Raw genomic sequence first — 288,358 nt, 5'->3', positions numbered from 1 at the left:
TTAAAGTGGTATAAGTTTATAATTATTATAACTATAATAAATTTAATTTATCAAACATGCTATCATTTCCAGTTTTTATGATGTAATTTTTGAAAATGATGTGACATTTTGAATGTGCTGGTTAAAGAGAAGAAAATTTTAGCAAACTGAGGAGAAATATAATACAATTGGTAGTGTTTGAAATGATTTAGTTTTATTGTGGAAAATCAAATACAGTAAAACTTCCGTTAACGGTCCCTCTAAGTAACGGTTAGGTTTTTTGGTCCCATCAAGTGTTATGCCATGTACTGTCACCTCTATAGGACGGCGACCTCTAAATAGCGGTCATTATTTATGGTCCCTTCGGTGACCGTTAATTGGAAGTTTCACTATATCTATTAATAATATCCCTTAAAAAAAGTATTTTGTTGGCTCAAACAAGATACTTCAGGAATTAGCTGTTTCAGTTTAATACATAAGTATTAAATTTGATGACTTGAGTATTCAAATATAAGCTATAGTAAAAGCAATAAAAGAAATAAAATATAAAAACAAAATGAAAAATTGAGATATGAATTAATAAAATGAATATATAATATATAAATAATAAATATATACATATTTTATTAGTAAATAAACATATAAATATCTTAGAATAAGAGCAAATTGGGAAACACATTAAAATAATTGTCATTTCAAACAAGTTAATGAAAACTGTGCAAAAATAGTAGAAACTAATTTATCATTATTAGATGTTAAGTTATCTTCAATAAATGTTTATCTTGTAAGATCTAAAGTGAACAATAGGCTAGAAAAATAGTAGCTACATTGAAGTTGAAAAAAAGCATCGTCCAAGGATTTAATCCAGAAAAAAAGGCTATCAGCAAACAATATAAATGTCAACTGGATTAGAGACAATGACACAATGTCTTTAGTAATAACTATTTAATTTAATTATTTAATAGAAATATTTTTTATAAAACTCCAATGCTTACTAAAGAACTTAGTTATAAGACTTTATGGTTTAAAAATAATTAACTATGAAAAAAAAATCAAAAACTTAAATTCAATCTATATGGACGATGAAAATATGTTATGTAATCTTAAAACTAATTAATTAGAGTAATTATATTTTTAATTTATCACTTGGATACCTAGTATCAATACAATAAATACGTTTTTAGATTACAAAACAAATTATTTTGAATCATTTTCAGAATTTATTAATACATATTATAATATTGTAAATGTATTTTTTTTTCTTAATGTTTAGTGTTGTCAATGTTGACATATGGACAAACTATTTACAAACCAAATATTATGTTATTATTAATTAAAACTTAGTATGATTCACATTCTTGTAATATATCTTTATGAGATTATATTTATAATATTATGACACATGCTTATCAGAAAAAAAAATAGGGAACATAATAATGGTATTAGGGATGTTGCTGGAATTTTATCTTGGGGAGGGGAGCTATGGACCCTCTGGCCAGTGGTACACACTAGAGGGTTCTAGGGTAGCAGATTCTACCTCTGAATTTTTTGACTTGAAAGTGTAATGGTACTTTTTGGATTTTTGAAATTGGTTTAAGCAGGATAGTGTCTATTCACAAACTGTTGAGCTACATGCAAAAACTTCAACTACTAATGTAATTTCAAATGTAGCTTTGAATACTGAATGTTGTAGTTAAAGCTCTAAAAATTTTTTTAATAATTAAACAGAGCTTCTACTGCCAATGACATCAAGCAATAAAATGTATTCCTGATACTTAATATACCTACTTAATCATAGTATTGCTGGGGTGAGGATAACGATTGTTCCAGAGGGAAAAGCCCCTACCTCCATCACTCATCAGTGACTAAAGGCCTGAATATAGTTATCAGAAACCTACCCAAAATTGAACGCGAAGCCCGTGTTAGGTGTAAAATATAACTATTTTTACACGAGTCATTTGAATACATTTTGGCTTTAGATATTGGCATTATGTTGCAAAATGGTTTCGGCGAAACCGTTTCGCTGTGTATCTTTAGAAATCGATCGAATAGTATTATATTGTTTTCAATATTAATTAAACACAAAACCTCAGTCCACGCAGTCACTCCATGTCCAAAACGAGTTTGATGATACGCTATATAACAAAGTTATAACTATAATACAACACTTGTAGGGCAGCAGTCACGGATACGTGACACACTGACACGTGAGTACGCCGCATAGCCCGTGGTATGTATACTATAGTATCTGAACAACTAAAGGGTGGGGGACTGTTAGCGCGGGGGGACATAAAACGTTATTGTAAAAAATTATTTTTGGCTACCGGTTACGATTCTAGGTCAAAAATTCACGGTAAAAATATCCAAATAAAAAAAGTGTACGGATACCAGTATCCAGTACCTACCTACTATACGATTATTATTATTATTTGAGTAGATAATATATTTTAATTTATTGGTCCTGTAAATTATAATGTACAGATTTATATTGCATCTGTCAATAAGTAATTTAGTACCTAATATAAACTAGCATCTACTTAAATTAATGTAACTACTAAGAATAAAAAATAGATACCTACATAAAATATGATTTCGTTATAAACTCGAGATTGCTTATAAAAATTATTTATAGCCTTATTACTTCATCTAGTTCAACTTTAATAGTTGTAGTATTATAAGTATCCATTTCATAATATTTTTAGTTTTTCCAACCTGTATTCTGAATAGAATGTTTATGAGCTGATACTTGATACAATATTATGGTCAATGATACGCGATTGGAACTTCAACAAAACTATAGTTTCATAAGTTACAAGCATAACTGTTTGAATATCAATATCATGTATTGACATAATATATTACTGCTCACTCATTATATAGTATATACGTCTATAATACAAATATTCCATAAGTACCTAAAATCTAAATTTGGTCTTAAATCGAAATTTATTTGATAATTTTATACAGTCGTTGTATAGATACTTTAACTTCTACAATATTTATTACACTAGTTATTATTTATGCTGCAGTAAGTATTTAAATCTATCCATTCTATCCGCAAATTAATATGGTAGTTACTAGTTAATATATGATTAGTTACTATTATTTTAACATAGGGAACGTTAAATTAATAAATTGACTTTTTTTATTAATTACTAGAAAATAATCATACCGCTCAGTATAGTGACTTTTTGGAAGGGCCAATTTTTGTACGTCTAAAATGGAGTAGGTATTTAGGATTTTTTCCTTGGGAGAGAGGGATAATATGTATTATATAATATTAAGTATTTATCCAGAGCATGTGCTGACTCGAAGCATACACAAAAATACTTTAAAACTGATAACTTCATAATATTATAAACACAAAATGTTAAAATACCTACATTGCCAAAATTATATATACCTAACCCTGAGTTAAAATTTTTTTTCTCAAACGAAATTTATCCACCTGTTGGCTGTTACAATTATGAGGACATTTAAACATTAATCATTACTTATGTATTATGGTCATAGTATCTATACATCAATAGAAATATAAGTAATCATTAAAGGTTTTCCAGTTCTTTCGTCGTCGAGTACCAAATCTACCATAATATGGTAAACAATCACGCGTATGTCTTCATATACCTAAATGTTTTATCGCTCATTGATCACAGCTGTAAACACACACTTATATTGTATAAATTTAAATATTAATTTCCAAAACATAAAATTCGATTTTTTATTTTATTTTTTTTAGAATTCACTTATATTGATTACTTTATATGACACGCAAACAAATCATTTTTATATATTTCCATTTCAATAAGGCAAACCAATTAAGTCTATTCTTACCCGTTCGTGATTGTTTAGCTAGTTAGTCTACATAGCTATTATAGAAGTATAGATTATAGTTATTATGAGTTATACTTTGTTATGGTATTAGTAGTATTACATAATATATTATTAATAGGTATAATATGATATAGTAGCGTATCGTGTATGTATACATTTAGTCATTTAAAATGTCCTAATGTTTATTTACTCAAAATCAACATATTAATATAGGCATTTGTGCATCGACCATAATTTATTTCTTTATTACATTTGACGTCCGTCGACAAAATATCGTTATTCGCTATATTATGACGAAATCGTGTTTTTTTCTGCATTTTAAAAATATCCACCTATCAGCTATGTATGTACGCATTAATAAAATATAAATAAAGGTAAGGAGAATCTATCCACCACATTATACCACCACCGCGTACTGCACAGGTCCCTTTATCGACCATTACATTATAATATATTATAATAAATTATTATATATTATATAGGTCGCTATTCATGGAAATTTTAGCGTTCTACGTACATAACACTGCAAACGATTCAACACTTCAACAGCTGTTGAATTTGGTGTATATTATATGTAAGTACATGACGAACTATATATTATAGTAGTTATAACAGCGCGTCGGTATATTACGCCGCCCGGCCACCACCATGTTATAATAATATATACCGCCGTAAAGTGTATATTATAATATTGTGTCGTGCCGGTTGAATAATACCAATCAGTATTTATTTTGAGTAATTACTGTAAGAGAGATCGCGGGCCGTGGCGTCGACGACCCCGCGGTTTGCGTTCGAGTGGGTTGATTGGCGGGTGGGTGGTTGGCCGGAGAGTTATTTCCGACGGATCGTCCAAAGACCATTTCGTCAGGGTCGGCTACCCTTGCCTAGTCGCCTATACCGAGTACCAAGGACGACGTCAATTCGTTTCCGCCACAGACGCGCGTAACGGACGGCTACGACCTCTGTCGGCGGCACTACAAATCGAATACACCTATTATTAACGTTTATTGTAAATATTATTATAATTTATCAAAGTCGACTCCCGAGTTGTAGAATACCTACAAAACTGTACGGTGTGCTGTAACGACAACGATATCGTTATTGCTTTGCGTCGTACGATTTCATTTCGTATTTTGCATAATACGCTACGGGCCAGCGGTGGTGTAAAATACCACCCACCCGCGTTTCGTTTTGCTTTTTTTTTACCAAAAACGTAAGTCTGACGATGGGGGGGGAAGGTCTGATACTTTCAAATCGTCGTCGTCGGCGAAAAACCGTCGCATCGTCGCAATATTCGCCATATTCGCATTACCCATTGTCGCACGACGATACACAAACCGATAAACCGTGTGCCTAGTCATCGGGTCGTCGTGACGTCAGCAATGGTGACGGCGGCGGCAGCAGCAAAGCGCGGCACTACGGCGGCTGCGGAGACCGTAAAATCGTTAGGTGGGGGAGCGCCGCCGACGACCGACACGCACACCCCCCGCCAGTTCTCGACCGCCCGCCCGCCGTTCCCACCCGTCGCGGCAACGGGCTGGTCGACGCCGCCGCCGCCGCCGCCTCGCAACCGGAGCAGCAGCAGTCATCACTGCCGAAGTTTCCGTACCGTACGTTCGGCGATGTTATTTAAATCCCCGGGCTGGTAACGGGAAATTCGTTCGTACTGGTATGTGTACAGTTTTTGGCAGTTTTTCCGTTGATTTAACGACGTCTACTTCCATGGTCATTCATCGAGCACTGCAGGTAAGTGCGCGCTGCTTTCTTCCGCTAACCCACAAAGTCCGCGCGAATCGTCTCTGCACCGCCGCCGTACACCGGCGATAATGTGTATTGCGGTCATCACGATAATATCCGCTCGGCGTCCGCGTTATTGGCGCCGTTATATCAGGTAGGCAGGTAGACGGACGGACCGCCGCCAGCGCACGATGTTTGCACGGGCGGCGGCGGATATCGCGAGCCGCGTCGGTCGGTTATTTTACGCGCGTCACGATCGCGCGAAACGTTCTCGCAATGGCGTTTGGCCATAAATAGAGGTACGCACGGCCGTCGTCGACGATCTCGAGGGGCGGTCGGACTACGACGACGACGACCACCGTACGTTGTGGCACGATTATTTGCGGGGAGGGGGGGGGAAGAGTAAGAAGGATCGAGGTGGCCTGCTGCAACTGTTGTGGCGGCCGTCGACCACGTCTTGCCGTCGTCGTCTCAGTCTCTCGGTAGTTGGTGGCGAGAGCTGGCCAGCACGCACACACGGTCAACCGCAATAATATCACTGTCGTAACAATAACTTCTTAAAATAAAATATATTAAGTACACAATATTATCGTCGTTCAATTTTGAATTTTCCTAGGGGCCATTCTACGTTCGACGTCAACGTCCGATCAACAAACATTGTATTTTACCGTATACCATAGTCCATAATATTATCGGCAAGTATATTATAATGTATACCCCGCGATTGTTTATACCTATTTATTGTCGCCGTTGTATTGCGTGGTGTGACCGACGAGTGGCCGAATCAGATCTCTCGAGTTCCACCGATAAGCATATTCAGTCAGTGTCAGTTCAGTGAATATAGTTTTCCAACGGTTTGGCTGAGGAATGTTTCAAGAGGACATTTCCAGTTTTTCTTAGTTCTCTTTGTATCCAATACTACAGTGTTCTAGTAAATCACCAACCAATGACATTACAAATTAAATCAATATAATAGGGGTATGCCAGTCTTATGAGAGAGATTACCCAGTGGTCGACAGAAAACACGAGTTAATGAAATATATATATAATCTATATGTTTGTTAGGTATTCCAAAACCAATACCAATATATTGAAATAGTTCTTGTAAAATATAGGCACTAGGTATATTCACAAGAATGATTTTTTTCAGCACTTGCCATAGTTGTAAAATTGAAGTAGAGAGTTGATTCATTTGAACTATTATTGTAATTGATATCGTTCAATTTATTATAGGTAGGTATTTTGTAAATTTAACACTGATATATTACCTACTTATTGATTAGTTTTGTAGGTATATAAGCATACTCTTAACTTCTATAAAAACTAAAATAGTTAATACTGTAATTTACTTTCTTGTCTATGTAATAAAAATAGAGAGTACCTTACTAGTAAAAGTAGGTTGTATAATCATGTAGGTAATTAGTTTTGGTTGTCTGATACTCTGATGTTTTTGAAGTGAAATCAGTTTGAAATCCCAAGCTTAAAAATTAATCTGGTAGGTACATAGCTGTATTCCTTAAAACACATTTTGTTAGTTACCTACCTTATTAATATCGGGCATTTAAATCGGTTATATTTTAAAAACTAACTTTTTCATTGACTTAAAGAAAAAATATTTTCTTATAAAACTAAAATGCCTTAGGTAGGTATTTTAGTTTAACTAAAATTATTATAATACACTCGTATTTTGTCATTTAATATTTAAAATTGATCTAGAAATAGTTTTGAATTAGTGTTTAAGGTCAGTAAGATTAAAATAGTCAGTACCAATTGTGTTTGTACTCCGCAAATTAAGTGTCTATTACTGTATTGTTATCTAGTTAAGAAAGTACATTAATACTAAGAACTACATTTTTAGTTTATTATAAAAACTATTTTGCATGATATTAACAAAAATATTGACCCTTGGTGGTATTTTGTTAAGACATAGGTAGTTACTTTAAAATGTTATTTTTATGCATTTTGTAAACTGTTTATGAATTAAAATAATGCCCTTTACGTCATAATGATTTTGTTGCCATAATACTAAAGAAGCCATAGGCATTTTAAATTGTGTATGTCATAACAATATGAAAACAACAACTCATTTTAAAAGTAAATTATGGTTATTTTTAAACTTTGAATTAAAGTTAATTGTGTAATGGAATTCAAAAAAATATTTAATAACAATTTTAAGTTTCCTTTCAGAGTTTTGTTTATTTTTATTCCATTGGGTTGTGGGTTAATTAATAATAATTCCTAGTACATTTTTTGTTGATTAGTCAACAATTTGTATGATAAAAGATTAATTCTATTTATTTTTAAATTTTTTATTCTTTTAGGTACTCAAAGTACTTCAAATTATAGAAAAAGTGTTTACAAAAGTATTAATAGTTATGTGATTAAATATTCATATGGAAATATTAAAATCCATAAATAACAAATTATAGATTAATATTCAAATACTTATTTAAAACATAGCACTATTCACTAATACCTAATAATCTGTGTAATTATTTTATTTTTATCGAATTTACCTATAAAATTGTAATAAGTGTTTTCTTTTCATACGTTTGATATGGATTAAATAGATTATTTAAACTCACTGTTTACAATTTTCACACACAATGTTGGTACCAAATCATAAATTATTAAAACATCATAAATTGTAATGTTTATATTTGATGTGCAAAGTGATTTACTATTAAAATAATATTAGTTATGACTTATGAATAAGCAAGATAATATATTTTCAGTTGCTTTGATTATTATATTTTTACAACTTGCTTATTATGCAACATATACTGAATCTTATGACTGTTTAATTGTTATTGTGTGTAATATAATTTATTTAGAGAAGTGTATAGGGTTAATAAAAAAAAAGGCTTGTAGTTTTAACTAGGTACTTAGTGAAAGGACATTTGAGCGGATAGGCTAGTTAAATATTGAATTTAATAGTTGTGATCCACTTAATGAATTAATGCTTTTGGTCCAATGTTGTCTTGCTCAATGCATTTAATTAATTGTTACTAACCATATCAAATATAAATAAAATATCTCCACATAGTAAAATAATAATGTAATTGTAGGTAACTACACAATTTTACAAGTTTAACTTGTAAATAATTTATTTAAAAAAATATTTACCCACTGAATTCCAATGAAAAATAATTATAATCTAGTCATAATATTTGTCATTAATAGCTAAGATAAGCAATTGTCAACACAAAAACTATGATTTATCATTCTTATCTTAAATAAATTTTGTTTCAGGTTGTTAAATCTGTAGCAGCCTTTGGTTTCATGGATTTGTCGTTAGACAGCAGTGAATATTGCCAGGCACAACACAATACATTGGATGTGAATGCATACTAAATCATTTTATTTGAATATTATGCTTGCTCGTTGAACACGCATTGATCCTAATCTATCCTTATTGTTGAATCGTTTTCCTCGATAATTTAGTATAATTTGTTGGTCGTAAGAACAAAAACGCCGCTGTTAATTTATGGACTAAAGACTAGACTGTTTTTTGTCTTCAGTTTTCAGTTTGGACATAGACATCATCTAAACAGTAATTCATCCTTGTATAATTTAATTTTCCTGTTATATATTATAAATCGGCTCAATGAGCAACGAAACTATAATGCGTCAAAAAGACATAAGACCACCACCCTGCGAGATAGATTATAAAGGCATGAGATTTCTAATCACCGATAGACCTAATGATCAGATAATTCACAACTATGTAGCTGTAAGTAATACAAAATATATTTTAAATCTAAATTAATCAAACTAAATTATTATTTTTGTAATTTTAGGAATTAAAGAGGCATAATGTTAAACATGTTGTGCGTGTTTGCGAACCAACATACAAAATAGATGAATTGAAAGCAGAAGGTATTGTAGTGACTGACTTGGCATATGATGATGGCACATCCCCTGCAAATGAGGTAAATTACTCAATTAAGTATTATTTTGCGCATTAAACATGGTATATCTTTAATTATATTGTGTTTTATTTTTGTTAGTTGATAGAAGAATGGTTTGAATTATTACGAAATCAATTCCGTTCAGATGAGGGCAGCTGTGTTGCTGTACATTGTGTGGCTGGTTTGGGTCGTGCGCCTGTCTTAGTTGCTCTGGCATTGATAGAACTTGGGTTGAAATATGAAGATGCTGTTCAATTAATCAGAGAGTACGTACTATACATTATAAAGTAAAATATTATCTGTTAATGTGCTGATTTCTAAGATAAAACATTTCTTTAGGAAACGAAGAGGAGCTATAAATTCTAAACAACTGGCATTTCTAGAAAAGTACCGTCCGAAATCTAAACTGAAGATGAAGAATGGACATAAGTCTACTTGTTGCATCCAATGAACACATCCCCCATATCTCGGTCATACTAAACTTAAACTAATAACCATTTTATGCATAGCACAAATATAATAATCACCAAAAACACTTAGAGAAACCCATGAACACTAACAATTGAATATGTATTGCTGTTGCGATAAAAGATCTGATAACCTTTCATCTAGTATAGTGCAAAATAATTAGCGTGTTTTAAATAAGATTTAATCAAATTGTTAAAACGTAAATAAATTTAATTTGCTTTTCCCAAAATTTCTTCAACTTTTGCTTTACATCCTAAATAATAGGGCGTTTAGTAATACACTATTAAAGTAACTTATTATAACAATAATAATAATCATTTTTTTTTTATTTTTGTGATAAAATAAAACCTTATACTGTCAAACAATGCATTTCTCATAACCAATGTCTTCTAAAAAATAATATTCAAATCAAATTGATATCAATATACAACAACTCATTTTATACTTTGATACTATTTTGTTTATTCCATTGTGTACGAAATATATTATAAAAGTGCTTTCAATCACTAAATAATATAAACTTTAAACTTACGGTTAGTTCCAAAAATAATGGAGTAGATGATCTTGTCTGTAATCGAACTTTGGAAGTGCAATGAGTTCACTAACTTACCAAAAAGCATACCAGTTATGATTATTTAATAAATATTAGCTAATTCAATTTTGATTATACTTGTATAATATAATAACTTATTATAATAAATTATCGATGCGCATACATTTCCCCCCGACTATTATTGTGCATTGGATTTTTTTTTTTAATTTTAAGTATTTTTGCGAACGTGTAGCAATTTGTTTCCAAAATATAAACAAATATATATATATATATACATAGAAATACTTGAATGTATTATGTAAATTGATTATTCAAAGTAAGGTTGTCCTTACATACATTCCTCGTGCTCACTATTTCTTTTATAGGTAGATAGTACATAGTAAATATTATTAGATATTATGTACGCCCAACTCGTGAGGCAGTTATCTTATGTGATCTTTAATCACTCTCTTCCTGCCTCCTGCCATCCACCTTTTTCCATATTTCGCTCTAAATTATACGGCTGACGTGGAATACGAGAAACCTACAGCGTGGTGTTTAGTTAAAAATTCTTCCGATTGTCTGACGAAAAATATAAACGTTTCAAAAAAAAAAAAAAATACCACCCGATCGATACATGAACACTATATTATTGCGTAACACGACAATGATACTATTAATACGGTGACGTAATAACTCCCCGCCGGGCTCTGCTTAGTGGCGGTCAGCGTTTTATTTCCATTGCTGTGGATTAAGTGCATCCCTCGCCCATTCATACAACTGAAGCGGCTGCAAGACATTGACTAAAAAGTATAACTAGGAAATAATACTGAAATACCTAATTGATAGATATTGTGTGCTGAAAAAAAATATATTTGCGTTAACGGTGCGTGACGTGTACATATAAGAACGGAGAAAACCCTCGCTCGCAAATGGTTGAACTTGAACCCCATCGGGTTTTCGGTGACGCACAGACATCGTTTCCGTGGCGTGACGTATATAGGTGACGGCAAACTTTGGCCAAAAAATACGACACGACGACGACCATATTATAATAACGGTTAAAGAATGGCAAGCAGTTGCCAAACGCGTTGATTCGTCTAGAGGATGCCAAAAAGATGATGTTTTTTGTTTTTTCGAAGTTTTCTCGATGCGCGTTGCATAGGCTGTCGTAGTGTCGTGTTTTTATTAAATCATAGATATACCCGATCAATTACTTTATTTTTAACAATTTATGGTTCGTTAGGTTTTAGAAGAGTAGACGTCAGCTATAATACTGCTATAGGATTCCTAATTGCGAATGAAATGTAAGTAGGGGAATGCCTATATTAAATTTGTTTTAATAGTACGGTATCACGACAAGTTGGTATTAATAATGAGTGCACACTTCTGACTAGTGAAAACCCATCTACACTTGACTAAATCGTTCTCTGTAATCTGCAGTACTCTCGTGTTATTCTTAAAAAATTTTAAAAACAGTTTTCGAATGTGTCTTTAGGTGCATTTTAGAGAGAGAGCAGTCACCCATTTTGGGTTTTGAATGTTTGTTTACAGATTTGGGTTGATATTTATGTTTAGTCGTTTTAAAAATATAAATGTTTATACAAAAATATACGTTATCCTTAATCATGTATAAATAAATGTTAGTAATGTACGTCGCACATTGTATTGCATGCACGATGTATACCTACAGAGAAACCGTATTGAGGTTTGAGAATATACAGGACATGGGTATTCTTATAGATATACATAAAAATAACTTATTGGATTTTAAATAAATTTGTTAGACGTTGGTGTATCTATTCCTGTGGAAAATCAGAAATTTGATCCCCCAACCGTCATTGGTTATCATCTAGGTAGGTACTTAATATAATTTAATTATATGTTTAATACTAAAGTAATAGTAGGTGATAGTATTTAGGTCTTAAAATAGTATCACACTTTGTTTTTGTTCTTTATCGGTAAACATCACTTATTTTATTTAAGAGTGATTGTGTGAATAATCAAAGAAAACAATTGACTTATACTTTTTAGTTTTTACCATTCACTTAATATATACATAAATAACAAATTGCTAAAAAAAAAAACTGTAAAAATACTGAACATTTTTATCAAAATATGAGTTTTATTATGTATATCTACAGTAAAACTTCGATTATCCGCGTTCGCGATTAATCGTGCTCACTTTCAAAAATGTGTAGGTACCAAAAGTAAAGGAATATAGATGATAGGCGCGTAAGCAGTAGGTAATTATTATTGTTCGTATAAGTAAATAACGATAAATAATAATGTATATTTTTTTAAATTAACCTATATTGCTTTTTACCGCCTGTACTTATTAATAAACGATGTGTGAGCTGTATTATAAATAGTTCTATTAGGGTCACACGAACATTTTATATTAGGAAAATCATTTCAAACGTCAAAAAACAAATACCTACTGATTACTTCATATTTCCAGCCCTAACTTTATAACATGACATTGTATACACTGTGCATTATGCATATAAATAAATAACATTGTACCTATATTATTATAGTTCGTTAAGTATAAAAGAAATGAAGTTTCGATTAACCGTAGTTTTCATTTATCAATGTGACTCCTACCCGCCGTTACCACGGATAATCGAGGTTATATATTTTGCCCACGCGAATTCTGTAGCCTTTAATAAGTTGTATTAGTTAATGTTACAGTATCTGCACTTCAGCACTTGTGCCTGTATCGGGTATTTACGTTCAATTATAACTAGGTACTTACCATATTATATTATTATTATTATTATTATTAGCGCATAATTTGTATTTTTTTTTCCGTGATCACAATATTCATTATGCGATTATTCCTTTTCACGCCTTACAATGATCCGGCTATAACCTATTACTCATTTGCGCACATTTATCTTTTTTACAAATTACAACTCAATAGCACAATTTACGAACAATGGACCCAATTTTCAAAAATCATTAAACCGCATATAGGGTGTACAAAACTTGTGTGGTTCCAAATTTTCGAATTAGTAATCACCTACTAATTACCGATGATGGAGAATTATATTATGTACCTTCTCATACAGGTTAGACTGTATTTAGGTTTAACTTGGAGTAAAACAGATTATAACGTTAGGGTATTGAGAAACGATAATAACCGATCAAAAAGTACGAGTCATGACTATTGTAAGAGTTGCGTGGTATAATATTAATAATGTATAGTGTATATGTCACCTAAGTGGTACCCTTGTACATCTAAAGGTATATATTTATACCTACGTGTATTAAACTTTGTATAAATGTCTATAATACTGTGCGTTATAAACTACACATCCTATAATAATTGTATACACATTTTATACGTATATAATTTTCAAAATGGATGTATTTAAAAAATAACGCAAATTAACCGAATAATACATTAACATTGCTCCTCACGCAAATATACAAAATTAATTAACATATTGTTTTAATAATGATAAACATTGAAAAAGAGAGTGTTTGTATTCAGTAAACGGCGTATAGATAGATTTTAAAGTTCTTTTGTGTACCTATTATGTATTTTGTTGTACCTATAGCGTATATAGGTAGGTATATTATGGGGCTAAGCAATGTGAAAACAGTTCGGCTCCCATGTAGTGATTTACAAAGGAAAATAAAGGTAGGTATATTATGAATTTTGATGTAAGCCAACGGCCGACAGAGCATCAGAACTAACCTTCGGTTGGTAGAAGAGATGTAAAGAGTCAAATACTATATGTATCAAGTAGGAACCTATATTGTTGTAGGTAATATTTGATTTATAACAACGTGATGAATAGAAAAATAATGTTATAACATGATTCTCATCTCAGTTTGCGAAACTATATAAAAAAAGGTATAATCTTTCAATTTAACATTAACAAAAAATTCAAAAATTAACAATAAAGTAGTTAATGAATGATAAATATTAATGAATTAGTACTAACGAATAATGATTTTAATTTTTCATAACATAAATCACAATGTTTTAATTTGTTGGTAAAATATACAAAAACAATATTTAGAAGAAAATAGAAATATACCTATTAAAAAGCTTATGGGTGTCATTTCCGCCTTCTGGGATGCAAGTGTATACCTATGTATTTTTTTCTTGTATCCAATAGAATCAATAGATGATAGATGATTTTTAGATTTTACTGATTTGTTATTGAAATTGATTGCGGTTGCTGTTCTGATATGCAGGTTATTAGTTAGGTATAACATTTCGATTTTTGATTGTAACTTTTTTGATGTGAGAGATAATTTTTTATATTTCAATTCTCCTCAGCTATAATTAAACAGATAGGTATATAATAATTATTATTTAATAAAGTATTTCAATAATTAGTTAATCATTATCTCAATTAATTATCTTCTAATTATAATTTTTCTAAATTATTTTCAATTTTATAAAATATTAATAATCTTTTTGTATTATAAAGTTTAAATGTTTTTATTCGTTTTCATTTGTATTAAAGAAAAACGATTAAATATTAAAATTTTGGAATGATTAATAATAATTTTTAAATCTTAGAGTATCTATTTAGTATTGGGTTATTATATATTTATATGATTGGCTATTGGAAATTTGTCTTTAATTTTTAAATGACGCCCTTTTTAAATAGTTTACTTTAATCCCACCCTGCAGCATACCCCGCTTTGGTCTCTATTACGTTCCTGTAATATTTGAATACGTGGCCATAATTTGATAAGCGCGAAATACAATATACCAATCTTCCTATATTATAATAGACGTGTTTGTATTTTGTATGCAGATTCTGTAATACTTACGTAGTACGCTATAATACCTATATAGTACCTATATACGATATACGATATATAGGTATGTATACGATTTCAAACGATAAACCTGGTGAGTGGTGGTGCAACTATACCTACGATAGGTAATATTATATTTAATTGGTGGTGGCAAAAACATAATATTTCTGGTTCACCTTCATGAAAATACTAACACGAGTACTTTCAGCGTACGAAATATACGCCGTTTAAAGTTTTAGAACTGCAGCATAGGTAAAGTATATTATAATAGATATATAGGTACATATACAGGATATATACGTGTCATGATACTGTATAATATGTTTTCTTTTCACTTGATATTTTGCAGTCATTAAGGAAATATCCGGCAAAACACTATAGAAAGACTTACGATACACCGATGATTAAAGTTATAAGGTTCTACTCGTATAATTTAAAATTCATAAACTTCAATAAAATTTAATATAACTTTATATTTATCAAACCGTTCTCGCTTACCTAACCATGAACTATTTCAAGATGATTAAACCATCTAGTTGTTTATGGACAAAAACTGAAATTACAGTTTTATGTTGGCATGTCACTAAATGCAAAGTTATGTCCTCGTGCCGCCGTGATCACATATTAACTATCTTAATTTCACTTAAATATATTATATATATTCATTACTATACTGTTCTCTGCGCTGATGTTTCAGTTCGTAATCTTGGTTTCATATGAGTTACAACTGTAGTCATGATGGTACATTGAAGAAGCTTGCCAATGAAAACCCAACTATTTAATAAAAACATCAAACTTTAATTTATTCATTGTTTCTATACTTTTATGAATTTGTGTTTGCTATTTTATGTTATGAAATCATGCTTTTGTTGAATATTGTAAATGTTATTATTATCTATATATGTATAATAATAGGTATATAAAAAAGTGTTATTGTATCTATCATATTTATTTAGCTGGACAGTTGCCCGTAATTTCATTTAATAAATAAATAATTTCACGACTCTTGGCCTCTCAATTTTTTATTTCTTTAGTACATTGACAAATCTAATGAATAATATATATTTTTAGAAATTTAGAAATTTATACATTTTTGCTTAATTATTCAAAACCTTACTATCCAAATTATCCAAGTGTACTAAAATAATGTAATATTATTATGTATATGTTATGATTTATAACAACATTTGGGAATTTAACGTCAGAACCAAATTGTTTGGTTATTTTATTGTTATACACCTAGCCATATTATAACAGGTATCGGCTAAGACAGACAATAAAGTCAATTTCCAAGATACGAAAAAATATTGTTCATGGTTTAATTCTCAATAAGGTTATACCTATACTGTTGTGGAATTTTTTATTGAACAACGTGTTAAACATTGACACTGATTGACAAGTGCATTTGTTTATTTAGCATACTATAATAGTTACAACATAAAATAGCTTACAGTTGCAATTTTATTAACCTTGGCCTCCGGCGGTGCTAAATTAAAGGTAGGATCTTCTTTAAACGTAATTTATTTTTCAAGTTGACGAGTCTTTGGTATAGTGCTCGATGCCTTGTTCTGTGGTCGAATGTACAAATGTTTAAGAATTTTGTTTTCCATTTAAATCGTACATTTATTAACTAAAAATAAGTATGCTTTAAAAAAGATTACGCCACTGATTTTAAGATGGGCTAATAAAGGTATATTTTAAATTTGAAAGCGATTTCAAACAGAATTTTATAATACATTTACTGTGGATTTTAATTTCAATTCAATAATAATAAGCATTGGTTATTACTCAGATCAAAATTTAAAACAGTTAGGTAAGTATTAGCATTGATTATATAATCAATGGTATTAGGATCTAATAAATAATAAATACTTTGTGTTAAATTAGGTAAATAGGTACCAGTCCTATACTCCTATCTAACTTATATATATATATATATATATATATAAGCTTTCTTAAACTTTAGTAATTACTGTTAATAATTTTCGTGGTTATCCATGGGGGTCAATAAACGTTGAGTGCATTTACTACTATAGTACCATAAACTGCTTAGATTGACATAATATTTTTTTGGTTTTTTTCTTAAAGTATTTACTTGATTTTTGTTGTTTATTTGCAGTTTTTGTTCACGACGTTGACAATTCTAGCATTATTTTTATTTGTAATTTGTATTGACAGCTTTTAGGAAGATAAAACACGTTTCACATTTCCCATCTCCAGTCGCTTTTAAAGTGCCGCGAAATAGCTTTTTAAACAAATAGAAATAGACAATATAATTATATAAGTATATAAGTATCTACGACCTACGTCCGCGAAGAGAACAAATAATGTTATTTTTATAGATTTGAAAAATTGTTCTTCTTAATTATTTCATGTCGACTGTCTATTGCGAATGCCAATGTTTATGTCATAGACATATAAATATTTTTATAGTTTATACACATTAACTATTTGGTATGGCCTGTAATTATATAAGTCACCGATCAATCACGTAATAACATATTAACATACATATATATTATATAGTTGTTAATTAACGATATTGGACGGAATTTAACGTACATATTATATATAGTTACGAGTTAACGTCATCATTTTCGTCATCCACTAAAACATATTATATACTAATCAGTTATCACTTATTACTACATAAACTACATAATGTATTAATTTTGACTGTTAACAATATTGTACTAGCTAATCCGACTTTATATTGGTTAACCTCTTAAAGTAATACAACTGCTTTAGTAGTTTTCGATGTTTTTGTATTAAAGAAATATATATCTAAGTATATTTTCAAGTTTCAACTTTGACATTTTATTGATATTTAGGCTTATACCTATATAACAGTTTTATTCACTGATGCCTGGCCCATTCAGGTCAGGTCAGTCAGGTTTGGGGTTGCAAGTCTTGCGTGTATTGCACTATTATGCCACATAACGACAATAAACGGATAGGTATATATAGTTATTTATTTAGATATAATTTTTAATAAGATAAAAATTCAATTTACTAACTTTACTATTGAACTTTACTTGGTGATTGACTAAGCATATTCATCCTAACGTTTTTATTTTTTTTAGGCAGGAATGTATTCATATAAATTGCTGATGGTTTGAAGTTTTAATTCCACTAAAATACCATAAAAAAGACTTTGAAAACACTAAACCTAACCTAGCTGTATACGCACGCATTTAATCCACCAAAGAACTGACCCTAAAATGCGAAACACGAGGAAAGAAAAACTTTATAGATCAATTACATCATGACCAAATGCCTGAAATTCGCTGAAGCATGAACAATCTTCATTAACTCTGCTTCATTTTTGCACGAATTTAACGAAAAAAAGTACAGAAGTAATATATTTATTTTCCCGTAATATTAACATCGAAAAATTTAAATATTTATAAATAATGTCAATTGGTTTTATTTAGGTATAACCTGTATCTAATATTCTAATCTAAAAGTAGATTAATAATTATTGCTATTGAAGCTTTAATAGATAATAATAAAAACAATATTATATATTATATTATTATCTACGCAAGTGTGGAAATATTTCTTTTGATAAGTTTCATGAGTTTTTTGTTTCTTCCCAAAATTTGAAAACACTTATTAGACGCTTATCTATAACTAAATCAATAGAATAATATATAGATTAGATAATTAATACTGATAGGAAAATTTAAACCTTAGATCAGTGGTTCTCAATCTTTTTAGTACCGCGGCCCAAATTTACCCTGAAAAATCTTTCGCGACCCACATGGTTTGACTTTTCAAAAAGTAGTTATAAAAAACAAAATTTGTATTATATAAATATGTATAAATTTGTAATATATATTTAGTATTTTATAGGTTTATAACCAATTTATTTTTATAAATGTACTTTTAATAATGAGGTGTATGCGAAATATGTGCTTGTTTTCTGTTATGGTTAATAACAGCATTGACATCATAATTCAAAAAATTGTTTACTACCCACTAAAAATTGACTGACGACCCACCAGTGGGCCACGACCCACACTTTGAGAAACGCTGCCTTAGATATTTGCAATTTGATTTTTTAGTTTGATATTATACTATTACTGTAGCTGAAAATTCTGTATATAATTTAGTAAAATAACAGGAATTCATATATATTTCATAATATTATTATTGAATGATCAGATATATTATGATTCAATTATTTTTCCCAAATAACATTTTTATCTACGATTAAACTCCATGTTTGTGTTATTAAGTTGTTATAAATATCTATTTCCTTTTATTGGTATTGAATATTTTACATAATATTCAATTTAAGTTGTTTTGGTTTATTGTTTACTCGTCGTCTCATTCCATGAATGATACCTATCTATTAAAAATCTTTATCGATAGTAAACACGCGATTTTAATAATTGTTTTTGTGTTTTTGATTAAAGAGAAAATGTGCATAAAATGCCGCATAAACAAAAAAAAACTAGGTACGTAACAGTTTTCTGGGTAAAAAGTCCAAATTAAATGACGGACCGCCAAAGTTATACCTATAACCTTAAAGGATATAAGCATCCTATAGGGCAGTGGTTCTCAAATTATTTTATCTAGGCACGGAGCCTTTAAGTTGCTAGAAAAGTCTGCCAAAAACAACAACTCCAATTTTAAACCAAATACATACATACATAAAATACACATTTTATTTTATTTAATATAGACGTGTCCATGAACTTCATAATATATCACTTATCACTTATAATATAATATATATTATCATATATAATAGTCAATAGAGCACAGTTTGAGAGTCACTGCTATAGGGCATAGGCTAATGACTATAGGTATTAGGTACCTACAGCATAGTATCTGTAAGCACCTATACTATACCAAAATATTAAAAAAAGCCAACGCCGGTAGACGATAATACTATATGTATATTATGGTATCTTCTATGTCAAAAATCCATAATATACATAAATAAGTATAATACTACAATAGTACGTACTACCTAGTAGCTAATATACTTTAAATTATACAGACATAATAATAATATAATACATAGTAACAAATAATAATTAACAATTAATGATTAACGGACGGGCTTATCGCGTGAGCATATAAATATTATTATGTAATAACCAATAGGCAGCAATTATATATCCGGTATACTCATCACGTGAGTATAATATCATAAAACGTAATTCACCATAATTATAATTATTTCTGCCAATATAATACCTATGTCCTACCCCAATGGTATGTCGGTATCTATAAACAAACTGAATGTGTTATCGATAAGACTCCTAGGTAAATTGTATAGACTAGGAATGGTACCGGGAAATTCATGTTTTATTTGTATTTTTATTCAATATATATTTTTTATATTAATTTTATATTATGAAACTTTGATATGATTGAATATGTTTTTTTCCCTTGGATGTCGGATTACCGCTCTCGTGGGAACACATCCAGTAGGTACCCATCTCATTTAAAAAATTGAATTACACGATATTATTCTAAAAAAGTATGTTATAATTAACCAAGGGGCTCAGTCTACCGCTCGCTTCCTTCATCACCACCCATTGTGGGGAAGGAGTGTCAAGATCCTTCCTTCTAAATTAGCCTACGCCGACTACTCTAAAAGTTTTGCTCATGCGACCTAAGGATGACCCCCGTTTGCGTCTTTAAATTTAATATGTGAAAAATAAAATGTACAAAACTTTTTAAGTATTTAACTAATAATAAATATTATTTATTTATTTTTTGACTTTCACGGTACTTAATAATAATTATAAAAAATGTAATTTAGTAGGTACTTATCTAAAAATTTTAAATTAATAATCAATATTATATTACTTAAAATCAACATTGTTTAATATTTATTAGTATATATATATATAGGATTATTCAATTGTTCACATATATCTCATGATTATGGTTTGATTGATGGTTTTAAAAATATGTAAAATTTATAATTTCAAATCTTACCTACTTAAATAAAACACAGTCTAAAAATTATAAATTAAATTACAAATATTTAAATTTAAAATAACTAAGCAACAAGTTTAAAATATCCGGATTATTTGGATTTTATTAGTTATATGATTTGGATACGGATATCCGGATTATCCGAATAGTATTGAAATCCAGATATTATAATGACACCAATAATATATATATATATATATATATATTATATATTGTATACACTTAGGTTTATAATCATAAATAAATACAAAAATACTGTTAATTAATGCATTTATACTTATTTCCGGTGTACACACACTAGTATTATAATATATTTCCATGACCCATATTATTTATATAACAGCTATAAAAGTATGACCTATGTACTAATGTACCTACTGTTTACCGTTTAGGCGATCACGGATATTACTTTAAACTTTAAAGTCAATCTCGGTTCCTGCAGAATAAGTATAATAATAATTTATTGGTTTTCGTATATATCACTCACTAATCCCTTAACATTTTTAACACTAGTGTCACAGAAATGTCGACGCAAATTTCAAATTTCAAATATTTTTCTATCAATTAGGTATTTGTGAGAAAAAAAAATGTTATAAAAGAACCGACGATAGATTAGGAGAGAAGATGACTTCGGTAATGTTCGATACCGTGAACGCATTCCACCAGATCATTTGTCGAACGATCAAGGTGATATCTTTGAACAACATATAATATATATATTATTGTTATGAATAAATAAGTTTTATATATTTAGTCATGAGTCACCGCATAGCCTAAATACTATGAGACTGGTTTGAAATCTTTATTTTAGCGCTTAACGTTTTAAGTTCATAACAAATTAATTTTAAAATATTCACAATTTAAATTAATTTAATAGACATTACGAATAATACGAATAAATTTAAGTTATTACCTACAATAAGAATAATTATAGTTGACCCAGGTGTGAAATATCATGAATTGTTAATTATAGATATCCTTATTAAAGGAGCATTTTTTGAGCAATTTATTAATCTGACTTATCGTACTATTATACTATTATAATTTACTATGATATTGTCTATTACTTATTGTTTAGTCTATACCTCTTTTATTTTTTTACTATCAACTGTAGTTTATTAACCACTGTATGATGAAAATAAAAGTGCTTAAGAGGGCCTAAAAGTTTTACATATTAATTGAAAATTAAACACACAGTATTTTAATTTAAAAGTTTAAATGGATTCATTTAATAATATCCTAATATTAATAATAGTTTTCGAGAAAATCACAAGATAAACTATAATGATAAAGTTATGTAAGTGTACATCTTGAAGTTTTACATGTATTATTTAATATATTATATACGGCGATGATTTATAAAACATGCTTACCACAGTTGTTTATTTAATTAAATTCTAATTTCAAATTTATTTAAACTTTTATTTTTGGAAACTTTAATTCTAAGTATTTTGAAAGTATTCAATGGACTTTAAGTACATTTAAAGATCATATTTTCAAATATTTAGATTTTTTATACCACTTAGGAAATAGGTATTTAGTGATGAAAATTAATTTTTTTACAAATTTGTAACATTATTAATACTCACTGATGTTTTTTTTGAAAATTTTTATGCAGATAAATCTAAATTCAAACGAGTAATTTTTGAATTATTGAGCTGAAATAGATAATGGCATAATGCATATTATAGTCCATGATTAACATTTCCGTCCGTAATATAAAATATTGAATACAATAAAAAATTCACGATGTTTGAAAGGTAATTTGTTCACAAAAATAAATATTTGTATTTCATAAAACAAATCCCATCAGCTATGTATATAGTGTTTGTAGAAAACCGTCAATATATTGTTATTTTTTATGTGAAAATTGTCACCGCATCAGATATATACGAGTACCTATGCATATTATTTTACAGAATATACCGTTTTATTAAACGAGCCAGTATAGATATACGTCGCTCACTGCGCGTATTATCCTGATTGAAATTTTGAGGATAAAATAGCTGTAGCTGTTTACACAGAATATATAAATATAATATATATAATAATATGGCCAAGTCAAAAATTCGGTGACGCGCATAGAAAATAATATTTATCTACGTAGTTTTCATACTGTTTATCAGCGTTTAACCATTCTGTGGGTTAGTGTATTAGCTATTGGTAAATATACATTTAAAAATAAATAACATTTAACAATAACACGTGCAGTAATGATGTATTATAATACAATAAACAAAGAATATCGATAATAAATTATGAAGACCGTTGAACGCGGTTTAGATTTGGTTTATCTGCAGATCTGTAGTCATGACATTAATACATTATTTTGTTTAGCGACTATACATTGCTATGCGATTTTATTTTTAATTCCAACACGACACGATCGAGAACGGTTTTATATACACGAAAACAATTAATTATCGAACTCATTACTCACTATACGCAATAGAATAAAACGAAGGCACAACCGTAATTATTCTTTCTTGGCGATTTTTCACGATTAATTAACTGCAGCATGCTATGGAAATGTACGGTTACTTACCTATTATAAATTGTTCACCCCCTCTATGTCCGCGTATTTCGGCCGATCATTCGTTTTGCTGGTTTTTTCACTGTCACAATAATAATTTAATGTTTTGTATTTCTAATAGATAGGTACACATACACATCCCATCGGTTGTTTAGGCACATTAACGCACACGTTAACTCGGTACTCGCGTGCCTTAAACGGTTTTACATACGTCAATCGATCAAATAATGTGTATATTATTATAATTTATAATACGTGCATTACATCGATATATTTGTGTGTTGTACTCCGGATTCATATAACACCTATGTATATAATATAATCGTATTGTCGACCGATTTGCTAATTCATACATGCGTACGTCATCCATGTCGTCCTGCTGTTATTATTATATGTATATTATAGGTATCTATATACACACGTCCTACAGTTATATAAACGCTTATAGTAAGCCGAAAATGAATAAAATATGACGCATATTTATAGTATTATAATACTGGGTAAGGTACACGCGTAGACACACCTATGCATATCAATATTGGTTTTAACATTGCAATATATAAATCAAACATCGCGTCAGGTGCATTCATTGCGATTGCTTACGTTTTTTTCGATATAGCTGATATCATTGGTAAAGATTTATACACATTATTCAGTGTGATTTTTTGCCACGCATTTACGCTAGCTATTTTATTAAACATAAAGTATATACATTTATTCCAATTCTAATTTTTGGAATATTTAGGTGTCGATGAAAGATTTTATTTTTCAAATGTGTGCCTTAATACTTATGTAGGTATTCTACTTCGGATATCATTAAACTCATATGATTTTTTTTATAATATTATATTAATTATGGATATGTATAGGCATTTCAATTTTTATTCAAAGAAGTGCTTATAGGTTATGAGTTTATGACTAATTAATTATTATATTATATGTACAATGTACATACATACATTGTTTATTGAATATTTAAATATATCATAACAAAATAATATAATAAACCAATATACAAAATATAGATGTTATACATTATTAATTAAAATTTACAATCTCAATACGCTATATTTACTATTAATTATTATCGATAACAATATAATTCGAATTTTGAGATAATTTGATTATTATTAATTTACTCAATGTTCAGAAAAATCGTCTGCTAAATAATGAGGTAAAATAAAAGAGGTTATTATTTGAAAAGTAAATGTTTGTATCATATTAAGTTGTCTAAAATACCATAAACATATAGGAATATTAAAAAATAATAAGGTTTTGGAGAATTCCAAAATTAAAAATTTGAATAAATATTTAATCTAAATATACGGAAGGCGAATGCCGAATGGGGTAAGCGTGGGTAAGTCTATAATATTTAGTATGAATTTTAAAATACTCATTTATAATGTACATATGCATTATATGATTTATAATAAGCATTCAGAATATTTTCTTATAGCAAACCAGTAAAATTGTATTTATTGTTTTTTAATATTTAAGAGTAAAAATGTTTACATTTTAGATTGAATGAAAAAATTTCAAATATGTAGCGTTCAAGTAAGAAAAAAATAAAATGTAAATAGGATGTGTTGCGTGGATTTATTGATCACGATAAAAAATTACCTTGTATACCTACGCGTAACAAAATATGCGAGTTTTTGAGTTGTAAAATTTAACGTTCTATACTCGGAGGTGTTATATATGTATACAGGACACTGTGGAATTTCGCGAAACAAAACCAAAACAGGATTGAAAATTGAATTTTTTATTTTTTTATTATTATTGTTTTTGTTTAGTTCATTGCAGCGATATAGGGCCGCGTAGTATTATAGTTTTGGATGCTCCACGCGCGCGAGTCGTTATGTTATTTGTACGTGCTGAGTTGGGAGGGTTAGAAGCAGCGGTGTCGAAATCGTTGTCACGCGTACATCCGTCGGCGGGGTGGATGATCGCGAGGGGATAGCTTGGTGGCAGACGTTATATTTCAAGTCAAAGGACTTGTAGAAAAAAAGAAGGGGAAACTCCGTGAGCGCAAGATTGTATATTTATGTGCCTATATATAATATATTATATACCTAACATTACATATATTTTTACAAAAACGTCAGCTGTTCTTGTGCATGAGGCATACTGTTTAGCTTATTCGGGGGTAACCCGCTAGGTATACCGATGTCCTATATATCGTATTCATCAGACGCGGACCGGCGTATAGAGTTTGCCAAAAATACAGATATGTTTGAAAAATCTCCGTCGCCGTTGTCGTTGGACAAAAAAAGAAAAAAAGAGAGAAAGAAAAGGAACCCGAATTTTTGTAATTCACAAAATAGGGGGAAGAATCTTTCGGCAGCGCAACATGTGTGCCTTGCGTGTGTCTCGCGTTCCTTTATATAATACATAATATACCATTATTATTATTATTATTTGTCTCTCCCCACACTCCCCGCTACCGCACTCTTCGTGCGTACGTTTTATAAACACGAACAACTGGATTTGCAGCCATGAAATTATTATACTCTCCGCCGTTTCAGCTGCCTCGACGGCGACGACATAAGACGGTGGCAGCGGCGGCGGTTGTCGGTTCGGTGGAGCGCCTCCTGCAGTTTAAACGATGCGTATTATATATATATAATATAATATACCAACATATACTATACCGCTGCGATATTAGTAATAATATAATATAAACTAATGTCGTTAATAAATAGTAATGACGGACTACGATATTCAATAGTAGCATATTACTAAATAATGTACGCATATTACTACCGTAGGCTATGTTAAAATTATATACGCAGGTAATGGCTGCAACTGACGAGTTTATTATAATATGGTAATAATTATAACAATATATATTATATTTTATAGACGATACGCATATTTCGTATGCGAACGGCGCGTGCACGTCATAAATAATATACACATTTCCGTGTTGACGAGCAGTGCGTCGAGTTATGGACCATATTATACAATATTATTAAATACACCTATATATAATATACTTATACCACAATATAAGTATAACGATTGATGCTCGTAACATATATATATATATATATATATAGGTACTACCTATACCGCATCATAAGCCTCAGGGCCACGTCATATCTATATAGTATCTATATACATTTAATATCGTAATATTATGTGCGACATAATTATTATTACACGGCGCGCAGTGCGGTGTATTATAATAATAATAATAATAATATCGATTCACATACAAAACTGGTTCATCGGCCAAATCGCGCGAGATGTGCAAGGTGTGTGCGCGTGTACTTATACCCGTACGATATATTATATACCTATATTACCTATACGTATAGTATAATAGTGTTATGTATGTGTATATAATAGTGCTTGCACGTATATATATATCGAATAGCTTGGCGGTGCAGCCTGCAGCGGTCCGTCTCCTGCGGCACTCCCCCGCGACAGAGGGTTTAAAAAGAAATGCGCGCAGGGTGAACGCGACCCATTGTCGCCGCCGCGGCATGCACGCGGTCTTCCTGCAGTTCACTCTGTCTCGCACCACGCGCACACGCACCACTCGCACACACTCATCTGCTCCCCCACCCGTTTTCTGGGTTTTCGTTGTTATTATTATTATTATATTATTTTTTTTTTTCGGCGGGCACGTTCGACACGACCGACGACCACCTGCCACCGACGGGCCCGTCCCGCGGCTGCAGTCGGCTCAATCGTCCGTCCGCTGTGTGGCGCGCGCTCATCGGCACACACCGCACCGCAGTCCATAAAATAATACTATCATTTACGAGTGTGTAGGTTTACTCGCCGCACCGCACCTCACTGCCTATAACTTAACCGTCGCACTGTGTCATAGTCCAAAAGTAAAAAATAAAAAATAAAAATAAAAAACGGAAATCGCCGTCGCGATATTGCAGTCTGCAAGTACGACATAGCTAGGCGGTAGGCAATAGCCGCATATATATACACAGAAATCGCGCCCACCTGCAGTCTCGCGTCTTCGCTGCCCATCGCCATGAAGCTCAAAGACGACGGCGCCCAAATGGACCACCACCTCAACATGATGCTGGAGCTGGTCGAGCGGCTGGAGCGGAACAGGTGGTCGGCGGGTTCGGGTGGCCGGCGGTGGCGGCCCGACGCCCGGCCGCCGCTGATGCCGCTCCAGGCCGAACTCCGTACGCTGGAGCTCTGGCGGTCCGTCATGGCCGAGTGTCTGGCCACGTTCCTGTACGTGGCCGTTGTCTGTGGCGCGGCCACTTCGGACGCTTCGCCGGTGCTCGGCGCGGCCGCCGCGTCCGGATTCACCATGCTCGCCCTGACCGTGTGCCTGCAAAACGTCTCCGGTAACGTACCACACGATATAATATAACACGTAATATTATTTATATAATTTTACTTGGGTGCCTACGCGATCTTTGTTCTTCTATCCTTTCCGATCTTTCGTCTGATATCTATCTGCTGTGTAGATCTCCACGGAAGTCCGTGCAGTCTCCCTATATATCGTCGTAGTAACTGTAGGTCCTTTTAAATCAAAATCATGTCTGCTCGTCCTTCCCGCATATGTTTTTTCGTCGCATCCTGCATGCTGTTCCGATGTCATCGACGCTTACGATTCCTTCGACCGCAGTGATTTTAATAAGCTCTCGTGTATACCAAACAATCTTAACTCTTCCGGTTCTGATATGTCGTATTGGTTTTAAACAGCATTGTTGTTGTTATTACTGTTTGAGTTTGACGTTTAATAATATTTTCTGCGGGTTTTAAAATGTATCTATATGAAAACGTATGTAGAACAAATATTGTAGAACCAATCGTCTTGCAATCACGACTTGTGAACTGCTTGATTTGGATCTATACTGTTATAATAATTTAGATTTTTCCAAGTATTAAACGTCTGTGATTATTAGTAATCGGTTTACAATTATGTATTTACGCATTTGACATATAATCGTAACTAAATTGCTATTGAACCTATCGTGTTATTTCACTGTAAAAGATTACGCTCAAAGCGAAAATTCTTTTATAATATGATGTCGGAGTAAATATTTTTTATAGATTAAATAGATTTATTCGTTTTAAATAACATATATAATTTATTTTCATGGTATACCGCTACTTGTAGCTACGTTGAGTTATAAAATAGACATCATCATTATCATCGACGAGTAAAGTTATTGTTTGCTAACAGTGGCGCATTTAAGGGGGGGCAACTGGGGCAAGTGCCCCGGGCGCCAAATTCTAGGGGGCGGGAAAATTTTTATAGTTTACCACTACATATAATTGAAATCTTTCTATTTAATTTGATATAATATTATTATACAAAATACAAATAAAGATTATAAATTAAAAATAGACATTTTACTTATAACTCATAAGGTCTATGATTATAAACGGTTTTCATACAGGTCTATGAGCGGCACGGGATTGTGACAATCATAGATATAAATATCAATGATTTATTTATATATTATAATATATATCATCTGTGGCGGAAATAACATGTTATTAGCTAATACGAGTTAAAAATAACATAATATCCACATCAAAATATTATTTTCCTTATCGCCGACCGCCGAACGTTATTTTTGTCAATATTAGCTATAGTGACTCGCGTGTTTAATTGTCTTCTGACAGCGTCTTGTGTAATTGTTCTAGGGTAATAAGTTAACCATACGGTCATTAGACGCTTAATGTTAATATTTGATTTAATCTTTATTGTTTATTGTTTATAATTCGTTCTACTTTCAAAATTAATATTCAGTATTCCAGTATACCTTCTATAAATTACTGGAATTTGGTAAGTACAATGTTATAAATTTATAGTTTATATATGGTTCTATGCACTGTACTCGATTGAGTATTATAAATTATATTTATATTACTATATTCTGTAATAGATTATACGCGGATTTTCAATATGGAAGCTAAAAAAAAGCTTAGTGGTTCAGGATATAGAAAGCAAGCAAAAATTAAAAAATTAAAACACGATGCATTAATTAAGAATTGTAGAAAATTAGATAGTATGTTCAAGCCATCGAATAATTCAAGTAAGTTGTTTTTGTTTTTGTTTTTATTGAAGTATAAAAACAAATAACAATTCAGTGTTTCAATTTTCAAATTTCTTATTTTGTATTTAATTATTTAAAGTACCTACCTGTTTTAAAAAAATACCAAACTCGCTTTTTATATTAATATAGGACCATTATATTATACCTAGTATAGACTACCTATCTGATAATTGTCTCTTATAACTATTGACATTTTTAGTGATCAAATTTTTATATTTATTAACTAGTTGAAGTTATAATTAGTTAATAAAAGCTGGTTTACTTTGAAACTTATATTTTGAATTTTATAATAAATTTGAATAATAATTGAAACTTGATGAATTAGATATGTTAAAGTTAAACCTACCTACAAAAATAAATATAAACCTGAATTATTCAAATGTAAGCAGTTCTGTACAGCATGGCTACAAAAAATGATGGAAATATTGAGACAGAAATTAAATTAAAATTATATTTATTTTATGTTTGAAATTAAATAATTCTTTTTTATGTTTAATAGATACAGATGATAAACTGGAGATGTTAAACCAAGGTACACAAATACAAATGAACCCAGATTATTCAAATGTAAACAGTTCTGAACAGTACAAACCTACAAAAAGTAGTGGTTATATTGAGACAGAAAGTAAAATTAAAAATGTAACTATCTTATATTTGCAATTAAATAATTGTATTTTATTATTTAATAGATACAGATGATGAACTAGATATGTTAAACCAAGATACACAAATACAAATGAACCCAGATTATTCAAATATAAACAGTTCTGAACAGCACAATCCTATGACAAGTAGTGGAAATATTGTGACAGAAAGTAAATAAAAAATGTAATTATTTTATTTTTGCAATTAAATAGTGGTATTTTATTATTTAATAGATACAGATGATAAACTAGAGATGTTAAATCAAGATACACAAATACAAATATACCCAGATTATTCAAATGTAAACAGTTCTGAACAACACAAACTTACAAAAAGTAGTGGTTATATTAAGACAGAAAGTAAATTAAAAATGTAACTATTTTATATTTGCAATTAAATAATTGTATTTTATTATTTAATAGATAGTATTTCTGAGATAAATACTGATATATTGTCATCTAAGAATAATGAAACTGCTGATGTTTTGTTTGAGCCTACTGATATTCCTCGGTAAATTATTTTATGTTAATATTTTAATAATTACTTGTAAGATACCTAAATTATTTACTAATATTTTAATATAAATAAACACTATTCAATACAAATACTATTCTAATATTTATGTGTTTTAATTTGGTAGGTGTATTAAAATAGTTAAAAAGGAATTAAGTGATTAAATGAAAATTACATAATTATTAGTTTTGTTTTAAAATAACCATGTTCAGTGTTTGTAGTGTTTTCATAATTTTTTACATACCAGTCACTTAATTTTAGTATTTATAGATTAAAATAAATCAATTACAATATAATATATAATAGTTGTTATTTTTCATAGATGTGATCCTGCTTTATGGAAAATAAACGAGTTCACTATAGAATATATTTGTATTAATGGATTTTCTCAAGATTTAAATGATTTAAATTTTACCAAGTCTAAACGAGCATATACAAAACTTCACAAAAAAACTACCAAAACCTACTATAGGTACAAATTTAAGTTTTAGTAACTAATGATAAGATAATTTTAATAACTTAACCTTATTTTAATTTAATTTTAAGATTTTGCAATAAAAACTATTGGAATACAAGACTAACTAATGGTGATTCAATTAAACGTAATTTCATTGCATACTCAGAAAGTAAGGGTGTAATTTACTGTATCCCATGCTTGTTGTTTGGCAACATAAATTCATCTTCATTTGCTTCAAAAGGATTTTCAAACTGGAAAAGAGCTGAAGAGCTCATATCACAACATGAAAATTCTTTAAAACATCGTTCAAATATTCTAGCAATGAAAAATCGAGGACAAACACATCAAAGAATTGATCAACAAATAATACAACAAATTGAAAATGAACGTATGTATTGGATCAATGTTTTAAAAAGAGTTGTGGCAATTGTTAAAACATTGGCATCAAGAGGTTTAGCATTCAGAGGACATACTTCAAAAATTGGATGTCCACGTAATGGAAATTTTATGATGGCACTTGAGTTATTAGCTGAATTTGACCCTTTTATATCAAACCATATTTCCAAAAATGGTAATCCCGGTAAAGGTCATACTTCATATTTATCATATTATATTTATGAGCAATTTATTTTATTAATGTCTAAAAAAGTAGAAAATACTATTATTCAAGATGTCAATACTTCACGATATTTTTCAATTAGTGTTGATTCAACGCCAGATATTACCCACACTGATCAACTTTCTTTAGTTGTACGATTTGTTGATGAGAGTGGTAATGTATTTGAGCGTTTTTTATGTTTTATGAATAATGTTGGACATAAATCAGAAGATATAGCTGAAGCAGTGATAACAATTCTGAATAAGTACAATTTGAATCTTAACTATTTAAGAGGGCAGTCATATGACAATGCGAGTAACATGTCTGGTAGTTACTCTGGATTACAAGCTAGAATAAAACTGATAAATCCATTGGCCAAGTTTGTTCCCTGCTCGGCTCATTCATTAAATTTAGTTGGACAAAATGCTGCCAGCTGTTGTAATGAAGCTATTCATTTTTTTAACTTTCTTCAAAACTTGTACACATTCTTTTCAGCATCAACTTACCGATGGCAGATTTTAAATTCTTCAATCAAGAGATTATCAGATACAAGGTGGTCTGCAAGAGATGATGCATGTTATTCATTAAATAAAAATTGGTCATCTATTGAAAATGCTTTAATTAAGATTGGAGAAAATGAAAAAGAAAAACCAGCTATTCGATGTGAAGCAAATGGTATACTCAAAATACTTAAATCATTAGAAACATCTTTCTTGTCAATTTTTTGGGGAGACATATTACATAGGTTTAATACAGTTAGCAAAAAACTTCAAAGTGTAAATATTGATTTAAGTGTTGTTGTTGAGCTTTATCAATCATTAATTAATTATGTTGGTGATATTCGTACAGATAAAGATTATGAAAATTTTAAAAGAAATGCTATTGAAAAATGTGGAATTATGAACTTTAGAAATACTGGAAAGCGACAAAAAAAAATTAAAAAATTTAGTGATGACAGTTCAATGGAAAGTATTGTAACTAATTTTAAAATCAATACCTATTTTGTTATTTTAGACCAATTGAAGTCAGAATTGTTGAGAAGAAAAATTGCATATGACAACCTTTTAAAAAATTATTATTTTTTTTTTAAAATTACTAAAATGACAGCTGCAGACATAAGGGTATCTGCTGAGCTGTTAAGAAATGAATATAATACAGATTTGGGAACTTCATTTCCTAATGAATGTATTCATTTTAGCAGCTATTTGAAAACTATTTCTAATCCTCCTCAAAGTATTCAAGATATGTTAGTGTTTATAAGAAAAAATAATTTGAAGGATATTTTCCCTTATATAGATATTGCTTTAAGAATGTTACTATGCACTCCAGTTAGTAACTGCTCAACTGAGAGGTCATTTTCAGCCTTAAAACGAATAAAATCATATTTAAGGTCAAACATAGGCGAAGAAAGGCTCACTGCATTAGCAATCATGAATATAGAATCTGATGTTACTACAGCAATAAGTTACGACGATATTATTCAAGAATTTGCTCAAGACCATGCACGACGAAAAGTATAAGTACATTTTTAAATATTGTTTGTTCTAGTATATTAATAATTATTTTAAATATATTTATATTTATTATCTACAAAAATATTAAATGTGTATTTCTTGAGGAGGGGGGGCGCTAGTAAAATGTTGCCCCAGGGCGCTAAATGTTTAAATGCGCCACTGTTTGCTAATAGTTGTGACATTACTATATAATATGTTTATATATTATGTTATGCGTATTTTGTAAAATAAAAAAATAAATTAAATTTTATGTTGGTGAATACATAAATTATGTTTTATAAAACAATTTACGTACGGTATAGATACATCATACACGATATACACTCAAATTATGAGTATTTACCTACACACATATATATATATATATAAAACACACACGCAAAAGGATGTTTGGAGGAGAATTGTGTAGATGAACTTCGTTGTGAGAGGGTTATTAATAATATTTTCCTATAATCCTCAAAAACTGTCATGTGTTATTAGTTATTACCCATAGGATATGGCCCATATAACATATATTATACCTACCTATATGTATACATATAGATTATTATTATTATGTACTTATATGGGAGTATATATGACTCGTAAATCAACGATTTATATTGAAAAAACAAATAAATATGAATAATGTTATTTATTATTTTTAACGGATACCAATAACTGTAATATTGTTACTCTATTATGTTGTTATTGTAATGGTTAGATATCGTTTTGAATGGGTAAGGTATATGCAGTGCACAGTCAAAAGGATTCTTTTGTTTTCAACGGATGTACAAATGCCGTTCTGGCACATTCCGCTTATAGCGCGTATTTGTATTATATTATAAGCATATATATACACAATACACCATATAACAGACAGTCTGTGTTTAACATTTACAGAATAATATAAATTATGTTCAAGAGTTCTGATTTTCTGAACAGCAATATTATATGGCTAGCGCCTTCGCGGGCGTCAGCTGAAAGATTATTAGTCTTAAAAAACAATCTGAAGTCCCTCGCCTCAACGCGGCGGCGGCCGTTCTGCACGAGTGGCAAAAATGTACTTGTTGTTATTTTTTTTTTAGTCCGCAGCAAATTATAATTTATTATTATGTAAGACGAGTTCTCGTCCAGAATATAAATATCCGATTCAAGAATATCATTTATCTTCAATGCCAGATTAAGGATTTTAGGGCCGGACGTGAATTGTAACTTGAACCTAGCTATTTCTATATAGGTACATAATGATATCATAATATAATCTATATTCTATACATTTGATAGAGAATAATAAAATGAAATACTCACCATTATAGAATATAGTGACTCTATACGTGTCGTATAAAATATAATAATGTGTGGTCGCTGTGTTTAAATTAATCACCACCCTTTTTAAACGCCGCGTTGCTGTTGCCTTTTGTATGAACGAAAATATTGGCACTCTTCGGCGGTTGATCGTCCGAACCGTAAAATTCGACATTTATCAAGTTTCCCCTCACGAGTCACGAGCGTACATTTTATTTTACATGGTGTCTGTATTATAATACCTATATGTGTGTATGTATGTATATGTGTGTGTGTGTGTGTGTGTGTGTGTGTGTTTATGTATAATATAACATGAACATATTTTACATCTAATGCCGTGATGAAATATATTTCAATTCGTTTCTTTTGTACAGATTTGTAAATCATCTCGCTCACCCTAAAAATTTTTAAATTAATATACGTGTACATTTCGTGATTTTGCACATAATTGGTAGATATTTACCTGGTAACATTCACATAATAATTATAGGACTATGCCACGCCGACACACAGATGGCAGAAACAATAATACATTCTAAACGAATACCGCAATTTTATACCCACATGATATACGACGGGATTTCGTAGAGAAAAACACATGGTCAACTGTAATCTAATGGTTTTTTTTACGTGTGGAATTCGAGACGGTTAAATCTCACCGCGTTCTCGCGCGTTATTATTCGCAAACCAGACAAAGCAATAATACGAGTAGTGCATTTTGGGATCCCTTTGTGACGTATTACATAGGTACACGCGTACGTCATCGTCTTTCCGATATCGTAACTTAATATATAATATATGTGTGTGTTAAAAAATAAAAAGTTTATTGTAAACATTTTTTGGCAAAAGCATGACGTGACTTGTTTACAAGACATTTAAGTACACAGCTAGATATTATTACGAGTAATAAGTGTCCAAAACTAAAAAAAAACCAACAAAAATCTATTCATAAATTATTCATGTCGCTTATTGTCGTTATATATCGCTTGAACGAACTTTTGAATTGTTGAAGCATGCGCGTCAATGGAATTGCAGCTTATTAGAATGTATACATTGGCATTGAAAAACGGCGACAATAATTGTTTAATCATTAGTCCATTTAATTTAATTAAAACGCGCGTGAATACGATTTGTTCACATCGAAAAAACGTGCCAGCTAGCTGTCTTGGATTTTAGCCAGAAGAATACTCTTATGTAGTCTATATTGTATGCATATATAGTTCCTTTCTTCGCAGCGGCGGCAGTTTTAATTTGTTTGTTTTAAAAGAACTATTATGGTGAGCAGAGACGACGAAACACTATATTATTATGTATGTATATACACATACACATATATCACGTATAAATAAATATATATATTATATATATCTACGACCCCACTGAATTGAATTAGTTTTTTTTTTTACTGTCGTCGATTGACGTGTAGTGTGTATAGTATTCAAATGTGCTTCCCATGTGCAGCATGAATGGATCTTTCGTCTTTTCATACGACAAAAACAGCGAACTGAATGAAAATATGATTCAACTAAAACAACAACAAAACTTATATAGAATATTAAAATAAACGTGTGTGCAGTTGCTTAATCGAAAACTTCGTTACGTATACTAACCTAAATAAAATAATTTTTGAATGTATTACGTCGTGTATATTCGATAGTATAATAATAATAATAATAAATTAATGTATGTAGGTGCGACGAATTCAGAATTAATCATAAATATATATACAGATGAGTATTGGGCATTTGGGCGTAGTAGACCTAAAATAGTGTAATATGTACAACAAGCGTGGAGGTTATAATAGTTTATTATATATGTATGCCTACTTTGCACCTGGTTTACGCGTGGACTCCGTTGCAATCGATGTTATGACATGGAAATGCCGGTGCTGTGTAATGCACGGTGTAGTGTTTTTGATAGGAAGTTTTTTTCTGTTATTATTTCGTTTCGTCGGAGGGTCGAAGTTTCACCTGCGCGATGTCACAGTTTCCGTGAACGAACGAAATCTACAGGGAACGCAAGCAATAATGAAATATATCATATAGTATACGCATTAAATCAAATAGAAAACAAAATAAGTTGAAATTTACACAAGATGCGTGCACGGTACCTAATACCTACGCTTTATATCCGTAAGAAATTTTTACTTCCGATTGCTTACTGTACACGCTTATTTACATGTATTTATACATTTTTATAAAGACATCGTTATGATGGATATATTATATATATATAATTACAAAGCGCAAGACGCCTAAGCACAGATTTTTACGAGCGAATTATAATTCACCCCCGAAGGATTTTCGATTCGTGTGCGTAAAATTCGCGGACTCGTCGGGGGTGGCGCGCGTCGCGCGTGTACGCTAACACGTATTTTTCCAGTTATACAGCGCATCACGATAATATAATACTTTGTTATACGCGTAACAGACCGCATACGGATTTTTTTTTTTTTTAAGTCTATGTACCCGAACTAGATCGTTTACGACGAGTCACGGCGCGGTGTGTCAATGAACCACTGCCCCGACAATATATAAACGTCCCTACACCGCAGTGTTTAATTGGCCGGCGTGTAGGGTGGAACAATATAAACGATATATTATAATATACACGCGGTGCGCTATTATATATTATTATCGTATGTACACGGGCGCACATGTTCGCCACCGACCTGGTTCGCTGCTCTCGTAAAAAAAAAAAAATAAATAAATAAAAATTGCCCTCTTCGGTGTCGATAAAAAACCGTATCGGTTGACAATTGGCACTCGAGTCTATACCGATAAAATATGTGTATCAAGCATGAGGGCTGAAAGTGAATCGACGGGGTGGCGGCGGGTGGAATCGCGCGCGACAATGAGATAATGATTATGTCGGACGCGCGCATTTATATACGTATATATATAAATTATACAATGTATATTATTATATTATTATTGGCGAGCATCTGTTGTACGTAAAAAAAAGGTTTTGACCCTCGTGTTCACGCGCGGCGGATTAATGCGAGTCGCGCAAAAACCGCGTACGTAACGATGCCACGCGCTTATGGTCGAGTCGGTATATAACATATTATAGTCACGTCACCGAAAATCCTAACATTATAATATTATTATGGTCATTCACTAGGCTGCTAAGTTAGCCTGCTCGATTAACTCGTTAAAACAATTTTAAACTTAATTTTTAATCGTGTATTTAGGGTTTGTTGTTTTATTTTTCCGTGATTTTTATTAAGTATACCTAATGATATAGTTAGGTATTAAATTTGTTTTAATACAAAATTAAGTGTTTAGATATTCCTATAGTTTGGCTGTTTGAGTGATTATAATATAATTTATTAATCTAAATATATAACAAAATGAAATCATTAAACATTAAAAGTACTTAAATATAAAAAAGAGTAATTCGTCATGTGTAATTTGATTTATATTTTCGTATAATAAAGTAATAATTTGACATTTAACTAGGTAATGCTATATTTTACACCTATTAATATATTATAATAGCAGTACAGTATCCATATTAGTACCTATGTACCTACCTACCCCTAAGCACAATGAAAATAGGTACCTACACAATATAATATAATATCATGTAGGCATTCGTGGCAATATGTATTTCTATCAAGTTAATATCACACACGTCTCTATACATAAACAATTCAATATGTTGTAAACTGTATCATTTATATAATATTTTAGTATTCAGTGTAATACAGCACAATGTATGCATACGCTGATTTCGATGCAAAAGTCAGAGTAGATAGGTGCTATGCGTAGACCATCAGAATACTGGGTAGGGCGAAAACAAATTGCCAGCTCAACCGTCGAAAGAAATTATAATTTTATATAGATGCCAAAAATATATATTTTCAAGAACTCTAACTGTGTTTTTGGCAGTCACGTCGGAACGTATTGCGTTTTTGTTGTGCTGCTGTTATTATAAACGTTAAAGAAAAAACAAAATTAGAAAGCTGATTAAATTTAGCACCAGAAGTTTTTATCAATGACGATTCTTAAAAGTTTTTGCAAACATAAAATTATAGACACTTGACTTACTTATAGAATTTTAATATTTCGTCTATGATAGTGCCGTAGTCAGGATTTTTTTTCATTTTTTTTTGGTAATGCTTGAATATACTTACTTATTACCTGTTGTTTTATGGTCCTCTTTCTTGTTTATTTAATAAACACAAAACTTTTACTTTTTCTTTCACAGTAATATTCGATTAACAGTAATGGTTTACACTTCGCAAAATATATAAAATATATTATTGTAAAATGTTAAAATTATAACTTATGCATTGTATTAATTTTCACCTAGATTGCAAGCTCATTATATAGGACAAATGGGAATTGGGATAAATAAAAATAAAAAAGATTGTAATGAAGCAAATAAAAACCAATTGAAATGATTGTTATCAAATTATATGGGCTAGTGGGTTACCGAGGTTTTAAGTAACACATATCCATGGTCCAGTTGGTTCAGAATCAAAATATTCTGATATAAGACGAACGATTTTGTGATATCACCCATGCATGATGATTATATTAATTTAACTTGAAAATCTTAATCCACGGCACGAATTAAGATATTATGCGATATCCCAAGTGTGTTTTAGACCACATTCGTCTTATCCATAAACATTCTAGAATCGTAGATAATAATATATATAAAATAGCCAATAAGCAATAAAATATAGTATATTTACATTTTACTATCATAATTTATGGTCAATCAACTCAATTGCATATTATGAAAATAGGATTGCTAGGTAGGTATACATATAAATTAAGTGAATACTGATTATTGATAAATATGGTTATAAAATAAACCTTTTTATAAATTTAAATTTAAATTACTAATTATTCATCATAAATTCGCTTTGTAATACATTAATAAATAATATTAGATTCTTGTGTACCTATTATAGTGTATACTATAGTACAGCACTTAATGATATTAAAAATAAAGTTTTTAGGTTTTGTGTTAGGCCCATATTACTCCCTAGCTACCGTATTGGACAATGATATTTGTACATATTGCATATAAAAAATAACTTGGTAAATTATTTCCAATTATAGTGACATATATCTTGTAGCAATATCGTCCAATCAGTATGGAAATAATTACACTCACGTTTGATAAACATTGTTTGGATTTGTGTACGCTACCAGTGGCGCATTTAAGGGGGGGCAACTGGGGCAAGTGCCCCGGGCGCCAAATTCTAGGGGGCGGGAAAATTTTTATAGTTTACCACTACATATAATTGAAATCTTTCTATTTAATTTGATATAATATTATTATACAAAATACAAATAAAGATTATAAATTAAAAATAGACATTTTACTTATAACTCATAAGGTCTATGATTATAAACGGTTTTCATACAGGTCTATGAGCGGCACGGGATTGTGACAATCATAGATATAAATATCAATGATTTATTTATATATTATAATATATATCATCTGTGGCGGAAATAACATGTTATTAGCTAATACGAGTTAAAAATAACATAATATCCACATCAAAATATTATTTTCCTTATCGCCGACCGCCGAACGTTATTTTTGTCAATATTAGCTATAGTGACTCGCGTGTTTAATTGTCTTCTGACAGCGTCTTGTGTAATTGTTCTAGGGTAATAAGTTAACCATACGGTCATTAGACGCTTAATGTTAATATTTGATTTAATCTTTATTGTTTATTGTTTATAATTCGTTCTACTTTCAAAATTAATATTCAGTATTCCAGTATACCTTCTATAAATTACTGGAATTTGGTAAGTACAATGTTATAAATTTATAGTTTATATATGGTTCTATGCACTGTACTCGATTGAGTATTATAAATTATATTTATATTACTATATTCTGTAATAGATTATACGCGGATTTTCAATATGGAAGCTAAAAAAAAGCTTAGTGGTTCAGGATATAGAAAGCAAGCAAAAATTAAAAAATTAAAACACGATGCATTAATTAAGAATTGTAGAAAATTAGATAGTATGTTCAAGCCATCGAATAATTCAAGTAAGTTGTTTTTGTTTTTGTTTTTATTGAAGTATAAAAACAAATAACAATTCAGTGTTTCAATTTTCAAATTTCTTATTTTGTATTTAATTATTTAAAGTACCTACCTGTTTTAAAAAAATACCAAACTCGCTTTTTATATTAATATAGGACCATTATATTATACCTAGTATAGACTACCTATCTGATAATTGTCTCTTATAACTATTGACATTTTTAGTGATCAAATTTTTATATTTATTAACTAGTTGAAGTTATAATTAGTTAATAAAAGCTGGTTTACTTTGAAACTTATATTTTGAATTTTATAATAAATTTGAATAATAATTGAAACTTGATGAATTAGATATGTTAAAGTTAAACCTACCTACAAAAATAAATATAAACCTGAATTATTCAAATGTAAGCAGTTCTGTACAGCATGGCTACAAAAAATGATGGAAATATTGAGACAGAAATTAAATTAAAATTATATTTATTTTATGTTTGAAATTAAATAATTCTTTTTTATGTTTAATAGATACAGATGATAAACTGGAGATGTTAAACCAAGGTACACAAATACAAATGAACCCAGATTATTCAAATGTAAACAGTTCTGAACAGTACAAACCTACAAAAAGTAGTGGTTATATTGAGACAGAAAGTAAAATTAAAAATGTAACTATCTTATATTTGCAATTAAATAATTGTATTTTATTATTTAATAGATACAGATGATGAACTAGATATGTTAAACCAAGATACACAAATACAAATGAACCCAGATTATTCAAATATAAACAGTTCTGAACAGCACAATCCTATGACAAGTAGTGGAAATATTGTGACAGAAAGTAAATAAAAAATGTAATTATTTTATTTTTGCAATTAAATAGTGGTATTTTATTATTTAATAGATACAGATGATAAACTAGAGATGTTAAATCAAGATACACAAATACAAATATACCCAGATTATTCAAATGTAAACAGTTCTGAACAACACAAACTTACAAAAAGTAGTGGTTATATTAAGACAGAAAGTAAATTAAAAATGTAACTATTTTATATTTGCAATTAAATAATTGTATTTTATTATTTAATAGATAGTATTTCTGAGATAAATACTGATATATTGTCATCTAAGAATAATGAAACTGCTGATGTTTTGTTTGAGCCTACTGATATTCCTCGGTAAATTATTTTATGTTAATATTTTAATAATTACTTGTAAGATACCTAAATTATTTACTAATATTTTAATATAAATAAACACTATTCAATACAAATACTATTCTAATATTTATGTGTTTTAATTTGGTAGGTGTATTAAAATAGTTAAAAAGGAATTAAGTGATTAAATGAAAATTACATAATTATTAGTTTTGTTTTAAAATAACCATGTTCAGTGTTTGTAGTGTTTTCATAATTTTTTACATACCAGTCACTTAATTTTAGTATTTATAGATTAAAATAAATCAATTACAATATAATATATAATAGTTGTTATTTTTCATAGATGTGATCCTGCTTTATGGAAAATAAACGAGTTCACTATAGAATATATTTGTATTAATGGATTTTCTCAAGATTTAAATGATTTAAATTTTACCAAGTCTAAACGAGCATATACAAAACTTCACAAAAAAACTACCAAAACCTACTATAGGTACAAATTTAAGTTTTAGTAACTAATGATAAGATAATTTTAATAACTTAACCTTATTTTAATTTAATTTTAAGATTTTGCAATAAAAACTATTGGAATACAAGACTAACTAATGGTGATTCAATTAAACGTAATTTCATTGCATACTCAGAAAGTAAGGGTGTAATTTACTGTATCCCATGCTTGTTGTTTGGCAACATAAATTCATCTTCATTTGCTTCAAAAGGATTTTCAAACTGGAAAAGAGCTGAAGAGCTCATATCACAACATGAAAATTCTTTAAAACATCGTTCAAATATTCTAGCAATGAAAAATCGAGGACAAACACATCAAAGAATTGATCAACAAATAATACAACAAATTGAAAATGAACGTATGTATTGGATCAATGTTTTAAAAAGAGTTGTGGCAATTGTTAAAACATTGGCATCAAGAGGTTTAGCATTCAGAGGACATACTTCAAAAATTGGATGTCCACGTAATGGAAATTTTATGATGGCACTTGAGTTATTAGCTGAATTTGACCCTTTTATATCAAACCATATTTCCAAAAATGGTAATCCCGGTAAAGGTCATACTTCATATTTATCATATTATATTTATGAGCAATTTATTTTATTAATGTCTAAAAAAGTAGAAAATACTATTATTCAAGATGTCAATACTTCACGATATTTTTCAATTAGTGTTGATTCAACGCCAGATATTACCCACACTGATCAACTTTCTTTAGTTGTACGATTTGTTGATGAGAGTGGTAATGTATTTGAGCGTTTTTTATGTTTTATGAATAATGTTGGACATAAATCAGAAGATATAGCTGAAGCAGTGATAACAATTCTGAATAAGTACAATTTGAATCTTAACTATTTAAGAGGGCAGTCATATGACAATGCGAGTAACATGTCTGGTAGTTACTCTGGATTACAAGCTAGAATAAAACTGATAAATCCATTGGCCAAGTTTGTTCCCTGCTCGGCTCATTCATTAAATTTAGTTGGACAAAATGCTGCCAGCTGTTGTAATGAAGCTATTCATTTTTTTAACTTTCTTCAAAACTTGTACACATTCTTTTCAGCATCAACTTACCGATGGCAGATTTTAAATTCTTCAATCAAGAGATTATCAGATACAAGGTGGTCTGCAAGAGATGATGCATGTTATTCATTAAATAAAAATTGGTCATCTATTGAAAATGCTTTAATTAAGATTGGAGAAAATGAAAAAGAAAAACCAGCTATTCGATGTGAAGCAAATGGTATACTCAAAATACTTAAATCATTAGAAACATCTTTCTTGTCAATTTTTTGGGGAGACATATTACATAGGTTTAATACAGTTAGCAAAAAACTTCAAAGTGTAAATATTGATTTAAGTGTTGTTGTTGAGCTTTATCAATCATTAATTAATTATGTTGGTGATATTCGTACAGATAAAGATTATGAAAATTTTAAAAGAAATGCTATTGAAAAATGTGGAATTATGAACTTTAGAAATACTGGAAAGCGACAAAAAAAAATTAAAAAATTTAGTGATGACAGTTCAATGGAAAGTATTGTAACTAATTTTAAAATCAATACCTATTTTGTTATTTTAGACCAATTGAAGTCAGAATTGTTGAGAAGAAAAATTGCATATGACAACCTTTTAAAAAATTATTATTTTTTTTTTAAAATTACTAAAATGACAGCTGCAGACATAAGGGTATCTGCTGAGCTGTTAAGAAATGAATATAATACAGATTTGGGAACTTCATTTCCTAATGAATGTATTCATTTTAGCAGCTATTTGAAAACTATTTCTAATCCTCCTCAAAGTATTCAAGATATGTTAGTGTTTATAAGAAAAAATAATTTGAAGGATATTTTCCCTTATATAGATATTGCTTTAAGAATGTTACTATGCACTCCAGTTAGTAACTGCTCAACTGAGAGGTCATTTTCAGCCTTAAAACGAATAAAATCATATTTAAGGTCAAACATAGGCGAAGAAAGGCTCACTGCATTAGCAATCATGAATATAGAATCTGATGTTACTACAGCAATAAGTTACGACGATATTATTCAAGAATTTGCTCAAGACCATGCACGACGAAAAGTATAAGTACATTTTTAAATATTGTTTGTTCTAGTATATTAATAATTATTTTAAATATATTTATATTTATTATCTACAAAAATATTAAATGTGTATTTCTTGAGGAGGGGGGGCGCTAGTAAAATGTTGCCCCAGGGCGCTAAATGTTTAAATGCGCCACTGTACGCTACACATCTGTTTCTAATATATTAATTTTTTAAGAACACGTCGCCTGAAGAACATTGTCTCATAGTCCCTTACGGTTTCACACGTGTGAGTATGTGACATAACAAAAACACATTCAAGAAGATCGATTATTTAAATATATACTTAACTTGAAATTGTTTTTTCGAGGCAATTTAAAGGAGAAGTATTATTATTGTTTCCAATGTTTCCTATTCCTATATCTTATATTATTCATACAATCCTTCTTTAATTCAAGTATTATTGTTTTAAATTATTTAAACTATTTTAGATTTTGAGTGTAGTGATGAAAATTTTAGTTTAACAATGGTCAATGATGTTATTTATTCATTTTTGTGATTGTATTTATCATTCAGAACAAATTCTTTAATCTTTAACTTTGAGAATAGTTTCCGGTAGTAAATTGAATTTAGTTGGTGCTTTTCAGGTGGGTAAAAGGTAAAAATGTCTGGTAATACTTTTCAGAAATAAGTAATCGGAAAAAATAAAAATATCAACAAAATTCAAGTTTTTGACAAATTTTTTTTGTTATTTCAAAAATGAATAAATATCCAAATATTATATATAAAGTAAACTAGCATTAGTAAAAAAAAATTTGAAAATTTAGAGTAAAATTCCTCGTAATTTATTCATACTGCAATAAAAATTCAATCACAATTAATAGATTTCTTACTGGAAATTAAAAATGGATGATGACAGAGTAGAGACGAACTGTCTGCTCAGAATCGTTTTTTTATAAATTAATTTTTCATTAAATTCAAATTTAACATATCCATTACAACAGTGATCTAATCATAGGTAAAGTATACTGTAGACTCGACTCAATAACAGCAAGACTTTTCCGGTTTTTATCAATAATAACTGGGTAGGTTAAATGTATAAATGTATAAATGTAGAACTAGGTTAACAACATTCAATAAGTATAATATGTAATAAAAATCATTGTGTACCACTAAACGGTTTAAAAATTATAGCCGAGAACTACTGTCTACTACGGTATCGTGGTGATAAGATAAGTTAGCAAACAACAAACTAGTCACAATAATGTGAAATATACAAATAAAACATCATAAGTAGGTAGTTAAATGCAATATTGTAAAAAGAATAGAATAAATAACAGAATGAATATAATTTAGAGTCTCTATGTCTGTAAACAAACCGACAATGTTTATATTAGTAAAAGTAGGTAGGTATTAAAATATTAATAACATATTATCGTAGTCGAAGCCATGACAATCCTAACTGCTTAGGTAGGTACTTGTAATCTAATCTACCTATTTGAACGGTTAAAAAATAACGTACATACATGCGTATTTTTAGCACTGTATATAGTTTTTAGGTAGTTAGTAAACAATTGTTGCTTAATTATTGTTCGAAATGTATTTCGACTGATTTATATTTTAATAAATTGTAGCTGTAGCCAGTACAGCCTGTAGGTATATAACCTTGAAAATCAAAACATCAATATTTATAAGATTAAAAATATTAATTATAATCAAAATAAAAATAATATAATAATATAATATAGAAATATATTATTAATCTACCGGTTATCTGTTATAGTATTACTAATATTGAATAATACAATTTGAAACATAAATAACAATTAAATCTATTTTTTAAATGATTTACCTACCTACTTGTACGTCGTAGAGCAAAAAATACCTTTAACTCAGTCAATTTATTGTATTTTTAATATTTATGCAACTTAAAATTAGCAAAATTATCTCTGTTTTCTAGAATTAGTTAAAAATATTATTTTTTTAGAACAAAATACACATTACTAAAAGCACGTTTTGGCCATTTTTTCTTATCAATGTTCAACTTAATGTATTTATATTCAATATTATATATATATAATATATATCTACTTATTAATCATCAGGGCCGGATGTAGCATATTTTTAACCCGGGGAAAAGTATAAAATTAGTACCCTCTTATAATTCAGCTCCCTCTATTATACCACTGTTATTTGGTAATTTGGCGTCTCCTGTTCAAGACTTCCGGGGCAAGTGACCCGGTTCACTCTCCCCTAGATCCGTCCCTACCAACCATACAAAGAATAGTTAGGGCAGTGTTTTCCAACCTTTTTGTAATGGCAATCTACAAATTTATTGTTTGTTGGGTACACAAACCTCACTAGCAAAAAAATTGCCTAGGTTTTTTACATAATATATAGTTAGTTGTCTAATTTGCACTTTTGAGAATTTATTTAGTTAATATCATTGGTCATTTTTAATTGATAATAAATGTTTTTTTTCAGGAGGGCACATAAATCCTGCTTTAACCACCGCCATGCTGATCACAAGAAGGATAAGCCCCGTAAGAGCTGTCATGTTCATAGCTGCACAATGTGGTGGCGCAGTAGGAGGGGCTGCGATAATCTACAGGTAAACAACATTTACGTCCCGCCGTATCATATTATTATGTATGTCGTATGATATTATATAGATCGTTAGGTATTCATTATTTTACTTGTGCTCTCTGTATCACGTACGTGATATCAAATTCTCTACATCACGGTACTATCGGTTTCCAGCGTTTCCGCTCGCAACTACTTCACCAGCCTGTATGACCTGCCAAACAGCAGCACGACCCCGTGGCAACGTTTCAGCTTGGGCTTGTTACTCATGTTCTTCATCGTGTTCACATATTACGTGACTAATAATACGTTTCATAAATGGACCGGAACTTCGGCAACGGCAATAGGAGCAGTGTACTTCGCGTGCGGTCTAGTGGCGGTAAGAGCAAATCCGATGATCCCTTATAAATACACTACGAGTAAATTTTTGCAGATGCCCTTTATTAATCCAGCCTGCGCGTTTGGACCGGCACTTGTGATGAATCATTGGGATAATCACTGGGTAAGTTCAATCAATTATATAATTATTATTAACAATATGTTTTTATTCTGAAATCAAGTAAATCAGTAAGTAGGTAGGTACTCTACTTGGTCTTATGTAACACCGATGTACGAGCTTAGGGTCATTTTTATGACAGGGAGAGAGGATGTGGGCCAAGAGTGCAGTTCTAACAGCTGGTGTGAATATTTCAGAACAAAATAAATATAATTGTGTCTACCTATACAAAGTGAATTTATCGTGTGAAGTTAAAATTTAAATGTTAAAAAGTGTATATATGTTTTATTACGTTGTACATACAAATATGAAATGTTAATATGTAATAGGTATAATATATATAAATTCATTCATGATTCACACATCCGTTGATTCGAAGTTATTGCCTTTTGAAGTTTGCTAATATACCTACTATTTGTTATGCGCATTAAGTAGGTACCGCCCCACCGCACGTAATATTGTGCGGAAGCGTGCAGTATTGAATACTGATTTTGGCTTTGCTGATTAAAGTATTAGTCTGATAAGTGAAAACACTTTCAACTTTTTAATTCCTATAAATAACTTTTAAATCTCTATCGTTCATCTAACAATTCATAATAAATGTTGATAAATAAATAATTTTTAGTTAATACTTATAATATTTTCATATTGGACCTACTTTATACGGAATAAAATAACCACGATATGCGGTAGAGGGGAAGCGGATGATGCTCAATCGAACTTTAAAGTGGGTGAAATATATCTTTTTTGTCATGAAATCATGGGAAAAAATGAAATATTTGATGTTGGGACATATGGCTCGAGTATAGCTCAAAATGACAATCATAAACGATACCTCAATATTGAATTTAATATTTTCGTTAGGTACCTATAATCTTATATAAAAATGGTTGGTGAATTCAATATTTTTTCGCACCATAAACCATGTCAATAAAAAATATATAGTAGGTATTACAACAGGTAATTGAAGTATGACACATTGTTAAAATACAATGGAGTGATGGATGCGTGTTTCAACAGCTAATACGATTGCGTTCAAGTAGGTATACCAATGTATAGTGTGCGACGTGGTTACCTACTATATACCTACCTCGCGTAACAAATAGAAAATCACAAACTTCAAAAATACTGAATATTCGGAAGTTCATATTTAAAATATTTTAAAATCGTAGTAAACTTAATTCAAATCGAATTTTAAATGGAGGGCTTGACAAATAAAAAGTGTATGCAAGACATTAAAAATAAATATTTTGAAATAATGGGTTAAGAATTATGTAAAGAAATACTTACAAATAATTTGTAGGTAAACATATAAATGATGTATTTACCATAATACAAACATTGCTTCAGAGTTACCGATAGATATGTAGTAGGTATATTAAATGGATCTTCACTACACACTTATTTTTATATTCTTTTTTATATCTTAGTGTACAATTAATGATTAATAATGTTATTAAATTACTTAATCTGCAGGTTTATTGGTTCGGGCCAGGAGCAGGAGGAATCATTGCAGGTGTAGTGTATGATTTAATATTCAATCCACAAAAACGAAAAGCGACGATAGACGATTTGAATGGTAAGATTACATGTACAGTTAAAAAAAATCAAATTAATAATACACATACTTTTATAGATGATGAGAATTTGTGTCAGATACAAGTACCTCATAAAATTATTCGACCGGCTCTTTCTCCTCCAACTTTATCTGCTGATTTAGATTTGCCAGAGCCTTTGTATGAAGGTAGTAGATCGCTATACACCCGTTCACCAGTTTTGACCCGTGCAAATTTAAGTCGGTCACAGTCACTGTACCATTCAAAATCCACCCATAACTTGCCACCTCGTGATTACTTGCCAAGACCAGGGCCATTATTACCAGCACAATCATTATATCCACTGACAACAGCAGCTACTACAACGTGCAATGATAGAACAGATAGGCCCGACAGGCAAAATCAACAGAATCAACAAAGGCAATATGAACCTACGTACAGTGCTAGGAATTCGTCAACAGTCAACGCTAGTGGTATCCATAATGGTTTGTAACTTATAAAACTGATTGTAATAAAAGTGTTAATATTATTGCATATTCAAAATATTTCTAGGAATGTATCCAAAAAGTAATAGGTCAGAAACATATAGGCAACCACCAAAAGATTCAGCAGATGATCTTTATGGAATTTATGGCAATTCTCAAAATAAATCACAAACTCATCATGGTAATCATTCAAGGAGTGAGTATGTTTACCGATGGACACCACCAAATTCAGTTATGCACGAATACTCATGAACGTGTCAATATCTTATAATATGTACAGTTTGCTATGTGAATACTAAAAACTTTTACTTAATTGTAAATTATTAAATGTAAATAAATTTTATGTAAATAAATATTGTAATGAAATTAATAAACTGATATTTTATTTACTGTATACTTATTATATTATATTATATTATCTATCTTAGGAACATATTTAACTAATGGCTTTTTTTGAATTGAAAAAATACTGTGTTGGTGTATTATGATATACTGGTTCTGACATTTTAAACAACTTATGTGCATACCAATGACATGCTTGGATAGGTTGATCACTATTCTTTAAATCATTCAAAATATTCATTTCTACATCATCAATAGAAGTAAATTCATCTAAGAAACTTTTTAGTTTATCTTCACTATAATGTACAAATGGACAGCATCCTTCATCAGAAACTTGAATATTTTGCTTCTAAAATAAATTAAATTGTTACAATTAGAACTTGTTTAAAATCTTGAAAAATTCATGAAATATACCTGCATTAAAACACAAGATGTCATTTGATAATTTTTTTTTGATCCCAACATACCATAAGTATGTCGGACATTGTATTCTATTTGTTTGTGATGTTCATCCCATGAATGTGTGCATGTACTTATTAGATTTCCACACTTGGAATATTCCTGTTTAAATAACATTAAAGTCTGTTCTAAAGGTATGCCTATATCTTTTAAAAATAATGTCAACCGATAACGTGGATCATGTGCAAGTCGATGATTTGTGAATAATGAATTTAATGACAACAACATGCAAGGAGGCAATAATATTTTGTTTAAAGTGAGTTCTTCCAAGGATATCTGTTCATCAATATTTTTCCAAAACGCTATTTTAGAATTGTAATACCCATTTATTTTCTCTTTAAGATATTCAATTTGTAAATTGTTATTATTCAAAGCAGACATAGAGCGACGAATTTTATGTAATGATTTGATATAAATTAAACGAAATAAATCAACTAATACACTGTTCCACTGATTACATGGTACAGTGGCAATGCCTTGATTAAGGTGCACTTTTCGGTTGGAAACCAAAGTAGGGCATTTTTGCCAAGGAACTGAAAAAAAAAATTTGATTAGTCAAATATGAAAGAATTTTAAATAAAAGTTTGTAATAACAAACCTTCAATAGAATGTATACTACAATGTTCATCACATGATACATGCTGCTTATCCTTGTATTCTGAACAGAATTTAAGTAATACATCTAAATTATCGTCCATAACATTAAAAAGTCTAATATCATCTATAATTTTGATTAAGTATTTTCTTAAAAAATTTGGTTTCAATAAATTTAAACGTTCTGTGATTAAACGACATTCTCCTTCTATGACCATCTCCTTTAATGTATTGTCATCAGTTAAACTTGCGTGAGTTCTGAAAATATCAATGTATTATCTTAAAGTAAAAAAATTCTTTGGAGCTAATTCTTTAACATAAAAACACATTAAGTTATTATAATTTAACAAGTAAATATTCTTTTGTATATTAATACAATATGAAAAACTAAATACCAATATATTATATAATACATATATTTACAGTAATATCTTACTATGATATAAATGTAATTTTTATAAACTATTTAAAGTATAAAAAATACTTAACAATAACTGTAATACAATGTATACAAATTTATATTAAATGAATAAATACCAGTATTTATTCAAATTATTATGAAAAATGATTGAAATTTAATTTTTCAAATCAAACTAGATTAACTAAGCTGTTCAGTTTAACACACTAAATGAAGACAATTTAGTACTATAGGTACTAAGGTAGTACTAAAGGCCTTGTTTTCTTCAATGGACCATAAAATGGCCAAAAATTGGCAAGTATGCTCCAAAACTGTTTCTCAAATTTGGAAATTGCTTAGATTTGCTATACTATGGAATGTTCTGCGATAATATTAACTTTTTTTTCAAATAAAAACTAACCTTTTTTAATATAAATTAAAATATGGTCCTTAGGTCCCTCTGGATAAAAAATTGGTTCTAGTTGAACTTATGAATAAATAGGTATTAAGATTTAATTTAATATGACAAAATATCAATATATTAAATCAGAATATACTAAGTCAAGTACAGAATTATATACAATTACATAATAATTTAAGCACTAGTAATAATAATCATAAATTTAGGATTTTCTTAATGCATGACCACAATAAGACATCTTGTATTCTTGAGTCTTGTTTTAATAAATCCTTCATACAAATTCATCAAAAGAAATGTTTATTAAATTAAACATTTACTTTAAATAATATAGTCAACTTAATTTTAAGTTATAAGTATTATCTAGATAAAAATATTGTTATTTCAATTAGGTATTCATATTATCTGTCAATTAAATTTACTAATAATAAATAAAAAGGTATAAAGTAAAATAATAAAAGTATAAATTGTACACATTTTTATGAATAGAAATTAGTAATAAACTATTATCAATTATAATAGTTATAGTAGGTAATGTATAAATACTTTTTATTCAAATCGTTGAAATAATCATAGACGTAAGTAAATTATTTAAATTTTTTGTTGCTTAATATCATACCACATAATTTTTAGTCTTAGTTTAAAGTAGGTTTTATAAATATAAATAAGTATAAATGAAGTTCATACCTAAGGCACAGAAATCCAGAGTAGTCTAAGATCGTAGAATTTCTCAAATACTGCAAGTGCTTTTGTTTGCCACTTAATTTGGAATAAGTGGCAAAATGTCCTAATCGTGATAAAGCTGAATCTTCCACATCAATTACGGATACATTTATATCTGGTACTTGTAAATAAAACATTTTTTATTTTCATAATCTGACAAAAATAAACCTATAACCACAGATGGAAATAGTATAATATAAACTAATAATTATTATACTATTATATTCAAATTACAAATAAAAAATAATACTATAAAACATAATCAACAAGATCAACATAATACTTTGTTTTACCGTTGTCTGTTATTTGTGTTCAATGTTTAAGTATATTTAAAATAATAGGTGCGCGGTGCTCCATTCTGTGTCGAATTTATCAGTTATAAATGTTATCAATTATCACTTATCTGTAAGCAGCTGATTGAATATCGTTTGCATGGATTACGTTATCATGGACACGATTTAATATATAGATCAGCAGCTATGTACTTATGTCTTAAACCGTAAAGTCATTGACTGAGGTACAATTTCATCTTAATCCCTAGTTATTATTATTTTTCATCTTCAGTGATATCGTTTAAAAATATAAATATGGGACTGAATTAAAATTTAAAAATTCCGCGGGAATTTTGGTACATTAAGCTCGTTGCTCGTTCTTATAATAATATACTGTATAACTTAATGAATAATGAGTTACGATAACTGACGATTTGTGATTATTTATTTATGACTGTCTAAATTGTGTAAGTGCCTAAATTTAAAACTTAAAAGCTATCACATTATATTATCAATTAGATATTGATTAATTATTGTAAGTATCTAGCCGAAAAAACGGATTGTGAGCGGAGTTTGGTTTACTTCTAATAGGTAGGTACTATTGTGTTTTACTTTAAAAGAATAGTTAAAAGTATTTAAAAAAATATTGATTGTTAACATTTTTAGAATTTATTGAGTAAACTACCTAATTATTATCAGGTACTATAGGTTAAGTACCTATAATTATATGAAATGAGCTCAAATCATTTTGTATCTATTACAAATTACTATAAAATACAGATTAAACCAAAATACCTATATAATCAGAAATTGATGATATCATAATTTATAAAAATCGTTCAATACATTAACATTAAATCTTTGAATATATTAGTGTAAACATATATACATTTATGAGTTCTAAATTATGATAATTGATTATTATAAATATTAAACTACATACTTTATACCGCATTAAAAATAGTACTTTGTGATCATCGAATGTTCTTATACATTTATTTAAGGCTACACTAAGTCATTGAGTGGCTTGTCATCTAAAAATTATACTTTATATGTTATTCCGATGTGTTCTAGGGAGAGTTGTATTCAGAATTTTCACCCGTTGGTGCTGATTCTCTTCTTCTTGATAATTTTAAATGTAAATTTTTTACAATAAACACATTTTATCATCAAAACGCCTTACAACCCTCAGGACATAGACCGCTTTTCAGTTCATCCATCGTTACATAATCGGTGCATAATAACAAGATAAAAGATTAATAAAACAATAAAAGTTTTCCAGCAAGAAATATATTTATGTTACGATACTATAAACGCAAATATTACAATATAAAAAAAAACCTTTAATTAGCTACTAACAAGTATTTAAAGATTGAATACCAGTTAGTTGACTAATATAATTACATAATTATTTTGAAATTATCAGTTAAAATTAATTGTACACGTATGATATGATATATATTTATAAATAAATACGATATTTAAAGAGAAAGAAATATAATATTTGTCTTTAAGGTCTTTTTGACCGCTGAAGTCGACAATGGAAAACTATATATAGGCACCTATTTGGTTTATTTAATTCAGATTTTAAATATTATGTTTTCCTTGATGTCAATATAATATCATAAAAACGACGAAAGCTAATTGTTCAGAGAAAGTTATTGTTAAGTAATTCAATAAAAAAAACTAGATAGGCGGTTATCGCTTTGGCTCTGCTGTATATTGGGTATCGAGTAGGTCACTATTATAGCTATGTTAAATTTAAACTCAATGATATATCATTGCACATGTAAAAGGATTTTGAGCAAAAACGCCAAACGGTGCATTTTTGATAAAGCTATTAAAGACCAAAGTTATTTGTTTTACTTTAAGAACCTATAACAATTATACTTGGTTGATTTAATTTTTCCGAAAATATTGCACTCATTATATATTATTATATAATTTGTTGTTAGTACCTATTTAATTACTATCAACTTATATAACTCAAAATGTAATAACATCTTTCTGTAAATACCGTAAAACAGTAAAAATATATTAATAGTATATAGTTAGGTAATATTTTAAAATAAATCACAAATGTCATTGCATATAGTAAAATTTATATTAATTTAATATAAATACAAGTTTTAAGTTCCCATGAATAATATTTTTAAATTATAACAAATAATTAACATCGTTATTTATTGTTAAAATAGGTAATTTCGTTCAAATTTGAACTTAAAATGTCATTAAAAATAATGATTATTCTATATTTTTTAGATTTTATAATTTCAGTACCTATAAGGAATTATATATTTTTAAAAATTAAGAATAATAAAGAATATAGAGTTTTTATACATTTCTATCTACAAAATAGTTGTAGACGAATTTCTTCAAAATTCTAACTTCAAATGCATATGATATAAAGGTGTATAAAAGTGTATTTTTATGCTAATATAAGAACAATTTTTTTTAAATGCAACAAAATATCAACAAATTTTATGGAGGAATAATTATTTTACCAGTGAATTCATATTTCATATTCATATTTTTAATGTTGTAAAAATTTGAACTTCAAATGCTCATAAAAAATTAATTTGGATTTCAGATAGAATTTTTTTTGTACACTTAAAAAAACTATTTTGATTTTTCAAATTTTAGGTATAAAAACAAAATTTTCTAAATGAGTTTTAACGACAAAATATTTTGTACATTTTTAAGATTCTAACTTTAAACGCTTAAAAAAATATTGTGATTATAAATTTTCGATATTTTTTAATTGAAAAATTAATAATTTATGAAATAATTTTTGTATTAAATTTTCAAGCATTTCTTCTTAGCCAATATTTTTTAATTAAAAATTGCCATGTTTTTAAAGAGCTTAAAAAGTGTAGAAATATTTTGAAAATGTTATTGTAAACATAAAAAAATAATAATTTAAACATTTGTTGAAAATTTCAAGTATCTACTGTCATTCGTTTTCGAGATACACTAAAAAGACAAAATCGATTTTTTCAAAAATTGGATTTACTAATTAAATTAGATCTAATTTTCTGCCTTAAATCACCCTCATTTTATCGACTACTTATCGTGTACACACACACACACACACACACACATACACACACACACACACACACACACACACACACACACACACACACACACACACACACACACACACACACACACACACACACACACACACACACACACACACACATACACTAACACAAAAATAATCATTGTAAAATTAATCGCTCCGCTCAGAATCTAAAACCAATTCATCAACGAACAATTACAGATATATTTACTCAATTTGAATAAGAATGAATAACCAATACAGAAAATTAAATCCAATTAAATCCAATATTCAATAATAGGTACTTATGGCTTAATAAAAATCTATTTATCATGGTTAAAAATAATCTCAGATAAGAATAAGGGTTAAATATTAATAATATTATAATGTATAGGTATTTAACTATAACATTTATTTTAAATGCAAGTACTTATATACATTTAATAAAGTACTACTTGGGGGTAATTACCCCCTACCCTAGATCCTATCTAAATAAAACTTCAGATACATTTAAAATTGTATTTTATGTCTTAAAAGACATAAAAAATTAATAGAAATCAATTAATTAATAAGTTTTACATTCGTTCTATTAAATTCCAGCGTTTACGATTCTAAAGTCAACGTACTAACATACATTTTTAATTTAACTAATTCAGTCTAAAATACGAAACCTCTAGTTCTAGATTTTGAAAGGACCGATGATAAATATTAAAATTCCTTTATTGTAGTATAGTTCAAAAAAAAAAAAACGTAGATTCTTGAAATGTTCATTATATGAATAATAATTATGCATTTTCACATATAATAAATTATATAATTACAAAATATTTTAGCTTTTTTTGAGTTATTTTTAGACTTTTTAAAATGTTTTCTTTAATTGTTTAAAAAGTGTTTTGCTCTGCTAAAAAGTTTGAATATTTAATCGAACACCATATAAGTCGTCATTATTAAAATCATCAGCGTAAATTCACATTAATTTTTATGAGGGTCTAAAGTTGAAATTATGATGACATTGGATATTCATATTTAAACGTACAACAACCAATTAGTTATTAATATTATATTATTATTTGCAAGGACTTGAAACTTATCACTATTAATAATGTTTATATTACGTATATTATTATTTATTATACACAATTAAATTTTCAAAATGTTTAGATTAATATATTTTAAGCTATTTATACTATGAACCTCTTTACTCAGTAAGTTAATATTGACTTAAATTGAATAGCAGCTAGTAATATTATATGCAATTATATTAATTATTATACTTCTAAGATATAATCATTGTATAATAATAAACCCATGTATGTATATGTGATTTTTTTTTAGAAATTAGTTCAACTAACTGTACTATACTAATAGCAGTATAAAATAAGCGTTCCATTTATATTTCACTGGTAGGTTAATTGCGTTCAGGTTGTATTTCATTGCTAGATGAGATGCATCTCCAGTATTTTTATCAATATTATATGCTGTTCCCATAATTTAATTAATCAGATTAGTACCTAATATACGTATAGATGTATTCTAGATTATTCCTAGATTATATATAGATATCATGTATGATTTACTTTTTCAGTTGTTATTATAACTTGTTATTTTAAGTGTATCAGTGTAGGTATATACAGGTGATTCATAATACAACTTGATTTTGTTCCAAAATTAATTTTTATGAATAATAAAAAAATAATTATAGTTGATGGTTTTAATTTTCGATTCCATAGATTTTAAAAAAATGATGCACTGTACTACGTTGGAGCTGTTGTTCAAAATCATGTAAGTCATGTAAGTTTTTTTTAAATGCAAAAACAATTTTGAGATAATAAATTTACCTAAAGAACACAATCATTCAAAAAAAAAAAAAAAACTAGAAGATAAACTTTTAAATCGACAAAAAATAATTAGCTATACTTTTAAAAGAAAAGCTATTTTGTAGATATTTTGTTATTACCATCAACATTTTTACATGCTGAATTAAAAAATAATGATTTAAAAACAATAACAACTAGCGATGTAGTATTAATTAGAAGAAATATTAGTTATGCACGTACATTTGTTCACCCGAAACTACTTAATAGTATTTTTGAACCACATGAATTTTTATGTGCGTATGAAAATGAAATAAAACTAATAATAAATAAGCAAGAGGATTTTCTACCTGTGAATGACAAACCTAATGAAATAGTTGTTGGATTTTCAATAATATTAAAAGTAGAGGTATTATGCAATGTACAAAAAATTTATTTGGTAACTATCGTGTCCAAAATTTTTGATGTAATTTTTTACAATTCACGGATTTCAAAATGATAATTATGTATCTCTTATATTTTTTTTCTAACGAATAGGCATACTGTAACTTTTGTATAATTATTTAAACAATAATTCTAGTATAAATGATTTTTTGTTTTCATCAAAATACGTTCACATAGATTTTGAATTCGCCATACACGCTGCTGTAAAACTTGTATTACCTTAGGTTTAAATTAAGGGATGCCGTTTTCATTTAGGTCAATGTTGGTAGAGAAAAATATATACTTTATTTAAAATAAGTTTTCCAACAATATCATTCTGAAAATGAAAAAATTTTAAAATATTTTTTTAGGCTGCCTTTATTAAATCCAGGTAATGTAAAGAATGTTTTAAGAATGATTTGATACCAACTTTATTTATTGAAGACAAACTAATTAAAATATTCATTCATAGAGTATTTATTAAGCTGATACATTACATTACAGTAGATGATTTCAAGTACATAATATTATATAATTACATAAATGATTGACAAAAACAAATACTGTAATAATATATCTAATTAAAAATTAAAAATTAAATTTTTAGGAGACTATTATGTGACCAACCTTTTTGTGGGGTTTTCTGGGTAACGCTAATATTCCGAATTAGCGATATAGGGACGCAATTCGCCTGGTAGTAAACTACAATTGGGACGTAAATCGCTTATTTTTAACTAAATGGGACGCATTTCAAATGACAGTCGACCGACCGTTTTTCGTATTCACTGATTTATCATTGAATTTAATTGTTACATATCCACTATAGTAACTTATAAAAATTGTACCTCGTGTACATTCGGCACCTTCTATATAGTGAACTGCAAAGTAACTTCCTTGGTATTTATATAATGAAATGAAGTAAGGTATTATAAATTGATATATTAATAGCTAATTGCTTGACTGCTTGAAAATATACCGATTATTGATCAGAAATATCTTGAAAGTATTTGCAAAAAATAACAACCTATGAACTTTCGTACCACAAAATATTAATACTCATTTATCAAAATTCTTAAACACAAATATAGTCTTGTAAAACATTTTTATTTTCCTGCAAATGAATCAAGGATATAATTGCTGAAAGAAAAGTTTTTTGTTTGAGATTTAGTTACGTAATTAAAATAATAATAATGCAAATATACATATTTACAGAATACCAATAAATAATAGTAAAAGTATTGTTACACAAATGTATTTTATTGTTCACCAGAGTAAACCAAAAAAGAGCATTTATACTAAATTTTATAATGGGTGTTTAAAAAAAATGTCAACAGTTATATTGACATTTCAAATATATAAAATATTTATTTTTGTAAAAATTAAAGCAATTAAAAAGTATACATAACGACCTTGCTGGTAACTATAATGGATATTATATTAAATTTGAATTAAAAATAAATCATTACACCTCTAGGTACAAAATACATTTTTGATCAGAGTCTGTCTAGTCAGCCTATATTTCTAAGGATAATGTATTATATTGTAATATAGGATAATATATATTTAAAGTGTTATTAATCATTTTTTTCTATTAGTAAATATAATGGATTGAATTAATTTTCGCAGATAAAAAGTCACATATTATATTGTGTAATAATTATTTATAATATTATATTTTATAACATGATATTATTAACTTAAAAAAAAATCAATATTTGACGTACCATAGTATAACGGTATGAAGATGTATAACGGAGTGAGGGTAAGCGCCAATACTATGTTTACTGGTTGCTCATAACCTAACCTAACTTAAACTCAGGAACAAGGTGATATAATTGTCATTCGTTATATACCGTATTATTGTATTGTAAGTTTGAAAATTAACGATTTTAATTTTTAATAAAAAAAAAATATATAGGTTTATATATATATACATATATTTTGATCCTCACCAATGGTTAGGCCACTTTGTATCATATTATAATACTAAAATTTAATGATACTATTATGTTAAAAATGGTTAAGGATAATAACATTTAAATTTTAGAGAAACGTCAACTTCTTCATTTTTTTTTTTTTTTGATAATTATTTAGTATGAAATTAATCTATATTATTTACTTAAGTGATTTGCATACTTCTGGTTTAGGCGTAAAATTAAACCTTCAATTATTATTATTTCCAAATATTTAGGATATGATCAATATTGAAAATTAATTTTTGTGGTTAGAGAAATAATGAGCAAAATTGTGTGCTAATTAGGTGTCAAATATTGGTGATGGAAACATTTTGGAAATAAAATATTTTCGGTATGTAGTGTGGTATAATGGTATGTGTTATTGGCACATTTCTACAGCAACCCAACTTAGTTTTTTTATTTCACGCTTGAACCAAAAGTATTCAAAATACAAAAATTAAAACTGTTTTGCATGCAAAATATTTTCTAAAAACATTTTGGAATTACATCGTTGGGGATGGTGTTTATCGAAAATGTATTATAAAATAATAATGGGAATATAGACATTTAATTATTTACTTTGTAGCTCATTAAAATAGTCAACATAAGCATTTATCTGTGAAATAGTTGTCGACGTAATTATAATTAATAGTAATTAATAATATTTTATTTTTGAGCGTCAACTACAAGGTTATTAGCTTATATTAAATTATTATTTATGCATTAAGTTCTTTTTTGAATGAGAAATTAACTTATTAGTATTTTAAAATGGTTACTTCATACAGATTTCCGAATATGTATAATTTATTTCAGGCTTCAGTAAAATTAGGACAGTGGACAACAATTAATTGTTTCTGTCGTTTGCACATTACATAATATGACTGGCGGGTGTTCAGTCTTTGCCATTTTAGTACATCTCTATGTAAAAACCTTGTGTGATTAATTCTGAGCCTATTTAGTAATTAATACTTGGTATTTTATTGTACAATAATCAGTAATGATGGGTTGAGGGTTCTATAATTTCAGACAATTATAAACTTGCAAATATGTATCTCATAAGTACAAGGATAACAGGAAAAAAAATAATACAAAAAAACAGTCTTGTCTAGTCATATTTTCTTATAAAATTAAATAATTTAATATTAAGTACCTGCATAAAGAACTCAATGAGTTAGAAAAAAAGTTACGTATAATCCCAATAATTAGCTTATAATCTCAAGAGGAGAACTATATATAATATTATGATCTATTTTTTAAACACCTACAATTTAAAGTTTTTTTTTTCCAAAGAATTAATTCATGGTAATCTTTAATGAATCATCAGAATTCTGTCATAGAAATGCAATATATGTGATTTTAATCCTTTGGTTTGGAATTTACAGTTATAAATACAGATTATCTTAATTATAGTTAAATTAAAAAATCATAAGACATTAAAACAAAAACATAGAACACGACCTATATTTTATTCAAATCAGCAATGAATAGTAATTATTAATTCATGTAGTATAGACCTGTAAGTAAGATATAGTACCTATACCTATGTGATATCGAATACATGTATAATCTTTGTAGAAATTAGTGTTGCTTGTATATAATAGTGCTGTACTGCCTGTACTCTGACTGTCTTAAAATTAATGATTATTAAGAAAAAAATGTAATATTAAGTAATCTCAAACAGAATTTGTATTTTAATAATCACTTTTTATAATTACATTCTTTAATATAGTCCATACTTATATTGTAGCTTCTCTATGCTTTTTCATATGGTAAACATTTTGCAAGATTTACATATTACAGTCCTATAAATCTATATAAATCGGAAATTCAACATAGATTGTACTAGCTTTAGAATTCATTTTTTTCTTTATTTTGAAATGGTAAACGAAAAATCGTACAAATTTACGATATTTCCGTTTTTATCTTGACCATTTTTAGGTAAACCGGGATCCGGAAATGCTTTGCGAATCCAATGATTTATCATTGTTTTCAAATTTAAAATAATACAATATTGGCTTGTGCCATTAGTCTTGGACTTACCGTTCTGACAAGTACTCAAAATATTAGTATTTTGTACATTTACTTTTAATTTATTTGTTTTATGTGATTAATAAGCAATATGCGTATTGTTTTTAAATTTAATCATTAGAATTGTTTATTTTCTTTTAGCAATATTATGTATAAATTTAAATTTGAATGTGCTTAAAAACTTCATTTACTAAAATAATATACAATTAACTTATAATTATTGTACTTTTATATAATTCAAAAAAAAAATAGATTAAAAATTAATTTTAATAAATAATAATATGTTTTTGTGTAGTAGATAAATGAATGGTTATCCGATACAGTAATCATTTTCATAAAAATGTGTTAGAAAAAAGTTGTTGACGGCGACAAGCACGGCGGGGCACTTTATGTATATATGGTGCATAATGCATATACATGCTAAGCTCATAAATAAATATACAAACGAAGAATTTAATATATTTGACACTTTGGAAATAATTTAAGCTAAAATATAATAATGTGGTGTACGATATGACATATTATAGTCACACCAAAGTACAGCAACCTCTCCCAAGTGGCCGCGTTAAGGTCAAATGTGGTTACAATTTTTTATCATAACTCTCGTCAACCGTATTATCGTAAACAATTTCATTCGGCTTTTATTTCTTTTATAAATTCTTTACTGGATATGTACGCTGTGAATATTTTAGTTCATTTGTACTTTGTGCATTTTCAACGTCTTTTGTTTTCATAGTCACGTATTTCTATTATGTATCTAAAATGTCATGTTACTGTTGTATAAATGTATTTAAATAATAAATTTCATGAATTTTTTTAGAATATTATTATTCTTTGAAATAATGAGTTTTTGCTATTATAAGAATCATTTTATATAAAGGTACCTAAACTTAAATTGTATTGTACGTTTTGAATTTTTGAAAAGCCTTTAATTTTCAGTATATTTTATACATATATTATATTGTGATTCCGTAAATTTATACTTTTGTTAAAAATAATATAATACTTTAATATTCAAAATGGAAATTAATAAAATGTGTTATTGTTATTGATATGAAGGTCAATTCGTGCATTAAATATTAACGGTGTTTGAATATTGATGAAAGGCGCAGGTGGACAGAATTATCATAATATTATAATAGGCAATAATAATAATAATAATGTCTTTATTTTGCAATAGAAAATAATCAATCATGTATATATAACATAAGGCTAAGTTGCAAAAACCCTACCGAAAAGCATAGCATATAACTGGTTGGGTTGGGTTCAATATCCAGCAGTATCATTATAATAATCAAAACAATCAAAAGAAAACATTTTTAAAGTGCTTACATAACAATGTTAGTAAAAGTAAAAAAAAAAAAACAATACAAAATAACTGAAATAAAAAAAAACTTAATTAAATAATAAAATTTATTATATTTTAAATATACAATTAATATGTTTTTTAAATTATCGTCGTCTATTTCTAAGGAATATCATTACTATAAATATTTAATTATAATGAATGAAAAAGTAGTATTATTATTAACCCAAAAACTTTGTTGAAATTGCTATTTATAAATAAAATGATACATTTGTTGTTTTATGCTTTGAAATAGGATATTTTTACTTTAAAATAAAACATTTCATCATGACGATTAGCTAAGTAAAACAATGTAGTATGGTTATAAATAAAAATTGGTTACGACGCGCGACGTTCGTAATGGTTTTTGCTAAGTTTTAATCACATGATACTATTATTTTTATTATAATTATTACATATCTTAAATGTATTATATTCACTGCCGATAACGATAAAATTATGCTTATTTTAGATTTAACACAATATAATCTATCGTTTCATTGATACGCTAACAAATGTATTTTCAACTGTATATAATGTACAATAATTAACAACGAAAAAATCTAATTTTAAATTTTAGATTTATTTAACTGCCTTGAAAAATGAGGTTGAAGTAATAAGTCATGACGGAAGCTTACTGATCACGGACCTGAAATGATTTTGGGGTTATAAAACGTCATGATTGGGACTCACGTGTTTAACGAAACTTACCTATATATGTTTGTAGTGATTCACGTACCTAACAACTATAATTTTATATGTTGCATTCTAAAATAACTATCATTTGGATGGCCCTTTTCTTCCAATTAGCAATCTGAAAATCAAATAAATTATATAAATGTGGTAATACTGAAATAATTGATATAGAAACTCGATCATAGATATTTTCATCTTGAAAGGAGATAGTTAGGTGCCTCATTTGTCCAAAATCCTTTTTCCTCCACATAATTTAAAGAATTTAAAATGTACTCAATTATAATAAATACAGTTTAGTTAAGAGTGTAAAATCATGTTTTTATTTTAACCATAAAACAATGATTGCTTTCTTTAAAAAAAAAAAATTTTTAAAAATAAATTATTGATTATATATAATTTGAATAATTATTATTAATTATTTCTTACACAATTAAAAAAAGGGAGGGTAAGTGGTTACCACTTTGGCGTAAAGCAGTTTTCGAGTGGTTCATTGCAATAGATGTGATAAATTTGAATTCATTTCATTGTATGGGAAAAGCGATTCTGAGCGAATAAGGTGGTCAGCTTATACATTAAGTACATTAAATTATATGTTTTTAATTTTGTTATTAAATTATTAATTGTATTATAGTAGGTTTATTTAATTTTTGCTGAAAACATTGTATTTGTGATATTATTAATATTTAGTAATATTTAGTATTATTTTAATAATATACATTTATAGTTTATACTATATTTTATTCTTGTTATTTACTTTTGAGTCAATTCCACCTTAAAAACAGTGTGAAAAGGTTTAAGGTATAAATAGGTAATGTCTTATCATTAATCTACATATTTTGAAAATATCACTGTGTTAAATAAAATTCATAATACATATTAAAACTTTAATTCCCCGCTAATGATGTTTTTTAAATCATGACAAAATAATAAACATCATTATTCATTGTTTAACTATGTAGTTTTATCTAAATTTTAACTTAAAATAGTTATAAAAATATATTATATTATTATTATTTTATTTATATTATATTATTTTTTTTAAATTAATAATTATATATTTTTAGATTTGTTAGTTCGAGTATCAAACATTTTGAAGAATATTTTAATAAATTATCTAACTTAAGTTATAACAATTGAAGATTTTATAGATTTTTTTCTTTAAAATAATTGTAGTTTATAAATTACTGTGATTTTGACGAATTTTGTAAAAATTCGAACTTCAATGATGATGAGAAAATTGTGGCTATATATTTTTAATGTTTTTAAATATATATATATATATTATTTAAGAATAACCTATGAAGAATCTGGATTTTAATTTTGAAAAATTTTTACCAAGCAAATAATTTTTTATTTATATTTATAAAAAAAAAACTAAAATAAAAAAATTTTAGTTAATTTTTTCACTTTTTATCACTTCTCCCATTTGCCCCCAAGTAATAACTTAACTTGATCTAATTTGCTACCAAAAACTGCCCTCATAATTAAAAATTTAATCATTTTTATTGCCTCTAAAGCTGACGACAGATATAAAAAAAGATAAATAAATAAAAAACACACATTATTGAAAAATAAATACATTCCGCTTGGTATCTAAAAGTACATCATTATATTTATTATTGCAGTATATAATAATAAATAATATATTAATTTATATTTGTAAAATTATAATTGAATACAGTTTTTTTATACTAACCATATATTAATTTATTTCATTAAATTGTATTATTTAATTTGAGGTAGGTATCTAATTATTAAAATTTGTTAGTATATTTTTTGTCGGGTTAAGTCAATGAGAAAAATAAAGATTTTCTAGAGTTATCCGTTAGGAGGTAGTTATTATATAAAATTTGTAAACAAACTACGCTTAATTAACCATTCATATATCTACTGATGTATAAGATGTATTAATTAAAATATATCAAAAAAGATTATGGGTATTGCTTTGATAATATTTGTAATTATGTTTTTTTTTAAAGTACTCATTATCAGAATAAAAATACTCTTGTTTAAAATATAATATTAATTTTACTGATTCCAAAAAAAAAAATGTATGTTGTCTACTAATATTATTTAATATTAATATTAATATTTTTTAAAAATATAATTTAGAAGAAATGTGAAAATATTTTTTTTTTTGGTGTATGAACGGTGAAAGAAAACGAAGAATTGTTTCAAATGTTTTCGGAGAAAAATGGTCTCACTTACATGAGCGAATTTTTAATTATTGCTGATTTCCAACAAATAAAATATAGCTATAATACAAATGGATAATATATTAATATATTATGATTGACTACCAAACTTGACCTTTATTATCCTCAGAACTCATCAGCAAACCCACTTCATCCTTATAGTATTATATTATATTTTACTATTTTTTGTTACATTCAAAATACAAATATACATACATACATTATTTAAAATGTATATTCAATATACATTGAATATACATTTTAAATAAAAAAGTACGTTACATACATAATGTTAAGTACCACTGTTTAGGTTGATAATTTTAACGATTGTGCATCATATTTTACATTTTACAACATTGTGCCATTATTTACAAGGATAATAAAGAAACAGTTGTTGATAAAAAAATGTGCATATAAAATGGGACGATTTTGCCAGATCGTGCCATAAATATTAAAATAATATGTTGAATAATTTTAGTAATGTGTTATTATTATTAAACGTGTTTTGTAGTAGGTAGATATCAGTTATAGAAATTATTAGGTACATAATATTTAAATAATATAACTATTCAAGTAAACGTAATTTCATTTGATGTTGTATCATCTATTTGCACTACATAGTTGCCAGTTGGTATTATAATTGTGTATTATCTAATAACAGGAAATAAAATAAAATTTATATTCTTATATACGTTATTAGATTATATTATTATATGAGTTTTATTATCGATCTTTAAAAGTGATTATATATTTTTGCAAGACAAACAAAGTTTTTTAAATTGAAAAAAGATTAAAAAGTTGATATGCCTAAATTCTGTGGAATATAATAATATGTAGGCAATGTGCGTTAGTTTTTCTCAGTCGCGTTTTGTGAACCATTCAACTGGACGCATTATCTTGATGCCTTAATTGAAATTTAACCAAAAGAATAAAATAAATAAAATTATATATCTCTGCTATAAAAAAAAAATAATGTATTTTTATTCACTTAGTTTTAAGTGATTTGAGCATATCATTATATTTTATATAACTATTATTATATATTATTGGACATTTTAATATTAATTTATAATTAATACAAAATTATATGTTAACGATTAATAACTGTGTCTATAAAGTGATTAGTTTAATAAATTTAATATGTTCGATGATTTTTTCGATGTACCATTCACTGAAGTGTTAGTATCATGGTGAAGTGTTTAAATATTTTGGCTAAAATATTTCTTTAGAAATCCATTCTTTATTCGTCAACCTTGACCAGATTCATGTTTAATTAATAAATAAATGTATATATGGTTTTAATGCATTTATCAACCGTGTAATTTTAATTTGTATTTGTTTTGCTGTTATATTATTTGATATTTTACATCTTATTTAATTATTATTTTATTACTTAAAGGTTAATCATATAGCTACGTATACACTTAATATAATATAGTAGTAGAAATATAGGAAGTGTAATTAATAATAGTACCTATTCAAATTTACACAACCCATTTACTAGAGTCTAGACTTATTCATCCCATACAAAATCGGGAAACTGCGCCCCCAAAATAAGATAATACACAAATTATCCGTTTATTCTGATTTTGAAAATTGTATGTATACATAAGACTATATTTTAAATTACTTAGATTTGTTATGTCATTTAAGGAGTTTTCTGTAGTGATATAAACTTTTTTTTGTATAAAAGAGAACCATCTACTATATGTGCAATAAATATCCGACCAAATTTTTCGTTGAATTCGGACAGACAACAACTATCAGAAATTAAAACAGTGTTCCAAGTTTCTCTATTTGTCATTAAGGGCGAGCCGAGATAACCAACAAACAAACACTAAAACATATACTCGTAAAAGAAATGTATAAATAATTTATTTTAATATAATTCACATTTTGATTTATTCTCTTTTTTGACATTACCGTATTTTTACTATTTTTATTATTTTATTTTAACGAAAATGTTAATTTATAAGTAAAAATTGTCAGCCAATAGTCAAAATATCGAGGTTTATTTAATCTTAATAATTGTTATGTTAACGTAAACTATAATTTATAATATTAATTTTCGAATACCCTTTTTTACTACAAAGTGAAAAGGTGATAACTTATTTTGAAAATTTTAATTTTAAAAATATAACTAAAATTTGTACAAGAAATTTTGAGTTGTTAAGTTATTTAAGTTTATAAGATATTGATGCTAATTGGAAAATTAATGTATTAATATATTAGATTTTGTAAAAATTTTCAAAGTATTAATTATAAATATTTGACTACATATTAATATATTTGTTTAAAATTAAACCATTAATAATGATTATTAGCTGTAGAATATATATTTTATATTTTAATAACTCAGAAATTATTCGTTCGAATTTTGATTCAAAGGTACATTAACATTTTCAAAAAATGTTATCGCGTTTAAGCTTTATACTAAAAAGGGTGTATAGTGTATACGCTGTGTTCAAAATGTATTATTAAAAATTATAATTTACGTAATCATAACAATTATAAAAATGAGATAGGTTTCGATATTTGGAAAATTATCTGACAATTACTATATTATTATACTTATAGGTCAAAATGTTTGTCGGAATAAAAACACTTAGAATATAATATTGTGAAAGAAGAGAATAAATGAAAACGTAAAGAGTATCAAAACGAGAAATCAAAGAAACAAATATAACCTAAAGAAAGAACAAACAGATGAGCCTGATCATTAAGATATTGGTGGTATAACATAAAGTTTCAATATTTTTTGTGCTTTGTATTTTGGAAATGTTAACAAAATATGTTAATAGTTCATAAGTTTATAAAATGTTTATATTATTTTTAAAAACAGTTGATGGATGAAGCGAGTAGGAATCAGAGCCCTCTAGTGACATATATATTATATTAAAATAGATTATCTATACATTTATTTTAGTTCGGTAGGCCGATATCTTACCTATCCGGCGCTGTGCGTAGGTAATATTATATAAAGTAAAACATATATTTTCGAACGAAAAATAATATTTAATTAGTAAATTTGTATTATGTATATAATGTCAATGGATATAAAATTAATATATTTATAAAAAATAAATCAAATAATTTTATTCAAGGGTTTCCGAAGTCGTAGTTTCACATATTATTATAAACAATAATAACATGAATAAAATATGAATAAAATAAACAAGGCATTATAATAGTAGTCGATCTCTAGCTCTAAGCGAGGAATATTTTTATGTGACTGGAAAACGATTCAATTTTGCATGTTTCTGGGATAGGTCCGTATATATTATATGCGAACCATGCATTGTTTTATGGAAATACCTGTCCCAAAACGCGAGACGTGACTGCACTTAAAGGCACACGACTACACGAGTATACGACGTACCATATCCAGGAATATTTTAATTTATTTCTGGTGAATAAAAATTAATACCCTCAACAATATGGGACTCTTTTGTACCTCAACGTTCAACGCAGTATTACATGGTTCGTCGACGTTTTTTTTTATTGTGTTTTGAAACATTTTATATTCAACGGGGTTGCACAGCCAGCGACACGAATAAAATATTATTGGAATGTATAGAACACAAAACGCTGTGTTTTTATTTTCACGTATTTCGGTGGTATAAAATCACCGACGACGCAAATTGTATTTAACACGGGATCGACCAACGAATTTATGAATAGAAAGTCGCCCAAATACACGACGACGACGACGACGATGAAAATGCGACCCTCTCTTTCTGGGTCGTTTCCCTCTTCCCCGCCATCACTCGAGCGCACCTCACTAACCTCCTCTCACTGATTTTCCGTCTCTCTCTCTCTCTCTCTCTCTCCTCTCCTATCCATTTCTATCTACATATACATTTATGTATTGAATCGAATAACTTCTATTCTTCGATTTTCCCCCCAAAATTAAGGGTCAAAGAAGGTGACTGTGTGTACACATATATACATATGTACGCGTGTATTTGTATGCACGCCGTGCGCGCTTGTATGCCGCGTGTGTGATGTGTATATGCATATATGTATATGATATGGTCCAAAACGAGAGGAGAAAACTATTCTATACTACGTCGGTGGTTCGGGTCGACTCTTTCGTCAATAATACCCGTAGCGTGTATTATAGTGTACGACGAATAATAAGCTATTGATATGCCTTTAAAAAGTAAAAGTAAATAATAATCATAACGTATCTGTGATTAGTGTTTCTAGTACGCCGAAAGCGATAACTTTTTTTGTTGTCGATGACCGATTATATTTCCTGGCATCAGTCCACGTCATCTTAGCTATATATCGTTACAATCGTATTTTTTTTGTTCGTCGTGTGTTATTATAAATACGTTTGTTGAAAAAAAAAAATTAGATAATAGGTACGAACAACATAAAAAATAAATAATATATAGGTCAATATCTTACACGCGTACACCGTCCCGAGCCAAAACTATAATATGCATATTGACTATATATTATTATTATTATTTAATATTATTATAGTATTTCGTTGTGTAACGCAGTAAAAATACGTAATTTACTTGAAAACTATGCGGAATGCGCGAGGGAAAAGTCTTTTAAACAATTTGGTATAATAATGCGTAAAATGTTTAAGTATTGTTTTAAAATTATGTCTCGAGTGGGTGATTTTGTATAACAATATGCTATAAAATATTTTATGCCAAAATAAGCAAAAATCAAATAAATTATATTATAATATTGTATTAATAGTATCCATTATATATATAGATTGTAGGTATATTATATATTACCAACTATACTTCATAAATCAAATTATAAAAGTGATCAAACTAATAAAAAATACATATATTTTAATAAACCTACAGACTTTATTAAAAGTCGTTTTAAGTATACAGAGTGATTAACCAAACATGGTCAACACCATTTTTCGTTTAATAATTAATTTATTCGAATTCATTTTTTTGGAGTTTCTAAATACGCTTATTTTAAAGACCATATTTTCAAATTCTTGAGATGTTTTATACTACTCAAAGAATGTGTCTTTTGGTGATACAAACCTTTGTGTTTAAAATGGCATCCTCCCTTTTTACTTAAATTATTTAGTGGATCATTATTTTTAAAAATTTTGATTTACCTAATTTAAAATTTGAATGAGTGGTTTTTCAGTTATTAAAATATTTATATTAAGAATAATAATCCTTAAATATAGTTTAAAAAATATATAAATATAATAATATATAATATCGAATCTAGTATTTATTATTCTTGATTCATTCTTATAAATTATAAAGTAGATTAATATAAATTACTGAAATATTTAATTAACTATAACTTTCATAAATTCCTAATCCATTATCATAAATCTATTTCTTTAGTACTTATACACAATCAAGTAACTGGAAAAACTAAGTACACGTTTGAATTGTGATTCAAATGTATATCGATACGTCGAAGTTTTCAGATAAATTATCTTTTAATTAATTTTAAGTAGAAAAGAGGATTCTCATCTGAAAACAGAAGTTTTGTTACTCCACAGTACAGTCTATAAGTAATATAAATAATCTCAAGAAGTTAAAGTATAATATTCAGATATATTTAAAATTTCCAAAAATCAGATTTTTAAAATTGCATTACTGAAAAAATAAAAAGGGTGAACATGTTAAATGAATCATCTTGTATATTATGGTTTATTTGAAATTTTAAAAATATTAAATACAATTTAATCATAGAATAAAATTCGAGTAAGGTTATGATACCAATGAAAAAAAAAATCTAAGTAATTTTATTCAATTTGTTTTACAATTATAAGATCTCTATTTAATGGGAAATATTGGTAAATTCATTGTATATAGTTTTATTATATTATATTACATAAAAATTCTAGATTATTAAATTAAATCTATTGCGAAATAATAAAAACAGGTTAATCTAATTTAAAAATGATAATGTGATAATCTGCCTTTTACTTTTTTCAAGAGCAAAATTAATACTATTATAATATGTAACGATTTGCATTAAATACATGAAACCATTTTATTATATTTATTAATGTTATAAATATTATATTATTAATTAGTAATCAATCGAATTTGTCTATGATACTATCAATAATAAATACGAATAATGAAACATAAATAACTACAATTGTAATCTAGATTTATATTTTGTCGTATTATTATGACTTACTGTGTAAACTAGAACGATTATAAAATAATAATAATTGTATTATTTTAAGATACTTTCGTACTATTGTACTCGAGAACTTCAATTTATATTAATAATTATTTATTATACATATCGCATAGATATTACATATTCTACAAAATCATAATATTATTGTTTCTATTTTGTATATAATAAATGCTCGTTATAATAGGTACCCAATACCCACAATAGTTGAATTTAGTTTTAGGACTTATAATAATAATAATAAAATATAAGATACATAGTAACGTTTAAAACTAAAAAAAATACATGTTCAATGTTTTTTTTATTCAATAAAGCAGTTCATTCTTGAAAAAAAAAATGTTTATTTGTTAAATAAAAAAGAACGTATTTGATACTTTTTTTCACAAGCATTTTTAATTGTAAGTCATTTTTGTGTTTTTAATTTGAATTTTTTTATGGTGGATATTTTTTTGGTAAATTTATATTAGACATTATTTTAAATGCGTTTTTATTTATTAAATTAGTTAAAATTAACAAACTGTCATCAGACTAAGCTTCCCGTTAAATACAATAGTACATTTTATTATTATTATTATTTTTAAACATTATATTATATTCTTGTTTAACATAGGTCTAATTAAAATTATTTCAACTAAAACTTTTAAAATACCTATCAAATAAATTATTATGATTAAATTTGAAAACTTAAACAGTCAAGTATGACAGTTGAGCGATTGAAAGAAATTGAATTTAATTCACAATTAACTCGCCCGATTTGTCCTGGATGGATGGTCGAGCGCCATTGCTAAATTAATTACATGAATGGTAGTCCAATAATACTGAAGTTCAACAACGTCAAATAAAATGAGTATTTGATTTATTGTTTGTAAGGGTGAATAGGATACGCACAAGAGTCGCTGATATAATTTTTATTCGGTAAAGTGTCTAACATTTTTTTTGGATTGAATTTTGAATGAAGTATATATCTATACTTTTACAGATAGATTTATACAGTCATATAAAATATTTGTATTTAATTTTTATAGCAAATCGATTTGGTAGCTTCTAAAATCAGGGATTTACATTGGAAGTACATTTTACATGTACTATATGACGTATGGTTTACTTGTTCGTGTAAATTCTACATTTTTTGAGAATGTTAGAGTTGTAAAGTTTTAACATACATTTTTTCAATACTATTTAAGTTTCATTGTATAATTTGGTGTGAACTTCAAAAAATTATGATTTGGTTATACGGCGGAAAGTGTTATAATCAAGATGAAATTAATATATTATACTTCATACGTAGAGTTAATAGTTAATACTATATAGCAATATAGCAATAGTATTTTGTATCAATTAATGTACATTTACTATACTATAGGTGTTTGTTGTATTTTATAAATAAAATTAATATTTGATGTATAGGTTAATACCTAATTTCACACGACCCATTGTCACGTTGACTATGATTTCGTACTTATATGATTTTGATTAATAAGCGTTAAAACGATAATTAATAAAATATCGTACAAAAAACTATATGATTATGGCTATAATAAAAAAAATTCAAAATTTAAATTTTTTAAAATTTTGTATTACCTACTAGATAATATTTAAATAACACTTTTGCTGAATATTTAAAGTCATAGTTTTAAATAAAAATAAAATATAGATATGAAAAATAGAATACGAGAATATGTCGTATGTATAAAAGACACGTAAAATATTATATGACTGTTACATTTACTGTTAGTAAATGTACATAATATATAATATATGAAAATTAAAAAAAAACAATATTTCCTTATTTTCGTAACATATATGAATATATACGATTACTCCATCTCTAATACATGATATTTTAAATAAAAAATTACGTGGGTTTATAACATAAGATTATTATAATTTATTTGATTTCATATTTATTATAAACTTTGATATTATTTTTAGATTATCATATTAATATGATAATGATTAATTTTGAATCCCATATTTATTGTATTGAATTATCTAGTTACTAATATTTTATCTTTTAAACTGAGAGGTTGTGTGTATATTTATAAATTGTTATTTGTTACTAAAAATAAAAGAAAGTATTATAAAAATGAATTTCAACATATTTTTAACTTACTTAATGTTCATAAATAATTCAACACTTCAATAGGAATGTAATTAAATGTATACTAAATTAAGTTAACAGAGTTATTAATTTTTTAAAAAAAAATTAAATTTAAAATATTGATGTATTAAAAATAATCTGTACCTATTCAGGCTTAAACAAAACAATTGTATTAATTTAAAACGTAGTTTTTGTTATGATATATATATATATTTTTTTTTTAATGATATTTTTGTAATGTTTTAAGCAATTTACACAATAATTTTAAATCCATAACAATGCTTTGTTTCAAGTCTTATATAAGTACATTGTACAATATAAAGTAATATAATTTTTATATTAACTACACCATAGTTGTATATACCATGATATACAAACAAAATGTATACTTCATAGAAATAAATATGATTAAATGTTGTTTTTTTTTTTTTTTTAATGTTTATTAAAATATTTTTAACACGTGATTAAAACGCATTCTCTAACAAATTTGATTATTTAAATAATAATTAATAACAAGTTTTAATTATTTTAGTTAAACTTTTTAAATATTCAATAGTGAATTTATACAGCTTTTTTTAAACAGTATTTCAATAACAATAGTTTTTGTAATATTTTAAAATAACCCGTAATACGCCGTAGTATAAACATTATTTATAAATATACATTTTTTATATAAAAATTTAGTTACATTGTTATCTTTAGTTTCGTGTAAATTTCTAGTGGTACTCAAAGTTAACGGTATGCTAAATACTGCAGTTAGTTTATACAAACAAATAATGCATAATTATTTTTTTTCATAATTTTTTGCATAATATTAAAGTTAACTAATTTTGAACTCGTTTCATTGTAATATTGTTAGATCATAAGGAACTTATCATGGCCCAGACATAAAGTGAAAAATGATTTTATAATCTTTACAATGTTGTAGAGATCTTATTTTTAAAACAACAAAGGCATTTAATTGTTTTTTTTAAACACGGGCTCATTTTATAGAAAAATTGTACTGGAAGTAATTTAAAGTATTATATAGGATTCTGCATAATATTGTGATTATATTAATTAGTGATCTTGCACATAGCAAATAAGTATCACTATTGGTGGAAAAAAAATATTTTACTGCTTAACATAAACGTATCACATCGGTCCAGTTCAGCTTTACGAATAACGCATCGAATTTCTGAAAAAATAAATACTTTAAGCAGCTAAAAACATGGTACATCGACTTCCTTTAATTATTTATGGTTTTTTCAGCATATATATTTTTTAAATTGAATTATTCGAAAAGATCTTAATGAAGTATACAATTTAATTAAATCAGCCACGTTATTAAATATTTTCAGAAGGCGTGACAAAAAATAATAATATATATATATATATGGTATTTTAATTTTACATTTAATGTAATATAAATTAATCGTTTAACAAATTAAACTTCAAATATTTTGTTTTTTTTTGTTTTTAATAATGCGTGCTATATTATGTATAATTTATTTTTGGACATGGATAATATAAATATTATTTTTAAAACGAATATCAAATCATATGTAACGATAATATACTGTATACAAAATATAAAACACGATAACATTAGTTATTATTATAGGTGTATGATAATGTGGCAGCTGCAGTGACATGATCGTGCGATTTCATTGGTCGTGGGACTGCGTATTTTACCATGCGCGTAATATTATTATGAATATTTGCGGATTTCACTACACAGGGATCGTGTACGCGTGTTGCATATTCGTATGAGCTATATATACACGTCGTTAGTATATAATATATTATATAACCCGTTCGAATACGAATGGTTTTCGAGAATAAGATTTCGACATAGGACAGCGCATAAGAAGAAATATTTATTGATATATTTCTACTTACACACGATAACTAGGTTAGGTATCACCACTTCCGTTCCACAGTGGTGTATCTGAAGCTCGACCAAGGGAGAGGGATTATATTTTTTCTTATCCCCAATGCGGAAGGCTTCCATTCCACGTCCCCCATTAATCGACTCGGTGAATTATTTTTTAACAAAGATATTAAATGTTTATTTTATTTGATGCTTATTTGGAAACAATATTATTTTTGATACAATTGAAAATTCGAGAAAAAAAAATTAAGGTCAACTCCTATAATAAGCGATGGAAAGGCTCATCCATCACCTACCACAAATATGGTTGTGCTGTTAAACGTTGTGTATTTTGTATCTTCCAGAGTAGTATGTGGCACTGTTACGTTACATAACCATAATAATTGGCATTTGGACGTTTTCGTCCCAGCCATTTCGATTACGTCGAATAATACTAACATTACATTACACGCAGAGTGTCTAATACCTTATTAATCTTTGGCGATGTGCGTAATGAAAAAAAATATCCACGAAATAAATTTAAGAAAAAATCGATAAACTAACGTTAGATAAGGGAGGTATTTGAAATCTCGTAATGTTCATTCAAATCCAAGCTTGTGTTATTTTATTATTTATCCATTGTACGATGATAGCCTATAAAAACTAATATGTAGTTTGAATTAAAATTATAAAGATTAGATAAAAGTGTACACGATTTATTGTTAAAATTGTATACATTTATATATATATATATAATATATATATACGAGTTAACGAGGTGATGGTTAAAAATTAATCTTGTTTCTCATATTAATAAAACTAGCAGCCAACTATAAATTTTACTGTTTAAGTTCTACGTTTAAACATTATATTAAACGAGAAAGTTTAAGAAATACGTGATTTTTAGGTTTATTATCAATAAGTGTAAATTATTTACTAATTTAGAATAACGCTCTCGTGTTCCAATTTAATTCTAAATTTACGTACCTACTAACTGTTAGAAAATAATACATTTAATGTTCTTTAGATTTAATATGATAAGTTTATCAAAGATATACTTATCTATAATAATAAAATATCTTAATTAAAGTTTAACGATGTTTAAAATGTGTTAATCATTGAGTTTAAATAATTAATCAATAAAGAAAAAGATTTAAAGGCAAACATAGAATTATTATTCATTATAAAATACATACTACTTAATATTTATTACCAATGCCAATAATATTTGAAGTTTAGATTGTTTTTTGTTGAAATGTGTTAATGGTAAAAAAATTATACTTCAAAAACAGAATTATAATATAAGGATTTCTGTTTAGATAATAGACAATAATGAATAGTGCTTATTATTCCCGAGGTTTTTAAAAAAGTAATATTTATATTCAACAGCCGGCGCGATGTATAGGCAATTTCGGTACATTGGCGCGCGGCGTGTAGGTGTCTTGCACTGTTAACGGTTAACGATTTGAATATTACGAGAATACCTTGGTGATAACAAATAATTATAATAATATTAATTATTTATTGCGTTACGCATGGATACTGTTTATTGATAAATGCTACGAAATTTTAAGTTCATTTTTAGAAATTGTACTTACCATAGTTAAATATTTTATTAATAAATCCATTATCAATTTAAAAATATATGGTATAACACATGGTTTATACGTTGAATGAGTTGTAAAAGAAAATAGATAACTAAATAAGAAATTAACTATGAATAATTTATTGTAAAAATAATTAAAAATATTTAACGTAGTAGGTATATTTTATGAAAAAAATTTAACGAATAGGTAACATATCTTTATTCGTTTAAACTGTTTTTGTATTATCTAATATTTTCCCCCGCACGTGTTTGTAATAACACTCGATAAAAACATAAAAAAGCTATAAGGTGACGGTGGACTGATTATGATAACGCAAGGAAATAATTGGTGATATAAAAAACAATAGCTGAAAGATATAGCTGCTTTAACCGAATTTGAAACACTAATTGGTAGTTCAAGAGATATTATCGCTAATTTCAAACACTACAATTGGATTTAAAACTGATAAGAATAATTTATCGTTCAGATGAGTTCAGAGTAATTGCAAATTATGGTCTAAATACTATTGGAAGGTATTATTAGACAATAATGCATAACACTATCATGGTATAGCGATTAATAGAAAATCTTTATTTTTATTTTTTTAAATGTATAATATTCTGGTGAAATATTACGTACTTGTATAGCATTTTTTACGAATCAAATCATCGGTAGGTATATTTTAATGATTACAACTTGTGTTTAGTATGTTGTATTAGGCAACGAGTTTATGATATTATTTATTATTAAGAGGTGTATTTTGTTATTCTATCACATTATCATGTCTAGAGTCATTGTTTATAATATAATTCTATAGGTTCCGAAAAATGCTGTTTTAAATAGATCTTCGTTGTTATGTTATTATTTGAGTATAAGTCCGTCTTATAATATTGTCTATATACCAATTATATTCAATTACATTAAAAACAAGGTATTTCCTTAATTAATCCACGAAATTAATTATCATTCTTGTTAGTTGATATTATTATAAATTATGTAAATTTAATTAACAGTTTGGATGACTATAATAATTATTTTAAATCATATTTCTAATAACAACATTTTATGTATTTTTAAGTACGGAAAAAAATTAATGATGTTTCGTAATTAAAACCAACCACTACGTTCCAACTGAATAGTAAAAACGAAGACGCTAAAATAAATTAAAAAGAAAGCAGGCGCACATTTTACTGATATTATTAACAATAACATGGATTTTTGACATATTATTATAATTTTCTCGTTTGGATTAAATTCAAATGATAAATTAGTATAACTCTACGGATATTGATATATTTAATTTTTAAAATCTCCTTTTTTTATGCAGAATAATGTGAGGAATTTATTATTGATGTACAATTATAATGATTAATATTTCAGATATTTATCATAATATTATATTATGTATATATAAATATATAAACACATAAAACATAAATATATATATTATGAAAAATAAACGTGAACAAATTCGAATTTTACATGATAGATTATCGCAATTTTACGTAAAAATTAACTTAACTTTTTTAAATGACTTACACCTTAATTATTATGTACTCGTTAGTGATCGATCAAAATTTTACAATGAATTTAAAATATAGATATAGTTAATAATATATAAATATAGTTAACTGAATTAAATGTGATAAAGTCGATTTGTTTATTTGCAAGTGAAAATGATACACAAGAAAGACGGATATTATTTGTATAGTCAAATAACTTGGAAAGTTTCAATTTATAGACGATGGTTTCATGCTAAATTAGTTTTCGTCTATTATAAACTGCTATTTAATTGCCTTTTATTTATTTGGGTGTCTATAAATAGTGCAAATATGTTAACGCATACAATTTTAATACAATGAGAAAATTAATTTAATTTAGGTTTATACGTAAGTATAGAAGACTACACTAAAATAATATTTGTAACTAGCAAACAAATCATAAAATAAAGACATCATAATAATTTATAATCAGTTAACTTCTAGAAGCCATATAGAAGCGGCGGAGTCAATTTATGATGAGATTGCAGTTCATTTGGGTCTGAAAAGCCCCTAGTAAAATGTCGGCTAAATGTGATTTATCAACCTTACACATACATTTTTTATATAATCGTCGACAGTAAATTCTTGATTATTATATTTTTAAATTGTTTAAATAATAATTATGATATCAGTTTAGTTTGATCTCAATTTCGATTCGTTGTGTGTGTATGTGTGGAATTTACATTAAAAATATTTAGGAAAATAAATTTTCTTGTTGCATTTTTTTTTTATAAAAAAAAAAAAAAAAAACCGGTCAGTTTTAATAAGAAATTAGATGGATATTAATTCGTGGGTGATATCAAAAACGTGCATTAACATAAGATTACTTAAATTAATTTCAGTCATGCATTAAAAACATTATCATTTATCCTGTACTTGGGAGAAGTGTGTATTCCAAAACCTAATATATAAATAACATAACTGTTAAACCACGTGGACTTACAAAGTTTACAGTACACTATTTCACGGCTGTAATCCATTTAATCGCTAAGTCACTAGTGGTGCTCTCCACTACGGCAAATCATGGGAAATAAATACATTATAATGTTGTTGGAAAACTTTTAACCACAGGCGAAAAATTCGGATAATAATTCTAAGATATGCTGGATCGGCGTAGTAAACATCTAACACACCAAATGTGTATATACTAGTTGCGACCTTCAGAGTCGATTCTATAAGTATAAGAAAATGGTTTCGTTCGTTTCATTCTAAAAATGAAAGTATTATATAAGATATTTCATCTTTATTTGATTCTACACGATGGACAAAGAGGTTTGATGGTAGCTGAAATCGTCGATGTCAGAATAAATATTTTGTAAATAAAACGTCGTATTTTACTATACTCGTGAATAAGTTCAAATAGAAATTATACTTTTATGTCATAAATTCAAAAGTTATGTGGTATAATTATATACATATATAAAATCGAGTGCAATGGTTATTGTGAACGATAGTACATAAAATATAATAAATATAATTATAGTTAGTTAATAAATGACCCCGAACAAGTTTGCTCGTTATTTATTTATTGGTTTTTCTTTTGTTGATATACTTATATTTAAATATTAGTTGCACTTACTATAGTGAAGTTTGGCTTGCCATCTATGCAATACAAGTGGTGTTCATAACATTATAGTCTAAAATGTTGTCCTAACAAAGTATGTAGAATCCAAAGTGGTTGTTCCTATGATGTTCTAAACTAGTTCATTCTAATTTATTTATTACTGTAAAAATGAAAAAAATGACGTATTTTATTGTAAAAAATAATGAACTGCCTATTATAAATCATAAATATATAATAATAATAAGTGGTTATAATATTAATTTGGAGGACATAAATATAAAATAAATAAATTATAAAGCTTGTGTGGGCGAAGAATAATAAAATAGGCAATTTAATGTATTTTTGTTGAAATATATTAAAAGGCCAACATGTAGATGGTGCATATATTCGATACGAGTCGTACATAAATACAACTCTTTTAAAAGATATAAATAAACTAACAATTTGAGAATATGAAATTATTTTGTATCATATTGCATAGTTAAATTTCTAATTTTAAGTTTTAGGTACGCCTGTCCCAATTACGATGTTAAACAAGATTCACTTAGAATCGTTATCGATATCGAAATTGTCAATTTTGATGTTTGTCAATGCATGCACACTGTACTACAAGTTGCAAAAGGATGTCTTTTATATTGGATTTTATTAAATCTGATTTGAAAACATTAACACAATACATAATATAATAATATATTTTTTATGCAAATTATACAACGATATAACTAAATACGATTAAATGCGGGAAAAAGTTAGATAATATATCTATCAGTGAACGTTTTAGCATTGTGTGTTTAACGGGATCAAATTAATAGCATATTGATGATGGTACATTGATATTTTAAAATGTATGGTTTTATTTGGCTAGACCTTATATAAAAAAAACAGAATAAATAATATTTTGTAAAAAAAAAATAAATATTTATTTACTAAAACCTCAGTGTATAAAATATATACAAGTATGTAATTAAGTGAAATGTACGTAGATATAATGGCCAAATGACTAAATCATCAAAGCGAAAATAAAGTTCAATTAAAAAAAAAAAAAAAAACAAACAATATTATTTGATAATTATATTAATTCTTATAACTTAACTATATAGATATATCAAATATATCATATCATTATAGGTGAATATCATTCAGTCTGAAAATGTTGGTTAACATCATTGGATAGGTATATATGACTAAAAAGCATAATATAAGAAATGAGAAAACAGAAAATTTTGCTAATCCACGATTCGTTAACATCGCAAACTTGAACTACAAACTTTGAAGTGTATTAAAGGATTGTGGATTAAGTTGAGTTAGAGAAACAGGATGACAATAATGATGTCTTATTCACTTGTGTCTGAAAGTATGCTTGTTAGGATCTTACGAATAATAAAAAAGTATTTTAAAAATATATTTTAAATTTGAATGATATAATATATTATACTCGTAATTAATTATTTATTTTTATAAATTATTATTTATTAATAATTATAATTAAGAAATTTAAAACTCATGATAATATATAATATATTGTATAAGTATGTTAAAAAATAAAATTGTATGATAATATAATTTACTTAAAAAATAAATATTTATTTCCTTTAAGCATTGTTTATAATAGCAGATTGTTACACCATAGTTTGTTGATTTGCATAAAATCACTATCGATAAAAATAGAATTTAATCAAACAAAGTTTATGTGATTGCATATTTTTTGTTAACCCACTCTGTTATGTACCTACGGATTAGCTTTTAAAACTTAATTGTTTAACTATGACAATATTCATATTTATAATATATTTTATTAATACAAAAATCTGCACTAAAGTTCTTTTAAATTTATTCAGTTGATTCATTAATTTTTATTGTAATCTGTTATAGATTTAGACTTGAATAAGACTAAAATAAATTACTTTTAGGTAAAGCAGTTTTAAGAACATCATTATTCTAAAAGCCCTCTATAACTATTTGTAGGTTATTTTCATTGTCTTAAAGTTAAAATAGAACAGATTTGGAATAATTTAATGTTAACCACAAATTTGGAAAATTCAAAATGTTGTTAAAAATTAGTTTTGTGGTTTCTGTTTTGTTAGAAATATATTTTTCACGATTTCCGGATGATAACACTAATTATTTAAATTATTATTTATATTTTATAGAAATATTACTACGTTATCATATATAAATTCAATTACTCGACAATGAGTTTCTAACCACGTGATTTATTGAATATCATATATCACAAATGATTAACATTATTTAAATAGCTTATATACACCAAATTACGTCGGAATAGTACCAATTCTTAGAACACGCACCAGTAACACAAGAAATCCAAAAACTGATTATTTTAATTAATAAAGCAGAAATTAAGAAGTTTATTTAATAAAACATTATTGTAACAGTCGTACAATAATCGTGTAATTTATGTCGAAATATTATAAATTATTATCGTATAATACTATTTTTATATAATTTAAAAAAAAAAAAAATTTAAAAACGGTATTCAATATTTTCTCAATAGTGTCAGTCTGGTAACATAGTAAATAGTAATCATATATAAAAGCAGATGGATAAATTAATCAGTATCTACGTTGGTCGAGCATAAACTCGACTAAATACTTTTAAAGACCCTTGGAATAGAGTACTTTATTATGTTATGTGTAAAGACTTTAGCAAGGATTTATTTAACGGCTTTAAAAATGCACTTAATAAAATGTTGGTCAAATCCAATTTCCGCCTTGAGAAATACTTAATAGGTAAACAGTGTAGGCGCTATGATTTGGGAATCGGGAGGCCAGGCGTTATCTATATAATGCAAGACATTAGAAAGAAATGGATGTAAACAATTCTTATAGTAATATTATGATACCACTAAAAAAAACTAATCGGAATTATACGCATAATATAGTTATTAAATACTCCGAATATTTACAAAACAATAAGAAAAAACTACTTGTGGTTGACTTGTTTATATCTATTACTGAGAAAGTTTTGTAGTTCCATTGAAACAATAGCTCGTATGTTTACTTTAAATTAAAAATTCAATTTCCATTACAATATAATATATATCTTTATTCTTTGCATACCCAATAATCTTTTGTTTGAACTATTCTTTTAATCACTATTTCTCTGTTTAGCTGTGTTACGCGGTGGTGACCGTAAAACGTATCTCTGCTACGGTGTAATTAGTGACGTATTAATCATATTTTTATTCACTTAGGATTTTTATATTCATGATTTTAGACAAGACACTTAGTAGTTAGTAATTAGATTACAACTTAACGTATATTATATTGAAATAAAATGTTATAGTGCAATAAATTTTACTTTATCGATATAGCCTAGCAACAATACACGAAACAAGTTATGAAACGAGCCTACCAAGGCACATGTATACATAGCAGCATGCTGAAGGATTATTATAATATATTTTTTAAATTAATCAAAAATAGCTATACACACATGGTAGTACTCTAAGATAATACGGAAATAATGTAAGACGACACACGCATCTCGGATATAATAATATATATACCGGGTGATTTTTTTTTCTTGAACCATTTATTATTTCAAAAACTATTAATGATTTTGATAATATTTTTTTACATAGTTTTAACTAATAAAAGGATACTTTTTCTAAAAATTATATTTTTTAATATATTTTTTTGTTATCATTTGTAATTTTTTTTTTAAACATACATTTATAATTAGAGTAAAAGTAAAAAAAAAAAGAATATTATTTATTTAATATAATACTTTGTGTATAAAACTCAAATTTCAGACGAGTATTTTTGAGTTATAAGTATTTTAGTTTAAGAGAAAAAAAGGTAATGAATTAGCACTTTAGTAGGGCACAATTTATCACTTCACCACGTTTATCAGTACTTTAAATAACTTTACCTCATAAACAACTGGTCCAAAATTTGATTTTTACATACTTAAATTCATCAATTAATATTTTGTTTTGGAATATGACATTAAAATTATAGGTTATCACATAAAAAAGTAAAAAATTGATAACGAAAAAATATATAGTTTTTAGATTTTTTTTATTAATTACAACTAAGAACAAAAATTTCATAAACATATATTATATAGTTTTTGAAATAATTAGTGTGTAGTTCATGACAAAAAAAAAGTACTCTGTTTATTTAATAAAATATGGTGTTTTATATCATTATTACTCCTGAAAATACTTCATAATTATAATTTTTGATAATTAATAATATATTTTTATTGTTTCTTAAGTGAAATTTTATAAATCACTAGCAGTCAATCAGTATTTGCATTATGTAGACAATAGTTTAGTTATAAATTTGGATTTAACGTGCTCAATTATACTATATGCATAATGCATATAATTCATAAATGCCTCTTCAAGTATATACACTCTGGTGAATAAATGTTATTTGCATTGAACTGTATTAATATACCTATATTATAAACAGTCGATTCTATTGACTGGTATTTGTTTGTTTCCGATAATTATCTTATTTACTGAAATAAATTATTAATTGGTTAATTATTGATGCAACTGTTTTTATTTATAATATATAATTGATATTATAGTATTTCTATGGTAAATTTATGATATATACGCAGTGTTTATTGTTTTTTTTAATAACTATTTGTACAGGTACAAAACTAATGTAAAAAATCTATAAACATGATATGTTTAAAAATTGTTTGATGTTTGAAATATTTCATGAAAAATAAAATAAAAATAAATACCCCTGAAATAATTTATAGGCTATTATATTGGCAGGAGATACGCATAGAAAAAAATTGAGCGATTTGATTATTGTCACCGTTCGACGTTGCGCGAAGTACATTGTGCGTTTGACTGCGCGTTTTATTTAATTAATAATGCACATTTCTAAAAAGCATGTTTTTTTTTTTTAAATCAGATTTTTATTATAATAATAATAATTATTTATTTTTTTTTTAATAAAATATGTTTGATGTATATTTGTTTTAACTGCCTAGTCTGTTTGGCTTTAGAATTTTCGAGGCTTATTGTAAAACACGTTTTGTTTTGTGTGCTGTAATTACACGAGGGTACCTAATAAATTAAATTCTTTTTACAGCATCTCTGATATTATCAAAAATTAACAATGAAATACGGTAAATATTGTGTTACACTTTAATTTATATTTATTCGTAATATATTTAAATTTTTTACCGTAGAAACTTTTTAAATTAATAAGCATTAGGTATACGGTATACTGTTATACAATTAAATGTCGATTTATCATATTAATATACGTTTAATATATCGTTGATAAAAGACAGTTCAAAATGTTCAAACGCAATATTGACAGCTGACAGGTAGGTGTGCATATTTTTACGATAACCTGGTGTAAGCATACATCTTAAATTTTATTAGAAAACACTATTATATAATAATATGTTGTGATGTATTTTTCATGGAGAACTTCTAACCCTTAACCGGCTAAAGTTTCCCTTCATTTTAAAATTGAAATTGATGGACAACTATTCACAACCTCACGTTACAGCACTTTTATCCTTTAGATATTTTTCACCTAAACTACATTATACCACTTTTTGTACATATTCACTGGGATTTCGCAATTATTTTGTAGTTTTTTTTCATATTATACGTAGGAAAACTCCTTTGGAAAAAATAGCCATTTAAATTGTCATCTGGATGACGTTTAATAGCTATAATATTGCTTTACGTAATAGTTTTATTACAACTTTTGATCTACGTGAAACAATAATTACGTATATAGTTACGTAATACGCATACATACAAATAACTAAAATGTATAACATGTAGCTTAGAATTTAAATAGTAAAAACTATAAAATTATATACATAAAACGTGCTATGCAAATATCCGATGAAATTTCCCATTTTCTCAGCTCGTGTTATCCCGCAGAAACTGTGATGGGGCAGAGATCGTTTTGACGGGTTTGTTGTCAATTTAAATTTGAAAATGATGAATCACTCTTAGTGTAAGATTATTGCAAGTATATGTTATTGATTGATTGATGATTAATAAATCACTAATTGCGTTATTACAAATTGTAATATGATTAAAAATATAATTTTTAATGTTTATGGATATTTTTAGTTAAAATATTATGATTGAAATAATCCCACATTTAACTTATTACTGATATTACCATTATAAAAAATAATTGTTTAAGTTTAATAATCCCTGAAATAAGTAAGCAATAGAGTTGTAAAATAAATAAAATAATAATGATAGTGAATAAAAAAAAAATACTTCCAAATTGTCATTTAATGCATGGCTGAAGTGTAATAATATTTACATTTTACGTATAATTGAATTTAAATACGATCTTAATTGTTTTTTAAAATAAAACTGTTAATACTACGTCATAAAGTTTCATAAAAAAAAGTATTAATTATTTTGTTTTTAAAATATCTGCAATCGAATAATATTATTTTTAATTTCTATATATTTAACATTTTAAATGAACCAAGATAGCTCATTTTATACAATGAATTTATCAGGGAAATAAATATAAATTGCGATAAGATAAAAACTAAACAGACCAGGGACTATTTTTTAATCAGGTAAATTGAAATTGTTCACAACCAGAATACTTTTCCAATTCGCCTTTGAACATTATTTAATATATATATCTTCAAATAAATATCATTAATTAATTGTATGTATTTAAGTCCGAGATGCATTCAAAGTAATGTATAAACTTTTTAAATTTTTTTAGTTTTGTAATGTATTGGTTTTCCTAACGATACTTTGGCATTCTTTATACAATGTTTTAGGCTTTTGCGATTTGGAGAAAATAATATTATAAATATAATACAGAGACATCTATGTAGCTATTATTTTAACAAGTATCAATTAAAATATGTTGGGTACATTCTTAATATAGTGTATTGTGTTACTATTATTGTTTTAATTTCTATTAATGCAATATATAATTATTAAGTTTTAGTTATAGTTTTTAATCATTTTTAATCTACCTGGTTATGGACCTTTCTGGTTGTTGTAATTTTTTTTTCTGTCATGATTAAATTATAAGTTATTTTTACGTTTTAATTTTTAGTATTTTTACATTTATTTCTAATTGCTCGTGTTAGACGACCAGGTGTACTAACTATGTTTGAACTAATAAATTATTTAAAGAAATTATTTGACGTAAGACACAGTTCCGTTTGTATATTTTCCCTGTTTATATGCGTTTCCAACCTCATCACAACTATATTTAATTGAAAATATATTTCGATTAATACATGTTTATAAATTAATAGTGAATTATTTAATTTTGCTGATACATCACATCGTACATAGTAGTATTATTGTGGATTAAAAATAAATTGACTGCAATTATCTAGTAAATATCAAGTATCCAATTATTTTCAAAGTTCGATGTTGTAAATATTAATGTATGAATTGTAATTATTTTATTTAAAAATAGAAAAATTAATTAAATGTAAATTTACTGGGAAATTACCATAAAAATACTGTTGAAATGCGTGTTTTACCTTTATATTTAATGTTTTAAGTCGCTACACGTTTAGCAGTAAAAATAAACATATATTATGGTTCGTTATCTCGAAATATTGTTGAATATCTTATTATATTTTTCTAAAGACTTAAACGACTTCATAAAACTAACCTTTTTTGTTTTAAAGTTATAGGTCCAATATTCTTGAACATAATTGTGGTTTTAATCATTTTTGAAGAATTCATTACCATCGTAATAATTTTTAGTAGCTAAAACGACCGTTGGCATGCCGAAGGGTTTCTAAAAAGTCAGAGTTATTCGGTGACCCATTAGTCAAAATATATTATGTGGAAACAGACTTTGAAATAATAAAATAAAGCATTCATTCTACTGACGTTATTTGATTATGGAATTATCTTAAATTGTTTGAAAATATAATTTAAAATGCATTTTATGGATATCAACGACGATGTAAGTTTTGTAAACAATTATTTAGGCCATTGATATGTTTTTATTTAAGGCAAAAAGAAAAAAAAATAGTTTTCCTTAAAACTATATTACGTAATTTATCATCTTGTACAAATATTTTAGGCCATCATTTAAGACTCGACATATTTTTAGTCCCAGTTCATCATGTTTGATAGTACAATTATTTGTTACTGAACGTCAAAAAGAAAACAAAACCGAACAACAAGATCGATTGAACGAACATAATATATCATATTATATATAAAAAAACCTTCCCTTCCATAATACGCATGTCAGGATGAACCGTTCACCAAAATAAATTTGTCGAAACAATTAAAAAAAATCATCTCTCAAAGAATCAGAGCATTATAATAAACGCGAAATTCGAAAAAGCAAAAATAACACCAATGTTCAAATTAACTGTTAATTAATATCTATTATCTTACCCACTTTTAAGAAAAATAATTAACTCAAGTAAGTTAAGTGAACACGAGATCGTTAAGTTAGAAGTCAATAGTCAACAAATAATAAATTTAACTCGTTAAGTTCAAAGTTAACACGGAAAATATATTTACTTAACTCAGTTTAAAACAAGTTTATATACGCAGATAAAGTACCTGGTACCTTAGTACGTGGATCACATAAAGAAAATTTTGTGCTGATCTATATATAATATTATTTTATCAAGGAATGTAGTAGAAATTATAGTATTAGATTATTTTTATTTAACATATTGTACTCGTATACGTAGTAATTAATATTTATAATTATTAATAGCATAATTTTCAAAAACATTTTTAATATTAATTTAATGGATTATTTTAAAATCAACCGAATAACTAAGTAATTTCATCCGTCAATTAAACTACTTAAGTTTTTAAATTAATTAGAAATTTAACTAACCAACCAGTGAAGTTAAAAAGTTTAAATAAAATAAACTTTTTTACTGGTTAATGACAACATTTGGGTCAATGTTTATGGTGTTGTTATTATTATTATTATCATTAACACACACACTCCACTTGTAAAGCTGTCCATTGTGCAGGAAATCATAATCGATATTGAAACATTTAATCGGGACAGTGTATTATGACATTATTATTACAGTGATACGCGGCAACTTGCGTTTAATATTATTAATATGTTTTATCGTCCTATCATATTATATCATTTGTATATCATGCGTGGTATTTGCGACTATATTATTATGATTAATGTGAATTATTTCGAGTTATGAGGTGATCTGAAAACGCATACTGTATACTTAGTAACTGTGAATGTATAATAATATATAATGATATATATGAACACTTAAGTGGCGAAAATTATGCTCGCCCCTCACTTTCTGAAAAATAAAATAAAAATAGGACTTTATAATATATTCTACTTTCGGTGTACATGAAATGTATTTAGCAAATGCCTTCTCCTTCTTAGATCCAGTCAGGCGCGCTCTCAGGATTTTTGTTCAGGAGCTTATAAATTGTATTACACACAAATACACAATTACCACTAATTCGGCTTTCACAACATAGACAGTCAACAGTATTCTTATAGTCATTATCGATCAAAGGCTATTACCTACGTTCGCCCGACCTAACCAGCCAGTATTCATCGCTAGTAAATACATCTAAAAATCATTTTCAACGAAATAATCAATAAGATATTGCCACAAACTTTATCATGTACGACTATTGGCCTGTATTTAGCATAATAATACAATTAATTTGAAAGAACAAACATTATTATCGTATTATATATATTTTTATGACAAAACAATATAATTCCATCTATAACATTACATTATAATTTAATATGATTTTTTTTTTTTTTTTTTGGACGGTGTGTTTTTACTTCAAAGTCGCCACCTTTGGGAGCGTTACTAAACCCAATCATTGCCACTCTTACCGAGTTTTTGAATTGAAAAATGTATAATCTATATGATAAAACACGCACGAGAATAATTGTATGACCTAATAAATTAGATACTTAGCTATAAAGTTTTAAAAATAAAATAATACTACATGTCTACATCATGTACGAGCCACTAGGGATTTCATTATGTGTTTTATCTGTGCACAGAATTACAGCTTTATCAATTGCCGCTACGGCTGTATGTATAATATTATACTTGATTATATTTAAAACAATGTAGGTTGATTATGTTTAAATTATCTAAATTTGTAATGATATATCATTGGTCAGTGAGAGTAGTCATGAAAATTGTAATTGACGTGTACAAATTAAGTAAAAAAATTGCCATAATTACCTTTTTTTTATTTTAATATTACACCCTCCTAAAGTTTTATTCGCCCCTCCGAATATTTAGCCTGGCCACGGGGTCGCATGCATGTATCGTTAATCGTTAAGCGCCATTGCTGCTGTTGCTACCACTACCACCACTACCGCAGTAGTTTATATACAAACAACTTCAGCGACGACGCGATAGTGAATACGTAAATAATGGTAATTCAAAAACTTCGTTACCAATGCCGATGAAAAATTGGAATTTCGTTGGAACAGTTATATTGCGACTATAACATACTCACATTATTTACTCCGGACGGGCCATTGTTTTTCGTGTGGATTTCAACGTAATTTATTAGCGAAATTGTCATCCGTAAAAAATTATTAACAATATGTACATTATGCCATATCATTATAATATATATATATATATATATATGTATGTATACACAAAATATACTTAATAATATGTTGGAGTAAATAAATAATTTATATTTATTTGCAAGGAAACCAAAAATATATGTATACAAGCTATAAACCACTCTGGTATATTGTACATATCAATATTGAAGTGTGGAAGATTAGTTATAACCAGGTTAAACGTCAAACGTATTTTTATAACATCACAAATAAAATAAACAATAATATGATAATTTTAATTTATTCCACAACTTCCGTGTTCTCTATTATTTTTCAGCTATTAACAAAACAAAGTCATATAACATAAAAAGTAATAATAAACAATCTGTTTTCCGAGTATAATCGTTATTTGTTCTTCTTTTATTCTTTTTTTTTTTTTCGTATTTGTATGATTCGCGTCGCCAAGTCCGGTTTTGTTAGTTTATGTACATTGTTATACGAGAGAAATTCTAAATGAATGGGGAGATTCGACGAACCGCACAGATAAATGTGTAATTTATATATATATATATATTAAATATAACACACATGTACACATATAAATATACAGAGCGATTTGTCAATTATGCTCCGTATTTTTTATCATCGATAATACAGTTATTCGAAATATTATTTTTTAAATTCTCAAGTCTAATATTTTAAAACTATATAGTTTATGAGTTATTTAATTTTGTGTATTAAGGATACTAAATACAATAATTCCGTGATAATGGGTTTGGAAGATATACGGAGGTTTTGGTGATTTTAAAATGTTAGTTAAATATTTTTGTACAATTATTTTTATGGATTATTTTTAATAACTGAAAAAATTTCATTCAAATTTTGAATTAGGTATATCAAAGTTAAAAACAAAAATTCACACAATAATTTACAGTAAACAAGGGGTTATTTCGAAAAGCAAAATTTCATATCGCTATAGGGAGTCTTCTGAGTAGTATAAAAACATCTCAATAATTTGAAAATGTGGTCTTTAAATGTACATGAAAAAATCAAAAAAAATCATAATAATAATAAATTCATCATTTAATGAAACAATGGGTATAAGTTTGCTTGACGAATCACTCTGTAAATATATTGTACATATTATTGTGTAGTAGTACGTACTATGTATATTATTCGCCAAACAGCTGAAAAAGTGTAGTAAAAAAATAAAAATAAAATACATAGGCATACACAATAAGCATCATTCCGTTTGTAAAAAAAAATATTTATATATTTTTCGGTGACAATACGCTTCGTTAAAAATACACCAATGCGTGTGGGTTTTGATTGATAAGTTGTGCACAGCCGATTGTTGTATTGTGAGTGGCTGCTGCAGGCTGCGTGACGACGACGTTTTATCTTTACGCCTTGAATATTAATCCGTGACGAGGTAAATGTAAATTAGGACGGACGAACATAATAAATCCGAAACGTTTCAGGTAAAATAATTTATTATGCTCGTTAGTAATTAACCCGGAATAAGAATCGCGGTACTATAAATTGTATATGTATAATGTATCTACTGTTTAATTTTCAGTTACTTTTTATTAATGCACATATACATATTAACGCGACGGTGCCCAGTGAGTTTTAAAAGGTTGTTAGGTACCTAATTATTTTGTATCAAAATCTAATGGCGTTTCTCCGCCGGGTCTTGTTACCACGCGCCAAACTGTACAAAAGCCGATATTTTCATTTTATCATTACGGCGGCGGCGTGCTGTAAAATATAATAATAGGCGCATCATAGTCGGCATAAACAACATCATAATCCGTTATTAGTTTTTTTCGACGTTTGTCTTTATATTATATTGTACACGACGTCTGCGCCCGTCGTGAGCCAGGTATTCGTTATGAATTACGAGTGAAAATAGTTGACCAATATTATTTTTATTACGATTAAATCCTCGTACTTTAATCAGACTTGGTTAGGAAAAATTAATTTATTTTTTATTGCTTTACTTGAAACTTTGAAATGGAAAAAAAAATACATGTTCTGTGGCGCATTACACCGATCGGTGGGTTTCCGGTCTGTGTTTCATTTTCCCAGAAAAAAATAACCAGAACTTTTGAACTACAATATTCGACTATAAAATTGGTCTAAGTCCAAAAGTAAAAAAAAAAATATTTGGCTATATAAACGCTACGGAAACAAACAATATGGATTTTACGTTGTTTACTTATAAACTGTTTAATATTAATATTTATTTTTAACAATAATGCTAAAAAATATCCAATAATTTATAGCTAGGACGCTATTATTATTTTTATTTAATAATATTGTATAAAATGTAATAACATCACTGATAACATAAAAGTTAGTTGATATTGTTATATAATTGTTTAATTATATGCATTCATTTTTAGATTTATAAAAATGTAAAATATGAAATAATTAACTAATATAAATATTATATACCAGTACCACTTGTTTTTACATACGTATATTTAAAACGTTTTATGATGTTTAGATTATATCGTTCAACTGTTAGATTCTTTATTTCGATAACTAATAAGTAATAACGTAAAAAGTCTTACCTGATTAGAAACGTAATTTTTTAAATCCTCAAATAATGTATAATAATGACCGGTGGACGGTGTTGATGAACAAGAAATTTTCATTACTCAGTTGCTCACAAGAATAGTAGATGAATGAAGAATAGAACATCCGTGACTAGCGACTACCAATAGTTAATAGCAACAATTATTAGAAAGTGATTCCTGCAAGTTGCTAATTTAGTATTTAATTTATCGATAAATATTAGTGCAAGGTAGTGGATATGACTCAAAATTTTTAAAAAGTGATCATTCAATAAATAGATTTCTATTATTATTTAGTTAAAAAATTGAGAAAAAAAATGTAATGTAGGATAATAGAAGCAATCATCTTAGACAAAAGACTCAAGTACTAGGCAAAGACAAAAATTAAAATAATAAATTATGATTATACACTCGAGCTATGTCTATTATTAAAATCTAGTATGAACCTTAAAACATAAATTTTAATTAATAACAAAAGAATCATAGCCAGTTTAATTTACGAAATAGTGATGTGAAGTCAAATTGTAAAACCAAGGTTTCATCTAACCTTTGTTAATAAATTAAAACATTCCAATCGATCCGTTTATGTCTGATAGCTGCTGCAGTAGCGGGGCATGCCATAAATGTACGACATACATTAGTAGTTGATGAACTCGCCTAAGTTCATCAGAGAATATTCCATGTCCAATAAGCATCTAACAGAATCCACTTATTTTAGCAATATCCTCAAAACTAAATCACTGGTAATACAAATAGGAAATTCAAAAGAAACTGTCCTAGATGCTATCAAATACTAATACAAAAACAAAAACTAACAATGTCAAAAAATATTCGAGGTGTTATTAAAGGATATTGTTTTCATCGTGATAAATGTATTTAATTGTGTACCTTATTTTTTTTCCCCTGTCACTTATTGAATACAGATTGTTAAATTATTTTAAATAATAATAATGATTGGAAAAAGGAATAAAACAGGCTTCACTTTTCAAAATACAGAAGTTTGTTCTTATTTATAAGTACATTTTTTTTTTTTTTTATTGTTCTTTTATAGTTGTTATTGAATTTTTAGTATTTAATAACATTCAACATTCACGAAAAGTAAGAAAAAAATTATTATTTTTAAACAGTACTATAAAACGAAAAGATAACAATTAGGGACCTACTCATATGTTGTACATTTCTCAAGGTCATCTGTGCTTTCATGTAATATACAAAGGTAGTACTATTTTATCAGTTCAATAGTTATAGTTTATAAATAGATAGATTGGAAATTACAATGTTATTCATGATTTTACAGTGTAGGGTACAGAAATATAATATATTATAATATGATTAGGTTCCTATACACCATAGTTGGATATGTCAGTAATACACGACTAAATTATAGACGAAACGATAAAAAATACCAACTCAGGAGTTATAATATGTATCGTTTAATTTATACAAGCTGTATTTAATTTTCATCTAAACTTATCAGTATAATATTTAATAGGTTTTTTAAATTTTTTTTTTTTTTTTTTTTAATAATTAAGTATAATATATAGTAATAATAATAATAATAATAGTTATAATAACTGTGATAGGAGTTATAGATTTTATATAATACAAATATAAATACAGAGTGATTAAAAACTCAACAAAGACAACATACGAGTATAATATTATAATATTATGTATACATTCGGAGTGTAAATCGATCAATTTAACATCCATGTCCGTCGGGTTATCGGGATTATTTTGGTTTTCCTTTTATGATTCAAGTTAACAATAGTTAATTATAATAAGTAACATATCGGTCTGGAACACAGTGCACATTCGCGTATTAATCATGTCAACTTAATCGAAACAATATCCATGCAAATGTGATGATCACCCACAGTGAATGTAGCCTACCACACCGATTGCTACCGCCGTGTTGCATCGCGGCCGGAGTTTCTCCTAAACACAAAATACACACATTAATTATATTATATGTCCAAACACAAACATTTTCCCAATCAATTTTTGGGATAAAATCATTTTCAATCTGTATAATATTATTTTTTTTTTTTTATTTTGAAAATCACACATAGTATACATGACGCGGAAACGATTTAAAAAAAAAAAGGAAATAGTGTGGAATACGTTTTTCACATTAAAGTTTTTATTATAGAGTGCATGCCGTACGAACTACGTATTAGTTCATTTCGCGTTCCCAAATTACCGAAGATATTATTGTGGCAGGTACGTGTAAAGTCTGGTGCATTGCAGTATTACAGCAATATTAACACGAGATTAGTTTATTAGATCTCTTCATAACAAACAGACAACGTTTCATTAAACGCTTAACGAACTGAATAAAATTAATTATATTTTTGATCTCAAGCGGATACAGAGACAACCGTCAGAAATCACGGGTTTTCTTTCTTTTTTTTTTAAATTTAAATACGTCTGGTCTATAGTATATTATGATAATAAATTCCCAATTGATTCCATTAATATAATTTATAGATAATAAATCATATAGGCATGTCGAATATCGTTACGTGGTCGCAAACTTTTTACATTATGAACGGCACATAAAATAAAATATCTAAGAGTTAGTCAGATATTAAAATATGAAACTATGCCAAAATGATTACGGGGAAGAATAAACGTTATTAGAATTACACATTGTTTTGTTACATGTTTATATTTTATGCAGTAATATTTTGGCTGATTTATTAACGTACATTTCATCGCAATAAACGCCAAAAACAGGAAATGTAAATTGACATATTAGACGTTTTTTACATTTATTTTAGTCGATTCCATAGTTTAATTAAATAAATTACTAAGATATAAAAACACAAACGACTAAAAGGCAGTTAATACAAAGACAGTACTAATAAGTTTCGACCTGCATAATGTCACCAAAACGAATTCTTGTTAATTGATGTGGGCGCGTTCGAAAATGTTTAGTTTTGTTAATATACTTTTATTTGACGTTTGTTGTAATAAATAGGCATTTAAACCCGAGTTATAGTATTTTTTATCACGTTTTCAAAATGATACGAAAAGATCATAGGCCGTCGTTATTATACTCATATCCACAATAAGTGTTAGGTTTCTATGTTATATTTTTTATTGGCATTTATAAAAAATACAACTAAAAAAAAAAGATCAACAATTTCTCATGCCTATAAATGGCTCAAAAAACGTTAAAATATTATTCAAATTATGCCATATATATAGAGCATGGTGATATAAATACTTAGTGAAAATTTTAACGATTAACTGCGATTCGCTTTTGAATTACCACAAAAAACAAAAATTGTTTCCAATGTCGTCAAGATTTGAATTTCTAACGGTCATAAAAAATTAATTTGACTTTTAGGTAGAAAACTGAATATGCGTAAACATTTCTTTTACTAAATTTTTTTGTTTGTTTTTCCCGATCATTTTAAATAATATCAGTAATTGACATCTCTAAAATACATAGAAAAAGCTTAATCCTAATTGCTACAACCCCCAGGTTAGGTCAAACCAATTGTTTGATTACTTATTACGTATGTATACAGATATACATAGAAAAAACACACATATTCCTTGTAAAATCAATACATTCATCGCTCTGCCCTGAATCAAATTCAGATATTAATATTTCTGTATCATATTTTTCAAATAATAATTGTTTCGTGCGAAATATTAAAGACATGTACTTAGATAAAGTGTTTAAATATATTTTGTAATGATGCAAATCAAAATTCAACTTTGGATAATATATTTTTTTTTAAATATAATGTGTGATTTACATAATTCGGATTACATAATATTATGCATGGTACAGATTCTTCACTTTTTGATACATTTAATATCTGCGCATCTCGAACTTTTTGTAATGTGCCCTCTAAACTTGATGTAATAAAATTGTTATTGATCCACAGTAATTTGCCGCGTATAATTTGTTATCCCATCGAAATCGTTAAAACAAGCCGGCATTTTATTTTTACTTTAGAATAGACCGAATTGCCCAGCACATAGGTTAAATAAATAGCAAATACATAAACAATTTTTAATAGCTTTAGAGAATATAATTTTAAATTTTATACATACATACACACAAATAAATAAATAAGCAAAATGAGGGTATAAATTATAGAATTAAGTTGATGGGTATGTTTTTGTATAGTAAATCAATGTCCGGGGTGTAATATTTGAAACAACGATGCACACGTTTGCTCCTAAACTCTGTATAGAAACCAGAAAGATATGATCTATGTCTGTGTTTCATTATTTGAATTTGTAAAAATGCAGTTTCACAGAGATATGTCGATGCAAAAAGAATTAATACGGCTAAGGCGGATTTTCAAATTAATGGATATTATTCCTGTCGTATTTTCGACAGTTAGCCAAGTTATTTTTCATGAAATTCGGTTTCAAAAGTGGTGTTCGCTCTTACTGAAATTAATTCGATTAATTCTTCGATAAGAAGTTTATCGTTTAAAATGTTTAATTGCATATATTTAAAAAAAAATAGTAATAATAATAACAGTTAGTCGATTTTATTCTGATATTTTTTTAATATCTATTTAATTTATTTTTTAATCGTGCTTAAACAATAAACATATGATACAAATGTAATGTTCTTCGTTAAATATTTGACATTTTCATTATGAAACCAAATTTTATACAATTTTAAATTTCATTACAATGTTTTTTATTATCTGTTTATAGATCAGCCTAATACCCACGTACTACGTAACTACGAGTTTAGAAGAACTGTCTCAGATCACATTGCGAAATAATTTTTATAACATGTGATATAAAAACATATAATAATATTATGTATAGTAACTGAAATGTACATTTAACAGTTTTGTTTTGTTTTTTTTTTTTTACTGTGAATTTAAAATTAAGTTTAAGTTTAGTTATTTCCAAGAATATGATTCTATGGCAGTAGTCATAGAAAATTCCTGTACTAATAAATTCCACAAATAAGACGAAGGTGTGATAAATTAATATGTACGGAATGTACTGACAGTGCATTTAAATTTATGGATTGAAATAAATTTCGATGACACGGAAATATGATAATTTTTGTTACGCCGGGTTAGTTATGAATGTACGTAGAATAACGTGTGATTATAATTATTAGCATTCATTACAATATATAATATGTATTTTATTAATTTATAAAGTCAAATGTTGGGTTTATGATGAAATCCAAACGTGATTATAAAGTTCAAGTATATTTTATTTACGTTGAGTTATATATAAATACATAAATATTTACTAACCGTTTAATACGTGTACTGTAACTGATGTGCTTGCTATATCAGTTAGTGAACAAGTGTACTTTCCCGAGTCAGAAGTTTGTGCGTTGGCAATGAAAAGCCTGCTCTTCGCGCCATTTGTCAGTATATCGGTTTTCACACTGAAATGTAGGAAAAAAAGACTATTTTTATTAAAAATTTCAACACAGTAAAGTATTTTATTAACCTAACATATTAATATATTATAGGAAATAAAAAGGCAACTAAGATATTTCATATCATATTGTTATAGGTCTTATGCACCATTGTCACATTTAATATTTATACAGACTACGGAGAATAATGATATCATGTTATTGTGAATGTAAATTATTATGTTTTAAATTGGTAAATTATTGTAATCGACTTGGTTTTGACGTAATAAATATCTGAATTAATTTTGTTTGTATTTAAAAAGACGAGATATGTCGTTATTATTTTTACTGCAATAATTGCATTTTATCATTATATTTCCATGCGTCTGTGTACGTATATTATTTGGAAGATGAGAAAAAATCTAAAGCAACTAAATTGCATGTTTAATAATTCAGATTAAATTATGAATATTGTGTATGTGGTGGTGTATGTGTGTGTGTGTGGGGGGAGGGGGTTTTAAAATTCTCTAAATCACATTTAGCTAGTTATACAAATCTACATGATATTATAACTTCATAAACACGATTCTATATAATATGTCCATTATTTTAATTTTCTTTAGATTTGGATTTAAATTTTAAACACTTTTAAGAATTTGTTTAAAATCCAAAAGTGTGCGAAATATTATTCCTCATTCCAAATTATATGTTGTTCTATCACTCATAAGTAATTTTAATGTATTAAGCATATTAAACTGTACTCGGACGTTTGAAATAATTTTATGTATTCAAAAATATTTTTTTCAGTATAATGATGCTAATTTTTTGTCTGCTAAATTACCTATATCGAGAGAAGGTGGAACCTCATAGTGAACAACATATGGTAATTATAACGTGGCACAAATAGAATATTAATGGAGGCGACTTATTGCCGTAAAAAACATACCGACCTAATGGAAATTTACTATAATGGTTATTTAAAATAAACCGGTACATGTAGATATTTTAAAAAAACCGACGATGTTAGTAGGTTATAGAGTAAATTCTCTATTGAATAGGTTGTATTAGTTTGGAAGTTAATTTTCAAGTGCAATTTTCTTTATTAACAATTGTAAGACATAAAAAAAACCACGAAAACAGTATTTATCAGGAACTCATAAATTGTTTGTAAAATGATTAAAACGGAGTTGCTGTAATAAAGTTACGCTCATTTTACATTCAATGATTTTACAATGAAATTTCGTGTACTATATACAGGTGTAAACATAAAATAAAGAGAATTTAATTTTAATAATAATTTTCTACTATGTGACTCCATGCATATAGAAAATAGCAGAATATTCTTTAATTCGACTAAATTAAATTTTAGTTTAATTTATACAGCAATTAATAATTACCGATAATGTTCAATATACTATGTATTTTAAAAAAAATATTGATTTATTTGGGAAATTATTTTTGAATAATAATTATACTTTATGACGTGTACACGTATATTTAATATTTTAATATTCATATATAAGTCGTAAAAGTATAGAAGTCTCACGTAAAACGAATAGAAATGTTCTTACTGAAATATTACATTATAGAGCACGACAATGAATAAATTTTGGTATGGCATTTCATATTTTGCAAATAATATGACGATTAATATTCTTATCGCCTGTATAAAATAAGTGCTCATAAAAAAAAAAAAATGCTGAATGTCAATTTTTGTACACATATTATATCGTGAAAATATAAGTAATAAGTAATAACTAATAATATTCATCTTGGCGCATCGTCAAGTCTTATTATAGGTAACATAATAATATACATTTTATAAAATGCATTGAAAGTACATAAATTTGTCATATTTTGTGAAATTTATGCATTTCAATCTTCGTTATGATTTCTTTATTCTGAGCTCATGTATTTGTGATTTAGAAAATCATTTTTTATCTATTTATTATACGCTTTAAATGTAAAGTATCACGATTTTGAAAATACGAGTATTATATATAAATCACTATGGCCAATTTTATTTTATATCTATTTGAAATTTTTTTGAACATTTTAATTGCATTGAAATTGTTATTGTGCCAAATTTAAAAATTAATGATTATGTTCTGATTTTTTTTTTTAAATTACTCTATTGATACATAAAAAATATATCATTAATTCCAACGAAAATTATGATTTTAGTATATTATTATAACTATGTGTAGTAATTAGAGTTCTTACTTTCACGCTAAAACTTTTTTAGGTAAAAATAATGGTTGTGTGGTTTTTATTTGTTATTTAATTTGAATAAAGTTAAACTCGTATTATTCATATTTTTTTTTTTTATATTGTAAATTAGAATTAATTAGGGTTAGGCTTATATAAAAAAAAATATATATATCTTATAATATTCAATTTATTTTCAATTAGCTGATATTTATTACTTTTGTGTGGCTATATATTTTTGCTCTTAAAATACAGAGATCTATGAAAAAATTAAATAGATTTTTTTCCATATTTTTCCTCGGATTCTATAAACTTTATATTTTTACGAATTAAATTGCATTTAAATTTTATTTTATTTTTATCTGTTGTTCCATTTGTGAAGTGTTAAAGATTTCAGTTTATATTAGAAATACAAATTAGACGCTTAAAATTAGAGGACAACTACGATTAAGTTCAGGGTGAAATGAGTTTGTATTGATCCTTGATTTGTTATAGGCTATTCATCGTTTTGATTAAACATCGTGAGCATAGACGAATTTTAACTTTAAATCCAAGTATTAATTACCATTGATATTATTAACTCTGTTTAAGGATGTTACCTATCGGTATTTTTATCCTAAGTAATAATGTCACTCGCGGAATTTAAACCATATAAATCTCCAATAAGTCCTGCTTGACAAGTATACTCGTACGTGAGATTAAATACCTAGTTGAATACTTTTCATGTCCAGACCATTGTGCAGGATTTATGATAAGTCTCACTCCAAAATGTTCTTTTCTAACGTTTTCCATCGTCGTTTTATTTTATTTCACAAACTAAATTCTAGTGCAGTAAATGAATTAGCAATCTCTGACAACCGACACTTTCATCATAAGCTCAATACTAACTTAAATAACTTAACCACAACGATGTCTTCAAACTTTCACTCGTGTTCTTAAACATATAAGTGGAATAGAAACTTGCCAACAATAGCCATATTATTATGTATTATAAATAATTAGGCGTGTATATAATTTAATATTATAATTTACCATTGTGGTGTTGTTGTGTAGAAAATACTATAGTTTCCCAACAATACCGTATTTTACGCTATGTGTACTTATCAAAATAGTACTCATAAATACCATTTATAAACTATGCATTTAAGGATTGAGAATAATTTCGAATTATTATAGCATTTAATATTATCGCAATTATCCGATATACCATATACATGTTTTGTAAACATTTTTTTTTCGTCCATACTTTTATTCATACTCTCAACAATCATATAAAACGTTTTAGCGGAATAGATATTCTACAGAATTTACATTATTATATAAACCGTTTGTTGTTGTTTGCTCTAAAATATGTATGCATAGAATGTAATATAGGACTACGCGCTGTATGTAAAACATTTTTTCATTTTCCGGATACCAGGAAATTTGAGACATCTGAAAATAATTCTTATCGTTAAACGTCGGTTCATATTTGTTTCGATATATTAAATTGTGTTTAGCTCGGTAACCGTTGTTCCGACTTTAATCATTTAGTTTTATCGCCGGTAAACGGTCACTTTGCACGGTACATTATTTAAAATGCAAAACACGAACACTTCGTACTGTTATACACATATATAGCGGAGTCTTAAAATTCCAGCATTACGTCAGTCCGGCACCTTCTGCAGTATTCCGTCATATTTTTACCACGTCCAGCTATAATTTTAGTTTTGGATTATTGCAATTCGATGCGATTGGGTCTTTCGATAATAATTTTGAAATTTTAACTAAAATTATTGACTTGTCAGTGATATATAGTATTACATAAACACGCGTGATTCAATAAAAGTGTAATGGAAATAAATACATTTTAATTTTTACCCGATTTCTGTCATATATGTTTTTCGAAAAAATAACAATACTATTGAACAGGACAATGTGTTGGATTAACAAGACTTTACTGTAATTGTATAGAAATACATAGTATAAACTGAAGACAACTTTGAAGACATGACAGAAATGTTATGAAGCATAATGTTCAAATAACAAAAAAAAAACATGAAATACAAAAGTCACGATAAATAGTATATTATAAAATATTTATGATTAAAATTTATACCGAATAAAATTTAAAATTTATACCGATCATTTAAAGGGTTATGCACTTATAACAGAATTATTTCTCCTTTGGAATGTAATACGCTTAGATATTGAATAAGAAATAACGTTTAAATCTCATTGAGAGCTTTATAACATTTTCAATATAATTTTTCACGTAATATTTTGCTTATATGTACGTAATAGTATGAAGACGTGTCCGCGTTCTGAAATGTACAATTTAACCCGTCCGTACCAAGTGTTCGCGTTTCACAATTTTAATGTTCGACCGTACAAAAAAAATACTAAAATCTGTAACACTGACAATAATTATATTATTCATACCATAACAATATTATTACGGTTTAATTTGTTCATTATACAATTTCTACAGAGATGGTATTAATTTCCATTGTTAGCAGTTTATTTATATATATATATATATATATTTATAAATTCAGTTTATTATTATTTTGTATAATTTGTCTTTATTATTGAGTAAACATGACATTTTCTGATTACTATGTTCAGCCTTAACGATTATTTATTAATACTTTGTGTTAATATTGCTGATACATTTTTGAAAAACGCCTGTGCATGATATGTATTTTGTTATACGATGTCACGATGCTAATATTAATTCCGTGCTTACTGAATTTAATATTGTTCGTCTCTGTTATATTATCTTAAACATATTACCATGAATTAATTTAATATTATACTTTATATTCATGGAAAAACGGAACTCTTTTATTTCTTTGTTTTATACTTAAGTATAAATATAGTTTGGTGAATTGCTTCGATTTAATCATAACTGGTAAAATACATTTTTCCAGTCTTTAAAATAATTCATGATTACAATAACATGTATAGAAGGTTCTTATAAAATATTGCGAGGAGTAAAACATATGAACTTTGTTCAACTTAATCATACGAATATACGACGTACACGATGTTTAAAAAAAAAAAAGTACTCAGCGATGATAATATTGTTGAGTCAATGGATAATATGTTTGCTTGTTGTTATTAAATTAAAAAAAAATAAATATATTTATATGTATGCAATCGTAGGCAAAAATTCTTTACATCATTAATAAACGAACCGTAATAATCTTATGTTAGTTGTATTTATCGCAAATATGGATAAAAACACACTTAAACGTGTATCAGAGTAATAAGGAAGAGGGTACCTACTGTAGGCAACCTCCCACACACAGGATTTAAAACGTCTGGAATTAAATAAATAAGTTTTTGTAACTTTCACGTATTATATGATATTTTCCTTTGTTGACTTTTTTACTAAACCCTTATAAATTTAACCCATTATGTTTTTGTCGTTTAAAATGGAATACAAATGGCAAATGGTGGGCCGTACGTTCAAGGTAAAGTGGTAGATTGAGGGAGCTCTTAAAAATAAAAATATAAAACCGTAAAGCTCGTCGTTCAACCATTCAGTTTCCCATATCACAATAGCAGAATACTAGTAGACGGTTTCTGAAACTGATTAATGTCTCTAACGCTATTTTGAACGTGTATGTAGGACGTAGGTACATTAGGTTATGAACACGCCATTATGTACCACGGATTTAACATCTATCGCAACCAAAATATATTTTATAAACTACTTTCAATTCTGTATTCAATTGAGTTCCAAATAAAATGTAATCATCATATTTTTTATATATATATATTAAAAAATATAGTTATTATATGTTATGAACATATTACATAGTACAGCAAAGCAATAGTGAAGTGAATATCTTTTTTTTACACAACATTTCGCAAAAAGTTAATTTTATTTTACTATTTATAATAATTATAGTAAATGTTTATTTCTGACGTAATTTGTATACCTACAGACTAAATATTATAAAATATATAATAATAGGCTTTATAGTATAACACTCATCTATGCATAGCTTATTCAAAAATTAACATATAAAGGACACACATTTTTTGAATTACTAAAAATATTACCTATTATTTCAAATGATAAATTTCACTGAAATATCTCATCAGGTATATTAGATTTTTATTATTTCCCGTGCACCTATCTAGTATTTTATTACTAGTGATTAAAATGCATGTATATGAAAGTATTAAAGAGGTTTTTTTAAATTGTCTATATAATTTAAATTTAACTTAATTGGAGAATTTTCATTTAAATCATAACATCGTAATAAATGATGTAAATTTGAATTAATAAAAAAAAAATATAGTGCACTCTTTGAGAATTAATGATATTTTAAAAGTAAAAGTAAATAGTTATTGTACACATAAAATAATTTATTAATCTATAATAATTTATAATAAAATGTATAAATTGTACATATTTATATAATTATTTTTTTTTTTTTTTACTGAGATCAATATTTATTTACTACGCAAAGAATGTTTGCCAAAAATTGTTTTAAGGTTTATTCTGTAAAATGTCAACAATGTAGCATCTTGTATCCACTCCTGGGAGGTATATGTATATTTAGTAAATATTCTATATGAATTAACTTTTTACGAAATACTTTATTGTTTATTGATATTGTACACTTTTTGTTTACTTACATTAAAAAATAAAATTATTATAGTCAATTGGTTTTTTTTTTTTTTTTGTAAATGTTTTTAAATTGTATTGCATACCGTATGGGTACGACGGTTGTTAAAACGTCAAAAGTTAATTGCAAGTTAATAAATTATATTTCTGAATGTAAACACGTTTGTTTAATAAAATGGTTTGCCATTATATAACGTGAGTACGTATTGGTCTATAATAATTTGTTTTTAATATAATAAATCAAATAAAAATATATACTCGTACGTTTATCAAAGTTCATGTAATAAGAAAATTACCTTGAGAATTTATTTAGGCGCCAACTACATTGATTGTTTATGCATTTTTTTTTTTGTAAAACTTTGTGGTAGGTATTTATTTTTGGTCGCGTAAGATATATTATATGTTTTATAAACTACAATAATAGCAATAAGATTAATAAATGTACACAATATAATATAAATTATGTTTTTATAATCAAATTGTTTAAATTTATTATTTAGTAAGTTTTTCTTCATAGAATTTAATTTTGACAAATCTTATAACTTTGACCTCTGAAAGGTATTTTAAACAGAATAAAAATGAAAATAGTTGATCATTCTTATAAAAATACCTTATTTTGTAGAGAAGAAATTATGATTATAAAAATGTTCGTCGACAAGTTTTTGATATATTAGCCATTATGTTAATATATCATAGGTATAGTATGAGTTTATACGCATATAAACTCTCAAAAGTCTTACTCTTTAATATATATTATATTATAAAAAAAAATCACGAAGTAATTTAATGACAGTTGTTTTAAAGTTCTCTATATATTAAAGTAATAATATCGTAATACCAAGAAACTTGAGCTGAACTCATTGACACACACAAGAACATCAAATCCATGTAGATGTCTTTACACATTAGAATAAAATAAAACGAAATGGCCAACGAAACACTAGATTTAGCAAACAGACATTTATCTAATTAATAATCACACAATTGAAAACACGTGTCATCGACCAATGATATTTAAATATATTCGTAATAGAATGTTCTCGTCGTGGCATCATTACTGAGATTCCCACTCACCGACGGACTAACTTGAATTTATTAAAGGTTTAGTCTAAAAACGGTATACACCTCCGGAGTTCAGCTGACGTCAATACATCTCCATTACCAGAATAATAATTAGATACACTCTTATTACAAATTCTTTTGTAATTACCATATATCGTCCACCAATATGTGATATATTATGTTACACGCATCATGATTAAATATATCTTTGATGAATTTCGCAAAATATCAATCTACATAGTATGTCCTTGATCTCACGTGACATGATATCAAAAAAGTCCTTCACCGAAGACGAGACCACAAAGGTCATCTGACATTATTCCTAAATGTAATTTACTAAAAAGCTTTCATATTCTGAATAATAACCGAGCACTCATTGTAAACATTGTAAATATTAATAATTTATCATGTTCAATATTTGTAATAATGTTGGCTAATGACCATAGCGCTGTTGAAGCCTGTGAATTCGCACAAAAAAAAAAAAATAATAAATAATGTAATAGTTTTAGAAAGAAATTTTTTTTTTTAATATTTTAAAATTAACACATTAATAATATATAATCATTATGTATGTTTAATATTTCCGTTATAAATTCAGCATAATTCACCTAATGAATTAAAAAAAAAAAAAAAAATGATTCACATATATTTATTTTATAATGGGAATAACAACGGTAGGTTAAATATTAATCGCACCTACTAGAAAGTAATATTGAAAAATAAACTTTGTTAACCGTAAAATTATGACGTGTTAATTGATACCATTAAGCCACGTTGGAGTTACGTCGTAACCGAAAATTGTTATGTATGTAGTAAAAGTTTAACTTATTGAGAGTAATTTGTACGTCAAAACTTTTACGAGCATTATTATTTCTGTGGGTTTCACAAAAGCGTTAGAACCGTTTCCATTACGTGGAATAAAGATTGTTTGGTGGTTATAAAAATAAGATCGAACCTCTTGTGTGTGTGTGTATCAAACAATAACAAAAACACTATTAAAACGATGCAGTTTTTCTTACAATGCCTTTAAGAAAGCTCGAGCAATTCTCAAGAAAAGAATTGAATAAAAAATAAATAAACTTTATGGTGGCATCATCATGCTATCTGGAGAAAAAAAAAATTCATATTCACTGTTGTAGGAAACATCAATAGAAAAATGTTGTTATATTGGTCCATATACACATTTCATGATTTGCATTGTGTTCAAGTTTATTTTTCGGTTCTACCATAATCTATTTTTTACATATTGTTTTTAGCCACACATTTTTTCAATTGGTAAAAGTTCTTCAAAAGTTTTCCGTAGTGTCTTGACAATCCATAGAATTTTGAACACAGTTGATAGTATATTTTATATATTTTTGAATTTTTGATAAGTTTAAAAACATATTTGAAAACCTGTGAAAAAAGTATTGAAATGGCCTTATATACATTTTAAACTAAGCCATATTTATAATTTTTAAATAACACAATTTTTAGTTGTTTTGGTTATGAGAACATTAAGGTAATAACATAATAATATGTTGAAACCACTCATATCAGTGAGTAGCGATATCACAACTTAGTTCTTATAGTAGAGTTAAGGTTTAGCAATTCCATGATGTTGTGATTAAAAGTGATGTACAAAAATATATAAATAATTACACTAATACGCTATAATAATTGAATAATTATTTATAAATAATATTTTTTTTTTTTCGATAACTTGAACATTTTTGCGTTTTTTTTACGTTGAATTAACCAAGTTTGACATTATATATGAATTGGTGAATCGTAAAAATGGTTGTCACAAGAACCCTTATCAAAAGTAATATATGTAGATACAAAAGAATGGTGTGGTCTATAAAATAAATACTCACTCGTACGAAGACAAAAATTGTATTCTTCCCCCCCCAATTTTTTTAAATTAATTTAAGTATTTATATAGTATGTCGAAAGTTAGCGGTTTCAATGAAAATATAATACTTATGTTTCATAAATTTTAAATGATTCCTTTACTATATAGATAACGATCCTATCTAGGTATTATTTCCATTTCTATTGTTTTCATAACTAAATATATTTTTGAAAAAACAAATGTACAAATAATATAACTTAAAATGTTTGTAATTCAGTCCCGCTGGAATAGCCACAGCGTGCACATGTTCGTATTACGCTTAATGCCATTTATTATGTTTATTAAGCTAATTTTATTTGATTTTCTCAAAATTCGTCTTATTCGAAAAGTGCTTTTATTGGTTTTACGTTTAATAAGTGTGTCAAAAATGTAATCGATCCCCTAGGGATTTAGATACATTTTTTTAAAGTATTTTAATTAACCATCGAATACGAAAGCTTCTACCGCTATGATAGCACTGACGAACGCATCGCCGCTAAATTCGTTATCTGTTCCTATTTACAAGTAGGTCTGTCTTATCACCATACTAAGCTGTAATTAAGTCATTGAGAATATATGACACAGTTTTGACTGATATAGAAAATGATTCAATCAATGACTGGTCTGTTGTAAATTTTGCCAGTTACAAAGCTCAGTTAGCCACATCTCCAGGTAATTCACCGAAATTAAAACACCCGACTATAAATAAAATAAAATCGACTAATCGTTACTCATTTTTCCAAACTGATGATGATTTTATGTAAATCACCGTCTTGAATACACCGCGTTCTTCGCCGATCTTCATAAAAACCGAAATTGAAAATAAAAAATTGTATACAGTCATAAAATAATATATTGATTCATCCGAGTTTACTAGCAAAAGCAATATATAAGTCCTAACACTTTATCTCAATTTATATCAAAACCAAAAATATTGACTTTCACAATAACTAATCAAGCAGCAAAAATAATTTCGTGTTGTACTCAAAAACTTCCGTCACCCGACTCAAATCGGTTAAATAACCGAAGAAATCGAGCAACTAAGCTTCAAAGTCAAACAATTTGTTAATGTTCAACAAATAAAAAACCTCTACTTACCTGTATATTCTTCATTGACTAATTCCGCCCTTTCTTAAGGACAACAATACTTTAGCCTCAATTGACGTCAAAAAATCCATCACTTTTTGCAAATATTTAAAAAACTACTAATATATATATATGACCTGATTCATGTCATACTAATAAAGTTCAAAAGTTTCTCTCTTCTGCTTTACTCGTGTCTCTTCCTATCAAATCCATTTCTCCAGGCGAATTTCTAACATCAAAAAATATTGGCAAAGCACCAGATTATGATCTCATCACTAACAGAGTGTTAAAAACCTCTCCAAAAAATAGATATTATTAATAATATTAATTAATAATTTCATGTTGTGTTTGTCATATTTTCTATCCGTTTGTTGTAATTCTCATACCAAAAGGAGGTAAACCGTTTCAAACTTTGTTACTTAAGAAAACTTTTGGAAAAATGTGTCCTCAAAAGAATCCGACCTATTTTATCTGATCAAACTTAATACGCAATTTGGTTTTCGATCTAAACATTTGACAATATATAGTGTCCACTGCCTAACCGACACGATTTCCTCTGTGCAATAAATCCTCCAACTTCTGATCTATCCAGTCTTTCTAAAACATAGCTCTCTACACTGTAACTGGTGCCCCACAGTACATGTCTAACAATTGATTTCATAAAGACTTATAAATTAAAAATGTCTCAGATTTCGCTAAACTCCATTACAACCGATTCTATGATAAATTTAACTTAAGTACTAATCCCCTCATTAAAAATGTGGCTACATTATATATTCCCGATAAACCCAGTCACAGGCTTAAACGAAATTGAAATCGTGATTACTATACTATAGCAATTGCAAATTTAATTAATTAATATTAGTAGGTGGTTAACAATGGATATCTTTCGAAAAATGTCTTCAATGTTATATTTTTGTATTATCCAAACTACTAATGTGCTATGATGTACAAATTGATTTAAATTTCTTAGTAAAAAAAAAAAATAATAATAAAAAATGTTTGTGGTTAAATTGTATTATTCTTATTTTTTACTTAAAAATAGATACACACTCTATACAATCGTTCTGCGTTATAGGAGGTACCTTTTATCTATTTGTTGTGATATTTTAAAACCATATATAATATATAAGAATTATTAAGTAATTTAAATACATAATAGCTTAACCATTAAGCAAAAGTCATAGAAGTTTCCTTTTAATCGGTAACGTAAAATTTGTATCTATTTTAAGCATTGGAATTTTATAAAGATAAATTCAGCAACAAATAAAAATATATCATGCAATTTAATAAAATATATAGGTAAATTGTTAAAACCCATATCAATAATTTTTTGATTTAAAACAAAACGTTTTAAAACTTAAAAATATAAAATAATATAAGTAAAAAATAAAAATATAAAGTAGCAATGTAAAGTATCACTATGCGTTTAAAAATACGTATATCAACAATATGCTTGAATAAGACTTTTTTCTGTATTTGAATTTTGTTGTTTAAAACTTTTGGAATAGTTTGTTTCAAAAAAAAAAAAAAAATAATCTTAAAGTTTTTCATTAAAAGTAGTAAATCGTTTTTTAACTTTAAGACTAACATTATAAGTCTTATAACCCAAAATGTTAGTATGTCATAAAAGTAAAGCTTGTACTTATATATAGGTACGTACTTCATATTAGGACAAAATTAGAAAATATATTTTGCTGCAGGTATACTAGTAGAATGTATAAGATTCAAAGACCAAAGTCAATACAATGCGAAATATAATTATTGTTTAATGTTACATTATAACATATTATAGCAATGGCCCTCACGTAATAAACGTGAGGTACTATGAATAATCTAACCTTAGCGCTTAAGTTAAGCACACTTAACGTCAGTAAATCCCAAAGGATAATCACCTGGGATTTTCAGTTATATTTACCTTCCACATCACCATTAATATAAACACTTTAAAGAGAAAAGTAAAATATTAAATTCAAAATGAATTCATCTCTAACGTTGAAATTATTACGTCGTACAATTAATACTATAGCTTATGATTTTCATTACAGTTTGCGCTTATATTAAAATTGGTATTGAGAACCATCTGGCATAAAAGGAGAAATACCATTGAGTATTGACTGAAGTATAATATACGTAATATTGTATATACTTGTACTCGTTTATGTTTAATAAAATAGGACCAAAAATAAGGCCAAAAACATTATGGCATTATTTAGTTATCGGGTGGAAAGAATTTAGATAATAGAAGTTAAGAAAACATTCTAGTTGGCGTTATATTAAAAAAATATATTATTATATTAATCTTTTTTTTTCTGAAATCACGCGATTATAACGTTATCTATGATAATTATTTTAGTATTTTGCGTTCCATTTGTTTCGGATCATTAGTTTATTCTTTCCAAATCAAAATCAGAAACAGTACTTTATAAAATTATAACCATCAATAATCAATAAAGAAAATATGATAATTATTATTTCAATGGTCGATTTTCTACCGTAACCGACACATCAGACGAGTAACCAATAAAGTTCTCAAATTAACATTTTAATTATCTTAGTATACAGCAATGCAGTATTACTTATTTTACATTTAGGCACATCATAGGCCATATGGTTTCATTTTTTGTTTTTTAGAAATTATTTTAAATTAAAGTTTATTAACAGTGTACTTTTTTTTTTTAAACATTTTAAATCCTGAGATAGCTAAATAATGTATAAGATTCACAATGATTATTTATATATATATATGTGTGTATTTTTTCGGCATTTTCTTAGAACATATTTTTTTTTTTTTGTAATTAAAGGAATAGTGAGTTAGTGAGTACTCATAAAGTTTCGGATAGTGCCTTAAGGGTAAAGATGTTTCCGATGTTCATAATGGTTTTTTTTTAAGAGTAATGAAATACTACCGTCAATGGTTGAAAAAATTTATAGAAATATTAGAAAATACAGTTTTTTTTACTGAGTTCAAAATCGTTTTTCGAATGAGATGTTCTCTATTGCTATAAAATGTTATATCTCAATTTATAAAACACTATCCCGGGATTAAATAAATGGAGGTAAATAAATGCCGATAATCTGATTATTATATTATTCTGTATGGGTAATGGGTATCTTATTTTTAATAAGTATATTGATTTCAATTATCGAAGTTCATAATGGTGTAATGTAGCAGCGAATTTGATTGAAAATCAATGTTTTATAATAATATTTAAATAATTATCTATTTGTATCTATATAATATACAACAACAACTATATAGTATAATATGTATGATTACTTTTGTAAATATCAACATAAATATGAAAATAGAACATTTGAACTATAATTATTGAAAAAGTATAGATTTTAATATTGTATTGATGGTATTTTATATGCTGCTGTTGTTGTTGTGGTTTTTTTTTTTATAACATTCAGATATTTAGTTGTTAGTAATATTTCTGAGTATATTATACAATTTATCAATTTATAAAGCTCATTATTATTATTTATTTTGTGATTTTATTAGTATGCTAAATATCTTTAGAATTTAACAACAACAATGGCGTATAAATGTATTTATTCAGCCTAAGGTAAGTTTATATTTGACATTTGAATATTCATTATTTATATAGTCTTCATTAATTCTTACTTATAAACCCAACTGACGAATTTAACATTAAATTGTATTATTTTTGTTTCATTACATTATATGAGCATACTGAGTGTATCACCGTGTTTGTTATATTAGTACACATTCAGCTGTATTTATACTTTATATACACTCCTCTACCCACCTCTAGTCTAAGTATTAAAGCTTATACAACTATTTGAGCATTTTATGAATATTAATAATTTATTCAATTTTTAAAATATTTACATAAATTAGTTTTAGAAAGTATAAAAATGTCTATGTCAGAATTTTATGGAACTTCAAAATAAATGTAATTTATTTATTTTGATATTAGAAGTTTGGATAAACCAAAAATACTATTAAGTATAACCATGAAAAATAATAATTATGAAAAATATTATCATAAAAAAGTATTTACGTGTACAAACATAGTGTAACACTCTGTATGTATAATCGATAAATATTATACATATTGGCTAACTTTTCTAATATTTTGGTAAGTTTAATATTTTTTATTGACGTGCTTAAAACAATGGCTAGATTAGTTTGCGCATATTTTAAAATTTCCTGTTTAAAACCCGAAACTCGTTTGCGCACAAAATAATATTTTATTAATCACTCGTTATTTTAATATTATACATCGCATTCGCATGTGTATAGTATGTGAATTAATTTTTTCCTATTTGCCGAAATAATTAATTTGTTTAACATTTTTACGTGCCTTTAGCGTTTTTTTTTTTTTTTAGAAGATAATCATACTTAAATGTATACAACTACAATGCATGCATAATACTACAAAGTGTATGTACAAACATTATCAATCGGCAACTTATTATAAAATAAATCCATGTTTACTTTGAATAATATGCTTATGACTAAGTTTGAAAGGTATAATGAATGAGTATTTCATCTTCATTTCGTGGAATACAAAATAGTAGTCTGTTATTGTGGAGTACTAATTCCATGTAGGTAAATAGTTTAAATTTGTTTTGGGTTTACTGTACGAGTATATTATTTGCCACTAAAAACAGAAAAAGAAATAGAGCTGAAATATTTTGTAAATTTAATAGCTATGATAAATTACCTACTACACTTGATATAGAGTTTACGACTTCTCCGATTATGTTTTTGCATCGTATATTTTACCTAATTAAAACTTAAACCTATGCCCGTGGGCTGGAAAACCAAATTATAAACAACCAAGTACAACGATTAGAACTGAAGCTTTCCATATGTAGGCATTTTAATATCGAGTACGTATAATATTGTGTTTTAAACTATGTCTAAACGAGTATTAGAGTACCTTAATTTACCTTCGAGAAATACTCTAAGTGCAAACGAGTTATAAAAATGTATAAAAACTAGAATCACCATAAATAATCTTGATTATAATTTTTTTTATAAAAATCTAATGTGGGTAATTTATAGAACTAAGTTATTTAAAAACGTGTATTATAGATGTTTATTTATTTATTTTTATTTAATATTTAAATATATAATTATGTATGTTTAACATTATGTGGGTACCTTTATAAAAATATGTATAATTTTTGGTTGAAAATTAGTTAGAAATTCTCAATAAAAAAGTATTAATTTTAACAGTAATGATTAATACAAAGTATCAACAACAATAATAATAATAAAACCATGAAATATGTCTGTCTTTGAAATTTAAGTATCCGTGGTTATTATTTATTTATTTTTTTGAGTAAAATACCATTTTGTATTAAACATGGACTTATTGTACATTTCAATTTGTTTAAAATTGAAATAGAAATTGATGTTTGATTCAGATTGCACAATAATAATACAAGAAAAATAAACTAGGTAGGTATATAATGTTGGATCGAAGGGGTGATTTGTTTCTGTAAACATTCAGTATTACTATTACCTGATACCGCCTCGGCTTGTGTCGTAATTTAGGCTTGTCGTCTCGTGACGCCATACAATGAATTGACTTGGTTGGGGTACTTTGGTTATATAGCATTTTAGCTCTATAGTACTACCCACATAGTAGAATTTGTCTTTTACTTGTACGCCTCTTTCATCTGTTATTTCCAATTGAGGCACTATAAGAAAAACAAAATTACAATTCTCTTTAAAAATATTAATAGTATATTAAATGGTTTTCAGAAAGTTATATTGGTATATTGTGGTTCAGCCAAATACAAAATATAAACAAGGCTTAAGTTTTACTATACTACATATAGTATTTTATAATTGTATTATCTATGTATATTGAAAGCACAGTGGTACCTTTGAAACGTTTAATACAATATTATATTCAAAACGTTATTAGAAAAAAAACACAATAAAAACCGTATAAATAAATTATTCTTTATAAACTTATAATAAAAATACTTAAAAATAAAATCATATTTCATAATGTTTTTGGTGATCATATAATAAATTGAAAAAAAAGACTATTAAATCATGATTGATTTTACGTAAAATTTGTGTATGATGTAAAGTACCTCGTAGATATGCAAACACAGTTTTGATTTATAAATTGTTTAATAATTTATACACACACTTAATGGTGGATAGCATTAATTCGATTAAGTATAGTTATGTAAACAATGTATTCGTTTGATATGACATTCATATAAACAGTTTTTACTATATTTTTTCAGTATAAATAATTAATTACTTGGTCTTTCAATAGGTTTCTTTTCATCTTCAATTATTAAATTAAATATATGATTTTAATTTTTAAAATAAAATTAAAAAACATAATAATAAATAATTATCTATTTAATTCAACTGAAGTTGCATACAGAGTCGTTTCTACTAAGTTTGTTATTGCAAATAAATGAGAAATTAATACTATTTTTAATTGCATTCACTTAAATAGATATTTATAATTTGAGCATTGTTTTATGTTTTATTTTTTAGTTTTCTATGCATGTTTATTATTAGATATATCTTTTAAGGTTTATAAAAAAAAAAAAAAAATAAATAACAATAAATACTAACCTATTATAGCTAGATAAACGGTGAATGCGATTGGTGGATGAGTTGATACCTGGCATTCATAATGACCTCCATCTCTTTCATTCAGATAAGATATACGGAGTTGCCAATCGTTTGGGTCTTTAAATAAAAGTTCGTAACGCTGATCTGTACTATATACGTGATGGCCAAATGAAAGTAGTTGCATCTTATCACCTGCCCTCCGAACCCATGACACCTGCAAACAAGATAAATGCTATAACAATAATAATAACATGGCGGTGTACAATTCAGTGCTCGGAATGGACAATTACCACAACGGGGCAGCTTGAAATTATTTGTATTTAACAGTACATTTTAACCTAAACATTATAACTAACCGGGTCAAGTCGAAAATTAGTAACTACAAGAAATATCGGACAATTTTATAGGTATATAATTTGTAAAAAAATATAAAGGCTGAATAATAATTTAAAAATATTAACAATAGTATTATTATATTTAGATCTGATTATTCCAGAAAACAAATACATTTATAAAAAAAAGAAAAGAAAAGTGACCACAATCATTTTGATATTGCTTCATATTTTGCATTAAAGGCGGCTTACTTTTATTGGCATTTTCTTATCTAATTTATGAATCGAATGTCAATATTTCATAAGAACCGCGGACAGATGTACTTTTAAGGTTTGAATAAGGTATAAACAGACAATTATTTATGTTTAATTAGGATGTTTGAAATGAAATTATTTGGTTCTCAGAACTCCTATTTACTTAAAAACATAAACTAATAAATATAACTTTAAATGTAATAACTAATAATAATAATCTTTTTATTTTGTTTATTCTGAAAATATTTTAATATTTACAGTATTTTTTCCTGATAATAAATATTAATATAATTCATGAATAATTATTATTAATTATTTCAAAAGTTATTGTAGGTAGATGAACTTTTTGAAAATGTTTTTATATAGGTACATTATTTAAAAGGGTATATTATATCATTTCGGTCATCATTTTTTTTATCATTCAAAGCAATATAAAAATACAACATTGGAAAATCCCGATTACATCACGTTTATCTTTATTGCCATTTGTATCATTAAATGATATTTATCACAAACATTATAATACTTATTTCACAATTTTGTATCCTTTATTAAAAATAATATAACATAATATGATGTTATCATATTATATAATGTTATTATTGCATAATGTTTCATGTAATTTAATCGATTAAATCTAATTTATATACATACTTAATCATAATATAATATATAACTAATTTAAAAAAAAAATCAGTGATGAACAATATTTCAATTGAATTTCCAAACACAAAAATACATGGCTGGTTTTTTTCACTTTAGTTAGGAAATTTGGAGACAAATATAAAATCATTACGGTTCAAATAAAATATATACTGAGGACATTGAATTTACGTTATAAGTATAAAAAAAAATTAGGAGCAATAGATTTTATGCCCGTGGACAAGGTAATTTACTTGTTTGAAGTATTCCAGTAATTTGAAAATTTATAAAAAAGAGATCACGACTTAACTAAAATGTTAAAAGAACAATTACTTGCCAGTTATGTGATAATATATATAGTATATACATAATATATAAAAATACGTAAAAAAATAATATGTAAATGTACTATATTATAGTTAATAATATATAAGACTGTTAAATCTTTTGAATTATAGGGTAATATTAATAAAAAAATTATTGAAATAATATTAAAATAAAATAATGTAATCATAATAATTATTGTATAAATAATTTTAATTGTGAATTTACTTAGCGCTTTAAATTTTATATCGTAAAGCTGAATATTTTTCGAAGTAACTAGTTTAATGTATTAAAATCTAATTTGAACGAGTTAATTAGTTATAAGATAGGTTAAAAGTATTTAAAGTCTAGATGAGCGTAGTAGAGGAATTAAAAAAATACTATTTTATAGGTTATCTCTACGTATGTGTCTCAGCTGCACTTATCTAAACTGAATATTTTAAATAATATTAACTTTTCATTAAAGTTTATATTATTCTTCATTGTTGTATCTTAAATATTTTTTTGTTTACCTAAATAATTTATGTGGTAATGAGTGTTAAGAAAATAATCATAAACATACTTTTATACTTTTAATAATTAAATATTTTATGACCATATCTTAAAATGTTATGCATTTCTTGCTATTTTTCAAAAATATTTATATCTGATTTTTAATAGATGACAAGTTTTTTTTTTATTATCAATATAAATATTAAATGTTGTATCTTTTTAGTATTAACTATTTGATGATAATATAAAACAATAAACTGTTGTGGTTTTAAAGATATATGTTTATGTCAACAAAGAATTTTAAACGATTAATCTGTATCTTATAACATCATCACATCAGTCACACAGTCACAATGTTTACTATATAATGACTCGTTTTTAACAATAAGGTAAAGCAATTATTTTATTTTAAAAAAGAGGTTCAGTATATTATTTTTATACGGTTACATTATTATGTTAGAACATGTGTCTATTTTATGATTTCGACTGAGCAAATCTCATAAAATAAGAATCATATTAGACAGTTCGTATATTAATATGAATAAAAAAAGAACTCTCATTAATGAAAAATTATAACAAATTTAAAAAAATATATATTTGAATGAAATTTACACTACGTCAACATTTTTTGAATTATAACTTAAATGAAAAATAATTGTATAAAACAGCGACCATATAGTGATTTATATAAATGTAAAGATCACATTTAATTTCTTGTCTATAAAAAAATTATATATAACTACTTAAAGTACAAGTTTGTTCAGTAGCGTCATTTAGGGGTCAAGGTGAGCATTTGTTGACGTCTTATTTTAAAAGAAGTCAATTTGAAAAAAAAATTATGATTATTTTTTTAATATTGAGGAATCTAATATAATAAAATATAATAATATTGTGTAGCTACTGGAAAATTTTTGTCACGATATTAATTATGATGTATTTTAGTAGTGGTTTTTTTTTAGTTGGAATATACAACACGTATTATATTATAAACGCGTAGCCTGGGCGGTGTATGTAAATAATGTGTAAAAGAACATGTTTGGTATAAATTAAATTTTTTATTGTGACAGACATTATTATTTATTCTTCTTCTTATGTTGATCGGATAGACGTTGTAATATTACATAGGTATATGATATCCACAAAGTCTTCTATGCAAGCATGTACAATAATAATATTAAAAACTTAAATAATTTGATTTAGAAAATTCATTTTTTCATTCCAATACTGTTATAACATTATAAGTGTCAACTGATACAATAGCAATTTCCAAAACAAATCAATTACTCTTAAATGTATACAATTTATACGGGATTGCTAAACAATCTCCGATAGTATTTAATATATTTTTTTTTATTTCAGTTAAATTTAAGAAGTCGTATTTATAATTGTTATTTAATTTGTAGAAAAAAATCTAAAACCACACCACTCAGGTTGGTATTATATTTATTTAGCTTCTTAAATTGTTTTTACCATTAAATGTGGGCTATTTTTTCCTATGATAATATTTAATAATTTATGTAAAATGGGAATTGTATGAAGATACTAAAGCTTTTACAGTTATATCAGTTGGCCAAAAATGTTGCCATCCTATTGAAAACTGAAATTACATTAGTCGGTTTGGTATAAATTGCACAACATACTTAATGTAAATTTTAGTATAGAGTATGATATTGCACGGTGCATATTGAATGCTAATATGCTATTTAATATAACGTCACCGTAATTTGTGGGTATAGACTAGAAATAAATATTTTAAAATATAACCAGTTTGATTAAGTAGAGATATATATTATTGTGCAGTAAATTAAATCTATCGATTTGTAAATATAATATTACGTACAGTTTTTAACCATTATCAAAACATTTAAAAATTATGAACTCTATTATATGAAACGCTTTAATATATTCTGTACGTTAAACTAGGTACAATATACTGTAAATCTTTATGCACATGACATAATTGTGTACATATAATATATTTGTATCAGAAAAATACTAACTTACAGTTAACATTGGAAATTCAATTTAAATTCACAAGACATGATATAGTTAAAAAAAATAATTTGAGCTATGTTATATAATTTAAACTATTTTATATAACTAATTTAATTATTTATTTCCATACTTGTAATATTTTAAGTTAGGTAGGTATACTGTTTAGGTACATAAAATAAAACAAAGGAATGTACAATTACTTATCTGTGAGTAAATTGAACTAAAATACATAATAATTTGTAATGCAATTTGATTGGAGATTATAAAAACTTAGTGTAGTATACATTTTAATGATTAACTTTATTTAACACTTAATTAATCTTTGTTTACATATTAAAAATATCATGTTATTTATAAAAAATAACATTATCAAAAAAGAAAGGTTTAATATTTTGTGATTTTATGAATTTTTGTTATTATTATTTTATTATAATAGCATAACCGCCATGTTAACTTTACTTAAAAGTTTTTTTTTTGTAAAGTAGACATTTATGAATAAAAAAAAATAATAATTTATTATGGCATAAGCGCATATTAAAAAAGTGACTAATATTATTAATGATTTACCGAAAAGCATAGATAACAATACATTTGATATAGTCTGAATAAAAATTGTTAAAGATATAAACAATTTTAAGATAAAAAATAATACGAAAAAAGATTATAAAACCATAAAATAAAAATAAGCTATTTATCGCTTACATAAATATGGATTCCTAAATAATATTGTTAAAATTATTACAAAAAAAAGTGACCGTCGAAATAATATACGGACATTTTCTATACTACACATTTTAATCTATGATAATTTATTGATAATTGAAAACGTTATCAGCTGGGCAAGAGGGTAGTAAATCTTCTTTAGGCAGTCGGAGGAATAAATACATTCTAGAAAAGGGTTGTAGGAAAATGGGTCTTATGGCCTTAATCGAATCAGGGTTCCATTATGTGGGCGGTTCATAAAATCACCAACTAACAGTTTTGTTCATTGCGTTCTATTGTAAATTTGTGAGTTGTAAAACATATCGGTGTTAATAAAATGAAGATGTGTATATTAGGTACCTACTCAACAATGATTTTACGATACTTAACTACTCGACTAAAATCATAAATTTAATTAATGGTAAGTACTTAGAAGAAGTATAACGGGACCATTACCATTGTAAAATTAATCATATTGACAGATTTATCGTTTTTAAACATATTATGGATGTATTATTAAAATGAGTTTAAACTTATATACTCTAATTTAACAAAATACAATTTTATTAAAAATAGATTTTAACTAGGACGATTTAGGGAAAATAATAATAATATATTTTTTTAATAATACGTTTTACATTCATTCAAATACAACATTACTTATATGTGAGCGTGACAAAATAATATTTTTACCTTTTATTAATTAATTTATTTTTTCAGAGTATATAGATAACCATTTTGGAGTAAGTTCATCTATTCGCGTAATTGCCGTATACTCTAATAATTACGTTAAAATTCCAATTTTTTTTTTGTCAGATTATACATGAAAATTAATATAATCTTTTTATTTTGATGCACCAAATTACTATAACTATATTTAATTTTGCATTGAAAAAATAACTTCAAAGTGAAAAATCATTTAAGTATAAAATCAAATAGCTATAAAAGGTTATAACAAATAAAAACGTATGATTTTAAAATCAATACATTCATCACATATCAAGAAAATACTTAGTGTACCCATTACATTATTTAACGTGTTCAAGTAGAGTATCTAGAGCGTCCTTTTACTTAGCACCTATAACTTAAATAATTAAATGAAGAATTTCCAATTTAACTTTAAAAACTCTCATTTTCTATAATGTATTTGAAGTAGTACATAATTTGATTTGCCACAGTTGTAATACTTTTAAACTTTTGATTCAGCATGCTAAAATTAAAATTCAAAGTCTGTATTTCAAATGTTTTCGGAATAAAACTTTTTAAGTTTTAACAACAAAGAGATAAGTTGAATACAACAATAAATTTATAACCATTTACGATAATTATGAAAAAATGAAATAATCTATTTCTGAATTTAGAAACTAAAAAAGTATACTCTAAATAATCACATTTTCAATTAATGTTATACACAATATTTTACTAAGAAATTAAATCATATTTTTTAATTAACTATATTAGCTGTATAATTAATGGTTTATTATTAAAAAAAAATATTATATTCAGACACAAAAATAACTCATTGTAAAACCATAATATTAGATGGTATAGAGTTTGTATAATCAAATGTGTTTTTATCTTTTTATTATTTTGTGGCTGTCGTCACATTTTGGAGCATTAAAAAAGTTTCGGTCTTCAACTTTGAGGGTGTTAATTGGTAAAATTTGTGTCTAGATGTAATATCCTGAAAAAGAGTCTAAAGTAAAAACTTTTCAGTATTTTTAAAAATAATCAAGAAGAGCAAACTAGAATTTTAACACAATACCAATTTTTGACATTTTCTTACATTCTTACTCATTTAGAGCGCTTTATTTTGAATTATGCTTTACATTTTATCTATCTATAGCTGATTATTGTTGACTCATTTTTTCTGAATATTTTTTATTATTTAAATTAAACAAACAACAATGATTGTTTTTAATTCGTTGAAATACAATTAATTATTATAGGTATTAATAACCACTGAAAACGTATAAAATATTTTTCAGTATGAAACAAAGCTTCTAATTGTTGATATTAAATAGTACACATATTTATATAAAATTCTTCAAATTAAAAAATCTAATTAGGTAATGAATAATACTAGGTGTATAAGTATATTAAAATTATAAAGATTAACGTGTTTATTATTTTTTTTTTTTATAAAACCATCTTATATTATATTATTTAATAAAACAAAAAATGTATACTATACGATTGAAGTAAAACCAAGTTAGATAATACTTGTTAGAACATTCACACAAATATGTTTTAGAAAATAATTTTCACTCTGTCAATATTTTATACTCTATCTCTGTCTTAAAGTCACGAGAGGTTTGTTTATTGTTTGACTCGAGAAAAGGAAAGGCAAGTCGGCAAACACAATTATTGTCATCCTCATATTTTTTATACGTCTGTGATCCGTTAATACCATTCTGACCAAAGTAAACGAGGCGGATCGAAAGCCCAACACGAAGACACATGGATATTGATGGAGAGCGGATAACCTGTTCGATTGTCATATGCTCCAGAGGCTATATAGTAAGAATGACGTCCGTTAAAAAATGTATTTCCTACCAATGTCGTCAAATATTATAAAAAACGTATATTTTTTTTATATTTTCTATTATTTTGAATAAAATAATATAAATCAGAATTGTTGGATCTTTATGAAAATATTAAATCTTACCTACTGCGTAGGCTATTGGCTATAAGTTATACTTGAAATTTTATTTACTGCAACTCACTATAATTTATACTCACGCAAAATAACTAAGTAAAACGCACAGCAAATAATCAATAATATCATATTTGGTATAATATGATTATTTTAATTTACATAATATTATATTACTGATAAATACATATATTATCGGTTTAGAAATATTGAAAAGTATTACCGATTTGAAAGTCGTACCGTAATACACGTGTACCCACTCATACATTTATTAATAATAATATTAAGTTACAGTATTATAAGATAGTCTTTAATTAGTCATGTCACTAGTATAGCGCATTTTGGTGAATTGAATTAACTGGTTGAAACATCTAACAGTACAATAACTGTCAGCAGATATGCCTCTACGATTATTTCTCGAAGTTAAGTTGCTCTTATTTATAATTTAGAGCATATTATTATTTTTTTTTTATTATTAAAAAATTTTCTATAACCGAAAATATTATTCAAAATAACCAGGGGACTGAGAGAACTCACTTTTGCTGTAAATTATGTTTCGATTGTATATTATGTAACTCGTCATTGTATGTTAATGTAATGAATTTCGTTTTTTTTTTTTTTTTTTTTACTCTAAATCAAACCACAGATAATTGTAATTTTTACAAAACATTTAAATTAGCTTTTTATAGACATGATCATGATATAAGTTTCAAAATATTTTGGCTTTTTCTGAGCTTTTTATAGACATTTCAAATTTTCAGTAGTATCTCATTTCTTTGACAAAAAGAGGCTAATAGCTTAGCTATCAAAATCATAAATTGTGTTAGTGAATAACTGCACTTTTGTCTATACATAAATACAATATTACACACCTATAAAAAGTACACGGTTAAGCTTAAAATCTAGATTAATTGTTACTTACGTTGAGCATATGTGTATAGTTACAAATAAATTGTAATAATAGTAATATAGAAAGTATCCAATTAAAAATAATTAAACCAGGTAGTAAGCGGTAAGCTGCATGTATAATTTTAAGCATGTAGTTATTGGTATGGTCGTTTATTATTAAAGTATATTACATAATTGAATATTAGACGAGTACATAATTTATCATCTCAATCGAGATCGCTGTTAATATATACCAATGTATAGTATAATTTTAATCTTTAGTCAAAGTCGTATATTAACTATTACACTATTGTTCAGAGTATAATATCGTTTAAAATGTAATTTCTAACTAATTTATATTATTTCATTAAGAAAAAAAAAAAAAAAACGTTGTTGGAAACTTTGAAACCCCTAACAGTACACATAAATTTAGAATTCTAGACTGGAAGTCTTGTGTAAAGTTTATAAAGTTGGTTGGTGGTATGAATGTCGTACAGAGAAAACCATTGTATTCGATCGAAAAGGTCTGATTGATTACGCGTGCAACGAATTCTGTCTTAGCAAAGCGTTCTTCTACTATAAATCAGACTGCATCGAACCCTAAAGACTCGTAACCGGAGATTACTACTGTCTTCCATACGGACCAATGAAAATTTATCTTGTCACACGCAAATATATTCAGTTTGAGTTTTGAACGTATAATTGCTAGATAGTAATCTTTGATTCGTTTTTAGTAATATTGATCAGTAATTTCGAATTAAAAAATAAATTATAATAATATCATAGTTGACTGCTTTATTATTGTTTTTTTTTTTTTAAAATTATAAAATATAATGTTATATTCGATCAAACTACATCTAACGATGCTATATTACAGGAAATTTTGGGTTTTTGGGCAATTATGTATACCATTTTTTTTTTTTTGGACAAGTAACTAAAATAAGTCAAACAATATTTTGAGTAACTCGTGTACAATACCATTACCACTAAGCTGCTTAAAAATATTTTTAACATTAATTTTAAAATGTCCAACTTTTTAACTTATTTACAACTTCATTTATCGAAACCTAAGAAAATAGCTTAAATAAATCTAATTTTCTGCCAAATATTTAAAAAAAAATCATCTACTTTTTATGTTTTAAAGTCTCATTAATAATTCTTATAATAATAAAAACTATTTACAAATAGAAGAACTTAATGGAATAAAGACGGAAACTTTCAATAGTTCATATACTAATAATACACCTTAACATATTAAGATTTTTGAAAATTTTTTTCATTAAACAAGCAATTTATATAATAATATGATATATTCCATCCAAAAATATTAGTTAGGGATATGCATCGTTGAAACATCAAATAAAAGTACAATTGTTTAAATTCTGAAGTTATTATATTGTACGATATTTCGATTAATGTTTGTACGTCCTATAGTATGCGTCATTCGTACCATGTACTACGTTTCATAATACATTATAGCGCATGATTATTATTAAAAAGGAAAAGTTCTTATGAAAAAAATAGTTGCACTATATTATGTCACAGTTTGCAAATAAAAATGTCATTTTAATATAAACGTCAAACACAAATTAAAAATATTCGTTATTCTAATTCCCGTCATATTTACCGTTTTGTCATTTAAACGGTTCACTTTGCAATGGAGGTCAACGTTTGCTCCAATTTGGACTGTGACGTTGTTGTGGGTAGATGTTTCATCAAAATATGGAGCAACTTTATCTTCTTCTGTTGTCGGCGAATTGCTCGTAGTAGGTTCCCATAAAACGTGATTGAGTAATGCTTCAAGATTTCCATCGTTTTCAAATGTTGCTCCTAAAACAATACATCGAAATATACATTTTAGTTTTTTCTAACTATTATTATTATGATAAGGTACATGTTTATTTTTTTAAATTTCTAAATGCATTTTTCTAAAAAAGACCAGACAAAAAATAAGTTATCTCAAAATAATAACGAATGAATAAAACAAATTATTTAGAAATACGATTAGTAATATAATAGTATTTCAAAAGTGTTACTCGGAAACCCGAGTTAACGGACACCTGTTTATAACAGATACGTCTCTCGACTGGAAAAATGATTAAATCCTGACAATAAGATAAATATTATAATGTATTTCAATCTTTCTATTTCAGACATGGACAGTATTTTTTCTCCCTGTACTATGAAAAAAAAAAAATGTTCACTGGGATACAGCGTCAATTTTTCTCAATGTTAATATTAATAAGTTTATAGTGTCATATTTTATTTATTCCTGTCTACAACTTTCCTAATTTCAATTCTATTATTTGTGTCATGTTAATTATTATAATTTATTGTTTATTTTGTCTAAAAATAAAATAAAACCAAATAAGTGACTCATTTTTTATTGTTTTTCAAAAAATATATTTGAAAAAAAATATAGTCTTTGAAGTTTAGTTTCCTTCCTAATGTTTTCTTATAGTAACATTTATCAACCTCTAAATATTTTTTATTTTTATTACCTCCTAACTACTTAGTTATAAATATGATATTATTTTTATTTTTTTAATGTTAAATTATAATAAATAATTTAATTTTTTTTTAAATTTACTTAACTCTTACATTTTATAAAAAGAAAATTAAACAATATTTAATTATACATAGATTTAATTAGTTCCTTTATTATTAATTATTTTGTGGTATAATTCCTATAGTAAAATAAAGTGCGTACAAGTTTTTTAATTCTTGAATTAAACTTGTTTAGGCAACTACCGGTTACAAAATTATCTACGATCAAACATATCAACTATTCGGAAAAAATTTCCATATTGGGTTAAATACAACAAAGATACAATAATATAATTATTTATAGGATAGAATGAAAGTCTAAAAATATTTATGCGATTGATAAAAACTTAGTCTAATATTATTCTATTATAATATAAGCAAACAGGATATTCGTATGTTCCTAAAATATAACTGTAATGATTTAAAAGTTATATTATACAGTACAAATTTAATTGTATACAGATTTTATAAAATAAATATACATTTTTTTTCGAAGCTTGATTGTCCGTCAATGGGCGAAAATGTATTTATTCATATTTCAAAAATAAGGTGATAATATTATATAAATCAAATAATGACAAAAACATGAACTGTTGCAATAAGTGATCTGATATGGCTTTAAGCAAGTTAAAGCAATTTATCATTTCATTTATTTTGTTTAAAATATAATATATCAGTTTGTGTTTGGCATATGACTGATAAGTACGGAATTTGTAGCTTTCGTATCTTTAATACTGTCTCAAACGTACTTCGTGTATTATGCATGTCAAACGTATTTTCAAGATATAACACTTGCTATATATGTTATAAACTTATAAACAAATAAATGTCTGCTCAATCGTCTCAAATCATTTCTTTAAGAAATATATATAAGAATCGAATTCTGAAATCTATTTTTTTTTTTTTTTGTAAAACAATGATAAGGAGAGCTTGTCTTATTTTTCTTTATCGTCAAACATGCTTAATATTAAATAATTAAAAATCATAATATTATACATCATATTGTATCATATATTCATATATTCATATAGGTATTCATCTTATTTGTCTTTGTCATTTCTAAAAATAATTTAACAACACAATTTCATTAAATATTTTTAGAATGAAGTAAACAGTCTCATCAAATATTTTACTATGTGACAGCTAAACTATGCAAATAGTTTTTCGAAAAGTACACTAGTCTACATGTCACGAGTGACAATTCAATTTGTTTAGCTATTTCTAAACTTCAGCATGTACCTACACGTAAAACACGTTTCATTATTCTAGTTATCTCCATTCGTCATACTATTTGGTATACATTTCGAATACGAAAATAATATGCCTTGTACCTACCTTGAAAATTTAAAATTTCATTGACAATCGCATCAAATTTGAACTCATATTTAAAATAGTTACAATTATACTTTAATATAAATGTTGAAATATTATACTTATACCAGACATGTTTTACACAAAGAAGTCTCTATAGATACCGCATTCAAACGTAATGGATATAATAATAGAAACGAATATGTGAACATTTTTTATTTATTTTTCTAGTCAAATACATGGTTTGTTAAAGTATAAAAAGTGCATTTTTAACTTGCAAGTGGATTCATGTATGATTCAATGTTGTCCATGCAGTGGTGCAAACATAAAGTAGTACGCTACATTTGAATACAACAGATTTCAGTATAGAGCAGATATAATTTTATGTTTTATAGAAATGCATAATCATATTACAATATTGTTTATATACATCTATAATTTATAATATTTTTTTTTGTCCATCAACATTTTACAACAATAACTATTTTTTTCGAACAAATAATTTACATAATACACTTTTGAATGTATCGATTTATTGTTAAGAAATATTATGTTAACTGACTAAAAAAAGTTTAAATATTTTTTTTTCTTGAAATTATAAAAAATAACTATATATGTGTGCAGTGATTTTATTTAAAAATAAAATAAGGATCAGTAAACATGTATGGTTTATACATTTAGTTACATTTGATATAATAATTTATGATTACATATTTAAATTTGAAACACGTGTTAAATCGACTGTTATGAACTTGCTTATGTAATCAATCGTTATTGTATGAAAATATTCAGTTCATTAAGCTGATGGGGTGTTTATAAAACATAAATTTATGTATGTAAGAATAATCTTGTAATAAACATTTAAATGAGTTTGTTTCATGTTTGTTTTTTTTTTACAATAATACGTTATTTATTATGTAAGTATAATGATTATTGTATGGTAATATTATTCATGTTTATTAGTAATTTGTTAAGGTAAATGTATTTTTCTTAAATTATAATATGTATGATGAAAATTGTACAATTCTATGATTACATTTATCCAATTGATTAATAAACGAGTAAAATGAAGTAGTTAATAATTTCAACAAATATTTTACTCTGTTTTTTAGTATGTGACATTTTATGAATAGAAGCTAATATTAATATCAATTAAAAAAGTTTCTGCTGATTAAAAGTGAATATTGGTTTTTTTTTTTTTTTAGTTGCTAGAACTATGCTTGAGAATCTTCCAGGACATCTTAAAAGAAATAATGCCGTGGCTTATTCCAGTAAACTGAGACAGATGAAGTGTCCTTTATATGAGTTTTTTGTATTCATTTTTCAACAACATATGCCAAAAATCTATGAATCGTATATTACAATTCTAGAAAAAAAAATGTGAGTGAACCTATACTAGATATTAAACATACATTTGTGTTTATAATTTTTTTACAGTGTTGTTAATAAATTAAAAATTATGCATGGTAATATAGAAAAGAAGTATTTTTGGTAATTTTTAAAATTAATAATATAAGAACAAGACAATTATTAAAATAATATTTATATATATAGCGTTTCAATATAAGTGTTTAAGTTTTTATTAAAATTAATAAAAAACAATTTCTTTTCCTAAAAAAAAATTATTTAAATATAAATGTATATATATGTTATATATTTTTATGTTGTGTTTTTTAATATTTAAGTGATATTAGTATACATAAAATAATATTCATATATTTTAAAGCTTATTATTATTATATCATTCTTTTATTGTAAAATTTCTAAGCATTTTTGATTTTTGAGTAAGTAAATTAATATTGTTAAAGGTTTCGCGTTAAAACGATATTTGTTATTATAGATTTTTTAAATTTAAAAAATAATACCATTTATTTATATTCGTTGGCCGGCGTAGTGTATAGATAATTTCGGTACATCGGTGTTTAGTATTTTTTAGTTCCCGGGAATGAAAGTGTTGGAAACGGTTAAGTGTCAGTAATGAAATAATTTATAAGCTTTTATAACAAAATGTATTTTAATAGTTTAAATAACTTTATTTATTTTTACAGTTATACAATGCTGCACTAAATCATTGATCCGTCTAGTATTTCATTTCGTGTCTTAACCATTTAAATAGCTCACGCCGAGTAGCATTTAAAATATGTTCATTGGATAGACAGCTTTCAATCGGCATACGATCGATAGACAAGTTTAGTATTATAATAATATCTTGTTAAGAGACGACAAGAACGTATCGAATACCAAATTTGGTTATGCATGACTTATTGGTGAACGATGACAAATTTGCAGACTTCAACAAATAGGCAAATAGCGTGTAGGGAGGGAAATTGTCTGAGATAGCTAAGTTTAATAATGAATCCATTATGCAGTATAAACGTAGTTGTTATAGTATTAGAAATTGCATTACGAAAATAGTTAGATGAATTGTAATAAAAATAACTGACTATAAAGAAGGTGTAAAATAATAATTTCAGGTTGATGATTTTATCTTATTACAAAAAAAAAACGAAAGTATTTGATGAATATTTTAACCGTGTATGTGTATTTGTTGTCTTCTAATTATGTCGCATCAACAAGAAATAATATTTTCAGTAACGAAACTGTTAATTATAATTATTCAAACACTCTTTATGCTCGAATAATTAGACATTATTTTACCCATTGATGTAAATAAAAAAACAATTGTCGATCATCAATCGTTTTTTTCACTACGGAGTACTAAATTATTTCTTCTATTATATAAAATAAAATAAATTGAATAACTTAGTATTTATAATAATACTTTAAAATATAGAATTCTAATTGCATAATAAGAAATAAAAAAATTTACAATAGTATTAAGAGGAAAGCGTACAGTTTTAATGTTGTTTATTGCCAAGCATTACCACTCGTAAGTTACTAGCTTATTTCTGTGTAGAAACTTAAAAATCTCATTTAATTGTTGTGCGGAAACTAACACATCAAATTTTATGAGTATTCGTGTAGGAACTTACATTCACTCGAATACAGCTGACCATAACACCTAAATAAAATCACTCTCATACATACCAAAGGGATTGAAAATACTGTCAAAAATAACAGATTCTAAAACTATGTTATGTAACATAATTTTTAGTTTTTATAGTTATATAGGTATTATTATTTATATTGTGATTCCAAATATTTCCCAATAAAAAAAATTACTTTTATTAATACTTTACTATTTAATTTTATGTATAAGTTCAATAAAATGTATAGAAATATAATAAATTCCTTGGTAGAGAGAATAGAAACTCTCCAGAATAAATACGTCACTTATCATGGATCATAATTACAAAATATATCATGATGAGTAATATCTATGTATAAAAAGTTTTATGTAAAAATATATATAGGATTTGACGTTATTCAAATTGTGACATCGTGCAAATACGAAGTGTGACGAGTGTACTGTAAGTATTTTCATGATTTGGAAAACATGCCTTTTTAGATTTTCTAATTTTGATCCAAACATAATGGAAAAAGTCTTGATTCGCTCATTTAAAATTTAAATTCACCTATCTTATTATAATATTATAAAAAATAAGAAATTTATTCAGCTTGAAATAGGAAACTAACAGTAAAGGTTGTCATTAAAAACGTTTAATAAAACTTTAATAAACATCTTAAAGCAAAAAAATAATAATAAAATAGAAAAGTAAATACTAATTAGAGTAATAATAGTCTTTTGTAAATATATTATATATATATATATATAATATCAAAATTAGAAAATCTAAGAAGAAAGCTTTTTTGTTTTTTTAATCATAAACATAGATTAACAGAGATGATATATCTGGACCACATTGTATTGTATTTAATTAATAATAGTATTTAGTGTGACTATAACAAATAATTGTATTAATATATTCTGTAATAATATTTTAGCCATTCGTATTAAATTATATTTTTCATTAAATTTATGTCTTAATTTTCTGTCGGTTGTTAATATAAACAGTAGCGCAATTAGAGTTTAAAGCTCGTGGGAGGGTACCTTAACATTTTCATTTTTTACTCAACTGTGCATAGTTATTATAGTAGCTGCTATTATTTATTTGTATACTGTGTAGTTGTAAGAGCAAAAAAAAAAAATGTATTTATGTAAATTGAATATGACTCACTAATGAAATAAAAATTCTTGTACTACTATGTGACTACCTACGTAAAAATTATGTTTTCACATTTCATATTTATTGTAAGATTATTTGTATGGGATTGTTTTTATATTCTACTTGTGAAATAAATATTTTACTAACAATTTATTAGGATAAACCTACTCTTCAAAATATACATATGTACAGTTTAAAAAAAACACTGTTTGAGGTTTGAGTGATATATTTTAAGTAGTAGTTTTGAATAACATACAAATCTTCTTTGTTTTCCGCAATTTTTTAAGTGACATAAAAAATACATATTATGTTAAGAAAATGATTTTTTATATTATATTGTTGCTATATGTAGAACATTTTTCTTTCATTTGTATAACTTTTGTTTGTTAAATAGTATTAAATCAAAGACTACAACATGAGTAAAGATCTTACCAATACATAATATCTCAATGTGACAGGTTGTTATAATTTATTGTTTTTATAATTTTTTTTCACGTATAGTAGCTATGTAGAAAACCTTGGCAGACAATTTGTTCCAAAGGGTATAATTACTACTTTTTTTTTTTTTTATATAAAAGTTGAAAATGTATAATTATGAGATTAAAAGGAATTCAGAACATAATGAAATATGATATTATATTTCGTTATGTTATCATCCTACACTGTACCATAAATTACTATTTTTAGTTTTGAAAAGAAATACAATATTAATCCTATATTTGTATTCATTAGTCGTAATTCATAGTGTTTTGTCTAATATTCATACAAAAATAAATATTATTAAATTTTAATCTATATTTCCGATAAGAAATATTTAAATGTATGATATTTACAATACCTTCACGATGTACTTATAATACGATACAAATCAATAGATATTGCATTGAAATATATAATAATAGTTTTACAATCTTAACCAAGCAAGTCTACATATTTTGTACATACAATTATATAATGATATTATAATCATTTTTGATTTTACAAAATTTAGTTTATCATAAAAGCAACCGATATTATAACAATACGAAATTTGAATTATCGTACAAAGTTTAAGTGTGATGAAATAGGCGAATACGAGTGGTAAACATTTACATGATCATTAAGTCAAAGTTATAGTGCGCTACCATACTGGTGCCCTAAGTATTATAGATATATATCTTAAGCACTTATAAGTTTCGATAAGTGTATAGATATTGTTATACAATGTTTAACGATTATAATACAAAATCAGTGTGGTACTTCATATTTAATTAATTAATCAACAGTTTCGTGATTGTTCACACTACATCCACAATATAAGTGCAGTGGCTAGTGGCTATAGAAAACGAACGAACGATTGTAAGTTTCTTGTATTTATAGTTCTATAAACACAATAACATGTTTCATAATAATGCAATTTAACGACTCCGGAGTCTGAGTAAAACGTGGATTTACAAATATCTAGATTTATATTATCTAACGTCGTTATTCTGGCGCAATATGTTTATAAAAATATTATATACATTATATATTATTTGTGTCAATTTTATATTCGTATAGCAATATGGAAATAACAATGACAAAAGGTGACACGAAGGGTGCCGAATGGATAAACTGCTGATGATAGCGTCTGTCGTCCGGGGGCGCAAAAAGTAATCGTATAGATAGATAAAAGCTAAGTCAAAAATAAAACAAAGTGATTTCGTAAGTCTAATGTCCATGAATCATATTGAGGAAAAATAAATATTCCAAGTTTATATTATTCCAGTTTTTCTCAGTACTTTAGTCAGACACAGCCCACGAACGTTTTATAATTCCTATTTCGAGTTTCGAATGGTTAAGAATAAATTAAACGATAATTATCTGCAAAAATAGTAGTTAATATACTTATCATATCTTTATGTTACTGTTTCAGTAAGCCTGCGTTGTTTATTTTTATGGCAAGATATCTAATTTGCACATGGCTTATATACTATAATTAATTTACAAATTATATTTTGATACCTATTTTGTTCCCGGCTGCATTCAAAATATTAAAGTATCCAAACATTCCACCGTCAATTAGGTGATAAAGTAAATATCATAATCCTCGCTTTGAGAAGTTAGAACATCATTAAAAATGCTGTATACTACACTACTTCTAGAGTCTACAAACGCTTTATATAACTTTTGAATAATATAACGGTTGTATTATTATAGCATAATAAATTGCATTATTAGGCTCTGTCTTAAACATAGTAAATAGTAAATACTAACTATAACAGCAGACTCTCCCAAAAAATCAATTAAAAACACATCTCGTATAATAATTCACATTATATTGTTGTTTAATTAATTTCTTCTTTATTACAACCACTTATTATAAAATATTTATAGTTTTTATATTTAAACTTGTAATACAATTTGTCTCAGCAAAAATGATATCATAGTTGAAAATATTATTTATTTGTTCAAGCTTTTTAAATTATATATTCACAAGACAACGAAAGTAATGAATATTTACTGAAATACAATCGATTCCGTATTTTAACTATCTTTATAAAATAATTTATTAATTTACATTTGTTATTATAATTAATGATTCAACAGACCAAATTTATTTCACAAATAGAATTAAAGAACGAGTGCTTAAGAACGATATCTCAAAAACTTATTGTTTCTGTAGCTTACATTTTCAACTAAACTTTCCAAATTTATTTCATACTTTACGTACAATAGGACATGTAGGTACTGTTTCAATTGGCAATATTAAAATTAAAAAACAATCTTAATTTTAAACATTAAAAATAACCGTCAATATCAATAAACTATTATTCTGTATTCATACCTATTAAAAAAAATATTCTTCCAAGTGCGAATGGTTTGTATATAATATATTTTATATATCTTCAGTATGTATGTATATCACTGATTTTGTATATATTGTGTTTGAGTGTGTCCGTAGATTATTTATATTCAAAATAATGGACCCGTTAGGTGACTCTCAACATTTAGTCGTAAGAAATTATGTCTTATTGCAGGGGGTCATTCAGAAAATAATAATAATAATTTTTTGTTATCGCGGTCATTGTATAGTGTTGATTTTCGAAGAATTTTCAGTGACCAATGCCATGTGTTTGTGCGGGCGATAAAAAATATCGGTCGGCGAACACGGGTTCACAAAAAGTCCACACACTCGTCGGATAAAAAAAAAAAACGGTAGAAGATCAATTGACGGGCAATGCAATTTTCAAAGTGTTCCGGTCGCAAACACGTGCAAATGAGCAAAAAAAGTCAAGGGCAACGTGACGAACTACGCGTGTCTTCGAGCTAATACGTGGAGACGAAGAGCATACGAAAGACAGAGCCTGCAAGTGCACCGCGTACCTGACACGTGCTCGCTTTTCTGCATTGCGATCGACGAAAATATATACGAGTCGGACATCGACCGTTCGTCGCATTCACCGAATCGTCATCGATGTGCTGTGGACGAAGAATGCCAACACTGCCGCGTATTAAAATACAATGAGGCCTGTTTCTGCGGCACGTCTGGAAAAGTTGTACTGCCGATATTGAATCGCCGCCGGAACCGTTGAAAAAATTATTGGCTTGTGCAGCCTCAATCGAAATAGTTTTTGCGTAAAGTTCACGTAAATGCAATTATTATCGCTTCCAATCGACGTCGTCCGAAGCGACAAAAATCGTTAAAAACGAGAGGATGGTCACGATTTTGAATCAACGTTTAAGTTACAGGGCCAAGTGTATTATGATAAAATCGGTTTTTTAATCTTAAGCACCTATCGGATTTTTTTCGTGAGATTGTTTAACAACTGTTTAAGCGAAATAATTACCTATATGTGATATCTGTTAAACTATCTATAAATCCGTTTTAATTTTTCAAATATTTACTAAGATACTTGTAATTTGTGTCATAAAACAAATTATTTATTTTTAAGGTTTTATAGTATAATATTACGTTTTGAACTAACCTATGTAAACAAAACACTAAAATATTCTTTATTCGTATTAATTGCACCATAATAATAATCTCTACTCTCTTTAAAAATGTAGACTTGTGGTGAAATTTGCCCATAGGTACTAAAATTAATTACTACATAGGAACGCTTTACCTACTCACTGTTAAACCTAACCACTTTGAGGTTACCAGTCTCGGATATGAAGTTCAAAGTGATGTCATTCTAGTTAAGATACTTAAATGTTTACATATTCATTTAGTAAATGTGTATTATATATATGTGTTTATCGTTAAATAGAGAAAACAATGTTTTTATTATTAAATTACGAACAATTCAAAAACTTTAATACAATTAAGATAAAATATTACGAATGATCATTGACCAGAATTATTATTTTCATTAATACTCACTACTTATTAAATATGAATTAATTATCTACCTGTTTCATAGAAGAATACAGATAATATAACAATAAAAATGTGTTACAATTCGCCAAACTATTTCTTCGCCTAATAAAAGATTTTCACATAGGTAGCCATCTAAATCGTAAATATAGAACGGGCTGGGATAAATACGTTATAATTTCGTTTTTACTCAATAAGATTATTCAATTTACATCTACGAACTTAATCTATAATTTATATGGATTTATCAATCACTTTTAGTAATTATTGTCTTTAAAGCTAATCAGACATTCCAATTATTATGTTTTTATATTAGGGTCTTTTATAATTGGCTTAACGATTTATTGAACGTATACATATTAAAATAAAAACGATACAAACGTAAATTAACACAATTATTGTTAAGTCTCTATTTAGTACGTTATTGCTTATTGGCCAATTATAAATATTATATATTTGACGTTTTAAAATATACTAAGAGCCTGGTTTAACATTACATTTAATAAATATTTGTATAGTAGAAGTATTGAAAATCCAATGTTTTTATGTTTTTATGTTCAAGGGTAGTATGTTAGAATGATATTTATTTGCAATGTTATTTAATTGATAGTGAGCATCAATCCTCTTGAAAATTAATCCTATTTTTAGAAAATTTTACATTGGCATAGTTTATTATGTTCATGGGATTATATCGATTTTAAAACTATACAAAGGTATAAGTTGATATTTTAAAATCATAAGTTCTTAGCATATATTTACTAAAAACTACAAAGGATGAAAAAAATAACATAATATAAATATTTAGAATAACACGTAGGTACAAACAAGCATTTTCTAAAAGTGAAATTTCCAAAAAGTTAAATTCTTAAAAATTCTCGAAAAAATAAGTGTTCTTTGTTAAAATAATCATCATGTATAATATACGTCATGTATGACGTATGCTGGCGTGTTCTATAATTTAGGAAGTAAATACAGTATCTTTCCTACGTTATAAAATTACTTTAAGGCTACATATTATGTTGAACCATCTCTGTAATTATTTAAATTTAGGTAATTAAACGATAAAGAAAACCCATGTTTTCTGTCCCTGTCAATATAATAATGATCATTTATTCCGTTCATTGTGGGAAATTGTATGAAAAAATAGAAAGAGAGAGTGCGCGAATGAGAGGGGCGGTTATATTAAGTTAATTCTCTAAAATCGTTCATGGTTTAATACGAATATTTTAATGGTTTTTTTAGTTTAATGTATACATTTGATGCATATTACATGATGCTGAATTAATTATAATATGCTAAAAATATCAAATATTATTAACATTTAATTTTTATTGACATTTGTGTTCAATATTGTTGACAACTGAGTTAACAACGGTGACGCAGCTTGATATTGCTTTGAAAACAAAGAGAGTAAAACAAATGTTTGAAGTACGATACGTATAACTAAATATTATACTTAAAACTTGAAAGTGATAGTGATATTTTGACCAACGAAAAATAAAAATAAGTTGCAATAACTTTTGAAATAGTTACCACTTAATTAAGTAAACATAAAAAAAAAATCATCGAACTATCATCTAACTAAAATAGTCTAATATTTAGTTCTTCTGTTTTTTTTTTAATTTATACTTTTAAGTTCGTTTTAAATACACGGGAGGATATTCTTTAGAAAACATAGAATAATCATCGTTTTTTTTTTTTGTTTAACTGTCACGCGTTGTACTTTTCCGAAAATTATTGCAGAACATTGTCGCCCAATAAAATATATGCACACCTAACCTAAAATTGTCGGGTTTTTGAATGATATTTTTATAACTAGTGCAAAATAAATATTATTTGCACGTAACGTTAACATTTTGTGCTATTGCTATAGTGGTCATTTATATATTTTGTAGTTCACACAGCGCACTATACAGTATATAATGGTTGTCTTTGTGTGCGTCTGGTGCTTGAACTTAGAATAAAGATAATAATAATAATAACAATAAACATAAGCATATACCTTATCGTCAAGCTAGAATGATCAAAATCGATATCTTGTCTGTTTTTGTTCTTTCATACGGTGTAAAATAGTCGCATGCATGATTCGATTTCAAACATTAAATGGAGTACCTAGATATGAATACGATGTGTTTGCGTAATCTAATGATCATGTTTACGATTTTATTGACTTGAAATTAAACTACAATAATATTGATTTAATATATTTTATGACGAAAATAATTTCAATATCATATGAAATCAATTTTTACATAGCGTCGTTGAAATAACTTAACACCGTATGTACGACATTAAAAGGTCTAGTTTTAGTTGGTTAATGAAAAACAATCTAACACACATTCTTCAGGTAGAAAGTTGCACTTAAAGTTCCAAAAAAAAAAAAAAAATTTCGTCATTTTTAGATCATAATTGTTATTAAATATATTCTGGTAATTATCATGTTGTTATAAAATTGTGTAAAATACAAGCATATTTTATAGTCTAAATTATGTTAGATTGATAGTTTGAGTGACATATTATTACCTTACACACTAGTAATGAGAATACTACAGAATATTATATCCAAGACTTATTAATTTAAAATAAAACGATTGCAGAATTGAAATAGTCTGTTAAAAAAAAAAATTAAGGACACTATCTGAAAGTCAATAAAGTTTTAGAAAAACAAAAAGTTTCTCGGGGGGTTAAAAATATTAATGTTTCTTTTAATCGGTTATTGTTTTATTTTGTATTTTGTATTTAAAAATATAAAAGTATCCATCACTTTTAGTTTTAAAATAAAAATAAAACTACACTGAGTTTATAAATACATATCGAAAGTTAAACAATTCAATATGATATTACAACATTATCTAACTGTATTCAAACTAACATATTATAAATTGTGTGTTTTTTCTTAGCAGTACGTCTTAAATACTTTTATTAATTACTATTATTGGTAGTTATAATATAAACTGTAAAATTAACATACAATAACATACCTAAGTTTATATTTAGTAACATCGAATCGATTATTTTATAATTAGTAAATTTATTAACTGAACCTTACAAACCTATGAAAAATAATAGACACGGTGCAAATTATAAAACGTATATATTCGTGATATAATGAACCTAAACTAAAAATAACAAACGGATTATAAGTTTTATATTTGTTAATTTTAAAGTGTTGCAATAATATTTTACTATATATCTGTTATATTATCTATCTGTGGTTGTTGTAGAGTTTGGTACAATAATTGCTCAATATATTATACACTATATGTACTCAGCTAATTAATGTTATTGTTCTACAAACTTAACGCTAACCACAACATAAAAAGCATCAAATTATAGTATCTGGGTCCATTTAATGTTTACTGACGTTCTTATTACCTCACTTGGGACACACGATTTATTTGTCCCTTGATATTAGTACGGCATATTTTTTTTTTTTTGACATTAAATTATTCAAAAAAAAAAAAAAATAATAATGACAAATACGATACCAATAAGCTATACTAAATGACCTAGATACTCGTCGAAATTGTATACTGAAATATAAATAGGCCATATAGCCCAATACAGGGAGATAAAAAAATAGTTTGAAATTATTTTCATTTTTAAAAGTTGTACACAATTCATTAAATTTAAATATCTACGGAAGAATTAATTTTGATTTTTGTTTGTTTCAAAAATGTCATCGAAATCAGATGAAGTAGGTAATTTAGACAACTGAAAATAACTAATTATATCATCTCTCCAAACAAAAAACTCACTGCATTGTTTTTCGTAAATGTCAATACGGACAATAATGGTATTTTTGTTATTAATTCCTTATTCTACGATAATTGAAAAAAATCACACACACAACGGAACATTTTTCAGTACTTAAATCGTCGATCTTATGGTTAGACCAAAAAAGCTATTGCCCCTATATACTTGTGCCATATATACGGCGCTCTCACTGCAAAATGTACCAAACCACACGAGTCTCCAGCTAATTGCGCACTATGCAACAGTAACTATCCTGCAAATTATAAGGGACTGTCTGTCTATAAAGTACTGCAACAATGATGTCGACATCCTCTCGGTTCTAAACACTCCCACACGAAACATCAACAACAGTCATAATACCTCCTGCCCAGTTCAAAAGTTCACCAGCAAATATACTGTGCACACAACAAACACACATGCTCAATCCTACGGTAATATGACAAATAAACACCACAAAGAATAAAACAGCTGATGTTACTTTAGCAAACATAATAGTAGACATAAATATCTTTTCTAAATTTCCAGGTGAACGATTTTAATGACTTATGTCTATCTACTCGCTAGTCACAATTCTGGCCGCTGGCATTTTGAAATTGACGACAAGACAGTGATATCGTTACCTGTTTATATTATAAAATAGAATAATCCAAATTTAAATCATTATTATGTAAACTTAACTATTACTATTTAATAATGAAGTACTTCCACTAAGAGATATTTTGATTCTTAAATTTGTTATTATTTATTTTTCTTTATCTGTAAAGCTTATGGTTCGGTTTTCGAAACAAACGGCCTAAATCAAACAAACATTTGAAAAAAAAAGTGTTTGCTTGTTATTTTTAAATCTACTGGGAATTTTATAATTTTGAAAGTAGATACCAGAAAGTTCTAATTTTACTACCAGAGACCACACTCAATATATTTTTTTTACTGCTTCTATAAAAGCAGTGTTGGACCAAAAAAAAAAAAAAATCACTCATCGTTCATTCTACTATTTTAAAATGTATTGTTATTTATTTATATTCTATATAGTAGTACAGTTTCAGAGTTCCTCGTTAAAACTAGATTGATAGTATAAAATACATCATTGGACATTATTACAGAGAATTGTGTAAACGATACAACTCGTATTCACTGGTTTTTGATTAATTTATGTATTAAACGCAACCTGGGCGTCAGAATGGCGCTATAATTTTTGCATTGCAAGATACGTTATGTCATTCACTCATTCCGTATTTTCCACGAATATATTATTGAATATTTTTGTATTTTAAAAGCTCATTACAAATATTTAACAAACGATTTAGTTAGTTGTATGCCTTGTTTATCGAAATGCTTTTTTTTAAATATAATTATTTAATTATATTTCATGTGCATATTTATTCATTTTAGTTATTTTAATATGATATAAAATAAGATATTATTATAAATTTAATTCATTTAAATCAAAACTGTTTTAATTGAATAAAACATAATAATAATAATCCAACAACAATTCAGACCAATTGTTATTTATAACTTTATTAATATTTAATTTATTTTATAGGTATTAAAGCACCTTCCTACAAACTATGGATAACGCTGTTATGCTAGGTTAGGCTAATTAAGTTACTGCATATGTATATTACCTTCTTATAAAAATAATATGACTACTTATTACATATTTTAAGCCATATATTTATGTAAAATTTAGTTGCCAACACAGTTATGTGTCACCTTTACCTATAAGTTATTCTGTCATAAAAATGTCTTATTTTGAACTACCTATTATAAATTACGTTTTTCTTCTAAGACATGGCTTCCCAATAAATTATATGCCAGCTGAAGTTTTTCAGAACAACTGTTTTGTACAAATACTTTTACCGGTATGTGACAACAATCTTTTATTCTAGAAAGAAAATCGATAGCCAGAATAGAACTGGAAAACTGGACAATTAATGTTTTTATTTATTTTTTAAAAATATTTTTATCAGGAAATTTAATTTTCCATGGCATTTAACTATTATTATACAACTTTATAAAATTAAAAACATTTATACGGTAAGTAATTGTGCTGAGCACACGCTTCCTATTTATTTTACCTCGGTCCATGAAACTGTACATTATTATTAATCATAATTTCTAAACAAATGACTTATGAGAATAATCAAACGAGAGTAACTTATCAAATACAATTATTATTAAATATTTGGAAAATATATTCAACTTATGTTACCTAGGTAAAATTCTAAACACTTAGATATATTGGCCTTTAACGTTGACTTATAATTTTAAGCTAAAAAGTAAATTATCTTAAATTAAGAAACATATTTTCTGTAAATTGTTGGTAATGTATATTATTTGTCTTACCAGTACGACCTTTAAGTCACGTATCAATCATATGAATACTTACTACCTATAAAATTTTATTAATGTTTAGAGTATGCATTTTTTTTCTACAGTTGAGTTATTAATTTACCTTTAAAATTATATATTATATTGTTTAAGTTTTTATTGGTTTAAAATTATTTTAAAACACCTATATTGTAAAAAAAATAGTGTTAAACAGTGCTTAATAACTTAATGTTAAAATTAGATTACAAGACTACCAGGAATTGTTATTTATTAGGATCGCTTATTTTGTAAAATAAAATTAAATAAATGATTCTTACTGTTAGTACACTTAACTGTAGGTACATTTTAAATGTAAAATAAATACGTATTAAATTCTTAAGTTTATTAATAATTCTCATTGAAACCGATGTTTAAATATCTAATAGACTTAGTTTATAGTTTAATTGTAAAACAAATAATGAATTGGATTACAAGAATGTATTATTAATTTTTTCGGAAAATGTTTATTATTGAGGTATAGGTTAGAATAATGTGTTATACAACATCTCAAAAATTAAATAATATTTCTATATACAATTTTTTAAAAAAGCTACGAAAAACATCGAAGAAATATACTATCTCGTCCATTTGAAAATAAATACTTATCTAGACTTTACAATTTTTGGTGCAATGGTCAGTATCGTTCTTTGCACATAATTTGATTTATCATTGCTTTTATATCCACAAGTCTTGTATCAGATTTTTTATCGTTAACTTATGATTAATCCCAGTTAGTTCGAATACTGAAAATAGCGAAGTCGTTCCAACGATACAGTTAGATTTATAGGTTTTTTGTATTATTTCAAATCTGTGGAAAAATGTAAATGGATTATTTTTCTTACCACAAAGAAAAATTAATTATAATATGTAACCTATGGAGTATACATGGAATGATTAATATTCCATCTGTCATTCAACGTATAGTTCTAACACAGGTTGTGTAATACCTTTCTGACTATAACTTTTGTTTATCAAATAGATCTTAATATGTTAGATATATTATTATCCATAATAATGTATGTAGATGGTTTGATTTGACTATTATGATGACAATCTTAATTTGTGTTTCATACTTTAATTTACTATGTAACATTAAACATAAAGGTACCTAATACAACATTTTTAGATATATTTAATATTGTTTTATATCTTTTTAAGATTTTTTTAAATGTATTTTTTTCAACAAATAAATACCTATATTATAAATAATAAATTTATTAATTTTGTTTGTTATTCAACTAGTTCATAATATGTTGTCTCATATTTCTTTAGAATATTAAATCTCAGTATTTTTTTTTTTAACAGTAAAAAATAAACCCATTATTTTAAGATGGGTTGATAGGGAATCTTGTGTGCTCAAATAATATATTTAAGTTTATTGAGTATTATATATTTATTTTTCACACTTGAAGAATAAAATATGTTATATTTTCATTGAATACAAGATTCATCGTAACCATCATGCAATTTAAACATTGGCAAATAATTATTTAATTTATTATTTCTTGCATTGATAGTAATTATTCATATAAAAAAAAAAAATACTTTCTAAAAAGTCAGAGTATAAACAACCATTTAAGAATTACATATATTATTAAATTATAATGCAAATAAAATATTTAATAATTAATAATTGAATACAACTTTAAAATACATACTAGATTATAATTTATTATACACGTTATATACATATCTTTGTAATAATTCATAATATCCAAAAATGTATTTGGTGTAATAAGATTAAACTAAAATGTACGTTTAATAAATTATGTATAGTCGATTTTTTTTGTTATTATCATTAAAATATACAGAGAAAGGGTTAAGTAGTTTTTCAAGACAATGTCCCTAAGACTGAGAGGCACATTTCATGCATAAGGATAATATTTTAGCCATTATCATTATTATTATTATTATTCGGTCGGTTGATGTGGGTGACGTATTTTTGGATAGGCGAGGTGACGATATTTTTTGATAAATGACGTAATGCCCTTAATGAGACTGCGAAGTTAGAGGCAACTAACGACATTTGGCAAGATTTTCGATCTTTTGTGTACAACGATTATACCCTGAATTTCATTGTTCAACCACACTTTTCATTTTACGAGCAGATTCAATGGACGTCAAAAATGATGGTGATACAATGCCTAAACTTTGTTTTGAAACATTTTTTGGGATTTAACTGAAGTTGGAGACTACGCTTGGAATGTTTACATCCTTGTAAATACACCTGTGCCTTAAACTAAACACAAATGTTACTGGAAAAAGTAAGTTTATATGATACTTTTAAATTAATTTAATCATAAAATTAAACTTTAAATTGGAATTATATACTTTGATGAAAGGTAGTTGTACCGTTGTACGAATGGATAAAAGGACTATTGTACATAAATGTAATACTGGTTTAATACTATATAAAATGTGAATTGTTTGTATACGTTATATTCAAAATTCAGCGTGAAAATGTATTATAAGTTAAACATATTATGTTGATAGAATAAAGTTATGTATGTATATAGTTTGAAAACGGCTATTAGAATAACGGTTATGGAATAATATCATTGAACATGGTACTACTCATTATACTACAACATTTTTAATTGGTGATGGAATTATTTAGGCGCATACTGCATAATATTTTAAATAAGTTTAATTGTACGAATTTTAAGATAAGTAAAGAACAAAATTAAATTAATAATTATAAAATACAAAATATATACTCTGGACATGTTTTAATTAAAATACATTTTAAACAAAAATTTGCTAAATATATTCCTAGTATTTTATCTGTATGTATTTGATCGTTATATTGATTAGAATATTTGATTTGATATTCTAATGACAAAAGTTGATCATGAACTCAATTGTTTTAATTCAGTATTAAATATAAAAAAATTAAAAAAAAAACAATACACTAATTTATTACATAATGTTATAAATTATAAAATCATAATAGCGACACATAGTACTAATTTTTTTTAAATTTAATTTAATTTAATTTAATTTCGCGTTTTAATCGTGTTTAACCTAACATGATATGGTGGCAGAGGCCAATATTTTTGAAAGCAACACATCCTATAAATTGGTGGATATTGAAAAAAAAATGAAAACAAAATGTAGATACATACTAGTGAATGTTGACGTACTTATATCAAGATTTCAGTCAATATTGGCATGCACAAAACGGTTTTGGTTAATGTTAACATACGTATTTGTATATATAGCTAGTATATGATCTATACTGAATATACTATAGTGGTGGCCAAATTGTGACTTTCATCTTTTTTATAAAATAAAAAAATAAAAATTTATTTACTATTATTATGAATTTTAATATTTGTTGTATACATTTATAAAAATTACACATACATAACAACATTATTGCAAAGACAGTACGATTGAAGTATGCTCAAAGCATTTGGTGGGTAAGGTAGGTATGAAATTCTTCAGTTATTAACTGTATATTTACAATACTTATACAATTGATAGTTTATACTAAGTAAATGCTATGCGCTAAAACTATAGAATCTGTACAATGATGCAGTAGGAACCTACAATAATAAGTTAAATTCTAAAATGTATCTGACTATTCTGCAAATGCAGTATTAAAAAGATGAAAGTAAAAACACTGAAAATGTAAACTGTGTCATCATCGAACATTTATTGAACCATATAACTTTTAATATTTTGTGTTATGTTATCTATAATTGTGCAATTCCAAAATACCTATGATACGTCAAAGTAAAAACCAAAATAAAATCTTGATCTCTTGTTGCTTTTACACTTCATAAAACTAAGTCCACTTTTACAAATGGTCCAAATTATATTATGCGATAAGACAGCAGTCGAGGGAATTAATGGTGAGGTACAACTACATGTTTTAGTAAAAACCAAAAACTGACAGTGCTGCGAGGCAAAACCGATTTAATTCCATTCAAAAATAAATGAAAAAATAAGAAATGTTGTCTCCCTGAAGCGTACGCGTTTTGATAGAAAGCACGGATAGGGTCTAAATAAAGAGAAAGAAAATTTTCACAAAATGTAACTATAATCTTGCAACACATTTCAGAGAGCTGCTTGACTGATCCGAGCAGAAGCCTCTACGAGGTCAACATGAATACCGTCCACCAGTAAACACTCTAATGCGTATTTTCTATTTATATAAAAAGTGTAATTATTTAACATTGACGTGTTAATAATTATTAGAGCTAAAGACGAATCAGTTCGATGCTGTTTATCAATAATGTAATATAATAACTATATATGTATATATCATCAGTTTCGTGTTTTTAATCAGTGTTATCGGATAACAGTGTGATAACGGCAGATGTTGTCAAAAAAAAAAAACTGTCAATTTTTTTTTATTTTATTTATATTTACGATGTAAATTATTGTATTTGCATGTTGTAAGTACACAGAAATGAAAAAAATCGAAACAAAATACTGACTATTATCATACTACACAACGGCGCTTTAAACTTTTGTAGTTTATATTATAGTAGTGTTGCGTGTATGTATTTAGCATTAAGTCAACTGTTATCGAGGCGGTCTAATACTTTACATAAACATTACTGGAATTTAAAACTAGGCTAAGAAAACAATTACGTAAGATACCAAGATATTTTATAATTTAAGACTTCAGTCGGTAAATATTAGTTGGCCAAGAATAAAAATTATTAATATTATTTTAAAACTAAATTGCGTTATTATAATATATCTGCGCCAAAGAGAGAATATGAAAATGGGGTTCTCCTGCAGCGTGATAAAGTCGACGTAGAAAAAAATAATCAATTAAATTCATTACCTACATTTTAATATTGCGGTGTGTTTTATTCAGTTATTTTATCGCTCAGAATAATTTCTATGGTTCGTTTATTTATATCGTTATATGTCTTATGCAGTTGTCAATTATTATTGTACGATTTATTTTAGCTACCCAATTCTAAAGATATATTGTTCATTTCATTGCGATGTTGTGTATTTTAACTAGGTAAATGTTTTTATACCAAAATAATATTCGCTTTAGTGATTAATTTGTTAAACAATCAACTATTCCTGGAAACTTTGTTCAAGTCAACGTTATTTTTGTAACAATCGATATCGATTATATTTTCTCGGATTTACACCAATTTAGTTTCTGTTTTAATATTTCTTTTGTCCGCGGACTTCCACCCACGTGAAAATATCAAGTTACGGCGGTTACTTTGTTGCTTATCATTTTGTATTTATATACGTTGTTTTGAAGTTATTAAATAAATCTAATTGATCGTTAGGCATAGATAACAATCTATACTTATAGTAGTCTCGGAATGTTAAGATTTTAAATTGAAAAGAAAGTATTGGAAATTACTATAGATTTTCATTCTATCTTCTAAGTTTGAAATTGAACTATTAAATAATAACTCAAATACCATTGGTTTATATTAGACAATTAGTTATTATCGATAATTTAACTACCTAGTTCACTACAAATCATTGATGGAAATATATGAGCGAATATCGAATAAATTAAATATTTTATTTCTATGTTGTTCACAAAATACCCTACTGATAATTGATATACGACCTATCATTTTTAATTTTTGGAGAAAAACTTAAAACATTTGCTGAGAAACTGAATATTTAATTTTTTGGTTATAATCTTATTTTAAAATATTAGTATTGGTATAAGAATTTTGAATATCACTGAAATCTAACGTCTACATCATTAATTACTTGATTTTTTTTTTTATTATTTAACTTATGGATCTTTTGACTCTAATTTTGGTTATTTTAACCCACGTTATAAACTCACTAATTTATTTCTGTATAACTGTCCACTGAGTGATTTTCGGAATAAGTCAACTTGATTGGCTATGATTCTATAGTTTTTGCTAGGTTATCTATTTAAAATATATTGGTATATGACGTTGACCAAGTTATATGATGAGTAGATAATGATATTATGCATCACGCTGGGAGATAATCTGAATCTAGAGAATCCTAGATAACATCACTAAATAAATAACTGTTGTACGACTTTGTGTTATTCTAGTGCTTTATTAATAATCATTGTTACTGAAAAATCCTTTTTAAAATATTGTAAAATATAAATAAAATTGATGTTTAAAAAATAATAATTTGAATAATTATGAGTTTGATTTATTTAGAATTCCAATTCTTTCCTTTCATGTTTTTATTTGTATTTTTTTTTTCGATGTTTACAATAAAATGATAATTCTAAAATTAAATTTTTTCTATAGCCTTATTATGTAATTTAATTAATAACAATTGGAAAAGACTCCCGAGACTTATGTGTAAATATACCATTTCAAAACATGTTTTTAAACCTACGTACATTTTAAACTTCTATCGTTCAATCTGAATATAAAAATAACCAAATACGTAGTGAATGTGTATGATTAAGCTATTTTCAATCGATTTAAAATGATATGTAAATATTATTTTTAATGTGGGTGTTCTTTTATATTATTGTTATTTATAATATTTGTTATAAACTATATTTATTCTTAATGGTAACGACTCAAAAAGCGTAAAATTGAACTGATGGGAGCCAAATAATTGGAATAGGAATTTGTATTTTAAAATGTATGTTGCCTGTTACATGTCTCCATTAGTTTACAAAAAAATGGACTTTAAAATGTGAAGCAGCTTGATGGTCAGTAAATAGTATGTAGGTAGCGAGCATAACACATACACATATAGTATATTAGTTTCAGTATAAGTATTAGCCTAAATCGGGTGTTTGTCAATTAGCTTGTTATTCACTAAGAACATAAAATATTGGGTATGTTGCTCTAAATCATTAGCCAAAGTCCAGTTTGTTAAATTAATATAATTAAAAATGTTAAGTACTTAAAGTTATTTTATAATTAGTACTAAAAGCTTTAACTACTTGCTATTAACATGTCTTTTTATTCTTTTAATTTAATACAGACAACGACAAAATAATAATAAATTATGTTATTTAAAAGTTAAAATAAAAAATATTATTAATAATAAATTAACTTAAATGTTAGTTTCAAAAATATTTCCGTAAATATAACTTGAAATAAATTCACTTGAATAACTGGGAATATTGGCAAATTCGTGATAATCAATTATTACTCCTTATCAATCGTTATTCGTTGTATTATAATATAATAGTAACCTATTTCAATTAGATATTTAAACATTTTCTTGATATATAATAGAAGTACTTACTTAACTTATAAGTAGGGTTCGGGACTCGTTGTACCTAAAATTATCGAAATATGCAGTCAAAATCATCAAAATATGCTTAAAAATATGCAAATAATTTTTTATTTTGGTTTTAAAAACGCATAAAGCATATTATAATTTATTATAAAAATTAGGTAGGTACATAACCATGATTAACGATCGAATACGAATAGGTTTTACATCAACTATACTATTATTGTCGATATTGTCGATAAAAAGTTTGATTCTTAAGCGACAAAGAAACTATTGTAAATAGACGTACGAGTCAATACGATAGACTACGACCTTAATTTATTTACAAAAATATTTTTGAATGTTTTCCAAATATGATTTTCCCGACAATTTCACCTACATAAAAATTTAAAAACCGCAAAATATGCACAAACATGCTAAAAATTGCTCAAATATGCACTTTTCCATAAAAAATAACGAAATATACAAAAATATGCATATTTAAACTTAGTATTCAGTTTCCGCATTTATAAGTGAACAACAAAATATCTTGTAATTGTTTTTCAATAGTTTAGTCTTCAAGTATAATATAATGATAAATAAATTGCACTGTTTAAACAAAGAATGAATTATACGTGTAAACTAGTAATAGCAGTAGGTATGTTAATATCATTAATATTTTTGAATGATTAAGAAGAACTTAAAATCTCATACTAAATTGTAAAACATAAAATAGGTATAAAAGTTAAAAGTTTTATGAAATTTTACGATTAACAAAAAATTAACAAATGTTTAAGGTTTTAATAATTATTTTTTCTAATGTTTAGACATCATTATACTATCATATTTACCTATAAAAAAAATTATAACTACGTATATTTTATATTTTGAAATATAGATAAGAAAATATTACGAAGGACCTTACACTAAATTATTATACTTGTTTTATTGGCTGAGAAAAATAATTTTCAACAAAATGTTTTGAAAAATACTGAATAATTTCAAAGATATACCTTAAAAAAAGTTTAAATATTTTCAGAATAACATTTGGTAAAGAAACGATAATAATTTAGATAATATTCGTAAGTTACAAATTGTTATAAATAATATTTTTCAAATTACCTACAACAGATTTACTACAAATGTTTTAGAAAAAAAAATTTACAATAAACCATTTGAAAATCCAATTTCTGTCACAATTTAAACTTCAAACACATGTAAAAAAAAAAAAAAAAATCATGACTAGGTATCGTATTTTGAATATTTTTTTTAATTTTGTATGAATCTTTTTTCATATACCTATTGTACGAGTATTAACTCGTACAAGTATTATCAGATTTTTCGATCTAGAAATAAAAATTCATCAACACAAACAGAATATAACTAAACAAGTAAAAACGTTAACATGTTTATAAATAGCTTAGAAATAGATAAAATATTTTTAAAATTATATTCTAGAATTAATTCATTTTCAGTGCCTTCGAGTTTTTCTTCGTAAATGATTACTAAAACAGCAAATTAATTTTATCAAAATCGGTTTTATTTAAATATTTCTATTTTTCCATTGTTTTTTTATTTTTTTTTGTTAGTTTTTTCTGTCATTCATTATCGTTCTGGGAATTTTTTGTACTCGATTTCCCGAAGTTCCAATTTTATCTAATTTGCTACTAGAAAATTAATCGAATCAAGTTTTCTAGACTGCATACTCAAAATCACCCTTTTAAACACTTATCACTGCTATTGCGATATCTTGACTTATCAATAACTATTATAACCCAACTATTGATGTTTGTACTCGGGTCCAGAGCAGATGAGATTAAAAGGAAAAAAAATAATAGTATCGTATAAGAACACAAAAAACGCATATATGTACATGGTTATTTCATCACGAGTATTAAGTTTAAAATTATATCGTTTAAAAGCGTCCACCGATTTATTATAAGTTTTAATATGCAAGTAATTATTATTTTTTCGTATTTTAATTTATAAGTATTTATCATTAACGAATAATATAGTATTTATAGTAGTACATTTAAAAATAAAATGGTGTACTTACATATTGGCACATTGTAATTATTTAAATGTTTTATTTATATTACTTTTATATACTTCACTACTTATATTGTTTTTAACCACTATGATGATATTATGATAAATATTAATAAATAATAATGATACATAATATTATATTAGTTTTTTGGTGCTAGTGTTAAATTTTAGTAATATTGTTATATTGGCACTTACACTACAATAATTTTGGAACAAATTATGTATAATTCTTAAATTTTGAGCACTTAAAATCATATTAATTGTGTTGTCTGACTCTTATTTTATTTATTTTTTTACTACTTATTAATTATGATAAAAAGTGTCTCATTAAAAAAAAATACTCGCGCAACTATCATGAACATAACGTGTTTTATATTGTCCCGAGCATAAGCGGAATTTAAAAAATAATAAAAAAATTTATTTCCAAATATTAATAATAAATTGTTATCGATTAAATAATTTAAAAAAAAAACTTCTGTTATATGATAACACGACAATCGATCATAATAATACTTAACAAAAATATTATGTTACGAGTTCTTTATTTTTAAATGTATGGAATATAAATTTAATTCATGAAAGTATATTACCAAATTAAAACGTACGTCACTCAAGTAGATTGACATTCTTCTTCATATTATTATTATTTATACTTGTGTGCATACAATGTTATATAGAAATACTTGAAACTTCATTGTTTAATTCAATACAACGATTCTGTAACAGGTTAAAGTACCTATTCATTTTATAAAAGTTTTTTTGGGAACTCTTAAAAAAAAACAGTTTTTATTCTGGTATTAGTTTTAAACTAAACTTTAAGATTTTATCCATTTATTAAATATTAATAATCTAACCGAGGAAAGGTAGAAACTATATGATTATACTTTTTTCTTAAATACTTATTATTTAATATATATTTTTTTTATCTAATTTTATATTATATAAAATATAAATATATATATACATATAGGTATTTATTCTCATCCATAATATTGTGTTATTATCCGTTTTATGAGATGGGCAAATTTGCACTCATTTCACGAAATGTAATCGAGAGTTTTCTGTTTCGTGTAATAATTACACAATATGAGAAAAATTTCGTAAAATGGATACCCAAGGCCATGGGTTTCTGTGTAGTACTGTTTGTACTGAGATATATCATAAAAAATAGCGTTAACAATTATTTTTGCATTTTAATGTTATCTTTAATAATCTATAATATGATCTAAGTTTTTAAGCATTACTTCGATTTAAAGTGGGTCGTTCTAAAGCTATACATAACAGATTTTTTTTCATAATTTTGATATTTAAATTGGATAATGGACATACATAAAGAATCAACAATTTTTACAATTTATAAAATAATAACAATTTTTGATTCTTTTCAATTAATTATGATTACTAAAAAAACTTTTTATATTTATATAAATATTATAATTTAACTATAATATGATTATTTATATAAACAAATTTGTAAACTGTAACAATGGAAATTACACTTAAAATAATCTTTTAAAACATTTTGAATGAATGATTAGACTGGAGAGTTTTCTTACTACGCATAATATAATGAGTATACTATATTTGCTGTATATGAAAATCTATCATATCATATACTAGTTATTTATGCTGGACATAAATGACTATAATAATTAAAGTTATGTTAATATTAATTTTTGAATTTATTAATTTTTAACGTAATTAATTTCTGTTGATATTATTTAAATATAAATAACGACAATTGCTTTAAATTAAATCCTATTGAATTCAATTTATTAATAATAAATAAAAACAAAATGATTACACATAAAATAAAATATTGCTTTTATTGTATTTCTTGAACGAACAAATAATATACAATATTCTTAGTAGTCGCTATAATAATTATATTTTCATAATGATAAAATTTCGTACGATTAAAATGGTTCAGTGCTACATATGTTTTCATAAGCTGTTGTGTGAATAATTATTTATTCATACGTTTAAAGTATGTAGATCTAAATTTATAAATAATAAATTGTAAATAATTATATACTCATATGATATGGTAGCTATATAATATTATTTGTAAATTATATTATGCTTTTTAAAAGAAATATTATACATTTTCTCAAGAATCCAATACAACTAACGACCTATTTCACATTACAAACCATACAAGAAATTCTAATCTACATATTATTATGCTTTATTTTAAAGAAACAGCACCAGCTTATATTGTCACCATCATACTTTATACTCTAAAACGATTTAAATCCTTTAGTATAAAAACTGCATGCACCATTTCTGAAAATGTTTCTCGTTATTTAAAAAGTTTCTGATACCCCGATTTACTAAATTAACATAACATAAATATATTTAAATTGTAAAAATCACCATTGAAAGACGAAAGTATCGTTACTGATTCGACTTCTTTAATCAAACGTTTTTTTTTGTAAAATTGATCATAATATTTTTAATATGGGTACTTACAATGCATCATTTATTACAAAAACTTCACGAATAAACAAATTAATTTTTCTACGTATTATTATTTTCCTAATCCGACCAAAATAAGTTAAATTTTAAATAAAAAGTATACTTTTACAAATAAATTATGTATTTTGTCCTTAACAGCTGAGGCTTTATTCAAATAAAATAAAAAATGTATGTTTAATTTCAATACTTATCATAAAGTACATTAGATATATTGTGTGTGGCATTTTGCGTAGTCCCAACATTTGTGAAATTGTTAACTTGGAGATTACTTAGGTTTGTGTAAACAGTTTTACGTTACATATTTTATAAGGTACTGAATTTAACAAGCTGCTTCATTATGTATTATATGGATTGACTGAACTCAACAAATATTATATTTAATACATTTTAGAATTCAAGGAAAGATTAAATCTCTTGGTCATGTAAATTTCCTATTAATTAATACTCACGATGAAAAGTCATCAATTATAATTTGGTAATCAATTATACGTGAAATATTAGGTATACGTTCATTATGTGTATGATTATATACTTACTAAATAAAAGTGTATTCAAATATTATAATGTTTTTTTTATATTTTAATCAAAAATTAATATAATTAATATAATAATGCGTATTTATTTATAGATTATAATTTATAAGGGATTGGGTAGGCGATAAGTGATACAATTTTATTATATTTAATTTTATAAAATGTTAAAATGATATTATTTAATTTAATAAATTGATATCATTCAATAATATATTTATAAATACTAATCTGAAGCTTATTTAAAAATTTTATATTTATATAGTATTATTATTTTTATAACAAGTTGATAAAAAAAAAAAAGTAGAATTCATTTTTATTTTTAGATACCAATATACCCGTATTCTCGATGTTTATTTTCTACTAGACTGATAAATTTTAAAAAGTTCGCTTGTGTGGGTTTTCCATAGCTTTTAAATTGATACAAAAAACAACAATAGATGATTGAATAGTGTTTTAGTATCTATTATTAGAGAGGTTAGTGTTTTTCGCATGCAGTGGAGGATCGCAATTTAGTTTGTAGACATGATATTTTATGTTACTATCATGACGGTTGAAATTAGTAAAAGTTATAATTAATTGGTAAGTTAATTATACTTTTTGGTAGTCTTTGTCTTTTTTTATGTTTAATAAAAATATGGTTTAGATTTTGTCAAAGCAATTTACTTCTTAAAATAGTTAAGTAATGAACTGTTTTTGGATGAGATAGAAAAGACATAACATTAATTTCGTAAATCGTTTTAACTTTCTCTAAAATATCTATATAGACAGATGTTTAGCAATTTTTTTTAAGGTGTAAGCACAAAGAGATAAATAAATTCAAAGTGCGAAATGGTGTAGATGATTTTCTTTGACTGGTTTTGAAAATGGAAGTTAAGTATGTCCTGATCGGTTTTAACGATATTATTTCTGAAAAATGTAATTATAGTAACGATTTTAGGCGAATTCTCGCTGCAAAGAGCTATAGTTTACAACTTAAAAGAGAAAATATTAAATTATAATTTACCCAGGAAAAAGCTTTGTCGCTAGTATTATGGGCACTGGACAATGATAAAAACTATTGAATAAAATTATAAGTGATTCGTTTTATATTTTTCAGTATAGACATAAAATATCGAACATTAAGTTAGAGACTGGTGCATTTAGAGGTATATATTATGTAGGGAGTAGTCTGTAAGTATTTCCATTTAATACAATGATCATTTTTATTTATGGCTTGCTTATATATTGTATATAATATATATATATATATATTTAGGTTAGGTATAAATATAAAAGTGATTTAAACTACAACATAAATAAATAAAAAAAAAACATATTTGGAACTTATAAATAGTTAAGTACCTAAAAAATAGATACTACTTAGTATAGTTAAACCACGATATAAAATATTTGACTGAACACTTGCTGTATAAAATATAAATGAATATAAAATGTAGTCTAATATGGCACATAACTTTATATTTTCAATAGGCTATAGTTTATAATAAAATGTGTATTTTTGTTACAGTTTTGGTAGTTAGAGATAAGTAGTTTGTAGTTTGAACAATTATTTTAGAAGTTTACATAATTGGAATTGGATAGTTGTTATTTCTTTTCAATTTTAAGTTTACATCTAACCTGAACAAAAAGAGATTAACACTCTAAAAATAAAATTATATTATAAATAAATACAATGTACCTATTCAAGGAAGTATTTTTTTTATTTAAATCAATTATAACTTTACAGAAAATCGTTCTTATTTTCATGTACTTAATTATTTTTTTAATACTGATCGCAATTTGCATTCCAAAAAAAAAATAATAAGTATTATACTGATATCTAAGTTAAAATTTTCTAACTGTATAATGAAAATAAAGAATCATTAATGTTGTATTTCTCAAACGATGTTCCTTTGATTTTAATAACATGTTACTGATAAAAACCATTTATTTTTTCACAGTTCGTTCTCAATTCTCCACACGAGTCTTCTCAATGGGGCCCAGTATTTCATTATATGAAATTAAAATAAAATAAATAAAATTAGAATATTGAGTTCTCATACAGTGGCCTAATACTGCAATAATTTCAGACAACAATTTTACATCTATCCAGAAATGTAGGTATTACTGCAATTACATTTTTTTTATACATTTAAAATAGAAATGCTACCACGAATCGAATATAATAGTATTTTGGGATTCGTAAATATGTTTACGCTATAAAATAGAAAAATTATTAAATAATATAATAGATTGTCGACCTATACTCGATATACTCAAATTTAAAATTAACATTTACAAAAATGTAACAGTGAAACTGTCAGTCGGTAATTCTACTAGTTTTCAATATTTTTTTTGTAATTATTGTAGTTGTATATAAGATCAAAGTGTCAGTTTTGATAATATTCTATAACAGTCATTACTGTGCAGTAGTTTCCCGTTGCCTCACTCACTAAAGCTAGGGCCGTACAGAATGAGGAGGGGGGTAATGGGTTATTTTTCCCCAGGGCCCATTTTTAGAATATTTTTAGGGGAATCCTCAAAATCTCGATAATAATAGATATTAATAATTAATAATGATACATGTGTTAGGATTTAGGATTACTCGGAACTATCCATTGTCCATTCGAAGTTCGAATCTATCATTTCTAAAATTTTCTCATTTATGAAACACTTATCAATAATAATACAATTTCATTGCGTTTTTGTACAATATTCTGTTATAGAGTTATAATTATAAAATACAAATAGGTCAATAAGTGTCGTTTTCAGTTGTTATAAATGATAATAAATATAATTAAATATTATATTGACTATTGTTTATTTTTGACGCGGTGTTAGAGAAATAAGAATAATATTGAAAATATCAAAACTTCTTCATAGGAAATAGAAATTCGTTATCGAGTGACACTTCGAACAGATGGTGGCTATATACAAGCTATTTATAGTAAATTCATAATTGATAATATTTACTTAATACCCGTGAGTGCACACTAAGTATGGGCCGTAGTGTCGCTCATAAAGTTGAAAGTAGACACTAACCTTACTAGCATACTGAAGAGTGAATAATAACACCAATATCAATAATATGTAATAACTAATAATATTTTATTGATTAAAATATGTAAAATGTACATATTATAGTTTTTTTTACCCAGTCAAGTGTTTTAGTCATTATTAATGGATAGCTTCTTACTTTAAATAAACATGTACATTTTATCCCTTTAATCACATATACTTATTGTGCTATTAAGTACAGCTTGTGTATAGTTTAATATAAAATTAAAAAAATATATAAATATTCAATTTTTTTTTAATTAAAAAAAAAAATCATTTTTAATATTTATATTAGTTTTAAAAACAGTATAACTGCGTTATGGACTATAGGTAACTATAATTACAAAATAATACTACAATGTCTAGATCATTTTAAAATCTGAGTTAAACTTAATACAGTTATGCTTATGAAAATCAATGTACGAGATTTTATTTAAAATATTTCGAGCTTTCTATAATTTTTAAGCATATTTTTATAACATTTCTGTGGTTTACTGCATAAAGGTAATAATTTTATTTTTTATAATTATATTGTCAAAATAAACTGTTGTCATAGGACATCTCTCAAAGGCAACAAAAATGTATCTGTTTATAAATTTACAATTTATTGTATGTATTTATACTATTTTATAAATGTAAATTTCAAGTGTTATTTTTAAACTTATAAAAAAATATATTATTTATTACCAGTGGTGTCTAGTATGATATTGTTATATTAAAATATAAAAATAACTATATTGAAATTAATATATTATTAGAATAAAAAATATTTTATTTTTTCATATATTATTGTATTATGATGGTCCCCAACTCCGAAAAATCATTTGACGGATCTGTACTAGACAGTCGCATGTCCAAGCAAATAGCCCCGCCCTTGACCGAGGTTCGAATCGGCGACAGTGCTTCTCTTTATTTCACTCGGCCACTCTGTCCCAAATATTGTAAATATGTCTTATTTGTGTATTTATAATTTATTTTTGTTATCGTTAACATATTATACATACATATATATAATATATTTTTATTGTTTATTCATTATAACTTACATGATATCAACGAAAATACGTGCCGTGGCTAATGATTATTATTTAAATGGAATTTATTCCGTATAAATAAATATTATTTTATTTATTAACAATTAATCATCATCGTTATATCACGCTTAATGTAGAAAATTAGTTTATTACTCGCATATTCATAAGTTATTATAATTTATTTAATATATATATATAGTTATTAGTTATTAGTTATTATAGAAGGTTTAGGTATTCTAAATAAATAATTGCGTATAACTACCTAACAAATTATATTATAATCAATAATTTAAACCCATTTTGCATTATTTAGATATCGTATTAAGTATTTACGCCTATCGAAAAAGTTTGCATATTCTGAAAATGTAACCATGTCATATTGAAATATCGTGGTTAGAGATGAGAACGGATTTCAAATTGGAACGAATTTTCCTGTATAATAACGTTTAGAACCACCGTCAATACTTCATGATCCGGACGTTATAAACGGTAGCTGCTGAATATTTCATCGGATTCCAAGGGTCCATGACAACCGGCCCGATGTCACTTAATGACTTTTCTCGCCAGATGCTTTCCAACACAACGAACCGGACAATATCACATTACATTATACTGACTTTACAATGGAATTTCAGTGTCTTTCATTTCATCACCGAACGATGATTTGATAAACGACAATAAACTAGTGAATATGAACGTACACGAGGAAATAGTAAATTGTATTTATATTCAGTTATATTAAAAATTTGTATGTGTATACGTGACACGGGTACAAGTTACATAATATTTGAATTATTTCTTATATTAATTTTTAATAGATGTTCTATTGTATTGTTATCGGTAATAAATATGTATTATATTTTTGTAATCGTATCTATAACCAACATTATTCTTCAATTATTATCGATAATTAAATCAAAAACAATAATAATAAACGAACTTTTGTAAACATTTAGAAGAAATTTAAGAAAGTATTTTAATTATTTTTCAAATGACATGATTCTTTTATTATTTTCAAATTCAATGTAAGTACCACAACACAATACTATATTGTACAACAGTAATTCGTGACAATTAAAAAATAAGACAAAAAAAAGCTATTCAATTCTCATAATATTGATATAATTAATTACAATTATTTAGAGAAAAGAAAGCGATCTGTCATTTGAAATTCCAAGATTCCAACACGAACATACATTTTGTCAATAACTTAAAAAAGCTTGTGATAATGAGTTTTAACACTAAGCACTTACTAATAATCTTAAAATCGTACAACCAAAATTATCATATTTGTATTTATAAATTATAATTATAATAATAAATTGAATATTTAATACATACAAAAATATAAACCGTTAATTGTTTAATTGATTTAAACAAGATAGACGTTTAATTTTGCTTATAGTAGATAATGTATATATAATCGATTATTTTCATATTGCATATTGAGTAAGTATAATAAATTATTGTTTATCATGACGTGTAAATTCGTATATTAAGTTCTAACCATATGAAACAACAATATAGTGACTAATGATTTGTTTGAATAAGTACACATTATTGAAGCCAACGTTCAATTGGTACTTATATTTTTAATGTTTCTAATACAGTATAGTGCATTTATTTATATTAAAAAATCCTAATTAGGTATTATACATTTGTTATAATATACGACGGTGAAATATTTTAAGAATTTATACTATAAAACAGAATTATTACTGCTCATAAGTCAGTAACTGATTGTTTGTATAAAAATATACACTTAATGAATTTCAAGGTAAGTATTATCATAGTTAAGTAACCACTATAAATGACAATTTGTGAAAATCTTATTAATAAATAATTTCAAAATGTTCATCTATTACTAATTTATTCATGAGACTTGTATTATGTTAACGGCTATAAAATACGTATAATATGCATCGTAATGATTTTTCAGAGTTTTGTATAATGAAAATTGTATTTTTAACGGTATTATATATTATAAGAATGAATCGTGACCTCGGAGCCGAAGATTAATTTATAGTCGTTATATTTTAATTCGTTACCAAGAGAACAAACAAAATAATATTTAATTACCTATACAATTGGCTCAATCACTTGTGGCCTGTAATGGCGTGGTCGGTATGTGTTGACTAAATAAGCTCTCCGAAAGCTAAACCCTCTGAAGCCAACTGCAGTAAGAAGGGGCAAGTGCCGCTGGAGAGTTAAATTAGAAACATGTATCTCTTTTTCACATACATATATCTTCAGTAGGTTTGTTAGAAATATAATGATTATTTAATCTATTTTTTGTCAAATAATTCGGTTTTCATCAACAGGTAATTAAACGTTCGTGGTTCGATCCCCGAATTGTAACAAATATTTTTTTTTAATTTTTTACAATCGTTGTTAAATTAACATTATTTTTCAATAATATTAAACCATATTATTTATATATTAAAGTCCTCAACTGGAAAGCTTCTTCATTTAATAAAACATGTATTTTTATTTTATTTCTTTCATCACATTCATTTATTGTTTTAGTAATTTGAACAGATTTCGTAATAAAAAATATTATTATTATTATTAAGTATTTAAAATTCAAAATAATTTATTATTGTCGTATTTACTATATTTAATTACTACGACAAGGACATCTAGAAGGACATTTAGAAGTATCCAATAATTGTCCAGCAAAATTAATAAAATGCTGAGGAACTGTTAACCTATGTATTTATTACTAGTTATCTATAAATAAGTATAAATCATTTTAAATTTAAGTCGATAAATTAAAATGTAATTTACTATTTTAATTTGAATATACAATAATACTAGTCAAATCTACATTAATTAATTGACTAAACATCGAAAATAATAATAATAAAAAAAAAATGTATTTTTAATTTTAAATTGTAAAGTCTCTTTATTCAATTTATTCTTGTATAAAAAGTTGATTTGTAAAATATAAATTAATAATATTCTAAGATACAAGTATATCATTATTATGTATAAATGTATAATACTACACAATCTATATAAGTCCAATGGTTTTCTAGGGGTCGTTAAAAATCTAAACAATTATCGATAAAAAAAAATAAAAAAAAATGTATAATTAACATCTCAACTGATTTATAAATTATAGGCAAATTTAAGATTAATTCATAACCACACAATGAAATTTTATGATTTTGTAACATTGAACAATAAAAATTAGACCATATGCTTTCGATTATGTATATAACATTTAATGTGGATATTATAATATATTAAATTATGAATAAAAAGATATGTATATAAATATTCAGTTAGAAGAACCTTATGGTACATGAATTATACTGTCAATGACTGAGCAAATACCTAAACGAAAGATCACTGTTTAAATAACCAAACTAAAAAATTCAGTTTTCTAATAAGGTAAACTTCGTTACCTATACCTACACTGAAGATAATATTATTATACGGGCATGGACTTGTCGATAAAAATCGTACCCTTCCATTTCTGGCCAAATTTAAAAAGTAAATTCTCTTTTCAACCAAAATCGTATTTTTTCGTTTGCAGTCGATTCACCTGTTCGACCGCAGCTAGACCAAAAATTCTATGTTATACTTTTAAAAAACTATTATATTAATACGAATAGTTATCAGTAATTATTTGATCAGTGGTCGTCGAGTTTAATTAAATATATATGTAGTCATGTAGATACCAAAAATCCAAGTCCGAACTTTTATATTTGATTCAGAGAGTCACTCTATCTTATATTATTTCTAAGATAAATTATAAATAATTTATTAAATGTTTTATTCTATTTTATTATGAATGAATGTAAAACAAGTTGTCTCAGATAATACATTTTGATCTATGACATTTTTTCAGAAGAGTTTTCACTTTGGGAACTAGTTTGTGCGCTATACTCAATTTACTCACTGATTTAACGATTTTATGTCATTGCTATGGAATAGATACCTAATCAAATATACATAAATGTTTTATTGTTGTACATTTCTAATAAAGATAAATAGAGTAATAATTACAAATATTTATTACGCATAATGTATGTTTGACATTTCACTAATAATTATTTTAAATAATAATATCCTGATAGATAACAATATATCTAATGTAGTATAATAATTGCTAAATAGTTGTAAAAAAATGTATTTCTGTAATTTAAACCAAATAGTTTAATAAAAAAAATAAAAAAAGTACTTACAATATTTTATTTCATAAGTTGAAATGAATGATTTTTAATCATATTAAAATGTTTAATAATTATTAAATTATTTAATTTATTAATAAGTGGGATTCAAGTAGATACTAAAAATATTATTAGTAAATTTGCTGGGCATTATATTCTATAATATTTTTAAGGACGCCACTTATTCACTAAAAGGTATATTGACAAAAATTACACAAGTATACGTAGTATTCACTTTCCTATAAATGGTTAGGCATAAGTTATTGATTTGTAGTATTGTACTTATAGTTATTATTTATATTAATATATAGTTTGAAATATTAATATATTTTATCGACACAATTTTTTTAACTGATGTAAATTTATTGTTATATGGATAACGGTAAAAATAATTTTACAATAATAATTTTACGTCTAGTGTGGTTATTTTTTTAGCGATTTTTAAGATAAAATATATAAATAAACAATACTAGTAAATAGTAGTAATCCATACCTATCATTCTAAATTAAAAATCAATCCAATCATTTCTCAAATAAAAATTATTCAACATAAAGAGCAATCCATTATAAATTAGTTTGAACTTAAAAACCATGCAATGGGAATTGTAATATCTTCGAATTTTTCAACTTAATATCTAACAATCTTCAATAAAAAAGATAACAAAATAATTAATAATAGAATAAACTTAACAAATATCAAGATTCTCACTTTAATTTAAAATAATTTATTTACTATATTAAATTGTAAACTTTAGTCTAATATTAATATTTAGTGAAATATTATCTATATTTTTATCTTCCTGTGAAATATTTAAATTAAAAATTAAAAAAAGCAACTTAAAAACTTTTTAACTACAGTGAATTAAAATATTTGTATGAAATAAACGTATTTTGGGTTTTATGGTATTATAGCATAACAAGTAAATGTCTCTTTTATTTTTATTTCAAACAAGTGATTACTAATTTTTTGTTGGGTAGTGTTATAAAACCATTCATAGGATAACATAACATTTTTGACAAACAAGAATATAATTCATATTTAAATATACAGTGAAAATTCCATATAATGAACTTCCATTTTACGAAATTGTCTGTGTTACCAAATATTTTTAAGAACTATTTTTTATTCATATAAGAAAATGTATTAGGAACGCTGAAGGCTTTAAAAAAAAAAAAAATCGTAAGTGAAATACAAATAATACAATGTATACATTACACGTGTGTGATAAGAATACTGTCGATTCTAATTACGCGAGAAATAAGTCACTTAATCAGTGATCAACGCAATTAAGGAGACTAGGGAGGCTTAGCCCACCAGTTTTATCCACAGCTCTCCGAGTTTATTAAAAGTATTTTATTATATTAAAATTAATTTTGAGGGCCGTTTACTTAATATTGTTGTAATAAATTATAATCCATTATAACAGAATAGAAAGGGTGCGAAAGCTCTGTGGGTTCTCTGTCTTGGTTCCACGTCAAAATATACAGGTAAAAATATCTCTAAACCAAAATAACCCCGCAAAAATATCCTTGAACCAAAATATCCCGCTTAAATAAAAATTTTAAATGTTAACCTTTATTATAAAAGTTGCGATTAAAAGTAGTAATCAAACTTTATCTAAAGTGGCGTGTGTCTTATTCATTATTTTATGTTATGTTTTGAATAACAATAAATACTTAAAAGCAATAGCACAACATAATACTTAGTATTATAATAAGTATTATACTTTTTGACAAAAAACATATCATTTTTAATATTTTTTTAAACATTTTTTAGTTATTATTTTTGTATTCTATAAATGTTAATGATAATTGTATTGTATTAATATCTATGTAACTTTTATAGAAAAGTTTAAATTTTGATTTAATATTTACTTGGAATATTTTGTCAGGGATATATTGACGTGTCACCCTCTGTCTTATTTAAAAAATTGGCACACACCCAGAATTAGAGATTTAGTTTCGCCTATCATTTAGATTAGTAATAATTAGCCTTACTTTTAATAAAGGAAAAAATATACTTATATACAGTGATTTTGTTAGTTTTTTAATTAGTGGATCGGAATGGTTTTAGAGTTAGTGATAGTGACGATATAAGGCTTGCTGCCTGTTCTACAGCTGTCTGCCGAATATATTTGTGCGGTAAGTTAATTAATTGTTTTATAAATGTCTTCAGGTGACTTAAGTTGGATATTAAGTATTGTTTTTCGTGTGTAAGAATTTGATTAAAAGTTTCCCAGTTTATATATACATTTAAAAGGGAACATTTAAAGTTAATTCTTGGTCTTTCTGAAAAGTATGTCATTCAGTTACCTGGTACGTGTTTGACTGTGAGTTGTACGTCACAGGTACCTATTGTAGATATTAGGTTCTTCTTTTGACATAAGAACCATAAAGTATTTACTATCCATTGGGCAAGCATTGTGTGTCCTATTCTGTGTTGGTTAAGAGAACGCAACACCCGCATATTATGTTGTCTCCGTCTTGCAAGTGCGTAACATAGCAAATATACGCTCAACAGATCACGTTTAGCTCCATTAGTTTAAAAATTTGAGTGAATATACCTATTATAAAACTTGATTGTAAGAATATTATCTATGTTTGTACGTTGGTTTTTTACGATTATTCAGTTTTTAAGTGAGTTATGAGCATATTTAATTTACGCTATATTATAAACGCATAACTTGCAAACAAATTGAACTATCGTAAAAAACCAACATACAAACATAGATAACGTTTTTACCATTAAGTTTCATAATAGGTTGATTTATTCTATTTTTTAAAATAATGGAGCTAAACGCGATCTGCTGAGCGTAAATTTGCTATGTTACGTACTTGTAAGACGAAGACAACACATGCGGGTGTGACGCCTTCTTAATTATTATTTTTAATTTTATAGATACGTTACCTATAAAGGTTAGAAAATTATTGGCCTTTTTACACGGTTTGTTAAGTCGATAATTTAAATCATTTTTTTTACATTGCTAAAACCAGAGAAAGGTTTTTTTAATTTTATTAATAAGATAAATGAGAGATTAATCAACTTAATCGAAGCTGTTGATATTACTGTATCCTGGATTTTCACAAAAAAATATATGTTTACCATATTATTATTGAGATATTTATAAATTATCATGGATGGATATTCTTAGTAATATGAGATGGATTGTGAGTGTTTTGGGTACTGTCCAATGCGTTAAGATAGTCTTTGAGTATTATGATACCACTATCTTACCCAGATTAAATTGCAGATTAACTGCTTTGAGTATTTCTAGAAAACTTTTGTGGTATATAATATTAAGCATTTATTTAATAATTTAAGTTGATTTTTAGTATCTCCATATATGATTTCTGCATTCTGCTCCACCTCTTTAATCTATTATCAATGAAATTTTACACATCTGTGTGTTCGGTTGGACAAACTATGATATCATATATGTCTATAAAATATATTATATTACAACATGTATTTGAAAATACAGTTTGATGTTGACATTTATTTCCAAAAACTATGATATTTTTTGTTCGTACAAGTAAAATTTAAAATATTCAATTTTGATAAGTTTATTTATTGTTTTATACCATTTTTAATAATTTAAACATTTATGTAATTATTCTTTAAATACAAGAAGTAGAAACGCAATAATCATATAATTATTATATTCCATAATATTATGTTATAACAGTTTGCTGTTATTTATATTATTTGCAGTTTGCGTACTAAACTGGTTTACCAGTGTATGATAATCGACGAGTTAAACTAAATAAAAAGTAAATTATAATTTTACATGTTTTACATTAAAAAAAAATTCTATTTTTGAATTATAAGTATTGTATCTATTTTGTGAAGAACGAAAACAAAGTTCGTTTTACCCAAATTTTTGATTTATAAGGTACATTTTGTACTAATGAGGTTATATTGTATTTGGTCACTTTAAAAACATTGATTCGGGTAGTTGTCCTTAATCATAATAAAATTATACAAGATTAATTTAATTTATATGAAAAAAAAAAATCTTGAATTACAAATAAAAACGGCACTATAACAATTTAATAATATGTATCATCACATAATGATTACATGCCTTTGATTCATACCATGGCATTCATTATAAGATGTTTTCCACGTTTTCCATCATCAATCATCAACTACAAATCAGCTGTTTGATCGCTTGTCCCCGGCCTGTCAACTCCTTATAAAACCCTACCCGGTTCTATATTGGGAAAATTCCATGTACTTCCGACAAGAAACCTACTCGACCAAAATAATCACATTTCAATAGCACTCAAGGCGGCCATCGTTGTGGTATTTGAAAATTTCGTTGGATTATTAAAACTTCAGTTGTTTTTTTTCCATCATCTAACACGTCAAAGTTACGCGATAACATTGGATATTTAAATATTTAAATATTATAATAATGTTATAGTTTGATAGAATCATTTTTTTTAGTTATTGATGTTTAAGACGTATCATTTCTCAAAGAATATTTTAAAATTAGTCTTATGCAATGTATTTTTATCAAAAAGATTATAAATATTTCATGTGATTAATTTAACAATCATGTATTCTCAATTTCTAATATTGCAGTATTTATTTATTATGAATATAATTTTTTTTTATATAAAAACATATTCACAGTTAAAAAGAGGCACGTTCATAATTATTGTGTATTAAAACGTTTTCGTACGTGGAAGAACAACTTGGGCTATTGTCTACTATTTAAGTTAAGGATCACAAATGTTCACCATTAAAATAAAAGGAAATTTGTTAACAATTTATTGTTATGGTGAAATTTGTTTTCTTTATTAAACACGTAGCCTTATTGGATCTTTGCCGGATGAAACTGTATGATATCGTAATTCCGAAACAACCAACTATAATAGTACTGAGACGTCTGAGACACACTTTTAACTTTTATTGAATTGATATTGAAATACATACCTATGCTTAAGATTTAATTTTTTTTCTTCTTAAAATGTCATTAAAATCGTCTAAATCAAACCCCTAAATAGTGTTTGTATGGTGTACATATAAATAATTAAAGTTCTTATAATATAGTTTTTAGTCCACATTAAAAGTGATTATCTTATAAATAAATATTTATTTTCACAGTAAAATTAAAATACCATAATAATATAAGATATGAAATAATATAATATTATGCATAGGTTCACTTTTTCCCAAAGATACGAGCATTTTTGAAAGAGTTATTTATTTTGATTAATTATTTTATCTTATTCATCCCGTTAATGATAAAATATCTCCAAAACTTTGCATGAGCAGTATTTTTACACAAAACTTTATTTAGTGAATTCAAATATTCAGTATCCTACTGTTTTAATTACCAGTTATTATTAAAATATAAATTACGCAATTGAACTATGACATGTATTTTTATTTGATTAAATGTTAAATTTTTCATTAAATTGTGCTGCCTTAAACTATTAATAATAAAATCAATTGCCATTATTTTAATTTTAAATTTCTATTTAATGTTTTTTTTTCCAAAGAACCTTTAAATTCGTTCAATATAATTTCAACTGTATCTTAACTATACTATAATATTATGTAGTATAATATTTTTATCGTTTTAAAAAACTGAATAATTGAACTATTATTACCAAGTAAAATATTATAATGGTTAATAAAAATATTACTTCTTATATAATATTATCTATGAATAATGTTATTTTACTAACATAAAAACGAAATAAATATTTCAAATATAAAGATTATTAAAATATTGAAACAGGAAATTAAAAACTGTCAGCTATTGAAGGGTATCAATCGTTAGATAATAAACAATTTTGTGGACACACATGTCCAAAAAAAAAACACACAAACTTATTTTTTATTTTTATGATGCCAGAATCATATTTTTAAACAGCTTTAATACATCTAACAGAGGTGACAGGCATATAGTAAGTATATAGTATTGATCGATAAGACTGTTGTATTTTGGTCTAGGTAATCAGGTTAGTCATAAGTTGCTAAATCAGCGGTTGTCTAAAAAATGAAAATTTCCAATATTATCAATATGTAGAATTTACCTATGAATTCATCAACAATTGGCAATTTTATGTTTAAGAAAAAATACAATATGTATATTGTATATAATATATTTAAATTATATAATTTATGATGCTTGAATGAATTATTATAAAATATTGTAACGTATAAAACCCATTATCTTACAACCACTCTTTAACAGAATGAAATGGATATTTTATGTATTTATTGTAACGCGATTTTCATAAAAACATAACTGAATTTCTAAGAAATAATTTTACTCACTGTTTTTTCAGATTTATTTGTTATACCTAAGTGCTATAATAATTGTGATACATAATATTAAGCGTATGATGAATGTTTTATTAAATTATATAAAAGATAAAAAATATAATATTTTATTTATAGAATTCCTATAATAATGATATTTAACGAAAAAAATAAAAAAAATGTAAATGTTTACGGAAATAAATTGCAAATAAGCTCTACCTAAACTAATTGAATGCCTTATTAAGAATATATTACAATATTGTGGATTTAATAAAATGTAACTTTGACTGTTGGGTATTCGAAGAGTGGGTGGGTAGATGGTTATAACCTCCTCTCCATGAATACTTTTAAATAATAAAAAAATGCTAAATATTAAAATACTATTATTAATATCAAATATGTACAAACAATAATTTAAAAAAAATATAAATATTAACTAAAATCGTATTATCTTAATTTATCAAATACAATAAAATATTATATTTATTTTTGATCAACGATTATACTTTTTAAGTCTAACAAATCGTTTTTATTTCTATATTATATTTAGTTCAAAATAATAATAATAAACTTACCTATTTACAATTTACGTGTTATTAAAAACCTTCTACGATACATGGTTTTCTTACATACGTAAGTGCGAGCGTTACACTAAAATATTGAGAAAGTTTTTAAAGTAGTGGTTAATGTGTTGGCATATACAGAAGGGGAAAGTTGAAAAAAATCATAAATGTGCCAAAAAAAAAACTTTTTGGTGTGTTGTCGAAAAAATTGCCAGATGTAATGATTCATTGCCTATTGGTAAGTATGGCATAAATCTTTTAAACTTTATTGTTTTTGGAAAATCTTTCATACGAAGTCAACTTTGTTTTATTTTCTTCGTATTTAGTAAGAAATATTTATGGTTAGTTGAATTTGTCTAAATATATTATTTTATTATTTGTTTTATACGCTTATGTGGTATTAAAAATGTACAATATTGCTAGATTTGTATTGTAAACTTAGAGATATTTAGACGTAACATCGGCTTATCAGAATATAGATACATATTTACAAAACAATTAGGTAACCAAAACTAACTATAATAGCTTATTAGTTGTATTATTGCTCTAAGACTATACATCACTTAGCAATGGTTCTTAAACAATTATGTAGAGTTGGTATTCTTTGGATAATGAATCGATAACTCACTACATTACTCTTCTGCTGATGTCTGTTGAATTAAAAAGCGAATAATATATCTGCATTTTTGAAATATACTATGTGATGTTTGTAACAACATTAACAGTTGCTAACGAAGGTTAGGTTTGGTTAATCGTGACTACATTTATAGTTATATTATTATTATCATTATTATTGTTATTGTTATTATCATCATAGTTAAAATTTGCATGTTAATGAGTTGTTGGTGCGCCACGATTAGCTTTAAAAACGCAACTGACAACGGTTATTTAACACAAACTTGACTCGTATACTATATTCGAGGATTTACCTCACTATTAGTTGTGTTCTTGGTTACAGACCCTATGTCATTTAAAAATAAATGTTTTTATTATTTTAAATATAATAAAAAAAAGTTTAAATTGATTTTTTAATTAGTTATTTTAATACTATTCATTTATAAAATATGAATTATGCTGTCATAACAAGAAAACTCACGTGCTAAGTACTGTTCCGAGAAATTCAAAATTTGCAGTACGTTTAGCTGTTTCTAAACGCCTACTCGGACATAGTACTACTGCTTAATGACTTTAACATGGATATGATGACCAATTCATGTTTGGTAAATTTTCCTAAGCTTCGAGTTTGGCTGCATACTCAACAATCGATTACCAACGGCTCATTACATGCATGTCTTGTATGAACATAAAGACTACAAACTTCACAGATCAATCGTAACTATTATTCGATTTTCGATGTACGAGAATAAATCCGTTATATTCAAATATTCGTTACATGCGTTTTTAGTTAGACGCAGTATGGAATTGTGTAAAAAACCAACTTACAGTCATGTCTATTTTTTGATTTGAGTTTGAAAAATATGTTTTATAGGTAACAAAATAAGATAATTAATTTACATAACGCAGTCACTCGATCGATGAAATCAGATAATATCCATAATATAGTTAGAATGTTTTTTTTTTTTTTAAATTAAATTTAATCAAATTTCAATCCAATAATAACCAATAATTAATGGATCTAATTTCATTAAAGTCTTACGAGATTATTTTTTTTCTTGACTCGGATAGAAATGGAAGTTATATTTTAAATTTGAGAGCTAGAGTTGAGTAAAATTGCATGTGAAACTTATTATTAAATCGGTCAATGTTGGTATTGAAGTTTAAGTCCTAGTTCATAAGCTGATTTAAAATGTATCCTTATTTTCAATAAAATAAATATTCCTACTATAACTAACTAAATATAACTGTAGATAATATATTATAATTTCTATTGGGTTTTTTTTATATCTAAGTATTCAAAAATACTAATTGTTGGATTGTTTTTAGACCTAAGATTATTTGAGTAAAGTTGGTCATAATTTATTACTAAACGAATGTTCTCATTTTCTCAAATGATGGTCTTTGTTTTTCAAGTTAGACATATTCTTGATTAAGGAGTACTTCAGTTTTATTTTTGTTCTTTACTTTTAGAAAAAATAACAAACCCGTTAAAAAATAAAGAAATATTGTACATGAGTGCTTAGCTTTTAACTCCTTCAGTCCATCTTATATATTATATATATACATATATATTTTTAAATAAACACGATTTATTTCTAAAAAAAAGTCTATAAACAATGTATTTATAAATAATTTATATATCAGTGATACATTATATAAATCAATAGTATGGTTGTGTCATGTTTTAAGGTAAAAATGCATTTATTAGATGGAATTTTTACCGTTTTAGACATATATAAGTTCAATGATAACAAAAATCCCATTATACATGTTTATATAATTGGTAAAAATCAGTTAAACTTATAATCATAGTAAATAATTATTCATAATTAGTATATTTTTTGTTAATCATTTAATTTTAGCTTTACATAAAACCTTTAACGTAAACAGTTTTTATTTAGACAGTCGAGAGATGTTCGTCGATGAAACAATTATATATCAGTTATCAATTCAAATAGTATAATGCAATTTGTAGATACTCAGAAAGCCACGTCACAGACAAACACAAGAATTAATTTGAAAAGGAGAATTGAGATTTACAAAACATAGGTACTCACAGCTTGAATGGAAAACAAAGCTCCTCACTCTTAGTTTTTAACACTGCCTTTACTGCTTGCCATTAACGTATATTAACGTAGCACGTCATATTATAATGGAACTTTTTCGGGACAAATGCCAAAAGTATCATGTAAACTTTCTCTTTCTTATGAAAAAAAAAATGAAAAAACGAAAACAGAAGAATATTAAACATATATTCCACATTTTCGACGTATGACATTAACCACGTGTCTAAATAAATATAATAATTATAATAATATAATAATTATATCTTCATAAAACGACATCATTATTAATTTTATGGTATTATACAGAAATGAAGATATATCATTTGATTCTAAAAATTATTATAATCTCAATATTACATAAATAACTATATTGATATTTTAATTAATATAATATATTTATTATTCAATTCCAAATATGTTTTTCTAAAAACGAATAAAATGTTATATAAATTTAAATTTACACAAATTCAATCAACTACATTTGTATTGGTAACGCATTAATATTTAATACTATAAGACCAATCAGTTTGTGTTAGCCGAGAAATAAGAAACTTTTATACCTCGGTTAAATTATTGGTTAACGATTAAAGCACTATTATACTGTTTTTAATAGAGTTATTCATATTGAATTTAAAAAAAAAATGAACAGTTTTATTGACTGAAAAATAACTTTTTTAAGTGCTTATATCCGAATACACTTATTAGAGCTTTGTACTAGGATTATTTATACGAGATTTGGATTTCTGATGTAGAGTGAATGCCTATTGGTGTTTAAAGGTCTAAATGAAAAAAATAGAACAATCATTTGGGCGCTCGTAAGTCTTAGGTAACCATTATTGTACGGATTAATATGGGCGCAAATGGGTATTACATAGTTTAGAAAAGAATACATTTTTAAACTTTTTAGGTACCAAATTCTTAGAGTATTGAATATTCTTTAGAATATGGCTTAATTTTAGAACAGTTTACTAATTACTTGATTATACTACTGAATTAATGAAAAACAACAATCATAATATTGCATATTGTATTGATAACATGAAATATTTAGTGATTAATACCAATTGAATGTAAATTATTCCTTTCAATAATTGTTTGGATAACTTATTTAAAAATTAAACTATCCGCAAAAAAATATATATTATCACATGAAATTTGTAAAATTAAACTTTATTCAGGTTTTGGGTTTCGGATTAACCAGAGTGATTTATTCGGGTTTCTGTTAATTCTGATGTTTTGAAAAGTATAATTCGGGTTTGGAGAGTAGCACTTGCTAAAGGTTTTTAGGAGTGTTACGGATTGCGGTTAATTCCAGTGCAAGCTCTTAGCTATTACGTACGTTGTTATAATATTTTTTGTAAAATTTCGATTTTATAGTGTTAAATTTAATTATTATCCTGATAGTTTAATCTAGTGTAAAAAAATATATCAAAAATATTTAATTTATCCCAAAAGTGTACATTTTAACCCACGAGTATCATTTAGAACCATTGCTGATATTAGATTATGATTGGATATGATGATCATTGTTTTCAAACTCATAATAATAGCAATTAGAATGCAACGTTATAATGTGCTTAGGTGTGCGAATAGGGTGACACACGTATCATAACATCCATAACGCATTATAAAATATTATATTAATAATTTCAACATTTGTTCAATTATTTTTCTTTCAAACGAGTTGAAAAAATAATTCCGATCAAATTATACGAAATACCTTTCTACCATGACACAATAATAAAATCATACCAACCACAAAATTATCGATTTTCAGTTACGCGCCGTACAGATTTTCTTGATACGCAAAACATAGTATTCAATTCACTTTAGCATAATGCTTAGTAAATGTATAGATTACATATAAGTTTAATGCTAATAAATACTGCACACTCATTAGTATACATACGAAAACGTTTGATATATAAGTAGACACGTTTCACGTATGTGATTTATTAATGAAGCTATAACTTTCCAGATAACAAATATTTATATCAAAGAATATGAAACACCATGAATACGTAAATATTATTATCGTCATGTAATTTATAAAATAATACTATTCAGAATGTTTTAGGAGACAGTTGGAATTATAAAAAAAAAGTTTTTAAAATGCAAAACAATAAAATATGATAAAAATTATTTTTAAATAATATTAACATTTAATAATTAGCCATTATAAACCGTATAAAGTTTAGAGAATTGCAGATTAATTATCTCCAAAAATGTAATACCAATTGTTATTTATCGTTACCATAATGCACTAGCTTATCGAATTTATATTCATATGAACATTTTAGAAAAAAAATATAACCGTATTGGGTTGTATGTTGAATATATCTTAAATTAATATACCTGGTGGGACATATAATATGTAAAATAAGACTTATTATTATATATTGGATTTTTTATTATTTGTCGTACTTTTTATGTCAATCGAGTTTGTTCTAAATTCGTTTCAGAAAGAATTTTCTATTTTTTCCTATTCCCCACAAATAGTAGGTAACATAATTCTTAGGCATATAGAAATGCAATCTAATATTCATCATTGTCCTGATAATCATTCACACAGAAAAAAAGGAAACGGTTATTAACCAGCTCAAGATAGGCCATTTTAGACTCGCTCACAAATACTTGATGTATCGTATGCAACCTTCACTATGTATAGAAAGGAGAGTTTGTAATTTGTACCAAAATAAGGGTATGTAATTTGCACCATCGCATGTTGTTGAAAATAGTGTTTGTAATTTGCACCAAAATAAGTATTTATGTAGTGGATTATCAAGTATTCGATTATTTTGTCGGTAGTCGGTACCCTTGTTGACGTCGATACTTGACAGACTCGAATGACAATACTATATTTTTGGGGTTTCTAACTATTTGCCACTCACTAAGTTTGTCGTCTGATCAGTCACAGTCAATTTATTATAATATTCTGTTTATTTTTCTCATATTAAATTATTGTTTCACGGAAAGTAGTAAAAATTGACTTACCGTATAGTGGTGTGAATAGGTTAGTAGGTTAGTTAAATAAACGCTCAGAATCTATAAAGTGTAATATTTTGTGTAACTACTGTTATTATAGCTTCTTATATATGTAGAGATCTGAGAAATCTGATACTCTACTATCAAAAAGTGTACCAAATAAGAATAGTCATTTTGAATTTCGGTGAAAATTATAAACCTATTTTTGTTTTGGTGACGAGTACAAACGCATTTTAAAAATGTTGGTAAAAATTACACAATATGTTATTATAAATAATATTTAAGGTCAATTTTTATAAAAATTGAATACCGCCATGGAAAGAGGTGTCATACTTTCCGTCAAACACATACGTGACAAATGTGACACCTACTGAGAAGCAATGAAAAAAAATAATAAAATATTGGACGACTTACTGGAAACCTTCTTCGCCTGCAATTCAACATTGCCTACTTCCTCGAACAGCCAAAATTGGACAAATTAATTTAATATATTTTATATACGAACTATTTTACATTTATTATTGTTATTATTATTATTATATTCATATATTATATACAACCTATGTAGTTTACTAAATAAAAAAAAAAAGATATTATCTACATGAAAAATGTAAAAATATAAAATAATATTATAGCAAATTTAACAATTCCCAATGGGCCTCTCTGCTGTGAGTTATTTTTTTAATAATAATAAAAATATAATAATTATTGATACAAAATTAAAAATTAAAATTCTATAAATATCTGTACTAAATTGTGATACGTGTTTTTAATATTACACGTAAGTGTTTTTTTTTTGAGTTGAAACTCTTTACTGCCGCCTGTACCCAAGTTGTATATGTATACGTTCGTGTAATGTATACACGTTTACTGTCCAAAAAATTATTTATGACGCTTTATTATATATTGTTTGTAAATATTGTTTTCTACTTCAATAATTATCAGATTATTTGCATTTGTAAATAGAAAAGAAATAATATTAATTACATCGAATAACTTTTTTTTTATATTCATCATTGTAATTAATATTAACTAATAACTATGTTATTTTTTTACGAAAATAAAAAGAATACTTATATTGAGATTAGCAAACAATCGATATTTTGGTGCATTAATTATCTATGCAAGTGCTTTTTCTGCCTAAATATTGCTGGTGGAACGTCATATTAATATTTATACACGATACTACATATTGTTTTATAGTTATGGCCTAAAGAAGAAAACTGCATTAGCGTATTATAATAAATTCAGTATCTAATAATGCATATTAATTTATTCTATATTTGTATTAATTGTAGATTGCATTACACTTAATATTTATAAACTGTATGTGTAATATTACTATAAATAAGAACTACTTGCCAAAAAATGTTTATATATTTTTAAGACATAATATTATAACATTATGTATTGTCTATTATTTTTGCATTTTTTAAAGAATTTATTTAAATTAATAATAACAATCGTATTTAAACTATATAAGCACCACAGGATCATATAACAAATACATTTTAATATTTAATGAAATGACTATGTCTACAAAATAGTTACGTGAAAATATTAGGTGAATAGTTCATAATAATATGTTCTCTTTTTCTTTTAGTAAAAATCTAATATAATAATAATACATAGAAATATTGTAAAAGAGGCTTAAAATGTATTCGTTATAACTTATTCTTATACTTTAAATTACAACTCATACTATGCGATGTATAATGGCTGAAATATTAAATATGAAATATGGTAACAAGTACCATGTCTATAATAATATCACTGTTGTTGATTATAAATAAAATAATATTACTGAAAAATAAATAACAGATATACAAAAAAGAATTATGCAGCATACAGTGTACTTAAGACAGTTTATATTTCAGTTTTATTATAATAATACTTTTCATTTTTAGAAATTAAAAATATGTGATAATTTGAAAATTACATATCGATGTATGAATTTCTTGCGATATTGAACGTTTAATAAGAAAAAAAATACACGTGTTATTAAATATTTGTATATTTTACTGTCAATTAAAATTAAATTATATACAGTATAAACGATAAGCAACACTTTTCCATCCTACAAAGTGTTCTCTTAACTAAAGTGTTGACACATTTAAGTATAATTAACAACTGTAAATTTAAACATTATAAAATATTATCTGTATTATGAATTTTATAATTTATGAGAAAGTTAAATAACAATTTTAAAATAATGTTATTTCTATGAAAAGTAAATTCAAAAATAAAAATAACTACATAGCAGTAGGGTCACCAAGTTAAACAAAAATGTTCAAAAACATTGTTATTGTTTGTTATTTTTTTACTTTCATTCAATCCAAATTCCTAACTGTATTGTTTGTCCGAATTGTAATAATGACCATCATTTTTATAAGTTATAAAAATCTGTAAAACGATAAAAACACATAAATCATTCATTTAAAAAAATTTTGAATGATGTTTTAAAACAAGCTGATAAATCATTATTTGAGAAATATTTTTTTTATTTATTTTGCATAATAGTTAATAATAATTTTTAAATAACTATTATGAAATATTGTTTAAAAACACAAATTTATACAATAATGTTTTAATATATTATTTTAATTAATAGCATAAACAATACGAGTATTCCTAATAAATTATTTTAAACATTTAATATTTTAATATTTTATATCGATTAAAAAACCATCTTAAATTATGTTTCTTATATTTTATCATCGTTAAAATATAACTGTTTTTTTTTTTTGCGTTACAAATCTTATTAAAAATAAACTCCCGATTTGATTATTTTTTGCATTTAATTTAATTACTTATATTTCTGATAATGCGTTATTTTTTTACTGCATCCTGTTGTCACATCTCGAGCTTGTTTTGCATAATATTATATATAAGTTATGATTATTATTAGGCGCAGCAAAATTATATTTTTAATTTATTGTCCGATTCAAATAATCAAAAACACGAAATTTTAAATCATATTTTTTTTTATTTATCAATGGAATTTCAATTCTATTGATGTAATATTATAAATAATCAAAAGTGTACCTCTCCATTTTTTATGATTTTATTACATCTATTAGGCTGTATGTCACAAAATGATATATTTTCGATGCAATTAAATTCATAATTTAATTATGATTTCAAAAAATAATACTAGAGTCTAAAATGATAGTTAGTTGTCAATTTTATTGTTCTACTATTATGTATTCTCTTCCTGATAAAATGTTTAATATTAAAGTAACTGTACAATTTTGGAACCTGGTATTTTATTTTATTTTAAAATATTTATTCAATTTGATGATTTTTTTTTACTTTATTTTTAATATTGTCTCTTTACTAATTTTCTAATTTACAATAGGATTTTTTTTCTGTAGAATAGCATTTCACTTTTAAAGTTTTATTTTCAAGATTATATTAATTTAATGTATAGAATTTAATAAGTGCATATTGTTTTAATTTTTAACGGTCATTATACTTATAGTTACTTATAATATTGTTTTTAACCTAGTAGAAAAATATTTATAAATATTATACTACCATTTAATAATTACAAACAAATAGGTATACTAATTATATTTGTGTGCTTAACTTACATATTATGTGCTATAACTATAGTGAGTGATATTTTCCAATAAAAAAATTTTAAATCATTGTAATGTATATTGTCTTTTAATAATATGATTAAAGTATGTATTTTTTCTGTTGGTTTTCTTTTATTCGGTTAAAATAAATGATTAAATGTACCAATCTTTAATAAAGGTATATACGTGCAAATACACAATGTACGTACATATTATACTTACATAATATTTAGATATTGTTAATTATAATACTATTTATATAACATATCGGGTTAAATGTTCTGCTATTGCTTTTTATGAATGGATAGTCTGTTAAAATAAAAATTATAATATAATGAGCAGCATACCTATCAATATATTTATTATGATTGATTTACTTTTATTTGTAACTTAAATTATTTGAAAAATAAGATTTATTTTGATTTTAATAAGTTAAAATGATTATGTTTTAGAATTTATTATACGGTATAAGCATATCAATATATTTAAATATGGAAAATTAGGCAACCACTATCTTGTCAAAACTTTTACTCTAGAGGAGAATTTTATAAAAATGAGCAAATTAACTTACTTACTATTTTTCGTTTACTGGCATATATTATCTATGTTATATAGTTACGTAATATTATAGTATATTAGTCATTAATACATAATAATACGTAGTACCGCTTATATTCCTAAACCACTTAGACCATTTGAACCGCGTAAAGCTCTTGAAAAGGTCGACGTATATTCTAAAAGGTATTTCCGGTGACTCAAAATAATTCTATGATACCATTTAGAAAATGTTTGTTCATGGAAATGTAAATTGCATATTAGTTCATATTATATGTTTAAATGCTTTTGTATAGTAATTAGTACTACCTTTATTATTATGCATAGAGTTCCTATGTAGGTACATATTATAAATTGATACATTCCACTAATCATAGATTTATAATTAAGAAACATATTTTATTTCGCCTATGTTTAGTCATAATAAATATTATATAATATTATGTTACAACCTGTAACTTAAAAAACAACTTTGTAGAAATATTTTTGTAAATATGTATTGGATTAAATTATCAAAAAAAATAAAAATAAATAAATATAGTATTGAAAAAACAATTAGAGTGTAAATAAAAAAATTTATGATTGTTTTTAAAACCGTCAGTCAACAAGTAGATGTAAACATTGTAAATACATGGAGAAATTCTATTTAAAAAAAAAATATGTTCAATTTACACATTAGAAAAAATCTCAACTAAATTCTACTTAACAATTGATATTATTGTTTGTTATAATTTGTTATAATTTGTATAATAGAGCCAATACTTTCGAAATTATATTTTACCATTGGTCGAAACACAGTGATTCATTTTGGATAAAACATGGTTTAGCAGATTTATATTATTAATTTATATGTTTCAGTATGTATATTAAAGTAATTTTCCTTGTGTTACATGGTTAGTATACCTTAGATACAACCATTTTAATTTTAATTTAGTTCGGAGTTACTGAATATAGACTATCTTATAATGAAATAGGTGTTCACAGGGTTAGAGATTTTGCTTGAAGAGGTAATATTTTTGTTTTTTCTATTGTTGGATATCTGTCAGTAGTGTCATTAACGTAAAAAAATAATATCGACAATTGTGAAAAAAAAAACATGGAAGTTTTTTGTGTTTTAATCAAGCTTTGGAGAAAAACTTTTTTGCAAATGTGAATAAATAGACTCTGATCATCATTGCTTTTCAATATAATATCACGAATCACTGTGTTAAGACGAGTGAAATTAAATAAGTTCTAAAGATACAGTCTATATAATATTTCCAGGAATTGTTTAATCTGTAAAGTTTACATGAAACAAATATCCTCCGATTCTAATTTGTAACTTATATAATCGTATTTATATATTAACATTTCTATAAATATAATATACCTATATTGACATGTTGTATGTTTTAGAATAAACTTCTTAAAATGCTTTGAATTCCGAAGCGATTAATATATGCCTATATTCATATATATCTGTTTACATGGTAAAAGTATGCATTCAGTTCAATATATTTGCTATTTTATTATTATTTTGATTTTATAAAATGTACATTTATTGTGTTCTAATGATAATTTAAAAAATATTAACTTTTTTAAAATAACTATTTATGTTTAATATTTATAAATTATTTGTATGAATATTTTGAATTTCCAATTAACTAATACTCAAAGTATTATATTTGAAATTATTTTTCAATTTAAAGATATAAATTTTAATGACCCTATTCGGATGTTAAACTGAAATAAATCAATACATTTTGCCAAAATCTGGTTTAGCATAGTCATTTATATTTTTCATAATATTCTTAGTAAAAAATAGTAAAAAATATGCAAACTTATAAAAACTTATAGCTATAAATTCACAAGCATTTTTCTTTTTATGCCTAAGATTCCTCTAAGAATCAATCTCCCGTAACACTAATAATAATACAAATTACTCGAATAAAAATATCAAAAAGTATATCGTAAAATATACTTAGTGATATTGCCTTACAGACCGTTTCCGCAAGAATCGTTTTTCGTGTACAATGATATATTATTATTGATTCAAATTTAACACTCGACACCTACACAGTGTCTGTTCATTGAGAGAACAGCATTGTGCGGCGTACTAAAACCTGTCCTCACTATAGCACGGAACGGCTAGGCCCACCTACTTAACACCAGTTGCTCTCGAGTGGGGATAAAGTTTACAGTTTCACGTTTCATTGTGGTGATTTTGATCCATAATCTTGTATTTGAACACATTTCGTGTCGCACTACCATTCACTAAGTATATCAAAATATATAGTTTTAGTCGCGGACAGGGAATTTTTGACGGAACACCCGTAATTTCCGTCAGTAGAATGCACCAAGTAGTACTATTCTCTCAGTGAACAGACTATACTGTATAGTGTATACAGCTTATAGCATAGCGATACCCACTGGTTCACTTTTTCACGCTTCGCTCAAAATCTAAAGCGTAATATGGACAATATATTAAATGTTTCCTTTTTCATAATACTGATACATATTTGTTTTTGTTATTTTTATTTGCTTTTAAAATAATATTATAATGTATTATTATTGTATCTTTAGACATTAATAATCATTTTATTAAATATCTATAAATATAGTGTATAATTTAAAATATAATTGGTTTGTCTATATTAATAATTTAATTTAATTTCTGAATTTAAGAAAAATATTACGTATGACTTAATTGAGTGAAATATAAAAAATAAACTCCTTGTTCGTGTATTTTTATTATTTCATAATGATATTATAAATGAAATATTACTTTGAATCTGAATATAAATTTAATATGAAAATGTTTAAATGTGTAAAAAAAGATTTTTAAATTAAGTTTTCTTTATATTTTCAAGAAACCATATTGTGACGAATTTCAAAGCGAATTAATAATTCAATTAAAATATATAAGAACTCTGCTAATTTCTAGGAAAAACATATAAATAGTAGATGCACGTGTGTTAAAGTTTGGAACATGTATAAATCTTCGAGAAGGTCATAAGGAAAGGCCAAACTACAGGTTTACTAATTTTACTCGCAAGGTAAGGTAAAACTTATATGTTTCCGTAAAATATTACACGTTTAAATTTGAACCAAATGAAACTAAGATGCATGCAAATTATATTATTATTCTAAAGTTGAAATTATTATAGCAGTACATATAATATAATACGATTTAGATTTATTAATATGAATCCCTAAGCAAATAGAAGATATTACATTTAATATATAACAGACGTTGTAATTTTTAAATTTAATGAATTGAATGTTGTCGTGATAATAATATGATATTAGTATTTTAATAAATGGTAATAACATATTTATGTTAAATAGTTCAAAGTCAATTTATATATAGTAATAATAATCATTATTTTCTGAGTAGCTGAAGGCATTACACGAATTTAATTAATATTATAATAATATATTTATAATAAATGTATTAATTATTTAATTGTTTATCCGACCACTTATTGAAGGAATGAGAAAATATCCTTAATACTGGCCAAAGGTTTTGAATAAGTCATCGGCTATTAAACCTAATTACTATTGTTTGTTATATTATAGTATGTTAATTGATTTTAACAAAAATAGTTTATCAATTTCAACTTAAAATGTATGTTTACAATATTTATCATACGATATCGTATATTTAAATACTCAAGTAAATTTATTAATAATAAGTTACATAACATAAAATAGTATAATATCTTGTTATTATACTATTTTATTTATAATATAAGAGTTGGGTTATATAATGCACATACAATTAATCTAACTCATATAAAAATATAAATGTAAATAGTTTTAAATTGTCTAATAGAAAGTAATATCCATGTTGTTGATTTAAAAAAAAAAACGAAAAATATATGTGTTTAATGTATTATGAATATATTATATACATGCATAAGCATAACTTAATTAAACAAAATAAAAATGAGCACTTACATAAACACTTCTAAAATCCTTTTTACTGTTATCATAAATGAATAATTTCAACTCGATTTATTTATCTTGCTTTGTCCAATGTGTTAATGTAAATATCTATATGCCAAGTTTTACTGACAGTTTCGTTTTAAAAGCTTACATATATAATTAGTATTATATTATTCATAAACAATAACTATATTCATTATACATTTATAATACCTACTACATATTAATTGTTCCAAGCGATTTGAAAGATAACTATATTATTATTTGTATAGTAGTTTTTATAAAATATAAAAATACAATATTGTGCGACAAACAATTAAATGCTAATGCATATGATAAATAGACCGTGAGAAAAATGTAGTATGTTTTTGTTACTGACTTTTTTCCAAGTAACAAGTTCTTCAATAGAAAATTAAGAAGACTTAATTCAACAATAATAATTGCTTAGTATTATTTTCCAAGAATAAACTTACTGGTAACCACGACGGCGTATAATAGAATTATAGAGACCACTGGAAACAACTCCATCACTGCTAGATGACCGCAATCATTTAAAGTTTTTCATCTGAAAATATAACTGAATATTAGAAACATTCAAATTTAGCAACTGTAATTGCCGTGTATTAGTTTTAATTTACGATGGTTGTGAGATATAAATTAAATACATGCATGCTCTAAATGTACTTAATATAAACAAAAAGGGGAAAGCGGGTAACTGCAGCTCCGCTGATCAATAGGTGTCGGATGCTCGAGTGCACTTAATCATTGGGTAAGTTACTGTTATGTATATGTTAAATTAAAATTCAATGACAAATCTTTGCATACGAAAAATGATTTTGTGCGATGACGTCAGCCTATATTACTAAGTATTTACGATATATTTATATTACTATTATAGTAATTTATTTTATTGTTTGTAATACGATTGAATTAATTGTTTTAAAAAATTAAATGTATTATAATATTATTAATATTTAATTGTCATCATATATTATTATATATATTTTAATATGTATACAATATATTATTGTTATTAACTTTTCAGACAATACCGAATCACTATATATAGAACGGTGTGAATAGGTTTGTGAATATAGGCAATAGCATAAAATGAATTAATAAATAATATTTAATTTAATGTTTTGAAAAATGTCATTGTTCATATATATTAAATATAATTATATATATATGTAAATACATTCAAGTTTCCGTGAATAATGTTCTTGAATTATAACAAAACTAAATTCTGAGCTTTTTACTTTTCAAAATGTCGATGACAGGCAAAAAATAATAATAATAATAATAAAACATAGATTAGAGTAACGCCGATACATTCATCGCTCCGCGCTCAGAATCTAAAACACGTTTGATTTGATAATTTTGTTTCTAAATTTTAAATATTTGCATGAAATATTTATTACAAAAAAAGGTTTATTTGTTTTTAATTGAAACCATTTTTTTTCTACGATATAAGATCTACACTGTCACGGTTACATATATTGATGTTGAAATTTTAATACTAGGATATAAATAGAAAAATTGTCATCATATTATAGAAAAAACTTAAAATACAAAAATAAACTGTATCAATTAATTTTCAATAGCTTTATAAAAATGTATATTTTAAAATTAAAAATATAAAAATATATAATCATACAAATCAGAAAATATGAGTACTTTCTTTAAAGCTATAATGGAGAGTTTTAAGCTTAAATCTCTAGGTATATCAAAAGACTTTTGGAATGATTTTTTTTAAGATGTTTAAAAAAAAACTAACAAAATGTATGTTCATTTTAATAGGTACAAGAAATCAAAGAAAAGGAAAAATTCCTGAAGAATGTCAGTAATAACATTATTATATGTTCCATATTAAACAAAATAGGTAACAAACAAATATATAACAACTACCAAAAAATATCAACATTCAACGTTACCTACAAAATACTTTATAATTGTTTATTTTTTAGTGTCTATTTGGATATTATATATTTTAGGGAACAATCAGATCGCTCTTAGAAAAAATAGATCAACAATTTTGAAATAATTATCCATCGAAAAATGTTCTAAAAAATAGGAGTATGATAAGATAGCACATAATATTATGTTATTCATTGATTTTAAAAAAGCATAATACTAAGTATTCTGCGATACCCCGAAAATCGGTCATCATAATAAAAAAAAAAACATTATGCAATATGCATATAGCAATAAAAAGGTTAAAGTGGGAACCTCACTATACACTAATTTTACGTTGATACACGAGAAAAAATAAATTTAAGACAAGGTAATGGGCCGTCTTATATTATATTATTAACCCTAGCCATAGAAAAAGTAGAGGAAGAAATTATGCTAGAAAATTTAGGCATACAAATGGGTAATACCATATTTAAAATGCTAAAGTGTACTGCTGACGATGTTGTGCTGCTAGTGAAATACAAAAAAGACCTCATAGAAAAATGTAATTGTTTACTAGAGATTTAAACATGTTGAAGTGAATACGATTAGAATTAAACGCGAAAAAAATAGAATATATTATCTACAATATTTATCACTCGGAGAAAAACAATTTTATACGAGATTTGATACACACTCATCTGGAAGTATAGATGAGTATACATTTAAACGAGTACGGGAGCTCATATATTTGGGACACACACATTACACAGAAGAACGATATTCGAACTGAAATGAGAAAAAGAAAAATAGGAAATAGGTGCTATTATGAACTAAACAAAATACTCGAGTCGAGAATGTAAACAAAAAGTCTAAACATCCAACTCTAATGAATCCTAATACGACCCGGTGTGGCGAATGGAAGTAAATCGTGAACACTGCATAAAATACAAAAAAATAATCTACTAACTACAGAATCAGTGAAAACGAAAACGTTAGGAAACGCTATCGACAACTCGGAATAGTGAATGGAGTAAAAAAAAAAAAAAAAAGACTCGGCGTTGGACCAGATATAGATTGATGAGCCTAGGAAAGTGATAAAGAGTGAGGTGTAGAATACAAAGTTTTTTAGTATGGTTTTAAAGGTGAATAAAAAAAAAGAACATATGTTCAACTATTTTTTACAGAAGTACCTATTATCACCGTACAATAAATAAATGTAAAATTAATTTAATTGAAAACAACAAAAAAGATAACATAGTAGTAGGTAACACACAGTTATATTAAATATTTTGTACGTAATATATGAATTAGGGGTAGTTATACATAGTTATTATATTTTATTTACGAGCTTATCTACATTTTATAGAAGTAGGAGCACAATGGTATGCTTAGTTTTCTTATGTAAATAATTCATGAACTGTAAGAGCACACAAGCCCACATTTTATAAATATATTTATATTATATTTTATAAATATAGTTATGCAAAATTATAATATTTATTTATATACAGATTTAAGTGTACGAAATTAAAATTTCCCTGCTATTCTTTGATTAATTTAATCGACATTTTTCTGTATGCGCTGAACATTTGTTAAATTATTAAAAAAAAAAAATGTATTTAATAATATTAACTTTATATAGTGATATCGTTAATATTAAGATACAAATTACGTTTTAGGCGTGTTAGTATAAGAAGTACCTTAGTATGCAAGGTCTGACTGAAGTGTGGGAATTGGTGTAACTTTGGTGCTGCAGGATACCCATGATGCCTTCTTAGCATAATTGTTATAAGATTACAATAATTGTTAAATTAAACGTTACTAACCAAGCATTTAGAATATTTATAAAGTTTTGAGAGACGAAAAGTGAATGTAGGAGAAGGTTGAACTATATTGTGTATGATACTTATACTTTAAAGAATACATTAACGTATTTAACTTGGAAATTTGAAAAAGTATGTGCCTAAACATTTTTGAGACTACATCATTTTTTTTTACATACATAATATATTTTACATCAAAATTCAGTTTCAATTAAAAAAAAAAAAAGTGTTATATTGAAAAACAATAACAATTTAAATTGCTTTATTTAGAATATTGTCGAATAGCAAATTTTCAGTGCGGTTCTGCTTGGTGATTCCAATTAGGCATCAGTTCTTGAAAACAGAATCGAGAAAAAAGAAAGGATAAATTGATAACCCAGCACATTAGTGCCTAGTATTATTGTTATTTTTTTTATTGTCGCAGTTGTACTCTAACAATTTATTATACTATTTACGATTTGTGCATAGTTGTATATTTGGTAATTAATTTTGTATTAATATGCATGTTTGAAAAAAAAAAAATGATGTAAACCGCATTTATATTAAATGCAACAGTACACCTACATTATTTATTATTTCGTCATAATAATAATATACTGAGTTAGTAATAGGTACTTGAAAATTTTTTTAGTGTTTTAATGTGTTAAAAATTATTGTAAAAGCGTTTTCTTGTTTATTTATTAATCAATAATCATGTATTATTACATAAACGTGTTAGGAAAAACACACTTCAGGTGGGTTAAAGTTCTAGGTTACTATATACGTATTGAAAGAAAACATTGAATAATAAATTCTATTATAATAAACAATATTATTAACAATGAAAGTATCTAAAACTATTTAAACTGATGTTATCTAATATATATATATATATATATACTCTAAAGTTTCAATTTAGCAGCTTTAGCATTTAAAGTACCTAACAAATTTTTTTGAAACTATACACGTTAATTAAAAACAGTATTTATTTCTCGTAATAATTGTATTATCTCAGTAAAGTTAATAAATTTCTTATTAGCCATACACGTATTCGAGCTCAATATCATAACAACCTATAACAATTTTTCTCTTGAACAAAATAATTACATAGGAGTTACATCGTTACATGATGTAGGCAAAAGTTCACATTCTTAGAAATGTAAGCTGATAAATATATATTTTAAAATATCTTTCACTAACTTTTATTACACTTTATTATTTTCATATTGTATGTTATAAGAATGTTTTTAATTTCGCCATGTTTAATAAAATAAATTAAAAACATTATGCTATGTGACGGCGTATATAATACATGTACAAGAAATTCATCACCACATCGGAGAACACAACATTTCACAACACGTCATGTTGAGAATATAAATCATCCTTAATGATATTATTTACTTATAATTCAGTTTTTTATGCAGTTGAGAGGCTAAAAGAAACAGTCATAACCAAAATGGTATAGAATAACATAGAATTGAACAAAACAACAACAAATATCTTTCAGAGTGAGTTACAAACTGATCAAACGTATAAATAATTCTTATCCGATGTGTATGCGACAATAATATCTTAAACGTATCAAATTCTTACTACATGTCACACTTGTCTAGTATTTCACTTGTTTATCGCTTATTGTACATTTGACGACAATGACTTGACTGTTTATTCGCTGACAGTACACAGATTTCAGACCTCGTGCGATTTTGAAATCGCTTTTTTGCATAGGTACTTATTAACTTAGTTGCGTATGCATAAATATGTTGTTCGTTTAATTTACAAAATACATCTTATACTATTATAATGGCGTATTGCGCTTAGGAACCGTAACACGTGATTTTTCATTCTTTAAAATACACGAATTTTAATAATAATATATATTGATACAGTCACATTGCCTATGTACTATAGAAAATAATTTTTTTTATTAAATACATGACGTTCGCATATTATATATTATTCTGTTATTTGATTATATTATTATTATTTTTTTTTTATTTTCAATGATAAATAATAAGAGTTACAAGTATATTTTTAAATATTATTGCCATATTATAATTAATTTTTTGTAACGAATTATTTTGATTTTTTAAAAACTCAATATTTTCATATTATATTATTCTCATATTTGGTTTTGATAAGCATACTTATCTTATTTTATTTTCTATGTGAAATATAAAATTAAATACGTATATTTATTTGTCTAGAATACAATGAGAATAGATTAAACAATTTATAAATACCATAAAAACGTGAAGAAAGAAGCCACCCTGTGATTAACAATTACTCTCAATCGTTTCTTGAAATCTATCTATGTTACAGTTAAATACCATAATAATAATAATTAGACGTATTTCTAATTAAAAATCATAAATACAAATATTTTAATTCTTCGATATACTATAATATAAATAATTTTTGCAAATCATGAAATTCTACAAACATGTTAGGTTTTCTGTTACTTCTTAAAGTATAAATGAAAAAAAAAAAGGTAGGCAAGTAGGTAATCGCTCTGCTGTACGTTAAGTGTCGACTGTATATCATAATTATTGAGTAAGTCAATGTAATGGATCTGTTAAACTCAAATACAATGATAAATCGTTTTATAAGAAAAACGATCCTAAACCGAGATGGTCTATCAGTCTATAATATTAAGTATATTTTATAACATATTTATATTCATGATAATATGATATAATATATTGAGAAATTTAATTGTGCATATTAAATAAAAATATTTTTATTAACAAAAATTGTGATTTTTCTTTTAAATATTCAATTATTCCAATATAAACTTGAAATGTCTGTAAAAATAAAATTTGTGCGTTTGTATTATTAAGATTTTTAGATTTCTGCAAGGCAAACTTATGAAAAACTTTCTATTAAATTGTCGAGCCTCAGCTATTATAAAAAGTATTAAAATTAGTATTTTTTTTTTTTAATTTAAACCAAATGTTTATAAAAATAAATAATTACACATATATATATTCAATAATTTTAAATAGCTGTAAGAACAAATAATTTGGGATCTTGTATTTTTTCAATATGTTCAACCGAGCATAATATATTTTTTTATAGAAAAAACAAAAATATTAGAATATTTCAAATATCTATATATTTAATAACTTTAAATATTTTTAAAATGATGCAATTTATAAAATACACGAATATAAGTAATAGTAAAATATTTCAAGCTTCTGAAAATAATATTTTTGAATAAAAAAAAAAATATCAAAAATCGTTGAGAAAACGTTAATTTATGTGTGAATATCCAATGTCGGTAACACTTTAACTTCAGACTCTCATAAAAATAATTATACAAGTACGCTCAACTTTTTATTATAATTTTGGTAAAGAAAATATGTGAAAACCTTGTGTTAAAATATATTCAAACTTTAGATATGAATATTAAAAATGTTATGAATTTTTAACTTAAAAATAATTTACAAATATTCATGATTTTGATATTTTTACTTCCTGAAATAAGTAACAAAATATCAAATTCGATTTTGTAGAAAACTAATTTTGCTTAAAAATTCCCGTTTTGAATTTTTTTTTCTTTTTTGTTTTTAACTTGATTATTTTTTAAATGTTTATTGTTCACCTCTAAAATGTAGCGAATAGAACCAATTTTCTTTTGTGAAATACTCTTAAAGTTGAAGATCTAAGTAATTTTTCTATTATAAAACTTGTACACATACACAAAAAACACATTGGAAATCAATATATTCATTGTTGCACTCAGAATCTAAAATTAATATAAATAGGTAACTAATAATTGTATGTAACATTTATTTTGAGTTCAAATTTATTTCTGTTATACTTGTGTGATTTGTTTACTGTTTCTTTTCAATCCATATTAATTACATTATTAATTAATTAAATTGAATAATAATTGTTTTTGTAAAATATATAATTTTAAAATACCATCTAATTTATGTATTTGTGTATTGTAGTGGAAAAAAAAATGTTGTATTTAAATTTTCTATTCATTCAGCTTTTATTGATAGAATTCTGATATTAAAAATTAGAAGTTTCGCAAGAAAAAATTATAACAATGGGGCTTTCTTTTGTCACTCAAAAATAAATATTTTCAGATGTATTTGTGGAAATCAAAATTTAACATAGCGTCTTTAATGACTTGAATTTCAACAATGTATTTTGTCAGCATTGTGTATGAATTTTTTTGTTTAGTATTGTATATATTGCGCCAAATATAATACGTAATATTTTGTTATTATTTGCTTATCCTTAAGGTTACTCCAGATATTATGTTATATTAAGTTTGATTCTTCTTTCTTTCTTAGTAATATTCCCATGTTTTTATTTAAACAAATAAAAATCCGAGATTGGAGTATTGTACAATATAATAAATGGCACAGAGAAATATATACGTGTAAGATATTATTATACTCATACTAATTATACAGTTTAAATTAAAATTCTTACATTTTAACGGTGTGTTTAGTAGAAAAAAGTGTGTAATCTCTACTCTGTAAACGTTTGTAAGCTATATCTACACAAATTGTAAAAATGCAATTACATTGATTAAAATTATGAACCTCTTTAATAAAAATGTCTATAAAAAGCGATTCATTTTTAATATCTAGTATATTCTGCATTATGCCGATGTAAAACAAAAAGTTATTTTAATTTTTTATTGACGACTGCTGCAGCTGTCCGCTGATGTATTCCTTATATTTATTTACATTCTTCTTACACCACATTTCATTACGCAATCCTTCTTTCACGATATTGTAATATAGTAGCATAATATGGGATAATTGTATTATTTCGATGTTTTAAAACATTTCATCATTTTTTTTTTACATTAAACTATTTTTAATTCATTTACTTTGTAGTTGCATACATGTTTTGATAACATTATAATAATATGATCTATATAATATTACAGAAGCTTAAAAATAATAACTCACTGGCGGAATTTTGTGACTATATTGTGAAAAAATAAAACAGTGTTGGCAGTATTGTTTTAAAGAGTGGGATGTGTGATTTTCCATTAAATATGTAAATGCACAATGCCTATCGCCAAGGTATGAAACATTTAAATATAACTTTATTGTAATATGTTAAAATCTTCCCGATGTGTACATATTATATAATGTGTTATATATTATTATTTTTTATGACTATTGATCTGAAACATTACAACGGGGAAAATTGTATAGAAATTGAGTCAGCGGAAGATCTTGATTTTGACTACAATAAAATGATGGCATTTAAAACTTATGACTCATAAGTTATGAGTATCGGGGGTATGATTATTCAAAGAAGTCAATCGAAATATTGAAATAAGAAAATTTGATATTTATATACAGCAGACAAATAGAATATTATTTACTATTTATTATTTATCTATTTATTTATTTATTTAGTCATTTGATTTTTGATTAATTCATTTATTGTTGAAGTGTTTAATCATTGACGGATATAAATACTTTCTTCGATAATTTTTACTCAAGCAAAATTGAATAATTTTGATTAAACAGAAAAATTAAAACTTTTTGATAATCAATTGAAAATAATTGTATTATTTACGTTTATTTAACTCTTTCTAGTATTTAAACCTGTACGCTTAAGCGTATCTTTTAATAAAATATATTATATGTATATTTGTATTATATTGTATGCTATTTGCATTTTAATATCTTATTGATTTATATCAAATGTAGATACTATTGTACTCTGTTTTATTATAACAAAACAATGTATAAAATAAAAATTATTCATATTAATTTTTTGTAGTAAATTTTTTTAAATTATCTCATAATGTAACACAATAATATGTTTCAATAAAATTAATTATTAAACCGACAAATGAATTTATTATTGATACATATTTCTGTAATATATTATTAGAAGTCTTAAAGTGGCTAATATTGTGTTCAATGTATATTATCACGAATCGAATGCTTATATATCTAGGTATATAAAATATTTTCAATATACCTGCTATATACACTTTATGTATAAACTTTACCTATATTTAAACAACAATACTAATATTTATAGTTGTATATTTTTTTAATTATAAATAAATAGTCTCAATTATGTTTTATTTGTGCATAAATTTAAAAAAAATATTCACAATTGCTATATCATATAATTATTGAATTATCCCTTTTTCTGTATTTTTTTTTTTTGTTTTCATGAGTGGGAAGAAGGAAATAATTGAAACTATAGTCTGAATATTTATATGAATAACGAGTAAGTTTTGAGAAATTAAAAATGTTCATGTATATAATGTATATTTGAGTAGGTTATAAATTAACTCTTTTAAGAGTTTTTTTAGTACAAACTACGTATAAAACTCCATTTATAACCTTTGTTCAAAAAGTCATGTTTGAATAATTGTTTCTACAAAAGCTGTATGTTTGAAAACTGTAATTTTAAATTATATATTATATATTTTGAAATTATGTTTAAAATTCAATAAAATATAGAATTTCATAAAAGATTGATAAAAGTTAAAATTAAAATTAAATAAAAATGTCTAGTCAAATAAAAAATGAGAATATTTATTATTTATGTAATAGGTGCCAGATTTGGAATAATTATTTTGTAATTTTATTTTAATTCGATAATATAAAATAGTATAAATTTTAAATCTTCACCAAATTTACAATAATTATAAAAAACATTTTCTAGACAATTTTTTTTTTTAATTTTAAAAACAAGTTCAAATGTTAACTTGCAATTATTTTAAATTAACTTTAAAAATGTAATTACTATACTATGCAATACTATTTATAAGTTTGTATTACAAAATTCTAAAAAAATTTTAAACAAAATACAGCCTTGCATTTTTTTTTAATCTAAAGTTTAAATTTTGACAAAATAGCACTTTGACATAAATACTGCATGTGTAATACTAGATGCAATTTCAAACTATTATTTTAATACAATTTATATTTATATACAAGTATATAGTTATAATTTTATAATAAATATACCTATATAAGACTTCAGTTTAAGGATAAAATACATTTCCCATTCAATTGCTTCAAAACAGCCAATAAACGACACAACTATGTAGTAATAATTTAATTAATACCATTATTTTGGTGGTTTCTGCAGTTTTTCGACATTGTCCAACCGATATAAATCTCGACAAAATCAATATCTAGAGACCGAACGCGTTATTTTATTGTTCCTAAATTATACACTCTATATTTTATATCCTTTTTATGTTCGAAACCATTTACAATACAACGGTGTAGTGTGTATCGACAAATACGATGACAATAAAAAACAAACCCGAAGTTATGTTAAACTGATTAACATCAAACGCCAATTATGGTTAAGTCAGAATACATAAAATTATATTGTTTTGATTATTATTATTATTATTATTATTATTATATTGTGTCTGTTGATTTTATAGTTATTAATTAGTAGGTAATAAAATAGGTAATATTAATTATATTCAATGTTTAGTGCTCATGAATACTAAATAGCGTTGTTAAATATTAGGTATACAAAAAATAGAACAACTTTACAACTATCAATTGTTAGATGCTTTTGAGATTAGTCTTTTATTTATTTATTTATTTATTTAATAATAATAACGGGCAGAGCATAGTAAGGCATGTTTTGAATATATAGTTTATAGTTTATATATATATAGTCTTATCTCAACTATATTCTATGAAGTAAATCCGTACAAGTAATACGTATAAATTTTATAGTTTCCCGATAGTATCACTCTTTCAAATCACAATAATTACATTTCATAAAAAACAAGTGGTTATTTCTTTTATTTTCAGAATGATGTAACATCGCAAATATAGTATGATATAGAATGTTTTCGTATAGATGATATTTAGTAAGACTTCATTTTTCTGAATGGGAATAATAATTAATTTATATTAATATTATGTTTTCATACACAACGTCATGTCAATTGCTTAGTAAGTAGGAAATGTCAACTGTTTTTGGTCATAAGTTGTATTATGTATCAAATAAATTTTAAGACTTAAGTTATTGTAATTATGTACAAATAATCCAAAAATTAAATGTCTTAAAGTTAATTTTCAGAGATATTTATATTTTGAAAAGTTAATAAAAATACCTCATATTTTAATCAAATATATAATATATCATTTTTGTACAACTTATAAAGGTAAAAATAAAAAAAGCAAAATGTCGATGTGAAGAATTAGAATTAATTTCCATAATAGTTTTACTACTGTTATATCAATCATCGGTTTGTTGTAACGCAAATAGATATAACTAATAACATTAAAATAATAAGGAATGACCCCCTTAGGAACTTTTCTGTTTTATTTTAATTAAAACTACGCAAAATTAATGCCGAAGTAAAACTCAATAAAAAAAACCTACAGTATTACAACAAAAGACATTGTTATGAAATATGTGTACAGTTTATTATAAAGTTAATTAAGTCTAAGCAAATACTTAACAGACAACAGTAATATTTTTGAATGGTTTTCTATTGCATTATGATATATTAATAAACACATAATATTATAATATTTCTATGTCTAAATAATTAAACTTATGTCATGATAAATTATTTAATTAAATTATAATATTCACTGTTTAATTATGTTTATTATTTCATAAAAAATGTTATTGTACAAAACATAAATTTTATATCTAATCGCAGTAACAATTATTTTACACGGAAATTGAAAATTATCATTTATGGCGCACTTCTCTAGAAAAGGAGTTTTTCGGAAAAACGAAAATTTAAATAATAATAAAAATAGTTTGTTAATTTTATCCATAGTCGAAATTCTAAGAAGTATAAAATTATAATAAATAATTATGGTGGGCTCTTGAAACATTAAACGTGAAATTGTAATTTTAAAATACACATAAATCTTAATAATAATAAGATAACAATTATAATATTATTTAGAACAAATTTAAATTAATGCATATTGTTCATGTGTATACGATTTGTAATTAAACTAAAAACAATTTCATAATAACTTCGCTGTTTTATTGAATAATTACATTGCATACCAAACAAGTATGTCAGTTCTTATTAAAATTATATTATGTGTAGGTTTTGAGCTGTTATTTTATATTGTTTTCGATTAAGGTTTATTTGCTTCCATTTATTATCAGGCAAATGGATACTTTTTTTCAATGTGATAAAATGTCGTGTAACGAGTATAATGAATTGTTAGCAATTAAATCCTGCGTGGACACCCTTTTATACGCAACAAATAAGTATAGTCCTGTAGATATTTTTCAAATTAAAACAGTTCTATAATACAATTTGAACGAAATTAATTGGTACTTGTGACGTTATAGTATGAGATTCTGAGGTGCATTTAATAATTAATATATTAATTTATTTATAAAATCTAACACACAATTGCACAGTTTTTGACAAATTTCAAATCATCTCGTGTATGGAGGACGTTGTAGAAATGGATGTGGTGTCCTTTAACTGTCCTCTGCGAAAAGACGGTCGACCAAACATCCATGATTAAAATGTGAAACGACCACGTAGAGCCGATTACGTAGGGCCATGTGACCTGGTATAATGTTAAAAACGCCGTCAGTGGCGGAGGCCCATGACCGGTCACGGATCAGAGCACGCCTATATAATATTATTATACACGGTCGACGATGATAAGGTTCAAAGCGCATCGAAGACGGTGCGGGGTCTTGAAGTATATTATGATTTATAGTTTTAAATCTGCGGGGGTGGGTCCAGATCCCGTTTGGCGATTGTTTACAAGAACAATGATTGTTTTTAAACCATAATAATAATTTTTTTTTTTTTTTTAATTTCAGACGTCCCGGCATCACCGGGCCCCACAAAGTCGTATTCTGTAAACAGATATTATTATACTTCGCTTATTGTTGAATATAAATTTTAATAAAACGCGAACGATTTCGCAATACTGCGCACACGTGAACATGAATGGGACCCGCGAAATCGTTCGACGTATAGTAACGTCTGCACGTGCTTAGACCAAATTCCATCCGAAGTGAACGGTTTCATTGCAGGTTCGATCTTGGACCAGCATTTAATATGAACGAGAACAAAAATAAAACTAAGCTGTCATGAAGTAACTACGAGTATATACAGCATATAAATTACTCTTCGCTGGAATTTTTATATTCATATTGAATACGAGTTATTTTTTACGGGTCATGCAACTGACAAACCATTAACAGAACGTACCTGCCTATAATATATGTTTCCACGTTGGTATAATTCTATAATACGTACGGTTTAATATAGTTGTGATATCATCGATAGAATACAAAAAAAAATAGGAAAAACGATAGTAAAAATTTAACTAAAACAATTTGTAATTCAAAATATGATTTTTGAATTTTTTATATATTTCAAGACAATTTTTTTAAATTTTTGCGATTTTTTTTACTACTTAAAATTTTTCTGTGGAGATACAAATTTCTATTTTTCATAGTTTTCAATTTATTTAACATTGTATATTATTAAGGGTTTGAAAGATATGATGGGGAGGGAGGGGGGTAGGAACACTATGATACGTTGAATATTTTAGTAAATGATATTAACTTATCAATATTTATAATACCTAAAAATGATCCAAGTGTAATAAATATTAGATATTAGGTATAATATTAATATATTATATTTATTTTATATTTTTTTAAAGCCATTTTTAAAGACTATAATACTGAGCATTTACAATTTAATTTAATAACTGCAAAATTACTCGTTCAATTTTTAAATACATCAACATTTATAAAAAAATTATTCACTCTATAAAAAAAAAAAATATGTATCACCACAGAACACTCTTTATGTAGTTCAAAAAAATTAAAAAATGTATACTTATATTTCAAAAAAATATGATCTTTAAGTATATTTAAAAATACTGAAAATCATAATCATAAAGATCGCTTGCCGTATCACCCTCTATAACAATGGTTCCCAACCTTTTTCATTCTACGTCCCCCTTATAAATTTATTAAAATATCATTCCGTCTCGGCCTCTCCTTAAATTAGAGTTTAAGTGAATTTTTTTTTTGTGAGCGTTACAAATAAATCATACAAAATAACTTTATAATATTATACAATATACAATATTCACTTTTATTATTTACATAATTTAAAAATGTATTATAAATCAACTTACGAAGTAATAATATTAAGTATGAGAAAAAAATTAATGAATATAAAAACATTGTAAAATAACATAATTATTTTCGTAATTCCATCATCACTATATTACCCACGAGTAGACCCTAAATTCCTCTCTGGGGGGGGACGGGGAATTTCCTCCCGGTCGGGAACCGCTGCTCTATAAGTACCTATACAAGTACACGTTATGCTATAAATAAAGGCTATAATATTATCTATCACTATTTATTTTACCGTAATATTATGTATATTTAAAATATATTTCTGTGATTCGCAAATGCAATTTCACCTACTATTAACATTTCTTATTATATTGATCGAGTATGTTTGATTTTTCAATGATGGTTATTACTGAAATGGAAAGCATTGCTGAACAAAACGTTGTAAATGCCGGTCGCTAAACTACTTTGAAATATCAAACTATTGTCAAAAAACAAAAGATAAAAAATAATAATATGTGTACCCGTGTGAAACGATATAATATTTATGTAAAACGTAAAATGTGTATCACAACGTCGCATGTACCATGGAAATACAAAAATCATAATAGGACTTTACCGTTGTTATTATAATACAATAATGATTACTATTGCGTTATATTGTTCCTATTATAATATATACGTAATAATGCCATCTAAATACTTTTTCGAGAAATGAACTCGCTACTTCTGACGGTAAGCCGAAGATTTATATACCGCGGTTTCCGGCTCCGATATAGTTAACGTTGTCCACGGTTTGTGTTTTATTTTCATTCCTCTCTTTGGCTGTATACTCATCTAGTCCAAAAAGTGTTGACGGTGGCGGTGGTGGGTCGGTGGGTGCATGTATTTACCCACACAGCTATCACCTCGCCTGACCGTATTTAACGTACCCTAATGAGTGTTTCCGTCATGGTAAACTGCTTCCGACGCACGTCTGTCGCTGTATTTATGTACGTGTAATCGTCACGTTTTCGTAAAATCAAATCCTTGAACAATGTCCTGGACGGCCAGACTACGGGTTCTCACTCGTATTATTATCCGTCGTGTAAAGATGGGATTATTTTATTTGCGTTGCGTCCCGTTCCGTCTCTTACGGGTATGTATTCAAAATCCATCGACCGTCAATTTCGTAAAGCTTATTTAAAATGTCGAAACCGTACGAAGTAACATGTACCACCGAGATACAATTTAACAATAAAACTTTTTAATGTTTTATACAATGTGAATTAAAATGGGTTTGATAATAATAATCTAGAAGGCACTACTGTCATATCATTATTATTTTCCGAAACTGGGTCATTTTGATAATATTGCAGAGATTCGATAAATGTATATTATAATACGACATAGGTTACCCAAGTAGGTAGTATTTTATATTAACTTTCGTGTTTAAAACAAAAGACGTAACATTATATTATTGAATCATCATCAGTTTTGATTTAACGATATAATAATTATTGTAAATAATCATCCGCCAAAGAATTCAAGTTTCATAATCTATTTAGATGTGCTGTTGTCAAGAATATTTAATTTATTTACATTTGAAGATATCTTGTTAGTATTATAGTAAAAGCAATAATTATTTTAACAATTGTTCATTTATTTATAATTACAAATACATTAATATGAGTACATGTTTTCTTGAATTAATTCAAAAATATTATTAAATATTTATTTATATTTTCATGAAAAATGTATTGTAAATGTATATAGATTATAGATACCAAATTTGTTGCTTAAGTTATAATGGTTATGTTTTTACAAGTATAAATCCCCCCCACCATTGAAAAAATTTGAATTGTGACACTGATTTAATCGGTATAATAAATATTTTTAATCATATATTACTACATTACCTAGTTTAAAACATATATAATAAAATCAATTGAAAATATACAGTACCTATACACATTAATTTATTTATTTCAACAGAATAATGGGCCCCACTGAGCATGCGTGTTGGATTTTTATAATACTTGTAAGTATATAATATACCAATATAATAATATTTTTTATTTATTTAATATTTTTATTTCAAAAATGTACACGTTCAAAAAATGTCATAACAAAAACTTAATGAAGGTATCATAGTTCTGTGATTGCAAATACAATATTATTGAATAGGTCAATTATTACATGAAGTACTGATTCTAAGAATAACCACCTGAGATTATTTACACATTAACGGCATTATATACTCACGATTTACCATAAGCGTTTATAATTAAACAATTATATAAATTATTTAACTGATGGACTTTAGAGGAACCTACAATCTTCTAAAATAGTTCATCTCCTTTGTTATGCTAAACTTATGGAAATAGTTTGGCCTCTACATTCTACAACTGTCATGACTTGAAAGCTTTACGAAACTAAATTTAGATATATACTATAATGTATTTTACAGTACTAAAACGTTTCGATAACACAATGTTTTCCTGACTATTATACGCCGCCTTACTGATTACTGGATTTTAGCCAAACGAAGAAAGTCTTCTAAAAACTGCAACAAAATCTCCAATTGCTTTAATTGTATTATAGTGGCAGCTATAGGGGTATTACATTGTGTTTGTATTTAGTTATATAAACGGGTCAACAAAAAAGCGCTTAAATAGTTTTGAACACCAATTTAAAAATTATTTTCACTTAATTGAGGTACACTATATTTGAATTTGTTAAACATTATAATTGTTTTAATATTGTTAAAAATAAAATGATTAAATATGCAATAATAGTTACATAATCTGTAAATATGATTAGATTATATATCATTCCTCTTGTAAAATATATAAATGATTAATGTGCATAAAATAGTGTGTGTTTTTTTTTTAATTAACATTAGTAACTATAATTAAAAAAATAATTTATATATTTTGTAATATATACTTGTATATATTAATTATTTTGTATTATGAATATTATTTATGGTCAATTTAATAATATTGTATTCCATGTATTTCATAATAATGCAGTAAAAAATAAACACTATATTATGTATTTTTTAATCTTGATAAAGTATGTAATCCTAAAAAAAATATTTAATACTTTTAATATGAAGCTCAAAGTAAAAATTAGCAAATAATATTAATTCAAAAATATAATAACAGCTATAAGTATATTTTTTTGAAATAATTAAAAAATATTATCACCAATAGAAAAATTTTTTGATGGTTTTAGAGATATTTGTTTTAAAAATAAACGGAGGTAATTAGGAAACAATTTACTTCATATTTTTTTTTTCTTGTACCAGGTGATACCAAATAAAAATTAATGTTATTTTTAAAAATGTAAAATATTAGTTTTTCAATCAGCTTCTTCATTATTATTTATCACCTGAACACTTTGAAGAACATTTAACTATCTATAAGACCGAAGAGAGGAATAATATTAACGAGTAGAATAATTAATAAAACTTGAACTTATAAGACTATGATTAGAGGTTACCAACTGATTACCAAAGTATTAAGTATAATAGTCAGCTAAAATATTTTTGTGTGGACTGTAGTTTATAAATTATTTATAACAAAAAAATTAAATATTTTTATATTTTTAGTTTATTTGTAGTCACCAATAATAGTTAAGTATTTTAGTTTATTTACACAGAATTATAATCAATATAATTTTGTATGATGGAGGATAAAGTCGTAAATCATGATTTATATAAATCGTGTAGTCTAGAAATTGATAACGGGTAGAACCTAATCTTGGTTATTTGGCCCACTTCTTTCTACGAAAATTCTTACATTTTTTATTAAAATATTTAAAAATATATATAATATTACAAATAAATTATAACTTAATAGTTCTGTTTAAACATTATCTTGGCATTGTTTATGTTATTTTGGAAGAAGTTTAAAAAGTTCCACGATACATCACTTATAACTATCAGTTATGACCAGTGTTTATTACTTTATAAAAAAACAATTTAGAATCATCGATCACTGATAACTTTCCTATAAATAGAATAAAACCAATTACTGTTGTTATCCTATGTATCTATACTCCAACATAGAAATTCACTATACATTTTTTGTTTACGATTTTTATTACTTTTTACTGTTATAAGCTTATTCTAGTTACAAAATTAATATAATTTATTCGAAAATAAAATAAATGAGTTTAAACTGGTTAAAGATAATAACAAAATGCTACACAAATAAAAAATATACAAGCTTCTTTTAAAACCTTAGTTAATTTTGTTATTTAAAACAAAACTAAGATTTTTTTTTCGGATTTTAAACAGAACAGTTTCATCAATGTTATTGATTTTATATAAATATTAAATATATAAGAATTTAGTACGTTTATACGTATACGACATAAAATTTTTATAAATAAAAAATAATTTATAATAATATGCATAATTTGAATCGTATTAAATGAAATAAACAATGATCGTATTTATAATATTTAATAATTAAAATATTAAAATTAAAAAATATCGACTTGAAAAATAATAGTATAAAGAAAGTCCATGGCTGTTGTACTTAATATAAAAACCAAAATCAATTTATAAAAACACGAAACTATTGTAAAATGTATATAATGTGTTTTTGGAAGTTTTTCCTTATCTGCTATTGAAAAATAGAAATATTTTTTCGAGAAAGTCAAAAAACTACATCTTTAAAGGTAAATCTACATAATATTCAATATGTAATAGGTTACTGAAAACTGGGATAGCACAAAGCGATAAGATCACCTTCCACCTAATAAAATGATCGATATACACTACCCAAACGATTTTTTCAAAAATACTGCAGTATAATTCATATTATGTAAATACATATAGGTAATAATAGATACATTATAAAGAATACAAAAATGTATTTAATTTATATTTAAATTTATTTTAATTATGCTAGAGAGAATTTGAATTTCATAATCATCCGATTTTCATTATGTTTTGTATTATTATATATCATGAAAAGTTTAAGGTATAAGACAATATATCACAGAAGTTTCAGCTACAGTTATGTAGCTGATAGACTTGGCCAAAAATAGAATACTAATGCCAGATTTCCCAGATCGTATTTGTAGATGCCAAAAATAGAAAATGACTTTTTTTTATCGACAAATGAATAAGTCACAAAAAACTGCAAAACATAACCTGTGAAACTTACGGATATAATCCTAAGACACTGCATGTTTTGTATTAGAATGATTTTAAAAATGAGATGATTAATCGTTTTATGATTTAGATAGATGGTGAACCTACATATAAATAGCATTGACCCAAATGGGGAATTCGTATAAAAATTCTCGTTTACGGAAAAAATACACCAGTCGTCGAATGGAGGTAAATACCAGGATTGAAATCTTTTAGTTCTTGGAGCATACTATTTAATACAATGACATGTATATTTTATATATTCAGTGCATAATATATTCAATAATTCACAATTTATCGAATGTGATGATGTTCACAGTTTCGTACAAAGTCGGTGCGCACAGTAAGAGTAAACTTTAGTGATTTTCACACGAGTGCAAACATATTATAACAAATATTGTTGTATGAGTACGTAAACGTTTGAGTTATGTTTATACAATATCAATATTCTAGTGAATTTTTGCTGCATGGTCACCTCTCGTGAAATGCATAAGATTAAACAAAAATATATTTTAACCACCAAACACTGTGTACACGGTATTCTACCATCAGATCGTAAACGTAATATAAGGATTTAATTAACTATACAAATATGATGCAAAAATAAATGTCAGATTCAGTGACCAAGCCCCAAGCGCATTCATATAAATCTCAAACTAGTTCAAAGAGTCTCTAAGCAGTAAACTATACCTAACCTTAGTAAACATTTCCGAATAATTAACAATATCATACAATATTAGCAGATTAATAGATAATATCGTATTGGTATTATAATGTCCGATAAATATCAAGAAATATGAAAGCTGCGTACGCTTTCACAGTTTCATAGTTTCATTAATTATTCCAGTTTTACGACGACTACGGAAACGTATCAAAATAATATTATAGTTGTACGGACGTTTATTTGTACCATTACATCAATCCAAATAAGATAATAATAAAACCAATTGTATTGTTTACGCGGAGTAGTTAAAATAGAGTAGTAAATATTATAATATATTAGACATGAAACGCGTATTATCATTATGAATACTAGTAATTATACTCTATCAAACAATTCTGAATCATTATGGATATTGTTTAAAAAGTCGGCTCAAATGTTCTTTCTCGATTACATTTTCTCTGGAGTGATTAGCTCTGGCACCATTTCTGTGAAAAACTTTGTGCGTGTTAAATAATTCATGCAAAATCAGACGAACACTCTCTTTGTTAATTCATGAGATTTCAGAAAGAGCTCGGACACTCAGATGACGAGTTTCACGGATCGTTTTAACCAATTTTCTAGATGTTGTTGTTTATTTTTGATTTTAGGGTTCGTCCGGTTAACGAATCGTCTTTGGTAATTTAACGGCCAATTTTGATTTTTTTCTTAAACCTTTTAAACCACTCAAATACTTATGTGAATGATTAACTTTTCCGTACACTCCCTTTAACACAGTTTGAGCTTCTGAAGCAACTTTCCCTAGTTTTAAAAGAAACTTGACTACTTGAGGCAACTCGTTGCTCCGTCTAAAAACCTTAAATCTTGCATTTCTAACAAGACACTAGCATATATATAAACTTGATCGGACGATTACTATAACGTGAATAATTGACGTTCAACCGTATCCATTGAGTTCAGAATGAAGCAATAGCATCACAGGGACATGTTCAAACTTGCGGTGGCGTGCTCACTGTTCATTGGTATCATCAATCTGGTTATTTAATTGCCATACCTCGTATTATATATTTTATAATAAAAATAATAAAATAAAATAATGTAAAATTTTAATAGGGCACGTTGGATAAGCAATATAAATACAAGCATTATTCGGTTTTCTTAATAGTTATATATTTTACGATTGTTTGGTTTAAAGCAATATATGTTGTTATATTATACTAATACTGCGCCAATGCTATATTAAAAATTTCATCGAATAAAGAAAATCGAAATTTGAAAAATGACATTGAATTATGAGCTACTGTAAAATATGGTTTATAGTGTTACTATAATTTATATTGTACTACTAGAAAATCTAATTATTGTGAAAAAAAATACTTGTTCGTAATAACATGTTCAAAATATAAACAAATTAAATTTTTACATAAAAATATTTTTGTTTAGAGAACAAATATATGATATGATACGTTTATTATTTTTAAATGTAAAAAAAAAAAATAATAAGGAATACAATAGTATTCTGATCTTATTTTTTTATGTTATGTCTGGTAAATTAAATATATGACCGAAAATTTTCCATCTAAAAGTAAAAAAAAAAATCTAAGGATCTCCAAACAGATATGTCCTTTTTGAAAATGAAAATTCAGCATATACTACATTAAATCGTTTTATTATTATTTACTCTAAAAGCATAATTTAAAATTCTTATAGACGGAAAAATCTTTCAACATTGATATGCTGGATATATCCACATTTAATCATTTATAAGATAGATATTATACGATTGTTTTTTTTTTTTTTTTTTTTTATATAGTTTAGTGAATGTATGATTTAAAATACAAATATAAAAAATATATACCTACCCAACGCCAATAACAATACGTTAAATGCCAAGTGTAATTAGCAATATCATCTTTCTACAAATATAATCAAAAAAACCAAAATAAATAAACTGTGTTCTCTGTGTTGTGAGTGAATTTAGATGCGGGATGATAATAATTTAGGTATTTATAAAAACACTTTTTATTATTATGCAGTCGCGTCAAGGTAGAAAAATCGATTGAACTAAAAACCATATCTCTATGTTTGCGTATTGCCAATCGCACATTCGTACATATACTTCATACGCAATATTTTTTTCATCATCATTCACGTTGTCTGATTTGCATCTAATATGGAATAGCGAAATATTTCCATAATAATATGTACCACGTTTTGTTTTAATTTTTATATTTCTTGTAGCATGACAGTACATTTTTTTTTATAAGGATTATAAAATAATTTATTTTTTATTTTTAAAATTTAAATATGATATATTAACATAGAAGCAATTTCAATTATTGACTGCAAGGGCAATAAAAATGTATATAAAAAAAACATGAGGAAGACTCTGCTCCCACACATTCTATTACGTATACCTATATATTACTTTGTGTAATACGAAATTTTGTAGTTATTTAATATACTATTATAATACATTTGTTGCTAAAATAAAAAAAATTCATAAAAATAAATTTAGGTATACATTTATAATAATTGTAACCGGTGATTCGAAATCGCAAAAGTAAAAAGATTTGTTCATTACACAGTTCATGAGACAAATTACGTAGAATATAAATCGATACTTTTGTAAATCTACCTATCATGATAAATGGAAGTGCAAAGCTAATTTATAATCTTCCTTATTTCTGAGAATGACCTTATACGTGTCAGAGAGATTATCGTAATTATTAATGATAATTAAAACAGTTGAAGAAACAGTCCTCTATGGAAAATACAGCAATATTGAATTTTTGTTTGAACTTTATATAATAATAAATTTCTTCGAACCACGTTTAGCATAAATTAGGTAATTATAATGGAAGAATTAATACTTTAACTATAATATACATTTTTGGGAGCTAATTTTAATTTTAGAGGGAATAAGCACTCACCCCACCCCAAAATTAATTCTGTATATATTAACAAATAATAAATTACAATAATCAAAATATTAATTAAATAAGTTAAATGCATAATTTATTAATAATTATATATTATATATATATATGTGTGTGTGTGGCCATTTGTGCATTATGCCTTTATGTATATCTATAGTAAATAGTTACATAGTTTTAAAGAAAGGATAATAAACAAATGTAAAATTGTCTATTACAATTAAATTGAAACTCTTAATCAAGTCAACCACACTGCTAAGTATAATATATATATATTGATGTAAAACACATTGATCACACCACAAAAAGTACATGTTATTCAAGTCGACTACAATTTAGTTTAATTTCTTCGAATTAAATGAAAGTACTATAGATACATTTAAACCGATAAACTAAGATAAGTTTTAAATTTCCATACTATATGCATAAATTATTCAGAACGACGATGATTTTATATGTAAAGAATTTTTGATTATTGTCACTTAAAATTAAAAATGTACTCATATTTATTTATTCAAATGTTATTAATAATAAAAATAAATCTTCTAGCTGTGCTTTTAAACCACAGCTTTTCAACTTACCTGACTACCTAAGGCAGTTTTATTATTAAAGATTAAAACGGATGTACTTGATTTTCAATCCATAATCTCTGTCAACCTCGTTGATGCTTTGATATTTGGTGATGCGATTGAGGTTAAAATGTTCTTTATTTATTTTGTTTCTAATTAATTATTGAGAAACTGCGTTAAGTTCTAATGAGTAATTATATGTGGCCTATGTTTATCATAAGTAATATAATTAATTAATTATCGATCGTGTAAATAGAAAGTACTATTAATAATTGTTAATAATGATTCAAATTTTGAACTCCAAATTTTACCACATGTACCTTTATATTGTGATGAGCATTATAGCATTATATAACGTTATATAATTACATGTATTGTAAACATTGTTTACTCGTATTTTATAAAATACATTTTCCTGGTATTCAAATATTATTATTTCTCTTTTAAGTATAACATTTGATATAAAATTATATGGTTTCAATAAATTCAATTACATCAAACTAGATTAGACTACAAGTAATGTCGTCGACTCTATGATCATTTAGGCAATATAATTAATAATTCAACTACGCTAAAAACATAAGTTGAATAATCATTATGATATTAAGTTAATTTGTTTTGGTTTGAGGTTAGAGATTTTCAGAAGTTGGTTTAATTTTTTAATGTCAAACGAATAATTTATCATTATTTTTCATAATATATATAATATTATGTGGTATATATTATATTCTATAATGGTTTTTATTACAAACTATATTTTAGCAGTGGATTATTTTATATACGTTATAGCCCATTAACTAATAGTTCATAATAGCGATTTAGGTGTAGGTTTTATACAATTTAGAAAAAGTGTGTTTTAAAATATAGAATAAGAAACTAAATGAATAATGATGAATTAAAACAATTATAATTTAATGATAAAGTTTTTATTAGATATAATAACGATTTTTAAGTCTATAAATAAAACTATTTATTAACTATAAACGTAAATTAAGAATAACGGCAGTAGAAAAAAAATTGTGGTAGAAAAATAAAATAAAAGGATATGTTATTAATTATACTTTTATGATCAATAAATTGATATAGAATACTGAATAAAAACAAAATATTCACACTTCTGTGACTTATTGTGAGTACCTATACTTTTATAATGAGGAATAAAAAATTGGTATTTTTAGTTTTATTTTTATCGGTTTATGAGAAAAAATAAAATAAAACATAATATTGGGCTTGGCTACTTGGTGGTGAAAAAAGAATATAATTTAACCAGTGGTACATACCTAATTAACTAAATACTACTTAATGAGTGTTGAATACTTAAAGAAGAAATAGGAGAACTGCATAAACTACTGGGTGGAAACAGAAACAGAGTAATACTTACAAAACAAAAAATCTAATTTACAAAAATCAATAATAACATTATGAACAATTATTAAGAAGGGGCAATTATATTTTAACCCGGTATGAAAAAAAATACAAATAAATTCGTTATTGCCTTAATGACATAAAAACTTTCAAAGAAGTAAACAATAAAAAACTAAATAGATTTGAATCGAAAAAATATTTAAAATTAAAAAATTATATACATAACTGATTAATTGTAACAATAATTAACGACGACACTTAATTAAATCCAAATTTATTGCATAATACTTTAACTGTACATTTAATTAAATATTAAACATTTTTAAAAGTTGTACTTCAAATAACCAAATATTTTAAAAATTGAAAATACAACTTTTTTAGTATACATTTCATAAATCTATCAGCAAATTCCAATTTCAACACGTCAATCTTTATTGATGTTCGTATAGTTTAATGGTTTTCTATCATACACATAATATCTGACGAGTTACGAAATTACGTAAAAATTACAAAAAATCGATAACCAACTAGTAAATTACTAAAACAAATGTGGGACCCAACTAATGCGCAGTACCAGGAACAATTCGGGGTCCAACATATATACAAATTTAATTTTGAGACTCAACTCGTATGCAACCAAATTATTATTCATTGTGGAAGCTTCCGGCTACCAGTCGAATGAAAAGACCATACCGTAAACATTGAACATGTGTACCATAATAATTCCATAATAAGCTAGGAAGAAAATACACTGAAAAAAATTAACAACAAAAATCAATTTAATATTTGCAGTATACCTTTATCAACTATATACTCAACATGTGGCGTATATTACTTTGATTTGAAAACAATATCTGCAAATAATATACATACAAAATAAGAAAAAAAAAACTAGGAAAGTCGCTCTGCTGTATACTAGTTACCTCGTCTTTGAGTAAGATCACTGCAATAGATGTGTTAAATTTGAATTCGATGATAAATCATTAGATAGGAAAGATTATCAATCGTTGTCTGAATTATAAAAAATGTTTTATTTTATATATTTTATTATACAGTGATATTTGTAATTGTATTTTTATTTTTATTTTTACTAGTATAATCGAACAATGTAAAGGTCCACAATATAAATAATTTATAATTTATCTAAATATTTTGGAAATTTAATTTATAAAATATTATTATACTGTAAACTAATATAGTACAATATAACTCACATTTTTAATTTTTATTTAAATTTGATTTTCAAATGTCTATTAATAACAATGTTATAAATGTATTTTTTTTTCTCACTAGGTCTCTATAAAAACAATTTACTAAGAACATTTTACTATATTTTCAAGTTTTTTACTTGCATAAAAAATGTTAACACACATAAATGGGAAAAAAAGAATCTTAAGTATTATCTTAATATTTATAATATCTAATAATATATCTAAAAAATTTAAATATTCAACGCATATAATAAAAAAGTCAGAATAGTTTTGAACTTTAAAGTCGACGTGCAGTATTATGATTAAAAAAAAAAAAAAAAATTGCTAAAGTCATTCTACTGTGTAATAGTAGTTGAGTGTACCTCGCCATTGATTAAAAGGCACTTTAATGGCGCTTAATTTTAATTCAATGATAATTCATTGCATAGGAAAAATCATTCCAATTAAAGACCGTCAGAAGATAGTATATGTACATTATAGATATATTTATGTTTAAATTAGTGATTTGTAAAATAAAACAATTTTTAAAATAAATTGTTCATACCTTATTTTATATAAATTATAAAAGTGTTATTTGATTTAATATTACTAGCTGTTACTAACTTAAAATACATTCAAATTGGTGTAGGTACCTAAGAACGTTGTGGAAATGTTTTCACTATAAATAGCTTAAAATATATCTAAATATTTTGAAAATTGAATTGTGCATTGAAAATACGAATAATAAAACGCGATTGCAAATGTTTAAATTTCTTGCCAATAATATTTATTTAATTACAACAAGTTAAAAAGATTCGATCAGTTTACAGTTGCATTAAAATTCGATCTTAAAATGTCTACAAAAAAATTGTACATTTGAAATTTTGTGATTTCTAGATTTTTGTTGTTAGAAAAACTTTTGAAAATGTTTCTGTTGGTTGTTCAAACCTTTACAACTAAAATTACATTTTTGTCGCACAACATTTTTCAGACTCTGTATACAAAGATTACTTTATTTATTTTTTTTTTTAATTAAAATACTTCAATTAACTGTTTAGTTATTCAAATTCAAGTTAATAGAAGCAATTAAACATATTATTACACTTTTATATTAATATATTATAATAGTATTATGTTTATATATTTTAAAAATCATTACTAATAAGGGTAAATATTTTACTCTTTGGATACGTGAATTATAAAGTTTGAAAACATAACATTTTATTTATTTATTTTTTTGTCAGGTATGTAGATTGGTATTTAAATATAATAATTAGTGTGCATTATTCAGGTATGACTATAAACCTAAATCATCTTCCTATTTTTGTCATAACGTTTATCTAAGTTTTAATAACGTATGATATTTAGGTAAATGGTATATAGTATAATCTTTAAGCAACAATAAATTAGCTGAATATTCAAATTCATGAGATCCATAGGGATAGTAGACAAACACGTATATATATTTATATATATAACTACTTGTGTGCTTCACTTGTATTAACTTAACTCTCTTCTTAATTCCCTCCCGAATATTACAACTCGTTATAAAATGGGTCAGGATATAATGATTATTCTGTTAATTAATGAGCGTTAGAATCTTTCCTGTGGTTTGGATAAGTGCTTTTCGTAGATTAAGAATTGTCACTCTCTTTTGATTTTAAATCCATCAATAAAACATTTTAAGAGAAGCAACTAAAAATGTATCTAGTATAATATATGTATTATGTATCTAAAATGGGTTTTAAAATTTTAGCTCTAGATCATTAAATGCTTAATTTTACTTTAAAATTGTTGTGTTGACCATAACAAAATAAAAATAACTAAGACATTTATTTACATTACCTGCATAGTACTTAATCGATTTTCCAAACTATTAAATGTAACATTGTGAAATTCTTATTGTAAAATAATAAGTAAATCATTTATAATATTTTAAGACTAAAAAGGATAGTAATCAAAAATTTGCGTGTATAACAATTCGTATTTATTACTTTCATATACTTTCTCCATATTTTCTATCGACAAAATAATAGTTCTTGAAATTATAATTTTAAATAAATAGTAAATACAAATAAATCTAAAGGTAGGTGATATATTTTTTAATTCAAATGTCGAATTAAGTTTTTATTTTTATAATAAAATTATCTGAATATAATTTAAAAACCGAATAAATCATCAGATATTTTATTATATGCCATGCATTTTAAGTATACACTATATCATAAATGTATTGTAATTTTTACCAATCGTAAAATTAATATATACTGGAAGTAAAATAAGAACTTATCAAAATATAATAAAATTAATAATGTTTAACTTAATTAAAATAATACTCATTACTCACTGCATTAATCCGTCTACTTTTCGTCTTAAGCTTAAAATCTTTGTCTTTATTTCTCGTTAAAACCGGATCCCAATTTCGTGTTCAAAGATAATCTCAATTCCTCTGATATTCGTATTTCATTTCTGAATACTCCTAAATCTTTGGCGCTGCATACGTTTTCTATCTATTCCATAACACAACGTTTAAATATGTCACTTATTTTCCTTCAAAATAATTAATTAATTAATTCACATTAACAGTTTCCCAGTTTCTGCAAGAGATGCAATTATTTTGAGATTATATTACATAATTATTTTCTTCATTTGACATACCAAATAAATCCTAACTTAGTACTGTCTGTTACAGTTTGCAATCATTTTCACGAGTATTAATTTCTTATTAAAAATATCGAAAATACACACATTTATCACTAGTAAATACAATCTGTCTTATCTTAAAAATAATACTTAAACATTCTGTGTATATGACTATTTTAATACCATTAATACATGAATAAATTAGAAAAAAAACTATGTATTACTCAGTATACTATGCAGTATAAAATACAATATTTATGTAATTTGTATTGATCAATACCTATTTAAATTCAAGAGCTAATCATTTGATATATTTCGTTTGGGTAAGGTATTATTTATTTGTTGTACGACGATAAGGTTAACGCAAAAATATAAAAAAAAATTATAATAATACAAAACAAAAAAAATCGTATTATATTTAAGGGTAGTGTATATCACTTAAAATATAAACAACCGGGCGTGGCTGGTTATAACTATTAGGGAGGTTGTTTTAACAAATTTTTATGTGTCCGCCTCCCAAATTGACTAAAAAAAAAAATGAAAAAGAAATTTCTTAATACATAATTTTTATATTCACAACATAACATATTATGCCCAGAGGTTGCTAACCGGCGGCACATTTGATGTTAGTAAATGGCACGCTAGTTTCAGATAAAATTGCACATATATATGTATTATATTATATTATTGTAAAGTTAATATATAAGTGTTAATTTTTTATGGCACATATTCATTTTTTTTTTTTTTTTTTGGCACAATATAGAAAAAGGTTGGCCACCTCTGACCTATATAATAATAATACGATTTACTTTACAATCATTTATTATATATTTTAACATATATTAAAAATATTTAGCAAATATATTATATATTATACTAAACATTTCACTTTTATTCAGCTTATCAAAATTTGAAACATTATTTTTTTTAATTATCTAAATTTGGTTAAACATGTGAGAAACAGCTATGAAAAATGGGTTATATTATACGTATTATATTCTTTAACGTTTAGTAAAATCATTAAAATGAAACGAAATATAAGTGTCGACTGTTCAATTTATGAAATGTATTCATATATTATATTTTAATTATGATTTTTTTTTATTTACAATTATTATAACGTTTATCGTTATTTCGTAAACTTGTTGTAAATGGAATTTTTGTTTTTATGATTTGGGTAAATACAACAAAAACATTTACACATAACAATGGACATTATATGAAATAGATATATTTTTATTATAACCTATGCCCTATATATTTATTGCCATAATAATAGTAACATATTGTCCGTGCCATCATTATATACCTACATTTAGGATTTATAGGAATAGTACGTGTATAAGAATTTATGTTGTGGTGAGGTACGAATATTCTTTTCACAGCCACCACTTCAATAACCGTTATAGGACGTCAAATGAATAACAAATAACCGATGAGGGACGATCGTGACAACGCCGAAACAATGACGGCGAACAACAATAATAACGATCAAATATCGGCAGGCGGATCCCAACACAGGTCTCAATGGACGTGCTATAATATTATCGTGTGATGCAATAATATTATTAAATGATAATACATATACTATATACAGGTAATAATACAATATTATAATTGTTGTAATAATGTTCTATAAATCCGAAACATTGAAAAAAAATGCAAATAAAATAATTTATGTTCAGGAAACTTGGTGCAAAAAACTGTAAGGTGTAACTTAGTTCTATACTTGGCCAGTCGAATTTGTGTGGGAATGCCGAATTTCCGATAGAACCAACTTGCAATCTGACCTTGGTTTTTATTTTTATATTTTATTATAGTTACATCCAAAGTATCAGTGGTATATTTACAAACTTTTTTTTTGAAAATACATCCGTCAAAACTCTAGAATGACAAATAATACACAAGCGAAATTGGAACAGTCGATAGAATGAATTATAATATAATAATAATAATAGTGATAAAGATTAAATGGTGTACGCCAAACAGTCTTAAAAGTTATTAGTATAATAAATAGTATTTTCTACGAATACAGTAATTGCCCGTTTTTCGACTTTCTATCGATCGATCAGACCGATCATAATATCAGATTATTCGTATACGGTGTATGTGTGACCGGTGTGAGTGCTGTACGGTACTTTTAAAACAATTATGTTATTGAATATTGACATGTTTAAAATTTGAGATATTTAAATATATTTTTTTTTTTGAACCCCCCCCCCCCCACGAACTATAAATACGCCACCACAAAATAGTAAAGCTATAAAATGAACATTAAACACAATACAAATGAATATTACTGGTAGAATACTCAAAGAAGCCATTAACCTAGGACGAAAAAAAGTAACGTTAAAATTTAAAGTCTTCCATTTTAATCAAAATATCTAGAATACGATACCGGCTAGCGGACAAACTCTCCCCGCGACCGGTGCCGAATTAACCAGTACTCGGAATCGCAATTGAAGTGTGGCGAACAACATATTATAATACGAGTGCAATAGACCACAGATCTACACTTTGCGGTGCGGTCGACATTGAAATTGGCATTGGTGCAAACAACGGCTGAAAGATGAACGGTCTCGTTCACGAGCTTCACTAAATACGATATTTTTGAAATTGTTCGTGGTGTGCGATCTTTACACGTGGCAAATATCATAGCGAAAGATCCGTCCGACTGGTCGTCCGTCGTCACTATTGGAATAAATTACCGTCGAAAAAAAAAATACACTCGAAAAACTTGAAATTCAGTTGAAAATTACGTGCACGTGCATCATTCATCAACACGTCAGCGACCACGCTATAATGTGACTACGAGACATTATATGACACCCAGTAATAACTGAAGGCAAGTTGCACGCATTATTAATTATTATTATTTACAATATACGTGCCCACAGAAGCACACACTCATTCAAACAACACATTCTCTTTCTTGAAATGCACTTTTAATGTGGTCCGCCGCGAAGTCATTAAATACGACCGGCAACTCTACATTATGCATAAAGCATAATACATTATGTACCTTGGCAGGTTCCTGCAGTGCATTTTATTTATATCACAGTATTGTTTAAGTCGTCTTTTAACTATTTAATATTATAATATTATTATGATCTGTGTTGGTTTTATTTATATTTATCTGCAAACGAAAATTATTATCGTTACCTAAAATTAAATATTGAAAATCTATTTTTCTATATTTTGTATAAATAATGCAATATATTTATAACACCATGGTAGAAATTATATCCTTTAAACATGACTTGAGTGTAATTGATTTTGGTTAACTGCTATCAGCTTAATATTTAGCAATTAATTTAAAATAGGTATACAATAATTATCCAAACGTGTTCATTTACATAATTCACACAATACATTAAATATAGACAGTCCATTTTAGACTTTCGATTAAATTATTGAACTACCAAGTTACGAGGAACATTAGTACTTAAATTATTTAATTAGAAAACAAGACAATACTGACATTAAAAATAATGTATTAATCAAAGAAAATAAACTTAAAAATAAACAAATGTAATGTAATATTTTTTTTTGCATATACTCCAAACTACATAATATTATATGCAGATATAATATTCATAATTTCAAGATTCATATTGTACTAAAGATCTATTGCTGTTAGAACGGTATCTTTATTATGTACCTACCTATTATTATCTTTTATGGTTAACACTTATCCGGGTAAAAGGATAACTTGCAATGCTACGGTTAGTATCATAAAGGGTGGAAAATCGAGTTTGGATAGCACTTTGAACAAGTAATTTTTCGATTTTCTCAATATTTCCTACAGACATTATAAAAATAACCGTGAAATGTTGAAAGTTAGAAAGAGCTTGTTCCAAGAAACTTCGCTCAGAATCTTCTTTCAAATACGATGATTTATCATTGACTTTATCACCCAAATATAATATTCCACTACATATTTACACCGAAACTATTTAGTGTTGAGGTATAGACGAGTCTTTAAACAATATATTTGGATACAATATATCCATTGGGATTCGGAAAATTTTTAAAAGTATAAACATTAATAATTTAGTGTGAATAATACGTTTTGTTTATTGATTAAAGTATATTCATATTACTTATAGTTCTATAAAAATATTTTATTATTATGTTTATATTTCAATTGTTTGTAAGTTTTAATCGAAAAAACAGTCATTTGTACTATAGATTTATTAATTTGAACTAAAATAAACTTAATCGTTTAATATATACGATTGAACTTTGAGAATATTTTCACTTACTATACGTTAATACATTATGACAACTATAAAAACTACACAAAAAGTATTAAAATTAGCCCTTTCTTTTAAAATTCATGACTTAAAATATATTACTTTAAATATTATTAACTTTTAGTAAATAAAACACATTTAAAATTGTTTTAAATGAACAACAGAAATCAAAACATAATTTAGAAATATATTTTGCTTTGTAAATTTTTAATTTTCAAATAATTACATATGTATTAAAAGATAAAACGTCATTAATACGTATTCAGTAGTTAATGTACTAAACATAATATTTTTTGTATAATTACTTTTATACATTATTTCAAATATTGTGTTATCTTTTAGACAAAACGAATCATATTATGCATTTCATTAAAAATATTAATTAATAAGCCAGATATTAAGTTATATGTTTCAAATTTTCAAAATACTTAAACTGCTGGCCGTAAAAAAAATGCAGGATTAGAATTTTTTTTGGTGTATTACACGGTGTAACTAAAACATGACTAGGACATTTTTGAACTACATCTTGAAATATTTTTTATTCATAACATATAGTAGTGATCTCTGTATGTACTTAAACTTATTGTATACCTACAATGGAATCAAATATCGTGAGTGCCTAAGTCTCTTTCAAGATCTTTCTATTCATATGATCATCAATAATTTATCCATTTAACTCGTTACGCGTGGTGGCAAAGAAGGGTGAAATAACCGTACAGGGTTTTCGCAATTGCATATTTATTCAAGCGAAAAAATCGGGATTTGCATTGTTTTATAGGCAAGCATTTTCTCTTTAACGACTCTACGCCCAATGTTTAGAAGCAGAATCCCGAATGACAGACATCAAAATTGCTTTAAAAAGCTCTTATTCATATATTTTACATTTCTGCCATAATATTTATAATTCAAAATACCATTTGCGACCAACATAGGTAATAACGATGAGTACACGTGATAATCACAAACTTTTTAGACCTGCAGATTCACTAAATCTGGGTCGTATACAATATTACGTTAACATATGCACATGTAAAGGAAGGTACATTATAAATTATAAATAAATGTGTGAAATTAAACATGTCTGACTTTCAAAAGAAACATGATTTAATATCCACGTTATATAATATAATACACCGCGCAGTAAATACATTTAACCTTAAAATGAATTGTGTTAAGTTTGTATCAAGTACTAGGGTTGGTTTTTTTTTTTTTTAATTTGTACTATAAATTACATATCAAAAATGAATGTTAGCTCTGGGTAGAATAACTGTGTTAAAGGAATTACTGTATACAGACCCACAACGCGTGACACGTCTACCATAGTCCATAAATATGTCGAATGAAAATAAACGTAATTTTGTGACAGTTAAAATTTGTCCAAAACAAAAACAGTCTGTTAAATCTATTGACCTGCTATCGATAGTGTGTAAATAATGTGTGTCACTCGCGTTCAGCATTTTAAATTGCATTTAAAAACGTATGACTAGTAAGCGACGTAATTTAAAATGTTTAAATATTTAAATAAAATTAAAATTTGCATTAAATATACCGAGGGCGAATCACGTATAGTTAGATTAATTGACGTGCAAGGGTTGTGTGTATAGGTAATAGGTATATATAATATATGAATATAGTATGATAATGTTTTTTTGAAGTCGTTGAAAACAATATTCTACACATTTTTAAAGGAATTTAGAATGAGCAAAAACCTACAAATGGGTTTATTTTCACAACAAAATCCCAACAAATTTTCTCAATTGTTACTTTTTTATAGCACTATAATACGCGCAAGACTACTAGTTCACACGTCAGATGTAAGCCTCAACATTTTCATATACCTATTTCAAGTTATGTTAACCAACAACTTTTATTTTGTTTTAAAATAAAGTGCAGAGATATTATATAATAGTTATTTAAAAATTGTTTATTTATTCACATAAACATAGTCATAAACTGTATTTTAATTTCGTACTATAATTTTACAGCAATTTCATATGATGCAATTAAATTAATCTCCTAATTTGGTTTATTTACAACAGGTCTTACATGGTTTTACATTTTCAGTGAGAAATTATTTTATATTTACCAATTTCTTTATAAACTTTTAACTCAATGCTTTATAAAGTAATTGCCTCTTGGCTTTTAAATTACCTAACTGACCATGAAAACAATTTCATTTTTTTAAATTATAATACAAAAATAAATACTGTTTACTTTATTTTATGAAATTATTATAACTTTTAATTAATTAATTTATCACTTATGAAATATTTGATAAATATTTCGTATTTAAATTTATAATAAACAAGTATATAGATAATAATAAGTATAGTATCGATTATTATTTTCGACCATGTTGACACTCAAATCATTGAGGATGAAAATATTTAATACTATTATCAAACTAATCTAATTAAGCACAAAGGCGTCATTATATTTAATATTTAATCTTTATATTTAACGCTTTTTCGTTAAGTTCTTGAACTACATATAAATGATTAATTAAAATAAAATAATAATTCATTAACCTTATTTAGGTGTTTACGATCTAATTAATTAATTAAAATGTTCATCTTGTATTTTAATTTGTAGGTATTTACATTTAGTTCAACGTTGTGCTTTGATATTCGTCATGCTACATTTATTTTATTTATCAATATTTAATGTTAGTTTTTTTATTGTTATAATTATTACTTATTGTAAAAAAATGTAATTTCTATATTAAATATTTATAGACCTACCACATTATATTGTATTAGAAATATTTTTCAAAATAATTGATGCATTAAATAAAAGTATCAAAATTATTTAAGAGCCAAGCGTTCTACAGTTATATAAAAAATTATACATATCGCGAATTCGTGAACCTATGTGACTAAAAATTACAGCTTAGTGAAAAATAGGTACAATATAATTTATATGTTTTAAGTTTGTAATAATTTTTGTTTTATTTAAATGTATCATAATATTTTAGCAAGTATATTTAAGTTCATTGTTAATCGGTTGTAAGAAAATAGTTTAACAATTCATACAAAAATGATGTCATCGGTTTTTAAAAATATTTGTTTATTTTAATATTACAAAAAGTTTATTTTATTTAAGTTGATTATAGCGTAAAGTGTAAATTATAAATAAAACTTTTATTTTCCAATCGTGTCGTTTCTCAGTCTTTGAAAATATGTTTTTTCATTATTATTATTATTAAATAGTAGGCGTTAAATAAAAAATACAAAAATGTACAAATTATTAAAACTTGTTAAAACTTTAAAAGTGATCGATAATTAAAATGCGTATTTTTTGAAATTCTCAGCCATAAAATATCTATAGAATTTGGATTTTTTTTATACTTTTACCCAAAAATGACTGGATGATAAAAATATTAGTAGTATTGCAGCGAACTTATATGGCGGTCGAATAATATTGGTCGATTCGTTTTTATTGAGTATGTGGCACTATAAATAAAACATTATTAATTCTGAAAATCAATCACTTCAATTTTTAAATAATATCTTATAACACAAATAATTTAATCATATAGATATACCATTCGCATATATTAAGTCATTATAGTTTTTATTAAATAATTAATTTTATAAAGTTATTAATGAAATTAATTGTTTAATGTAAAAAAGGTAATCAATTAAATTGCAATCGTTTTATTATCGAATTCATGATAAATTACAATTTTAACATACACAACATAATGCCATTCCCATATTCATAACCATATAGGACAACTATAATTTATTTTATGAAACGTGTATATAGGTGACTCTTTTCAGTTAGGTGATTCGTGTGACAGGGTTGGTGCTATTATTAAGCAACTTAATGTTTTATTCAATTCTCTTCGTAGTTGTTATATCGATTTAAGTCGAATAAAAATATTATTCAATTTAGACTGTAGGCATTATAAAATCGTCAAATTATCTAAGTATATTTATTTTTATCTGTGTTTTGTGCAACAAATGTCAATCCGATGACTTTTAATATGTTCAGACATATTCATACAATATAAACGGTTATTAATTGTTTTTTTTTTTTTTAACAGTACTATAGCTATAAATATAATAAGTAATTAAATGTATCAAATAATTATGTGCAAAATTATATTTTATATGCTCACATTTACATATATATAATATATATATATAATGTTTCCCATCCTTCCTTATGCAACCGTGTTTATGCAGAATCTTTTATTTCTTCGCTTCTTAATGGCGCAGTTGACGCTCTAGACCTTTTCGCATCAGCCACATTCTAAGTTTCTGATTACCCCACAAGGAATCACTCACTTCCTACGTTTTATCAAATCCCACGTCGCATTATGGTTACAAACACCTCATATATACGAGAAGAATGCTCCATTAGCTTAATAATTTATTTTAGTTTTTTGATACTTACCTACCTATACTATTTTTGATACGTTTTACACCTCATAAAATTCCGTATGGCGTAAAATAAATAAATAATGTTACTTAATACCAGCTGAATATTTATTATTTATAATTCATAATTCACGCCGAGGACTTAGCTTCATACATTTCTTCTTATTATTACTAAATGTTTCAAATATTTTAAAGTCGCTAAAACATTTAACTTATCTGACTGGATTGTTATAAATATATTTACATAATATCTATAATATAATTTAAATTCTTTGAATAAAACTTCCATGACCAATAAGAGTACCTACACCTAGTTTTATTTTATTTTTTAAATTTATAATAATCATAATATTTTACATAAATACAATTTGTAGAATTTGTAAAAACTTCAGTAACTGCGAATCGTATAAATTTTGTTAGGTACTATAAAAATGGAAAATATACAAGTTATGTAAACATTAAATTTAATATAAGTTTAGTAATCTACTGCATTATTCAACATTTTATCGTTATTTAGATTCTTAATGCATACCTAGTTTTATATAATTTACATTTAATTTGCTGCAATGGCTTAACATTACTTAACTAATAACTTTGTAAAATCTTATTTTAATTTGTGTTTTGTAATAGAACACCGCCAAATTATAAATTATTATATTATTTATATATAGTATATTGTATGGTCGTCCATACTACACGCACAATATACGCAATAAATATAATACATCATAAATCATAATAAATATTAATTGTTACATTCGTTCAATGAAATGCTCCGAGAATACATAATACTATAATTGTTAGTATTTGAACATTGTAAACAAAAAGGGATATTAATCCCTATAAGATACAGAGTGGTGACCAACCGTCTAGCCAATGTATAAAGTTCATGTTATGGCGTAATTTGTACGTAACCTTTGCGTAGATATGATCCACTTAGTCACTGGCCCAAAGACATAAATCTGCGTGGTAAATGGTGGACACGAGCTATTTTTTCAATTTCGACAAAACCTCGGCAATGTATGGCATTTATTTATATTTTCAGCGTTTCGAGTTGGTCGGCGGGTATTGTGGTCAATGGAGTCGGGCCAAAATTGTTATCGTGTGTCGACGGGTTTTCAGAGTTCGCGGTGATTTAAGTCCTCCCGTTGAACTTTTAATGGTTTTTCAGCGGTTTTATACTCACCGGGGCCAAGAAATTTATTGCCCGCACCATCTGCCTGGACACGTTTTTAATACGACGCGTACGACCGCGCGCGCGCGTACACACACACACACACACACGCACACACACACACTTTGCAGATGGAATAAAAATTGGAACGTAACAGAGTGTTCCGCGGGCTACGCGGTCGGGTCGTCGACGACGATGCCGCCGACGCCCGATACGGCTGCCACGTAGCTAGTTTTGACGAAAAGGATCCAAATCATCGGGTCCGAATATATAGACGGGTGATTAATTACCCGGTTCCGAGCTAAAAGCAATAGCTGTCATTCATTATCAGGCAACGTCGAAATTAATGTCAGCTTGCAGATAAACACTGGAGGTGACCCCTTTGCATACACGCGCGCCGCCAGTTTGCGCGTATACTCCTCCGGCCGAGTACCTAAATAATAATAATAATAATAATATGTGCGTCGTGTGCAATATGTGAAACGAGTTAGCCTCTGCCGGAAGTCCCAGTTACAGGCCGATCTCAGTTGTTGTATGTTATATAGATAGTAAATTCGCAATAATGGATACCCTTACGAGGGCGTATATTATACCGCGGTAATACCATTAACAGTAGTTCTATACGGTTGTAGATATAAAACGTATAGTCGGCCGGTTAACGTAGGGGTACTCTTAGATTATTGATGAACATATTTTTTTTTTTCGTAAAAACTCTAAAAACTAGATTCAATCATCCATATTGAATTAGAAAAAAAGATTTAAACTGAATTAATATTATCAAAGTTTTTATTCTGTTTTTTTATTTTATATTTTTGTGTATACTTTCTGAATATTTCTAATAAAATGAACTTAGAAAAAACGTATGTAATAATTTTATAAGTTTATGTGAGGCACTTAACGTGGTTTGTTACAGTACATTAAATCTACAACGACATATATTTACATTCAGACGATCAGAAACGTTTCAATAACATTTCATTTACCGTTTTTTATTTTGGTTATTTAATTTTTGAACAATATTGATTCTTTATTATTGGCAAATGATCATAAAGCTCCATATACTAGAAAACAAATCTTTTAATATGTGAATTCTTTGAACTTTTAATATAATTTATTCGCGTATTATTTTTTTCATGTTATACATTTTTTTGCATATTTTTAATTGCAAATTTACCAGCCGTTATTAATTTAAGTATAGTTATTACTTATTATAAATTAAATTATTACATTTTTAATTTTATACATTCTTAAAATTTTAATTTTAAAATTTATTTTTCTATTCTGAATTAAGCTTGGACTATATACGTATGAATGTTGTATTAGCCTAACAATAATGATTTATTTTATTTTTCTATTACTACTTTTCTTGGTAGGAAAAAGGAATGTTCTAACAATACTATACAGCTCATTTAAATATACAAATAAATTATTTATTGTACTTTAAAAATGTAATTTTTATTTTTCTAAGGTTGAGATAAAACTATCCACAGTATTGAAGAAATGCAAGCAAGTGTGATAACTAAATTCCACTTCTGCTGTAAGTTATTTTGTTAATCCGATGAGACTTTTTTCGATGTGATGCACATTTCATCAGGATACTACGGATTTATTAACACAATGATACGAGTGCTTAATATACAATATCCTTTTAATGCTTAAATTTTAAGAAAATAAATTAAACATAAACAAAATATGTAGTGTTGTACAATAATTGGCATATTGTAACATTCAACCAACAATAATCTTTTTTGTTCATACTAAATAATATACTAAAAACATGCAAACATGATTAAATACATTTAAGTAACTATTTGATAATCATTTTTTTTTTGTACACTATAGATTATAAAATCTATGACTATATTGTATGCACGGGCGTCACGAAAAGTTGTAACCAAACTTCCAAACTCCACTGGAGATAGTTTTGATTCGATCCTTATTTAACGTTCACACAAAGTTCAAAAACGGAGAGTAATATTATATTACAGTTCCAAACTATAATATAAATCGAACCTACCCAAAACCGGATTTTGCCAAGTCCCAGGAAAATGACTGAACCTTACTAAATACCTTCCTGCTCAAACTATGGAGTATTTGTAGAAAAAAAAATTGTAGGCAGTAAGTATTACAATTAAATTGATTAGGTTGTAAATAGTTTTTATTTAATATTCGTAACGTACAATACCTATTATATATACACACACGTGGTTATATAATTTAATAGTAAATTATGTCAATAAATTAAACAGGTTATTGTTTATAGCGCCCATTTGAACATACAATAAATGTATTTTACGTAAAACTGAATTTAAATTACTACAATGTTATTATAGCAAATAATAGATAGTTTGATATATTATATTGTGTAATAGTAATATCAATATGATAATAATATACCTATACCTACATGCAATTACCATGACGTGTTGATAATTGTGTAGGTAACGCAATTTACTTTTACTGAGTTATATATATATATATATATACGTTTCTTTGTTCTTAGTGTTGTTAGCTAGTTTTCTTATTTTTCTTTTAGATGAACACTTGATTCCAAAAGAAAATAAAAAACCTCATATTATACAATATATATTGAAGCCCTATTGTCCGGAGGGCATTACTTATTCTCCACCAGCGTTCATTCAGAATGTGATCATGCCAGTTCGCTTAGGATTCCACTAGCAGTTTCGAAACGAAACCATAGATTCTACAAAAGAATCCAACACACGTCATTAAAATATATATATATATATATATATATATGTATAATATTATGTTAGTTTGGTTCAATAAACTGAGAGATGTTGGTTTTTTTCCTTATGTTATTTTAACGCGAAGTGATCACGTATTTACCCTAAATTATAAAAATGTAATGATTATGAAATGTTTTTCGGGTAGTAATTCTTATTGTCAATCAATTTTTTTTAACAACCCTTTAACTCTGAGTACTTACCTACAATTTAACGAAACTATTAACCCCAATTATGGGTTTATTTCACGTAAACCACATTAAATACTATTAATTTGTTAATTACGTTTTTCAATGTTTACTCACCACTAAAATAATTACATGTTGATAAGTGATGGACTTTTTTCAATATCAATAGTATTAAATTGCATTGAATATAACGTTTTAAGCTTCAAAACGTCAAATCTACTATATTATAATATTCTGAAATACAAATTAAACGAGTAAAAACTTTAAAAGTTATTGACAGTATTTTTTAACACATTTATGATAATAAATATTTTATAAAATTATTTTAACAGACTTATCTTGAATACTTTCGATGTTATTAAATAATTATACCTTTCAAACCTGTAACCGTAACCTTATAATATTTATTCTACGTCTTGATAGTTGAACCATAAATAATATCAAATGGGATATCATCCATTTGACCATTTCTCGTAACGGATGGTATAGGGATTATGAAATAAGGTGTAAAATGTAGTTTTTTGGGCTACGCATATTTTTTTGGGGTCCATTGCGTGTATTGCTAAGGGAATATAGCATTTATTACAATACTTTACAAGGAAATTACTTTAAGTAGCTGTCACTTTTCAGTAAGAATTCCCAACTGTCTGTCAAGTGCTGACAACCACTTAAAGTAAATTAAACTTTGATTTCGTAACAATTGTATGAAACGTGTGGCATATTTTTAATCTTTTAAAATTATTTATTTCAATATAAGCGTAACATGAGCATGACCGTATTAAATTAACTTAATTTAATGTATTTCGATGCTTTAATTTATCAATTTGTTCTTTTGAGACGTTTATTTCATATAAGATAATTTATAACATTCTTCCCAAATGTATTACGATATAACTAATAAACGTAATTAAATTAATTTTAACGATTTAAGTTTTATAATTGTGGCTGTTATATGAAATATAATTTAGATATTTTAGATTCTGAGAAATGCAATGGATAACAGTTTGAAAATTACATAGTTGTAAACACATACAAGCGAGTGCATTTAAATAGTTTGTATTGTATTACAATTATTATTATGCTAACGCAGTATAATTAATATAACTTTAACGGCTTTATTTTTTACACTTTTAATAGTAATAATTCAACTTGATTCTAAAATGGTGTGAGATGTTCTGTTGAATTTTTTTTTTTTTTCTTAGTTTCAATTTAATTATTATTGTTTTAATTCTACAGCTAGGTGCGTCGTCTAGGATAGGAAGAATTCTTTCAAATGTTTATTCCCTCTTCACTATTATATCGATTATAAATCTAGTAAGTTTATATTTAATTCTCCGAAGATATAGTTTTCGATTATTTCATTATTTTTCGTAACTTGTTAAGGAACGCCAACCAACACTTGTCAACCACAGCGTTCTTTTAGCATAACTCTGCTTGATATTAAACTTTAAATTCGACGTTTTATCATTTATTTTAAGTTAGTTATAATAACACACTTTTATTTGCTGATTTATATTTACTTTCTAATAGGTAATTCGTTGTTAAAACATAGCTATTAGTTTTAAATTTGTTTGAATTCATCAATTCAATATCATAATTTGTTTATTTATTTCTAAGAAGTTATAGTAGTTTACATATACACATTTTTAAACATAAATAAGATGGACAATGTGTATAATATATTATTTATAAATTCTGTTTTGTAAATTAGATAAATTTTAATATACAATGTTTTTTTGTACAATTTCTTCATAAAGATTTTTATCTATTAAAAATATTGTATTTAATTTAATGTGTTTAGTGTTTACTAATAACAGGTGTGGGAAGTATAGAATTATCAAAATAATTTGTTTTTAGAGTCAATTAAAAAAATAATATATCATTCAACTTTAAGTTTGAGTATTAAGTTTTTTTCTTTTAAGATTTAAATTTAAAGTTTTGAATCTGAGTAATAACAATCAGAAGAAGAATTTTAATTCTGGGTATATAATACTTAGTGTAAGTTATGGAGATACTTGGACGTAAAATCAAAAACCTGGAAACTTTTGTTAACAAAATGTTATCATTTTTTATGTAAGTATTTTATTTTATTTATTATATTAAAAATCTCGCTATGAGAAGAATTAACATTGGAAGCAAATGTACGTAATGATATTGCATCCATAAATAATAATTTTTACACATACAATATACGTCATGAACTCATGAACAAATGTTCTGATTACTAAAGTTCGTCAGTTTTATTTAAAAAAAAAAAATAATATAATAATAACGACAATTGTATACTAGTTTTCCGACTGGATATCATAGATTTGTGTGGTAACTGTATTATAATGTTCAGCTATACCTATATAAGTTAGTTGAACAATACTTCAAAATTAACGTTTAAATATTATGCCGTGAATATGCTATGCAAATCCACTTTTATATTTAATAAAGAAAAAAAAATGAAACGTAAAAAACTAAAAAAAATAAATACGTACTTATAGGATGAATAAAAAAAAAAAATAAATAAAATAATAACCGTCTGTTATACACATATATATGCAACACCCTTGTCACGGGGGAGAATTTCAACGTATAACACGTCTAGCGACTCACTGCTACGGTTGCGTATTTTTGCGATCGTACAAGAGATATTACGACGACAGGCGCTATCGCTTACAACCAAATCGAACAATCCGTGTTGAAGAGACACCGGATTACACAATATTCTAGGAAGCAAATCAACGACTGTACTTCCTGTTTGTTTGAACGAACAGTGGTTCTAAAGCCTCCTTCCCGCTAGATTGGTCTGTAGCGTCACCGTCGGTTTAACCGCAATAAGACCGAAACACTAAAAAGTTGCGAAACAATTTATCACCAAACACGACAGCGTCTATATAATATTATAATACGTGTATATCTAATAACATCAGTCGAGAACTCTGAACATTTCTCAGATTTTTCTTATCAGTCGGTAGACAGGTCAATTTTTTTCCCATCTATCTACAATATATTACGCGTTACCCCGCACGAAACTCTATACGCCGTCGTACGGTCACGCGCGTCTTCCTTTCTTGAATAATATTACTAAAATTAATAACTACCGAGAGCATCGGGCTGCTGCCAGTTTTGGAGATGTTACACGACGAATATGTCGTGTATTGGATTTTAGTAATTTATACCGATTTACTCATCTCGGCGTAGTGTCGGGAAGTATTATTAATTATAGCATTTCCATCAGATCATGAAAAAAAATATTTCAAATTATATTTTAACTTTTATCTTCTTATTATGTCGGACCAAAAATACGTACGAGTTACCGTACGTCACACATTTAATTCTTATGGTCTCGACTCGTTAACTATTGTAATGGTATTAATAATACCGTTTAAAAGTAATACGCGTATATGCAGTTCTATGGCGTTATTGTCTAAAGCACACACCGTCGCGATATACTTACCGAATGCATTCAATCGCCCGGCACTTTGTTTTTTTTTTTAAAGACAGCTGTCCGCGATGCGACGGCCAACGGCCAAGTATTGTACTGCAGTAACACTATAGTTTACGATGGTCTATGCACTGCACCGAACTTTCGGAAGGAACGGATTAGAATACAACGGACGACCCAGTCGAATTAAAAAAAAAATAAATACGAAAATATACGGTCTCTGTGAACGGCACGAATGGACGTCAATAAATCATATTTATCTCGCCAACAATATTATTATTCACACGAAACGTATATAATATGTACGCGAAGCCGCGGCGGGTGCGCGAGTTATACGGCTGTTACAGTTGTCTATATGCGTATAATACATACATTATAATCGCGGCGACGATCGTGACGACTTGCACCGTTAGATACCACGAGGAGGTATCCCAGTCGAACCGCGATGCCTCCGAATTAGTCACTGGTCTATTTGCCCCGAGACGACGACGGCGTCGGTGGCGCGATAGGAGCGCGCGTAGTCGGCGGGAATCGGGTGAACGTGAAACCGTTAACTACCCTCAGCTCGAGGTGCGCTGGTGCTGGATAAACATACATTCTCACACACACACACACACACACACACACATACACACTCACACAAACACACACAAACACCCACTCATACATACACACACACATATATATATATATATTATACCTATATAATATATGTGTGTATGTATGATGTGGACGTACGCGCGCGCATTGGTATGTGTGTTGTGTGTGTGTGTGTAACTGGGGACCACCGCGTACGGCCGTAAATCTCACGTTTTTTTTTTTTTTTTTTTATTCTAAATAGAACCGATTACGCACGTGAAAGCGATCAATTATTTTTTTAATTTTGTTTTTTATCAAACAGACCGATGTGATATTTCACGGTTACATATTTTCAGATTTACAAATCATATTGGAATATCACGGAAAGGTTACAGATGAGGTATCTTCTCCCGTCAATTGTAGTGAAATACTCGAGTAAATTTATAACTACAATAATCGCAGATTCGATAGGTAATATCTAAAATATAGTATCTCAATCAATACCTAATACGGTACTATATTAACTATTCTATTTTTTTTTTTTTTTTTTTTTTTTTTTTTTTAACATCACTGTTTTTTATTTACACATAGGTATGTAATTCATGATTGCACGTTTTACAAAATATGTTATAATATATTCAAAAGGTTTTAAAGACATAGAGCTGATAGTGTACCGAATTTTAAATTTTACGTGTTTATACATAAAATATGATATACTTATAAATTATTATCTCTACTAATGAAAGACAATATCTATGAAATTCAAAGTTCCGAAATTCGATATATTGGTATTCTATAATACCCGAGGATATGTACCACGAAGCTAATTTTTTAAATTATCCATTTTAATCAGGGGTTTACACTGGGATTCATTGACTCACAAAAAAGGAATATATTTTTTGTTCGTTTAGGATTGCCATTAGTTACAAAAAAAATGTATAGTTTTTATAACTAAATGTAATTTAGACATGTATTTTATGTTTGGTCAAAACCGTTTAAATTCGTGTATAGTTTACATATAACAAGGTTTAAGCTATGCAGAAACAGCTATAGTTAATAAATATATTAACTATATAAAATCAAAGGCCAAAAACGGTGGTAAATCCACAGTTTTTGAAAAATGTTCATAAAATTGTCTTCAATTGATTCAGAAAAATTCATAATGTCGTAAGAAATGTTTACTTTACAGCATACAGACGTTGAATATAATATTGACTAACGAAAAACTATTGTTTTTATTTATATTATATATATTTTTGACATTGGTTTGAAAAAATACAATATGTATTACGACCAAGTATAATCCTAGACCTATATTTTATATTTTTTTAAAAGCAAATCAAATAGCTGTGTTAAAAATCTGTACGGTTTAAAGTTTAACGGAATTAAAGAAGTGCTCAATACATGATCCACTTGTCACCGGCAACGTCGTGCAAAGTCAGCTATTTAATACAACTTTTATAGAATTATAGTTTTACTCAAAACGTATTATTTGTCTATAAATAATCTAATCAGAATAAAATTTAAACTAAAATAAATGTATAGATATATAAAACAAAAATAGTAATAATATAGACCTTACTAAAATCAATTCCTATATAATGTATTTCTCATTATACTGCAGTTTTATATTTAGTTGAATATTTTATATTTTCGTTTTAATATTAGCTTATCTATATAATTTAAAATAACTTGCAAAGTAATAAATGTATTGGTAATTATAATAATAATATTAAAAAAACATAAAATTTTCCATTTTCACTTAAAATACATTATACTTTTAAACGGTACACAAAAACAACACTACTTTAGGTATCAAGCAGATCCATTACACTAGAGACTAGAATAATGGAGATATAATTGTCACTGATTTTTAACAAAAAACGTACATGGAAAAATACATAATAAAAGTAAAAATAAAATACGAAAAAAAAACTGAACATAATAGAAGTACTTTTGAATATTATAAATTGGGTAGTAGACACATAAATATTACTTTAAAGTATAACTCACTTATTAAATCAGCGATTATAGTTTAACATTTTACTGTTTAGTTGAAAAGTCAACACTTACAACAATAGACATAATATTCAAGAAGGCTTAAGATTATCCATCATAAAATTCAAAAGCACTTCAATAGAAAGTATTTTCGTAATTATCGATGAATTGCTTTAAAAATATTGACAAAACAAATTATTTTTTAAATTTGTCAACCGAAATGCAATGAAATACCAAATGTTATAAGCCAACCATAAAATGCTCAATCTCTGATTCAACAATACTTTTAACAATAATAGTAAAATATTACATCCAATATAAAAAGAATTCTCTCAATAGAACAAAATATTTTATTCAAACATTTCATAATACATTTTGAGATGATAAACTTATCGCTAAGGACGAATCAAAAAACGTCTACAAATATCCCTGGCCAGTTAAAAAAAAAAAAACAGCTACAAACAAGACGTGTAAACAGCTATATTATAAAAAAATCAAAGAACTCTAAAATTAAAAATATATCTACAACGATGTATAAAAAATCGACGATAACCTAACCATATTTACCGTGGACATTTTAATAATATAGTCTTTACATTGGAATATATAAAACATAATCAACAACCATAAATATATGTAATTTTCAGCTCCGTAAAAAATTTAATAAATTATAAAATCATAATCTATCTAAAATCAAAAATAATAACAGCAGAAAAACTATGAAAATTACATCACCATCGCCTATTTACAAGACACATTTGACAGTAGTTGTATTAAAGGGTACGAGAAAGTGGACAAACTAGTATAAAAAATGGAAAATAATAAACAAATAAAACACTTAAAATACTGCACTTATATAAGGACATTCTTAGGTTTATTAATAAGATTACAATTTAAACAAAATTATCACAAACTTTGTACAGAAAATAAGAGAAGTGAAAACATTTTAACTCGTTTAATAATTATACGAGTTTTTTTTTCATGCATACTAAATATGCGATAAAGTAACCACTTTATGATTAAAGAAAAACAAATCAAATGCTCTACTCGTGAATTCTGATAAACAATCAAAAAACACCTTCTCCGTCGAATGTAGATAAACATAACAGGAGGTGATAAATCCAAATACAATACTCCTGAGTTTCTCCACCAATCCCTAGAACAAAACTAGATAACCAACAAACAAATGCTAAAATTTATAAAATAAATTTATATACATATATTATGTATATTTATATATATAAATTGACTGTAACAAAAATATATAACCTGTAAACAAAAACATAACAATAATTCATATTATTACTAGAGAAAAATATATTGTCAACCAATGGCGAAGTTGCTGAAGCTTATCTCTGCAGTGTTACACAAAAAAGTAAAAATAATAAGCTTAATAATATTTTGTTTAAATAATTTCCATAGAAACCAATATTAGAGTTGTTATTTTTTAAAAAGTTTTACTATATATTTTATACATTTTCAAAGTCATGTATTGAATTTGCATGATATAAAAGTCGCGAGAGAATCTTGATTCTCGATTGAGTGCAAATTTACAAAGAAATCAATTAAAAATATTGTATTCGATGAGGGATTACACTAATCACTAATGTGTGCTTAATATTTTATTTAAAATGTTAATAAATGTTAATAATTTATAATATTTGTATTACTTTTTATTGAATTTTTTTTTATAGTGGAGTTAAAATCTATCAGCTTGCAAAAAAAAAAAGATTGAAGGAGGGTTGACGAGTGGAGCAAGAAGGGTACAGAGCTACCTAGATTTAAATATTTAAAAAAAAATATGATAATAATGACATAATACCTATTATTGGTTCTGGAATCAATTATAAATAAACCTTTTAAAAAATTATCTCGTGAGTCAAAGTATAGTGAGAGAGACTGTAAAAGTCTTAATTAACCATGATAATAAGTACCGTATCTGCTTCAATGTCAATAAAATGGTGAACTAAATCAATCAAATTATCTGATTTACCCTTTCTCATAACTCAGTTATAATTATTCGTTTCCACAGTAGTTTGTCAATTCAAAATAAAATGAGAACTACATTTTCTATACGCAATCAATATATTATGGCATCCGGAACCGATGCCATTTTGTCCTCAAAAATACGGGACTAATGATATCGCTCAGTAGAATCAACCAAATTTAATATTTTTTTTTTTTTTTTTTTTTATCAATTGATGGAGAGATAATGCATTTCGTTACCCATATCTAACTCTATTTTTCAATATTTTAATCTCAAACTTAAAGCGTCTTTTTGCAAATGATTTAATATAATTATTATATAAATAAAAATCGAAATTCGTATAATGTTGTTGTTTATAAATTAAAAAGAGACTATCTGAAAACAATCAGTTTACAATGAGTAATCCAAATTTCCGTGAAATATTTTTTTGTTCTTTAAATCGGACGACTAATTAGTTTGTTATTTGTTAGTGATATGACTTGTGATTTTAATATTATTTTATTTTAATACAAAAAAATCTTTTTCTTTAAGTCAGAAATAGTAATTAGACAAAATATTATTGCAGGTTATTTCACAAGTTTTGAATAACGTTGTAAACAATTGGTATTAAAATATAATACAAAAAGGATTTGTAATATTCATATTTTTTTTTAATTACTCAATACAGATAATATTCACACAGATTCCGGATATATGAAATATTTATAAAAAATTAAAAGTAATTAGTTACATTTACATGTTTTATAATAATTGATTCAGTGCTTCTATTATTATTGTTGGTAGTATAGAATTGTATGCATAATTAAGTCTGTTAATATCCACTGATTGAATTGAACTTTACACTGGGTACTGTATCTTTTAATAAAAAGTGTCAGCGTTTGCCATGTATACCACTTTAAGACCACATACGTTTGATTTAATATTTCGTTAAATCGTTATTCAATAAATACATGAAATCAGCAATGTGAAAAAGGTCGATATAAACTTACTCATTTTATATTTGCATAAAAAATCCTATTCATACAAATTCGATTACACGGGCTAATCCAAGAACTACTTGCAAGTTGTAGATAGATGTGTTCAAATTTCATAATATAAAATACTCTGGTTGTCTATACGAAGAAAGACAAATGCAATAATAATCATCCTAAGACCTAAGCTGTGCGCAGAGCACTTTGTCAGGTAAATAGATTAACTTAGTTTTCTCTTATCGAAAAATAAATTAACACTCGTATTGTGCATTGATATAAAGTATATATTAAATTATTATATAGTTAACAAAGCTATCGATAGAATTTATAGATTAAACAAGCACAGGCAATTGTCTATGTTTTTCTATGAATGGAATCAGGGAACATGCTCTGCTGTATAGTATGCTCCCAACGAATGTATTAATCTATTTGTGTTACATACACCATTCGTGATAACATTTCTTAGTGATTGTATCTGCGACATATTATGATGTTATGCCGTATATCTCTGCTACTAAGTGTTTGAAATTGTATGTTTATCAAAATTACAAAAATCATTAATAGTATACTATACATTATATAATATACATTTATAGATTTTTTTGGTTATTTCTGATTTAAGTTTATAACAGTAAACTAACTTTTTCTTTGATCATTTATTTATATTTTAGATGAAAAAAAATACTTAAAACGAAATCGTAATTAACATTAGTGCAGATAGTCTTAAGAAACCGATAAGAACTGAAGTTTTTCAAAGTAAAATATAAATTAAGAGACTAATAAACGTTAGATTTGGCATTTGAACAAGTGACTACATTTTTCAAAGGAGTTTGAACAATATTGAAGAACTTAAGATTTTTGGAAATTAAAACACACTTCTTTAAAACTACCATTTTTATTACTAAATAAATTATTTTTCATCGTTGTAATAATTTATGGGAGAAAAATAATAAATGGAATATTATATTGAATTATAAATTCGATTGTCTAATGTTTAACAATTTAGAAATATTATTTTAATAAGATTTTAGCATGTACAATTAAATAGCTATTTATATTTAGATTGATACATTGGAAATACTAGTAGATTTGTATGACTTATTTAGTTTATAATCCGCCAATAATTATAAATTTATTTTGAATTAAAACTAATTCATGTATTAGTTGCCATTTTTTTTTTGTAGAAGCAGTACTCTAAATTTCATAAATTGTAAAATTATAAATTACATAATAATGTTAACTAAAAATGTATACAAATATTATTTAACATATTTATATTTGTTTTTAATTAAATTAAATTAGGTAATGTAGATATGTTATTATATTTATAAATGTGATAGAAAATATAAATTGTTATAAATTGAAATAGTAATTATGGTAGGTACATTAACATATGCGTTAGTATTGGGTCAGAATATTCTATGATATATTTTTATATTAGACAATAACTTAATTAATTAATTATATTAAGCCATTAAACATTATTATTATTATTTTAATGCATTATATGACTTATGAATGAAACATTACTACCCAATGATACTAAATTTAATATTATAGTTTATATATTATTATATCAGTAATCAAAATACGTGTAAACACAATAAATACCTACAAATAAAATCGTTTATAAAATAAAATTTGTAAAATAAAAATAATAATAATACATTATTTTTATAAAATTTAATTATATTTAGCTAAAAGCAATAATATTATAAACAATTTATTTTAAGATTAGCATTCAGAATTTATTAAATCATTTTAATCTAATATTCATTTAATACCATTCCCTGTAAATTATTCAAATATTCTCATAAATTATTTATAAAAAATATTTTTTCTTTAAATGTTAAATAACTACATAATAAATTAAAATATATCTTTAAACCATTTACTGACGCATCGTATAATTTTTATGCAATAACGTTAATATTGATATAAAATTTAAAAAAAGAAGATATTCCTTAGATATTAAATAATTTTATAGGTAGATGAAAAATTTTAAATTATTTCATTAAATATTAGTAACATGATACCATTGTCCCTATACGTCCTGCGAAATATACCCTTCACTAATGGTCAATTAAATGGTGTAATATTTATATGATATGTTTAATTTATCTTGAATTTTCGCTTTTAATAAATAATGAACAGATTATGTAAAAAACCTGCACTATTGTTATTTACCACGGAAATGTGATGTTTATAATTCATAGGAAAAAATTATGATCAAAATTAATGACTAAATATTCTGTATAGATCAAATTTGCGAATTCGGTGTTATAATACAACTGTACATGTAATAGTTTTAGTGTAAAGAACGTCGTTATTAGTTATTTAAAATATTTATCAGTAACAAACTCACACAATATTAATATTTCATATATTACAATATTTGTTAATTATTTAAATAATTTTGTTTATAATAATATAAATAATAAAAATTAGAAATTTGTTTTTATTTTTTATTTAAAATACAATCATATAATTCAATAAAATATCAACTAGATTTGTTTAATATTAAATAGGTTTATACCATGAATAAAGCATATTTATATATATATATATATATATATATATTATGCGTATGTATTAAAAACTCAATTTCTTTAAAAAAAAAGTTGTAATCAAGTCGAAATCTTGTAGTAGTAGATTGAAACAAAATTATTTGTTACCAGTAAGGTAGTAAAAATTTTGGGATTGAATATGGTCCCCTAGAGGCTGTCTGCACTTTAGAAAGTGTTTCGTATTGGAATTTATTTAAATCATGTTACCACTTGCTTACAACCAAGTTTAACTGTGCGGAGTCCGACAGTCCCAGATCACTAAAATCTACTCGTTCCGGCATACTCAACACCTAAAAAGGTGTTTGATGTGAATGAATGTAAATAATTCTTGAACTATTACCCATTTCCTATATTTAAATTTAAACTGATCTTGACATACTGACATTAACGCACAGCAAACATTTTTAATCATATGATATCCGTACCTAGTAGCTTCTCTATATCTATTTGAATACTCAATGAGAAGAGTAAAGGTATTATTTAAAATGTTACTCTGCGCTTAGCACTGTCATAGTGCTGCTCACACAGTCACACAGTAATTTGTTAATGACAATATAAACTTTGTATTTATCTAGCACCTAGTATGTTATTAGTATCAATATATTATTCAACATGACGTTTAGTTAAGTGTTTGGATTTATAGTGAAATCTTTAAATACCGGATGCTTTTGGTCACTGACATTTTATCCACTATTCAGATTTCAGAGGGTTTAGTTTGTAGTTAGTTCTGCAAAAAATATTCACCATTTAGAGATGTCCGCTATGGGATGTTTCGGTGTATAATAAAAGATAAATCAGAATTGTTTGAAACCATATAGTTTTAACTTTAAGTTATTCTCGTAGTCAATCTATATTTGCTGTTCTATTGTTTAAAATTATTTAATATAAGTTTGAATTTATTTCTTTATAACGCCCAATAATATTTTAGAAATGTATATTATGTTCATATATTCTAAACAGTAGATTCATTTGTACGACGTGTTTTTTTTTACTCTATGTGACACAATTAATTAAGCCACTTCTGTGAGATGAAAATTATTTTGATTAAAAAAACATACAGTTTACATTGTATGACTGATGGAAGTTACATAAGCATAGGATGGATTATAGAAAATGACCCGAGGAGCAGATTTCTGAATATTTACTTTAATTATTGTAGTAAGGTTAGTAAGAGCTTGCCAATGACTTATTAAATGGTTAAAAGTTTGACATATTTGAATTCGGAGTTTCATTGTAGTTAGTTTTAGGCTATATAGTACCATTTACATACCATATTGAACATTTTAAGTATTATATTGTATTGATTTAATTTATTTGTATAAATTAAAACGACAATATTAGTAAAAATAATTTAACTAAAAAATCTTTATACACCATCAAAAACAGATAATGTTTATAATACATATATAGTGTACTGTTGGCATATTTATAGTAAATTACAATTATAATCGGTATAGGTATAGTGTTTACTTCAATATAATATAATAAAACAAAGCGTATAATTGATATTTTATTTTGACAGGTAATTAAATTATACTTTTATTTTAAATCTGAAAAAACTCCAACATTACTCATTTTAAAAATAAATAAATCACTGACTGAATTATTTACGAATTTGATTTGTAATTCAAATCAGTACGATCGAATGGTTATTATAAGATTGTTGATGAATAGTGTTGATCGGCATCCTGATAATCAGATGTTTAGCACCATCTGTGTTGGTGTGTCACTCTAGAAAACTACAGTCAACCGAATACGACGTAAAGTGAATACTACATTCATGACATCACGAAACATCGTCCCAAGTCAATACCCACGTTATTTTAAACTAATTCGCACTCTTACTATTCACACTTAAAGCTAACTTTTACAATAGAATGCTCTACATAGAACACACTAAAGGTACCTTTCGTTCCATTTTATCGGGTGCATTAGACTTGTTCTCCTAGTGTATACGTACAGAGGATGCGCAAATCTATTTCATTATATTATTGATTATAATCCATCGAATTTTCAACGGTTAAACCGAATAAGTACAACGATTTAAGGCATCTTTGTCAACCATCTGTTTTCAAGACTCTTCAGAAGAAAAGTTGAAAACAATATATTATTATCAGTTTAAAATGGTAAAAGTCATAACGACAACTTTATTACAAAAATGTCATTATTATCTATTTTGCAATTTATGAAGAACGAAAAACAATATTCCTTATGATAGCCAATAAGTTTTTTTTAATGTAAATGTTTTTGTTGTTTGAAATGAATTCATTTATCTTAAATATCGATAGTTTTAGGTGTCGTCTATATATATAACCTAATACAAGTAGGCACTATAATAATTTGTCTGTTATAAGTTATAACTATAATACAATTATAAATATAGCACTGCAATATTTATTTAACTTTAAAGCAACTTTTAAATTTAAAAGTAAGAAAAAATTTTTAATTGTATCAACATTTAAATTTCATTTTATATAAGTTATTAAATGTTAATTAACCACTATAAAACAATTTTTGAACCAATTTTAATTATTTATAATAAGTTTAAAAACCAATGGTTGTTGCAATATTTTAATTAAAATTTAATCAATATTTTATTAATAAATAAATAATAATAATTATCTTAATATTTAATTAAGATTAAATAAAATATGTTAATGGTTTCAAAATTATACATTATAAAATTATGATGTATAACCTATTTTAACCCATTACAAAATTATAACCTAACCAAAGAGTCGTAATCGTGGAAATACGGAGTATCTTTGTTCTTATATTATGTGGGAGATATACAGAGAAAAAGAATGCTGGTGTAGCGGTCCCTTTAGTCTTATTCAATATTTCAATTATAACATAAAAATAGATCCGCTCGGAATCTTAAATTAAATAATTATACAACGTTGGATAAAGTTTTTAAATATTTTAATTCCGATCAAAGTAAAACATTAATACAATCGTTATGATTGACAAATGCTGTGTGGGTATAATCGTAAAAATAATCAATACCTACAAAACATGTTTTGATAGTAAAACATTTTCAGATTTAGTCTAATATTAGATAGGTACTTAAGCAAACTTTATATTACTAAATGTTGTTATTTTTATACATCTAGTAGGTACAATGTAATAATGTATGAACTTCTAGTTTATTATGAGTGGTGTATATTGTATATCTTTTGCCTACTGGATTTTTATTTTTTTGACCCTTAACGTTTTTTATTATTATTATTATTATTAAATATAATAGGAAGTTTTTTCTATACCTCTCTCCTACCAAGTAGCCAACAAGATCCGATTTACCAATAAAAACTACCATCAAAATTTAAAATCGAATTTTTATTGCTCCGAATGGTGAAGACAGATGCAAAAAAATAAAACCCTTTTGTATCATAGTTAAACCAACACATTCATTTCTCCATTTAGAATCAATAATTATATTAAAAGTGTCCATACACACTAACTGCTAGGCTGTTAGATTCGATTAAAAATTGATAAGAAAATGCTAAATAAAAATATTGAAAAAGTATCATATATATAAAATTCATATTGTATAATCGTACAATGTTATTTCAAAAACTCAACTCATTGTAGTCCGCAATATATAAATGCCATTTAGTGCTTTTGGGATATGTAAAAATATAATAGCATAAATCAAAATAATTAATTCAAAGATTTTATTCATTTTTAAATTTAAATCACAAATAAAATGTCACTTAACATTCATACATTCTTCGAGTATATAATTTGAATAAAAATAATACACATTACAGTTGATATTTAATATTTATAATATAACGTGAACGCGAGTATTAAAGTTATTATCATTAAAATAAACTATGTAAATAATAATATTATTACTATTTTTTTTTTTTTACATAATTTTGTTATCAATAACAGATTTATTGCCGATATAATTATGCAATTATTTACACTTGCAATCAAATAAAAATCGATCTAATATTTTTTATAATTTATACGTCCGTGTTTGTTGTCATTAGTTTTTCAGCAATGTATTTTTTTGAAATTACAGTTTTAAAACGATTACAGCATAACTATAATTATAGTCATAAAAATCATTAAACTATTATTTAAAATCATACGTAATATTATTGTTTAATGAATTAGTACATCATTCAGCAATCAAAATAACTGCAGATAGAATTTATTTCTTAAGTAGGGTTTTTGCATTTCAAGAATATAGAAAATAAAATATATATATATAATAATATATAATCATAGTTATTTTTCATTGAACATTGCATACAATGTGAGAAAATACATCCTTCAAACATAATCATGTATTTTATTTTTTTATTTATAACCAAATATTATTTTTAAAAGAAAAATCGTTATAAAATGCACTAAATAATGTAGATTTACCTTTAAGAGAACAGCAATGAAGACAAATAAATTATTACTCACATGAATATTTTCGTTCCATTAGGACTATACCTACATAAAAAACCTCTATCGAAGAAATTAAATAGTTTTTGGTTATTTGTTTATGTAATGAATAAATAATATTATACATATAAGCAATTTTAATTTCCGGAAAATATTTATGACCCATGCAAAAGTTTTATTGAACAGGTCGTTCCCTACCTTATCAGTAAATATTTTATAGCTGTATTATTTAAATTTATATGATATATTTTTCTCTTTTGCTCGCATTCACTTTTGATCGACCAAGCGTAATGATATAGAAAATTCACAGTATCTGGGGTAATATATTTGACGCATGGCACTTATTTTCTCAATCAGTTTATGTGATTTTGAAAATACTATTTTATTATTTAAAAGTATTATTATAATATAGGTACAATTTTTATTATTAGTACTAAAATACATTTTTTTTTTAGATTATCGATGCCCAAATCTGCGTAGACGATTAATAAATATTTATGAAATAGTGACTAAATTTAAAAAAAATTGAGTGTGTGTGAGCAATCGAAATTTAGCCATTTTATTTGCCACCTAAAGGAAAGCTAATTCCTAGAATAATTGTATATCTTTGCGGAGCGTGTCTTAAAATATATTGGTGTGGCAAGAAAAGTACAAATATTAGTTTGAACTTCACAAAAGAATACTTACAAGTTACAATCTACATGATAAGTGTGCAAAAAGTAAATTTGATATTAAACTAAGATAGATTTATATGATATAAATACAAAACATTATATTATTAATGGAAGTATTGATAATATGTTTAAAAATAAACTTAACTGTACTATAGCTACTAATTTTAAGTGTTAAGTATTTATACATAATGTCCATATCCCAATATATTTAACAAAAATTATTTTATATGTACAATATACTGAAAGTTAATGTTTATGTATAATAAAGTTGAATTTGTATGTTACTAGCGTTAAGATTATTATAGAGATTACAATTGCATATACATATAAAAAAAAATGTTTTATTGTGATACAATGTTAATGTAATTTTTTATTTCTATTGTTACATTAATAAACAAATAATTTACTTCATAATATGTAATACGATTATTTAGTTTTGATACCTATCAAACTGTTTTGCACCTATGCTACACAGTACGCTTAATTTAAGACTTGTAAAAGTAGTGAACATTATCGTTTAAAATTTGATCTACGAAATATCTTAAATTTTCAAAAGTAATTTAAACTATTGGTACTTAACACTAAAAGCTTGATACAGTTTCGAAGGCCTACTATGAAATATGGTTACTCATCAATATTGTTAAATGTGTTTATTATCAATTAGTTTTACTAAAACCAAGAGTAAATTATAAGTACTTCACACGTATGACATCACATTGTTCAATGATAACATAATAAATTATATAGTGTATATTCATAATAGAAATTATATTCGTATAATATACGTGTTAATATTAACGAATAAAATATCAACAGAATAAAATAAATAAAAAATGGGTTGTTATAGTTAAAACCAGAGTAATTTTGAGCAGTGAAGTACAAAAACGATTACGTATAACCAGATAAGTATCGAGTAACTTAAATTCCTTATTATCAATAACTATTATAGATTGAAAATGATAATAATATACTCTATAGTTGCGATGCATTCTAAAAATATACAACATGTTTTGTAGAAATATTTTTTGAAGAAAGAGTGCTCTTTGTCCTGGAATGATAAAGAATATTTTTCTTAGCGGCTTTAAAATACTCGTCGTATTTGAACTATGTGTTTGTATACTTTACAGCCCCTATAATTAGCTGAGGTATGATCATCGGGACACGTGACATTTACCACTGTCAACTGAGTCACCCTTCTCTTTACTTAGTGTAAGTATTATCATGGGGCTTGGTGACAGTTATAGTAACTATTTGCTGTAGACGTACTCAAGTGACAATTCAATCGTTGGGGGAATAAAATAATTTCTCTTGTAGAACAGCGATGTTGAATATATTCAAAAGAAAATACATTTTAAAAAACACCTGCTATATTCAACTTGCAATATTGTATGTCGGTAGTTTATAGAAAGACCTTGGTTGTTGATTTTTATTTTGTTTTTATTTCAAGACTGTTTGAAGCACAAGCATTGGTTTATCATTTGTTATAAATATATAATGCGCGTACCTATTGCGTATATATTTATAAATAGCCGTTTTCATGGTGTATACTCTGTATACATGTATGTATACTTTATACATATTATGTGCAAATAGAGGTGTAAAGTTTGTTTATGATTGCGGCGTATCCTAAACTAGACAGTTTAGGATATGTGGCAGCCATAACATTCAAGAACTATATTTGTAGGTGGCGGTAAGTGGGCAGCAACTTTCACTGCGGTCAACCGACGGAAATTGGTTTGCGCCGTCTATACGGTTTTGGTACGAGGTGGAAGTTTTGTTAACTCGTGCAATTTTATCATCCCAGCTTGAAACGATTGGATCAAGTTTAGTTGTTATTAGTATTTCAAAAATTGAATTTTGTCATGTAAAATAGTATGACAAGTGCAAAGTTCTAATTTACCATTTACGGTACCTTAGACTGTACTTAAAAAAAAAAAAATTGTTTTGAAATAATATTATAATTTACTAATCGATTAAATAGCATAAAATACGCATTGGAATATTGACAAAAGGATTTAATTGAATTTAGTTTTTTTCTTATGAGCTTAAATTGTTATATTATAATATAATAATAACTGTGATCAAATGTATTTGTTTTACAATATTTTTTTTTAATTTTTAGTTACTTTTACTCCTTTATTTTTTATTTATTTGGTTAAATAAGTACTTTGAAAATTGTATTACTTGAATTTTATTTTTTGATTTAATCAATATTTTTTTCAATGCGAGAAATAAATTCCACTTCATCCATCACACCTTTGTCAATTGCCTCTCATATTTACTCAATGTATATAATATATATAGTATATATTGTAAATATATCAATTAGTCATTTAAAAAAATATAAGAAAAAGTTAACTGAACTTCAGCATTGGGTTTCAAATGTAATAATTAATCATTGCTTCGGATACAAAACAATTATAATTAACCCCTACATCAGTAGCTCACCTTACTTTGTATACCTCTTTTTTTTTTAAATATAGCAGTGAATATAATTTTATCGTGAATATCAAATAATGTAAGCCTGACTTGGAGTTACGATTTACAACTACAAGTTCAGTCATAAATGATGGTAAATTTTTTTACATACTATGAAAATGACAACTAAAATATATCTATATATATTTATCATGATGTTTAGAAGGGAGCAGAGGGACCAAAGTCATGGTTCTGTCTATTTTTTATTTAAAAAAAAAATATATATAATGTCACCCCATAAAATATTTAATCCAAAACGTGTGTAAACTCCAGATGTAAGGTTTTAGAAATATGTTTTCATACTTTTTTTTATTAAGTGATTATTCATAGAATGGTATTTAAAATATCCAAATTGATATTGATATCTTATTTAGAAATTTAATATTTTTTTCATTTATTAGTTTTAATATTATTTAGTAAAAATATAATATATATAACTTTCAGTTTAGTCACCGGACTTTAAATAAACTTTTTGTATATTTCATCAGAAATCCGGATTATGGTTTCATACATAATAAAGATACTATTATTAATATTATAAAGAAGTAAAATTTGTGTAACAAGTTATCTGCGTATAACGGATTTATATGTGTATTTTTGCTTTCTATTAGTATGGAAAAATCTTAGATGTATAAACTTAATATTTTAAAATAGTTATCATATTTTTAAAATGTTACTTTTTTTTTTTATTTCCTAAATAATAAAATATGTTAAAACTGTATGAAAAATATAAAGATTTAATCAGATTAAAAATTGTAATAGTATGTAAGGACATTTTTTTTAACATTTTCAAAGTACTATCATGCCTCAGATAATATCAAACAATTGTATTGTTGCTGAATGATGCTCATTTATGATAGTTTTTTTTTTTTTTTTTTTAAGACATCATTTGTATATTCAGTTATTATTATAAGAAGTAGAGTGTAGAAGTAGTATGGGATTTGTTGCGGTCAAGTATATCATTATTTTGGAATATTTTTTTTTCAAAAATATTCTAAACTAAAAATAGAAAGTTATAATTTGGAGGTCAATGTAAGTATTATATATTTATATCTATCTAACGTAGTTATTCTTATAACTTTAGTTAATTGGAAAATAACTGAGTATTAATAGAAAAATGTATAATACAACCAAATAATAATAAATACTTGTTTATAAAATATTTATTTGTTTAAATGTATATATTGTTACTGTAACTAACAAATAAACGAGTATAGGTAGTACTATACTTTGGACAACTATTGTATCTGTCAAAGGTGGGAACATTACATTTTTCAAGTAACGTACTTATTAATATTTTATCTTACTTTATAACTCCAATAGTTTTAATTACCTCAGTAATAACTGAATTGTTTAACATTAAACTCAAAACCAAACATTTTTTGTGTTATAAATATAGTAGAAATGCATTTAATATGCTTTATACTCTCGATTTAAAATAAAAACAAATCATTAAATATTTCACGTCCTTGACCTCGATAATCTTCTTTATATATAAATCTATTGTGCATTTGTTAGTATAGTATTTGTTAACTTCCAGAACTACTTATCCAGTTGGTAGAAAATTTTTGCACACGTATTCTTTGAAACTCGGAAAGTGTTTATAGTTTTATTTTTCATCCTATATAGATTTTCTATAGAGTAGCTCACCCAGAAATATTGTTTTGGAACACAAAAACTGATTTTTTTTTTTAATAAATAAGGTTGCAATTGGTTACATAAATAAAAGAGACTTTTGTTTAACTTATACATATATACTTATAAATTAATTTATGTTTGTAGGTTATTATGCTCAATAACTACTTAAATTACTTAACAAATTTTGACAACAATTCAGAGATTGTTTTTAGAGATGTCATAAAACTTCAGAAGTTATTTGAACCACATTCGACAATATGCCATGTGCTATATCTAATCCACAATAGGTGGTTGTCAATTATGTTAGTCGAATTGTTCCCAAATTAGAGTGCGTCGACGCCAATTCTCCCATAAACTTATGTAGGTATACTAAAATTCCTAAAACCAAGATACACTTATTATATAGCACTGAATTTTATACTTGTTCATTTTTTATAGGGAAAAGTAATATTATACAGATACCTAGTAAATTATAATAATGATGAATCTGTTTTTCTAAGAGATTCACTTCATAGAATAATATCGAACTAAGCAAAACCCTTATGGCTTATTGTTAAAACACTTCTTAAAGTATGGCATTGAATTGCTTGAAATGGAAACGAACCGTTCGATCTTTTTTCCTGTAGTGAATAAGTTTTTCACAATAAACGATAAATCATGTTGAGTTTGTTGCGATTTTGTGTTTACTTTTTTTTATACTCAACGCTACCTGCAACTTTTAGTTGGTCCAGTTGGATTTTAATAAACCTAAAAAAACGAATCAAATGAAACTTAACAGTTAAAATATTAAGTGTACCTAATTGTAAAAGACACCTAAACAGTGACTCAAGTATAACTAGAATAAATAAAAGAAATAAGCGCAATCGCTACTATGAATAATTATTTTTTCAATCAATAGAAAATAACATTATTTTTTTTATTGGCTCAGATGATAATAATTATAGAGAAATATATTTATATAAATCAATACTTTATTGATATTCAATAGTTGGTTGAATTAAATTAATAAACCATATTCATTATTTTAATTAACTTACCTAACTGTGCTACAACCAATACGTGTACCTTCTTATAAACTAAGTTTATTGTGTCCATTATATTATCAACTAAAGTGTTAAGTACAAATAAGCTTTCTAAGGCGTGAAAAAATGTTCTCATATTATTATGTTGTAAATCTGTAATAGGTAAATATTTAAAGGATCATAATTTAATTTCGGTTGAAGTCCTACGTCAAACTTTACGTTAAATCTTTTCCTTGAAATTAATTTGTTTGAATGCTAATTTTTTTTGATATGAATATTTTAATTTTTAATTAAATCATTTTGACTTTTTACGATATTTATGGTCATCAAATTAAAATTTAACCATACAATGCTAAAACGTATATGGATACTTGATTTCTAAAGATAATTATATCTTAAATGTTCTAAAAAGTAGAAAAAAATGAACAATTATGTTTGATTAATGTCGTCAACTCAAAATAAAAAATAAAAATAAAACAATACGTATACATATCTGCCAAACGTTTAAAACGTTCGTTGACTAATCAACGATCAAAACTCACTTTTTGTAAGAGTCACTCCTTATTTTTATTTTTTTTTATTATTGAACCTTTTATTATTAATAAATATTTTTTTATTAACATACGAGTGAAATATATTCTTCATTCACAGATTAGTTCTCAAGAACTAAATAAATAGACTAAATTTATATTTAATATACTATTGAATTATGTATATGAATGGCATAAATGCATTTCTTAATGCACTGTATTTATATTGAAGTATAGAGAAAAAATACATACATTACACGTTATGTTCAAATATAATTAAATACACATGTTCTAAACAGGTAAAGTTACTATTTACCTAATAAATAAATAATCTGTGTGTTAAAATTATTCATAAAATAATATATAGATCTCATAGTTATAAATTAAAAATGTATTTAATCACAAAATATTCCATTTTACGGTTCGTAAATATAAATTTAATCGACGATGGGCTATAGGTATATTTAGTTAGTTCATAGCACCAAAACGAGGTAAAAAGGATCTAATATTAGTCTTATTGAATAAAATCTTAACATTCCAATATCCCAAATACCTGAAATACCTGTATATTTTCCCAAATATTAAATCAAAATGTATACATCTTATACATATTAAGTTATACGCTTCGGTGTATGGTGAAAAAATTGATCAATAAAAGTATTATCTTGATACGATAGAGTGAAAGATATTTACGATAATAAAACGTAAAATATTTCAAAAAGAAGAGTATATTATTATCATACTTTGACATTTTAATCGTAGTTTTTACTATTTAGATTTACTTCAGAATGATACATTTCCGGAAATGTAACTAAGTGTGAATTTTTGAAAACAAATTACAACTTGTTAGTTGTTAGTATGTTAATATTATCTAATGACATATACAGTGGGAGACTCGTTTTAAAAAAAAATATATAAACAATGAATAACAGTTTTTAGGTACAATTTTGGGTGTACCGTACTTACTATTAAAATGACATAGACAGCTATTATAGAACGATATCACATGACACAGGACTCGTATACTCATACTTTTAAATCGGTTTTTGTCCATCGGTAACTTTATAATCGTGATTACTCCAAAATTATAAGTTGTATGGAACAGACTTTACTCTTTAGAGGCACATTTTTGCTATATATTTTGCCTTACGCTATTTTTGGTAAAAGTTTTCGGTGGTTATTAATAAATCTTATAACAATTTTGACTCAGATTTCATATACATTTTAGTTTAGCTTTCGAATATGATATAATACCAAATGGGCACTATTCTGTTTAATACAGAGAAAACAACTTTGTATAATATTAAATAATTTAAAACTTCGGCTGTATAAGCAATTTCAAAAATAGAAATTTTAATTTTTAACGTGGTAATGCTAGTTTAACTGTAAGTTATAGTGAAAAAATGTTCAACTAATTTAATAGTTTGATACATAACCATGATAGATACATATAAAGTTATGTTATTAAAAAAAAATTAAAAGAATTAATTGAAAATAAAGTCGAAAATGATCTGTATACGCGTCTATTTAATTAATAGCCCAATAGGTAAAAAAAATTAATTGAACCCGTTGATCTATTGATGCCAGAATATGATTAGATGGAAAGTCCTAGTTATTATAAATAAACAGTAAAAGGAAACGCATAAATGATAAATGTCCATCATCGGTTATCAATAATTAAAAAATACGGAACTACGCAAATTATTTTCAACCTATATGTGGTTAGATTTCTTCGATGAAAAAGCTTTTATTCTTCGTAATTCGTGCAAAAATGAATTGTAGTTTGTAGCAACGTATTCCAATAAGATATTAAAATAGTTATTAATTATTAACTACTATTCGTACATAATAATCACTATACTCCATGTGATCATAACTGACTTTTTATCTGACTAGTTTTTTATTTATTATGCATAATATTGGATTAATTAAAGTACAATCGTTCCACGGCTTAAACAATTTCAATTTATACTAATTATTACTAATATATAATATTATCTATTATATTTATTCCTAGATATATATATATATATATATTTTATTAACGTTCTGCATAAGTTAAAAACAAATAGTTTAATTAGTACGGCAAATTGTCATATATAAACTATGAAGATAATCTTTCATGCGACATGCCAACTTGCACGGAAATACTAACAAGAAATTCATAAAAATGTGTATACGATTCTCAACAAATATACAAACGTATAAAATCTACATAACATAACACTGTTATTTTATTTTGAACGCTTATATTTTTCATAAATATGACGTTAGGTATATTATATTTAAATCAAATTTAGTACATTTGTTGTATTAGCACATAAAAACATGAATGATATTTTTTTCGCCGATAACATAAAAATAATAAAAGCTCGGACCATAAAATATCGGATGTTCTAAAACTTTCGCGTTCAATGGCCATTAAAGCTTTTTTTTCTTTGCGGAGGCGTAGCCACGGGGACAAATTACAGTCACGTTATTGTTACTGTACATTGTACGCCAAGCATCCCGGACCCAAGTGGATCGATGGTCGGAAAGTGGAATGGAATGTGGAAAAGGACGTTCGGGGATTTGCACTTAGGTGGCCCAAACAATAAACCTTTTTCTTCGGCCTAATATTTAACCATAAATTATGAACATTAGTTTAAACGAACCAAAACTTATGAATACATTAACAGTGTGAAGAATCATACGATCTGACCAAATGTATAGTTTAACTTGACAATTAACCCGTTATGTAGTAACATATTTTATCGCGTAGAATAAATCATATACTAATATTATGTTATCATTAATTGCTGTTTACTAATAATATGAATAAGTTATGCATATGACTATAAAAGATAAATATTCAACAGTGTATAATGGTATTATAGATAGAAGACCAAAGCGCTAAATATGTGATATTTTATTTTAGTTGTGGTCTTAAAATGAAGTAGTAAAATTCAACAATAGCTTTTCTACCGAATAAGTGAGTGAAACGGAACTAGACGTGTCCTACACAACACCCATTGTTTGTTAAATTTAATATTTTTTTTATTTTTTTTTATTGCACTTAAGGGTCCTCGAGACGTTTATTTATTCAACATACAAATAGAAAACTCAATATAACTGTTAAATAATTTTAAAGAAATTCATAAAGTATAATTTTAAATTTAGATTAAATTTCGTTCTAAGAATTACTTTTAAGTTTTAACAATGTACACATTGCAATAATCATTTATTGTTTTCATATTGAATATAAAAACACACCACTATTATCATAAATAACAATAATTTTCATTAATTGATAACAAGTAATAATGTATATCCTATAAATATTTATGAACACATTAAATAATTACATTTTTGTGTTCCGGATAACACCCCTTTACTTTATTTAGTTGACTTGCAGGTAGTAATAATTTTCTTCATTTTGCATAAACACTTTTATAAACTAAAGACATTTCTTAGACATGAATTAATTTATTTTATGGTTGTATTTATAAGAGTTTCTCTATAGATATTATATATAACTGTATTGTTTAAATTAAGGATCAAGTCATTATTTGAAAAAAATATTAGATAGGTTGGTAATTAAGTAAATAAAATAAAAAATTGTATTTTATTGTTTTCTTGTTCTGTACCATACTTAGTTATTTTTTAAATAAAAACCACTTTATGAATTCAAAAATTAATATTAATTAATTTTTATACAAAATTGTAAAATTCACAAAATTTATAAATTGAATTTTTTATTAATTTACTGTATATACCTACATGCTATTATAATCAGTTAGATGATGTACCTACGTAATTTCTACATTAACATTAGCGTAATTAGTAGATTAATCTTCTTTATATTATACTCTTATTTATATGTTTATATGAGTGAGTATATCATATAGTGCATTGCAATGAAAGAATTTAAAGATTAAACAAACATGATATACATAATATAAATATAATATATTATACAATAAGGTAGTGTGTGTTTTAAAATATCTACAAATAATATATTTTGAGTATACCTCGCAATAATTTGATCTATTTTATAAAAAAAAATTAAATAGTGTTTTATAAAAATAATATTTATAATTCAATTTTATAATTAATAAAAGATTTTTTAACTCCTTTAAACTTACGAATTGTTATTGTTTTGATTTATTCAAGCGCAGCAAAAATCAAAAATTAATACAATACCTAAATACTTGAATAAAAATCAATTTAATCAAAAAATGTTGATAATCAATGCTTATTCACTATTCAGATTGTCATATAGTAAATATGAGAAAATTTCCTCTTTCTTTTTAACTTAATCTCGTATAGAACGGAGCAGATTGCGCCAAACACTCAACTAAAAATGTTAAAATCCCTTCTCATATCACTACATGTATATTGAATATTATAATGTATTTGAGCGATAGTTATAAATTACGAATAAAACATTTTATAAAACAGATTTTAGTTGTAATCATACGCTATACATATATCAGAAAATGGCATGTACAGACAACCAATCTAATGATTAGGTTTAACTATTAGATGCATTGTGTTACTTACATCGCGATAAAATATATAATATGAAACGGTTTAGTCACAGTTGGCCACAAGTTATTTGTTGTTTAATATATCAATAGGTTACTTGTGTGGTAAAAATGTTGTTATATTATTGTAGCGACAGTTAATGTACCGCTGTCAAGTAAACAAATATATTATGAATTAATATCAATGCACACGTTCTTATAAATAATCCCAATATTAACTAAACACATTAAATGGTTCAAATTTATATTATTTTCAATTAATTACTGTAATAACAAGCCGGACATGTCTTCCAAATATTAAATTATAAATTTTGACTAATCTATAATGATTTATAAATATCATACAGTATACGGAAATGTAATTATATTAATTTTACCATGTTTTGTTAACAGTTATAAATTCATTTATTGTTTCGATCCATCATTATTAAAAATAAAATTAAAAATACCTATATAGATTTACCATGTTTATAGATTAAAATCAATGTATGACTTAAAATGTACTGAACTCGCATATTATAATATTGTATAACTGTTATAAATTGTAATAAAAAAAAATATTAAATAAATTGTTTTATAAAAAGTTCCAATCGTGATCATAAAATTGTATTCTAACTGATCGTATAATGCACGAGCACATCTTATGTATTTGGAATACAGATAATTGAGACGTCATTGGTTGCAGCATCACACTATATGTGAGATACTGTTCGAAAACTCCTACACGCCGATGTAGTGAAATTGCCTATACACCGTGCCCGTTAAGACGTGTAGGCAATTTCGTTAGATATTATAATATTAATAACATCACAATAATGTTTTCTGACCGTACATGGCTAAATGTGTAGCCTTATTCTATTCTGTATAGGTAAAACGACATACATATGCCAATTAATTCTATTATTTTCAATATTACGTTTTTCATGATATTATAAAAATTATTATATTTAATCATTTATTCGGATGTGTGTGGCCATTTATTTTAATTTCGAAACATATACAAACTATATACCATCACTAGATATACAGCGTTGCTACTCAGTACATCAGTACATAATAGGTATTTATTATTAATTGAAAAGAAATAGTTATTATCCTTTTAGAGTTTAATGATAAAAAATACGTTTTTAACTCGAGTTCAGCATTTTATACGATTTTGTAAATTATATAACGATGACCAAGAAACACTCACTGTAGTCGTTAAAAATGTTCAAATGTTCAGTAAATAACTACTTTATTAATATATAGTTATATTTATCAGAAAGAATTGGGAATGTATTTATATTTTTATATTATACGTAAAATAAAATTTAATATTATGTAGTATATTTTATTATTTATAAAAAGCTTACGCCACAGATATTGTTTAATATATCAATAATTGAGATTCTGTCATTTATACCACTTCAACGTAATAACACAGCTGAAATTAACATTAAAATGTTATGGTTTGGACAATGAATTTATGTTTAAAAACCATGTAAATATATTTGAAGCACTCGGAAAGAGAATAAAATGTTGTGTACTGAAGAGAAGTAATCAAAAATTAACTCTATAATTTATTGTTCATTTATTAGTGTGGCTGAAAAATATATAACTAAATATTGTCGTATTCGAAGAATGTTTTTTTCATTGATATTTGTAAACAGATATTTAAAAATTATTATAAACAGGTAATATACGTTTCATTATTCATGTATAAGTTAATAACCAAATAACCAGTTTTATATAATTGGTTTTGCCAATATGCCAATATAATATGTTTTTTTTAGCTTTCACTTGAATTATTATTTTTAACTGAACTTTATTTCACGTTGATAACTTGGCCATTAGCGCAACACAAATCACATTATTATAATTACTTATAGTATGGTAACAATGGTATATATATTATTTGAATGAACAATAAAAATGAATATATAAAGTTGGATATTGTGAATGGTACTAATAGTTATATACATATATTTATATTATCCGGGAATTTCATGAACAAATTTTAGATAATTTATCATCGCAGTGGTAATAATAGTAATTTAGATAGTTGAAGCAAATCGTAGAGTTTATAATGGGGTTACTGTTGTAGATACTCGTAAATTTATTATTGTCCACATAAGGTATATTCATAGTATTTATTAATTATAATTAATCAAGTATTTGAATTGTAGTTTTTCCGCTATATGAGATAAGTTATAATTTGAGTGTTAATTTATATTCTTTAAATTGACTGCATCCGTTAAAGATAATATGTTTAACCATTAAAGGGCGGTAGTGCAAGTTTGACAATGCGGATAGTCACTTTTTGCAATCTGAAAACTATGCATCAGTCTGGCGTGTCCATTATAAAGTTTGCACTAAATTAATTAGCTATATTTTTCTCAGTACACGATTACGGTGTATTGCAAATTTGTTTTGTTATTCGATAAAACGAAAACAATACACCATATAATTGTTCTCATCAATAAAATATCAAATTATAATACTGTAGAAAATAACAATCATAATCTTACAATTAAATTTTAAACGTTTACATCATAGTCAAATTGTATTTATCTAAAGATTGCAATTTTTCATAATAAATTATCATTTTCATATAATTATAATGGGTTATTAAATTATTTAAGCTAAACAATAAAATTTTGTAAATGTGTTATTAATAAATCAAAAATGTTAAAATACAATACTAAGAAATTGTTAACACCTTCGTAAATTAATAATTTTGTGTTTGATATATTGAATCTTTCACTTAAAATAATATATTCTTAAAATTACATAAAAATTCTCTTTGTGTAGTATCAGAACGCATATTTACTGCATAGGACTTACAAAAAATAAAACTTACAGTACAGGTACTTATTTAAAGAACTTCATCAGAAATAATATTTAACAGCCATTGTATCAATCTGTAAGATTCTAAAGCCATAAAATTGTTTTTATATGCGTTTGAATTTTTTTCTTACTATTTTTACTTTAAATTTCAATTGTAACACTTCTGTGAAACGTCGTAATAGCAAGAAAACTAATGAAAACCCATGAATATAACTACATATTATTGCAAAAAGTAAAAATAAAAGAAGCCATTACTTAAGTTTTTACTTATATAAATTAATACTTATAATATTGTCTCATTAATCCATTTAACTTCATGAATATATTCACGTATAATTGGTGTACAATTGTGTAGATATGTGATGCTTATTTGACCATTCTTGCAATTTTGAACTATATTAACTTAATAACGCAATAGTTTTTTTTTTTTCAATGTGTCCGATCAATTTAGGTAAATAAAAATTATTATTAAGACTCATGAATAATTAATAGCTTATAGGTCAATTTCATAGCACAAATTATTGTAAATCATCAACAATATAATTAAAAAATTATATTATAGTCGTGACAACATAATATTGTTATAATATTATTATTATTATTTTATTAGTCTTATAAGTTATAACGTGCTTTGACTGTTATCGATTTTTCGATACTTTCGATTTTCGAATATTAAATTTTTTTAAATGATTTTATTGATTCCGCTGTTTTAATATCATTCCACCTGTTATTAACTGTTGGACATTTGTATATTTTTATTTCACTAGCTATCGATTCTATATACTTTATACATATACAGTAGATTTGGCAAAAAAACAATAAAATAAATAATAAACACAATAACTCGAATACTGTAGATGGGCGATTTTTATTTTTATGAAATTTCAAAGAACAAAGTGTCATTTTTTAAAATAGTAATCTAATGTCAGCTTAAATAAGTGAATTTATCAATTTTATAATTTTATAATTTAAATAATCGACAAAATGTTTTGTTTGAACACCTATGTTAAATATTTTTTTAGTTTTATAATTTTTGTTTTTGATGATTATAATATTATGTAGTATTATGCTCAGCCCTCTTATAATCATTATTATTATGAATTAATTTGTATTTTTTAACTTCGTTCAATATTTGAAGACAATAATATATTAGTATGAGTGAATTATGAGATAAGTTTTAAATGGAATGATCGTAACTATTAAAGTGGTTCGATCCGATGATATTTTATCATCAAATTTTCGGATTAAATTTAGAAGTTTCAACAATATAATTATCACAAAAAAAAAACCACAGAATTGTTTAAATCTCTGGTCATTAATTATTAATAAAAGTTAATTTAATAATATATGAGTTGTCTGAATAAACATCATAGTATCATTAAGTATTGGTTTTACAATTATATTTTAATACCTATAAAGTACAGCGCAGGAATGCAAAATTATTTTTTTAAATGTTTTTTTCAATTTTAATTTTACCCTTTTATTTTTAAATTTATATTCAATCGCTGTTATTTTCTATTACTTTCGTTCTGTTTTTTCCAAGCTTTATGAAACGCAACAGACGAGGTTTGTTAGTGAGTTTTACCACGTCCATGATACTTAGCTTATTATCAGCGTATTGCACACTACCCAAGATCGCCCGAGCTGATATTTCAGTTTCATCATTTTTTGGTTTACGCACGTGAAACATGACTTATCTTTCACGGTTTTCCACAGGTGCATCGTGTAATTTCATAACGTATTATTAAATAAAATTAAATAAAATGAAAAATACCTCTGAAAATTTGCATTGCCTATTATACAGTATGTTCATGATTGTAAACAGTTATACCGTATTATCTAAAAACTAGTTGATAATAAAATTAACTATGAACAAATCTAAGAATAAAACGTTTATAAATTATTTACCAAAATTAACCAAACCCCAGTTCTTAAAAGCTTATAAATAAATTGTTAGTAAATTAATGATCTATATAATTTAAATTATTTTTATGAGTACATTTTAAATAGTATTAGTATACTCAATATACTAATAAATTATTATACGAGTATATTTTGACTTTCAGTGATATTAAAAGAAATTTTTGTTATAAACTCATATTATAAGATTATATCTGTAGTGATTCAAATATTTCACGATGGTTAGCAGTTTTTATTTTTACTCGGTGAACACTTTTTCAGGAGTTCTCTATGTTGCATAGCTAAAAACCAAAAATAAAGTTTTGAGTTTGAATGACATTTTGTAGAGGTCAGTTTTTGATTTACTTAGAATTTCATTGAACATTGTGTTTTTAAACAGTAATTTATGTTTATTTGAAATGCAGAACCATGATGTTCTTATGCTGTTGTGGGATCTTTATAGGGAGTGGACCTTTTTAGTACAGCCTAATAAAATCTTAATTTTTTACTCTCGATTCTAGCTACCTTTACAAATTTACTATTTATTTTGTTAGCACTATCATATGTTCATACACCTTCATCACATTCAGAATGACGACCACAAATAAACAGTTGTATTTATCTATTTCACGTGTGATATAAATAGGTACCCACCAATAATAATTGACTGAGTTCTGAGTCAACGTAATCAGACTATAAAGACCTTTTATTACTCAATTTAAAAAAAAAATGTAATTAACAGTTAAAATATTCATAATTACTTAAAAATTTTATAAATTTAAGTATATGGCTAAATTCTAATCATTATACTTTAATCACTTAATACACCAGATCACTAAAGAATTAAAATATGTTGATATTATAAATGAATTTAGATGTTTAGAGCTTAAATGATAGTATAGGAACATTTAATATGAATAATTAAATCATTGATTTATAAATAATGATATAGGAAAGTAATGATTATCTTTAAATTGGAAAAGAAGAAGGTAAATAAATGCATAATAGTCATGATATATAGTATTACAATTTAAAATAACGTGTGTATTCTTCTTCCTTGCATTTTTTCCTAACTTTAATCCATCATAAAATGAGAAAAATATTATTTATTGTGAAAAATTGGCAAACAAAATAGTTAAATTATCAATACAACTCTTTCTTTGATTTTAATCAATTGAATATGGTAGTACAATTAATAATATGAAAATGTTTATGGAGTTATTAATTAAAATTAATTAAATGGAAAATATCATAAAAAGGATTAACTTTTGCAAGGTTTTCGTAAACAGTATATATGTTAAAATGTTAATATTTATAAAGCTTTAATTTCAATGGTTCAAAAGGGCCAAGAAAAAATAGGTAACCATGCAGTAGATGTCGAGTGTACCACGTAATTGAATAGATCACTAAAATATATGTGGTAAATTTGAATTCAATGATAAATAATTACTGCACACGAAAAAAGCGATTCTGACCAAAATAAGTGTGTCTTTATAGTTTATATATTACCAAGTTTATTTTATGATATATTTATATAACTAAATATTAAAATAATTATTTTAATATGTTATAGTATACGGTAGGTTAATATAATTGTTTCATTACTCTATGATTCTATTCTAATTTAAACTGCATTTACTTTCCAACTGGAAATCACATTAGAGTTGAATATCAAAGCATTTTCTACTATTACGTATTACATGATTTTTCTCCACATATCATTGTGGGTGGTATCAGATAATCGCATTATATATTGCATTTAATTAATTATATTAAAACCATGTTTTAATTTGAAATCATAGATAAATTCCCGCCCGTAAACAGTCTACATCTTTAGTGTAAACCTATAGGCGTCTGATTATTCTAAATCAACAATTTGAATAATTAACCAAAAGTTATAAAGGGCAAGTTTAAACATACACAAAAAGCTTCTCCTATAACCGTGTTTTTATCGTGTTATATCTCAAAAACTATTGAATGGAATTAAAAAAAATAAACGAAAAAGTTCTTTAAAGAAAAGCTTTATAATTTTATGCTATTAAATATTGGTGTAACCATTTAAATATCCAAAGTTGATACACATTTATTACAAAAAAAAATTTTTTTAAATAATGAGTGTTTTACGTTAAAAATAAATGGATCACAGAGTTATTTATTATTATAAAATATACAATCAAACATGTTCATTATTTATTAGAAAATTAAGATTGTCATTAATGACCTAATAGTTGAAACTTCAAGAAATTAGTGTACCACATGTTATTTAAGATACCTGCCTAAAACAAAATGTAAAATCTATACTGGTTTGCTGAAATTTCGTCTGTATATGAAGCTTGTTCTTTCAATTTTTCCACTACATTTGCCTCACCAATTCTACAAATACATTTAAACCATGATTATAATATTCTGAAGGTAGACGCTCGTTAATCGTTCCGTCTTTAACAGTTGCTCGTATTTTAACATTTTACACGACACACTCTCAATTAGCTAGGTATATACATATACATATATACATATAGGTATATACTATAACATTTATAGTGTTTAAACTGAATAATGAAAACATTTAAATGGATATACTAAAGGCTATGCATTAATACAAGTAAATAAGTTTAGTTGATCTTAACTTATTTGCTTAACATATTAGTTTCGGGTTTTAGATTCTGAGCACTGAAATAAATATATTGGTTTTAAAATAATGTGTGTTTAATTTGAATAAAATTGTTGTGTCTGACATACTCATATACTTTATTTAAACAAAAAATTGATTCAATCTTTAACTTGCATAATTTTTATTGGAAAAGCAGATCTAGTTAGTACTTTGTAGAATTAAACGTAAATAATTTCAAGTATCTTTTTAATGATTTTAAAAAACACAAAAAAAAATAGAGTAAGTCGAGAATTTTTACTCAATTGCAGTTTTCAAAAAAATAAATTTCATTATTTTATTGTAATTCAAGAACCAATACATACACTACAAATAAGCTACAAATTAAGTTACTTATACAAAGTAGTAAAATGTTTTTTGTTAACTTAATTGACACATTACAATTAATGTTTATACATTTAATTGAAATAAAAAATTAACCTAATTTATTTGAGTTAAAAAGGATTAAAATATTTTTTAATATAATTATATTAATAAGCTCTTTATAATAGGCTAGGTTAGGAAAGGCATTTTTATATTTTTAGTAAAGAGTGATAACTATTGATTAAAGTTAACGTAAAAAAATATTCTTTACTTTTTTTTAAGTTATAATTAAGGATAATTATAATCAAAGAGTATAATCTAAGTTTTCTAAATTAGTGCCTTCTGATATAAAGGGTGATTTTACTGTCTTTAGACTCTATGGCAATTGTACACACAAATGTCGATGAAACTAATTAGTTGCTATAGACATTTACAAAGAAACTCCGCTATTTTTTTTTTCGTTAAGAATGTAATGAATTTCGTTCATCATTGAATATTATTTAAGTTCTCTGCCAATAGCACAAATATGATTGTCTTAAAACGTAGTTCACAAAAATACAAAAACTGAAAAAACTGAAAAGTTTATATTGGAGGCATGGATTTTAGCCGATAAAAAGAAAAAAAGAAAAAAAGAAGAAAACCGAATACCCAAAATCACAAGAAACATATTATTTTGAATAATATTTTTCGATATCATTCGTTTAATTCGGCGTATACCTATCGAATAACCAAAAATGTCTCCGAATATTGAATTACGTTACGTATTATTTTAATTTTTAATCTTAAAAAAAATAACGGTACCATAATATTACGACGTGTCGACACCGTATCAAAATCCCGTGACCAATAACAGTCTATAAATAATCGGCGCTCCGAGGAATATATTATAATAATGAAGTTTATATATTTTTTTTTTTTAAAACCATCATAAAGTTTTTGTTTAAACCGTCTATTCGTCGTATCTCACTCGACGGTTTTCCCGAGAGCTTAATGAAATCCGTTTCGTGAACTCGAACGAATTCGCTGCATCGCCATCGACACGACGACGACGACGACGGTTACCGGGTTCGTGCGGCTTCCGCCAGCCACCGCGTGCGGGGGACGCCTATTAGTGACGCGCGCCGTTCGCGGGCGACCGCGGAAAAGCCGCGCCGCGTGACGCGACTGACAAACGACCGCGAGTCGGCGGTCAACGGCCGACGGCCGACGGACGCCGCCGCGGTAGTCGTTGCCCGCGCGCACCACATAACACGGCATAAGCCCCGCGACAAGTCACGGAACCCGCCGATCACGAGGGCAAAACCGACCCGCACAAACGGAGATCGGCTCGCGGTCCGCGACTCGACGTGACACCTCCCCCTCGACCGAGCTTGACCCGCCGTTATCGCGGCGCAACGGATATGCGATCGACGGCTACCGCGGGCGCGACGAGGGCGGCTCATGCGGGAACGCGGCGGCGGCGGCGACGAGCCACCCGCGGAGCCGAATTCGATTGCCGTCCGCGCGACCGGACCGCGGACGGCGAAGTGGAAGGAAGGCCGCGGACGTGGACACGGCCGACCGTTCTGATGAGACGACGGACCTTCCGCCGTCGGGCGCGGAGTTAATTGCACGCGGCTGTCGGCGGCGGTCGCTCGTCCGTTATTCACGCGACTACCCCCGCGCGCTCCCGTTTCCCATCACGAACACGACCCGATGACGAGCTGAGTATATATTATTATCTATTCGCGGGACGTCTTCGGCTGCGAAACCGCGGCGGCAATGCGGCGGGAAACTAGTGGATTTTCCACGACCCCCCCCCCCGTTCCCTCCGCAGCGGTTTCGGAGTTTTTTGCACGGCCGTCGACAGCGAAATAGACGCGCGGATTCACCCCAAACACGACTATTGCATGTCGATTTGACCGTAAACGTAATCGCATAGTTAGCAGATGTTAATATATTTACATATATACGTTATGAATTTTATGAATTTAATATTTAAGTCCGATCGAAATTCCATCGCACCGTGTTGAATTCCAATATTTAATCCAATAACGTTTGATATACTCGATGTTTAGATCTGGGTCCATAATCGATGGTTTCAGTCCACTTGGCATGTGTTATAATAAAATATGTTTATGAACTGGCTTCGTGAGGTACGAGTAGAACCTACAACTGTGCTACCTTTTTAATTTAAACGATTTTTGTTACTATATTTATATAATTTTAGTAGCTGTCAATAAAAGATAGAGCTCTTATAAATAAATCGCGATGTTATTATTAAATTTTATAATATCATATAGTTTCTGAAAAACTACTTAACCCTTCTTCGATAAGTTATCAGTTATGTAATTGTATTAAGGTGGTGGTCTAAAGTGAACGTTTGATATCTCATTCGTTTAATATAGGTATCTTAGTATCTATATTAAAGGTTCGCTCCCTTGCTGAGTTATTCGCTATTGAAGGTACAAATTCTAAAGCAGTGTTTCTTAAAGCATCCGGTAGAACTATCTAGGGGGAGGGGAGGAGATTAAAATCTCGATTGGGAGGTGTTGCATTACATAAGTAGGTGATGGCTCTTTCTATGTGAATTTTTTCAATCTTAATTTTTCTCCAACGGTCGCATAATCGTAATGTTATACAACTAATTGTACGTAGTATATTTTTAGAATAGTTTTTTAAAGATTTTTGAACATCAAAAGGAGCGTTGGGTAACAAAAGTTTGGGAAACGATGTACTATAACCATGAATGCTGATTAGCCGATTATTGAAAGTCACTTCTATTATTCTATGGACGTTTCTAATTATTAATAGTTGTCAAATAAGATAGCTAGACGACCGTGGTTACATAGATTTAACTGTTATTATGTTGTGATTGTTGTTATTATTATTATCTGAATGGAACACAGAAAATACGATAAGTACTTATATATAATTATTGATGTCAAATAATAGCTAAAATTCAAACTTCAAAGATTTGACCTTGGCAACGCAAGCACTTTTATAAATTCTACCTATAATACCTAAATACTTTATCGAATAAAAAATATAATGATTTTTGATCTACTCAAATAAATCTATACATTACATTTGATGAATGCATTTTATATTATTTCACTAACTTTTTAGACTCTGACGTCATTTATGCAACTTTTAGACACATAGCAGACACAGTATCCATTTTATTATTAAAATACATAAGATCGTCGTGACGATAGGCTTATAATCTATTTGAATTACCTTAACACGACATCGGGTGTCCTTGCAAAGAATTTATTTTCACTAAACTTCCATTATGTGTAAAAGGCAGACAATTGATTTAACCGTACATCACTGAAAATGTAGGAATATATATAGTTTAACAACGGAGATATTTGTACAGAAATAAATACCTTATGAAATATATGAAAAATATTATACTACTAGATCCAAGTAAATTCAAATCATAAACTCATACAAGCTTTTGAAATAAGAAAAAAAAATACTATTTAAGACGAAAAATAGTGACTTTGATCATAGCATAAAAACTCATCCTTTTTAAAATAATAAAAAAAAACATTTTTAAAAGCATTCGAAATTAGAGCCGCCATAAGATTTATTTTGTTATATAGTACTATTTTATGGCATACTTGTGCTATTACTGCAATATAAACATGCAAAGTCGTTGTGTTTAAACAATTTTGTATGCCTACGATATTTTTTTAAATTTAAAAAAGAAGTTTTTATTGTTTAAAAAAAAAATAAACTCTATTTTTAACAATTCTGTAAGAAAGCGAAAAAAACAAATTATATATCCCACACTATATATCATAATACTCGTATTATGCACGACTCGGTTCTAAAGTATACTCCATTTACAAATAATTTAATTGTCGAAAGTCATACATAAATATAACTAAAATGTATTAAATGAATAGCATAGTAAACATGATATATTAAACACTAGTGTACCATTAACCATTATTCGTCCATAATGAATGCTAATCGATTGTTATTAAATTAATAAATTTGCTAAAAATCCTGTATTATTCGGTAGTTTAATTATTATAGAGCTCGGATATAAATGACCAAAATTTCATTAAAATCTGCATTTAAAAATTTAAACATTTGCAATTATACGCCTTTAAATTTATCAAATATACCTTCCTATTTTTCAATAAATATATGCAAAAAAATATACGCAAAAAAGGTGTTAATAATATTAATTCAAAATAAATTATATAAACACTATTAATAAATGTGTACTAAATATACATATTTTTCAAAAATATATATGTACAAATAAAATATTTAATGTTATGTAGGTTAAATAATTTAAATATCAAGATTACACTGTACAACAATGATTTTGGATATACATATTTTCAAATTTAAAAGGCCTTCGATGATCTGACAGTATGTTTTTGGAAACTGAAAATGCTCCACGTCTACAGAGTTGGCCGATGCGTACTTAAAGTTAACAATGTCGATAGTTTCTATAGTTTCAGGAAGTCTATTAAACGAATTTGTTTTGCTATCTATATTTTTAGAAATTTTTGACAATACTTTATACCCGGAATTTTTGTCTCAAACTTTATACATTCGTGTATACATAGTGATATAAATATATGAGTTTTTATTCTCCAACGAATTATAGCCGTCCGTATAAAGTGTTATGTTTATATTATATTTCAAATATTATTAATATGCCACTAAATCTAGAAATGATCAATATATGCATTTATATGCTCAAAAATGTCAAATATGCAAAAAAATGTTTGCTTATATGTAAACTAGACTTCATGAATCGAATTTATATCATACTCTGGTATAATTTTGACTGCGCGAAAAAAATATGCTAAGTCATACACATCCGAGCTCTATTAATTAATATCCTAGTAAATTAACAAATATATTCAGATATCATATTAGATAGTCACTATACAATTGTTCTGCAAGATTTTATATCGTTAAAAATTAAAATATAATTACTGCTAGAAAAAATATTTAGAAAATATCTTTAGTTGATTGAATATCGATATACAGTTATAAATGATACGATAGGTAAAAAATGAAGTGATTAATATTTGTTTTATACATGTATAGGAAAACTCTGTAACAAGGATTTTAAACACTATTTGCATTAGTTATTAGTATAAGAAGATGCAGAATTTGTACTTTTTGTATACAAAATTTAAAACACTTTTCAAAGTTAATACGTTTGAAAAACTTAACGGAAATTAGTTTTTATTTAATCAATTTTATTTTATTTTATTTTTTAAATATCATTATTATTATTATGACTAAGTATAAACAGTTAATAATTTAAAAGTATACTTATTTTAATTTTTATAAAATTATTTAATGTAATATACAGTCTGTGAATGACTTTTAAATAAAAAAAAAAACGTTTTATATGAAGTATTAATATATTGATACAGATAATAGGTTTATCCTTTAATATCAAGGTTCATTGGCGCAACTAAAGAACCGCAAAAACGTCTTGTGAGTTCTCAACTTTAAAATGTACACCCTCAAAAATAAAATAATTTTTCTATCAAAATGTTATTATTAATTTAATTATTTTGTGATATACCTACTGTATATTGAGAGAGAGAAATAAGTTCCTTTTATGTTGCCAACTATTATATTAAATATTGAAAGAGATTAATATGTAGTTTGAAAAGTGAACAAATTTTAAACAAATATAATTTGTAATCAATAAAATTCATGTTAAAATAGTTTTGATCGTTTTATTATTTATTTTGTTAACCTGTAATTTTATTTTAATATTAAAATAAAGTACATAAATGTGAAGACTAAAATGGATAGGGGTTGTGAGGCAAAGCTCCCAAAGGTCTGTAAACTCTTCAATTTTTGCCCCTAAAACTATTGCTCTGGGTGCGCGCCTATATCCATAATACTTCATTTATACCTAAACCGTGAATTTTTAGATAAATATAAAATTAATATTATAAATTTCAATTTTAACTTTCCAGATTTTAAATAAACAATACACTTTAGAATAATATATTTGAAAATGTAGAAAACACGTATACTTTCTGTAAGACATAAATTAGTTAACTAAGTATAGTTTTCTATAGTTAGCTGACCCACCGTACATAGTTTTCATATTAATAAAGCAAACTTTATAACAAACGGCCAAAACGGAAATTATTGAAAAAGTTGAATATTTGTATCATAATTAATAAATTAGTAAAGTAAGTAATTTGTTGGTTTTTGTATTTATAACAATTTTATATTATAATATTAAGATGTGATACATGTAATATATTACAATAAAATATTTGAATACTAACGATGAAACCAATATTTAGGTAGATTGGAATTTATTTTTAGAAAATAGTTTCTGATATGATAAGGTTGTAAATAAGGTTTTCGTGATAGTAATTCTCGTATGATTTCATACGCAAGTATCCATGACTAAACACTTTTCATCACTTTTTAAAGTAATAACTTATCGATATTACGTATATCCTTGTAGTTAGTATTCACTTATAGTATTTTTCTCGAGAACTATGAATCTTATTTAAATGCTATTTCTACTCGATATATTTAGTATTTTTAATAATTAAATAATTAGAGTAAATAATAAACACTTTTATTTTTTTATTATTCGTCCAACCAACAACGAAAATTGTTTTGCATTTTTCAAAATTGGTAACTGTAAAATATTTTTTATATTTACAAAGACTATATATATATTAATAATGCTTGTCATTGATATGTATCTACATTCTATAATATTAGTTGTTTATGTGCTTAGTATCGGCAACGATAAGGCCTGTAAAATGTATTAAATTTGTATTATAAACAATCTGTTTTATATTGCCTATGTTTGGAAGAATTTGCCAACATATACTAAAGAATAGTATTCCGCTGTTGCCTAGGATACACCACGTAGAAGTTTCTTCTATGTACCCATCTTTGGTGTTCAATCACCTGTAATGACATGGACCTAACCGAAGCAAACCAGAATGCTTTAAAAATGGTTCAGTTCTGGTTAAACTTAAAACAATTTGGATAGAAAAGACTGAAATTACCATAGCAACAAAGAATTACTATTATATATATTTTATATTCTATTTGTATTTCACTTATTTAATTTCGTGTTATTTAAATCTTGTTTTAATGTTAATCTTATTTTATATCTATGTTAAGCTTATCTTACTCATAATATATTATAATTTGTGCTGTTACCTAACACTATAATAATAACAATTATAAACAATAGAAAACGGAAAATTATATATTTTTGCTACACTAAAATTTAAAAAAGTAAAATATAGATTACTTAATAGGTACTTGCTGCATAATTATTAATTCTTTTTTAAAATATTAACATTATATTTTGTGCATTTCTTGTTACACAAATAAAAAAAAATCATTTATATTTCACATTTATTAAATATTGTCTTATTATTATCATCATCTGTATAACCAACAACTACTTACTATTTACAATAATCCACATACAACTGAAACAATATTATAAAATTATATAATAGTGTCTATATAAGTATTTAAATTCAATTTATACTTAAGATAATCAAAATATATAAATTTAAATATTAAAAATATGTAAAAATTAAATTATTTCATAGGGTTATTATTTATACCATTATTACCATTATACCATTGCAGGTATTGAGTTTCTTTGAACAGCCAAAATACTTTGCTTAAAGACTTCTAATAACTATATAATTGTAATAATATACACCCATTTTAAGATGATAAGAATCAAATCATTTGGGTTTAGTATATTTACAATTTATTATTTAGCTCTAAAACGAATGAAATAATGTACACAGTATAAGGTAACTGTTAACGTAATTATTTAATTTACAATACTAATGTGATAATCATTTTGTATTATGAACATAAGTTTAGTTAGCGTGTACACATACATTCACTATAATTAGTATATATACTAGTTACACTTTATCCAGGACAAATCTAAAATATAGATAACTTAAATACATTTTTAACTAAATTAAAGAATAATGAGTTAAACATTAAAGTACGCATATTATGTAGATACTATTTCATGTTCTTCATTTATAATACGAATTTACATTCACAAATCATAATATAAGTGTTACTGTACTGGCCTTTATATTGTTCCAAAAAATGTTTTTAATATCGCCCAATCTTTTAACTCAGAATATGAAATAAATACAAGATAGAACACAGTTATAACAACAACTATCTTCATTTAGCAATGCAATATACATAAACAAATATACAACATTAAAAATATTACTTCTTGATAATATTATAATTTAGAAAAACAATAACAATAAAAAAAATACATTTAATTACATTTTAATACAATAATTATTATTTTAAATAAGTACTCACAAATTGCGTCTATTTTGAATATATATAAATTACTTTAGGTATAGTAAAAAAATAAAAAATATAAAATTTTTTTTATACGTTATTCATAACAGGCTTTTGAAAAAATAATCCGTTCATGGCGTAAATATTATAGTCTATAGAATAAATTCAATATCTGACATGAGTTAATTTACTACGTCAAATGCATTATTCATATTCACGTGTGCTATGTTTACAAATATTATGTCAGATATTGTAAACTAACTTCAATGAGGGTAATTTTTTTCATACAGAGGAAATTAATGATTTCTCTAGAGAAAACATAGGATTAGCTGAACTAAACTTGTTTTTTGACCTCTTGAGTCCAAGGCAGCTTTAACAACATGATTTAAATTAACCTTAATAACAGAAATTCAAATTTAACCAATAACTATTTGAACAATATATTATTACATAACTGTAGATGTAAACTAATAAAACTTATGATTATTATTTAAAATATATTTATAGAATATATTGATTATAATAATATATAATAATATGTGATTTACTATAGTCTAACCTAACCTATTTAATCAAATAAGCTATATTTTTAATACATTAATACATTCATTTTTAATGAAATAATCATAGCACATTGGCAATGATTAAAACCACTCAACTTAAAATTTGTATTTATCTAATAAAATGTTTATAAAATATTTTAAAATATATATTAAAATAATTTAGATTTTATTATTACAAAAAAATATTTTGGTATTACTCAATTTATATTTAAATCGTTGTTGATTCTTAATATTTAGGAAAATATGAGGATATGTATTGTTAAGCTTCAACTGCATACAAGTGCATTAGTGTAAGAAAACAGAATCTATAATCTCATTAAAATGTACTTTGTGGTGAGTTCAAGTATTTTATTCGAAAACATCAATAATAATAATACAGTTTATTATTATTAAGTTAGCTAAAAAAAAAACAACCTAGATACGTCTTTGAACAATTATTTAGATATTTATAATATAATATTATTTACTTGAAAAATAATTTCTGAATATTTTAATTGTTAATGTTATTATTATCATTACAATAATTTATTTAATTTAATGGAAAGCTTTTTCAAAAATGGTTGTTAGTTATTTACAATTGTTTACTTTATAATTTCTTATTTATATCTAAATTATAATTAAATATAAAAAGTTATTATTTTTAAAAAAAAATGTAATTTTTGTACCATTTATTTGTTGATTTGACATGAGGTCATAAAATGAAGTATAATTGGTTGGGTACATATGTGGGAATATTATTATTTTTTTTAGTTCCATTTTTATTGAAGACATTCAGAATTTATGTTTAATTGTAACTCTTTTGGATCATTGTTTTAAAAATAACGACTAAATATAAAATTAACCCAACTCAATGTTTATGGGTATCACATATCATAGGATACAACATGATTATTCATATTTGCGGGTTCGTGTACATTTTAATAGGTAACCATTTACATACATACACAATTCCACAAATTTAATTTATATATTATACACTATTTTGCATGGTTTTAAATGCAACGTTTAATATTAAAAATGGAACAATTCGAGTTAATATTTTTAGGTATTATTTTCATCATATTAAATAATATTACATCAATTGGTTCAAATTGGTTTTATATTCTGACTTAAGGTTATGGATTATTTACATATAACGAGATATTATATATTTTTATCGTATTAACAAATGCTGTAGGAAATTGGATAAGGTTCACGAAAGCTTTATCAATTAGATACATATCAAAAGTTCAAAAATTCAATTTTACAGATAAACTATAAGATAAATCTTTATTACATCGTATACAAATACATCTGGTAATATTACGTATAAAAATATACTGTACTACTTACGGGAAAATTGTTATCGTATCAATATTTTTCAGGGGTCATAATATTTAAAGATAAAATACATTTACTCAATAACCTACTGCTATAATATTATAACACGGTTATATTATAACCTTACCTAAGCAATAATTTATTTTTAAGAAAAATCATCAATTCATGGATATTATTAATTAATAATAGTTCTGAACGGGGTAAACAACTAACATTATTCGAGATATGTAAATAATGATTTTTCGGGTAGCATAAGAAATACGGTGTATTAAAGTGGATATGTTCAAGCAATAAAAATAAATTGTATAGCACTCTATTTTTCTGGTCCCAAGAAAAATCAGGTTCATAACTTTTCTGGTAGTCATAACTCATAATCATACTGTAAATTCACAGTTAAAAATCGATAGGCAAGTTAAAAAAAAAAAAAAAAACTGCAAACGATGGCATCCGTTTCGTATAGTAAATATAATTAAATATGAATAACTGAAATCACGCGACCTCTGCAGCAGTTAGATGTTAGGAGATAGCATCATTCAGAAAGGTTGTAATCTATGATAAACAACAAAAAAATGTGCATACTATACAAGCCGTTGAATACAATTATGACACAATTAAGGAATTTTCACAACTTTACAAAAGCTTTACGTTTAAAAAATACCATTTACTTATGCATCAACAAATACAAATTTGTTTATACGTATAACAACAGACGATAATACATTATACGAATGTTACGTCAACGTTGTTATATTTAAAATCATATTGAATAGTGTGCAATGTGCGTATAGAAAACATTTGTGAAATTAAAAAAATTATTTATATGGGTTTACACGATTCTGTAAATGTGTGGAACCACCCCTGAGTTAGATTCAATTTTCAATCATTAGATAAGGATGAATAAGGGCACTTTTTATTTAGTACTTCTACTAGAATAAACGCTAAAACAAAGCACTAACATTGTAAAATAAATATGTTTCTCACTTTGCAATACCTTTAGCATTTACAACTATATTGAATTATAAACAAAGAAAGTCTACTCTGAATAAAGTTAAAAACAACTGTATTTTACATTGTAAATTGATCAAAAACATAAGTTCAACAAGAGAGATCAATAAAAGCTCTGTTGGAAATGAAAACATTCTATACAAAAATGAATAAACATGATTCAGACATTTGTTAAAAATTTTAAATTAAATATTAGCTGCGAAGTATAAATTCAGTCCATGAAACCTAATGAGTAAAATTAGTAGTTTAGAGGTTCTCTTGAAAATAACCCACATAATTGAGATGAAAAAAAAAGGTTTTTTTAATTAAAATAATATAAAATAGTGATTAACTAATAAGCAATATTATCAGAAAACTTAGAAAAAAAAATTATTTTTCGTAACACGATTTTTTATCATATTGAAAACACATTATAATCGAAATACAGATGATAAAATAGGCATAATCAAATTCAAATTCATGTCTAGACACAATATGGCACAGCTGTCAACATATTATACATTCAATCACTTATATTACAATATGCTAGTGTACGAAGTTTATTTACTTCTCTACTTCTCACAGTAATTTTTACTAAAGGAAAAAGTTTAGAAAAATATAGGAAAATAAAGAAGAAGGTAGAAGTGTTGATTTATAAGTTTCCACTAATTTTACATAACATAAACAAATTATAATAAATATTGTATTGGTATTATAATATTCTCACCTTCATAACTTATTCTTAATTTTTTTAAATTTATTATTGTAAAAATAAAATAAAAAGCAATAAACATATTTGTATCATATAAAATGATACATTTTTAATTTCGAATATTTTAATAATATCCATTTTGTAACAATATATTTTAATTATTATGATTACCAGCAATTATCAAATGGAAACAGCCTTATTTATAATTCATATATTAAAACAGGATTTTAGATTATTAAATATATAATACGTAGTTAAATAATGTTTAAACTTAATTGGCTTAACAATATGTTTTATTGTTGTAGACTCTGAGCGAGTTGAGGGATATATTATTGATTTTACAATTATGTTTTATTATTTATTATATTTTTCTATAAACATTTTTTCTAAAAAAAAGTTGCGCACACAAAGTTTTATGTGACCTTATTATCTATCGATTGAAAATCTAGTTCTGATATATTATGAAAGCAATGTTTTCAATCTATTTGTGGTTTCCCTGATTGCAAGTAAAAACTACAGAATAATTAATGATTCAAGCGACCGTGTATTTAACCGAGTGTTGATCTGAATTGTTTTCGATTACGATGATCTATCATTTCTGTTATTACATAACACCATTTCGGTGACACAATTTTTTACCTTTAAACTGACAACTCGTTTGCGTACTACAAAAAAACGTGAAAACCCATAAATACAAATTTTGACCTAAAAAATGACAACTCGTTTACGTACAACTATCAAATATCAAATTTAGACTAATATTGTAACTTTCAGTACCTAATGCACGACAATAAATTATTATAATCATACTATCTATCTTGAACATTTCAATAAGATGCACGTCTTTTACGAATCGAGTATAGTCAAGTTAATATTTTTTCCGGTAATAATTCGGCTACGTATTTGAGATATTATATATTTCTATTTGCTTATTTAAGTATTTTTTTTCGTTTTGGTAAACTGTTAGTATACTTTATATACGCAATATTAGTTTTACCTTTTACGTTTGGGTCATTTAAATGTAAGTATTAAAAATTCTTGTGTGCATTCGAGTTGTGTGTTTGTGCACAAACGAGTCACAAAAAAAAAGGGTTAATGTACGTAAACGCGCGGGTATTACCCCTCCATCATCTACCTTATAACAAGACGAGTATCTACGTATAGTATAGTATAGTAGACTAGACTACCTGGGTACCTATACCTATATTCAACACCCTGCCAAAACGATTTCGCATTCAAGTTATTCATAATCAACAATGTCGTGATGATGAACAATATAATACGATAGGGCATCAAATCATGTATACCTATACGAGTTACAGTTTCATACTCCATCATGACTCGGATTACCTATATTATTTCGTATTCGCCAGACCTGTTCCAAACAGTTTCGACTTATGCGACTAACGCGTTGGAATCGCTGCAGTGCGCTATATAATATTATATTATATGGCGTTCGTGACGGCATTCGCGAGGTCAGCGCACTTTCATAATATTATTCGTATATTCGCCGCGTCGTCGTCCGCATTATAATCTATTTACAATTATAATACAACGACATGGCGTATTTGTATATATTATGTGTATTATAATAACAACAACGGTGATACGCGAACGTTGTGCAGTGCACCGCATTGGCATTTCGTTTGTTAACCCTATACAATACCTAGCCGGTCCGTGGTCGGGAGAGCGTGTCAGAGTGGTTGTTTTCGTCGCACACGAGTATTTGTAAAGGGAAGGGGGTAAAAATGTACCACCCAATCTGCCGAAAATTCCGCGCATGCTTACACATAATATAACTTCCCAACATCCACCGCCGGCTTACCCTCCGCGTGATAGGTATATAATAGGTTAGATGCACCACTCTCCCTCGACACGCTCCTGAACCGCCGTACCTACGCGATCTACTTCTGCTGCTGCTGCTGCTGCTGCTACTGCCGGCGCTCGGTCGCCCAGAAAAATAAATTGTCCACGCCAGATGCTGTCTGCGTATTGTGTTCCGCCCGCCGCCGGGTCTTCACCCCCTCGCCCGATGTCACACAGTCAAATACCGATATCATCTATGGTACCTACCACCACACATACGCTCAGGCGCACGCACACACGCACACACGCGGGCGCACAATGTTAGCTCGATAATTCTATTAAATCGCTTGTTGATTTAAGACGAACGGATTGAGACCAGACGCAAATAATATTGTATAAATATGACTTGCTGGCGTGTATATACCTACACATTGTTATCATGACGTCGTGGTAGTGAACACGTTCGATATTTTTGGAAAAATTTCACTTTTTTTTTTTTACCGAGCCAATACGTAGTATATTATTATGATTGGCGAGTCAAAATGTAGCGCAAACAACGAGTATTATCGGTTATTTCTTATCGGTCAAACATAAAAGAATATTATCTTAAATTGATTTTTAATTAAAATTTTTGAATCTAATTCATTTTCTATTTTTTATGGTTTTTAACTTTTGAAATAGAGCAATTGCAATTTTAAAGATGATTTCGGTAGATTGTACCTGTGGGAATGATATAGTAAGATTTTTGTAGATTGCAGACTAATAAAAATAAATTAAAAAAAAACATAAAAACACGCAAAAAACTATTCTTATACGAATACACTATATACCTATTTTGTAATGTTACATAATCATGTTTTAGTGTTATGTCTTTTTTTAAGATTATATTTTAAGGTCTTAATCTAGAATATTAGCAAAGTAATTTCTTGAGTTGATAAAAATATTAATATATTCATATTTTTATGCACCATGAAAAATGTTAGTTTTACATTTTATACAAAACGACCATAACCTTTACTTCGATAAACTTAATATAAATTTATCCAATACTATATTATATGAAGAAATCATTAGTTACTTATCATTGTATGACATAGCAATGTAGGTAGTACCTATCATTTAGTTTTTATTAATTGATAATCAAAAATACTGGGTTAACTATATCAAATTTTACTTGTATATTCTACGATATAATGCATACTTCATTATTTCGATAAAATATGATAATGATAATGCTGAAACTTTAAGGCTATGTTACACTAAGACTTTTGTTATAGTAACTCATACATCCGGTATAGAGCGACAACTAAACTGCAAGTTTTATTTTAACTTTTTCTCAAAAATAAGCAAACATTATTACTTTTTGTTTTAAATCTATTTAAGTCATCTATAAGTTATAATGTTTTATCAAAACTGGAAAAATCAAAATCAAAGACACTTGACAGTTTCAACAATTATTTATTTGAGTTGTATAAAACAGATATTTTTCTAATATAGTTTTTAAAAAAAAGATAGGCAAGTGGATACTGCTCTATTGTACATTACTTGTCGAGTTGGTCAATATTATGAGTGTATTAAATTTGTATTAAATGAAATATCATTGTATATGAAAAACGATTTTGAACGGTCTGTCAGCCTATATCAATAAATATATTTCATAATATATTTTTTTTGTTTAGTCATTATTTTTACTTATAGTATTACGGTACACTGATATAATATTTTCCAAAAATATTGTATTTATCTTATTGTATAATTAGTATTTATTTATTACTTATATATAATATGTACTTGTACCATATTCTATCAACTTTTACATATAATTCGAAATTTAATAACATATTTATATAAATACCGTAAAATAGTAAAAATTAATTTATAGTAAAAAAAAAAAATAATATCCTAAAATAAATCCAAAGTATAATATATTGTATAATAAGATTCATAATAATGAAATATATGTAAAAATTTAAGTTTCCAAGAATACTGTTTTTAAATTATAACAAAATGATTACCATCGATATTAATTGTTTAAATATTATGTAATTTCATACAATTTTTAATTATTTTTAAGTAAATTATTACAATACAAAAATATCCGTCTTCCTAAATTTTTGATTATTTTATAAATATGTTAAATATTATTAACAGGTAAACAATAAATCTTTATTTATGCTTACTTAATTACGATAAAACTATGAATTTATTTTTAAAAAAATATTATTTTTATATTAAGTAATTATTTTCATTTAGAAAATAATATATATGGTCTAATGGCTTTTAAAAAAAAATTGAAATACACCTATAATAGGTTCATTATACATTCTTTCCCATTTGTGTCCAAATACATAACTCAGAATAAAAATTAATATTATATTTTATCCATTTGTGTTTTGTACTAAATAATAATTATGAAAGCTAATTTGTCAAATTAATTCAAAATGGGTAATAGTATTAGCATTGACATGTTATAATTTATTACTTAAATTGTCTTCTAACTAAATTTGTCAGAAACATAGAACTTATTATGACAATTATATAATATATTATAATGATAATTAGTATCAATAGGCACCTACAAACTATTCACCACCAAAATTATTTATGAATATAAATTTAAGTTAGTTTTATATGAATAACATATTCATTAATTGCGTAGAAACACAATAAAAATAAAAATAATAAAGAAAATTTAGAAGTGGGTACCACTTTGTTGTATAATATGTGTCGATAATTACTGAACAAGTCACTGCTGTATTGAATGTATTAAATTTGAATTCGATACTAAATTAATGTATACGAAAAATGATTCTGAGCGGAGATATATTATAGCCTATAGTATTTCTCATTATAAGTATATGTTTTAATAATGATGTTAAAGTAAATAACTGTAAATACTTGAAATTTTAATCAAATGCTTATATTATCATTTTCTATACATGGTAATAATTTCACTCTTTTTGAGGTACCTAAAGGAATTTTTTATTTATTTATTTTTTCTTAAAATGTCTATAAAAAAATTGTTGCTGGCTAAATAATTGTTCAATAGTGTAATACTATTAGTGTTTCTCTATAAAATGTATATACTAACTAAAAATTATCGAAAATTTAGTGTCACACTATTATTTTATAAACGTTTAAAGTTTAAATTTTAAAAAAATTTCTTAAGATTACCAATTATTTTGTAACTAGAAACGTATAAAAACGAATTTAAAAGTTTTAAAAATTATATAAAGATTCTTAATTAATTTTTTTATTTGTAAGAAATAAATAAATAAATGTACGTGTGGCTTTGTTGAAAATACAGCAACATAGATGTGAAAAAACCACGCGACTTTTCTTTAACGTAGATTACCTACTAAGCCGATCAAAAATTGTTCAGAGTGGCATCCAAAAAAAAAAAATGTGGTAAACGAATTTGTGACGTCGCACTAATGCTATATCACGATTTTAATAGAAAACATGAATGTATTTGTGTTATACTAATAAACTTTTTCTTTTCGATTAATTTTTACTTTTGACAATTTCTAATTTAATGAGAAATCCTATATAATTCTATGTAATCTTATCTATTAGTTTAAAATTGTATAATTAATTTCAGAAATTGTCGTGGTCATTTGTACTGTAGTGGGAGCTTAAATTAGTCTTCGCGGATGCCATTAAAAAAATACAAGGTAACATTTAAACTGTGGCGTGAATTTTCGGATTAGAAAATTTGAATTATATAAACATTTTATGTTTTGGCGGCACCCCAACGTTCAATTCCTCCGACCACGTGTGCAATATAAGACACCTATTTATTTATTACATACTAATTTAGCGTACAAGTTGGTTTTAGTCTTATTTTTTAATTAGTGTTTAAATGACTCTTGGGCGTTGATTTACCGTTAGTTTTTGGCATGAATATGGACTGTGTTATAAAGTAGTTGTGTAAAAGTATGTTTATGGGTTCCGTACATGTAGCGAATGTGGGTGGAAATGGTTTAGCCTTAACATACTATAGAAATTGAGTAACAAAGTCTACACATTTTGTTAAATTAAAGTATTTATTTTGTAATACAAAACAGTTACGAGTTAAATATATATTTGCATACAAATTATATAACTATTGAAGTATCGTAAATATTATAAACTTAAAGATTGTACCTAAGTATTAAATAAAAAACAGTAATAACAATCAAACAAATAATTGAGCAATAAGTAGCTGATATTTAAAAATATTTTAAATAATTAGTCATCGTTGAAAATAAAATTAAAATGTGCTGTTTTTCATTATTTTAAAATATAAAATAATAACACAACATATTATTATGAATGATTTGTGAATTTCATATCAAATTTTTTTAATCCCCTTTTCAAATTGAAAAGAATAATTTTTTTTCGTGTGTGAAAATATATTTTTTTTAATAGATGTTACTTGTGTAATTTTAAGTACCTAGCTTGTACTTCACTATAAATAGTATATATGTATAAAAAGAATCTTTCTTTTTTTCTGACCCCATTTATATAGTTCCACGTACTGAATATTAAAATAGATATTTACCAGAAAATGTTGATTTTCCAGTTAACTAAGTCAAGTACCGATTTATGTGTTACAATTTATTCATTGTATTGCGTTATGACGATGTATATGTAAATAAACGTTTTCTTGCACATTTTTTTATTTCTAGAATTTTTCATAAACATAGAAACGTTATTATAAGAATTTGTGGTTAATCTTATACAAATAATACCAATTGTTGATAATAATTAATTAAGCTCATTACAGGCGAAGTGGGAAGTAAATAGTCACAATGCATACATTATTATACTGCAGACTCTGCAGAGGTGGTTCATTAATTTGTATGATGACTAGTGCCCGCCAAATTTTATGAATCGTGAGGTATGACGTATGACTGATGAGCAGTAATTCTAAGGGAACAAGTTGTACAGATAATAATGTTGCATTATTGCAAAGGAACTAGTTTATGTATTTAAGTTCAAATTTCAATTTCGGAATGAAGAAGTAAATCAATATTAACAGCAGGCACCAATTCTACACGAAATAATAGGAGTCCAATCGCACAAAGACCCTAAGAGAGTAATGTCATTAACACGAATAACTCCATGCTTATTGTTGAATAAGCAGTCAGCTATGATCTTAATGGTTTATTGAATGATGTAAACTTCTACAACATATGATGCTTAAGGTCTTGCTGAATGAAGAGGTGAATATGTGTAATGTTCACAGCTATCGTAATTATTTAAGTATTCAATGAAATTGTTATAATAATTAGGATCTCGGCTAGTTTTCCCTTAGCTACATATTATTATTGAATAAACGTAGTTTAACGGGACTAAAAATTTGGATAATTTGCACGGTAAAGAATGCCTAGAAAATAGTTTTGTTTTGCGTGTAAACAAATACTTTAGGGATTAAAGCATTTTTAATTTATTTCGTATATTATTTAAGCATATTTCGTAGAATTTTAATCAAATAACCCGTTTTTAATTTACGAAAGAAATGGTGTGAGACAATTTGTTTATTTTAATATGTTTAATATTAAAATTGTTTTGTTAAGGAACTATGGAATTTGTATTATTTTGTTTATATATATACTCGTATGTTTATATAAATTAATTTCTTATTAAAAACATAATTTAAAGTTTTTTGATATATAAATTCAAAATGTTCAAAATCATAATAATGTATCACTATTAAATAGTATCTCCGAGTGATAGAATATGGTATTGTCGATTACCATGCATTTGAATTACCTACAAAGTATTTTTAAATTGTAATTAGACTCATCTTATATTTTAATGTTATAAATAAAACTATTTAAAAATAAAATAATTTTTTAAGTCTATAAAAATATCATCATTACTAATGTGTATTTAGTGAAAAGTTACAGACAATTTATATAGGAAATCTTTATTTTTATTGATTTAAACTTTTTTTTATTGGACTGATCGTTAATTTAACATTTTTTCATAAACATAAATCAAGTTTTTTTTTCAGATTCAGATAAATATCAATTAAATCTTAAACTAATTTTGATGAATTTATCCAGTCACTCGGTGGTTATTTGAGATAACCGTTTTAAGTTAGTCCCCAGTAGGTTTTTGGAATAAAAACATCACATCATGATGTGTAAAAAACTACAACAAATCACTGGTTGACTAAGTACGAGTACATTTCATGATATGTTTTTTTTTTTTAAGTAATTAAAGTAAATAATTTTATCAGTAGTATTACAGTAAATAGATTTAACTGTTGCCAAAAACATTGTATTTTTTAATACCTATTTAATTACTATAATAATATATATATATTTTTTTTCCATATTTCCATATACTTATTCTATATTATGTAATTAACTTTTAACTTTTAAGTCAATACCACCTTACCATAAACTAGTGTGAATAAGTTTTTAGTATAAATAGGTAGGTAGTATCTTAAATTCTTAAAATAAATTAATATGTACATTTTAATATGCCATTCCATTTAATTAATAATATACCTATGTACAAGTTGTAAGGTAACCATGGTTACAAAACTGTTATTTTTATAATAATATTGGTTTAGTGTAAAAATTCCAATTTTTCATAATTTTTGTTTGTTTTTTTCCAATTATAAAAAAAATACTATGATTAGATTTACTATGATTTTTTACCACTTTAAAGTACAAACTAGATCCAATTTTCTATCCAAAACCACCCTCAAAGTTAAAAATCAAAGCCTTTTTTCACTACTCGTCATGTACACAGTAACATAATAAAAAACACACACACACACACACATATTTGTAAAATCAATACATTCATCGCTCCGCTCGGAACCTAAAATATATGAATTTTTTTTTTTTTTTTGAAACAATTACTTTACACATTTTAATAATAATAATAATTTTATCAATGGATATTATTGACTCTATTAATAATATCAATGTTTCTATGGTAGTGGCAGAGTATTTTTTCTTGCTTCACTAGCATTCAGTCCCTTTGCAACTTCTACTAAAATTCTCCAATATTATTGACATTTTGCATTTTCAACTCTTGCTCTTCCCTCAATCCTTTTAAATCATTCTAACTTGGTCTGTCCAAAATATACGTGTTATTTCTACCCATCGTTTTTTTTTTTTATTTGACTGCTGGTAAGTTAAGTACCTACTTGCTTTGTATAATTTATATATATATATATATGTATATGTATTATATAAAACAAAGATAAATATATCATATTTGCTATACATACTTAATTTTCTTAAAATGTTAAATTATAAATATAATTAAATCCTAAATTTAATTTTAAAATAAATCCTTGAAATACTAGACAATTTAACATAAAACACAAAAATATATAAATACAGAATATAATATTATATGCGTATTAACTATATGGCGATAGACAAAATAAATAATAAAAATATAAATGTAAAGTACCAAGTATACATTATGAAATAAGAAATACTAGACAGTAAAGAGTAGAAATGGATTCTTTCCTAATAAATAATAATGTACTTAAGTATAGGCGGAGTGCCAATTTTAAAATGAAGCACTATAGTTAGCAGCTAAAATTTGTTCCGGTTGAAAAACACATAACGATCACTCGTTCCTGGGTGGCTAGATTATACCTTTAGAATTCAAAAAATCTTTTGTAACATATAATTACTCTAAAAGAAAAATACCAACTTCCTGTTTCTTTTAAAAGTGAACAAGATAACGTGAGAATATTTTATTTAAAATTCCCAAGTTGGAAACATAAATGAACTTACGTCAAAACCAACAACAAATCTTCGAGATTTTCCATTTTGATTTTATAAATTTCACAAGACTTGTGTAATTCCATGTAATGTAAAAAGTTATACCCTTAAAATGCTTAACTTATTTATCCAAAACAAATTACAAAAACAACTGTTTTTTTAAAGACTCACTGTTATTATCAGGTAATTGACCTGAAGAATGGAAATATACGAGTGTAAGATGGAGCTATGTGATTGACATGGTTGTCATGATTAAGAACATAGTTTTGGAAGCGTCTGAAACTTGGTATATTTCTTTTCAACGATTAGTTTAAATGATTAAATGTTAGGTGTAAACACTTTATGTCTTCTAAAAAACTTTTGTAACAAATATAATATTATACGACGAAACTTAAATAGCATACAACTTACTACTCTACGGACTACGACTAATCAATGGTATATTGTTGTCTAAGTAATAAGTAGGTATACCTACGCATTTACAGCCTTAGACACGTGGTACTACAATTGTTTAAAATAATCTCGTTGAAGTGTTTCTTCTTACTATGAGTATCAATTTTTCTGTTCACTGACGACTCAACTTCGTAATGTCTGTAACAATAAATTGTGAACTAACAATGCATAATATTATGCCATACAAATAAATGAATGACAAACTATATGTATACCTAATATAAAAGGGGGCTTTTAGGCATTCGTGGTTACATAACATAGAATCCATCATAAATAGAATGATACACATTATTTTGTTTTCAGTCGTAAGCGCAGCGACCATATAAAACGTGAAAACAGTTTGAATGCTTAAGGTATATGTGACACGAGTTGTTCGTCGTGAGACTAGTTTCAATTGAGAGTTGTAAAGACAACCATGGCAACCGTATCCAAACAAGCTTATATACTGTCCCGATACATATTTTATCCGAGACATCTGCACTCTAATGTATACCTATATACATAGGTACTGACCGTTGACGCACGCCATACCGTACATTTAGCATTTGTAAACGTCTACTCCGATATACCACTTCGGCGGCGATGCAATTACCAGTCCTGGTTTCATAAATGTCACTGTAATCAGCTTTTACCTTTACTGCGTGTACACCGAATCATTTGCTCGCGGACAACGCTCGATGGCGTTGGTATCGATCGGAGTATAATAACGCTCTCCCGCCACATCACCGTTGCAACGATGATACTCAATATAGGTAATTCGTGTTTTTCCTACCACTGTGCTAGAATCAATCGGGAGTGCCAATCGATAAATTTATGATGACCGGATGTAACTCAATTATATTGCTCCACACTAATTAAACTGTTGCATTCGATAATTGCGTTTCGTCGAATTATAGATATGTATGGCATCTAGATAATATTATTGTCACGTGTACTACTCGTGACCGTACTGACAGAGGTTCGATAATTATCACAAATCTATAGATAGTTTATATAAGTAAGACATATTAATATGTAAAATTAGTGTAATTCCACACATTTAATCACAGCACGTGTTGTTAAAAAAGGTTCTTATTGAATACCAAACATAAAATATATACTATCGCAATTCAAAAATATAAAAAAGATATATTCAATAATATCATTATATCTACTCATACGACTATTTATTTCAATAAGAAATAAAAATAGTATATTGTAATAGTATCTAAATTTGTTTTTAACGACTCCAGATTTTTACATTTAGATTGTACATGCATCGGATATTTATCATTTTAAAATGAGTTTTGAAATTAACAAACATCAGAGTTTATCAAATTCAAATAAGTACATTATTTTCAACGCACTTTAACCATTAAAGACCATTAAAAAAAATATGTGTATAGAATAATGCCTTATTATATTTCAATCGTGATATTTATGGTTGAATAGGTTTTTTTTCACATTAGCAAATTTATATTTAAAACATTCTCCATTATTTTATTTTATCAATATATTTAATAAATTTAATAAATACAAAATACAGAACGGTAAATTACCTATAAGAACTATTATTTAAATTATTTAGCTTTTAGTTTTTATTAAATACCTATGATCTATGTTTAAAAATAAATAAGCTGAATATTTACTACTTATTCAACCCTGTATTGCATATGTTTTTAGAATTAGATAATAGATTCATAATTTATATTACACATCTAGGTACTTTGTTGATTCTTCATAATTTCCAATTATTAATTTGAAGAAAGGTTAACTAAATGTAATCAATCCTTGGGAATCATAAAATTAATTATCGGCATCAAAAATTTATCAGAATTTGTACCCAAGAATATTATTATTTTATTATTTCGAATCAATTATGCATCTTATAAATTATAACTTCGAAAATCGTTTAAAATTAACAATAAGCTATGTAGAAACTTATTTTGTTTAGTTTGATTGTCAATAATTATTTTCATAATATTTGTACGTAATAAGTACTGTCAGAATAACTTAAATTAATTTGTCTTTACTGGAATTTTCAAAAAAACCTACAAATATCAGTGCATACGCACAATTACAATAATAATACTATGCTGGATAAATAAATTATTGATTATAATTTAAAGCTTCTAAAATTAAAATTAATTTAACAGAATGGATAAAAGAATTTATGTATGTGAATAATATTAATATTAAATACATTATCAAAAATCATTTAAAAATATGTTTTTATACAAGCGTATTATATTTTTAAGAATATACCTAAAATACATTTTATCTTCAAAATCTTCTACACACTCTAACAGCGTATTATTTCAGTCGATTTAAGAAAACAACATTTTTGTTTATACTTTCATACATAAAAACATTATTTCAATTTATACACTATAGCTAAATCAAAGAGAAATATTTGTTTATTTTGTTATTCTATTCAAATTAGTTATTTAAATAGGTAATAATATAAAGTACCATTTAGATAGATAATCGTAAAAGTAGAAAAATTGAAAAAAGTGAAAACTATAGGGGTATTTTAAATTTTAAGTGAAGCATAGAATTTTTACAATATTGTATGTTGAAAATATGAAAACAATTTTTGAAATATTTATTAACATTAAAACTTTTCTCCAAATTTTCTTATTTACATGAACACACATTTTTTAAATAAGCGTTTTAAGTTTATATTTTAACAAATCACAAAAATACACCAATTTGTTTGTAGTTAAAAATTCATTATACATTATATTAGAAAATTTATTAGAAATGTCTTAAAAATATCATACAAGTTTCCTCATAAGTTGTTTTTACCGGAATTCAAAAATCAATAGTATAACTAAAATAAAAATAAATTATAAATACCATATATTATATAAATAAATTATAAAATATCCAGTGTAATAGAAGCTGACACAACGTCTCCACTCAGGATCGAATTTTGTAAGCAATGATTTATCATTGAATTCAAATTTAACACATCCATTACAGTGACCTCAATGACTCAATGTCGAGGTATACTCAAAACCTAATATATAGAAGAGAAACTTCACCGATCTTTTTATGTTTCTTATTAGTTACATAATATTATTTGTATAAAACTAAAAATAAATTTAAAACCCCATTCCAAAGTTTAATAATACTTTTCAATAATATAATAATATGAATAATATTCTTATATATATTTTATGTTTATAACAAATTATGTTTTCATATTTTAAAATTGATAAATAATTTAATAGTTACATTTTTTTCCAATGATTGTGATTCACTAATATAAAGTTCTGAATAAAGAAAATAGGTCACATGTTTGACTAAAATTGTAATTTGTTTCAAAAAATAATTCGTCTAAATAGTTGTGTTTGAAAGACACATATTCGAATCATAAAAAAATAATTGCAGTAATCTAAAAATAACAAATGAAATCCATGCCAATAATGATTTGAAGATTGTACAAATTAATGAAAAAAATGTATTTTAGTCAGTCGAGGTAAATCAACATTAACAACTTTATGTTATAAGTTGATTGTAAAAAATATAGTATTATTTTAATCTAAAAATGTAAGTTAATATGGAATAAAATATTAACTTAGCTCGATTTAGAATTAGTTAATTTTTTTTTTATCGCCTGTCGCAACAAATTTTTAATTTTTATATTATAACTAAAAATGTTGTTTAAGTATATCCTACTATTTTTTTTTATTGCACTTTAGTTGTAGTGGTTTAAAGAATTACACGATCTCTTTAAATCTATGATAAACGTTTTTTTATTTTTATACAGCGTAATTAAACAAAAAAAAATATTTATAAATTAGCTTTAACTACAGTTATAGATAAACATAATATGTATCAACAACATTTTAACTTGCATATTATTTTTTAAATTATCAAGAGAAAATCTAGTTATTACAATGAATACTTTAACTTTTTAAGTTATTTAAGATAATAAGAAAATGAATTAACAAGTTAAGTACAAAAGTTTAAAAATAAATACATTTTTAACAAATATAATTTCAACTGCTATTTTTATTATAAAATGGTTTTTAATAATTTTAAAATATACATCTGGAACTTTTAGTTCTAAATATTTTCGAATACATGAATAGTTGAGCACATTTTTTTCGAACATAATTTTACTCTAAAAAGATGTATTCCCGTCCCATAAATAAATTAATAAGTTTCTTATATTGATCTTATTCGTATACAATTTATTTTTTCACTGTCAAATTAACGTATATCTCACAATGAGCGTTAAATAATTAACTTGCATTTTATTTATTTTTTAAAATATTAAGAAACTTAATCTAAATAGGCTCTTATTTATAGTTTATTATTCTCATCCCTTATTTAAGATAAATCTCCATCAAATAAATTTAGACATAAGTAATTAAAACATTGTTGATAATGCCCCATGCCTCAAAATGTATACGCCCAATTCAAAAGTTAAGATTTAAACAATCCTTTGTTAATTATTTGTATTTAGTTGTGTTTATATACGTATTGTCTTATCGATGACATTAAAGTTTAATGGCATCTGAAGATGATCTGAATACATACATATCCTTAAAGTTCTAAATATTTATAAGCCATCTGTTTGTTTTGTATTAATATTCTTGTAGTTCTCAAAATTGTGCAATAGTCTTTTGCAAAATTATATAATTAAATGATTTAAATAATGGTTTCCCCCCGTAAAATAACTTAATATCTGTTGAATTAAAAAATATATTTATTAGAACCAAAAAGAAAAACAGAAAAGATAATAATATAGAGACAGATACTTATAGAAATTTATATTGTGTTTAATTGAAATTCTCTTAAAAAGTCAATCGGCGATACATAACCCATCGTAGTGTAAAATGACAATAAACAATCAAGAAAATCTACAAACAATACAAATCAATGATTTTTTTTTATGTTTCAGTAACTTTAGTTTTAAATTCTGAGAAGAACGATGAATGTATTCGTTTTTCAATAGATGTGAGAGTGTGTTTTATTTTTTTGTCTTTCGTCACCATTTGAAGCAGT

General features: G+C 25.9%; 4 protein-coding genes and 1 long non-coding RNA gene across 16 annotated transcripts in view; 3 read left to right on the top strand and 2 right to left on the bottom strand.

Moving 5' to 3' along the window:
* The window catches only part of LOC132931733 (uncharacterized), a 2,355-nt gene extending 2,295 nt beyond the window's left edge, over positions 1 to 60 (top strand). For both annotated transcript variants that reach the window (XR_009662774.1, XR_009662775.1), the window contains exon 2: positions 1 to 60. This exon is cut by the window's left edge and continues 309 nt beyond it. This is a non-coding gene — a long non-coding RNA (uncharacterized LOC132931733).
* Positions 61 to 5,386: 5,326 nt separating this feature from the next.
* On the top strand, positions 5,387 to 10,764 carry LOC132930920 (PRL-1 phosphatase). The gene is made up of 5 exons (XM_060997043.1): positions 5,387 to 5,559; positions 8,803 to 9,283; positions 9,351 to 9,482; positions 9,561 to 9,727; positions 9,801 to 10,764. Exons 2-5 carry the CDS (start codon positions 9,158 to 9,160, stop codon positions 9,910 to 9,912), a joined length of 537 nt encoding a protein of 178 aa, XP_060853026.1. The 5' UTR covers positions 5,387 to 5,559; positions 8,803 to 9,157; the 3' UTR covers positions 9,913 to 10,764.
* Positions 10,765 to 27,246: 16,482 nt separating this feature from the next.
* On the top strand, positions 27,247 to 50,062 carry LOC132931547 (neurogenic protein big brain). 8 transcript variants are annotated; one of them, XM_060997438.1, is made up of 10 exons: positions 27,247 to 28,068; positions 29,623 to 29,772; positions 30,293 to 30,418; positions 30,483 to 30,608; positions 41,548 to 41,673; positions 41,737 to 41,862; positions 41,926 to 42,013; positions 42,339 to 42,488; positions 42,563 to 43,746; positions 43,921 to 44,709. In XM_060997438.1, exons 1-10 carry the CDS (start codon positions 27,741 to 27,743, stop codon positions 44,589 to 44,591), a joined length of 3,075 nt encoding a protein of 1,024 aa, XP_060853421.1. In that variant the 5' UTR covers positions 27,247 to 27,740; the 3' UTR covers positions 44,592 to 44,709. The 8 variants fall into 8 exon arrangements, with proteins under 8 accessions (XP_060853421.1, XP_060853418.1, XP_060853422.1 ...); XM_060997435.1 differs by having other exon boundaries at positions 42,563 to 44,710; XM_060997439.1 differs by lacking the exons at positions 41,548 to 41,673; positions 41,737 to 41,862; positions 41,926 to 42,013; ... (1 more) ...; positions 42,563 to 43,746; positions 43,921 to 44,709 and adding exons at positions 30,672 to 30,797; positions 30,861 to 30,948; positions 31,274 to 31,423; positions 31,498 to 31,577; positions 31,650 to 34,011.
* Positions 50,022 to 52,981, bottom strand: LOC132931583 (DNA primase large subunit-like). 3 transcript variants are annotated; one of them, XM_060997445.1, is made up of 5 exons: positions 52,895 to 52,981; positions 52,566 to 52,769; positions 51,068 to 51,321; positions 50,425 to 51,002; positions 50,022 to 50,359 (listed from the first exon to the last, which is right to left on the bottom strand). In XM_060997445.1, the coding sequence occupies exons 2-5, from the start codon at positions 52,736 to 52,738 to the stop codon at positions 50,105 to 50,107; spliced, it is 1,260 nt and encodes a 419-aa protein (XP_060853428.1). In that variant the 5' UTR covers positions 52,739 to 52,769; positions 52,895 to 52,981; the 3' UTR covers positions 50,022 to 50,104. The 3 variants fall into 3 exon arrangements, with proteins under 3 accessions (XP_060853428.1, XP_060853429.1, XP_060853430.1); XM_060997446.1 differs by having other exon boundaries at positions 52,885 to 52,967; XM_060997447.1 differs by having other exon boundaries at positions 52,566 to 52,716; positions 52,895 to 52,964.
* Positions 52,982 to 95,727: 42,746 nt separating this feature from the next.
* On the bottom strand, positions 95,728 to 230,871 carry LOC132917711 (basement membrane-specific heparan sulfate proteoglycan core protein-like). 2 transcript variants are annotated; one of them, XM_060978582.1, is made up of 8 exons: positions 230,398 to 230,871; positions 213,907 to 214,069; positions 185,386 to 185,477; positions 127,034 to 127,236; positions 117,121 to 117,334; positions 116,036 to 116,213; positions 99,569 to 99,705; positions 95,728 to 96,248 (listed from the first exon to the last, which is right to left on the bottom strand). In XM_060978582.1, the coding sequence occupies exons 3-8, from the start codon at positions 185,438 to 185,440 to the stop codon at positions 96,142 to 96,144; spliced, it is 894 nt and encodes a 297-aa protein (XP_060834565.1). In that variant the 5' UTR covers positions 185,441 to 185,477; positions 213,907 to 214,069; positions 230,398 to 230,871; the 3' UTR covers positions 95,728 to 96,141. The 2 variants fall into 2 exon arrangements, with proteins under 2 accessions (XP_060834565.1, XP_060834563.1); XM_060978580.1 differs by lacking the exon at positions 213,907 to 214,069 and having other exon boundaries at positions 230,398 to 230,870.
* Between the last annotated feature and the right edge of the window lie 57,487 nt (positions 230,872 to 288,358).

This window comes from Rhopalosiphum padi, chromosome 1 (assembly GCF_020882245.1).
Source record: "Rhopalosiphum padi isolate XX-2018 chromosome 1, ASM2088224v1, whole genome shotgun sequence".
Classification (NCBI taxonomy): domain Eukaryota; kingdom Metazoa; phylum Arthropoda; class Insecta; order Hemiptera; family Aphididae; genus Rhopalosiphum; species Rhopalosiphum padi.
Note: the sequence above shows the minus strand (reverse complement) of the source record. Positions and strands in the feature narration are given on the sequence as shown.

What these genes read in the sequence shown, in the direction of transcription:
- LOC132930920 (XM_060997043.1), top strand. Translation starts at nt 9,158, where the DNA reads ATGAGCAACGAAACTATAATGCGTCAAAAAGACATAAGACCACCACCC. An exon ending in TAATTCACAACTATGTAGCT is followed by an intron (nt 9,284 to 9,350) that starts GTAAGTAATACA and finishes TTGTAATTTTAG; the next exon opens with GAATTAAAGAGGCATAATGT. An exon ending in GCACATCCCCTGCAAATGAG is followed by an intron (nt 9,483 to 9,560) that starts GTAAATTACTCA and finishes TATTTTTGTTAG; the next exon opens with TTGATAGAAGAATGGTTTGA.
- LOC132931547 (XM_060997435.1), top strand. Translation starts at nt 27,741, where the DNA reads ATGAAGCTCAAAGACGACGGCGCCCAAATGGACCACCACCTCAACATG. An exon ending in GTGCCTGCAAAACGTCTCCG is followed by an intron (nt 28,069 to 29,622) that starts GTAACGTACCAC and finishes ATTCTGTAATAG; the next exon opens with ATTATACGCGGATTTTCAAT. An exon ending in CAAGCCATCGAATAATTCAA is followed by an intron (nt 29,773 to 30,292) that starts GTAAGTTGTTTT and finishes TATGTTTAATAG; the next exon opens with ATACAGATGATAAACTGGAG.
- LOC132931583 (XM_060997445.1), bottom strand. Translation starts at nt 52,738, where the DNA reads ATGTTTTATTTACAAGTACCAGATATAAATGTATCCGTAATTGATGTG. An exon ending in TAGTATACATTCTATTGAAG is followed by an intron (nt 51,003 to 51,067) that starts GTTTGTTATTAC and finishes TTTTTTTTTCAG; the next exon opens with TTCCTTGGCAAAAATGCCCT. An exon ending in CATCTTGTGTTTTAATGCAG is followed by an intron (nt 50,360 to 50,424) that starts GTATATTTCATG and finishes AATTTATTTTAG; the next exon opens with AAGCAAAATATTCAAGTTTC.
- LOC132917711 (XM_060978582.1), bottom strand. Translation starts at nt 185,440, where the DNA reads ATGGAGTTGTTTCCAGTGGTCTCTATAATTCTATTATACGCCGTCGTG. An exon ending in ACCGTTTAAATGACAAAACG is followed by an intron (nt 117,335 to 127,033) that starts GTAAATATGACG and finishes TCTTGTTTGCAG; the next exon opens with GTGTCATGGGTTCGGAGGGC. An exon ending in ACAAGCCGAGGCGGTATCAG is followed by an intron (nt 99,706 to 116,035) that starts GTAATAGTAATA and finishes CCTACATTTCAG; the next exon opens with TGTGAAAACCGATATACTGA.